The following is a 288358-nucleotide window of genomic DNA, read 5'->3' as shown; positions in this document are numbered from 1 at the left end:
TGTTTTCTATTTTTGAAATATGTTTGAAAATTTGTATTTTTCATAACCTACAAATGAACCCCAACTTTTAAGGCCCAAGTAAAAATGGTGCAAAAGTCAAAACTAAAAAAGCAGTTTTCTCTTTTTGAATAGACAAATCGAAGAAAATAAAAACACACAGGTTTTTTATTTGCCAAATAAAAAGGCTGTGTGTTCTTATTTTCATCAATTTATTGTTTTAGAAGGAGAAAACTGCTTTTCCAGTTCTAACTTATGAGCCATTTTTTCTTGCACCTTAATGTGTGATACAAGAAATCGCACCTTTTATATTTTTCTACATTATATCTGCAGAAGAAAAGTCTGGTGGTAATACAATGATTTCAGATCTGGTTTTCCGTCAGTTATACGGAAAATTAAAAATAAATCATAAAAAACATATTTCAAAATAATTAAAAAAAATTTAAATTTTTTAAATTTTTATTTTAATCAAAAATCAGTAACCAGAAGAGGCTTCAAGAAAAAAATAAAAAGGATAGGATATGAATAACCAAAAATTATAAAATTCAAACACCAAAATTCAAAAAATGATATTTAGATCGAAAATAAAAAGTTGAGTGTTAGAGGGTTAAAGTTTTTAATTTTACAATCAAGCCTTCATGCCAAACACTGTCGAATGTTGAATAGCTTTCAAATTTGTTGAAACGAATCAAACTTGTTACACGTAAAAGTTGATGAGTGATCGAATGTCCATGGCGGAATCCAAACTGTTTATTGGCAAAATTTGATTTTTCATTGATGTGGACCATCACTCTGTTCAAAATGACCTTTTCAAAAAGTTTACTCATGGGGGAAAGAAAACAGATTAAACGCTAGCTAGATACTTCTGCAGGATTTTTGTCTGGTTTTAAAATTGGTACAACCTTGGCATTAAGTTTTAATGTAAATTTTGAGTTTTGTGATACTTTTTTTTTAGTTTACGTAATGCACAGTTTATGGTGCAAATGCTTTAATCCAAATTCATTAAACACATTCACATGAATTTTGATTAGAAGATATAACTTGCTGTGGAACACAATTGTTGAATTTCTATTGAAATGTGGTATTTGTGAACAAGAAAACCAACACATTTCAATTATATACCGAAATTCACGTACAGCACTGGCCATGCACGATGAGACATTTATGCAAATGAATGTATAATTTAATTTGTCAGGTGGATGTTCAGACGTGCACCCTCGCATATAATACGACCTGCATGCATCAGCGTATATGCATCCAAACACGGAGAGATGACCGTTTTGTGACAGGTGCGTCTAATTGAAATACATTCACAAGCGGATGAATAGCAGCGGCCGACGAAACAAATGAGCATCCATTTCCATGCTGCACCGGAGTCAAAGCTTATCTTAATTTCGGTCGCTGCCTAATTCAAATGATTTCAATTTGCTGCTCATGCCGCGCCAGTGAATCACAAATTTCGTTCAACACCCCAAAAGCCGATAATCCCATCGCCGTAGGATCCGGCGTTGACTTGGAAGCACTCTGGCTAAATGCTAATGTAATTCGGGTTAATTCCCCCACCACCTCTTGGAACACATCGTTCTCACTCAGTTAGAGTTTAACGGTTTTCCATCGAAAGTTTATTGATTAGATCATTAAATTCCTGACTGCGCTCTGTCGATTCCTAATAAATCACCCCGAGATAATAAAGGCTCTGCGTGCCGCCAGTTGGCGCCGAGGCCGAATTCTCTTTTCTGCACCATTCACGGTGCTCTCCAGGCCGTTATTACACAGCGTAACAAAAAATGACACTTTCGCGTGTCTCAAGGATCAAATTATGTGTCTCTAGTAGATTTTGGGTCGCTGAATCTGATGCCGTTCTCAGAAATGTTCCAGCACGTCACAATTTTTAGCTACAGGTCGCCAAAGTTGTATAAAACACTGGTTTTATTGATGTTTACATGAAATTTAAAGTATGATTTATCAAACTTTTTTGTGATATAATCTACCAAACATGCTAAATACGACTTGAACTTTCAATTTAGATACAAATCAGTTGAAATTTTACGATAAAATTTAGGTTAAATCTATTTTTTTCAACATGTTTGCAGTCTTCATATAAAATTCTTCGTTTCTCTTATATGGCATAATACAATACTTTTCTGAACCACCAAAAAATAACATTTTACCATCGAAAATATTATGAATTATATATTATTGATAATTATTGTTCTATGCATAAAGTTTGAATTCTGTGACAAATTGAGCAAACAAATTGCCGTACAAGTTGGAAAACTTGCATGCAAGTTGGCTGAAACAGTCAAATTTAGCATTTTCAACCGTCAATATCTCAAAAACTAGACGTGCCATGATATTTCTGAAAACGGCAATGGACTCAGCAACCCTTAATTTAGTAAATAGTGGTATTTTGGTTCTTGAGACAAAACCGTGTTCCGCAGTGTTATAAGAACAAATCTTCATGAAATCTAAACTCATCAATCGTTTTTTATGGCTAAGATGGTAACTTACCACATTATTGTGCCACAAAAAGAAATTTAGTTACATGGTGAAATTGGCTTCGTAATGCCTTATAGATTTTGAGCCTACGTAAAATAAGTTAATGAAGGAAATTTTTCTTAGCATGTGATTTCGGTTTTTCATTGAAAACACTCAAAGACGATCAACTATAATAGAAAGTTGTATTGTTGTATATGAAAAAAGGTTTTTGATGACTAATCATCAAAAAGGGCGTAGCTAACAAAATGTCGATCATATTTTGTTGGAGCTTTTACCAGAAGTTAAGATTACCTATAGGGGATGCGCATCGCAGGTAGAAAATTAGCCCTTTCCCTTACAAGCCAACATTGAACCAAGTTTTGATGGTATATTTCTCCTAACTATAATGGGGCATGAACAATTGGTTTGATATCACTGATTTCCTTTGAATTTATTGGCTTAGCCATAGAAAATGACTGGTGAGCACGGATTTGATGGAGATTTTTATAACAATGGTCTGGGGAGCACCGTGGCCGACTTCCGGCTCATTGGTTCATCAGCCTCACAGCATCAGCTTATCACAGATCGATTGATTGATTATTAGTTATGCCAAGTTTCGCAAACAAACTTAACGGCGTAAAGCAAGTTACCCCTTAGCACCCAGTGAAGAGGCTTCGGGTGGATTGTTAATTACTAATAAATCACCATGTAGCATTGGGATATGGACTGGCATCGGCCAGCTGTGACTCTGTTCGGGATCCAGTGAGGTGAGTGCTAATACGATGATTATTGGGATGCGGTTTAATATTTGAAGGATTGAGGATTCATCCTTGAGAGAGAAAGAAAATTAAAAACTACTTGAAAGTTAGGAAAATTTGAAAAAAAAAAAAATAAGTAGACATTGGGATTCGTCTTGCAATCACTTTAACTAGAAAGTTCATCGAAGATCTTTTCTCTTTATTCTTTTATTGGATCTTGAATGACGTAATATGTCAATATGTGATAGGTTTAGGTATGGCTCTTAACTTTTAACAACTCCGAGTGATAAGAAGCTTCTCCATTGAACTCAGCTATCTTGATTTATCATCACTAGAAATTATGACTTAAATAAATTATTTCAATTGCATAAAACAAAAGTTTGTACCCAAACTTGAGCTTCGTAAAAATCATCATCTCTCGGCTTCTAATTATGGTTCTTTACCTCAACGAAGTTTCCGTCATAAACCCCCACGAAAGCCCAAAACTTCAGGCCAACCCATTTCAAAGCACTCACTCGAGACCAATTTTCTTGTCGTTAAGGCGCAGTATTCTTGCAGCAATAACAGGTGCTAAAAGTTGAAAGTTTCCGCCGAAAAAATCACGCCCGCCAAAAAATCACGTAGCGCGCCATCAACTGTAGCACAAATCGCGAAAGCCTCCGAAGGCGCAATTTGAATGTTTAATAATAAATGATAATGGCCAAATGAATGAACCGGTTCGCTGGACTCTGATTTCAACTCCCGGCCATGCGGTAACCGTTGCACAGTGTTTTATTTTGTATAGGGTGTTCGTAAAATTTTATTGGTATATCAAAGCGCATCTGTTGTGCCAAAAAGTTTTGTGATTAATTCACCCAGCAGTGAGATAGATAAAATAATAAATCTTGAAGAAGAGTTTTGCACTTTTGATAAACACACTGTTTTGAAAATCGTTTTGAGAACTTTTGACTAGGATTTTTAACTTTTTCTATGCATTTGTTATATACATAAGTTGTTATGTTAGAGTGGTTCAAAATATTGTTTTTGCTCCACACTACTCATTCGATTCTAAATCAAATTCTGAGTATCCTCCCAAAGTTTGAGCTCATTTGGATGAAAATTGAGACTGCACAAGCCCTTCAAAGTTTATATGGGAATTACTATGGGAAACGAAAGAAATTCATACTATCGGTCATAGTGTTTGCCCATGTGCTCTTGGGGATTAGAACTACGTTGATACTGTGAGATGCAATAAGCAGCTACAACTTTGCCGAAGACCGTTTTTAAATCGGACGCCCCAGTAATTAGTTATTGATTTTTGAATGAGTTGTAAAACTTTGGCTGAAACTATTGGGCTGTTCTGCAGGCATCACTGGATATATGCAGTAAAACATAGTAGCCATGATTTGTGCGTGCTATCTTTCGCGCCAGGTGTAGCAATGTTGCCTGTTCAGAAGTTTAATGAGCACTGCTGAAGAATATGTGACTGGATATAAATCAATAACTAATTACTGAGGCGTCCGATTTGGAAACGGTCTTCGGCAATGTTGTAGCTGATAAATGTATCTCACAGTATCAACGTAGCTCTAATCCCCAAGAGCACATGGGCAAACACTATGACCGATTGAATGAATTGGTTGCTTTTCCCATACTAATTCCCATATAAACTTTGAAGGGCTTGTGCAGTCTCAGTTTTCATCCAAATGGCCTCAAATTTTGAGAGGATACTCTAAATTTGATCTAGAATCGAATGTGCGGTGTGGAGCAAAAACGATATTTTGAACCACTCTATTGTTATATGCACTCAACGATATAAAAAAAAGCTAAATGTTGTATTTCGGCTCTTTCACAAAAAAACTGTTTAAGTGCGGTTTGAAGAGCCCGAGCAAGCATGAGATTTTTTTCGTAGCGTCGCCGGTTTTCATGTTTGTTGGACAGTGCGGTTTGAAAAGCGATTGAAATGGATTGTTGCGTTAAGTGAAGCTGAAAGTGGATTGTAGCTGCTCAGTCAAGGATGAGGGATCAATGGATTACCTGCTATGCTCTTATCCACAATTGATCAGCAGAAGTTTTTTCGTTCCATTTTGTATGGGGAAAGGCATCTAACTTCAAGTTTCTCTTAAATGAAAGCATTGTTCGAATACACTAGCGTATGTGCGTTACTATGTGATGAGTAGCGAATCAGGCCATATATGTAACCCATTGGTGTGCTCGTTTCATGCTTTATTTTCAAATCTGTAAAATTTATATGTTTCCACGTTTATTCATTCAACGGTGAGACGTTAAGATGATATTTGCAACAAACTATGAATGGGTCGTCACTATTACTGTCGGTACCTTTATAATAGTGTCCCAGAAAGTTGAAATTTTTTTTGGGGTAATTCATACATACTACCGTTAAACGGTATTGATATTGATATTTGATATTGCAGGACCCACGACATACATACTAAACGAAATAACATAGTTTCTATTAATCAGTTAAGCAATTATTAGTATTAGTTTGAAACTTCATGTCAGAGTTATTTTCGTTTGAAACCACATTATATAAGACTTTTTATTCGAATTTTAAAAACCGAAGTGATTGTATGACTTTTGAAACGCTTACAACAATTTGAGTTTTACGATAACTATTTGATGAAATGTTAAACAGTTTGTCACGTATCCTTGACAGCCTAGTTATAGCACTTGAATTTAGTCTCAAAATAAGAAATTTTTATAAAACGTTAAACGAGTAGAGGCAACGCCTTATTTACGTTACGTGAATAATTCAGTTTTCTTCGATATATGACTATATTTATTCAAAAATCAATTGATATATATATATATATATATATATATATATATATATATATATATATATATATATATATATATATATATATATATATATATATATATATATATATATATATATATATATATATATATATATATATATATCCAGCTTTTTACGCTAGCTGGCCATAATTTTCGAATTACCCCTCATTGACGTCTCTAGCACACACTATAATTTTTATAGCTAGAATCAAAGTGAGCTTTGAGTATAGAAAATATGTTTTGTTGACAGGGAACGTCAAAAGTTTTCATTGTTACTAGGATATGAGAAACAAAAATATTTCACAGTTATCTATTTTATCTCATCTTTTTTATTTTATAGATTAAAAGAAGGATCGACGGCAGGATCACATACCAAAACGTGTTCGTCAATTGGCATTGTCGCAAGAATCACGGATCTTTATGATTGAACAATTTGAAGGATCTACTAATCCAGAGCAAAACTTTGTCCTGATCGCGTTCATTACAGTTCCTCACTGTTTTATTTTGACCTTGAATTAAAAATGATAGCTCATGTTTTTATGCCGGTGTTTTCGTTTCATGCTTCCATTAGGAATCAAATCTGTGCTTCCCGCACCACACTCCCACACCAAAATACACAAAATTTATAACATTCCGAAAGATGGAAAAAGTATCGAACATCCTACCCGGGACAAAAAAATAACAAACTGGTTCAAAATTATCGCTTTATTGGATACATTTGTGCTCCCTTTATTCCATACTCTTATGTGATTTTAAAATGCCATCCAAGCATTAATCCATCCAGCCCTGTCAAAGTCTTGCTCGGTATGCTGCTCTTATTGTTGAGAAACATCCTGAGCTGAGATAAGCAATTAGTCAACGACAACGAACGGAATTTATGTTTCATTAGCCCAATGGCTTGATTGTTATATCGTTTATGGGCCTTTCTTAAAGCGCGATTAGTTCCACGTTTCCAGATACCTAAAATAGTGTAAAAAACAGGATTACTTAGAAAAAGCGATACATATTTGAGAATATATTTTTTACTACAACGATGTCTAGCTGCAAAACAAATAGTGAAAAAAATTGACATTCCAATCAACAATTTCAATAACAGCATACTTGGATCATACTATAAAATCTGTGGGCAGCAAACATCAAAATCAAATCACCCCCTTCAGTTTTATAGCTAGCGTAAAAAGCTGGATATATATATATATATATATATATATATATATATATATATATATATATATATATATATATATATATATATATATATATATATATATTGTTTTGTTTTGTGAACAATGAGAATCCATTATTTTTTATTCACAAAATCAATTCAATACAAACTCATTTAGACCAAAAAAAAATGTTTACATGTTTGTTTTAACTTGAAATACTTCTGAAAGTGATTTCTTCACAATAAATTTTGTACTTTATTGCATAACATTCTCCAATTCAACGGAACAACGTCAAACAGTAGTTTAGTTGTGGATTTCCATGTGTTTACATAACCATTTCCAAAGTTACACCAACACAGAAAACTGACGATCTATTCAAAATCAATCTTCTTGCAATTTATCAATTGCAATCGATAGCTAAGATACCAGTACTTGTTCTAAAAATACAAAATGAAAATCTTTTAAACAGGGATAGAGTTACAAAAATCAACAGAATTTAAATCTAGCTTAGAGCATTGTTTAACATGTTAACGACCTACAACATGTAAAATACTTCGTGCAGTAACAATTTTTGCCAATCAGCACTTGTTTGAAAAATATTAGACTTGCAATGTTCTCATTAAGAAATATATTCTTTTATTCTAAATCTGATTAATGTTTCCTCGAAAAAATAAATTTAAACATTTTAAGTTCACTTTTGAAACAGTTTATGACATTTTGTTAACTTATGAATTCTTTATATGGTACATTAAACCCAATCAATTGTATGAAAACGGCACACAATTGATGTTTCATGCACAAGAAAAAAAATGAAAATTATGCTTTTTATGGCCTTAAGCCAATAGTAATCAATTCAAATACAGTTGATGCAAATATTTTGAGTCTAAAGTTCTTCTTTCTTTTGAAAAAGAACGCTATATTATTTTAGAATATCTAAACAAATAAGTTCGAAACATAGAAGATTGTTCGTTTTGAATGAAAACTAAGCATAAAAAAATGAGGTGATCAAATGATCAAGTGAGCGGACCTCTCTTAAATTCGAATTTGTGAGAGATACTCATTGCACTATGTCAGCGAGTAAAACTTAAAACATTATTTCAAATGCAGGCAGTCAAAAAAAAAACTATTGAGCAATTCTCGCTGAGACCGGCCCACTATTGACACTTGGTCTTTCAAAATTTCAAATTTATGCTTATTCGAAAGCTCCTGTTGAGTAAGTAAAGAAACTGCATTCGGTTGGTTAAATTGATGAACCCCTCGGTAATTATAATTGAAACAGTTTTCGAGGACCCCTCGATTTTTGACAATTCTTGGCTCACTCAAACTGCCATAGCTCAGAAATTTCTTCAACAACCCCTATACAATAACATGGTTTTGGAAAGCGAAAACATAGGAACAAAAATAAAAATATTTGGCGGCCATATTGGATTTGGCCGCCATATTGGATTTTATCGGTGTGTTTGCAATTACCGATTTTGAAAGTTTTTGCATCACAGGAAAGCTGAGCTAGTTCTACACAAAATATAAAAAAAATCAGAGGTGTATGTTTTTTTGATCAAAAGTTATGTGCGAATTTGTAAAACATTTTTTATCGGGCTGGTGTAATTTGCGGTCAAATAATGGGACTTTAGCGATTTACGCTCGCTGTGGTGTATTTGAATTCTAGAAAGATTCGCGAATTAGGCGAAACTGACAAAATGTACACAATTTAAGAAACTATAGCGGTGAAATTGTAGCTTGATTGTCTATTCACTGCACTTGAACTTTTCCCCTTTCGATAATTTAACTATTCAAAAAACGCAAATTTGTAGAAGACGAAACTTCACCTCATGCCAAACCACACACTTTATTGATTACGCCTGTGTTTTTGTTTATCAAAGTGATGGGCGCATCTGAAATCGAAATCAAAACACGGCGAGAGTAAACGGCGACACTGCAAACAAAATATAAACAAGGCGTACATGGCGGGCTTAATTGAAACCAGAATGAAAACACGGCGCAAAAGTAATAGGCGACACTGAAAATAATATCGATTACAGGCTCATAACATTGGGCGATACTGGCATTCTTGAGTGCGTTTAAGGCGAAACCTTAAAATATTTTTTTATTACAAAATAGCTAAGAAAATTGAAGAAGATGTGTGTGGTATTGATGAGGATTTTGAAATTAGGTTTATGAAATGTGTCTTAAAGTGAAATAGTTAAAGTTGGAGTATATTTTGTCCAATTGGGATTAAAAATTGCACATGAAAATTTCATTGGTTATTTTCTCATTGTTATTGATTTGTCAGATAGGCCCTTATCGCGAATCCCTCTCGAATTGTAAAACAATATCTCTACGATGTTCTACATAAGACATTATAAACATTGATGCTAGGGGTCATTCAAAAATGCCGTCCATTCTGTGGGGGGAGTGAGAGGAACAATGAAAGTGTGACAGTGCATGTATCACGTTTTGGAGAAAGCGTGAGAGAAGGGAGAGAGAAATGCCGAAAAAACAATGGACGTCATATTTGAATCTACCCCTTCGAAAAGAAGGGGGATACAAAGAGAGGGAAGGTGCCAATATAGGAGAACTCTTTACTAGTATGAAAATATAGTATTCCCTCGGTATCGAGCACACATACTTTGTTGTTCTCAGTCTAGATACTTCATAGGGGTCACACGCAAATCATGTCATGCTCCAAGGAGTGGTGGAAGAGGCAATTGGCTTGTTTAGAGGTATCCTGTTTTTAACATATTCTGATTCTACGTTAAAAACTGAGCCAGAATCCAAAGTTTCATAATTTTTAGTGCCCTGGAACTATTTTTTAAACACGTTTGAATTTAGTATGGAAAACGCGTTTGCATCACCCCTCGGCAAAATTTACTTCGAGACGAGCTGTCATTGTGTAAAATGAAATGTCATTCAGTCAACGGAATGAAATCTGTTATAAATCATTTACTATATCAAAATTAAAATATTAAAGCGCAATGAAACCGTGTTACACTTAGAAAAATGTGCTCTTTCGATCAAGTTACAAAAACCTGTGAATTTCTCATCACTAAACAACCCAATTAGCATTCGATATTACTTGGAGGAGCGAGGATTTATGGGATTTGCGTGTGACCCTTATGAAGTATCTAGACTGAGAACAACAAAGTATGTGTGGCCGATACTGAAATACATTACAATATTTTCAAACGAGTGGTGAGTTTCCCTTTATTGACACCCTTCCTTTTTTTGTAGGGTGTGGTTCTTTCTAGGGGAATTTCTAGACCTGGACCATTTTTCGGGATTTCTTAACCCCCGTACCCCTCTCTCACGACCAATTCTAATACCTGATACATGCACTGTCACACTTTCATTGAAACCAGTGCTGGGAATGGTAATAGTAGTAGGCTTGAATTTCCAGAAACTCACGTAGCTTTTCCAGTACAGTTTAGTAGTTCAAAAACGTGAATCTAATCAAGTAGCCTATGTTGGGTGCGTGAATTTTCTTGATCATTAGTGTCATGGAAGGCTCTAAATGCGGGAAATGCAGCGTGAAATATTGCTGTTTGCATTTGAGATGCAAATGTTGAGTAAACGTCCTCCAAATGCGGTAACACAAAATAATCAAAGGACACCTAGCAACGATTACATAAATCACCGCCGCCCTAGCAAGAAAAATCTATCCTTGACATCGCATTTGGTTCGATAGCAAAGGCTTTTACATACAATTTCAACGGGTTATACAATTGTGATATCAATCACTAGTAGATCTTGTTTGCCTAGCATGAGAAGGACTCACATTTGCCATCCACGCGTGACATGTTGAATAACATGTTATTTTTGGGGAAACCGTGCACCCGTAATGGGTGCCTGGTATCAGAAAATCAAGAAATCGCGAATACAGCACACTTTTCGAATTTTTTTTAAATTAACGTGTTTTGCATTTGAATTGGGATTGCCTATAGCGACTGGTTTTACACCATCGATTGATGTGTTTTACAATTAGTGAAAATTAATACATTGATCGAGATTGTAGAATGTTTTCAGTGAAGGCTTTTTGCCTACAGCAGCGATGGGCGTGAGTTTCACTGGCTTCGCTGACTGTGACTTGCTTTGCTTGGCTACTATAGAGTGAATTTAGAGATTTTTCCCAACACTGATTGAACCCCTCCCCCCTAATTATAAACGTCATTTTTGGACGACTCCTAGCATATTATAATATCTCAGGTAAAACTTTGAAGAGATAACTTTTAACAATTCGAATACAACACAGCGAGCAATAGCACCATTATTTGACCGTAAATTACACCAGCGCGATAAGAAATGTTTTACAAATTCGCACATAACTTTTGCTCAAAAACACATGCACTTCTAATTTTTTTCATATTTTGTGTGAAACTAGCTTAGCTTTCCACATCATTGGAAGAAAAACTTTCAAAATCGGTGGTCGCGAACACCAAGAAATTTTCTGATAAAATCCAATATGGCGGCCAAATCCAATATGGCCGCCAAATATTTTTATTTTGGCAAATGAAGCTCCTATGTTTTCTCTCTCAAAAACCAACGATGTTACGGCCCATACAAAAATTGAATAATATTCGTACAAAAAGCGTTACAAGGGGGTGGGTGGGTGTCCAAAAAGGCCAATTTCAGCGTTTTGAAATAAATGAATGAGCCCTAATAGTCATGAACTACTAAAATTAAGTAATTCTGTGAGTACTCGTGTTTCTGAGCGTATAGCGTCAATCAGTGGTGAATATCAGTATATTGAAATGTTTCAAATTCCCCACTTTCATCGCCATGGAAACTTAGCGATAACAGCGCTACAACGATGTTGTTACTTGTGTTGCCATTCAAAATAACCATTGGCTGTCTTGCAGAGTTTTGCTATCGGACTTGAACGTCGTTAATTTGTGGAAAAGCTTTAAAACAGAGAATTTGTTTATATAGAGAAGCGCGAATTCTTAAACCAATGGTTCCAATTGAACCGTCAAACGTGGTTCCAATCGAGCAAATTCAATAAGCCTCAAAAAGATGTTACGCAAAAGAGACAATGAACGTGTGTTAGTGTTAAAGGGTACGAAAGTGACGTCAGTAATAATATGGCGACTGACTGGATGACACGCACACTACAATATTGTTTGAATGACCTGAATTATCGATAGTCATTTGTTGATGAACAAAGTAAAAATCTTCTCAGCGTTTCTCTAGTATAATCATATTCTCTGCTTTAAAATTGAATATTTTTTAAGATTGACAATAAAGAATTGATTAAACAATTGTTGTATTAAAATCAACATTACATCAATATTCTTAAATAATAGTTCAGCTTAAATTCATGACGTGCTTGAAAAGCAGACTGCTTCCAAATACAGGTTAATTTTAAAGTTTCTTTGGCAAAGGATCACTACTATCTAAAGATGTACGTCAAACTGATAGCTATACTTTCAACTGGAAAAAACTAATCCTCATATTCTATCATTCACAAAATCTACACAAATAAGACGCGACGCTATATGTGGCTTGCACACCTGATGTAAACATTGCTCGATACAGTTGACAGGTGTGCATTCAACGAGTTCGAGGCAATTTATCTCTATAAAATATATATGCAACTTAAATTTTCAAAATATGTTCTGGTTTTCCTGGAATCCACATTTTTCTCGCAACGTGTAATATTTAGTTCAAATTTTATGTTTAAAATAAAGATTTACAGCAAATCGAAAAATTGTACGTAATTATAATAAAATTCAAAGTTCATTCCAAACTGTTGTCAAGTTTTGATCATCGAATATCAATCCATAAGCCCTTCAGCCATTGCAATATCAGTTGGAATCTCTCTTATCATACCTGTTTCAGATTTTCAGTAGTAAACGATCAAATCCTAATATCGTTTCCGGATTGTCAGTCCTCAGAGTGTCGAGAGTGAAAACAAGATACGAAGCGAAACTTTTATGGGGATAAAAAATGTTTTAATAATAGCAAAATGTGCTGTTAAAAGCGGCGCAGCCGAATATTTTGCAATTTTCATGTCGTTTTATACGAAAAATTTGTTCCTATATTTTCGACTCTTCTTTTTACTTTCTGGGAACACCCCTTTCCTCTTATTTTTATTATTGTGATTGAAGAAATACTTTGAATGATTTGACGCTATGAGTGAAGATTTGCAAAAGTTTTACTTCATTCAACAACTTTGAATGGTTCGTCACTTCAAGTGTTGACATTATTTTCTTCTACTTGGAAATTTTCCATATCGTTTGAAAATATTATATATATTAGCATGTCTATGTCTCACAAATGGTTGTTTAACATGGTCTAATCGCTTATCAAAGTGAGTCCTGTGACTCAACGATTAACAAACATCCCTCCCGGTAACCTTTGTGGAGATGCAGAGGTAAACATGGTCTCCAAATAGCAAGGGTTACACACTAACATTCCTTCCCCCAATCATATCTGACTGCAAGGACGTGGCCGGCGTCGTTATTGACCCTGTATAAACAGAGGCACTGAATTATGCGCACTGAAGAAGATTATGGCCAATCGCAGCCGAATTTCTAGTTAATTCTTTCTGCATCTTCACTGACTTCGGTCGATCACGGAATAGTAATAATTGATATGTGTAGTAAGTCTAAGCTAAGCTTTGACAAACAAAAAACTGTTTAACTTATTTTTATGGCCACTGTGAAATAAGCTCACATGCCTTATTCTTCTTCTTCTTGGCATTACGTTCGCACATGAATGTATGCTATATTGGAGTGTAGTTGAGTTTTTTTTTGGACCATGTAGATTAGGATGTGGCTTATTTTTCAAAAGTTCTCAAAACCAAAAATTCATTTTTCAACCAATTTAGAAACTGTTTTCAAACTGTTAATACAACACATTTCACTAAAAAAAATGTCTTCACCAAGTTATTCAACAAAAAGCGCACCAAACATGATTTTTTACGAAAGTTTTTTTTTTCATATTTTTGCAAGTTTAACATCATTTCTAAAGCTGAAACTGGTTTTCTCACTTGTTAAACCTTTCAAAAGGACTATGCAACAATTTTAAAATAATTTTGTTTAATATATAATCAACTATTTAGATGCAACCTAAAAAGCGCACTAAATCCACAAAATAAAACACTGTGGCTGTTAGGTACCGTTAGTATGTATTTTTCCGCGCGTTGTGCAAAATACAGAAAAATCAGAATTAGAAATTGCAATTGTCGGCTGCCTATACGTAAGAGCAAACATCACGAACCGCTGTAGATATTCTAACAGAATTTCCATGCAACAGCAGCAGCGGTGCGGTATGTGCTGCTTGCATTGAAATTTCAGAGCAAATAGAACATTGGCCGTTGTGGCGCGAAATGATTTCTTTTCGTGGAATGCAGCAAGCAGTTGAAGCGAAGCAATCAGGCCTCACACAATAAAAAAGCACGTTTTTCGCTATGCATTAAGATTTTAATAATTGATACATCAATCAGGTGCCAGTTGAAAATGTTATTTTTTTAACCGGCGGGGTTTCGAGTTGGTTCATAACTGATATTGTTTTTTTGTATGGAAGGAAGCGATTGTTGTGAAAATTAGAAGAGTGGAAGTTATGCGGCTGTTGATTATGTTCTGCCATAGTTCCCATGCAAAAAATGTTGATTGATCCGTACTCAACGAAATTCCTGGATAACTCTAGTGAGCCGTTAGACTCAAAACTTATAAAACTAATATATTTTTCATAAACCATCGATAGAATAGAACTTACTACAATTTCAAGTTAGAACCTCGATAGATTATGTTTGTTTGAGTCTGCATGAGTATGAACATTATAGATAAGCTTCCAAGAGATCAGAATTTATTAGAATTCTATTGTCGAGCAAGAATAGAAGTTTCAAAGCATAACCACATATGTATATAAAAAGAGAAATTCTGGAATGGGTTGAAACTTTTCCATCCACTTTTCATCTAACCGAATTTATGTGCATATACCTAGTATCATACAATTTCCAATAACCTGACGCCGTAAGTAATCCAAGAAACTTTGTCTTTCGCGATTTTCGTATGTGGAATATCCACCTCACGTTGAGCCGTTCTACCCGTTCGAAATTGCACCGATTTTCACACAAATTATCTGTCTGTTGCACTTGCACAATCGGGGGCTATTTATTACCGAAGCTGTTTTCAGCTGTCAGCGAACCTTCTCCTACCTTTTGCCCTGTTTGGGGTGAGGAGACTGTATGACTTATACGGACGGATTCCAAACATCCCCAACCTTCGGTTTAAGCTTTCTGATTCCAGCAAAGATTTCCTTTCAACTACCGACCAATGGTTTCCATTAGTTGCATCTGTTGATGGTTGTTTGCTGTTGTGTGCGGTGTTGTGAGCAAGCAAACTGGTGGAAAGCAATTTGTTGAAGTGTCGAACGGAAATAATGTACAGAGGAGAATGCCGGATGCCAGCAGAGCCCAGAACAAAGGAGATGGCGGGGAGCTGGATGAAGAGGAGAACGACGGTGATGATGGTCAAACGGAAAAGTGCATCCCCTGCAGCGGGGATATAAATTTCAATTAAAGTTTCGAATAGAATAGAATAGACACTGTGGACGGATTTTGAAGGAGCTGCATTAAAGTGTAACATTATGAAGCTTTGAAAAGGAGGAACTCAAAAATTGTCTTTAGATTTGCTCGAACGTATCAAATTTGTTACACGTAAAAGTTGATGAGTGGTCGAATGTCCATGTCGGTATCCGAAGAATTAAATTTTCGTTGATGTGTTCTGTTCAAAATAACCTTTTTAAAAAATTTACTGATGGAGAAAAGCAAACTGATTGGATGATAGCTAGAAGCTTCTGCAGGATTTTTGTCTGGTTTTAAAATCGGTACAACCTTAGCATTTTTCCATTTGTCAGGAAAATATGCTAATTGAAAACATTTATTAAATATATCAACGAAGAATGATAAGCTATTTTCTGGAAGTTTCTTGATGAGGATGTAGAAAATTCCATCCATCCATCATTCATATTTTTGTTTTTTTTTCCACTTCTTCCAAATCAGTCTCCCAGGAATTTTCGAAAACGGTCTATTGATTGAGAATATTTTCAAAATCCTAAGTAACTTGATTTTTTATTGGACTAGTAAATCCTAAATTGAAATCTTGCGCGCTTTCAAATTGCATAGCAAGTTTTTGAGCTTTTTCGCAATTAGTTAGTAATAATTTGTTTTCCTCTTTCAATCCCGGTATTGGCTTCTGAGGTTTTTTCAAAATTTTAGATTATTTCCAAAAAGGCTTAGAGCCAGGTCCAATTGAGAAATTTTATTTTCAAAATTTTTGTTTCTTAATTGTGCAAAACGTTTCTTGATTTCTTTCTGCATATCCTGCCATATAATTTTAAAAGCAGGATCACGAGTGCGTTGAAATTGCCTTCTCCTCACGTTTACAAGACGGATCAAGAGTAGGGCGGTTCACAATTTAAAAATGTTTGAGAATCCAATATCCCATATGTTCCTTACCATCCTTACCATAAAAATAGTGTTTTGTGAAATTTTCAGCTTTTCTAGGTGGTGATTTAAAGGTGGCCCAAAGATAATGTAGGTTTATATAAAAATAACTAAGGAGAAATTTTGAGAAATGTTCCAAACACGCTAGTACTGTAATTTAAATATGAACTTATTAATCCATATTGAAAATTCATTCATCAAACCTTAATGAAGAATGTTGCTGAAGAAACAAATCCCTTTTGAGCTAATTTTGTTTGGGATTTTTGTACATGTTTGCAGCTTGCATATCATATTAAGCTAAATTATAGCAAACAAACTCATGAATATCTCTTCTGCTATCCGTCGAATTGAATTTCTTTTCAGCAAATTTATTTATTAAGGTTTGAAGAATGAGTTTTTACTATGGGATAATAAGTTTGTACTTGCATTACAGTACTAGCGTGTTTAGAACATATCTCAAAATTTCTCCATAGTAATTTCCATATAAACCTACATTGTCTTTGGGCCACCTTTAAATCACCACTTAGAAAGCTGAAAATTTCACAGAACACTATTTTAATGGTAAGGATGGTAAGGAACATATGGGAGATTGGATTCTCAAACATTTTTTAAATAGTGAATCGCCCTAATCAAGAGCTTACGATCATCGTCTATAATCACGGATTCAAATTTAACTTCACATTTTGGAATTGCAATGCTCCTGGCTTCAACAATGGAATTCGTTAAAGTTTCAAGAGCATTGTCAATATCAAGTTTTGTTTGTAAAAAAATGTTAACATCAAGATTGGAGCCAATATATGTTTCATATATATTCCAGTCGACTCGAAAATAATTGAAAATGGAGCTGGTAGGATTGAGAATCGCTTCGTGGGATATTTGAAATGTAACGGGGACATGATCAGACTCAAAATCAGCATGAGTAATCAGTTGACTACAAAGATGACTAGAGTCGGTTAAGAACAAATCAATCGTAGAAGGATTTCTAGAAGAGGAAAAACATGTTGGGCTATCAAGGTATTGAATTGAGAAATATCCTGAAGAGCACTCATCAAATAAAATTCTGCCGTTGGAATTACTTTGAGAATTATTCCATGACCGATGTTTGGCATTAAAGTTACCAATGACAACAAATTTTGACTTATTGCGAGTCAATTTTCGCAAGTCAGTTTGGAGCAAATTAACTTGCTGTCCAGAGCATTGAAAACGCAAATAGGCAGCTATGAAAGTATATTTACCAAACTGTGTTTCAACAGAAACACCTAAAGTTTCAAAAACTTTAGTTTCAAATGATGAAAACAGTTGATGTTTTATACGCCTATGAATGATGATTGCAACTCCCCCACATGTCCCATCAAGTCGATCATTACGATAAACAAAAAAGTTAGGATCTATTCTTTGTTTGGATCCAGGTTTTAAATATGTTTCAGTAATAACTGCTATATGTACGTTATTAGCTGTAAGAAAATTAATCAGTTCGTCCTCTTTACCATTCAAGGAACAAGCATTCCAATTTAAAATATTTAAATTATTATTTATTGGATCCATTAGAAAAACATAATCCAATAACAATTTGATTGGTAAATTTTACACCAACTTGGACTTCAGTTCATGGTTCAGTTAGAAAATTAAAATCAGAGGCAGACATATCACTTGAAGTGGCTACATTTGATGATTTTCCGTTAGAATTTTCGGCAGACGAAGAGGCGGAGTAGATGTTACCTGTGGCGGTAGGGTTTTTTTTGACGTAGGATAACGTCTTTGTTTTCTATATTGGGGTGCACTTTAAAAGTACTGAAAAATGTCTCATTTTCAGTAACGAAATTAGGGGAGATTTTGAACGTTAATAACTCAGTTGTTTATGAACCAATTATTACGATTTTAGTATCATTCGATCAGAAATGTATCTACGAATCGTTAGTAATATATCCGATAAGTGAATTTTGTTGTTAAACTATTGAAAATTTGATAAATGTTGACCCCTTTCTTATCCAACCAATCACGTTCGAGCACTTTTCGACGGTGTCGCTTCCCACTATAAAAGCAAACGGGTCCCTGCTTCTTCCCTCAGTCTTCTTTTTTGCGGTCGGACTGTGAACACGGTCGGGCGAGTCATTCTCGTTTTGCTTTTGCACACGCGTCACAGTCCAATTTGTGTCGTCGGAAGAGAAAGACGCAAGATTGATTTGCGGTGGCGATGACGATGGCTTGGGCGCTTCTCCGAGCGGCAAACTACTGCTGCTCGGAGAAGCGTCCAAGCCATCGTCGTCGCCGCCGCAAATTTATCCGCGCTCCCAGATTTCGACCCGTGATAAATTCAGCATCGGCGGTCAAGAAGCAAGCCCGTTAGGAGCCAATTACCAGAAGCCCCCAGAGTTGCTGATCCGAGGAGTTGCTACTAATCGAGCGTCTGAATCGCTCGAGATTCCAAGAGTGAGCATCGTTTCCAGATTTCGACTTGTGCCCGGGGATCCACTACCCGTTGCTGTTGCTGTTTGCGTTGAGGATTTCCCGTTTGACCATGGCAATCAAAGGATTACTTCCCGCAGTGCTATTTATTTGCCATCGGACCTTGTCAGGGCCATCAAATTTGTGGAAAAGAGTTGTAGGAATAATATTTCCGACCTTATTAGATCTTATATTTCTCAATCAATCTCGCAGCTTCATACAAAATTTAATTTGTTATGAACGATTGACTATTTGTGGACGCTGCTGCAGTGCCGTCGGGGTGAGTGCTTAACATTTCACAACGATTGTAAACTAGAGTGGAATTTCCGACAGTGTCTTTGATTTGTCATATTTTATGAGAATACTTTGTAATTATCGGGTAACTTAATCGGGAGCACCACAGAGACTCCCTGATTCAAAACCTCAGGGTCGGCACGCTCACCAATAAAACTCGCGGTCAGGAAGTTCTCGCACTTAGTTTCGTATACCACAGAAGTTCTTGAAACACTTTATTAAATGGCTAGCTTCACTCCCACTTTCTTAATCTAATCTAACCTTAGCGTGGCCCCTTCTTCTTCTCCACCACCTTACTGCTACCGGACCTCTGCAACGATGGCTTCTCGGACGTAGATCGTGCAGAGCTCTACCTCTACGGCGATGCAGCACGACGATGTCTTCTGGGGTGGCTTGGGGTATGGGCCTTGTAGATCCACTACGTGTCCTGGTCCTGCCGATATGGTGACGGATCGGCCTTCGGCGGGTTCGTTGCCGGAATGCTGCCCAGATGGACACCGGGACACCGCAGGAACGGTCTACTAACGGTATTTAAAAACCGGCGGGGTTCTGCAGTCCACTTCGCCTTCAATTCTTCCACGTCTTAAACTTTCCTTCTTCTCTCTAACCTTTTCAATCCTTCACTTTTTAGTATAGCCTATGACTGGTGACTGTTTCAGTCGACGAACTCTGGGCAAGTGAAAGAATTAAGGAGTCGTCGACTGTCTTGCGGTCCCTGACCTCGTTGCTCGGTCACTGCCCTCTTCCAGAACTCAACGACCCCGTTACGCCACCCCTCAAGGCTACCCAGAAGATGGTAACCAAGCCCTCTGGTGGTGGGTTTTATTACTGCGGTGGGTAGGTGGCTGCGTAGAGTAGTCTAGGGTGGTAGAGTATAACTAAGCCTGCTCGGGAGCTTAAACGGTAGAAACATAACGAAGTACAAGCTTTCCTGACATTTCACAATTTAAATTCTACGAAACACTAAACACGAATTTCCCGGTGACACTCACGACATAAAATAACCAACACTTACACTCTCCCCCAGCTCGGGTAAAAAATATTTACAAAGTAAATATTTTTTGTCTACAAATCGCATTAGCATTCACTGATTACACGTACCTCTGAACCTGCACAACACGAAAAATCATTACCGGACCGTATTAACTCCCTTGACTGTAACCTGCGCAACATATCACCCTTGGCGTACTAAGTTTAAAATAAACCAACTAGAAATAAAAATTGTGTGAATTTGGCTATGTTTTCTCACGAGTATCGGGGTCATAAGGTATCATCGTCGACATATTGCCAACTCCACGCAATTTTATAACATTTTGTTACTACTGACCATCAACGTTCTAGACTCAGGTCTCCTGCGATCAAACACACTGGGTTTTATACCAGGTGACCTCTGTACATCTCAGCCATTCATTCACCGATTGTTTGGAAAACATATTTAAAATGAGGTATATTTTTACTATCAACAAAACAAAACATGCAATGTGGCCAAAATAATATAATGTAAAAATCTACGAATAACAAATTGTAGCATAAAACAAAAAATAATACACATTCAAAAATCATACTAGTTCCGTAATGAATTATTTCAAAATGTTTGTCAGAGTTGCATTCTATTACGTTCTTTTAGATAACGTTATCATTGTTCATCTGTGTGCGTGATTCTGTCGAGATCTGTCGAAACTGTCAAACAGCTGTCAAATGTGAAGATGGAATGATGCTGCGAACATGTGGTAAGTACGATAAGGTTTTATCAAGAAATTTTTGTGATCTGCCGGCTACAAAAAATCTCAATATCATGGGTAAATTATACTAAAATTATTGGCCAATTGATCTATCTATAGGTTTTGATTTTTCGGTTAGTTGATCCAATTTGATTTCTTGATAGAAGCTCGTCATTTACGACTCACGTGGTACAAACGTGAATGGTGGGTATGAATATATATCAGTGAAAGTGATGTGATTAAAATGAAAAGACTGTGATAAGACGATGAAATGACTTAAATTAATCTAGTGCTCTATTGTTTTCACTTGACCATGGACATGGATTTGACCATGACCTTGACTCTAACTCACACAGTTTAGTTACATACTCCCAAACATACATATTTATTCTATCAGTTAAGCTTGTTTGCAACTTTGTATACAAGACTGAGACAATTTAAATTGTGTGATGCAGTTATGCATTTTGACTCCTACCGTTCTTCTGCTTTATTGACCCTAATTTAACGAATTAAAAGAAACACTTCTAAAATATTGAAAACATGCGCAAATAATAACAACATCAAACTTACAGGTAAACATGCAATTCTATACGACTTCGACGACGAGACTAAAATCGACTACAGCTACGCAACGTTGCTTAATTACTATGATTACGATCATATTTACACGACATGACTGGACGCACCTGTTGACGACATCCACCCAACGAACTTTATCTACTACCCCGGGGTTTCATTTGACTGGTAATCGATTGGTAAGTGATGAGAAGGATAAGTATTTTTGTGGACATTTTAACCAAAGATAGTTATCACTTTCTTAACTTCACATATCGATTTTTGTTGAATGGTGTGATGTGAGCTCTTACATCTAAATTTATTTTAGGTACCTATGGTTTCAAATCTGCGGCTGAAAATACGCCCAGCGATTTGCCCTGCAAATCTGCAACTTCATACGAACTCGTGCCAATTTTCCGAAGAATGACACATGGCGTGTATTGTGGACCAATTTTGGCATTGAACTGATCGCCTGCCGACGACTGTCGAAAGCTCCGCTTGAACACTCGTTGACCCACGTCGAAAGTCGGTGAGTAACGCTTATGTCGGAGATCGTACTGTCGTTTTGTTTCTTCATGAGCTTTTTGAAGGTGCTCTCTCACCAGCTCACTAATCTTCTTACCTACTCCTCTCAACTTATCTACTCTCTGTTCATCGCTCAGATCTTCATCTCGCTCTAATTTATAATCAGAGCCTTTGCTGATAATCTCGTGTCCAAATATAACGCAATGTGGGCTAAATTTAATCGTTGAATGGATTGTGTTATTCAACACAAACTCCATTTCCGAAATCTTAATGTCCCAGAGCTTTTGGTCATGTTTGACATACGAGCGTATCATAGCATTTATTGTTCTGTTGAGTCGTTCAGCGGGGTTTGCTTGGCTCCTATGTCGAGCATTGGCCCAATGTTGGATTTCATAGCGTTCGAGCAAATGTTGAAAATCTTTAGATAGAAATGTTGTAGCGTTATCTGTGATAACGATTTGTGGCGTAGAGAGCTTTCTAAACCACTGCTCTTTCAGTATTTTGCATAGAGAAGCACTCGAAATCTTCTTTACAGGAGCAAGCAGGCAGTACTTAGAAAAATGGTCCATGACCACTAATAAGTGCGCGTTGCCCTGCTTGCTTCAGGGCAAAGATTGGATGTAATCCATGCAAATTATTTGGAAGGGTCGTGTCGTAATCCTTTGCTTACCCATTTCGGGAGCGGTAGACACAGTTGAATGTTTGTTCTCCTTACATGGCACACAATTGACGATATATTTCTTTATATCGGCACTCATGCGTGGCCAATAATATTTTCGCTTGATTTTCTCAACACATTTGACGTAGCCGATGTGGAGATTTTTATCGTGTTCTAGTTCCATAATGTGGGTTCGTTTGGAAGCTGGTACACATTGTTTCCATTCAAAATGGTAGTCCATTAGGTCAGATCTGGCAGCTACAAATTTGTAGAGCAGATCATCTACAATTTTGAAATCTAAATAGTCTTCAGGATTCTCGTCTACAGCAGCGAATAACTTTTTATACCACCCGTCATTGGGTTCCTCATCTAAAGATTCCATCGATCGTGAGAGCGCATCTGGAACGATGTTCTCTTTACCCTTTCGATGACGAATCTCCATGTCGTACTGCTGTAGTTCGATGCTCCAACGACTCAGCCGAGATGATGAGCGCCACTTAGCCTTCATTATGAATGTTAAGGCAGAAGAATCCGTTACCAGAGTGAACTTCGTGCCCTCTATGTAACAGCGGAACTTTTCAATGCAGCGGAGTGCCGCCAGTCCCTCCTTTTCTGCCGCATGGTAGTTTAATTCAGCTTCTTTGAGTTTCTCTGAATGGTACGCAATGACTTTTTCATCCCCATTATGCACCTGCGTGAGAACCCCTGCGATAGCGTTATCGCTTGCAACCGTTTGGACAGCGAAGGGAGTAAGAAGTTTGGGTTGGTCATCACTGGGGCAGATATAAGCTTCTCCTGATGACCTGAAATGCATTTTCGGCTGCCGCGTTCCATTGCACCCTCTTTGGCTTATTTTTTAATAAGTCAGTGAGAGGTGCCGTGATTTCGCTGTAGTTTGCGATAAACCTACGGTAATAATTGATCATACCGAGGAATCGACGAAGCTGTCTTACCGAATTAGGAACCTGATATCCAAGAATCGCTTGCACGCGATCTGGATTAGGCCGTAACCCGTCTTGGGACAGAATGTACCCAAGATACGGCAATTCTTGGCAGCAAAATTTGGATTTCGTGATATTAATGCACAAATTGGCTTCCCTCAATCGCTTCGCTAGGTCTCTCAGCTTTTCAATGTGCTCTTCAAATGTTTGGCTTACAATCACAATATCGTCCAAATAAACGAATATTGCAGGTTCAAGGGCACCATGACTCAGTACACGATCCATCAATTTGCTCAGAGTAGCAGGACTGTTTACTAATCCAAACGGAAGTCGAGTGAATTGAAATAGTCCTCTACCTGGAATTGAGAAAGCTGTGTACTTCCTCGAGTCTGGGCTTAAAGGAATTTGTAAAAAGGCTTGGGACAAGTCAATGGTGGTAAGATATCTTACTGTACCTAACTGACTTAAAATCCTGTTCTGGTGCGGTAATGGGTAGGCGTCCCTTTTGGTTCGCTCGTTTAGTTTTCTTGCATCCAAGCAGAGTCTAACTTCTTCGGAATCTCTTTTCTTGACTGGGACTGAAACCAATCTGAATTGGATTCTTCCACTGTCCCGTCTCTAATCATGTTATCTAGAGCTGTATGAATTTTTCTTTGAATTTCGGGACTCCATGGGTAGAGATTCTTCCTGACTGGATCGGCTGCTTTAAATTCCTCTTTCATCTCTATTGTATGCTCTATCAAGCTAGTTTTTCCGAAATTCCCTGGCTCTGCTACTAAAAACTCCTTCTTTATATTTTCTAACTGTTCTTTTTGCTGTTCTGTCAGATCATCCTCTATTTCTGCCTCATTTCTAACTCCATCGTCAAGGATTTCGATGGAATGATTTTGTATTGTGGGTTTTATGCCAAACTTTTACCAGAAATCGTATCCTAGTACACACCTACGGTTAAGTTTCGGAGCGACGATCACAGTTAAAATTTTTGTTATTCCGTTAAACGTTATTGGAATGTCTGTACATCCGAGGACTTCCATATCGTTACCCGCTGCTGTCTTTAAAGTGACAGTAGAAGGTACGAGTTTCAAGTTTAGTTTTTTAATTATTTTCTTGGCTCCGATGCCTAAAACTGTCCGTGCAGCACCACTGTCCAAAAGACCAATAAGTTCAATCCCCATTAAACTGATTCTCGTAAAGGGTCTAGCGTCCCCACTAAGCTTGACGAGCAAACTAGCAATCTCTTCCTGCTTATTGGTTTGACCATTGACTCTCGAGTAACCTAATTCTTGGAGAAAGACTGTTGGATCTTTAGACACTATAGCCTGAGGACTTTCGGAGTTACCAAGACTGCTCTGCCCCATTGAGCAGCCTTTTTAAGGTTTTTTGACTGACAGAATGGGCAAAACTATGTGGAGAAGCCTAAGAATCCACATTTCTCACAGAAATCATGTTTTTCTTCAGGACAGTCTCGGAAACTGTGTCCTTCTTCAATTCAAGCATACACCACGCTTAACAGGAATGTACGCCTTAACAATCCTTTGTAAAGCGCTAGACTCACTAGTAGAAGGTTTCGGTTCGGGTTGTCTCTTATTTTCCGTTTGATTATTTCCCTGACTTGTAGACAAAGTGATAGTAGACAAAGTACTGAAAAGTACTGTTTTAGTAGTACTGAAAATTACCGTTTTTAATTTTAGCACTGAAAAGCACTGTTTTTGCGCCCTGATAGTCGGTCACTAATGATATTGGATTGCGATCCATTATCCAACAGAGCTCGAGTTGGATGCGCTTGCCCATTACAATCGAGAACCATCAGTACCGTTTTGTCTCAAATTCCGAACAGACTCATATTCCGAACACTCGGTGTTTGTATTGCGATTTGGTTGAAATGTTTCGCTGAAATATGTCATCGAATTGCCAGGAAATGGGAGCCATTTGGAATTCAATTTTAATATCTTGTAATCTATTTTATATTTGGGAGTAATTATGATTCTCCAGTTCGAGGTCAGTAGAACTAGCTCAGATAACCTCATGTCCGCCTAAATTAGCTTCCTGGACCAGTATGTAATGATTACTTGGACTGTGGAAAACCCAAGTTAATCATTTGTTCCATATTCGATCTCTTCAGGTGATTTATAGTCACTTGAGGTACCCTTGAACAAACGTTTAGTTTTGTCGTCATAAGAAAAAATATGTGCTTCTTCTCTTCTAGATATTTGAGAAGATCTTTAAGAGTTTCCGGCAAAACGCGACAGTTCTTTGCGATTTGGAAGGAAACTTTGATTGCCCTAATGGAGGGTAAGATCTCCTGTCTCAATCACCCAAATTCGGAACAACTGACAACTCACTTGAATCAAAGAGCCTGCTTCGATTTGCTGTTCGAAAAATTTGTCTAAAGCATCGAACTCATTGCTTATGTCGGTGATATTATCAACATTATTCATTTCACCCTTGTTAGAAAGCGAAGAAACGTCCATTATTCCATTTTTGCCACGTTTAGTGATAGGTTTGAATCTCACTTTTTTGGAAGGAAGTTGTGAATTCGGAGATTCACCCTTCCTTTTGTTTGTGGCTCGTGGACCTTTCAAGAGAATTTTTTTTACAAGAAGGTGTTCAAAAAGGCTTACCACCACTTGCTTTAGTTAACGGGTCCAACGAGAATTCGATGGCTCTATTTCAAACAAGAATCGTAAAGGGTTCAATAGGTAGAAACAAAACTAGCAGTGAGAAGTACTGGTTAATTGCTTTAGGTAGTTTTAAAAACTTCCGATAGCAGAAAGTCATACTTTTGAACTAAAGCGTACCATTTTCAGGGATTTTAAATTAACTCACCTGAGTTATGCTCACTGCTCAAGTATTGGCATAGAAAAAAAAACAAACAATTTTCAATGGTGGTGGAGTGGCTCAATCATACATCAGGTTCACTGGAAATTTCGATCATCCAGATCCGCTTTCACTTCACTGAGTGACCTCAAAACGTGGTGGGATTATATCCCACTATGAGTGGCACGTGCCATCAATTGATACGATTCGTTGCAAATGAAAATGCAAATGAATTGGTGTTTCTCGAATGAAGACTGCTGCAAGTCTGCTGGAAATTTGACCTTAATTTGTATCGTCCCACTTGTAGAATATCAATTCTAGTGATTGGAAAATGTGTTTTTGAATTTCTTCCTTTACTTGGCGTTACCTTCCTGCATTTAAATTCCGCAAGTGATATATGAGCAGATAAACCGGGTCACTACCTCATAAATCATCTATCCTGCCATAGTACTCATCTCCGAAGCAAATCGCTTTCAGTGGCACTTTAAATAACAAACTTTTCCTATCACTGCAGCTCACCGAATTCAAAACTGGAATCCAGCCGGTGTGCATTCCAGACCGAATCGAATTCGATTCGAGGAGTTGAGCTATCTACCGATCGAACAAAGTGCCTCAAGTGAAACTTATGATTGGAAGCTTTTCTGGAAGACTTATGCGTCCGCTCCAATTCAATTCCATGGAAACGGAAGCTAGTCAGCAGCTACCAAGGTATCTATAAGGAGGTAATGTAATGTGCCAAATTGCTGAATCCGCCATATTGCAAAAGCATTGGACACTTGGCCACTTTGTTTTCATTGAATAAGCCAGCATGCCATGAAATCACACCAACTTTTTTCTCTCTCCAGTTTGTCTTGTTTAGTGCGCGTACCAGGTTATCGACATGGATGGAGACACCATCTGCTATGATGACAGAGGCCTCGATTGGCTTGTCAGATGGATCGGGCCCAGGACATCTTGGCTACATCATGAGACGACCTTGAAAAACAACCCTAAAATCGTGCCTCAGGCTTTCTAGTACCATATCGTTATCTCATTAGATTCCGACCCCTTATAGTTTTGGATGAAAAAAAAAACACAAACACTTCATTTTTTTATTAAACTCCTTTTCACTTCCATTTTTTATTCATTTTCAACGACATCCATCACTGACATAATCTTTTTCTACACTAAAAAACACATTTCCTGCGTCGTTCGTCCAGCTCTTCTAATGGCTCTTCACCCGTTTATTTTTTTTTCTTTCACCTACGAAGCAATAGATGCTGTTCGTTCAGGGTCCATTGATGGTGATTCCAGGAAGCCGATAATAAAAGCCCTACAATGGATAATATAGCAAAAGCAAGAGTATGTAACACAAATCATTTGCAATAAAGTGAATGTTAATCTCAATACCTGAATGGCGTATTTCCCCCGGATAACGAACATCCGTGTACGGAATCTTCCAGAGTACTTTAAACAATGTATTAGAACCTGTTCAGCAATGACTGCTCTCAATAGGTGTTCATTCGCGGCAAATTAGTATCCCCAATCCAACAACCACACTACGGTGTTTGGTGTTCGCAGCCATTTTCCCTTAATCGGCACAAAACGATGGCATCTGGAATAAAAACGTCTTTTCAAGAAACAAAAAAAAATCATCCCACTTACCTCATACGCAATAATTTTCAAAAACATAAAAATCTCTATGCATACGTTGGAAACTCTTGGAGGGCAAAATACACAAACATATCGACCAGCCCACTGACTCGCCAACTGTCACTTTTTACCCCCTCTCGGTTAACCACTCCCCGCTTCCAGTGACTGCTTAGATTGCTGTACCTGTACTTTTAATTACCTTGGCAGCTACCATTTCTAGATGGCACTCTTGTTTGAGAAGGCGGGGGTGATATTGAAACTGGATAATAACTAATCACAGAATTTAAAAATTTCTTTGGCATAATTTGATCACAGATAAACATACGTCTTACCAACCAAGATCAACCTACCGAGGTGGCATATACAGCTAATCTGAAATCATCATCTTCTTCTTCTTGGCATTACGTCCTCACTGGGACCGAGCCTGCTTCTCAGCTTAGTGTTCGTATGAGCACTTCCACAGTTATTAACTGAGAGCTTTCTTTGCCAAAGTTGCCATTTTCTCACTCGTATATCGTGTGACAGGTACGATGATACTCTATGTCCAGGGAAGTCAAGGAAATTTCCATTACGAAAAGATCCTGGACTGACCGGGATTCGAACCCAGACACCTCCAGCATGGCTTTGCTTTGTAGCCGCGGACTCTAACCAGTAACCGCTCGGCTAAGGAAGGCCCAATCTGAAATCATATTAAAACGAATTTAGTACTATACCATTTAATTCCACTAGAATTTGTATCCTTTGACAGATACGCGTATTTTGACCTCAACTGTAAGGCCGTCTTCAGTGTCATGTACTAGACTTGACTTCAAGTCACCATCTAAATCAATTCGTGCTGCATGGTGTAGAAGTCTGTTGTGTGATTGGCGGTTCCTTATTAAATGAGAAGATAGGTATATTGAAAACTGGTGTCAGTGTCAACTCAATTTTATTGCAATTTAGGTTAGAATAACATTCGATTCACGGCAGTACAGGTCTTGTGAACTAAACGATAGATTTCGAAGACAATTTTTCTGTGTGTTACATCCGTTTGTCTCCAGTAATAGTACTCTCCCACATGAACTGCCCTAATGCACCCGTTTTTAGTAATAAATTAAGGCTGCTATCTCATTTCTCGCACAACCTTGAGGTGCGGGGTCGTAAATAAGAGAATTTTCTCGGAAAGGGTGACAAAAATCCCTTACTTTATGAGATCCAACGATAACGTAAAATGAAATGCTATAATGAGAAATACTCATCCATTTTCCTGTCCACTGATTAACTCGAATCGAGTCATACTATCGCACATCACTAGCTGAAAAATTGAGACCGAACTTTTCCGCACTTCTTTCTCGACAGGGTAATATATATTCCCAAACAAAATGTCTGTTCTCTGCGATGAAAATTCCATAAGCGAATCAAAAGGGACAGTAGATTTCGAGTGAAAGTTAAACAAATCAAACAGAAAAACTTTTCTCCGTCCTCTCAGGCCCACTTCTATCATAGCAGTTGGAGCAGTGGTATTCAATCTTATTGAAGCTGCGACCCCCTTTAAACTTTTACAAACTTCCCGCGGATCCATGATAATAAAAGTTGATGAAATGAAAATTTTCAAAAACGAATGACTTTCCCGTACTACAGTCAAATCTCCATAACTCGATATTGAAGGGAGTATTGAGTTTGGATGGTGTTCGCATATGCGAGAAGCGACACCTATGAGTCAGCGCAGATCATCGATATCCAGCGGTCATTCCCTCGTTCAACGATTACCGATTCGACGACAGAGAGACAGCTTGCGTTTTTTGACGTTTTCTGATTTCCGCTTGTTCCTTCTTCCGTCAACTGACAAGTATAAAAGGGACCTCCATAGCGTATGTAATTCTCTTTTTCTGTGTCATCGATCGAACCGACAGGTGGAGTCCAAATCAGTTTCGACGAGTGGATTGTAACTCCTAAATTTGGACATCTAGTGCTCAAGTTATTGAATTATTATTTGAATTAGTGTGAATTACCCAATTATGAACTGTAAATAGTAGAATTAAGTAATAAAGTTGAATTAGAGTAGTGCGAGTAGATAACAATAAATTAGTGAATTAGTTAACCTAAACGGAAATTTCTTAATTGTGTGAGAAGAACTTACCTGAAGAACTTACCTGTGTGGGAAGGTGAAAAAGCCGTTAAATTTCGTGTCACAACCACTGAGCATTCGACATTGGTCCTTCGAGCCGGATTGCGTGAACTCCGCTAGTCCGCCAGCCCGGAATCTACGCCGAACCCGCCAGATATTCGCCGCCACGTGCTGAAGAGGTTAGCAGTCTGGAACAATCTGCAATACAAGGCATTCGAATTGCCTTGAGAAGGTAATTATCTTTCCAACACCTCCTATCCCTACTCGTTTGAGCTGCGCGGTCTTCCGCCTTCCAGATCCTTTCATTTCCTGGTCATCTTCGTCATCTCCCCACGATGTCAACGGAGCGACGCATCAAAGGCCTTAAGACGCGCCTAAAGAGCTTGTTGACTTCATTCAACCTCATCAAATCATTCGTGGAAGAATACCAGGAAGACCGGGATGCTCACCAAGTCTCGGTTCGTCTGGAGCACCTAGTAGCCCTCTGGAAGGACGTGAACACCACTCAAGTCGAACTCGAAACGCTGGATGAAGAGAGCCTGGACCAATATCTGAAGGTCCGCACAGACTTTGAGTCCAGCTTTTTCCACGTAAAGGGTTTCCTACTTTCCGTTAATAAATCTGCTGTCCCAGACTCACCGTCTGCTTCTCGAACTACCGCTCAAGTCCCTCCAACATCGTCAGTACGACTACCCGACGTTAAGCTGCCCGTATTCTCCGGCCATCTTGATGGATGGCTAAACTTCCATGATTTGTTCGTCTCGCTCGTCCACTCGTCGCATGAACTTTCGAGCATCCAAAAATTCTATTATTTGCGGTCTTCCCTTTCCGGAGATGCCCTCAAGCTGATCCAAACCATTGCTATCAGTGCCAACAATAGGGCGATATTCAAAACTTAAAAGGCAATAGATGGCTCTTTTTCAATGGTAGTAAAAACGAAATCCTGAAGCAAAGAAAGCACCACGGAAGATGAACTAAACACAAAAAGTGAATGCATTACTTTACACTTGATTTCTAATCACTATTTTTTTGATCCAGTTTCCTAATTGCAAGTAATTTACGATTTTCATTATTTTTCATACGTTTTGACAGTTCTCCGACTACCATTCTTCCATGCGCTTGTGTTGGAAGTTTGAGAAATTTGAGAATCCAGCGTAGCGCGATCAGTGGGTGACATACAAACAACAGTGTCGTCGCTCGGCGGCCGGTAAGAGAAACTGAATGTTCGAAAGGTTGTTGTCTGTAATTTTTGCTGCTGGCGCCAATTGTTAGCGTTTAAGAACAAAATAAACAGTCATTACCCTATTACCAGGTGGCGTGGAACTTACTGGTAGATCACTACCAAAACCCTACTATTTTGAAGCAGTCTTACGTAGACTCGCTTTTCGAGTTCCCTTCGCTTAAAAGGGAATCTGCGTCGGAGTTACACTCTCTAGTTGAAAAATTCGAAGCGAATGTCCGAGTCCTTAAACAGCTAGGAGAGAAGACCGAGTTCTGGGGTATACTCCTGATCAAAATGCTGAGCAGCAGGCTTGACCCGACAACCAGACGTGATTGGGAGGAGTATGCAACATCGAAGGACAACGTTAGCTTCAACGACCTAACAACGTTCATCCAGCGCAGAGTCAACGTTCTGCAAACAATCAACAAGTCAACCGAAGTTTTGTCCCAAGGTGCCCCAAAGAAGTCAGTTTCTCGTTCAGTCGCCAGCCATGGGGCCAGTCAGCCCAACTATCGCAAGTGTCTCGTCTGCTCCGACCATCATCCCTTGTACCAGTGCGTTGTCTTTTCAAAAATGACCCTTGAAGACAAAGAGAAGGATGTTCGACGTCACCAATTATGCCGCAACTGTCTCCGGAAAGGTCATCAAGCTCGTGAATGCCCCTCGTCAAGCACCTGTCGTAAATGCAGAAGTCGCCACCATACTCAACTCTGTCCCGGGGAAACCCATCCAGCTTCTGCGAACTCCAGAACTGTGGAATCTGCCCCACCGAAACCTACTTCTGCCCCAATCGTAGAAGATCCAACAAGAAACTCCGCTTCTGCCATCTCCGAACCCGTAAGCTGCGCTTCTTCCGGCCAGAAACGGAAAAGTGTTCTACTGGCCACAGCCGTGGTCACACTGATCGATGACAATGGAACCGAACACTTTGCTAGGGCGCTCCTAGACTCCGGCAGCGAATGCTGCTTCATGGTTGAATCGCTAGCTCAACAAATAAAGGCTAAACGCACCAAGATTCAGGTTCCGATCACTGGTATCGGACAGTCCTCAACCTACGCTCGTCACAAGCTGCAATCCACCATCCGCTCTCGAGTCAGCGGATATTCTACGGCCGTTGAATTCTTGGTGCTTCCAAAAGTCACTGTTAACCTACCATCAACATCGATAGACGTCTCATCCTGGGAAATTCCCGACGGAATCCAGCTTGCTGATCCGTCATTTTACGATACAAGACCTGTCCAACTTGTATTGGGAGCAGAAATCTTTTTCGACCTCTTCAAGGTTTCTGGTCGAATTCAACTCGGAGAGTCTCTGCCAAACCTAGTCAATTCCGTTCTAGGTTGGGTCGTATCTGGGGTTACGTCGAACTGTCAATCGAGAACATCCGTCACTGCTAACGTAGCCACAACCGCTGATCTCCATCGTCTAATGGAGAAGTTCTGGTCCATCGAAGAAGGCAACGACAAAAATCACTACTCCGTCGAAGAAGCTGCTTGTGAGGCTCACTTCCGTCGCACGGTTTCTCGCTCGCCAGAAGGCCGCTACATTGTACGACTTCCCTTGAAACAAGATGCTCTAATGAACCTCGGTGACAATCGCCGTTCTGCGCTTCGCCGTTTCCACCTCGTTGAAAATCGCCTGTCACGCAACCCAGAGCTAGGTACCCAATATCGAGAATTCATGCGAGAATATGAAGAATTGGGGCACATGCAGCAAGTACACAACTACGAAAATCCCCCGTCTCGTTGCTATCATCTGCCGCATCACGCAGTCATCCGTGAAGACAGCACGACCACCAAAGTGCGTGTGGTCTTCGACGCATCCTGTCGTACTCCCGAAGGATCATCCCTAAACGACGCCCTAATGGTCGGACCGATTGTTCAAGAAGACCTTCGGTCCATAATCATGCGATCCAGAACTCACCCCATAATGCTGATCGCCGATATCAAGCAAATGTTCCGTCAGATCCGATTTGACGAACAAGATGCACCACTGCAGCGAATCGTTTGGCGACCATCGTCGGAAGCGCCAATGAGTACCTACGAATTAAATACCGTCACCTATGGAACAGCAAGTGCACCTTTTCTGGCTACAAGGGTACTACGCCAACTCTCCGAAGACGAGCAAGACCGATTCCCGGAAGCCGCTGAAGTACTACGAATGGACTTCTACGTGGACGATTTGTTCTCTGGAGGAAACACCGTAGAGGAAACCATCGCACTCCGAAGGCAACTGGATTCCTTACTCTCTGCTGGGGGTTTCGAACTACGAAAGTGGGCTTCTAACGTCGATGCTGTCTTAGAAGACGTACCCTTGGACAATAAAGCTCTCAAAACTTCAGTGGACTTAGATCGAGATCAATGCATCAAAAGTCTTGGTCTTCACTGGGAACCAGCAACCGATCATCTTCGCTACAAAATTGGCCTACCACCGATCAACGACACCCCACTAACAAAACGCATTGCTCTCTCCCAAATTGCTCGCCTATTTGACCCACTTGGTCTAGTAGGACCCGTCATAACATCGGCCAAACTATTTATGCAAGCCCTGTGGACACTAAAATCCAACGAAGGGCACACATGGGGTTGGGATCAAGAGCTTCCTTCATCCTACAAGGAACGTTGGCTAGCCTACACCTCTGAGCTACCACTTTTGAACGATTTACGTATCGAACGTTGCATCCTCTGTTCAAATTCTATTTCAATCCAACTCCACTTTTTCTCCGATGCATCGGAAAATGCATATGGGGCCTGTTGCTATATAAGGTCATGCAATAGCGTTGGGGAAACTAAAACTGCTCTGCTGACTGCAAAGTCAAAAATCGCCCCCCTGAAGCAACAAAGCATCCCACGACTCGAGCTCTGTGGAGCTCTACTCGCAGCTGAACTGTATGAAAAGGTAGCAGCTTCCCTGAAAATCACTACCGAAACTTATTTCTGGGTAGACTCAACCATAGTCATTTGTTGGCTCAGCTCTACACCATCAGCATGGACCACCTTCGTGGCAAACCGCGTTTCCAAAATACAATTATCTACCCAAAATTGCCGTTGGAACCATGTTTCGGGACACCAAAACCCAGCTGACCATATTTCTCGAGGACTGCCTGCAGAAAATCTCCTCAACAACGATCTCTGGTGGAAGGGTCAACCATGGTTGTCACTTGACAAGGAATTTTGGCCTCTCCAGCAACCTATGAACGACTCCGAGTACAACAGCATCCCAGAAGCACGAAAACCACCCACAACAGCAATAACGGCTACCGCAGAACCATCATTCATGTTTGTCAGCAAATACTCCAGCTACAACAAAATGTTGCGAATTACTGCCTACTGTCGCCGTTTCATTCTACACTGTCAGCGCAATTCACGGCCAAGCACAACAATCATTACCAGCGAAGAAATGACAGGAGCAGAAATGACACTAATCCGCCTAGTTCAACAACAAACATTCGCCGCTGAATGGAAACAGCTGCAGCAATCTATGCCAGTCTCGTCTAAATCACGCATACGTTGGTTTCATCCTTTCCTTTCATCCGATCAACTGATTCGCATTGGTGGAAGGCTAAAGCAAACACAACAACCCTTCGAGACTAAGCACCAAATTCTTCTGCCATCCACCCACTCAATCTCCACACTCCTCATTCGCTCTCTACATGAAACCCATTTACATGCCGCACCTCAATTGCTGCTCAACATTCTTCGTCTGAAGTATTGGATTACCGGAGCCAGAAGTTTGGCTAGAAAGATCACCCAACACTGTGTAGTCTGCGTAAGAGCCCGACCCAAACTCGTCCAGCAGTTTATGGCCGAACTCCCAGTCGAAAGAGTAACAGCGACTCGTCCATTCACAATAACTGGGATCGATTATTGGGGTCCCATTTCCCTCAAACCAATCCATCGTCGAGCAGCACCCGGTAAGGCTTATGTAGCAGTTTTCGTTTGCTTCACAACGAAAGCTGTACATCTCGAGTTGGTTGGAGACCTGAGCACTGCCAAATTCATTCAGGCTCTACGACGTTTCGTCGCTCGCCGAGGGTTGTGCGCGGAAATTTTCAGCGACAATGGCAGAAACTTCATTGGTGCTGCAAACGAACTTCGACAAATGATCCAAAGTAATCAGCATCAGCAAGCAATCATCGAAGAATGTGCGTCAAATGGCATACGTTGGCGCTTTAATCCTCCTAAGGCCTCTCATTTTGGAGGACTATGGGAAGCCGCAATCCAATCTGCCCAAAAACACTTTGTTCGAGCTCTGGGGACTCAAACATTGTGCATAGAAGTTATGCAGACACTTCTCACCCAGATCGAATGTTGCCTGAACTCCAGGCCGATCGTTCCGCTAAGTGACGACCCTTCCGACTTCGAGCCTCTCAGTCCAGGACACTTCTTGACAGGTTCGTCCTTGAAGGCTGTTCCTGACGTAAATGTCACCACTAGTCCAATGAATCGACTGAGCAATTATCAGCAAATCCAGAAGCTACTTCAACATATTTGGCAGAGGTGGCACACCGAGTACTTATGTACGCTTCAGTCTCGAACCAAATGGATCAACCATCCCGTAAATATCCAACGGGGCCAGCTCGTCGTATTGAAGGAGGAGAACGCACCACCGCTGCATTGGCCTACAGCACGGGTAGTGGATTTGCATCCAGGAACCGATGGCATCACTCGTGTCGTCACAATAAAAACATCAACAGGAGAATACAAGCGACCGGTTTCGAAAATCTGCATTCTTCCAGTTGCAGCATCCGATGAAAACAACCAGTAAGCCGGTCCACAGAATATCATCAGCCTTGGCATCTCTTCAATGTTTCCAGCAAAGAACACCTAAAAATAAAGAAATACAAGGTCCTTTTAACCAAAAGGACAAGGTAAGAACCTGTCCTATTAGTTATGCCGCCCTTGAACCCGCTACCGGGTCTTATGTTTTGATTCCAGTTTTCGCAATTCATTCGTCGAGCAATATCAATTGACGTTTTCACCATAATATCAAGATAATCAACCATCGAGCAGAGAATAACATCATCACGTTGAACATCGACGCAACTGTCAGAATCCGATCCTCGAAGGGGCCAGGATGTTCGCATATGCGAGAAGCGACACCTATGAGTCAGCGCAGATCATCGATATCCAGCGGTCATTCCCTCGTTCAACGATTACCGATTCGACGACAGAGAGACAGCTTGCGTTTTTTGACGTTTTCTGATTTCCGCTTGTTCCTTCTTCCGTCAACTGACAAGTATAAAAGGGACCTCCATAGCGTATGTAATTCTCTTTTTGCAATATCTCATCGTAATAGGCTATTTTTCATCACGCCAATCTGTCATGAAACGGCCTACTTTCCTACACTGAAGTATGCAGTGCGGGAATAGTCATTACCTAACTGAAACCAGTGCTGTAATGGTTCATTACGCAACGCTTTCTCATTACGCTACTGTTTTGAGTTGCGTAATGACTCATTACCCAACTATTTTCAGAAATTGCAAAATGATGGTGCAAGCATCCAGATGTTATTTCTGATACCCTCCAGTGGTGTTCTACGAAATTGCAAAAAATGTTGTACGTAACTCGTTGCAGAACTCGATTTTTTCAGCACTCGTCGTAGTTATCCAACTCGGCAAGCCTCGTTGGACAAATGTACGACTCGTGCTGTAAACATCGTCATTCTGCAACTTGTTACGTAAACTACTATTTTCTGTGTCATCGATCGAACCGACAGGTGGAGTCCAAATCAGTTTCGACGAGTGGATTGTAACTCCTAAATTTGGACATCTAGTGCTCAAGTTATTGAATTATTATTTGAATTAGTGTGAATTACCCAATTATGAACTGTAAATAGTAGAATTAAGTAATAAAGTTGAATTAGAGTAGTGCGAGTAGATAACAATAAATTAGTGAATTAGTTAACCTAAACGGAAATTTCTTAATTGTGTGAGAAGAACTTACCTGTGTGGGAAGGTGAAAAAGCCGTTAAATTTCGTGTCACAACCACTGAGCATTCGACAGATGGTATCACGTTACAGAACACAAAACCAGGGCAACTACAATCCATGGGACCATCGAGCTAGCCATGAAAACCATCTTTTACTATGGTTCTCTAACTCGATATCGAGATACTGAATATCGAGTAAGGGAGAGTTGACTGTATAAGAATTACGTATCAAAATATGAAAAAAATGAATTGACTGAAATACTTACATTTTTTTTACCGGACGTCCATGAACGTTCTCCTCAGAAATCGAATAAGATTTTTGGGCAAACTCCGTCATTGAAAAAAGTAAAAAGATCATCATCAATAAACCTGTATAAAACTTTGTAAGCAACGTGTCAGTCCTAGGATAGAATTAATTCAAATTATATTCAGATACATGCAAAATCACATCTGGAGCCTTTTATCACTCAAGATAATTATTATGGAAATCTGGAGAAGTCTATCAAGAATCTTGAAAAAAAAACTACTTATTATTATTCTAAGAGGAGTTTCCAAAAAGAATATTGTCAAAATATAATATAAATTTTAGATATAATATAGATCTTGAAAGATTAGATTCTTGAGAAGAACCTGTTAAATTTCTCTCTTGAAGTTCTCCGAGGATCTTAACAGAGCTTAGCCATGAATCTTCTCAGTAATCTAGTCAGAATCAGATCTGGTTCATAATCACGTGGAATTTTCCGTGGGCGATGAAGAAATCCACGAGGTCCGCGGTCCAACGTTTGGGAAACCCAGAGCTGGAGGGGAACAAGCAGAAAGTCCTGATGGCTGATAGGCAATATAAGATTGATGATGGCCAATCGAAAGACGAGCTGGGGAAGAAATAATAGGAAACCAGTGGGAAGGGAGTTGACCCAACAACAACGTCTCGAGATCTGACTTTGGATCGAGAGTTTCATGCCAATAATGGGAGAAAAAGAAGCCCTCCTGACTGACAAAACTTTTCAAGCTGAATAAGAATGGGATGTTGTAGGAAGTTGTTTTTCTTTTCTTCTGTGAAAGTTCGAGATGTATGCGGGAAGCGTAAACGGTTTGATTGACCCTTTGTTCCGGACTTATAACCTTTCCTGGTTGCGGAAGAACAGGGCGGAAAGGTTAGGGATAGTTTATTGTGCAAATGTGCTTTGTTATAGTTGGATAGGTTCCGGCTGTTGATTTGGCGAAGTTAGTAAATTTTTGAGTTTTTGCATTGGTACACACTGAAGGTTCATGCAACAGTTGTAACTGAAATGGAATCGTAGTTTCGATAATAAATTTTATAGTGCAATAGAGGTGCCACATCAACCTTGTTATTTCATGTCAATTATTTTTTAACAGTTTGTCATATAATTCAAAAGACTGGTTCAGTATAGAAGCTTACCTCTATGTTTCGCGTTTTCCTGGAAAGAATCTTTAGTATAGTGGTTCAAATTTGAATACAGTGTGTAAAGTTCATCTCCCATATCTTACTTACAATTCCTATGATGGAAAGTTCTGTCAAATTTTCAGCCGTTTTTTTGGGAGAATTCAAATATGGTCGAAAAACTTCTTCTTCTTGGCATTACGTCCTCACTGAAACAGAGCCTGCTTCTCAGCTTAGTGTTCAATGAGCACTTCCACAGTTATTAACTGAGAGCTTTCTTTGCCAAGGTTGCCATTTTCGCATTCGTATGTCATGTGACAGGTACAATGATACTCTTTGCCCAGGGAAGTCAAGGAAATTTTCATTACGAAAAGATCCTGAACCGATCGGGAATCGAACCCAAACACCTACAGCATGGCTTTGCTTTGTAGCCGCGGACTCTAATCACTTGGCTTAAGAAGGCCCCGTTTCTAATGATTATGAAACATAATTTTTGTAACAATTTTCCCCAAACCTTGCACCAAATCATCGCAACAGAAAAAAAATCCATGAATAAAACACCATCGTTTGCTTCCCTTAACGATTGTCAAATGAATGCAGAGCGCGGCTAAAAATTCCAATTCAACTTCGTTCAAATATTTAAGCTTCTCTTTAGCCGCACATTTCCTCCGCTCCCCAGCCTCCTTTGATTCAACAAGGAATTATCCTCGAAGACGTCGCCTACGCCGCCTAAAGTAAATCTACGACAATGGCGAAAGCGAAAGCAGCGATTCGTTGAAAATTCCCATCTGAATCATCTGAAGCAACGATACTGATAACGACATCGTTTTCCATTAGTTAGCGCAACTTCATTACTGTAGCATCGTGTTCGAAAGACACTACTCGGAGAATCCTACAGTTGTTTGATTTAGACAAAAATCCACTCATTCCTCGCTTTGCGTCTCTAGGTTTTGTATATTTTGTCATCTAAGATGATCATCATCTCCGAGCAATGTACATTTCACACACGCTCAAAAAAGAGTTCTGGAAAACGTGAACTGTCAAAAATACACCATGAACTACCACCAACATTCACATAAACATGATCTAGTTCACGGTGTATTTTTGCTTGTTGACTAGTTCACGTCTGCTGTTCACGGATACGAGAACGGATTTTTTTCTGTGCATCCTTCTTTCCAGGGTCCCACTGCACAATGAAATGCAATTAAAAGAAAACATATTTCAAAAATTTTAGACATAATGGTATAGTTTGTTCCACGAAGTTAAAAATTAGAAACTTTTAAGCTCTCTTAGCAAAACAAGTTTTTTTCCTAGCTTTTAAATTGACTGTTTAACCTTAACTTTGTAGAAAAAAGAGATATAAATCTGAAATTTTCTGACTTTTCCCAACTTTTGAAAACGAACATTTTCGTGCTAAAAGAAGCTTTCAGCGACCTCTAGGAGCGGTGCTACAAAAAAAGTGACACATTATGCATTAAGGGTCAAAAATGACCCATGGCTTTAAAACGCTCTCAAAAATCCATTTCTTAACCGATTTTCGTTCTTTTAGCTTTATATGAAAGATATGGAACTCAAGCATGGAACCCTGGAAATTGTTTGTCAGTATGGCCATTCTGAGCACAAGGGCACAAGGGAACCTGGAACCTGTTTCAGAAAGAACTGGCGTATATCATATTCAGCAGTTCATACACATGTATATAACGACGGTTCGAATTTCATGGTTTTTCATTCCGATTTACAAGAGCACCAAGAGGACCAACATTTAGATTTGGCCGCTATTTCGGAGTATTCCGGAACCGGTTCCGCTAGGGTGTGATATGGACATTTTCAGACCATCATATAGTACCATCATGCAACGGCTCAAAATACATGATTTTTCATCCAGATGTAAATGGACACCATGCCATATACCTGGCGTTACGCACCTAGTGGAACAGAGCCTGCTTCTCAGCATATATTAACGGAGAGGTTTGCCATCTTACTATTTTTGCCCATGTATATCGCTTGGCAAGCACGATGATATTATATGCCTGGGAAGTCGAAAAAATTTCCAACCCGGAAAGATCCTCGTCCGGTGGGATTCGAACCCATGCCCCTTAGTTTGGTCTAGCTGAGAAGCTGCGTGTTAACCACTGGGCTTCTCAAACATAAAAATATTATATTAGAATATCATTTCTGTTACGGCCAAATTAGAAAAAAAAGATTATACAGTCAACTCAGCATAACTGGCTTTTGAACGGACCAGAGAACAAGGGAGGTATACAGTAAAAGCTAGAGTAACCTGACCAGTGGATTACAACAGAGTTGAAACAGATTTTGCTATTCCGTTTGCGCGTTTTTTTGCTAAAAAAAGTATGTTTTAATTTGTAATGATTAGTAGTTGAAATAATAAAAATTATAACACAATTTACTCTAAACTAAACTAAACTGAAACAAAATATGTTATAATTCAAACAAAAGTGTAACGCATTATGTTTCGAAATACAACTCATTTTGTTATTTTCATTACTGAATTATAGCAACATGTGTTATAAGCCATTGCTAGTAACAAATTTGAAGCGGCTTTTGTTAATATGGTTCTGTTTCAATTATGTTTAAATTTCTTCCATGAATTCAAAGTACTTCTAGCAAAAATGAAACAAAATTTGATATTTGTAATAAATCTTGATATAATCGTGCTACAATATTGTTGTAATCCACTGGTCGGCAGTAGATAAAATAACAAAAAAATCAATACAATTTCCTCTATGCTGAACAAAATTGAAACAAAATATAATATAATTTAAACAAAAATGTAACTTATTATGTTTCAAATCAAACAAAAATATAACTCAGTTTGTCATTATTCATAACTTAATTATAACAAAATTTGTTATGTTTTTAACATGAATAAAAGCGCACATGTATAAGTAACTTCTCTTAGACTTCCCTCAGATTTTTTATCACGATTTGTTTTATAATTATGTTATGAATTTAAACAAATTTTAATTAGCCTTTGTTATTATAACTGATTTTGTTTAAGGACATTGTTACAACTCAACGTGCATGAACAAAAATTAAATAAAATTTTATATTTGTAACAAATATTGATATAATTGTGATACAATTTTGTTGCAATCCACTGATTGCATTCTGTGCACGTGCTGCAGCCTTATTTGCAGGAGCCATAAGATCCAAGATAATCTCTACTGTGATCCTTACAGCGGTTTTTCCATGGGTTCCACAAGCGGTTACCCTGAGATTTCTTCAAGAAACAAATTTTGTTCGCTACCAGACCGTTTCCGATAGAACTCCAGAAATACCAGCAATTCCATTAGGAATATTGCCAGAAGTTCTTCCAGTGATTTTTCCAAGGATTATTCCAGGAATTTCTGCAGGGATATTTATACAGGGATTTCGCCAAGACTTACTGCGGGAATGTCTCCAATGATTCCTCCAGTAAAATTTTAACTAGAATTTCTCGAACGATTTCTCAGGGAACTTTTTCAGATATTCCTTCTGGGCCACTCAGGCTTCTCAGACACCCGTCTAGAATCACATAACAAGATTATGACATATTGTAACAAAAGCTGTTAGATTAACAGAAGTTCATATAACTTTGTCAAGATGGCTTTCTTCTTAACTTGTCACATGTTTTTGTATCAGATTAATTACATTACATTTGTTACATTTCTTACATTTCATGTGTAAGTTGGTTGTAAATAACATCTAAAGTTATGGACAATAACAAAATTTGCAATAATGTTGTTTTGTTGTGACAGGTCGGTAACACGTTTTGTAATCATATTGGTATAATTTTAATATGATTTGTTATATTCTATATTTATTTGGCGTTAAATTTGTTATTCCAACTACTAACGGTATATGTTTTATAACAACTGGTCTTATAATAAAATCATATAAGAGCAAAACTGTTATAATCTTGTTTCTTCTATCTGGTCGGGGACCCTTCTTAGCATTCCTCCAGGAATATTTCTACAAGGATTTATGCAGGGATGTCTTTAAGGCTTCCTCCAAGTTACAATACAACGATTTCTTGAAGCATTACTCCAGATATTTCTCCATTTGTTTCTCCAGAATGTTCTCGGGTAGTCTTCTCGAGATTCTTCTACGAATTATTCCTGAGACTTCCTCCGGGATCGCTCCCGAAATTCTCCTGGAGAAATTCATCTAGGGATTCTACAATAAATAACTTCTTGGATTCCTTTAGGGATTCCTCAAAAGTTTACTTTAGGAATTCCCTCAAGTATGCATCCAGGAAATCGCTACATGAATTCTTCTAAGGATTTTTTCAGGTAATCTTCCAGGAATTCCCCTTCAAATTTCTTTAGAGACTCGTTCTGGGCCTCCAAAAACTCCTCCGGGCAATTCTTCGAGAATCCTCTATAAATTTCTACATACACAGTTAAAAATAATGAAGATTACACGTCATGTAAACTTCATTTATGCGATGTAAACATGACGTCATGTAAATTTCAGTTTGAAATCATGTAAAAATGTGTTATATGTCATGTAATCACTCAGAATCCTGCTAGATTACATGACATATAATTGAAGTTTACATGACATATCATGTAAATATCCATGATATTCCACGCTCCAATTATGTGCATTATATGTCTCAGAAATTTACACGTTTCGTTCGAACTGTGTAGATTTATCCATAAATTCCTCCAGAGATTTTATCAAAACGAATAATAATTCATCCTGAATTTCATCTGCGATTTTTTTAAAGATTCCTCTAGGAACTCCTTTTCTCAAGAAGATGTTTGAAAGAAAATAGATGAGGTCCTGAAAAGATTCCTAGAGTAATCCCTGGAGAAACCTTAAAAAACACCTTCACGTAAATGCTTCCGGTGGACCTTTTATCCTTTGAAAGAAGCACCACACCAGACCACGGACTAGCATGCAACGCCCAATTTCACAATCGAAACACTTTCCTGACGAAAAGTTTTCCTAACTGAAGCGGGAATCGAACCCACACTCCTTGGTCTATGCGGATAAATGCGTTGTAAATCTAGAAAAAAATAGAGTAATCCCTTGAAGAATCCCCGGTGGAATTCCTGGAAAAATGTCTGAAGTAATGCTTGCAATAGCCAATCGAGGGATTCTTAGAAGAATTCTCTAGAGGAATTTTTGAAAAAATCCCTGGAACATAAAATATGCTTTGTGGCTCCGCTGTTTATTTTTTTACCGGTTTTTTTTTATAAAAAAGACTGCGTAGACGAAAAGCATATTTCATTAAAATGTGCAGTTGATTGTCTACCAGCCCATCCTTGGACAATTTCTAGAGGAAATCATTAAGATTTTTTTTAAAGCGATCCTTCGTGATATTCCTGATGAAAAAGTCGAAAAAATCCCTGCAGGAATCGCTGTAGAGGTTTTACTAGAAAAATCCATGATTCCAAAAAAATCAATGTAAAGCATTTACTGGAGGAATATTTGTAGAGATTTTCGTAAAATAATCCCTGAAGTAGTTCTTAGCAGGGCCCAGATAGCCGTAGCGGTAAACGCGCAGCTATTCAGCAAGACCAAGCTGAGGGTCGTGGGTTCGAATCCCACCGGTCATTGGCATAGTAAGCTCTCAGTTAATAACTGTGGAAGTGCTCATAAGAACACAAAGCTGAGATGCAGGCTCTGTCCCAGTGGGGACGTAACGCCAGAAAGAAGAAGTCTTAAAGGAATCCCTGTTGGTGGTTCAGAACGAGTCCCAGTCAGTCTGGAGAAATTATTTAAATAATTCATGTCGCGATTTTCCTTGTGGTAACTCTGGGAGAATTCCTCCAAGAAATTCTTGAGGAATTTGTAAGTTGGGAAACACCTGTAAAAATTCCTGGTAGAATCTCTGGAGTAATTTCGGGAGGAATCCAAGAAGAAATTTTCGGAATAATTCCTGGAAGCATCTTGAGAGGACTACTTGGAGATATCATTGTATGATTCCGTGGAGGAATCATCAGAAAAAAATCTGAAGAAACCACTAGATAAATATCTTGAGTAGTCATTGAAACAAAATGTCCTAGTGTAACTCTTAGAGAAATTCCTGGGGTAAACCTTGAAGATATGAACATGAATATACTCTAACAATCCCTTCATAAAAAAAAGTGTTGCCTTGATGATTCTCTGCAAGAATTCTTGATTTTCTAGAGGAATCTCTGAAAGAATACCAGAAAAAATCGCTTTAAAATTATCTGGAGAAATTCCGCAGCTTTCCTGAAAGAATTTCTGGAACAGATCTTGGAGGATTTCTGGGAGAAACTCCTGGAAGAATCCCAGTAAAAAATTTACTTTAGTAATCACTAGAGACATTCTTGCAGAAACTCCTTGCGAAATCTCTAAAGGAATCCTTGTAAATGTCTTGGCTGTCTTGGTAGTGTTAATCGAACAACACGCCAAGCCGTTCCAATAGGGGACGTTAGCCAAAAAGAAGGACGTTTCAAGTAATACTGTTCTCTATGGTATTCCCCCTTCAACGTCTAATCCAATTTCTCTCGCCGTTCCCTTACGGTACCTATCCATCTAGTATTCATTGCTTTCTTCTTCATGCTCCCTCTTACTTCAAGTAAAATAGACCGATATGCCGGTAACCAAATTAAATACCTGTAAATATTGTTTGCAGGAATCCTAGGTCGAATTGCTAATCGAATTCCTGGAGAAACTCCAGGAGGAATTGCTAAGATATTCAGCCTATCAAGAACCCTATCAAAATGGTCTAAAATGTATCATGGAAAACAATATTTCTTCCTGGAGCAATCTCTGGCAAAAGCCCTAGTCACGAAATTGCTGTAAGAATTACGGTAGAGATTATTCGTGAAAGAATTTTCGAAATAATTCCTGGAGAATTCTCTGGAAGAACCTCTGGAGATATTTACAGAGTGATTCTTGAAGGAATATCTGAAGGTTTTCCTAAAAATATGTCTGGTGCCCTATTTGAGCAGGTCTCAAAATTGCGATTGATGTCAAAAGTTATATAGTTATAAGGTAGAATTATGTCGAATGATTTCGATTCCTTATATTACTTTTTTTTACTAATTTGGTAATAACGGAAATAAAATTCAAGTATGATAACTTTATGTTTAAGAAACCCATATAGCCTCAGCGGTAAACGCGCAGCTTTTCAGTAAGATAAAACTAATGGGCATGGGTTCGTTTCCCACCGGTCGAGGATCCTTTCGGGTTGGAAATTTTTTCGACTTCCCAGGTATACAATATCATCATGCCTTGGCATATATACATAGGCAAAAATAGTCAGATGGCAAACCTCTCCGTTAATAAATGCTGAGAAGCAGGCTCTGTGCCACTAGGTGCGTAACGCTAGGTATATGGCATGGTGTCCATTTACATCTGGATGAAAAATCATGTATTTTGAGCCGTCGCATGATGGTACTATATGATGGTCTGAAAATGTCCATATCACACCCTAGCGGAACCGGTTCCGGAATACTCCGAAATACCGGCCAAATCTAAATGTTGGTCCTCTTGGTGCTCTTGTAAATCGGAATGAAAAACCATGAAATTCGAACCGTCGTTATATACATGTGTATGAACTGCTGAATATGATATACGCCAGTTCTTTCTGAAACAGGTTCCAGGTTCCCTTGTGCCCTTGTGCTCAGAATGGCCATACTGACAAACAATTTCCAGGGTTCCATGCTTGAGTTCCATATCTTTCATATAAAGCTAAAAGAACGAAAATCGGTTAAGAAATGGATTTTTGAGAGCGTTTTAAAGCCATGGGTCATTTTTGAACCTTAATGCATAATGTGTAACTTTTTCTTAATGCATTAGAAAGGTTATGGGCATTTTTTGCTAACTAATGCAGGGTAATTATTTACGGTTTAAGGCGAAATAGGCCGTCATTGAAATTTGTACACGTCGTTGATGATTGTTTCTAATTCATCTCATGATTTCGAATCAAAGAAAATCAGTTGGTTTTGCACTGACTCAGCTGAAAAAGTATCAGCATACTATGCTAGCGCATACAGTGATACATTTTCAAGTCAATATAAACTATCAAGAGTGAGTTTTATCACTTTGAATTGCAAGCTGAAAAGTCATCATTGTTGCCAAAACGAATGACGGGCTACTTAGCCTTAATTGCTGTAAATCTATCTGATCAGTACTCATCTCATTTCAAAACTGCTAAATAAACTTCAATGTACGTCCAAAGCATCCTTAGATTTTCGAATATGCAATATTGCTAATCATACACGTTACAGCAAACTAATGAGGTTACTACCATAGCTTTCATTTGTGGAACTTTCCGATCCATCGAGTATGTTAAGTACCCATCGACGAATGACTACTCGAGAACCCATATATTTATGCAGAAAACAATCTCGCGGAGCTGTTCACACTCCAAAGTTCACTAACGGTCAAAGTGCCGTGCAATATTGGCTGTGGAAAACCTGCTGCATCCAACATTATTTCCACTTGCAGCAGTTTTGATGAAACCGAACTGGGCACTATCGCTATAACATGGCGCGGCGCACACACCGAATGACACTCGTGAAACCACCAAAAATCCACTTTCGACTGCAATAACCGATGGTCATCCCGAGCAGAATGTAATTCGAAAATCTTATCAAAATTTGTTTTTCATAACAAATTGATAAAAGTTTTCGATAATCATTTTTTGATCACAATCTTACTTTAAAATTGGATATCATTTTGCTATTAGTCATTCAAACTTAAATTTTATTAAATAATATCATCAACATATAGACTACAGTTTGTTGAATAAAGTTGTGTCAACATATTTATTCATTTTTAGTTATAACAGTTTTTTTCTTTATTAGTCAGGCCTCAGCCACAGGCTGGTTCACCTCTTATCATAACAGTTTTAAAATGGATTGCCTCAAACGAACTTTTGCCCCACCAGTAGGGCAAGAGTTCAAATCTAGTGTGGGGCCAAAGTTCGTTGGCCGAAATAAAAAATATTGATACTCTTATGTCAGGCATAGTTTATACTAGTCATAAACTTATGATAACCAAAAAATACACACTATATTTTTAACAAAAATATTGCCCATAACAGGGATATTTGTAATACACATAAAAATAGAAGGTTTTCGCAAAACTCAGTGAAAACGTGAAATGTTGGTGACTTTTGTCGCACGGTCAGGAGAATTTCGCTAAGCTTAAAGATAATATGTGGATTTTAGCAAATTCGGGTAAGCTCCTGGGCGTTTCGTTTTCTGTCACGATTTTGTTCGTTCTCTGATAATTTCTAATCGGCCGATCAACGCGAGAAAAATCGGGTTGCATACAAGCATGAAGTTGTAGTAAAGTTAGTACGTTTCTCGAGTAAAAAGGTAGTAAATCGTGAAATCGTGTACGATAAGTTTCTTTGTTCGGAAACTTTCAATGCAATGTGCGATAGAAGTTGAAAGGAAAGCATATGATTTTCCCGTCCTCAGTTACGAGTGAGCGAAAAATGAAAGATGGGCTGTAAATTGCGAAGGCTCGCAGTTGTAGTTACTTGGAATTTGAATTCAGTGTTGAAGTGAAGTGACCGAAATTACCTATCAAGAAAAGTTCAGCTGCTGATGCTGCAGTTTAAACTTCATCAGAAGGCTTCTGTAGCTGCACCAATGCCTTCAGATTGTAAACGCTACTTGAGGAATTTGGTGAGAGATTTCCATTTTAAACTTTGTTCTTCTATATTTTAATTGTTTTGCGCATTTGTTTTTAAATTTATTGGAAACAGTTTCGATTTGTGTATTACGGGAAAGGGGCAAAACAAATTTTTATCTCGTTTCAGAGAGCGGGCAAAAGCGCTTAAACTAAGGCTCTAGGGCCAGCACATGAGGAGGAAATGCCTATGTCCCAACCCAGGAGAACAACAAGGAGTGTGCATTAACTTTCTTAGCAACGCCACTCCCGACGACTTTACCCTATATACCCTATACTATAACCCTGAATTGAAACGGTTGGTACGGTTGTCCCCGTTTCTTCCTTTAATGAATTGAAAATATTGCAATTTCAGGGAAAACTTTCCGTTTTACGGTCCAACGAAAAGCTACCGCAGCTGTCACATCACTGATTTGCACTGGTAAATCATCAGTAGGCTTCAATGATACCTTGGATACCGTCTTGATGATCGTTGTTTGTTGCTATTTTTCATAGCGTTTTCTCTTTCAAGCATACTATGATTGAATTGTCTGCTTCAATGATGGAATGATTTCGAAGCCTGCGGTAGAACTTTGACAGCTGCGGTAGAACTCTGCGGCTACCGCAAACCGGAAAATTTTCTTAACAACCGTAATATCTTGGCTATCAGTTTATTCATGCGTGAATAACCTGATCGTCATGATTTTTTTCAATTATCTTCAACCCCAAAGTCTGCACAGTGGGCCTGGCCATTTTAATATTTGTATCATATCGCTGATATTCTGCAAATATTAATGCTGACAAGAAAATATCTGAATAATTTTAGATATTTCCAGGATGCTTTTCAATATTGGCTGTGTAAGTGCTAAGATTAGATTAGATTAGATTAATATGTGGATTTTAGCAAATTCGACCTTTGATCGATCTTGATTAATCGTTTTTTTCTATTCGTGCTGTACCTCTTATGGTATGAGTTACAAAAATATTTGACCTTAGCCAAGTTTGCAAATCAACATGATTCAACGACTCTATGACACTACCCCGAACGCCACTACCCCGAATGCTACTACCCCGAACGCCATTACCTCGAATGCATAACATTTTGAGACTTATTCTAGTTAGAGAGTAGGGAGATAATAGTACGATTCCTTATGAGTATTCAACGAGTTTGGCTCAAAAATGTGTTTTTCAAATATTAGAAGATAAAACAGCTAGTTTTTCAGCAAATAATTTGGGTGAGATTCACACAGCCACATTGCAATGCTCTGAAGAGCAGCCTATTTTGAAAAGAAGGGTGAATTTATTTTGAAAAGGATAGCTATAATATGCATAAACTTAGGATGTAGTAAAGTCTCATATTGGACGTCGGTACCAACTTCCTTCACTTATCTTTGTAGTTGTCGAGCTACTAGCATTACGATCTTCTTAAAGAGTTTGTTTCGTAAACGATGGATGTGGAAAGTCGCTGCAAGTATGGAACCCGCTTATAGACCATCCTGATAGATAACCGTTCAGCTATAGCAAGGAAACGTTAATACACTTGTATATGTTAGAAAAACGGCGGTCTCTGATTGCCGTTACAGTAAAAACTTTCGTTGGTTTGCGGGATGATTTATTTGATTTTCGACGAGATAACCACAAAAAAAAATATTCAAGAATTAATGAAGAAATAATGATGGCAGAAAAGTGGTGGGCAAATCCAAGAGACCTGTCTGTTTTAATACAAGAAGATAAAAGAAAGGGAAAAATTCTGATTAGAATTATAGCAGAATTCACTTTAGTGAATGCCTTCAGGATATATTCCTTTAAAAAAGCTGTTCCAGCTGTACTTCACACTTAGATTAAATTACTGGGGTCGGTAAAATTTTACTGGGTTTTGGAACAACCGAAAAAGTCAGTAAAATGAAAACTGTCGCCACGCGTAATTGAAAAGCAAATTTCACCATGATTTATTTTTTATCGATATATGATATAAAAAGAAAGCTCTATGCAAAATTTCAGTAAAAAAAAACTCTGTTTTTCGATTTCTGACAATTTTTTTTAGTTTGCTGACTTTTTCGGTAGTTCCAAAACCCAGTTATTTTTACCGAACAGATTGAGTGTGTAGCTTATCCTACGAAAACTTAAAAGAATATTCTATTTGGGAAGATTCAAATATCACGTCCATCGTTTTTCGGGATTTCTAGACCCCTCGCACCCCCATCTGTCACGCTTTTTCCAATACTTAATACATGCACTGTCACACTTTCATAGACCCCCCCCCCCCTCCACCTAACGATGGACGACATAGTTGGATGACCCCTTTAAGATAGGAGGGCAAATTGCTGGTGAAACATTTGCAGCAATGAGGTGGCATCCACAAATTACATAACGCTCTAGGGGGAGGGGGCGAGTAGGCTCGAGCGTTAGAGCTCATATAAAAATTTGAAATTTTTCATACAAAAAACGCTACGGAGGGAGGAGGGGGGGGGGGTTAAAAATGTCCAATTGTTCAATTTTACGTTATAAATGGATGCTGCCTGATTTGAATGATCACTGTTACAACGTGATGTTATGGCACAACCTATATTGATAAGAATGGAAAATATTTGTTCAAAAACTTCTTTGACTTTTTTTTAATTCTTGGGTTATGCGCAACGGTCAGATGAATTTATATCATATTCACTTTTTGTTCAACAAAAAGTGAAAATGAAACAAAAAATCAATAGCAATTTACCAAAACACAACTATATTTAGGTATTCAACATTTTAAAATGTGAAATTATCGAAAAACACCTAGAAATTTTATTTACGTTTACTTGAATTTTGACGGTTTTTCACGTTCTACCCTTCGAATGTGCGGTTTTTCAGTGACAGTTGGTAACAGGTTCCCTTGACTTTTGGAAGCTCGCAATCTAAGCAAGCTGTCTCTTCTTTCTCAGGTTAGCACTAGGCAAAGGAAGGTTTTGAATTCTACTGAGCTCATATTTGGCCATAATATGCGTCGTACTGAAGCGCTTTTTATTACGAAGATTCGGACAATTCGGCCAAAAAAATCCCTGCCAAAGTGAATCATTAAAGTTTCCATGAAACATTTAGATTTTCTACGAAAAATCATAAAAATGTTCCCTAACCCTTTCGATGACAGATTGAACAACTAAATGTTGATATTTTGAATTTTGAATACTGAACAACTAAATGTTGATATTTCCTTATTCAATTGATTCAATATTAAAGATTTCATAAACTATCACCATTGTAATTCTTAAGCCATATTTCATTCTGAGCTTTTAGAAAGATGGCATCTTCGACAATGTTAATGCGTAGTTCAATGACCATCATTATTTTAGCTAGTCTTGAACTTCAAGGATTAAACAAAAAAAAGCATTTGAGCTACTGAACAACTTTGCCGGAGATGTCATCTTTCTAAGTGGTCGAGATCCTAAGATCTGCAAAACGAATGTTTCATGCTCACTAGCGTCACCTGTTAGCAAAATTAAGAAAATTAAGAGCCACTGAACAACTTTGACGAAGACGCCATCTTTCTAAGTAGTCAGGCTCATGGGATATTCGCAAAACCAAGCGTGTTGTACAAAGTAAAGCTTCTTGTGGAGGCCATAGTAGGCCCGACTTCCACTGATAATGCGCCTCCGTATTTCACGGCTTACGTTATTGTCAGACGTCAGCAAGGATCCAAGGTAGACAAACTCGTCGACCACGTCGAACGTATCCCCATCTATCGTAACACTGCTACCCAGGCGAGCCCTGTCGCGCTTGGCCCCACCAGCTAGCATGTACTTTGTCTTGGTCGCATTCACCACCAGTCCAACTTTCGCTGCCTCGCGTTTCAGGCGGGTGTACAGGACTGCCACCTTTTCAAATGTTCGGCCGACAATGTCCATATCATCCGCGAAGCAAACAAATTGTCCGGATCTCGTAAAAATCGTACCCTGGCTCTCCACATAACACCTTCTAGCGCAATATTGAACAACAGGCACGAAAGTCCATCACCTTGTCGTAGTCCCCGGCGGGATCCAAACGAACTGTAATGTTCACTGAACTTTCCAATCATCGGTCTGAACTCCACCTCTTGGCCAACCTGAGCGTTTAGATCTCCTATGATGATTTTGACGTCGTGGCTTGGGCAGCTGTCGTACTCGCGTTCGAGATGCGCGTAGAAAGCGTCTTTAGGGTTCATTCAAATATTACGTAACGCAAAATTTGCCAATTTTAGGCCCCTCCCTCCCCCACGTAACAGCTTTTGTATGAAAAATTTTAAATTTTTGTATGGACCGTAACACTATGTAAGACCCCCTCCCTCCCCCTGTTGTGTTACGTAATATTTGAACGGTCCCTTATCATCATCAGTGCCTCCGGAGTGAGGGCTGTGCACGTTTATTATGCTGAAGTTGGAGAACTGGCTGTTCCCAGCTCGTGTGTGTTGCCGCAGCTCTGGTAAATGGTATGGTTACCTCTAAACGTTCGCACCATTGATCCCTTCCAACACACTTCCTGCGCTACGATGCCGAATCCACGGTCCTTCAGCACGTCTGCGAGTATGCATGTGCTCCCGATAAAGTTGAGAAATTTACAGTTCCACGTACCAAGCTTCCTTTTACGTCGCTGTGGTCTTCGCTGATTGTCCCGGTTCGCATTCTCTTGTTGATTATTTCGTTGCCTGCTGGCTTGCAGGGCCTGACACCAACCCCCTAGATTTCCGGAGGACCATTCCCCCTAAATGTTCGGAGGGCCATAGTGCGCAGTTTAGCTAAGAGTCCTTCTCTGGCACTCGGACGATGATCAGCCGCCCCTGACATGGGGAACAGACGCTGTTGTGAGCCGCTCCCAACATGGAGTATAGACGCTCAAGGTTTGCAGAAGCAAACCCCTCCTTCCCTGTCAGCATACGACCAAAGCTCCCACCGGGGTTGGTTACCTGATCTTCCCCAAAGTTACTCGTACCCCGGGCAGAACCACGAGGAGGTAGTGATAAGAGTTGCTGGGCAAGAGGCTAAGGACCACACAATGGGGTCTATTTTATTCCTGTAGATACGCGAGGTACCAATGGTACGCCATGCCCAGTCATTTACCCCTTCATCATCTAGGACGAATAAGTGGGTCTCTGTGACTTTTACTCTCGTATACTCTTTCTACTGTAAATTATCAGCACCAATAGGAACAACTACAAAAAGAGTACAATATGATAGATCTTACCCCGTAACGTACCTCGAAAAGGTGATCTACCCACGTTACGGCCCAAGAACAGCTGTACTTATACAGAGAATTAAAGCTCCAAACACAATGTGAACGGCAGCACGGTAAAACGGCAAGCTCATCTTGATCTACACTCTCTTTGTCCACTCCATGTTGAATCTGACTTAGTCGACATTGACCAAAACATTGACATGTCATTCAAATCGGTGTTGCTGTTTTTGCCGTAATGCCGTTGCAATGATGTTCAGCTTTAACAGACGCTTCTTAGGATCAGTAGGATCTTCATTGAAGGATTCCTCAATGTGAAAGTACTGGTACTCTCATTGTTAGAACAAACAATAACGGCACTGGCTGCGTCAATTTGGGGACGGGAAGGAAATTAATGTATACTAAGAAACATCTTGACTGAATACACTTTAGAGTGTATACAGTCATCAATAACACAGCGCAACAAAAATGACATTTTTGCGTGTCTCAAGGAGCAAATTATGTGTCTCTAGTAGATTTGGGGTTGCTGAATCTGATGCCGTTCTCAGAAATTTCCCAGCACGTCACAATTTTTAGCTACACATCGCCAAAGTTGCATAAAACATTGGTTTTATTGATGTTTACCTAAAATTTGAAGTATATTTTATCAAATTTTTTTGTGATCTCATCCACCGAGCATGCAAAGGAGGACCTAAACTTTCATTTTAGATATACTTTAGTTGAAATTTTACGATTAAATTTAGATTATATAGATTTTTTTAACATGCTTGCAGTCTCCATACAAAATTCTTCGTTTCTCTTATATGGCAAAATACAATACTTTTCTAAACCTTAAAAAAATAACTTTTCCGCATCAAAAGTATTATAAACTTTGATGATTAGTATTGTTATACACATAAAGTTTGAATTCTGTGGCAAATTAAGCAAATAAATTACCTTACAAGCTGGCAAACTTGCATGCAAGATGGCTGAAATAGTCAATTTTTGCATTTTCAACAACCAATATCTCAAAAACTAGACGTGCTATGATATTTATGTAAACGGCAATGGATTCAGCTACCCTTAATTAAGTAAATAGAGGTATTTTGATGCTGGAGACAAAAACGTGTTCCGCAGTGTAATCATTAACGCGAGCATACGGCTGCGTAAGCGTAAGCGTAAGCGTAAGCGTATGCGCAGCATTGCAGGCATCACTGCTGTCAAATGTATAAAACTAAATAAATCGAGCTGTCTGGCTCTCTTCTACTTGAAACTTCAACCGATCAACAAGTGTTATTGAGTCTCCAGAAATTCCCCTCCCGAAAGTGTATAGTGAAATTCTCTGGTTCCGGATACCAGACAGAAAAGAAATGTTGACGTGTTATTTGCTTTAAGAAAGCCGCTGAGTCCTCTGCACTTCCACAAGAAAACACTAAGAGTTTGGATACGGAAAACGGTTCCTTTAATTCCTTTTTGGCAAAGCCTGGTTCTCTGCTGAAAAGAAATTTGTCGGCATGTCTTGAAGCGTGGGAAATTCCTGCAAGGAATCGTCCAAGGAAGAACTTTTTTATGATCGTAGCACACAGTTGAATAGAAATGTCAGTTCCAACGGGAGACGCCGTAGGAAATTTCTACAAGGACTCGTCGAGAAATTTCTTGAGCGATTCCTTTTCAGTAGCAAATTAGGCTAATCTGAAAAGAATGCATGAGCATGAACATAGATGACCGATACTATTTTCACAATCGCGCTACGCGAACCAGATACGATTGATCCGGATTCCGTTGCTCGCCCCACAGGAGCATGTGTCAAGTACTTCCCTGTTTTGATGGCCAAAATAAAAATATCGAATTAAGCGAAGTATGCACTTCAACAGAAAAGTAATCGCCTATCTCGATGCGTGGGAAATTTCTTGCAAGAAATGCTCAAGAAAAGCATTTTTCTTTGATCTCAGTACGCAGTTGAAGAGAAATGTCAAAAAGAAGAAAAGTAGAAAATTTCTTGACCATTTCTTGCGCAGAAATTTTTACTTTTCTTGAGCGGAACAGCATACTTAGCTTTACTAGATCAGGTATCAGAAGGCCGGCTCCAAAGGCACGTTAATTATGATGATAACTAGCAAAGCATTCGGATATTCGGCTTCCTTGCTTGAATAGCTTTACTAGATAAGATTTTGGTTTGATATAGTGCTACCAAAATTTGTTATGCATCTATTTATTTTCGTATAACATTTTGATCCTATATTTTGTTATAATTATTGTTAACTCTATCAGAAGATTATCTTATTGAGTTATGATACACTTTGATTTTCAATACAAACATTAAAATGAATTTTCAATTCCTTCTTATTCCCTACTCGGGATGGCCTCCCTTGCATCACCAACCCCTTTCGCTACCGTCAGTTGCCATAACACCATTTCTAAGGGCACACCGCGTGGCGGCAATATTGCTGATTTATCACCGTGGGCGAGTAGTGCGAGATTGTTGCCCGGTAACCTCCAATGACTTCGGCCACATTCGTCATGAATTGGGAAAACCGGTCATATGAATGGGAACAATTTTGCTATCGTCATCATCATCATCATCGTGCAAATAGGCAAATGTATGTTGTAGGTGTCACTGCTGCGTACCGTTTTGGTATCCCAAAAAGCGATGAAAGGGCTGCTCGAAACATGTCCTGACCTGAACTGACCTGCCCTCTCCAAATCTAGAGCCCTGTTCGCTCGAGAGGGCCGTTGTTGTTGAGTTGAGGTAGGTTACGAATCGGGTCACATTGGGTTAGGCTGTTAAGGGATAGGTTCTCGAGTGTGTGCTTTTCAACGCAAGCCTTCCTCTACTAACCGTCGATGTGGTTCAATTTGGAAAACGAGGTGCGATGTTGGGATTTGCTTTTTTGCTCAAGGCAATTTGCCATTGACACCACTTTTAAGGACACAGGAAGCGCTTATGGTAACCACATGGTACCGGGATAGGCGCAAGATTTCCATTTTGTGCGATTGCAACGATAGAGCCCTATGGGATCACTTTCAATGTGCTTCGGTACTGTAGTTTGGGGTGACGTTGATCGGAACTTTCTTTTACATTTTACTTGGATAAGAAAACATTGCTTCAAATATTTATACCAAGTTCTAAACTTCAATGGCTGTAATTAGATTGTATTTCAATGTTCTTAATATTGTTGTCACGATGAGAGGAGATCCAATAAAATGGTCAGATGAAGTTAAGTATCTAGGGCTCATGCTAGACAAAACTTTAACCTTCAAAAGCCACGTTGAGAGCGTTCAAGCCAAATGTAACAAATATATAAAATGTCTGAATATTAACAGAAAATCGAAACTTTGGCCTAAGAACAAGCTTTTGATATTTGATTATAGCAAAAAATTAAAATAATGTATGATTATAGTTCCATCCATCAATAAAAATATAATCTATGAAAACTAAATTTCACCATTTTTATTTCTAGGAGTGTAAACGAATATGCTGTTGATGAATCAGTTGCTGCAGAACAGAAGCAATTTTCCTACGTCACGTTGATCAAAGACCTAAGTTCATACGTTTCAAGCTGACAGCAAGAAGGGCTCCCTGCGGTTACTGACGAAGGTAGTTAATTATTCAAGGAAACAGTGGTAAAGAAACTGAGTGCTCTCCAAAAAAACAAAGGACACTCGCTCTTTGTCCTTGCAATCTACTGGAGTTTTTCATTCATATAATATAACAAATAATAAACGACACAGTTCTTTTCTGGCGTCTTACATCAGAGAAAATTGATGTATTTTTAAATTCTGAATTTGAGCTTTAAAGTTTGGTGCATGTTAACCGAAACGTGAGCGTAGATTTCTTACAACCTTATATCTTCGTCTACACTCGTTCAGCGAGGGATTTTCTCAGAAAAAATCACTCCAAAATCCAAAGCGAGCGTTCATGTTCGATACGTAACGTAACCTACAAAGCGTGCACACGTACCAGTAATTGCTTCGCCACGTGTCTCGGGTTTTCTTCTTCGCGTATTCGATACGCGAGAAAAATGGGACACATGGGTATCCGATGTCTATCAATATCAGAATGTAAGTATCCACAGTATTGCACAAAACATTTGCAACTTCGATTCCCCAAACAAAATGGTCAACTTATCTTATTCGATATGAGGAGTTATTAAAAACAAATTTCAATGAAATAGTCACAGTTCTGTAGCAATAGTCATATCCTTAGCCTTCCTTAGTCGAGTGGTTAGAGTCCGCGGCTACAAAGCAAAGCCATGCTGAAGGTGACTGGGTTAGATTCCCAGTCGGTCCAGGATCTTTTCGTAATGGAAATTTCCTTGACTTCCCTGGGTAAAGTGTATCATCGTACCTGCCACACTATATACGAATGCGAAAATGGCAACTTAGGCAAATAAAGCTAACTCTCAGTTGATAACTTTGGTAGTGCTCTTAGAACACTACGCTGAGTGGCCGGCTCTGTCCCTGTGGGGACGTTAATGCCAAGAAGAAGAAGAAGCATCATATAGTTTTGAGTGATTTTTCCAATCACGAACCCTTAAGCCGTTATTGCTTTTGGTTAATTAGTAATTTTTTTGAAAAATATTGTTGACATATCTGAAAAAATCAAAGTAATATCTTTATGGTATCTTCAACAAAGCTGTAGATTTAAGACGAGATGAACCAGTTTGCCAAAGACTCAAAAATGTATGTTGAAATTCAAGTGTTCGATGCATAAACAACTAATATAGAAAATCGAAAAAGTTGAACATGCACTGTCCTACACTGTTCGTACATGCAATCCATTGTGTTTGATACGGTAAATTTCTGAAAAATCGCGTTCTCCACGCATGAAGCGTGCGATGACAATATTAGATTTTGAATCTGAAAGTGGTATCGAAGTAGACCGTGCGAGCGTTTCATAACCATAGTAACGCGATTATGGTAGTGAACCGCATTTGTTCATGCAGAAAAATTGTATGGTGAAAACTTAAATTTAAGAGAGTTAACTTGAAATTGATGTATGTCAAATGCAGGGTTCTGAATTATCGTATCAATGATGCGAAATCTACGATTTTTCGCACGTAAGGAGAATGCTTTTTCGCTTCCTCACGTGAATATCTTTTTTCGCTCACACTTATTTTCCCTAGAGTTACGATGGAGGATAACCGAGAATCATTCCACTCCGGGGATAATTTCTTTTTCACCCCATCATATTATCGCTCACCAACTTCTCCCGAGAATTATCACTATGTGGATAAAGAAAAACTGGTGCCGCCGACGGGATTCGAACCTACAACATTGCTAAAAACAGCCGCGATGCGTGCACACTATACATGCTACCACATCAACTTGACGAAAGTAGCAGTTAATTTGATGCATAAAAGCAACTGCTGCTTGTGACGATAGACACATGAAAAGTTCTCCATGGAGAGGAGAATGATAAAATAAAATTCTCACAGCTGTGGAGTTGTTCCATTATCTATTTTCGCTTTGTTTTGTAGACGGACAATTTTGCAAGGCAGCTTTTCGCTGAAAATTGTGGTGAGGGAGAAATCCATTATCGTGAGAGTGAGTGAGAATTCGGAAGCTTGGTCAAATGTACCAGTAATGTGATGGGATGTGCCGTAAACATAGTTAATCGATCTGAAATTCCATATACAGTCGCCTCTCCACATCTCGATATCGAAGGGACCATTGAGATAGCGAGAGATCGAGACAAAGAACATTAATTTAATGAACACTAGATTGAAAATCACTCCGTTACTAGGAAAATAATAAACAAACCAACTTCATTTCGAGTTTCCAAATTGATCTGAATGGCTTAAATCTGATCTAGTTACCTTAGATGATGTTCATATCGTCATATGGACAGAAAATTGGGAACAAAAAATCAACAGGAACAGATCGAGATATGGAGATATCGAGATAAAGAGGGAGAAATCGTATGCATACTGAAGGGACCGAAGCAATCATCGACATAGGGAGAGATATCGAGATATAGAACATCGTGATGTGGAGAGTCGACTGTATTTATGCACCGTGAGCAAACACTGACCAAAACATGCAAACAATATTATATCTCGTAACGCCATTAAGTGCGGATATCGATCTAACCTGTTTCGAGGAAAAAAAGCTTGGAATGAGGCTCATTTAACCTCAATTATATTTCAGTAGTTTTCCTAGAACTTATTAAAAACTAGATTTCACATGGTTTTTAAACGCAAATTACCACGTGATTATTGGACTGCCCTTAATGCCTCCTGCGATATTCATTTTTTAGCCAAAAACCGAGTGTATGGAAAACTCAACATTTTTCGTGAAGTTAATCATGTTTTTACCAGCCCACTGCTAAGTAGCCATGTTTTTGTAGTGAGCATCAAACTCAAGAGTAATTACTCACTTTGGCCAAATCGTATCAATAATACTTTTCCATTTCATCAAACCGTCTTCGAGGCTAAAAAAAGTTTTCGTGAAGAATTAAATATTTCAAGCATTTGCAACTATGTGTCTGTTCAAAACAGCATTAGGCTAATATTTTCAAAGCTGAACGATCACTTCGACATCTGGTGGCTAGTACGAGAACCGTCATAAAAGAGGTTGGGTTGAGAACGCACCGTGTGCAGCATAACAAAGAGCACACATATTACACTTTTTCTCGGAATAGTTATGTTGTAGACGATCAGAGAGCATTGAAAAACATGATAAACTTTTTTTTTTCCGAAAATGTACAGATCCGGCCAGTGCTCATGTACGATTAGCGGGATACAATTGGAAAATTGGTGTTTGGCTACATAGGTTATAAACTTCCGGATTCTTTATTTGTGGTTAAATTTGTTATGAAATCACGCGTATCGCAAGAATAAAGGGTCGAAATGATTATGCCAATGGAAAATAGTTTAAACATTAATTGATCATGAGCTATTTTTTGGGTCAAAAAATTGAGTTTTGGACGTAAACAAATATTTTCAATGACATTTCTCTCCTTCTTCCCTAGCGACCTCTATGATGGTGGCGCATTAAATTTGCCTTATAGATTTATGGTTTACGTAGGTAAAATGGGTTCTGCGTAATTGCTACTCTATTTGATGAGATTTTCTCCGTTCAATCCAACTTTGATCTATATCTGTGTGCTATTCATAACTTTGGGATGATTGTAGTATAGACTGGTCCGCAGGATATGATAAACTGCACTGCCGTTGTAAAGTTTCCAAAAACGCCCATTTGCCCTAAATTCCTCGCGGCGAATAGCCCAGGAATGGAACAACTGCGATTGATGAACTACCGCAATGTTATCTTCCATAAAAATGAAGAGAGCAAAACCACGGTTCCCTCCGGGGAACATCGCGTGTCCTTTTGAGCAAATCCGTTAATATATCGCAAAAATTGTTTGTACACAAATGTCAAAAAAAAGCTGCGGAGCGTGAGTCCCTGCTGTTCTGGATTTGCTCAGGTGGTGCAGATTATTGATGCGCGCATTAGTTCTCTCTCTTGCTTTCCCGCTATGACGTCACTTTTAACTCTGCATAAGAACAGCGGGAGAATAGAAGAGAAAACTAATAGCACGCATCAATGAGTAAATGATCTCCGCGATTTCGTTGTTGTGTCATAAAATTGTACATTTAGCAGCGAAACCGCAGCGATTGTTTGTCGCTGTCGCCGTAAAAAATCATGTTGATTTGGGTGATCCAAAGCCACACCTCAAATCTTCAAGAGCACAAATCTAAAGAACCAGACGTCCATTCAAGCTGAAAACTCTATCGTTTGGTTACTCGATGGCCAATCGATTAAGTGTTCAGCTTGAACCGCTGTCGGGTACGTTAGATTTGTGCTCTTGAAATTCTGAAGTAAGCCTTCGATTTATATTCATCTTATACATGGAAGATGCATACATTATTTTATATCGAAAAATGAATCTAGGTTTATTCACGTGGTACACACCAACTCCCTCTCTCCTCTTATGACGTGACATAATTTCCTCACGACCCCCAATTAAAAAAAAATGAGAATATTGATAATATATCATTACAAAATTCTCTAGTTTCGCCATCTTTCGATCGATTTTGTTATAAATTTGAATGCACCATCAAAATTGGTTCCGGATTTAGATTCAAGTTTAGTGGGGTACCTAGGGTGTTTCACATTGGAAAAGCGCAAATTTTTTTTTCGATTTTCGCACATCTAAATCTCGAGAAAAAAAATAAGCCAAACATTGAATTTAGCTCATTGAAAGACGGATTGTCTGAACGAACATGGGTGAACTTGTCAATCTTATTTGCGGTTCCTCTATGCTATGTAATCCAGGTTAAAAACTTTTTTTTTTCGAAATTTTCAAATATTTTTTAAAATACTCTCGAGGCTAAAAATTTAGTGAAAATGTGATTATGTAGTCAGTTTTATACAAAGAATCTGAAAATGAGATAATATAAACAATCCTTAATTCTTCCAGAAATCGTCCAGAAATTCCTCCACAGATTTTGGAATAGGATCATCAGTATTTGCTCTACATAATAATAGAAATACCTTCTGAGTTCTGTCTGATCTTTCGACCTTGACGCTTGCTCCTACGGGGGCCAGCGACGAGGGCAGGATCAAACATGTCGCGCGTCGGTCTAGTAAGTGAAAAGTGGCGTGATCGGTTAGTTCTTTTTGATCCTTTGACCTTGACGCTTGCTGCTGGGCAGTGCGTCAAGAAAGCCAAGTTTTTTTTCCTTTTCGGGTCGCGCGCCTTTTTTTTCTGAGTGCTTTTATATAGCCGAGCAAACGAGTGAGGCTGAGAGTGGATTGTGGCTGCACAGTGAAGGATAAAGGATCAATTGGTGAGCTCGTTTCATGCTACTATTTCTAATCTATAAAATATGTATGACTGCACATTTAATCGTTACAATTGTGGGACGTAAATATGAATTTTCAACAAACTATGAATTGTTCGTCACTGTGAGTGTCGACTCAAACTCTGATTCATGAATTATTTATGTTTCACATTTTTTTTTATTTTCAGAACACCCCTTTTTACCTTTATTTTTGTAATTAAAAAAAACTTTGAATGGTTCGACACTACAAGTGTAGACTTGCGAAAAGTTCACTTTATTCAACAAACTTTGGATGGTTCGCCACTGTAAGTGTCGGCATAAGAATAAGAGTGTTCTATGATGTTCCAACCAATCGAGTTTTTTGTTTCTTTTCAAATAAGTAAAATATAATAACACATGCTTTCGTTCTGACAGCTGTAGGAATGTTACATTTAGGTATTTGTTCGTCACCTCAAGTGTCGGCATAATTTTCCTCTACATAGATATTGTTCATATCAAATGAAAATATTATATTTACATATAAGCATGTATATACATCTCACAAATCATTATTTATCATGGTCTAATCACTTATCAAAGTGAATCCTGTGACCCAACGATCCTTCCCATTGACAAATATCCCTCCCAGTAACTTTTGTGGAGATGCAGAGACAAACACGGTCTCCAAATAGCAAAGGTTACACACTAACATTCCTTCCCCCAATCCCACCTGACTGCAAGGACGTGGCCGGCGCCGTTATTGACCCTGTATAAATAGAGGCACTGAGTTATGCACATTGAAGAAGATTATGATCAATCCCAGCCGAACTTCTAGTTGATTCTTTGTGCATTTTCACTGACTTCGGTCAATCACGGAATAGCAACCATTGATATGTGTAGTCAGTCTAAGCTAAGCTAAGCTAAGCTAAGCTAAAAACCGAGTGTATGGAAAACTCAACATATTTCGTGAAGTTACTCATGTTTTTACCAGCCCACTGCTTAGTAGACATGTTTTTGTCGTGAGCATCAAACTCAAGAGTAATGACTCACTTTGGCCAAATCGTATCAATAATAATTTCCCATTTCATCAAACCGTTTTCGAGGCTAAAAAAAGTTTTCGTTAAGAATTAAATATTTCAAGCATTTGCAACTATGCTGCCGTGAATCGCAAGTCAGTCCCATCTGCATTTTCGTCAAAATTGAGCTGAGTTCAGATTTCATCATATCTTCCAATGCTCTTTCAGCTGCCCTAATGAGATAATAAGATTTGTTCGGAAAAAGTAGGAAAAAACTGCAATTTCAAATTGTCTCATAATGAAAAGTAACCGCATATCAGTCCCACTACAGATTTCCGCACCGTGTAACACAAAAATGAACCGTGTTTTGATCATTTTTATATTTTTCTCAGAAAGATATCGTAGTGAAAAGCAAATTGTGAAAATTTCATCAAGGTTTGAACATGTTCCAATCCTCTGGAATTTTTTGAATATTCGTATGGAAAACGAGTTTGGAAACTTCACAGCCCATTTTCTCAATGCCTACTTTTTACAGATGGGACTGACTTGCGATTCACGGCAGTATGTGTCTGTTCAAAGCAGCATATAGTAGTATGTGGTAGTATTAAGCACATTTTCCCCACACTATTTTTTTCGCTATTCTAGATTGTTTGTCCCGAAATGACTATGAAATGTGTTAGAAAGCAGTAAACGCGCAGCTATTCAGCAAGACCAAGTTAACCCTCTAATACCCAACCCCGCCTTCAGACGGGGTACACTTTGGAATTTTGTGTATTTTTTCGTAACTCGGAAATCAAAATGATTTTATTTTTGGCTTAAACCTTGACTTATAACATGCATATATGGAAAGTTTTTTATGACTTTTGAAACTTTTTTGTATTTTTGAAAATTGTTTGAAAAATTGTATTCCTATATAACCAACAAATGCCTGGGGTTCATTTAACGTGTAATATGAAAAATCGAACCTTTTATATTTTTCTACGATCAACCTATCACAAAAGAAGAGCTTGGTGGTATTATAGTTATTTATGCAACAAGTTGCAAAATGATGATTTTTTCAGCACGAGTTGTACATTTATTCAACGAGGCTCGCCGAGTTGGATAAATACAACGAGTGCTGAAAAAATCGAGTTTTGCAACGAGTTGCATACAACATTTCTTGCTATTACAAGAAATGCCGTTTTATTGGATAATTTTCAACAGCACAATCATGTTTCAAGAATACCCACATGGTCTTCCATGCGACGCATAGACTCAACAGTTTCAATCAGGTAGGCTGTGACGCAGCAGATGATCTTGAGTATGACAGTCTCAAATTTTCTCGCTCCAATATTGATCTGAATTCGACGACGGACTAGGTAAGAAGACGACTTATGTAGGCCAGTTATTTATCATGTGCCAAACTTCCTGCACAAACCGTGAAGGAGCGCGAAGCTAGATTCCGGACATTTTAGGATTTAGCAATGAACAGCATCCTTTTCGTACACTGAGTTACATCTATATCAGAATGACTCACTGGACTCACTAAAGATGAATACGGATGGCGCAATGATTGCAGTAGCAGAAGCATGATCAAAAACTAGTCATTGAGATATACAGGGTAATTCAAGGAATGGTGTAAGAAGAGACGCAAATATTTAGTTGATGACTCCCAAAACAGAACTGAAAAGTGTTACTTTTCAGCACTGTTTTGGTAGCTAGGAAAAGTAGGCTCTTATGTTGACTATTGCTTGATATAAAGTAGGCTTATATGCAACGTAATGGCAAAAAAATATTTTCAAACCTGTTTTTCCGTAAATTACCCGGAAAATAAAAATAATTCTAGAAAAAAAAAATAAAATTTAATATTTTTAAAAGTACCGTGAAATCTAAAATTTTTATTATTGCCAAAAATCAGTAACCAGAAGAGGCTTCAAGAAAAAATGAAAAAGGATGTTCAAAAATAAAAATTATAAAAATCAAAAACCAAAATTCACAATTTTGCGAATAAAAATAAATCACTGCCCAAAACGTGTTAAGAACGATTTTAGATAACGAAAAATGATATCTAGATCGAAAATAAAAATTTGGGTATTAGAGGGTTAAGGGGAGTGGGTCGAGGATCTCTTCGGATAGTAAATTTATTTTTTTTTTCTCAGGGACTTAGAGTTCTTTCGGGGATTTGGTTTTCGCATCGCCGGGGTGGAAGTTTTGTTAAACTTTCTCGTTATGCTGGGCAGTTTCTTGTTGCACAATTCAGTTTTTGTTTAAGAAACAATATCTTCAAATGTTTCGATTATGTTTGGTGTATATGTAACCAATACAAATTGTGCGTTATTTCTGGATGACCTCGAAGGCTTCAATAACATCGTATCGTTTAAAAATACGAATCCTGTAATTCAACCCTTCCCTTTTTTCTGAACTCCTAGTGTTTTCTTGAGGCAGTGCAGAGGACTCAACGGCTTCCTTAAAGCGAGTAACACGTCAAAATTTCCTTTCCATGCCAAACTGACCTGCATTCGGACGCAGCCGGCACTTACTGCAAAAAATTGGAACTCCAAAACATGCACACTGAGAGTGCTACTAGTCCCAAGTACCAAGTATAGTTGTACTTGCAATAACGGAGTAGCAACTGCGGGCGGTCAATCGTGCTCATGCTCAATTTTCAGGACATAGAGTATCTTCGCCTTCATAAAAAAAATGTATCAGCGTATGTTATAATGATATTAAGATTTTATAGAACATAGGTATCTTGACGGACGAACGTGAAGTGATTGAAAGGTGGAAGCAGCACTACGATGAACACCTAAACGGCGCAGAGGAGGAAGATCAAGATAGCATGAAAAATGGCTTCATCAGTACGGCGGATGAGGAGACGTGCCAACTCCCACAATAGGTGAAGTTAAGGATGCTATCAAACAGCTCAAGAACAACAAAGCAGCTGGAAAGGATGGTATTGGAGCGAAACTTATAAAAAAGGGCTTGGATAGGTTGGCCACTTGTCTGCACCGATTGATAGCCAGGATCTGGGATACAGAACAGCTACCGGAGGAGTGGAAGGAAGGAATAATATACCCAATATACAAAAAGGGTGACAAGTTAGAATGTGAGAACAATCGAGCGATTACCATTCTTAACGCAACCAATAAAGTGCTTTCCCAGATCATCTTCCGCCGTCTATCGCCACTGGCAAGCAGATTTGTGGGAAGTTATCAAGCCGGTTTTGTGGACGGGCGATCGACGACAGACCAAATCTTTATGTTGCGGCAGATCCTCCAAAAGTGTCGCGAATATCAAGTCCCTCCGCACCACCTATTCATCGATTTCAAAGCGGCCTATGATACCATCGACCGCGAAGAGCTATAAAAGATTATGGACGAGAATGGTTTTCCCGGGAAACTGACTAGACTGATAAAAAAGCAACGATGGATAGTGTACAGTGCTGTGTGAAGATATCGGGTGCATTATCGGACCCGTTTGAAACACGCAAAGGCCTTCGACAAGGCGATGGTCTTTCCTGCCTCCTGTTCAATATTGCGCTAGAAGGTGTTATGAAACGGGCGGGCTTCAACATGTGAGGCACGATCTTCAATAAATCCAGCCAGTTCATCTGCTTTGCTGAGGACGTGGACATTGTCGGAAGAACGTTCCAGGTGGTTTCTGAACAGTATACCAGGCTGAAACGTAAAGCAGATCGGGTTGGATTGAAGGTGAATACGTCGAAGACGAAATATCTGCTGGCTGGAGGAACCGAGCGCGATAGAGTTCGCATTGGCAGATGCGTGATGATCGACGGGGATGAGTTCGAGGTGGTGGACGAATTTGTCTACCTCGGATCATTGATAACGTCGGATAACAACTGCAGCAGAGAAATTCGAAGACGTATCATTGCCGGAAGTCGTGCTTACTACAGACTCCACAAGACCTTGCGGTCTGGTAAACTTCACTTCCGTACTAAGTGTACCGTGTACATGACGCTGATAAGTCCGGTAGTCCTCTACGGGCATGAGACGTGGACAATGCTCGAAGAGGACCTGCAAGCGTTAGGAGTTTTTGAACGACGTGTGCTTAGGACGATCTTCGGCGGAGTATGTGAGAACGGCGTATGGAGGAGAAGGCTAAACCACGGCGCAACTCTACGGTGAACCCAGTATCCAGAAGGTCGCCAAAGCTGGAAGGGTACGATGGGCGGGACACGTTGTGAGAATGCCGGACAACAATCCCGCAAAAATGGTGTTCAACTCAAATCCGGCCGGTACAAGACGAAGGGGAGCGCAACGAGCTAGGTGGTTTGACCAAGTGGAGCAGGATCTTGGAAGTGTGGGGCGATCGAGGAATTGGAGGTTAGCAGCCATGGACCGAGTTAGTTGGCGTAACATTATGGCACAGGTCATGTCTTGAAGGACGTAGAGCCAGCAAAAGTAAAGTAAAGTAAGTAAGAACATAGGTTATTACAAACTTGATGCAGGATGCTGTTAAAATAACTAAAACATAACAAAAAGTTGTATGAATTGTAACATAAATATAACAAAAAATGTTCTATATCTATCAAAAACATATTAAACTTACAGTCAGTGACATAAGTTAGTAACCAAATGATGATTTTCCATACAAAATGCCCAAGTTCGGGGTGCTGTATCTCAGCTTCTGGTGGTCCGAATTGGCTGAAATTTGGATGACGAACTACAAATAACTTGAAGTTTTGCCTGTAAGGGAATTATTGCATTGCAGTCATTTCACATAGAGTATCAGAGAGTTGTTCAAAGACAAAAGTAAGTAACCAAGAGACTTTGTAATTTAATTCGAAAACGGTAAGTCGTGGAAAGTTGGAGTGTTCTGCAAATTTGTGTGGCTTCTGAAATTGAAATTGCCCTGAAGAACTGGCTATAGATTTGTTGGATACTAACCCGACTAGAGGCTTGTAACAAAAATATTATAAAATTTTATCAGAATATGATATGCATATCATATTATGATATATTTTTTTTAGGCTCCGTTATCCATAGAACATAATAAAACAGAAATATAACATAATGTGTTTTATTTCCCTTTAAGATATTTTTTTGTTCATTTTTAACAACTTTATAACAAAATAAATAGATAGTTATGCATTTCAATAATATATAATATTATAGTATATCGTACAGTATTATGATTTTGATACTTTGTATCAAACATTATAACTTGGTTTGATATGATTTTGATAGAATTGCAACACATTTTGTTATGTTTATGTTACTATTCATATACTTTTTGTTATAATTTTAGTTATTTTAACAACATCCTGCATCAAGTTTGTAACAACCTATGTTCGAAAAAAAACTTATAACATAATAACCCATGCTGATATAATTTTGTTATGTACCCTTAGTCGGGAAACCGTTTCAATTCTCGAAAAGTAGAAATCAAATAGAATTGTGCACTAGAATGCGTTCCCATAAGCTTGGCACAGATGTTCAGATACAAATTGCCCACTTTATCGTAAGTTCGAGGCGTCCCGGTACCCGAAAATGGTTATTTGTAGGATCAATCAAATGCAAAATTCATAGTTATCCAATTCAATCGTTTTTCAACAGGTTTACACTGATGCATTTTTTTTTAAATTCCGTCATGTAGTGGCCGCATTATAGCCGATTTCCAAAATTATCTATGCCTTGAAATTTGCCAACCTCTATGGCCACAAACGCACAGTACCCTTCTCACCCCACCTGACCCATTGACCCACCGGAAAAACTCCGGCCAAATTAATATTTCCGCGTTCTTCTGTCCACTTCTAGAAACTAGATATGTGTGCCAGTATACTGACAAAAAAACATTTGAATCCATTTTGAATTCGCTTAGAATTATTGCTTTCACTCAGGCCTATACGGGTTAAAGCATTCGAATTCATAATAACTTAAAGTTAATCCATGAATCTTCATTAATTATGATAATACTATAGATTTTGACGAAACTAAGAGATTTTATGCTAAATTAGCATTTCAAATATACTTGTGGCTATCTGTATATTTTGGAATAATTTTAAAACCACCTCAAATAAGACACAAAAACTGGATACATTCTGAAAAAAAAAAAACTACTGTAATATAAGGAAATTGGGACTGATTGAGCTCCATAGATTATTTTTCTTTCGGATCCCCACTCAACGGCGACACGAGATATAGTATTGGTTGCTGGTTTTGGATAGTCTTTGCCCAATTTTCGATGGTCGTCTGCAGCGCCGTAGCGTGCGGTTGGCCAGGTTGGCACCCGCCAAGGGCGCCAGCCTAATAGGGGCGCCAAAATACGTGAATCGTTTGGACAATTTTTGGAGATGTGTATTAAATTAGGGCTCCTTTTTAGTAACAATTTCAAAAGAATTATTGGACATAATAAAGTAAAAATTATATATAAAGTATTAAATGAAACAATTTCTGAAAAGCTTTTAACCCGTATAGGCCTGAGTGAAAGCAAAAATACTGAAACCCTCACCGCTCAGTGAATTCTTAATGGATTCAAATGATTTTTTGTCAGTTCACTGGCCCACATATCTAGTTTCTAGAAGTGGCCAGAGAAACTCGGAAATATTTCTGTGGTCGGAGTTATTCCGGTGGGTTACTGGGTCAAGTCGGGTAAAAAAGGGCTACTTTTTGGGACATACCAAGATTCCTTTATTTATTTGCAATGACCATAATTTTAATTTGCATAAATCATTAAGATCTGATATTCAACATTATAAATGAAGAGTTTTGCACCGTTTTAAATATACCGGATGTGGCCATTCGGACGTAATGCCTGGAAGAACCGGCTGTAGATTTATTGGATACTAAACCGTTTCAATTCTCGAAAAGTAGAAATCAAACATAATTTTGCACTAAAATGCGTTCCCATGATCTTGGCACAGATGTTTAGATACAAATTGGCCACTTTATCATAAGTTTGTGGCGTCCCGGGACTCGAAAATGATTATTTATAGAATTAAACAAATGCAAAACTCATAATTATCCAATTTAATCGTTTCTCAAAAAGTTTACACTGATGTAATTTTCTTAAAATTCCGTCATGTAGTGGCAACATTATAGCCGATTCCTGAAATTATCTGTGACTTGAAATTTGCCTACCTTGAGGGGCACAAACGCATAGTACCCTTCTCACCCGACCTGACCCAGTGATCCACCGGAATAACTCCGGCCACAAGAATATTTCCGCGTTCCTCTGTCCACTTCTAGAAACTAGATATGTGTGCCAGTATACTGACAAAAAATCATTTGAATCCCCAGTATTCCGAAGATTTTCTTAAATTTTTTCTTCGTACAAACACGTCGGAGCTCTGGACGAATTCATCAGTGAAAGAATCATGTAAGTCAAAACTCCCGTTCTCAAGCCATTTCGTGACATACAAACATTATTCCATTTTTATTTATATAGATAGATAAATCTGAATGTACGCTGAAAATTAGTCAGTATGTTTCGATCACTGGATTTAATTATTAAAATTACAAGAAATAATTTCCCAGATACGACTCTTTGAGAAGTTGACGGGCAAAATTTAAATTCTACTTAGTCTTGATAAAGGTTGTAGCATAATGATTAAATTTGTAGAAAATAACACTGAATCTCAGACTGGATCCTAAAATATTTTTTCATAGAATACTGATTATGGATCTAACATTATCATGAGCGGTACTCACGGCAGAATTTCAAAAGAAAATTGGGAAAAATCAAGGACAGGATTCCGAGCAGAGCTCTTGCTTTATCTTGTGGTTGTGGTTTAACAGAATGTTGTGTATTTTTTTCATAACTTCGATAATGTTTAAATTTATAAACCTAGCCGAAAATTCTCAGAGCAGACATAATTTAAGAATCTGCAATACATTTTTAATAACATATAGAACATTCTACACTATTTGAAACTTGTTTGGTTTTTCAAAAAAGATTGAAGTAGAAAGGTTGAATCTAACTATTTAGACCTTTAAATTAATTAACTCATTACGCGTGGTAAAGATGGACAAATTATGGGTGAAATTATGAAAAAAATCCACGTGCTCGGCTGGGATTTGAACCCAGGACTCTTGTATGCTAGACGAGCGCTTTACCAACTAAGCTACCGAGCCACTTGGTGACCCAATAACTGAGTTGGTTACAAGTTTAGAATTCAAATCCCTACAGACCACGCGGACCCCTTTCATAACCAATATCCATCCATCTCTTGTTCCTACACACGCGGAGCGAGCGAGTGCGATTTATTTAGTGTTGAAACTGTTTGCCTATCGTACCTACATCGCTTCCACAACAACTGTATTGTGGAAGAGTAAAGATGTGGGAAGGCTATCAACGTGTCGTTCTCACTCAAGTGACGACATGACTACTACAGAGAGGCAGTACACTCTAATATAAACTTACACTTATATTGAGCTGTTCGGTAATCCAATCCGCATGGTTATTAAATTAATTAACTCATTACGCGTGGTAAAGATGGACAAATTATGGGTGAAATTATGAAAAAAATCCACGTGCTCGGCTGGGATTTGAACCCAGGACTCTTGTATGCTAGACGAGCGCTTTACCAACTAAGCTACCGAGCCACTTGGTGACCCAATAACTGAGTTGGTTACAAGTTTAGAATTCAAATCCCTACAGACCACGCGGACCCCTTTCATAACCAATATCCATCCATCTCTTGTTCCTACACACGCGGAGCGAGCGAGTGCGATTTATTTAGTGTTGAAACTGTTTGCCTATCGTACCTACATCGCTTCCACAACAACTGTATTGTGGAAGAGTAAAGATGTGGGAAGGCTATCAACGTGTTGTTCTCACTCAAGTGACGACATGACTACTACAGAGAGGCAGTACACTCTAATATAAACTGACACTTATATTGAGCTGTTCGGTAATCCAATCCGCATGGTTATTAAATTAATTAACTCATTACGCGTGGTAAAGATGGACAAATTATGGGTGAAATTATGAAAAAAAATCCACGTGCTCGGCTGGGATTTGAACCCAGGACTCTTGTATGCTAGACGAGCGCTTTACCAACTAAGCTACCGAGCCACTTGGTGACCCAATAACTGAGTTGGTTACAAGTTTAGAATTCAAATCCCTACAGACCACGCGGACCCCTTTCATAACCAATATCCATCCATCTCTTGTTCCTACACACGCGGAGCGAGCGAGTGCGATTTATTTAGTGTTGAAACTGTTTGCCTATCGTACCTACATCGCTTCCACAACAACTGTATTGTGGAAGAGTAAAGATGTGGGAAGGCTATCAACGTGTCGTTCTCACTCAAGTGACGACATGACTACTACAGAGAGGCAGTACACTCTAATATAAACTGACACTTATATTGAGCTGTTCGGTAATCCAATCCGCATGGTTATTAAATTAATTAACTCATTACGCGTGGTAAAGATGGACAAATTATGGGTGAAATTATGAAAAAAATCCACGTGCTCGGCTGGGATTTGAACCCAGGACTCTTGTATGCTAGACGAGCGCTTTACCAACTAAGCTACCGAGCCACTTGGTGACCCGATAACTGAGTTGGTTACAAGTTTAGAATTCAAATCCCTACAGACCACGCGGACCCCTTTCATAACCAATATCCATCCATCTCTTGTTCCTACACACGCGGAGCGAGCGAGTGCGATTTATTTAGTGTTGAAACTGTTTGCCTATCGTACCTACATCGCTTCCACAACAACTGTATTGTGGAAGAGTAAAGATGTGGGAAGGCAGTACGTCTAGCATACAAGAGTCCTGGGTTCAAATCCCAGCCGAGCACGTGGATTTTTTTTCATAATTTCACCCATAATTTGTCCATCTTTACCACGCGTAATGAGTTAATTAATTTAATAACCATGCGGATTGGATTACCGAACAGCTCAATATAAGTGTCAGTTTATATTAGAGTGTACTGCCTCTCTGTAGTAGTCATGTCGTCACTTGAGTGAGAACGACACGTTGATAGCCTTCCCACATCTTTACTCTTCCACAATACAGTTGTTGTGGAAGCGATGTAGGTACGATAGGCAAACAGTTTCAACACTAAATAAATCGCACTCGCTCGCTCCGCGTGTGTAGGAACAAGAGATGGATGGATATTGGTTATGAAAGGGGTCCGCGTGGTCTGTAGGGATTTGAATTCTAAACTTGTAACCAACTCAGTTATTGGGTCACCAAGTGGCTCGGTAGCTTAGTTGGTAAAGCGCTCGTCTAGCATACAAGAGTCCTGGGTTCAAATCCCAGCCGAGCACGTGGATTTTTTTCATAATTTCACCCATAATTTGTCCATCTTTACCACGCGTAATGAGTTAATTAATTTAATAACCATGCGGATTGGATTACCGAACAGCTCAATATAAGTGTCAGTTTATATTAGAGTGTACTGCCTCTCTGTAGTAGTCATGTCGTCACTTGAGTGAGAACGACACGTTGATAGCCTTCCCACATCTTTACTCTTCCACAATACAGTTGTTGTGGAAGCGATGTAGGTACGATAGGCAAACAGTTTCAACACTAAATAAATCGCACTCGCTCGCTCCGCGTGTGTAGGAACAAGAGATGGATGGATATTGGTTATGAAAGGGGTCCGCGTGGTCTGTAGGGATTTGAATTCTAAACTTGTAACCAACTCAGTTATTGGGTCACCAAGTGGCTCGGTAGCTTAGTTGGTAAAGCGCTCGTCTAGCATACAAGAGTCCTGGGTTCAAATCCCAGCCGAGCACGTGGATTTTTTTTTCATAATTTCACCCATAATTTGTCCATCTTTACCACGCGTAATGAGTTAATTAATTTAATAACCATGCGGATTGGATTACCGAACAGCTCAATATAAGTGTCAGTTTATATTAGAGTGTACTGCCTCTCTGTAGTAGTCATGTCGTCACTTGAGTGAGAACGACACGTTGATAGCCTTCCCACATCTTTACTCTTCCACAATACAGTTGTTGTGGAAGCGATGTAGGTACGATAGGCAAACAGTTTCAACACTAAATAAATCGCACTCGCTCGCTCCGCGTGTGTAGGAACAAGAGATGGATGGATATTGGTTATGAAAGGGGTCCGCGTGGTCTGTAGGGATTTGAATTCTAAACTTGTAACCAACTCAGTTATTGGGTCACCAAGTGGCTCGGTAGCTTAGTTGGTAAAGCGCTCGTCTAGCATACAAGAGTCCTGGGTTCAAATCCCAGCCGAACACGTGGATTTTTTTTCATAATTTCACCCATAATTTGTCCATCTTTACCACGCGTAATGAGTTAATTAATTTAATAACCATGCGGATTGGATTACCGAACAGCTCAATATAAGTGTAAGTTTATATTAGAGTGTACTGCCTCTCTGTAGTAGTCATGTCGTCACTTGAGTGAGAACGACACGTTGATAGCCTTCCCACATCTTTACTCTTCCACAATACAGTTGTTGTGGAAGCGATGTAGGTACGATAGGCAAACAGTTTCAACACTAAATAAATCGCACTCGCTCGCTCCGCGTGTGTAGGAACAAGAGATGGATGGATATTGGTTATGAAAGGGGTCCGCGTGGTCTGTAGGGATTTGAATTCTAAACTTGTAACCAACTCAGTTATTGGGTCACCAAGTGGCTCGGTAGCTTAGTTGGTAAAGCGCTCGTCTAGCATACAAGAGTCCTGGGTTCAAATCCCAGCCGAGCACGTGGATTTTTTTCATAATTTCACCCATAATTTGTCCATCTTTACCACGCGTAATGAGTTAATTAATTTAATAACCATGCGGATTGGATTACCGAACAGCTCAATATAAGTGTAAGTTTATTTAGACCTGTTCAAGATTTTTGTTAAGATAAGACCTCCTTTCAAAATGTTTGCCTGGTTTATTTTTTTCATGTTCATTTGATGGCTTTTAAACTATATTCCATCGAAAATATATATGGTTAACTTACTTTTCACAGATTTCCGATGAACCTTTTCTTCCACCGTAAAATTAAATTTAATTATAAAGTTCTTGAAAAAAAATAGCAATTTTTGTAAATAATTCTTTCATTAAGATACCAATAATTGTGCAGAAAGCTTCCAATTTTAAGGGTTATTGTAATTCTTTAGAAATTAATTGAAAAGTCTTTGATATATTTCAAGTTTTTGTTGATTGATGAAAAATTTGTGATTTCCACATTGCTATTTTGCAATAAAAATTTTAGAGAATATCTTGACTAAATTTACACTGATTAATTAATAAAAAAGGCTCTGCTTGAAAACGAATGGTTCAAAATATTTGTTAAAAACTTGTTTGTCATCAAAATTTGCAAATTTTGATTGAAACATCTAGTAGGACCAGTAAATTTGTTTCCAGTCAAATGAACTGTAAATGTCTTCAAAAATTTTCAAATCATCTTTCAGCTAACATTCAAAAATATTTTGTTTGCATGAGTTTAGTCAATAATTTAATATGTTCTGAACTGAAGAAAACTATTTATGACACTTTTGATGATTTTCATAAAAATTGTTTCAAAGATAATTTTGATAAGCTTTGATTAATGGGCGCCAAATTGGAGGTTCGCCAAGGGCGCCATGAGGCTACGCTACGGCTCTGGTCGTTGGTCGACTCAGCAGTACGCTATTCAATCATGGATGAACGAATGAATTTGCAAATTTGTGAAATCGTAAAAAATGGACAATAAGGGATTTCTCAACTCAACTATTAAAAAGACAGTTCAATTTCGGTTGATGCAGTTTCATCTTCTAATAGTCACCCAGGTTTCTTTATTGTTGATTCATTTAAACATTGGATTTGGTTGGTTTTGTTGTTACACCGTCGCCACATGCATTACTACTAATATATGGATTAGCCTTTTTTACACATTCAAATCATTGCTTTTGATCAATTATTCAGTGGTTATGTGTTCATCGTTTATACCAATGAATGTCTGTGTTTGTGTATGTGTCTTGTACAAAAAACGTTGTTTCCCTATTTTACTTATACATATTTGTTGATATTGTGATTACATCATTATATGCCAATCAATTTGATTACAATGTTTGAAATAATTATCTGTTAAATTAATCTGTTTCAACTTGATTAGTAAACGTACCTTAGAGATTGTGTAGTGAGTATTCAGTTAAACAAACAGTCTAAAAAGTGCTTCAACTACGATCTGTTAAACGAGTATTTCAGTAAAACAATAAACAAATCTCGCCTCCCCTGTCACTCCTTCTCAGTTACCCAGCAAACAGGGCATTATATCACATTTTCGCTCCTCGAGCCGATGCGGACAGTGCCGAGCGTGTTCCGAGTTCAGCACGTAGCGTGTCCGCTGCTGGACGGCGTAATCGCCGCACGTCTTGCTACACGGAGACCACGCGGACCAGGCCGAATAGTCGCACTCGATCGGTTCCGGCGTGTACCGGGTGCTGGGTCCCCACGAAGGATTGGTATCGTGCCGAGAGGAGTCACAGTGCACAAAGCAGCGTTCCACTTTGCGGAGTTTCCGTGGACACCGGTGACCACCGTTCGATGGATGAGCCTGATAAATATTAAATAGAAAATGCATAATATACCATGAAGAAAGCCGCAGAAATGGGAGCCAAAACGTCGACGTAATTGAAACTCACCAGAATTGTTCGACTTTTCACGCGGAAACCTTCGCCGCAAGTGGCATTGCATGGACCTCGCTTCCAGTGCGAAGTCTTGCAGTCCTGTTTGAAGTCCGACGAGTAGTCGGAGTTGATGATCGTCTGATCTCTGATCGGAATGTTGGTGAATTTACGATCTGTGAAATATGTAACAGTTTTCTCAAATCCACAAGGCTTAAACAAAGATTATCAGTACCTTTACTGCAGGTGTCCAAACAATCTTCACGGGACATGAAGTTATTATTGTTCCCACCGCATCCCGTAAAGAATAGAATCGAACAGTCATTCTTGTCGCTGTCAAAGTACCATCTCGTCTGTGAATCCCGACAATTGCCAGGTTTCGGTTCCAGGAAGCAAAGTTCTTTTGGAGAAACTCAATCTTAGTCCTCATTCTATAAATCTTGATCATCAAAAACTTACCAGGAACTCCGTACAGTCCATCGCACGCCGGCAGATCATGGCCACAGGTGACCTCCTCTACGGTTTCCACCCCGTAGCACGGATCATCCCGATCCAGGGTCGTCAAGCCACCGTCGTAGTCGGCTCCGGAATCGTCGTCTTCGTCCTCATCGTCATCGTTCATGGTCGGGCGCCTTCTCGCCAAATAATAGTTGACGAATCGCTTGTGATGCAACTTGGTGTTCAAGGCAGCGCTCAACGGCATACGGGTACGCATCTTGCGACCAAGGCCGCACGTTACGCTGCACGGTCCCCACTCGGACCACTGCGACATCTTGCACTCGGGGTTGATCTGCAAGGGTTGAGAATAAGATCAAGCTATGAAGATTACAAATACATAATGAAAGTTGATAAGTATCTTGTGTTCTCATGAACTACTTTACCATGGATAAGGATTCTCTTAAATTTCGGGTGTATCACTTGCTGACTCATCATCTGTTAATTAATTTCGGGGTAGTGTATGATTCACACTTGGTTGTGACGCTAGACAGATTGATGCAAGGATTTTCAGATGAATCTACCTCATTGGAATTGATCACCGTTCAGTGGAGGAGGCCTTTGTTCTTTTGAAGGGACAAACAGCGAAGGTACACTTACCCATTGATTTTACCAAAACGAAATACATAATTGCAAGGAGAGCTAGAGGTAAATCTAGTGAGCTGAGGTACGCTTCAACAAAGTTACACAAAATTGAGTACGAGTCGCACGAAATCCAGCATTTCTGGACCAACACATCAAATGTGTAATTTTAACACATGCTGTAAAAACTGTTCCTTAGATGATTACTTATTTTTGCAAAGTATATGACACATAAAAAAGTTGCGTAATGAGCATCTTCGCGCGTCCTGAAGTCTGAGAGAATTGAGCAGAAATCAGCACAAAATAATTATTCCAGGATTTGTGAAAACAACACACACGATGTGTTCAGAGCTGAAAGCGACTTGAAAATAGGAACTTGAGATCTCTTGCCTGCAAACCAGATACAAAAAAAAATTCTCGAAGAGAAACCTCAAGGAGTTATTCCAGAGATTCATCCTAAGATTTTTTTAAGAAATTCCTAAAGGAATTCCAAAACGGATATATCAATTGTTTCTAAGAGGAACAGTTGAAGGAATTCTTGAAAGAATACATGAAGGATCCTTGGAGAAGCTTGTGCGGGAATCCAAACATAAAAAGTAATTTTAATAAGAATCCTTCGAAAATTTGTTTAAGCGATTCTTGAAGAAGTATGCGAATTCTTAAAAGTTCTTGAAAAATTTAAAAAGTGACAGTACCGCAAGAAAATTTGCAGTAATTTTGTATAGGATTCTTTCAGAAAACTTTCTGAACGAATATTTGGTGAAATGTTTGAAGCATTTTCTAACGGAATTATTGTAAGTATACTTAAACGAAAGATTTCATGGAGGAATCCTTAAAGTATATATTGGAGCAATTCCTGGAGAAATTTCACGACAAAATTTCACGAGGAATCCTTAAAGTATATATTGGAGCAATTCCTTGAGAAATTTCACGACAAAATCTTGATGCTTATTCCAGATAAATCGTTCGTTGTCAAAAACCTATGAATAGTCCCGAGACGAACGAAACGAACAATCTTGGCCCTTAGATTCTTGGGAGAAGCTTTTCAGCATCAAGTGAAGGAAATGAATTAGTTATTGACCTGAGAGAGTTACGCAAAACCGATGTCCGACGCCATTTTTGAAATCCAAGATGGCGACCTCTGGTTGGGGAAAATCTTTGGAAACCCAAGCAATACGGGTATTTTCTGAATGCTCATGACAAGGAGATGATGAAAATAGATGTCCAACGCCATTTTGAAATGCAATTCACTAAAACCTCAATTAACGAAGTATTTTTTATGCAAATTCAAATGACGTCCCTTTTTTACGAAGTAAATTCAAGAACATGAGTACAGATCAGTACATTGTTCCATTTGCTTATATGAAGAGTTAGGATTTTATGCCATAGCTAAGTATCATCAATATACAACTACTTACGTTTGTAGATACTCAGGCCTATATTCGGCGGAGTCCTTGGAAGTCCAAGAAAACCGACACAACTCAAAAAATGCTTTGTTTTCTAATATGGATAGTTAGAGGCCTTTGCAATATTAAAAAAAATATCTAATGATAATTGGTCACGCTTGTACATCCTAAGGTTTATATTCGATAGAGATCTTATAGGACTAAGAACATCCGCATAAGTTACACCGTTTACTCACAGGGGCCTATGGAGTATTTGCAAACTAACTTTAAATCAATTATTACCGTTTTAGATACCAAGGCCTTTATTCAATGGAGGCCTTGGGGGACCTAGGACATCGGTACAAATTATAACAATACTTATTTTACTGCTAGGGCAATTCGCCTAATGTTGAATGGCTAAAAACCTCGCTTATTGTTGTACAGTCCGTGTGTTCCTTATGGCGTGTTGAACAATCAGCAAACATTTTAGCCATTCGACAATTGTCGAATTGCCCTATGAACAGATAAGGGCAAGTGCCATATGAAAAAAGTATCTATTGGAAATTGGTTACGCTTGTAGATCCTGAGGCCTATATTCGATAGAGGTTTTGGAGGATCAAGGACATTCACACAAATGAATACTATACCAGGTGCCTCTGGAATAACCTTTAATCACTTATGGTTAGGAGACTGTGCCATACTAGAAAACTATCAATAGACCATTGATCACGCTTGTAGATCCTTAGGCCTACTTTCGATGAAGTCCTTGGAGGACCTAGGGTATCGGTAAAAGTTATTTATAACAAAACTCATTTTACTGTTGTGAATATGTAAAGGCCTGTGCCATAAAAAAAAACATCGAGGGATCGCTTAATACGCCAGTACATTGCAGGTATACATTCCAGGAAGTTTTTGGATGAACTAAAACACCTATTGTACTCACTTAGTTATCAAAACTCGGATCTGACAATCAAAATGATTCTTCAAAATATAACAATCTATTAGGGTCCAGTATTGTGTGTCCTATCCAACATTGAGAGCCTTTCTTTGTTTGCTTTCTCTTCCATCATTTACTAAGCCGCATTTACATCTGCCGATGTGAATCACTAGTCAAGGATATTGTTTTTCGATCTACAGTCAAAAACTTTCCAAAAGCTTCAGTATTGTACTGTCTCTTGATTATGATAGCGAGAGAAGAGAATCTCTCATTGTTACTTAGATCTTTTAGAAAAGTTCGGCGAGAATTCTCATCAGAAGCTTTTACAAAAGACTCCAAAGAAGTCCTCACAAAAATTTCTACAGGAGATAATTCAAGTCTCCAGAAAAAAAAAATCACAGCAGCCTACACAAAAATATCTACAGAAATCTTTTATTTGTGAACATCTTAAATGTGGCGTACCGAGTGATTAATTGATAAGGCGAGTACTTCCAAAAATTCTGTCCATTTCATTCAACCGAAAGTGAGTCGTGTTTTGTTCTATCACATTGTGCGTTATTTTAGATTTTTGCCTGTCATATTTGTGTTCCTATAGATATCAAGTTATGTTATTTCTTGTTTGTGTACTTATTTGAAAATCCTCAAGCTAGTTCGTGCTTACTCAAAGGTTCGTTTGTTCCGAGATGTGATGTACCAGCCATTCCATTATGCAGTCTACCACTAAGAACTACCACTATACGGATTGTCAGCGTGCTCGTCATCCCTTGGTTCCGAGACGACGGAAAGCTTCAGCTGAGAATAATTGGATCCGGTGAGTTCGTTTCAATTGGGTCTCACATGGTTTGTGAGTGCTCGAGGACTATTGATGATCGTAATCTGTTGTTTATTGCTTCTGAGCATTTAAACAACTATGCGAGAGTTATTTTTATGATTGCTACATTACCACAAGTTGTTTATTAGATAAGTCAACCGTGGTGATCTGACAGTGCTGGTTTGAGGCAACTTCCATTTATTTTGTAACGTTGAAATTGACAATTTTTGACCTCCATAACGCTTTCCGTTTGAAAAATTCAAATTATTGTATGTGCCATAACGCCTCTAGAACGTTACGTAGTTTGAGGATGGCGGTAAAAATTTTCCAAAATCAGGATTTTCTGAATATTTTGCATTCTACTTTCAACTTGTGTGCATTTACATTTGAAAAGGTTCAAATCGTTTTGATTATTGTACCGCAAGGTTGATTTTATTTTAAACTGTTGACCCGACAAATCTTGTTTTGTCCCGCAGTAGGCTGTTCGATAATGGGAAACAAAATTATACTAAAAAAGTGTCAGTTTTCCACCACTGTTATTTCAATTTTCACGTGAAGTTCTTCGACTTTTTGTACACACAATCACGTCGGAACACATCAAGAACTTAACTGTGAAAAAATAAGGTGAATCCGTTGACTCGTTCTCAAGTTATTTCGTGACATACAAACACCATTCCATTTTTATTTATAACTAGTGGTCCCGGCAAACTTCGTCTTGCCATCATGTAGGCTATAGGAAAACGCTGTGGTTTGTCCCATAGAAAATGACAGTTACGTTCACTCTCGTTTTTTCGGCTTTCCCGGTGAATATCCTGGCATTTTTATACACGCAAAGTCGTCGGAACCCGTGACAAACAAAACGGAGAAAGAATCATTAAGATCCGCTGATCCGTTCGTAAGTCATTTCGTGACATACAAACACCATTCCATTTTTATTTATATAGAAGTAGAAGAAGATACATGTTTCGCAGATAGCTGCAAACGGGAGGTTAGTTTTCTTTTCATTTCAGAGAGCGAGTAGTGGCGCTTAAGCCTAGGCTCTAGAGCCAGGACATACGGGGAAAACACCTATGTCCCATCCCAGGAAAAGGATCGCAAACAATAATGGAGTGCGCAATAACTTTCTTAGCAACGCCATTTCCAACGATTTTGCCTATCTCCCTAAATGGAATGGTTGGTACGATTGTCCCCGTTTCTTCCTTCCCACAGCTTTAAAAATTTTCGTCTATCATGTTATTCATTCTTGAATAATCTGATCGCCGTTATTTATTGATTTTTTTCCAAACCACAAGTCTGCACAGTGGGCCTGGCCATTTTAGTATTTGTATCAAATTGTTGATATGCTGCAAATATTAATGTTGACAAGAAAATACTGGTAGCAATTTCAGTATTTCCAGGATGCTTTTCAATATTGGCTGTGCAACCACTTAGATTAGATTACATTAGATTAGGTTAGATTAGATATCAAGTTTATATGTTAATCAATCGTTCATTCTCGCATAACTTTTCAAAGGGACCCATCTAACAATGAGAGGCTTCCTTTATTTACTTAACCTATTATCAATAACTGAGCCATATTCACCTCTTCTGTTTAGTATTTTTTAGTATAACACGCTAGCCAAGAACATTTTCTTTCGATCCATAGTGAATCACTTTTCAAAAGCTTCATTGTTTCACGGTTCTAATCAAAAGAGAGGAGAAAGTTTCTCATTTTTAAAAGTTAAGCAAGAATTATATATTAAACAATTGAAGCTTCTGCAGATGCTACAAATCTCACAACCAGAGGCTTCTTTGCGTTTCACGTTTCAAACTACCGCCATCTGTCAGTCTTGTTGCACGAAACACCTTTTCGTGCAACATGCTCACCAGATGATGATGGTGTAAGCTGGACAATGGATTTTGAAAAAAAAAAAATGTTCTAAGTGTTACGTCTGTTTGTCTGTGCTTGAACATTAAGCCCTCGGAGACTCGAAGTTGCACATAGATTCAATGAGCGGGGTATGGAATTACTGCCCATATAGTAGCTACTCCGCGGTTTATAGAAGTCGATTTTATGCTGAAATCATCATATTAAATTAGTTCCACCGCGCTACGAACACGCATCATAAAGTGTTCTGTATCGTCCTTATGCTGTTCACATCAGTTTCCAGTTGATAGCAAGGAAAAGTGAAGATTGAAGATCATCGATATTCATTCTCTTCAAAACCCGCCATAATCTAGAGCTGCCTATCAACGCACACACCAAAATGGTGTGCCGGAATTGCTGTATGGAAATAGTATATGAAGAACTAGTGATTGCATGTGAAGGTTTTTGCGCAGGATCAGACCAGGCAAAATGTGTTGGATTGACGAAGGATGAAAAAGTTTGCTGTCGAAAGAATCCTTGTATCTTCTGGATTTGCACAAATTGCAGTACAATTTTGCTTGAAAAAATCACGGTGAAATACGTTATTCTGATAAAATGCAGGCCAAATTTAGGCTCAATTTATCCGCTGCGAGAAGTGCGACTGAAGAATCCCAGCCAACAAATATGTTCACATAACTGAGGCTGCAAGCGAATAAAGTGAACACTAACACATTCCCTCTATATATTCACACAAATCTGGAGGCCATATACGTACATATCTGAGAATTTATCATGGTCAATACAACTCCAGACAATTTGATTTGGCGTTCACTAAAGTTTCATGTATGATTGTGTATTGCAGTTTATATGGATTAATTTTTACATACAAATAAAATAAGAAGAAATAAAATATCTTGAGACAAGCCTTGAATCTCTGACATTTAGATCACTAGCCTGATACGCTATCACTATGCCGCCCAGTTGTTGTTGCAGGACGTGGTCTTTAAGTAAACATAAATGGAACACTTTAGAGCATTGTTTGTGAATGTTACCGATCTTAAATGTTGTTTGGCAAATTACCAAACTAGTGCACCACCGAAGGTTTCATGTTTGCAGTTGGAACGAAGTGCAGCAGTTTGTTATAGACATCGTACGAAAATACTGATGCAAAGTGATTCAATTGTTTTTCTGTTGAACGGTGATGTTCTTTTAACCTGTAAGTCAATACTTATGTTTATGAATTCCACCTTTTCTGTTTATGTTTGGTTCTTGCCTTGTATGATTTTATTTCTACATCAGATGAACTCATATGTATTGTCACATTGATGATTATAATAGAGTCATACCAAATAAAAAAGAAATCGTGATGGAATGACAGTATGAAGTTACATATTTGGTCAGAATAAAATGGAATTCTATAAGATGCAAATTCAAGTCAGATGAAATTTATTACTTCATTAACGATTTCAATCAATTAAGTCTTGCATCATATCCAATTCCAACGGAAATTGTGCATGTATACAATTTGAAATTAACATCCTTATATGATCTCTGGTTTGCTGCGATGTTACATTACACAATAAGGACTGTTCATTTTATAAAGTGGACACTTTGCTTTTGCTATATCTTTTTCATTTATTGATAAAATTACAATCGGTTTTCTGTGTATCGTTAAACTATTATTCCACAATGTTATGGAAAAATAAAATCTTACAAAATGCTTTTGGTTAAAGAACTAAAAAGTTTTTCTAAAAACTCCTAAGAAAAACTGTTCATCAAAGTTAAGCATTTTTTATGAACAAATTATATGTTGGGATCCTTTATCACTCTACTAAAGACAGCGCTATAAAAATATGAATAATATTCCTTCGTTCCCTGACACTTGGTCATTCTAGTGATAGATCATTTATGGTCAAATTTGCTAAAACACCATCCCTTTACTCCCAGCAAAAAAGTACAGTAAAAATCGTGTTAAAAATTGGTTTATGCTACTAAAGAAACTATATTTGCATAAAAGAGAGCAATATCGCGAGTCTTAACCACATTTTTAGGTATACATTTATCGCCTTATAATCGTTTTATTAAAAAATCTCATACTTTTAAAATCTTGTACGCCTATTTATCGATCTACTGCAAGTTGTAATCGTTTTTCTCCAAATATTTCGAAAGGTAATCTCAGAATAACACATTATGAAAACAGTGCATGGAAAATAAATTTGATTTTATTGCAGCAGTTTTCCCAACATTGATGATTGTCATTGTGCTTTGGAGGCTGTTCTGGAAATAAAGCATTTGTTTTTCTATTGTGTTTTTAATGTGACGTGGGGACTAGATGAGCAACTCTATGAAGGCGTAGGTTATTTTCCATACTAAAACTATATTAGTACTTCCATCAGGACGTTCTTCAAACCTACAAAAATTAATCATATCAGTTTCATTGACATTTAAAATATTTTTCTCTAGAAAAATGAGTGAAAAAATGATTTTATTATATTTGAAAAATTGTTGCTCCAAAAATAACCAGATATTTCTGAAAATTGTTGTTCAATTATTCAAAACGAAACTTATAACAGTGGCGTAATGAAAAATCGTTGCATAATAGTATTTTTCAATTTATTATCATAATAACCAGATATTTTCTGCAGGCTTCTGATTGATGGTGCTTTCGAAGTACAAGCCTTTCTTGAAAATAGAAAATATAAATTGTTGAATTTTCCAGTCAATTTCTAATAATAATTGTTTTTGATAACTTCCAAAAATCGACTGTTCTAAACGTGTTGGCTTATTAGTTTGAAATTTAATTATTTTTGTGGCTTTTTTATTATCACAATATTGTACTACATTAGTCGATCGATGTACAGAAAACCGATTCCGATTTCATTGATAAATCAAAAAGATATTGCATGTACAAGGTGTCCACTTTATAAAATGAACAGTCCTTATATGCACTACACTGCCCATAACTGCATATTTGTAACATTCGACAAAAGTAGGCATTGAGTAAATGGAATACAAAGTTTGCATTTTATGGCAGTATGAGAGGTAACTAAAATTTCTAAAAATTACCAGGAACTCAAAAGTGCTTATTTGAGGCTGATATTTTGTACAACTCATATCGCATACTAGGTGAATTGTCAGAAAATATATCTGATAGAAATTTCATTGCTATTGCATCACGAGGCTCATTTATAATCTCAATGTGACTGTTATGCGGTTATAATTACCAATGTGACAAAACAACTTGGTATTTTTTTCGAATTTTCTAGAACATTCTCACAGATTTCAGTAAGTTGATCGAAAGCATTTATCATTTGATGTCTCTCCATGGTATTAACTCCAATTTGTCAAAAATGTCGAATGTGACTGTTTTGCAGTTATGGGCAGTACAGTGGTTCAAAAAATCGTTTTTCCTCCACACCGCTCATTCGAATCTTGATCAAATTCTGAATGTCCTCCCAAAAGTTGAGCTCATTTGGATGAAAACTGAGACTGCCCAAGCCCTTCAAAGTTTATATGGGAATTACTATGAGAAAAGCAACCAATTCATTCAATCGCTCATATTGTTTGCCCATGTGTTCTTGGGGATTAGAACTACGTTGATACTGTGAGATACATTCATCAGCTACAACTTTGTCGAAGACCGTTTTCAAATCGGACGGCTCAGTAATTAGTTACCGAATATACCTTTGCATCTCCACAGTTGGAAAGGGCTTTGAGTTAGTGGGATAAAGTAATGATCTGGGAGTCATCTATGGATGGTAATACGATGAAATATTCACGCCTAACTGAATTCGAGATATTACTCGGCTCATGCATTGCATACCCAACAGGTTTACTTCCGGTCCAATCTTTCGGTCCCAAAGAAGCAAGTGACACAATGAACGAACCAACAATTCTCCAAGTCAAAATTTAGTTTTAAGTCAGCTATTAAACCATGAATAAATTTTGAGAATGTTGAATGACAATACTCACATTAGCGCTGATCACCGGCTGCGAAATGTCCCCGGCGCACTCCTCACTGCACGGTACCGTCTGCTGCAGCCTCGGTGGATTCGGCATCCGTTCACACTTCTTACGCGCTCCCTTCTTCTTGTACTTCCTCGATCGAGTCTTGTTACCCTTACCGCAAGGAGTACTGCACTCACTCCACGGTCCCCACTCGGTAACTTCACACTCCGGATCACTCTGGTAGATGATGTCCAACTCCTGGCTGGTCTGGTAGTCGCAGTCCCGTTCTGGGCCCACACATGGTCTCCTCTCAAAAAGCTTCTTCTTGCAGTCGGCCTGCTTCGCCTTGACCGGGTATTTGAACAGCCGACGGCGAGTTTGACGACCCTTTCCGCAACGGGAACTGCACTCGGTCCACTCGTCCCACGGTTCGGTTTCACACGCTTGTTTCGATTCGTTGTCTTCGTCATCGGATTCGCAGTTCTTCTCGTAGAGTCTTTGCCGGGAGAGATAGATACGAGCGAGTGGCTTCATCTCCGCTCCGCTCGGGTCGTAGAATGGAGAACGAGGATCGTTCGGATAGTTTGACTTGATCCTCCGGATTGCATCCGGGGGATTGGTTGGTTGGTCTGGAGAGATGTAGGTTGGGCCGCTGTCGGTTCCTGCGTCCCATGGATACAAATTCAAGATTTTGTTCTCAATCCAGGAACAGTTGGTCAAACACAACTCCAGTCCGGAAACCCCGACAATCCAATCAGGTGAGGGGTCCAGCATCGAAACAATCGACACCAAGTGATGATTGGAGTCAACTCGGAATACGGCGAACGTTTTCCCTGTCACATTCGGATACGATATGCCTCTGGCTTTGATAATCGTCCGGATTTTGTCACTTTGGTTCTTCAGCTCACTCTCCAACATCCGAGTTGAACCATGCTCAGCCACTTGCTTCAATCCTTCGCTGGCCACTTGGCCGTATTCCCAGAAGCGATAGTCTACGGTGTGGGATGCTCCAATGACATCGCTGAATCGGGTCAACCATCCGTTCGAAGGGAAATCTTTCGGGTGAGTATGCCTGGACCACAGGCCTTCAAAGGTCAATTCGTACTTTGCTTCGTCGCATGCGCAGCATTCCTTTAGAACCGGTGGTTGAGTATCCACGGAGTCCGCTTCGTCTTCGCAGAAAATCTTGCTCAACGGACCATCGTCCATGTACCACACGTCCCGGTGTTCCACTACGGTTGCCCGGATCGCTATGCAGCCGCTTCCGGCTGGTGGCGCCACCCAGTTGACCTGGATTTCGCTTTTCGGTATCGAACTGGTCTGGGTTACCGCATTTGGGCAGCGTTCGCTGAACTTGGTCAGGGCATCCCCCAGCAGGTTGAATGTTCCCACGTGGTGCAGTGCTCCGTTGTTTTGTGGCTCCGGCCGACTAAGGGTCAGTTCTTTTTCGGCGGCCAAGAAGAATCCGGAAAATTTGTGGGGCACTTGCATGGACCGGATGCCGACCAGACTGACTGTGGAAAAGAGGAAAGAAAATGGGGAATTAGTAGAAGCATGATGTAAAACATTGGAACAGCAGTCTACGCAACATGATGCAGAGTTATGATTTTTACTTGACGAGTGCTGTACAAATCGAGTTCTGCAACGAGCCACGTATACTGTTTTTACAATTTCGAAGAAGACTGAGGGCATCAGAAATCCTACAGAGATGCAATCACCATTACTCTGCAATTTCTGAAAATTGTTGTTCAATGATTCAAAACGAAACTTATAACAGTGGCGTAATGAAAAATCGTTGCGTAATAGTATTTTTCAATTTATTATCGCAATAGGCTGTTTTACATCACGTCAATCTGTCATGAAACGGCCTACTTTTCTGCACTGAATTATGCAGTGTCATAAATATCGTTACGAAATAGAGTTAGATAACCATAGTTAAAATTGATTTCCATGGCTACCTCTATGGTCTCTTGGATCGCATTTGCACTGGTTTTATGTTCTTTAACTCGATATCTCCCTAACTCGATGGTCCCTTCAATATCGAGCTATGGAGAGTTGACTGTAGTAAAATAGATTCCAACAAAACATTCAGCAACCTTGGAAGAGATAAAACAATATGCCAAACAGTTTTTAAGTAGCAGTAATCAGGGTGGTACTATTTTTATTTCCCTGAGTGTATCTGACCCATAAAATATTATGTTTTTGAATACTTCATGAAATGGCGCAAACTTCAACCGATACCCTTCTGTAACTGACACGAGTTATCCATTCCTTTGTGAGGCGAACAATTTACATATCACACGCCAAATGAAGCGAAAACAATAATAAAACAGATTCATGTACGGTACGTGGAATGACGTGCGGCACCGAACCAACCCGAGACAGATCTAGTAAACTGTGCAAACTTCGAAAAAATGTGTCACGATAAACCACAGCACGGATTTCCATGGTGTACTACGATGAGCTTACACACATGCTATCCCCATCACCATCATCATCATCATCATCATCTTCTTCCTTCTCGGAGGGAAAGTCAATGATGATGCGCTAACGTGGTCGCGAGGTGGTGGCCCTAAGGGATATTTGGACAATCCAGCTGCCCAAAATCAAGACATTTTTTGTATTCTTTATGTGTTGTTAGCAGCGAAACATGTTGACGGATTTCACGCCAACTCGACAAAGGGATTGGCAGTACCCCTTCAGAATTCAATGAAACTTTCTGGGTGTGAAGACTATGTGAAACTAACATACTTTACATACTTTGTTTTTTTCAAAATCGATCTAGACTAAAATTTGGAAAGGGTTAAAGTTTTTTTTTACTTTTTTTTATAAACCCGTATAACTCGAAAACGATAAGATCTACAAAAAAGTGTTGTATGGGGGACTGTCGTGAAATTTCCTGACGTTTTAGAGAAAAAAATTGAAAAAATAAAAACACACTTTATACACAGAAAAAAAAATTCAAAACTTTAAAGTCGATTTAAAAAAAAAACGGCCATTTCAGATTTTTATCAGTCTTAAGCAAAAAGTTTCGTTATTAAATTTACTAAACGTCGTCCATACATTGCAAATTGGGCATATTTTAGGGAAAAAAGTTTTTCTAACATCGAATTTTTTAAGTTCCAAAGTTTTTTTTTACTTTTTTTATAAACCCGTATAACTCGAAAACGGTAAGACCTACAAAAAAGTGTGGTATGGGTTGTATGGGGGACTGTCGTGAAATTTCTTGACGTTTTAGAGAAAAAAAATTGAAAAAAAAAACACATTTTCTGCACAAAAAATAATATTCAAAACTTTAAAGTCGATTTAAAAAAAAAAACGGCCATTTCAGGTTTTGATCATCCTTAAGCAAAAAGTTTCGTAATTAAATTTACTAAAAGTCGTCCATACATTGCAAAATGGGCATATTTTAGGGAAAAAGTTTTTCTAACATCGAATTTTTTCCCTGAAAGAAGAGACGAACCAGCCAAGGGCTGAAAGTCTCTCTAATAAAGAAAATTCATTCATTCATTCATTCATTCATTCATCGAATTTTTTAAGTCCCAAAGTTTTTTTTTACTTTTTTTATAAACCCGTATAACTTAAAACCGGTAAAGATTTAGAAAAAAAATATTTAAAGAATAAAACACATTTTCTACACTGAAAAAAAATATTCAAAACTTTAAAGTCGATTTAAAAAATAAACGGCCATTTCAAATTTTGATCAACCTTAAGCAAAAAGTTTCGTTATTAAATTTACTAAAATCGTCCATACATTGCAAATTGGGCATATTTTAGTGAAAAAAGTTTTTCTAACTTCAAATTTTTTATACCCTAAACTGAAATTTATTTTTTCAAAGATTTTGTTTTAAACCGTCAAATTTGATTGTGTTTTCAAGTGATAAATGAGTTTGAATCAGAAAATAGATTGTATTTTTTATTGAGAATAGTTAAAAAACGGAATTATACAGTGATTATGTTTTTTAAACGCAGGCAATCAATCAATGGACTTCGCCTCTGCCTATGAGAAAATCAACTCCGTCTAACAATCCGACGGATGTTTATGGTTTTGAAGGTATCACAACAGTATTGCAAACATTGAAAAGTAACAACCTTATCCATACCCCATTAAATTCTCTTCTAGAATTTTTTTTTATAAAAAACGAACTTACTAAACGTACCTGCGTTAAACGCCAGATGAATAAGAAATAATGATTATGTTTGTATTGTTATCTACCTGAAAAAAGTTGATAAGCTCATAACTCATGATTTTATTTGCAAATAACAGTCTGCTTTTCTACGAAACAAAAAAGACTCCTTAAAACAAGGTTAAATACTGGTAATTAGCGACTTTTCTGAAAATTATAACGCTGCTCAAGGAAATCACTGGAATAATTCCCAAGCAACGATACACCAATTCTAGATTTACCATAAAAAAGATAATAAATTGGAAAATGTTAGTTTTATTATAATATCAGACCCATGACACAGTAGCAGTTCAGCTATTTATTTCAAAATTGATAATTTTTGTTAAACAAATCAAAAGTTATTTTTAAGTCAGATGGAGCTGCAGCTCATTAAAAATAAAAAAAATGTCAGCTTATGTAATTTCAAGAAAATACATGGATTGGAAGCAGAGTGGCACTGTTTTGCCACATCCCACGGCAAAGGCCTCTGTGACGCTATTGGTGGCACTCTCAAGCGAATGGCAAAAAGAGCAAGTCTTGCAAAATACTATGGAAACACAATCGCAACTCCGCGAGAACTATTCGACTGGGCAGTGAAACAAACTGATACATGTATCATCAAATTAAATTTCTGTTATATATCAAATGAACATAATGTTAAAATGACAGAGGAATTGGTGGAATTTTTTGATAAGGTTAAAACTGTCCCTGGTACCCAAAAATATCATTGTTTTATGCCTATTAGTGATACACAAATTGCAGCCAAACGGTTTACCACCCAAGTAACCATAAGCACTAATAATAAGCCCTTAATCAGCATCATAGATGCGTACTTGCATTATAATAGCACCACAAATGCTTACACACCTTATAACAGCACTTCCGCTGCAAATAAACCCTATTACAGCATCATTAATGCTTCTAAGCCTGATGCATACAGACATTAAATAAGCACTATATTGGCTTTATATTCGAATACAGAGCATGTTTAAATGCCATCCAGTGTTTTGACAGATATACCACGTGCTTTGTGTTTGCAGGTTTTATGACGGGGAAATGTGATGGTTTAAATTGGTCACTTTTCTTTCCAATATTATTCATCTTATGTGGCCGGAGAAGCAAAGGAGCAGGACAACAACTCAACAATACGGGTGTCGCAGGTTCGAGACGCAAAATGAGGAATTTCATCATCATAAAACGAGGAACAAAATGTGGCAATTGCAAGTCCTCAAAAGGATGAAAACTACCAAAACGAATATGTCTGATACAAAGAAGTACTATTTGTATCATTTTATTACATTTTTTGCATACTATTAGAGGTTTCCGTTTTCATTCATTCATTCATTTATTTACCTCGTGTACCAGTTGCTTGGCTCTCTGGCTGCGTACGCGAAAGCACAAAATATTCACCCTAAAAACCTGGTGAAAACAACTGACGTTTCTCACGTGGTCTTATATCAGCATTAGCATTGGTGCAGAGAAGCACGGTTATATCTAGGCACTATAATGGCACGCTATTTCGCCATTATATGCTTATATAAAACTGACATGCATCAAATGATTACTCTATATGCGCATATAATGCTGTTACCGTGCCGCATTATCGTGCTTACTGGTTACTTGGGTGGTTACATATACTCTTCTTCTTATTCTGCTTTTTCTTGACGTTACGTCCCTACTGGATCGAAGCTTGCTACTTAGCTTAATTAGTTATAAAAACAGTTTGTTAAATAAGAAATTTCTTCCATAATGCGTTTTTGATAACTGATTGATTTGCATGCATTTGCATATATCTTAGAATTTAAGAATAATCTATATAAATAAAAATGGAGTGGTGTTTGTATGTCACGAATTGACTTGAGAGCGGGACAACCGATTTGCACAATTCTTTCACTGTTGTCTTCTTGAAGGGTTCCGACGTGTTCGAATGACGAAAAAGTTGAGGGAAGTTTTTTGGAAAATTGATAAAACGGGAGAGTATTACTATGTTATTTTGTATGGGAGGTTCCAAGACATTTTTCAACAGCCTACTTGATGGCAAGACGAAGTTTGCCGGGACCACTAGTGATGAAATAAAAATTGCCTAAAACCAATGATTGATTTTTTAACCGTATGCATTGTCGTTCATTTAATGATGTTTAAAGATTGCGCATTTAATGTTCCAGTTAACTGCCGCTCAACATACATGTGAGAAAAATCGAAAATCAACAGCTGAGTAGTAGCATTTGTTTCTTTACAGAAGCGAATAAATACCATGCCATGAAATATGAAGTGCTTTTGATCATTCTCGGATATTCGGTGATAGGTTCCGATAAGGCTCCAAATGGCCACTTTCGGAACTTTTTGTGCAATTGTCTTGTGAGGGCTTGAATAACATGAATTTTCCCACAGAATTTAATATAGATCTTCTCATATGTTTCCTTAGCTGTTTGGCCTTATGACCCAACCGGAATTAAGTCTTTTTCTCAACTTGGTGTATTACAAGCTCTTGCATATTAGGGGTCATGCACAAATTACGTCACGCTCCAAGGGGGGGGAGGGGTCGAGCCAAGCGTGACAAGGCCTTACAATATCTCATACAAAAAGTGTGACAAAGGGGGGGGGGGGGTCGAAAAAGTTGAAATTTAGCGTGACATAATTTGTGTACCATCCGACCATCGACTTTGAGTCTAGTACACGACACTGAAGACGGCCTTACAGTTGAGGTCGAAATACGCGTATCTGTCAAAGGATACAAACTCTAGTGGAATTAAATGGTAAAGTACTAAATTCGGTTTTTTCATCTACTCATATGTATTCTACTAAACAGCTCGAAGATTTATTATATATTGTTTTATCGTTTTCATTTGCTGTGCATTATTTCAAAATCAAAGCGGATTTTAAAAAATATTTTTGGCCAGCAAGATTCGCCAAATACCCCATAGTGCGTCATTGGGCGGTTTGGGTTGTAAAAATTTACATACTTTCTCGACGTGATGAAGTGGGTCGTCGCTCCGGATGGCGCCCTACACTCACTTACATTCGGGGAAAAAATATGGGCTTCGCATTACAAAAAAAAAAAAAAACTTCCGACCGGTTCGAGAGTAATGAAATGAAATTTATGACCCGTCATGGAAATCGACCTCCTCCCCCCAAAAGTTGAGGAAGCCAAAAAGTGTGGACATTGTGGACCGAGACCACATATCATGGCAGAAGCTGAAATTTACGAATGCGGCTCAATGTTACCCGATTTGGTTGGTACATATGGAAAGTTCATTTTGTGAGTACTTACGGCCTTACAGGGATATCCATTTTATTTTTATTTTTTGAAAATAAAACACATAATTTTGAGCTACAAAATGAAAAAAAAAGCCTTAATCAGTTGAATATTGAGTAAGAAAAAGTTGACGGTAATTGAAAAAAAAACCTTTTTGCAATTTCTCATCGTAATAGGCTGTTTTTCATCTCGCCGATCGGTCATGAAACGGCCTACTTTCCTGCACTGAAGTATGTAGTGCAGAAATATTCATGACGCAACTGAAACCAGTGCTGTAATGATTCATTTCGCAACGCATTATCATTACGCAACTGTTTTGAGTTGCGTAATGAATAATAACACAATCTTTTTTCAGAAATTGTAAAATAATGGTGAATGCATTCCGATATAATTTCTGATACCCTCATGTGGCCTCCTACGAAATTGCAAAATAGTAGTTTACGGAACAAGTTGCAGAATGATGATTTTTACAGCACGAGTCGTAAATTTATCCCACGAGGCTTGCCGAGTAGGATTATTACGACGAGTGCTGTAAAAATCGAGTTCTGCAACGAGTTACGTACAACATTTTTTGCAATTTCGTAGAAGTCCAATTGAGGATATCAGAAATGATATCGGAATGCATCCAGCATTATTTTAAAATTTCTGAAAAATTATTGTGTAACTATGCCTATACGCAACTCAAAACAATTACGTAATGAGAAAGCGTTGCGTAATGGATCATTACAGCACTGGTTTCAGTTGCGTAATGACTATTCCCGCACTGTGTACTTCAGTGCAGGAAAGTAGGCCATTTCATGACAGATTGACGTGATGAAAAACCGCCTATTACGATGAGAAATTGCAAAAAATGTTGTACGTAACTCGTTGCAGTACTCGATTTTTATACAGCACTCGTCATAATTATCCTGAATAAATTTCCGACTCGTTCTGTAAAAATCATCATTCTGCAACTTGTTCCGTAAATTACTATTAAAGTTCTCTCATATTTTTACGAATTCGATAATTTTTCTCAGATCCAATGAGTGATAAGGCAAAAATTTTGATTCCATAGAAGATTTGAACCACCGGTAATGGAGAAAAACTAATCCACTATATTTTGGAAACCATTAATCTTCGCTATTACCATTTTTGATTTTCTTGAGTAATTGCACTATTGCACCATAAACCCTCGTAGAGTAGGTTATCAATTAAGTACCAATCTGATTTCGGAATTTGTGCTGAGTGCAACTATCCGCGAGATAATGAACCATACGTCTCCATCGATTCGATATGCTATCCAGCACGGAGGCATGCAAGTCGATTCTGATCGACCATTTCAAAAATATCTGAAACTTTGCACAGTTTTTCAGTTCCATCTAAATCGTCATTTTCCGATATCAAATCTTCAAGTTGAGTCACGACTAACTTTTCAAAAGGGTGTATGTGAAAATGGTTCAAAAGTATTCAAAAAGCTGCACAGCAAAAACGGTTCGTTCGATTGTTAGACAACTAAAGAAACAAAGTTAGACAACTAAATAAAGATTCCAAAAAAAATACACACAGTAAAAAAAAAATTTTTTTTGCATTAAAAAACATCATTTTTGTCACAAAAACTCAAATATCTCAAAACCCTATCGGAATACCAACGTATTTTTTTGAGGGAAAACGGTCCATTATATTAGCTATCTACCATAAAAATTTGGTGATGGTAAGCCAATAAACAAAAAAGTTATGACATTTCAAATATTTCACAAATTTGACACTTAGTGAAAAATTTTTTTTTTTCATTGTTAATTTTTTTTAGGACCGCAGTTTGTTGCTGAATTTTTTGTTAAGGGTACCACATGAGGTTAACAAGTTGTTTTCATTATATTTTATTTAATTATTCATAACTATTATAGCATCTATTAGAAAGTTAGACGCGATCCAGTGTTATGATCTAAAGTCTTGATAGTGTCATATTTTTGATTGTACGTAACTGAAGAAAAATTCTCTCAATAGTGTTGAAACCTTTTGATAAAAGAAACCTATAAGAAATCTAATATTGAAGACAAAAGCTACAAAAAAAGTTTACTATACAGGTATACGACTAGTTTACCTGCAAAAAGTTTACCTCGTAGAGAACAAGGCGGGTCTATACCCAGGTGATCTAGTATACGTAAAGCAGGTCGGTTTTCTCGGCGCTGGTTTTCTCCACAAAGTTAAAATCTGATTACACCTGGGTATAGACCCGCCTTGGTAGAGAATAGACTTTGTTAATCATATTTGGGAGAAAGCGAGTAACTTCAACAACATCAAAAACATGATAGGTACATACCATGAACATACTCACGAAAAAGCTAAAAATATACTACCACTATGGTTATAAAAGATTTAATTGTAAAATTTTTCTTCAGTCAAGCAAACGACACCAAACTAGTCAGTAAAAACTTAAAAGTGATTTTGTTTATTAAAATCTAACGAGCAACATGAGTAGTCGCTTTATCAACTGTTGCAGGCCGTTTGCAGAAAAAAAGTGTTCGAAAGAGCTACGAAATCTCACGGAAAGCACCATAGATAAACTGAAAGCGGCTGGTTATGCTCCAATGTCTACATTGAATACAAATTTACGCATTTGTACGTCCTGCCGTTTAAACGTTGACAAACGGGCAATCTGTACATCATCGGTGGATCAGGTTGCAGGAAGTTCGAAAACAACAACAACTGAGGAATTACTAGATGCACCGACAACAACTGAGGAGTTACCAGAAGTACCAAGTGCAGATAGTCTTGCCACGGTACCATCAGCGACATCTGTTTCAACAAATCAATCAGAAGATGAGTGCATCCAGAAGGTCAACATCGAACGCTTCAACGAAGGGATAGCTGGAATAAAAGTGACTCCGATTAAATGGACGAAGATGGGTTACGTCGATTATCCCGAGAAAAAATACCGTGAAATCAACGAAGCTGTACGAAGAAACCTCTTCAAATTAGGACCTGAGGATGTGGAAAATACAGACTACGATGAGGTAATTATGAATATGAAGGAAAGGTTCTCGAATCTAGCCACGACAAGGAAAGAAAAATTATTGATTTTGTCGATGCTGCCAAGCTCGTGGTCTATTCAAGACGCCATTGATGAGTTCAAAACCAATAGAAATACAGCAAAAGAGGCAAAACAATTCAAAAATAACTGTCTTGCAACCAAAAATGCTAGGTCGAGTACTTCATTAACAGATGAGACAAAAGAAAAAAATAATTCAATATTTTGAAGACGATGAAGTAAGTAGAGCTATGCCTGGCCAAAAAGATTATGTATCTGTAAAAAAAGATGGAAAGCGTCAAGCAATCCAAAAACGATTAATGATGACTACTTTGAAAGAAGCGTATACACGCTTCAAGGAAATTAACGAAAATATTAAGGTAGGTTTTTCCTCATTTGCAAGCCTTCGTCCAAGGCAATGCAAGCTTCTATCCAATTCAGGAACACATAATGTTTGTGTGTGCACAACACACGAAAATATTAACCTAATCTTACATAGTTTGAAAAGAATCAATTTATCAAAGGATATTAAAATGTTAACTGGTAGTCTTTTGTGTGAAAATACAACATCAAATTGCTATCTACGATCTTGTTCGGATTGTCCAGATTCTTCATCATTGGAAAATACTTTATTCGCTGAGTTTGAAGAAAATTATATTGATCAGTGTTCATTTGAGCAATGGGTGACCACGGATAGGTGTGATCTAGAAACTATTGTAAAACCTGTAGATGAGTTTGTGTCATTTTTTTGCTTGAAATTAGAAAGTTTAATTTCTCACGACTTTATTAAAACAGAGCAATCCCGCTTTTTAAAAAATACGAAAAATACATTACAAGATGGTGAATTTTTAGTCATTTGTGATTTTTCTGAAAACTATAGCTTTGTATTGCAAGATGAAGTGCAGTGCCATCACTGGAACGTACAACAAGCTACAATTCATCCATTCGTTATTTATTTCAATGGAAGTACGAAAATTGAACATTTTAGTTTTATTGTAATTTCCGAAGATTTAAGACACGACTCAGTATCTGTGAATTTGTTCATTGCCAAAATGATTAACTTTTTACGCGTTGATAAGGATAAAGAAATCAGAAAGATATATTTCATGTCTGATGGAGCAGCATCGCAGTACAAAAACCGTAAGAATTTTTCGAACCTATGTCAATTTAAATCAAAGTACGGAATTGATGCAGAATGGCATTTCTTTGCTACGTCACATGGCAAAGGTCCTTGTGATGCTATTGGAGGAACCATAAAGCGCATGGCCACAAGAGCAAGTTTAGCCAAAGAACGTGAGCATCCAATTAAAACTGCAAAAGAACTATTTGATTGGGCGAATCGCAGAAAAGAAGAAGATTTAACAAAATTATCATTTTGTTTTACTACTACTGAAGAGTACGAATTAACGGCATCAGAGCTCAGCGAGCAATATAATAACGCGAAAACGATCCAAGGAACCCAAAAATTTCACTGTTTCATTCCATTGTCAGAAAATAAAATTAAAGCAAAACTATACTCGAACTGTACTGATAATGATGCAAAAGTGTTCGATATTGTAAAAAAATTGAATAACAATAAATAAATAAATAAATAAGTATTAATAAAATGTTTTCATGATCTCATAACGCATACCCAAATCCAAAACTTTTAAAGTTTATATATAACATTTAGAAACTCATCGATCATACTCTAAAAAAAAATATCCTGGTAAAAAAAAATTATTTTCGTGTGATCTGTTAATTCATTTTAATTTATACATATATACATATACATATAATATTTATACATATACATAATATTTATACATATAATATACATAATACTAATGAATACATGAAAACGACTTGTTTTATTCACGCAAGGCCCTTAACAATAAAATCAGCAACAAACTGCAGTTCCCGTAATAATTTACACCGAAAAAAAAATTTTTTTTTTCTACTAAATGTGAAAATTGTGACATGTTTGAAATGTCATAACTTTTTTGTTTATTGGTTTACCATCACCAAATTTTTATGGTAGATAGCTAATATAATGGACCGTTTTCCCTCAAAAAATTACGTTGGTATTCCGATAGGGTTTTGAGATATTTGAGTTTTTGTGTCAAAAATTATGTTTTTTAATGCAAAAAAAAAAAAATTTTTACTCTGTGTATTTTTTTTGGAATCTTTATTTAGTTGTCTAACTTTGTTTCTTTAGTTGTCTAACAATCGAACGAACCGTTTTTGCTGTGCAGCTTTTTGAATATTTTTGAACCATTTTCACATACACCCTTTTGAAAAGTTAGTCGTGACTCAACTTGAAGATTTGATATCGGAAAATGACGATTTAGATGGAACTGGAAAACTGTGCAAAGTTTCAGCTCAATAGAAAAAAATGAATTAAAAAATTTACCAAATTTTGGTGCTGTTGCTTGGAATCACTCAGCAGCGTTGTTACATTCGACGTGATACCACGGTAACGCACAAGGCGAATCATATCTGTGCACATGCTGAAAAGTTTGTTCGGCAAACATATGGGGGAGATTTATGAATTTGTTTTCTATGTGGGGATTATCCGCAGATTCTAGTTTTTTTTTTTGCAATCGTTGCAGTTGCGGTTCCCATGGTCGCTTGTCAAACCAATCATGCTTCTCGTGTCTGCACGGTTGTCGCGACGACGACGACGACGTATATCTGTCTGTGCCCTCGACTAGAACCGTTCCGTTATCGATCCCGTTAATCCGGATTCGATTATGGAGCGACATGGGGTAAATTACAAAATTCGTTAAGCACTTTTATGCTGAATCGAATGCTTTCAGTGCAATTACGGATGAGCGAAAGAGGCAGCAGAAAAAAAAAACGTTTGCTGAGCGAAAATCTTTCCGCTACATCGAGCCGTGAGCTTCCGTTGCTCATCTACCGAGTACTGATTCAAGTGGGCCATGGGATAACTATAATCATTAAAGCTATTGCTTTTCAATCATTTGTTTCGTCCTCCCCGCCTACTAGCACATATTCTGGTCTGATTCCAGAGATGCCAGGTTGAAAGCCATTGAAGACATGTGATAGAGAAGGTATTTAAGAACTTGGGAAACAATTTCAAATTTTTTGATATTTATTTTTAAAGGTTTACAATATGAGTTGGCAATTACAGAAAGAGGCGAATGAACCCTTCTGGTTCAAAACCTATCTAATTAGCGCAAACAAAAATCAGAATCTCTTCTTACAGATCTAGCAAACCATTCTTAGTAGGGTTTCTTGTATCATCTTTTGTCGAGGACAGGTTTTACGGTATAAATATTGGTACCTTTTGTTTTTTTTTCATTAATTCGAACCAAGTTTTGATATTTTGTTATAAGAAAACTGGAACATAATGTAGATAAAAATATAGATATTTTACAACAAATCTGTACATTTGATAAGCCAGAATTTTTTTTTTTGAAACGTTAGTGTTGAGCTCATATTAACCCGCCCATGCAAACTAATACCTTATCAGGATGATGGGTTTAACTCTTCCCGAAATGGTAATAGTGAGCATGAGCTAGTTTCATTGGACTCAAGAGCGGCTTGTTTCTTTATGATTGTCGATGTGCCATTTTCTCATGTTTGTCCCCAAATGATAGTACGACAAACAAGGTTATTTATGAGCGTTTTACAAAATACAACAGCGTTTAACATCGTGATGATTGTGTTGCGGAAAGTGTCCAACATATGTGCTTAACCGGATCAAAAACAAAAAAAAAATGGTCGCGAGAATCTGAATGCTAATATACCCGCATAAATCACACCTTGTTCGGTTACTCACGACAAAATGCTCGAGAACTTTTTTCTGTTTCTTTTGGTATGGTCCCGAGCAGGTGGATGCGAACTTACTCATACTAAGGGCCGATTTCTTCATCTTCACTTAAGCTGTAAACCACGTTTACCCATATAGTTAAACTAGGTTTAAGGCCTAAGCGGTGGTGAAGCCGCCTATAAACCTGCTCGCGAGTCTATTATGTTTGTTTGGCGATGGTTTACACTCGTGAGGCTCTTCGTGATGCGAACATTTTCCCCACTGAATGAGAACCATCTCAATAAAAATGGTCAATCAAGGATTATTTTTAAGAATTCCACATTCATTAAAAGTTTATTTTGATGAAGGTTATGTATGATAGATAGAAATTTTTATTATCAACTATTTGGAAATAAGGTTTCTAAAGTCCAAAGATTCAGAGCACAAATTCATTTATCTGAATACTTTTATTACCCGTACTACCAGTACCACAACCCTTATCCGTGATTACCATCAATTAAAATAAATCCATGGATGCCTTCAGATATTATTTTCAGGAACTCTTCCAAGGATTTTTTAAGATTCTTTCGGAAGTCATTACATTGTTTCCAGGGTTTTCCGAAAAGTTTTCCTAATGTTTCTACAAAGATTTTTACATGAAATTCTCATGAAATTTCTAAAAACATTGCTTCTGAAATTGTTCCATGGATTTGCTCAGCATTCTTGTTTTAAAATGCATTTTTCGGAGAATTTGCTAATATTTTTCAAAGAATCCTCTAGGAATTCACCCAGAAATCTTTGAAAACTATCCGGATTATCATTAATGGATTTTTATGGAATTTTTTATGCTTCATCCAAGCAAAGGGTTTCATAAAAGATATGTTTTATAGACAGTCCTTTCTGTAAAAGAAGTTTAAAATGAATATGTTGAATATCATTAGACTCTTTTCGAGAAATCAAGGGAAAAATCAAACAACAAAAGAACTTTTTGACGCATTCTTGGTGGGATTCCTATTCCTCTAATGCCATAGAGAAATTCATAAAATAATATTTGATATTATCAAATTAACAATTTTCGAAATCCATGGAATATTCCTAGAAACTTTTGAAAAAACAACCCTTTTAAAGAAATTTGTAACCCTTTTTGAAGTTACTTGTGAGCTTCCTATGATTTTTTCAGGAGATCAGAGGAAAAATTCTCGAAAAATAACCACAAAAATTCTAGAAAAACTAACAAAAAAGCTTGTTTACGCATTCTTGGAATTCCCAGATAATTGGAGGCATAGAGAAATTTCTAGAAGCAATATTCCAAAATATCATTAAAGCTTTCTGAATTCTTTCAGTAATTCCTGAGCAAACATATTTTTTATCTGCAGCCAACCACAAAAATATCTACATGATAAATATTACCTACGCTTTGCAACGTGGTGAAGGCATATGGCATATGTAGACGCTAGTACATATACTACTAGCGTCGAATCTATGACATTTGGTCGAAAAGGTTTAGTTGCATAGAAAGCATATTATATTCGGTCGAGCCGACATTTTGTGAAAAGGATAGTGGTCGAATCTAAAAAGTATGGGAAAAAGGTCTTACGTTTAGTCTGAGTATTGTTGAGAGTAGCATTTTGTGCTAATATAAGAGTAATTGAATAATTGAAAAAGTATCAGCCATTTTACCAACAATCTATAAATATGCGAGCAAAATTCTGTTATTCAATTTGATGGACGCTTTCCCAACACATTAATCAGCTTCTTGGGTCTTTGACGTTTCATGCTATTTTTCGTTCAGGCATGTTCTGCGCTTACAAGACGCGACGCGAATTAGCACAATCGTCATTTTTAATAACTCAAAGCTTCTACTGCAATCTCTGTTATTCACCTAGGTCATCTGTTAGCAAAGCCATATATTTGATTGAGGAATGTTATTGAGCTGGAAGTCACAATAAATCAATTGGCCATAAGTAAAGTTACCGACACTAACGTTAATTTCGCCATAAAGGTTTTCCTTGAAGCATTTTTTCCTGCCGTTCCAATTCTGATTTCCGCATTCAAATATCTTACCCACATCCCTAAGCTGCAAGATCCCGAGCCATCTCTCCGAATGCTTCCATCAGATGAAGATCAGCAGTTCATTACGAAGAACGATGACATTTCAAAAGAATAATTAATAACAAAAACATTATGTTCACATCCTTGAGTAATCAAATAACATGTTGAGCAGTTTTGAGTTTAGTTTTGAAGTGTTGTTGGAACAAACAACAGTTAATGATTCAGGTTATTCAGAAGAATACGTTATCTTACCAACTTTGCAAAACTTAGAAAACAATTATCAATTTTACCAAATGATCTCTCAATAAACCATTTAAAATAAGCTTTCAACCAAATTTCCGTTCAATTAAATGTCATTCGACCAAAATAAATGTTCCAAAGTAATTCGACCAAATGTCCATTCGATCAAATGTCTTTTCGAACAAATTTACTTTCGACCAAATGTACTTTTCACCAAATGTCATTTAACCAAACGTCATTCGACCAAATGTCATACGACGAAATGTCCTAAAGCCCTAGCGTCTATGTATGATAAATTATTATTGAAAACGGAATGTTTTATTTCATTCAGATTTCAAATTTAAATCATTAAACGTTGAAACATGAACATTAAACTCAACGTTAAATTATGTTGAATTTATTATTCTTTGAAAATATTATCTTTCTTTGTGAAACAAAACCTCCTAAATTTTTTTGTCGTTCAGTTATTGTAGTATTGAACATTGTTGAATTTACTATTTTTTCAAAATGTCATCATTCTTAACATAAAACTAATTTATTCAATGGTAGGGTAAGACAAACATGACATTTCTTGAATGAACATGTGGCGTTTAAAACGATTGATAATTAGTTGATAATTAATTTAATCTAAAATAACCAAAAAGAGAATTGTGTTTATACTGTGTATTGCGTGAGGTGAGACGAGTCGACTTATTGGACAAGTTGATTTGCTTCCATTTGAGATCAGCTCGTTGCGATTCATCTGACCCGCAGAATAAGCCTGAATGAAAAAATGACATCAAGCAACGTCAACAACGCAAGGAGTCGATTGCACTTTATCATGTTGTCCTAGCATATGCAACTTCTAATAAAGTCATTTTGTATCTATGACTTCCCATTTTCTAATGATTCTATCACTGTGTTTCAATGTCAAAACGACACTTTGTAAAATGATCTGAAAAATTCATATACGAATAAATTTTCTACCAAAAATCTTTCTAAAAATATACAGTTAACTCTTCCTCACTCGATATTCCGTATCTCGATATCGAGTTAAAGAACCATAGTAAAGGCTGATTTTCATGGCTAGCTCGATGGTCCCTCGGATCGTAGTTGCACTGATTCTGTAACTCAATGTAACACATAGTTCTGTAACTCGATAACTCTCTAACTCAATGATCCCTTTAATATCGAGTTATGGAGAGTTGACTGTAGTATGCTTGGAGTAATTAAATTCTTTTCCATCTTTGTCCATTCGACCAAATGTACTTCCGACTAATGTCATTCGACCAAACGTTATTCGACTAAATGTCATTCAACCAAATGTCATAGATTCATTGGAGGTACAGTCACCTCTCAACATCTCGACATCGAAGGGACTGTCGAGATAGGGAGAGATCGAGACATAGAACAAATTTTTATAGAATACTAGATTGAAAATCACTCCGTTACTAAGAAAATCGAAAACAAACACACGTCATTTTGTCTTCGCTAATTGTTTTGAATCCCTAAAATCCAGTCTAGTTACCTTTGATAATGGGCATATCGACATACGGAGATAAAATCGGGAACGAAAATCACATCGAGATAGGGAGATATCGAGATAAGGAGGATATCGAGATGGAGAGTGAAAATATATGCAGAACGAAGGGACCGAAGCAATCATCGACATAGGGAGAGATATCGAGATGTAGAACATCGAGATGTGAAGAGTCGACTGTAGTTCTAGATAAATGTTTACAGCGGTGGTTTTCATATCGTGCTCCTTGGTGCTCCGCGAAGCCTTGGCAGGTGCTCTGCGACAGTTTTGAAAATTTGCGCTAATGACTTGAAATATCTCAACTTTTTATTTTAAAATATGCTTTTAATTAAACTAAACCAAGCAAAATCTAGGATTCATATTAAATTTAGAGAAAAACAACCCTGCTGAAAATGTGTTTGATTACCCGAAGAGGAACAAATAACTCCCAATAACTTATGCATACCGTATTTTGGTATCATACCAACATTAGGTATTGTTCAGTTGTCAATACCTCAATTTGGTATTATAATGGTATTGAAAAAAATCTTAAAAACAATCAAAAATACTTCATTTAGGTATAAGTCAGCTATTGAGGTCTGCTGGAGGTATTGAACTACTATTAAAAAAATTCAATTTTATATGAAAATTCATCAAGTATTATTGAAGTATTGCAATACCTGATCTAATTATCAGTTTGGTGTTCGTAAAATATGCTTGAGATATTATTCGATGTATTTTATCTCTTATGCAGGGCTCATTCATACCTCATTCAGGTTGTAAGTATTAGAAATTATCTGGTATGGAATACCTTAGTTTGGTATCCAGAAGTAGTTTCTTCTGCTCGGGTAGTAACTTGTTGATTACGACTAAATAATAGAATTTTCATTTTAGATCACTGTTTTGTTCTGTAGATTTGTGCTCTATGAAATTAACAGGTTTTTTTTTCAATTCATCTTTACTTTAAGATGTTTTCGACGTTGAGGCAAATGAACACAGTTTCTATACATACACACGGTATCAAAATTTCGATCATTGGTGAATTTATTTGTTGGACATTTTACGAAAACGGTCAGCATTTGGGCTAATATTTCGTAATTGGAATGTTAAACATATTTTGTGGGTAAAAATTTTCCGATATATTCTGTCCGGACAGTTTTTGCTGAACATTTTTTTAAATTTAGTATGAAAAACAACCCAAACGCGGTAAGATTTTCCACAAGCAACCCGATGTCAAAGATAGCTTTTTATTGCTAAGTTGGCGGTGATATGAGTAATCGTTGCTAGGCGTCCTTTGATTGTTTTGTCTTACCGCATTGGAAGCTCATTTAATTGAGATTCGCACCTCAAATGCAAACAGCAATACATATGAGAACGATTATTTTCTGTTTTATTGAACTTTATTTGCTATTTCTACCAAATTCAGTACTTGCGGAAATTGATTCCATCCCGTTAAGTGGTTTTCCGCAATGCATAACAATAATAACAGAACATATTAAAAAAATCGTCAATTATTGAAAGTTTACTTGCTTCATTTCGATTGATAACTTATAAATGATATATTTAGTATTTCTTTCACCACTGGACTGCGAAGTGCGGCCTCATAAGTGCGAAAGTGTGAATAAAAGTGCGGGATTGCATTGAGTCCTGTTGGTGTCCTCAGAGCACTTCTTTGGTTTACGGATTTACCCGATTTGATGCAATTGCGCACTTTTATTAGCATTTCCGCACTTGTAAAAACTTCTGCCATAGTCCAGTGGTGAAAGAAATGCGCAATATTTTGAATATGTGGTATAAAACATATTCACGCTTTTTGTGATAAATTTTCAATTAAAATTAAATGCGATGTGACATATTATTAAATGTAAGGATTCTTCGTAAAACGTTACGTATTGTATGGTTGAGCCCTTATGGACATCAAATATGTACTCAAAACAAAATATCTATGATTTATCAATCCTATTATTGCAACGGTTGACATACTGATGTGGTTTTACGCACGAAACTGGATGTGTCTTACTTGCCCGTTTGGCAAGGCAACTGCGTCTAATAACTCATTGCACATCTTTCTTCTAAGGTTTTCACAATTTCGAAATTATTCGATCAAATTCATACACACACCAGCAAATATGTTGCCAAAATGTGACCGTGTTGTTGGGTTTGCAAAAAATTGACATTTCAAAATTATTCTGAACAATTGGTTTGAACTATCGTTTTTTTATGTCCCACTTGCCCCGGGGTTTTTGTTTTTGGATTTTCTCAAAAAGTGTCAAATTTTGTTTCAACATGCTGGCGAAGCATTTCCTGAGAACAACGGTATATTTTTTCAGATCTTATGCACCTCTAGAGAAATCAGTAAAAATCAAACATATATTCGCTCATTGAAAAAGCTAGGACAGGACGTGACAGCTCAGCTGTGACTGCCCTGTTGTTTTTCACCCGATTACCCTAACGACATAAAATCCAGTGCTACCAATTCATTTAGTAGATAAATCTTATGAACAAATTTAAACTTCGAGGCTCATAATTTGATGTTCTAGTCCGTTTTATTCGATTTGTGCACTATAGGATTCAAACTATTTATAAAATCTGAAAACCATTCAAAATTAGCATTATTTTTGAGTAAATGAGCAGAATTTCTGTTACAATGCTTCAAATAAAGTATCATTATACATTTGAGAATTTTAAGAACTCGTTAGGCTAAGCAACATGAAATTCAAGTGATTTGGAACAAAACGATTTTATGAAACAATTCAAAACTTTTTGTGAAAACTCTTGTTGATGAACTAGCAACACGGTTGGGATACCAACAAAGTGCCCGGCTGCAAGTGCCCGGCTGAACTCAGCGATGTGGAAGTAGGCCTTTGCCAATTTTTCACTTTGACCTGGCAGGTCTTGTCTTAGTGAAAAAGGGATAACATAATGACAGCTCGCGTTTTCACCCCAATTTTGAGTGGTTTAGGTTTATCGTTTGTTTACAAATTGCAAAGGATGCCATCATTGGCGTAAATAGGGAGGGGCCAGGAGGGGCCTGCCCCCCCCCCGAATCATAGGCTTGCCCCCCCCCCCCCCCCCCCCCCCGGAAAAAAAATAGAGAAGACATGACAATATAGTTTAAACTAGTTTTTAGTATCAAACATTATGATGCGTTAAATGCATTTTGAATATAAATTTCTGGATGATCATTGTTTGATAGGCAATAGCAATATGTAATTTTAAAACGTCACATACTGTCATACTGTTTCCTTTTTGCCTTTTCCCGATATTGAAGTTTATTGAAGCATGTTTTAGAATTAGTAGAACTGGCTTGATCCATTTTTAGTGGTATTGTTAATTAGAAAACCAAAATCTCTTCATATTTTGAATCAAGCTGCGATATTTTGTGATCAATGATCTAAAACGAATCGTTGTTACTGGGAAATGTTTGTGTATGAGAGTTATGGTAAAGTTTAGTTTGTATACATTTTTCGCGAACTTTTTAATGTTTCATATTCAAATTTGTGAGTCATTAGATAAATTTGTCTCCGAGACGTCGGGAATAGATCTGAACTTCTGGTAAGTAGACGACAGTGAAGCAGTTGTATTTGGAGAAAATGAGGCTTTGCAATTTATATGTGATACATCGGCAAGTCTAGGTCTAAATCATATTAACCACGTTAAAAATCAGCAGAACTGTTATTTAGATCTCTATATGACGAATACTGATGAAGATTTCTGTGTGGTAGAATCATTGACTCCCTTATGGAAAAACGAACTATTTCATACAGCTATTGAGTTTTCTTTATTCGTGCATGGAAATAACAGACCTAAAGATTGCGACTTTGAAGAAGTTCATGATTATTGTTCAGCAAATTATGACAATATAAGACAGAAAATCAATCAAGTAAGTTGGCAAAATGTGTAAAGAAACGAAGAAAATGTTGAATCTGCCGTTAAAATGTTTTACAAAATTTTAAACGAAATAATACACGACGATATACCCTTAATAAAAAGAAGAAGGAATCATAACTCAAAGTATCCTCTATGGTTTAGTAGAGAAATCAAAAATTTAAAGAATCGTAAGCAAAAGGCACATAAAATATAAAAAAATGTAAAAATGATGAAAATTTAATTAACTATTTAAATATTTGCGATCAATTAAATCATGCCATTGATACCGCATTTGAAGAGTATAATGAACGAACTGAGCGTGAATTGAAATCATGTCCTAAAAATTTCTTTAATTACGTTAAAACAAAAACCAAATCTAACAACTTTTCATCTGAAATGCACCTTGATTATAAAATTGGTGTGAACCCTGAAGAAACTTGCAATCTTTTGCAAACATTTTTTCAAGACGTACACTACTTATTCGGAAAATAATCGAGATCGTGAATATTTCTCATTTCTTCCGGAAATCCCAAATGACATTTGCGTCAATCAAATCAAAGTACATGATATTGTAGATGCACTAAAAAGTCTAGATGTCTCCAAAGGTGCTGGACCTGACGGGATTCCACCTGTATTTTTGAAAATGTTATCAATCGAACTTGCATCTCCGCTATTTTGGCTCTACAATATGTCTCTGAAATCAGGTAGTTTCCCTGAAACATGGAAAAGCTCATTGGATTTATTCTACGACTGGCGTGGGGTGAGAATTGTCGGTCTCGTATAGCGAGGTGACAATTGTCGACTCGAGTGAAGTGACTCGCCGTGCAAATCAAATGGAAAGTCACTTCGTCGAGAATTGTCACCTCGTTATGCGACACCGACAATTCTCACCTCACCATTATCTCTTGTATTCCTAAGATTTTCGAGGCAATAATAAATAAAATGTTATTCGATATGGTAAAAACAGAATAACTCATACTCAGCATGATTTTTTTAAGGGACGCTCAACATGCACAAACTTGCTGGAGTTCATTCATTATTCTATGACAACCATGGATAATGGTAATCACGTGGAAGCTCTCTATACAGATTTCAGTAAAGCTTTCGATCGCATTGACATACCAATGTTGCTTTTTAAGTTAGAAAAAATAGGATTTCAACCGGATCTTCTTAAGTGGGTAGAGTCTTATCTTACTAATCGTCAACAAATAGTTAGATACAAAGGAGTAAAATCTATTCCAATTAAAGTTACATCGGGAGTTCCTCAAGGGTCTCATTTAGGGCCATTGTTCTTTATTTTATACGTTAACGACATTTCCTTCATTCTAAAAAAAAGTGAAAGCTCTCATATATGCTGATGACATGAAACTGTTTCTCGAAATAGCTAACGATGAAGATATACATACTTTTCAAAATGAAATTGATATGTTTTACAAATGGTGCAATAAAAGCCTTCTCCAATTGAACGTGAAAAAATGTAATTCTATATCCTTTAGAGAAAGCGTAGTATACCTAACACAACAGTCTACCAAGGGAACCAACTAGTAGAAAAATGCGTAAGAATAAGAGATTTAGGAGTGATTTAAGATTCCAAAGTTACTTTTATAGATCACTATAATACAATTATCAACAAAACAAACAAGATGTTAGCATTTATAAAACGATTTAGCTATAATTTTCACGATCCATACACTATAAAAACATTATACATAACCTATGTGCGTTCAATTTTAGAATACTGTAGCATAGTTTGGTCACCATTTTCATCAACCCATGAAAATCATATAGAATCAGTTCAAAAACAATTTCTGTTGTTCGCACTTCGAAAATTAGGTTGGACAAGGTTACCTCTACCATCTTATGAAGCACGATGCATGCTAATTAATATTCAAACATTGAAGAAACGTCGCGAATTTGCAATGGTCTTGTTCGTAAACGATATAGTTTCGCATCGTATTGACTCGATGACACTTTTGTCAAAATTAAATTTTTATGCTCCTTCAAGACAACTGCGAATTCGTAGTATTTTTTATACAAACCATCACCGCACAAATTATGCCAAATTTGAGCCTCTAAATCAAATAATGTCTGTTTACATAAACATTGCGAAACCATTGACTTTACTATGACGAAATCGGAACTAAAACAAAAATTTATGTCATATCAAAATTCGAACTAGATTGAGAAAATAACGTTTTTTAAACTATATAATATTAAGTTTAAAATTGTATCAAAATGGTCTACTTCTGATTGACGACATGAAATAAATAAAGTATTCAAATGTGACAGCAAAACTGTAAACATTGAAATCCCTTTACGTATAGTAAGATAGTGGATGCTTGTCGGCTTCAAGAGGTTCGAGTTTCATATTGATCTTGAACCTTAATTGAACTGATACATTTAAATCTTTATCTTGTTGTATAAATTTCCAAAAATTCTAGTTTAAATCAAATTGGAAAGGTAAATCCTGATTATAGTCTGCTTTTAAATCCTTGTATTCTGTTCGAGATCTATTAGATTGGGTTAATTCATCTTGGCAATATAAAACGAAAAAAAAAAAAAATTTTAAATACGTTTACTTTTTTTCCATAAAAGTGACATTTGGTAACTAAGAAAGTTGATCAATCGGTTTTGGACGATTTTCAGGTTTTGATCTACCTCTGTATGAAGTTGCGCCACTATAATCGGTTCACAAATATTATCGAAACAAGCATTATTAAGTTATATAAATCCTTTACGACTTTTGTCTCTAATGAGAAGGGGTCGTGGCCCCCCTCAAGTCTGATGGCTATTTACGCCCATGGATGCCATGGTGCTGGGATGAACACTAGGTTGTCTTAACGAGCATGGATGAACTTTTTATTCTAATTTACAGTTCATCAATGTTAGGTAGTCTGGACTTATACAATATTTATAAATTATATTTCAAAATTTTCAATTTTTCGTGGCTCAAATTTTTTTACCAATTTGGTTTCTGAACCCTGGAAATGAGATAACTTCAAAAACCCTATTGAATTTCCCAGGTTTTCCCCAGAAAAAATCTGTGCGATTGAATGACGGTAAAAAAGCACTTGGCATCCCAGGCATGGCACTTCGCACCTCCTCATTCCATATTCACCCTCTTATGGAGACGCGCGTAAACAAAAAACCATTTAGCTTGTCGATTTTGCTGCGTTTATTGAAATGAGATTACGTGGTCGGTATGGTTCTTTTGTGTGTCTGAATGGGAATGTGCGGACGAAAAATAAAAACCGAGCAAAAGAAACATTTATAGCAAAACAATTTTTCGCCATTAAAAAGCTCTTTTGTGTCTAATGGATGAAAAAGCCATTTTCGTTACAGTCCCACCCACCCCATCGGCCTTTGGCTACCACCATCAGATACCGGTGACAATGGCGAGCGGCGGTTGCAGGAACCGGATAATTGACAATTAAAAGAGTCCAAATGGATTTCTGTCGTCTCTTTTAGTGGACGCGTGTACGTATCGCTATAGATGATAGCTAGATGGTATAAATGTTCAAAATATGGTTTTTGCTCCACACCGCTCATTCGATTCTAGACCCAATTCTGAGTCTCATTCCAACATTTTAGCTCACTAGCCGCAAACTGCAAAATTATTTATCCCGTCCATACCGAAATTTTGAAATTTGAATTTTTGACAAAATTCATGGGTATAATCCTACAATTTTAAGAGAAATCCATTCCAGGAGGAATCACTATAATATATTTTAGGAACCTCTGCATTGGGATACATACAAACATAGACAATTACCAAACGTCTTTCTCCTAGAATCGATGTAGGTGGTTCATGATCTTGCCCTACCCACAAAAATACATTGATTCAAAAAGTTGACACATCCAATCTAGATCCATTAAACACCAATTCGTCGAATCACGCTTGTCAGCACATTTCTTCACTCTCGCAATTACCCCAAAGCCGTAAAAACAACATTGACAGGCCCCAAAGTCTATTGCCGGTTTAATTATGGCACACCGCAAAAACCACAGCATTCCATTTCGGTCCCCCAACCACCCGTCCACTGAACGCGAATCCAATAATCCCCCGCTCATTGAATGGTTTTCCGGGTAATTTCTCTCCCACCGCTCGAGCATTTACCTAAACCCGAAATATACATTATTAATGCGAGGAAGCAGGGATCGATTATAGGGTTAGCAGCAGTACTCATTTTGAAGTAAATGTTTCTTTCAAAATCGTGTACTATTCTCTTTTTCCAAATGGCCTCAAGTGTAATCTTTCCTCGATATTACAGGAAATTATCATGGCAATTATGAAATATACACGATAACTTGAAATTTTTCATTTGATAACAAATTGTTCATGGAAGTACCGTTTTGTCTCAAATTCCGAACAGACTCATATTCCGAACACTCGGTTTTTGTATGGCGACTTGGTTGAAATGTTTCGCTGAAATATGTCACCAAATAACAAGGAAATGGCAGTCAATTGCAATTCAATTTGAACGTCGCCAATATAATTCATACCGCAGGAGTAGTGATGATTCTCTAGTTTGAGACCAATAGAACAAGCTCAGATTAACTTATTTGCCAAATTATTCATTTGGATACGATTTATTCGTGCTGTTCGGAATTTGAATCAGGGTGTTCGGAATATGAGACAGAATGAACACAGTGTTCGGCATTTGAGTCAAAATGTTGTTCCATACTTTTACGTAAAAACAATACTAAAACTAATAAAATCAACATAATTATTGGTACACCCAACAGCCAACAGGAAGACTTTGCGATGAAATTAAAATTTACACAAATATCAGCTAATTTATGCCAATCAGATGCATTTGAAGTCCCTGTTGGCCTTAAGTGTTCGGAATATGAGTCAAAACGGTATCACTCCATATTTTGTATTGATTTCATAGTGAAATACTTAAACCACTATCATTTCAACAAGCTCATTCAATAGTTGAAACTTTGTTTTAGCATAGCGTTGTGTAATGAATAGTAACGCATATCGATTCACTCAAAGGATTATTGGTAACTTCTGAAAAGTTTTAAATAATATACTGTTTTCATTCATTACAAACATGGTAACCCTAATCGACGATAGTAGGCCGGAAAAACCATCGCCATGGGAACAATCAATGTCACCGGGGCTCCACCTTGAATAGGAGACCTTTGACAGGGCATTGTCCCATTCTAACCTGATCGGAATCCGGGATGCTGAAAGGCTAACAATAGGCGATCCAATACAGGGGGGAAGGCCATTGGTAGAAATCGGCCTTCTTTGTTGCTGGTCGTCAAGGTCCATGAAATTTTATGAGCCGTTGCTTATTCGTCGCCTACTGCCGCCACCGTCTGTGTAGGGTTTGAACTATACCTTATCGAAGCAAGTTAACCGAGTGTTGGAATTGGCAATTGTTTATTTATATGAGGATTTCTCAACCGGTGGTTTGACCTTTCAGTAGTTCGCGAATTCATTAACAAAAATGTTGTGACAGGGGAGCATTATTGCCGTTAAAATTAGAAAAGGCACGTTGGGCTTGATTGATTTTCAAACATTATTTTTTTTATTTAATTTGAAATGTTTTTTAAAAGGAGAATACGTTCATATTACCCATGACAAATATTTTAAATAGATGAAAATACTGAATTTAGAACTATACCATTTAATTCCACTAGAGTTTGTATCCTTTGACAGATATGCGTATTTCGACCTCAACTGTAAGGCCGTCTTCAGTGTCGTGTACTAGACTCGACTTTGAGTCTAGTACACGACACTGAAGACGGCCTTACAGTTGAGGTCGAAATACGCGTATCTGTCAAAGGATACAAACTCTAGTGGAATTAAATGGTATAGTACTAAATTCGGTTTTTCATCTACTTATTGGTATTCTACTAAACAGCTCGAAGATTTATTATCAAATATATTAAATTTTTTTTATCTTTTACTGTATGAGAAACTTATTCAAAATTGGCTTCTTGAATAATGGTAATGGTATTTCCATTCGGGGACTCGTTACGGATGTTTTCAAGAATCGATAATATGAGGGGCCACAGCTTCAAAAAGTTTGGGAACCACTGATTTACACTGTTTTTTACGCAGACTTACAAACTGGTGCTCATGGAGCTCGAATGGGGATGATTTTATGGCAGCATGGGGCGAACGAAGCTACGCTTCGCTTCCTTAAAGCTTATTGAATGGCTTTTCGATGCCTGCTTGAATAATGCGAGTCGTGTTGGAAATGATGCGATACATTTTTATGACACGTATCGTGCCAAGTGTGTTTCGCTGTTTTCTGTTCTTCTTCTTCTTCTTGGCATTAACGTCCCCACTGGGACAGAGCCTGCTTCTCAGCTTAGTGTTCTTATGAGCACTTCCACAGTTATTAACTGAGAGCTTTCTTTGCCTAAGTTGCCATTTTCGCATTCGTATATCGTGTGGCAGTTACGATGATACTCAATGCCCAGGGAAGTCAAGGAAATTTCCATTACGAAAAGATCCTGGACCGACCGGGAATTGAACCCAGACACCTTCAGCATGGCTTTGCTTTGTAGCCGTGGACTCTAACCACTCGGCCAAGGAAGGCCTCGCTGTTTTCTGTTATCAGTTCCGTTTATGGGGCGTAATAAAGAGAGAGCAGATAATTCCTATACCAAATATTTGGCATTCGCACTAATGTTTGCCTTAATTGTTGGAGTTGAATTTTTCGATATAAATTTGGCAAATGTTTCCAACAACGATGTGATAACATATGTTTCTGTGCCACCGGGCTCGTTTGTGTGTGCCCAGAGGATGTTATACCAAAGCAGTGCAAGCACAAAACGAGAGCAAATAAATAATATTTGCCGTATGGATGAACGGAAACATTAGAGGGGGATGCCTCCCACAGAATAGAGACATTCGCACCTTTGTATGGCTGGTTTACTTTTTTATGTAGAAGTGGAAATGCTTGCCATTAACAAAGCTTTTCACTTTCGCAGTTTCCATCAATGAAAATTTCATAAGAACATAGTTTTGGGATTTGTCGCAAACGTCTCAATTGATTAACATGATTTTGAGGGAAGCTTCTTATAATATGATATAATATGACTTATATTTCATGTTTTTGCTTTAGAAAAATGACAGACAAATAAACTTAAAATGCGGAATGGAACATCGGAATATCTCTAAAACTAAAAGTCAAATAGGGTGGTTTTCAAAACATCGATTTTGCTCCAAATCACTTGCGAGTTACCCGATACCCAGTTTCTGATTATTTATGGTAATTTATTCTTAACTTATGTAGAGAAGGTATCGACCGTGATTGTTTTTCATATTATTTTGTATGGCTATATCGGTCATGTGACTCAAAGGCAAAGGGAGTCTATAGAAGATTTTTTACAAATGATGAAATGAATAGGTGGATAGGCTTAACTTATTGACGCTGGATTATTCTTGACTCATTGAAGCTTTCATAGCTCCATTTTATGCACTAACCAACCGTGACGAATGAATCAAAGCCAAACTTCAAATTTTTAAGAGCACAAATCTGGAAAACCAAACTCCCGTTTGAGCTGAAAACCTAATCGATTGCCCATCGCCAACTAGTAACCAACCGATTAAGTTTTCAACTACAGCGGATGTATGGTTTCCAGATTTGTGCTATTGAAAATTTGAGGTTTGGTTCGATTTATCTTCACCTTAAACTCCATTTATTTACCTTTGAAGTGAAGCAGAATACAGTGTATTTGTAATGGCCCATAATAATCAAACTACCAAAATCCTAAGTTACACCCCTAGTTGTGATTTTTTCGTCAATATCCCTGAAATACTTTAGGACTATTCTGAAAATCTAGTTGGAATTCTTCTGGATATCTTTGGAAGATTCTTTCTGAAATCATTCTTAGGATTGCTAGACTACTAGATTTACTAGATTTCTTTTTCAAAAATTCTTGCAGTATTTTTCTGAAATTACTTTTAAGATACTCATGGACATTCCTCCTAGATTTTTCAAGAAAGCTCTCTGTGATTATTCTTTCAAGCATCTCTCAAGAATACCCTAAGATTTCTTCCGGGAATCCTGCTGGAAGGCTTCAAAATATCTTTCGAATATTTCGGATTTTTTCTTGAATTTTTCCAGAAATCGTGCTGGGATTCTTCAGTAAAACCTTCTCAGATCCATCCGGATATATCGCTGGATTTCTTCCGGATATCATTCAAGGATTCTACCGGAAGTTTTTCTGGGTTTCAACCGTAATCGTTCTGTTATTCTTCCATTAAATTTCGTCGAAAAATAATTATAGGACTCTTCCAAATATCTTTCTAAAATTCTTCTGAAAATCCTTCTGGGAGGATTAAAGAAGAATTTCTGCAATAGCCCCAGGACGAATTGCGAAATAATCACAGAAGAATTCTTGAAATAATTTCAGAGGGATTTCCGGAAGAAGTATTTAAGGATTTCTGTAAAAATCTGCAAGAATCCCATGAGAATTTTCGGAAGAATTCCAAATCGATTTTTGAATGTATTTTCCAAAAGAATCCCAGAAGTTTTTTTTAGGAAGAATCGCTAGAAGATTTTCAGGAAATTTACAAGTTTTTTTTTGAAGAATCTACTTAAATATTCGTAAGACTTCCTGAAAATTGTCCAGAATAATTCCAGAATGATGTCCGGAAGAACTCCAGCAAGATTTACGGAAGAATTTCTAAAAGAATTTCTGGAACTTTTCAAGAAAAACTTTCAGGAGAGGCTGACCGGATGTTTTCTTAAGGGATTTCCATTTGATTTTTTGAATAAAAGATTTTCAAGGAAGTTAACTGATAAATCACAAAGAGATTGTTTCAGAATTTCAGTGGGTTTACTTTTTCAAAGAATCTCTTTCTTCGAGAATCAAAGAGATATTTCCATTGAAATTCCAAACAGACATTCGAAATTAACCCAGAAATATTTATGGAAACTGGATTTCTGTAAGAATTTAAGAAGGATTTTTTAACAGTTCCAGGAGGATTCCTAATCAATTTCAGGAGAATTTTCGTAAGATTTTCAGAGAAGTTTGCCAAAAAAATTCTGAGAGATTTCCAAAACAAAGATATAAAAAAAAATCCGAGAGATACTTGTAAGAAATTCAACAGGATTTTCGGAAGTATTCCATAAGGATTTCTGGAAGTTTTCCAAAACAAAGCTATAAAAAAATCCCCGAGTGATGATTTTCGGAAATATTCCGTAGGGAATTCTGGAAGTTTTACATAGGAATTTCCATAAGGATTTACGAAAAAAATCCCAGAAGCATCCCAATAACTTGAAGTAAGAATCTACCAGTGAAAGAACAGACTGTTTATTACACACTCAATCTGTTTGGTAAAAATAATTGGGTTTTTGAACTACCGAAAAAATCACCCCAGTAATTTAATCTAAGTGTGTATAGTTTCAGATGGATTTCCGGGAGAATACCAGATAAATCGGAATAATCCAAGAGATGTTTCTAAGAGAAGAAGAAGAATCTAAGAGGAATATTCGAAAAATTCCCAGGGAGATTCACAGAAGATTACTGATGGATATCTGGAAAAATATCGAAGGGATTATGAATAATTTCGAATGGATTGCCAGAAGAATCCCCGAAAGATTTCTGGAGGAAATAGCAAAAAATATTCAGGAGAATTCCAGATTTTTTAAAAGATTCCGTCCCTCTTGATAGCAATTCTAGAAATATTTTCACCAGAATTTCAGGGAAACTGCCGGGAGAATGCCGGCTATACGGCTATTACAGCCATACTAATCCAAAAAAGATTTTCGGGATAAACACAGATGAAGTCCGAGACAGATTTTAGGAAGAATCACAGAGCGATCAGAGAGATGACTATAATAATTCCACAAGGATTTACAAAATAATCTCAATTGAACTTACGGAAGAATACCCGAGAGTTATTTGGAAGTATCACAGAAGGGTTTGACGGGAGATCTCTACAGTGATTCTTGGAAGAATCTCTGAAATGTTTTCTAAATAAATTGCAAGAGGAATTCCAGAAGCATGCTGGAGTAATTCGAAAGAGTGTTTTGAACGGAACGGCTACAGATGGATATATGCAAGAACTACAGAGAGATATTCTGATAAATTTCTTAAAAAATATTGGAAGCATTTAAAAGAGATTTTTGGGATCATCCCTGATAAACTAACGAAAGAATTATTGAGAGATTCCACGAAGAATCTCAGTGAGATTTACCGTAGAATCCCAGAAGGATTTCTAGAAGTATCCCAGAAAGTTCTCCGAAACAATCTCAGAGGAAATTATGGAAGAAGCACGGAGGGATTTGCTGATGAATTTCTTGAAGGTATTCGGAAGAATCACAGTGGAATTTCTTCAAGAACCCTAAATTAACTTCCGGAAGAATCCCAGAGAGTGTTGGAAGAATTCCAGAGGTATTTCAGGAATAATCGATTGCTATCGAAAATCATCAACTGAGATTTCCGGTAGACTTCCACATTAATTCCAGGAGAATCTAAAGTGAATTTCCCAGCGAACTGGGATTTGTACACCATCCGGCTTGAGGGCGGATCGACGGTATCAAAATAAATTACTAACAACCAATAGGGTCCTAAATCCCTGTCCCAATTGTAGTGCCAATCGCTAAAGTTTAGGCTAAAAACACATGTTTACTCAATTTTTTAATGTTTATCATTTGTTTAAATCCAAAAATCATTGTTTTATGTTTTTTCTTTAATTTTGTCACATACCTTGGATTAAACTCAAATTTTGGGTGTCTTTTATTTTCCGTGTCCCTTCCGAAATGTCAGATAGGAACAACCCCAGTGTTAAACGAAAACCCCTGTGGTGTTTTTGTGGACTGAGCGAACGTCAAACATGATCAAAAGTGTTAAGGTTCATTTATGGACCCAATTTTCAAATCAATGTTTAAATATGATATAGCCGTTATTTGAGCGGAAGAATTGCTAAAGTAGTTGCAGTAACATGGCTCTTTCGTGTTGTTGAATAAAAATATGATTTCATTAAATGTTTTATTGTTTATTGTGGAAAATAAGGATAAACAGCACAGAATTCATCAGACCGATTTACTATAGTTTCTGCCCTGAAGTGCTGTGTAAGCCTAGGACAGGAAGTGACAGCTCAACTAAGACTGTCCCGTTGTTTTCCAGTCGATAACCTTGACGATACAAAAGCCAGTGCTACCAGTATCATTTTCAAGCTAATCTTGTGAACATATTCAAATATCAATACTCATAATTTTGTTGTTTCTTGAACGCTTCATTAATACTAGTTTATTTAAAAATCAGGTTTAGGGTGTTGTGCTAGTATCCATCGTTTTCAGCATTGATCAGTGAGAACTGCAATTTTCCCAGTATTGCAGTGAATGATGCTGATACAAACTGATGCCAAACAATTCTGTCTCAAAGCGGCTTTAGCATTGTAGGAAAAGATTTTGGTTGGTTGGTTTGACTTTATTAACGAGATTTTTAGCCCTGGGATAGTTCATCTCGGGACCAACGGCTTTACTTCCCTTCCGAAGGAAGTCGTCAATATAACTTTTTACGTCATAAGTGACTATGTCGGGGATGGGATTCGATCCCAGGTCCTCGGCGTGAGAGGCGAGTGTTCTAACCACTACACCAGGTCCGTCCCCGGATTTTGGTAAATCCTGATCTCTTTTTGAAAAATAATGCAAAGAAAATGCATCTTCTCAATCCGTCGTATCGTTTTCATTTCTGTCGCAATCAATTTCCAGATTAGTCTCACAACTTGCGGCTTACTGTGATACAGTGAGTGGTCAAAATACAACATATCAAAGCTATAATAAAATGTTTTACTAGAATATACAGATCTACGGGCATCTCCCTCCATTCCTTCAGCATGATGGAATATACTAATTTCCTTTTAAATTCATCGTTCGTCATCAAAATTCAGCCCAAACTTATGAACACAATTCCATTTGACCGAACAATTATAGCATTTGCTCACAGTGCAGCGAAAAAAACTCAATCAAAGGAACCGTATTTTTACGTCGAGCATGAATAGGGTGTATTTTTTCCGTGTCCCTTCCGAAATGTCAGATAAGAACAACCCCAGTGTTAAAGCTAAAAGCCCTGTGGTGTTTTTGTCGACTGAGCGAACGTCAAACATGATCAAAACTGTCAAGGTTCAATTATAGACCCCATTTTTAAATTAAAGTTTAAATATGATGTAGCCGTTATTTGAGCGGGAAAAATGCTAAACTAGTTGCAGTAACATGCTCTTTTGCGTCATTAAATAAAAACAAGATTTCATTAAACATTTTAGGACACAATTAATCTTCGATGACGTCACGCTGCAACTTTCAGCGGGAAAAAAACCTTTACTGCGGGCCGTGTTTACAGAAAATGAACGATTTCTCTACACATTTATCCGTTTCATGTTCATTTGGTGAACATTCTTCACTGGATATTGGTCCGGATGTCATTTTATTTAAACACGGCCCGCATTTAGAGCGGAAAAGAAAAAGAAAATCGACAAAAAAGAAGGCCGTGGATAAGTCTATTGCGCATACATTGATGTGCACAAGCTTTTATTTCTCAGTACGACGGATTGAACTTTTACGCGGTCGTTGAGGAAATTTCATAAAATTTCGTGAATTATAAAACTTTTACGACGTGTGAATGAAATGAAATTCTTCAATGATGAAGTACGAAGGTTTTCCATAGTCAAAAAAGTTCCCGGCGAAGTAAGGCACACAGGGGAGCGGGAAGAAACACGAAATACAGTAGTTTTATTGGAATTTTGGTGTACAAATGGTCGGCGTTAAGTCAGAGTGGACCAAGTGACATTTTTCATATTTTGAGAAAAACGGGCTCAAAGTCTAACACTTTGTAATTTTTTAACTGGGTAAAATTTTGGTTCAATATTTCTACCCATCTTTGTGTTGCTTTCAAACAATATAATGTAAAGTGATAATCATGAAAAATCACAATCCAAGCCTCTGATAGAACGAGTTTTTGATGGACTATGTGCACTTGGTCCACTCTGACTGAACTAAAAACCATCATTCAGTGAGTTGGTTCACTCTGACTGAACAATTTCTAGGAAAACAACGATCATTTAATGCTTGCATGGGCAATCTAGGTGCATATCTTTAAGATGAACAGATTATCAAGACCTTTCGACACCAGTATCGTCAATTCTTCAATAATCCATATCGTCAATACCAAAATCAGTGGCATTACTATAGCTTAAACACTAAGGTTTTGCAGAGTCATGACATTGAAGACCAGAAATAATCAAATATGCGTTCAATCAGAGTGGACCAAGTGAAAATCTCGAGTACCGTCCAAAATATACTGGTCTAATAAGCGGGTTCTAGGACAATCCACACATACACCATAGAACTACCATAAACTTCTATCGGACTCTGAAATGGACTCAGAAAATGCAATAATCAATTAGTTTATTGCTTTTTGACACTTAGTCCACTCTGTCTGCACAGAAATTGTTGCAATTTCTGACCACCTACTCAAATACGGTAAATGGCCAGATATCAAATTAAGATCCATCGTATTATGTCATATGTATGAATTTCTATTGATGGATGGAAGAAGAATCATTCCATGTCGGAAAATCTGGAAAATTACTTGAAATGTCCTGCATTTTCTAGACTTTCTCAGCGCACTGATCGTTTTCATTGTTATGGTAAAAAGCACTTGGTCCACTCTGATTGCATACTTTTATTGATTTATATTGATCATCCAAAGTAAATTTGTTACATATCTCTCCCAATTTTCAACATTCATCAAATCGGATCAAAGTGTAATGGAGATAACATTATTTTGCATCAAACGGTACAATAATCCAATTTTCCCAAGTTTTGTACTTGGTCCACTCTGACTTGACGACGACCAAATGTAAAAACCATAATAGCTTTCACAAAATTACGCTTGGCAAATGAATCCATGTTGCAGGTAAGTTTGAAAATCCGCCGTAGTGGAACATTTTAAGTTTGATATGACGACTAATAACGCTTACGACGAAGTAAAACGAAACCCTATATTCAAAACCGGAGAGTTTTTTAAGAGACACAATTTCCATTATATTGCATTCAATTATGTATTTTTAATTATTTTTGTATTGTAAGAGCACATGCGGTAAACCTAACATCGAATATAAATGGATTTGAAACAAAAATGTTTCATGAAAAATTTCAAACTTTTGATGAAAACGCTAAGTTATGAACACGGCTAGGCTAGCAACAATGTGCACTGTTGCAATTCAACTCAACGATAGGCCTTTGCCAAAACGACCAATCAAAAATGGATATCCTATATTGTTTACCCAGGGATTGAATCCTGAAAAAAATGATTAAATCTTTAACGTATCGCTCTCTGAAACTATCATAATATGCAACACATCATGAGAGACTGTTTATCGTATACTGCTACAACTTTGATCAGATCGGGGGGATAGCAGTGCATGATAAAACCCCTCTCAACTAGCTCCAAACCTGGGGGATACTTTTGCTATCGGAAATTCTGGGATTGTTTATTGTGCCAGTAAAGTAAAACACCTACCTGCAACGGTAAACAAGCGAGAAAATGAATTTTATCATTGCTCTCTCTTTAGGGCTCTCGTTCGCTGCTCCTATTTATCAGATGGGTTGTTTTTCTTTGCTTGCTTTGATCGTGCTTTGTAATCATATGAGAGAGAATTCTGCAATGCCTGGGTTTACCTAATAATACACTCGTTCGACATGCGAACAGCACTTATTCGTTTGAGAATATGTTAGTACTAAAAGGAAAACGAAATTACGTGATCACATACACCAATTTATCCGAATAACAATACGGTTTGTCTGTTTTTTTTATTCGGATAGTTAAGCAGGGTTGGAAAAAATCTTGAAATTCATTCTACAGTAGCCAAGCAAAGCAAGTCACAGTCAGCAAAGCCAGTGAAATTCGCCCATCGCTGCTGTAGGCAAAAAGCCTTGAAAATAATAAAATATCCGTTGCTAAGGGCAACCCAAAATTACTGTAGAAAAATATTCTATTTCCCGTTGCATTTCCCGCATTTAGAGCCTTCAAAGACACTACGGATTTAGAAAATTCATGCATCCAACATAGGCTACTTGATGAGATTCACGTTTTTGAACTACTGTACTGGGAAGAGCCACGTGATTTTCGCGAAATTCACGCCTACTACTATTACCATTCCCAGCACTGTAGTTAAGTATACAAACCAGGTTGCTATGACAGTGACCAAGATTTTACGTCAGTTCGTCCATCGTCTCGTTCATTAAACACATTATTTCTTCGGATAAAAGGATGTATGCGTTTTAGTTGACAAAAGTATGACATGACACAAAAAAATCTTTCCTGAATTTCAATCTATAGCAAATGCATAGATTGTTTGTGTTTGATTGAAATTGTTAACAGATGCACGAATGCAGCTGGGAACACAAAAATGCATTTTCCCAATAATGATAATACTGGTGGTTACGTCGACCATGCGAACATGGGCAGTGTAGAGTAAAGCTCATGCCTTATCCAAATTCTTAGAGCTACACGAAATTCATTCCTAAAAATTCAATCCGGTCTTACTTGACACCAACCATATTTCGATACACTCCCTAGCTCGCTGGTCTTTTTGTATCGAAATGTAGAGAGCACAGATTATCTCGCCTCCAAAGCGAGTAAACCCAACGAAAGGACAGAAATTATAACACAACCAATACTCACTGGTGTACGTCTCGCCGGGCACGTACTTGTCCGGATTGCCGGAAATCCTGAGCCGGAAGCGCCCATCGGCAGGCGATTTACTCGCACCGGATCCCTCCGGTGTCCGGTCGCATCTCAGGGCCACCGCCGACGGAAGCCCCAGTCCGACGACTATCACCAACAGTACCCCATACCACCACCATCGACGGGTGGCGCTGCTGTAGGGCGTCGTCCCCGTCGTCGTTGTCACCTCGCTTGTCGTCGCGTTCGTCGGATTCATTGATCTACATCCGGTTCCTGTGTGGTTCAGAGCGAGGCGAACGATTGTTGTTTGTGGCTTTTTCGTGCCTGAATCTCTGGAAAGAAAAATCGAGAAGAATCGACTGATAATGGAGTTTTTCTTGTCGTGTGGCATTTTTGTCGCAGGTGCCGTGGCAGGGGGACAAAGTGACAAATTGATATTCCATGATTGATGGTGTCATTTTTCTTCGGTGTGAGCTTTCGGAAAAGCATCCCGTCAGAGGATGGAGACACATATGGCGAGGCCATCAGAGTAGGCTGCTTTATTGATGCGAAGTGCTCTGTGTGTAATACAATGAAAGATGATTGGAAATGCTCCATTTCCACATCTTACGAATGACAATCGTTCTGAGGCAACCAAGGGCGTAGCTAGTATCTCAATCGGAGGGGGTGGGTTGCTTGTGGGCGAAGGACATCCAGCATCATTTATTTTACTAAATGACAATTTTTACACCACGCTATACTATAAGATAAGTGAGGTTTTATTCACCACTGTTGTACAAAATACAACAGCGCGACAATTGAAATGTTAAGGACGTAGCCCTCGTTGTTTTCACATTAAGCAATGGTCCGATTTAGAAAATTTAGTAGGATTTTATTTTTCTTGTTATCATTGATTTAAGACTTATGGCGTCTTGAGAGGTTCGTAATGGGGCATTGCACAAAAAACATACGCGCCTTGCACTCTTCCACGAAATAAGTAAACAACATGGCCAGTAAACGTCAAACTCCTTATAAAATCACAATAGTGCGTTATTTTAGAAAAAAATACTTGAATAGTGTGGTTCTTATTAAGGTTCATGTTCTGAATCATATCTTTCTGTTAGAGAAACGTGAAACAAAATATGTAGACATTATAATATGCAAAACAGTTTACGTAATAACTCATTCATTTATAAAATTCACATCACACCCGCACTACACGGTCGATAAAACCATTTCCATGATAAGTATTCTCGCACAAAACGCCACTTTCTGAGTTGATTTATTTATTTATTAATTTTGTATTTAGTTTCTTCCCGTACACTCTTACCAAGTAAAGCAATTCAATTAGTAGTAGCTGTCATATCAATATTTGTTATTACAAATTAATTTGCATGAGGTTTTCTCAAGAAAATCTATACACTCACATTGTATGCCATTTTTATTCTTATAAAATATGCACGTATTTCACCTCCACTTCGTACGTATGAAACCTTTTGGCATCATCTTGAATGTAAAACTATGCAAATAAGGTAGGTGTACCAGTTATGACCACAGTGGTTCCCTATTTCGCCATACATGATAACTTGAATTTATTCACATTTTGAAAAGTTTTGTTTGTTTTAGGATTAAGATAAAGGATGTATCTTGATGTTAAAACATTCAAACATATTTTGAAAAGTTTTGTTTGTTTTAGGATTAAGATAAAGGATGTATCTTGATGTTAAAACATTCAAACATATTAAAAATGTGAATGTTTTAAAAATCACACATATGGCCAAATAGGGAACCACTATGGCCATAACTGGTACACTTTCCCAATAAGTATCTATTGTTTCGCGACGAATGACTCTGTAGTTAAAACCCCCTTATATTTTTATATTTTTATATTTTTCTGAAAAGTTGAGATTTTAAGCTTTCATTCCATAAAAAAGATTGGAAATCGGTTGAGCTGTTCAAAAGTTATGATTAAAAAAAACAATAAAAAATTTAATGCGCTGAGACCTACAAAGTGTGCCAATTAAAAGTGACTGATTTTTTATTAAAAAAAAATATATCTCAAAAACTAAAAAACATACATCGCTGAAAATTTGACAATAAACGTAAAATTTTCTGCACTTTTAAGAAAAAATTAGAACAGCAATAGCCCCTTTTGTCCCAAAGCCACGAAAAAACGGATTTTTTTAAATTTTTCATGAAACATTTTTTGTGAAATTTTATATTTTTCTTGAAAAGTCATAATCTTTAGCTTTCATTTCGTCCAAGAAAATTAAAAAACGATCGAGCGGTTCAAAAGTTATAATATAAGAAAAAATAAAAATTTGGCAAAACCATAATTTTTCTGGTTATCCTTATTTCGGATAAGGAACCAAATAGAAAATTTTCACGGAATTCGGTGATCCACTAGATCGGTTTTTTCATGTAATGGCTGAATATAAGTATCGTTTAACGCAAAAAATGATTTGTTATGCGTAGGGGAACATGGTCCAATACGCAATGATGGGATAAAATGTTAAAATGTTAAAATATGTTTATCCAAGAATTGGCGCTACAACTCTTGGACATAAACTCCATTTTCCTTCAATTTCCTGGTGAAATTCAATTTTTCACAGTTTTGTCTGAGTTGTAAGCTTTTCCGATGCTTTTACAATGCCATAGAGCAAATTCATGGAGAAGCCTGGTCGCTGACACCATTTTTCAATTATCTTTTCGACACGATTTAAATCCGTAAAAATTCCAATAATAATGATTTGTTATTTTGTAACTCAACAATCTTTTGATAGAGACAAGAGCACTTGGTAGAGCAAAAGTAAATCCTCTCTTTAATGCGTCGGATCGCTTTTCCCATAATGTTTCGACATCTTTAATGCGCTTCCGAGAAGCAATACATACAGGTAATAATTTTACTCACATCTTTCTCTACTTCATTACATTCAACACAAACACTTTGTTTATCGTTCATATTCACCAAATTATAACAACACACAAATCTTTACAAAAAACTATGTTGGATTAAATTCCCTTAACTCACCTGTAAATACTACAAACAAAAAGCTAAACTGATAATAAAAATAAAATAAAAAATGAGCACAAAAACAGTGAGACAATAAATATTGTACTACAAGTATATATAAATCACGATTAAATACAGTTAACTCTCCCTTACTCGATATTCTGTATTTCGATGTTTCCCCTAACTCGACGGAATGCGCGGTCCCTTCAATCTAGCATACTTTGATCCCTCTGTAAGTCGATACCTCTCTAACTCGATGTTCCCTAACTCGATGCGATCTGTTTCAATTTCCTATGCAAGTTTACCTCTCTAACTCGATATTCCCATGAAAATTTTCAAATATTCTCCAAATGTAAACAAATTTCATAAATTTGATAATTATGATTATAGTGATAGTAAAATGAAAGTTAACAAGTCATTTCAGGGTGATAAAAAATTGCTATTTTGAAGAATATGCAAAAAGAGTCACGTTGCTAAATGTAATATAAATTTACTATTTTTCACATTTGATTTACTATTTTGAATGTACTTTGTCGAAAAAATCAAAATTTCAAAAATTGAAAAAATTGTGTTCTGTATCTCGATACCTCCCTAACTCGATGGTCCCTTCAATATCGAGTTAAGGAGAGATGACTGTAAATAATTTAGAATATAAATAAAATATCACAACTGGTTTTGTAAGCTAGAACCTGCCATAAGTCTACTTTTTGCCATTGTTACTCCGTTTATGGAAACAAAAGTTGGATGTTAATGACCGAAACAAGTATCGCCCAGCTTTGAATGACGCCTACTCAATCAATACTAAATCCATCACCCACCGAAACTCAACAAACTTGCATACAAATTCGCTATCAAGTTTTTGTCTCGGTAGTATCGACAGAACCACGCTAAGTGCTACTCACAGAGCTACTTCAGCACCCATACACCAAGCACGAACCAACGGCAATTGTGTACGACGCTCGTTCGCTCTAATTTCACTAAATCTGCCAATCCAGTACTAAACTACTCAATCATGCAATTCGCAATAGCCGTAGTAAACCGTAACCTAATTGTCTGCACGGTTTGAGATAATAAGCAACAAATCAGGGTCGACTATACTTATAGTTATCGCTTGAATAAAAAAAAAAGTCAGCGGCACCATTCAGCAGCCCACCAACAACACAGATATGATCCTTTCAATAGCACTATGAATGATATTTGGCTTATAAAAATAAATGAGGCACAATATTCATACTACTGTTTTTAGAAACATGGAAATGGTACTATTTACTATCAATATACAATATTACTTGAAAATTTTCACGCGATTTACACTCTTTAAACTCAAATTAAAAGAACCTTAACCTTAACCTTGTTCAGTAGCTCAAGGGCTATCATTATTTTAGCCAAGAAATTCTGGATTATGCCACTAGGCGGCGCTAGCATGAGCATGAAACTTGTGTTTCGCAGATCTCAGGATCCTGACCGCTTAGAAAGATGGCATCTTCGGAAAAGTTGTTTGGTTGCTCAAGGACTATCATTGTTTGAGCTAGTTGATTCAAAATTTTTCCACCAGGCGGCGCTAGTGAGCATAAAACATTTGTTTCGTAAATATCTCAGGAGCCTGATCACTTAGAAACATGGCGTCTTCGGTAGAGTTGTTCAGTAGCTCAAATTATTTTTTTGTTTAATCCTTAAAGTTCGAGATTTTGTAAAATAATGAAAGTCCCTGAGCTTCTGAACAACTTTGTCGAAGGTGCCTGTCTAAAAACTCAAGATCCTGCAGTAATCGCAAAACAAATATTTCATGCTCACTAGCGCCGCCTGGTGGCAAAATATACTATTTTTAGACTCAAATTATGACAGCCCTTGAGCTGCTGAACTGCTTTGCCGAAGACACTATCTTTCTAAGTAGTCAGTCTCCTGAGATATCTGCAAACAAAAGTTTCATGCTCACTAGCGCCAAGTGGCAAGTTTTTGAATCTACAAGCATTGTTCGAGATTTTCAAAATTAATGTTTTTCTCAAAACCGAAACAATGTTCATGAAAATCTATCATTGCATTGCACTTACAATCTGTAATGTAATAATAGTTTTACATGACGATTTCTTTAAAATTAAATAAAAAACTGGTTTTAAGTTTTCACTGATTGCTGATGCCTGAATGATGGATTCTTGAACTTTTGGTTTTTCTTCATCCAAGGAGGGGGTAGGTTAACTACTCCCCTAGCAACGCCAATGGCTGAGACTGCCGTTATGGCAAGAAACGCTTATCCTTTGAGCTTATTCTGAGTTGTGTCGCTCTTCGGGGGTTACGAAACAACCCACATCAATGACGAGACTGATAACAAATCAGGAAAAGGAAGAGATTACGTTGCATGTATAGCTTGTCGTCTTTCCGATGGTCGTGCTCGAAATAATTTCCCACAGGGATCCAGGGGCCATCCAGTCCTACATCATGTCCGGTATTGTATTCTCGTATCTTGTGTGCATCTCATTCGAATGCAGACATTGGAGATACGAAGATGATGGCTCGTGTTTCAACAGGAAATCCGTTATCGTCCTTCTTCTTCTTGAGACCCCTAGATGGTTCCTACAATTTCAAAAGACATTCGCAATGAAATGGTGCGATCAACGTCTCGGATGAGTTCCGGAACTGAATGTGATTTATTCTATTTCGTACGAAAACCTTCGGCACAAAGACGACAACGTCTTACAAATGTGAACCATCTTCTAAACTCAGCCAATCGAACATGGAACGCATCGAAGACGTGATTCGATGGCAGAGTACCTATATGTATCAGGAAAACGCATTTCAAACGAATGTCATTAGATTGCTTGCATAGCTACATTTCACCGGTGAAAGCTCTTTTGCAACTATTAATTCAGGTTGGTTTATGGTTACTAATTCATGAATAATTTATACGATCTGCTGTTGTGCCATTTGTTGGAGAGGACAAAAGGGCGGAATCCATAGGAAGTGATGTCGAAATAAAATCGAACCGTCATCATATCTACCTTTCGGTCTTGTAATGCGAGTCATTAAATTATACGATGTACAGCATGCCCAGCATCTACCAACCTAAAGTGAACATGAACATTTGACTCGCATTTGGTTGAAATTGTTGATGGTCGATTACACGTTTGTAGCTTTTCATGGACACTTAGTATAGATTGACCCATATTTTTATTGAATAATATTCAAGAACCACTAAAAAAATCCCAGACAAAGATATTCTTAAAACGCCTTTATTATTCTTTTTTTTACTTTCAAGCACGGTATTTTATGCATTGACATTGACTTTTTTTGTCGAACTGTGTTAAGAGTTGCATTTCATACGCTCACTCTATCATTCTTCAAACTCAATCATTTTCCAAACCATTTGCGTTCGTTGGATTAGGTCTATTCAAGCATTTGGAACCTTACAGGAAGTCACAATATTTGAATCCAGCGTCCGGATAGGGAAGCTCATTAGCTGTTCTTCTATCCGGACGAAATTGATGCATCTCCTTCGCGTCTCGCTAACATATGTGTGTGCCCGCGAACTAAACTAGCTTCCAACTTCCGCAAGTCACATCCGCTGAAGGAAACTAATTTACTTCCAAAGCTGCACTGCATACCGAACAGACTGCTTAATTATTTCGCTCGAAATTACGGATGCCAATCCCGTTTCATCCGAACTGCGTGAACGCGCAAGATGCGGGATAAGAGTATATGCATGCACATCTGGTTAAGCAGCATCTTAGCGCACGAGGTTGGTGTGGTAGCAGCAGCATCATCCCCTCTCCGTCATGAGCGGGAATCATCCCCTTTTCCATTCAATTTCATGCATGAACTGCTCACGGAAGCTCATAAAATAGCAATCAATTTCGCACGTTGTCGTCGTCGTCTTCACCCTCGTCGGCGGAGGGCGCTAACCGTTGCCAGGGCAGAAGGATTGTTATGAGATTTTCAGCTTGGCTTTGGTTCACCGACCGAGTAAAGGATGGTGTTTAGCTATGATGCCAACCTAACCTAACTATACTACAAGAAACGCGAGCGAGGTGTAGTGCATCATCACTCTGCCTATGACAGGCTTCCCGATAAGGAACGTAGCTATATGCCACAAGTCATTCGCTCAGTTTAGGATCAACCTCAACACGGGCTTGCATTGACGCATAGTACAATAGTGACACACTGCGAGTGGTGATGATTTGTGAAAATTGTTTTTCTTACGGTAGGCCTTTGCTACTAGTCGGAAGAATTTTTCACGGCAAAATGGGCCACCGATTCATTACTTACTTGCGAAGGAAACACATCAGTTCTGCAGAGGCCAAGAACCAATCAGTGCTTACATTTAGGGGCTTATGATTGTCATTGGACCAGGGGGGTGGCATGAGCCAATATTCACCAACTCAACACCAATTCAACATGGCGTCCAGTGTTCTTGTTTTGATTATTTTGGGAGGGACAAAACATATGTTTTTATGGGTAGGAGACATCAATGATACCTCGCTGATGCATAAAACATTAATCAAAATGATGAACTAATGAAAAGCGTCGTCAAATACGACGATTCAATGCGATATGTTTAATTGCCAGAATCTAGCACTAGCAGCGTATGAACCGAATACTCGAAAATCAGGAGCAAGCTTAGGGCAAACCGACCAGAAAGTGGGTACCAAAACGCGAAGTACCAAAACGATGTGAGAAAGAGCCGAAATGTATGCAGGATGACAGCCGTGTCGTTCCTCTGCATTGGACATCACACTAACATCGTTATTTTCAACAACAGTTGTAAAGAGAAAATGTGAGGCACATATAATTTTTCCCACTCGATTTTTATTTCGACAATTTGATAGCCTGAAGCATACCACAGAACACATTGCATGGTTTCTTTCTATTGATAAGCCGAACATTCAACCGCAGACAGACGTTTATGCAGGAACAAATTTATTCAAAATTCCTGTGTAAATTCTACCGTGGTGTCACCTAGGGAGCAAATTGCTGCAGTACAGTGACAGTTCGTAAAAGCACGTGGCTTCATCTTCTCGCTTACCACCCAGTCCACCACCCACTGAACAAAAATATCAAAACAATCACTTTAAAAATGATTCACACAATTGTGATATTTTCACGGCAATTTATTTTACATGAGTTACGATCATTCAAGGGTGTTATACTAGCATGAATCTGTGAGTAAATTAAATGCCAACTTGTGGTAAAAATTACAATGGATTTAATTAACTTTTACATAAGAAATTAGAACCGGCAGCTGTACGCCATCACGGCAAAACGGTGCGAGCCCAGTGACAGTTTACTTCCACTCTGGCTCCATCTAACTCGATTGGCATACCAACTTGGGGCACGTGGAAGAGCAGACAAAGTATGGCGACATTATTTTTGCTACTGTTTCCGTGTTTCTGAAAAGGAGGAATTTCGTAATAAACTGACAGTCTTTTTGCCGTAGGCGGAATTTCCACTGCGATGTGCGTTCTTCTTCTATCTTCTTTAGATAGATGAATCGATCGTCGGTCTTGTTAGATACTTGTCCGATCGCTTAGAGTATCATCAATATATTGTGGCAGCTTTCCTCCTGGTGTTGTGAGCTTAGGTTTTTCTTCTTTTTGGCTTCACGTCCCAAATGAGACAGAACTTGCTTCTCAGCTCAGTGTTCTAATGAGCAATTCCACGTTTTAAAACTGAGAGATTTAACCAAAAAATCATTTTGCATATGTATATCGTGTGGTAGATACGAAGATAATCTATGCTCAGGGAAGTCGATGAAATTTTCAGCCGGAAAAGATCATCGACAGGTGGGATTCGAATCTATGATCCTCTCTCTCACTTGAACTTAGGTTATGACCGTCAAAAAAAAGCTATGCAAATCTCAGCAGAGGAGACTAGTTTAAAATGCTCTATTCGAAAATATGAACTTATTTTCACAAAATATGAATTTATGTTCACTCCCCAAAAATACATTGGAAATCAAGTGTGTAGCTCAACTTTTTTAATTCCTTTATGGACCAATGCTCGAGTTCACGAATTTGACACTTGAGCGGTGCCATATTCACTCGTTGCCATGGGCACTTAAATAACACGGCACCGCTCAAACGTCAGGTAGTGAACTCGTGCATTGGTCTTTTAGTACCATTTCAAAAGTTTCAGTTCTTATATCTAGCAATTCTGGGTTAGGCAATATTATTATTCTTAGAAAACTAGATTAGATTATTGTAAACATTTTATTAACAACATATTACATTTCGGTTCGTTCAATTACCTTAGAGGGAACCAATTGCTTTTTTTAAGCAATAAAACAGTACCTACTTTTTAGTGATACGAAAATAAGTACTTTTCAGTAATATTTTTTTCTATTACTCTATTATTTTATTATTATTTATAATGTTAAAGTGTCAAAGCTATTACAGTCGACTCTGCACATCTCGATGTTCTACATCTCGATATCTCTCCCTATGTCCATGATTTTTTCGGTCCCTTCACCCTGCATACATTTTCACTCTCCATATCTCGATATCCTCCTTATCTCGATATCTCCCTATCTCGATGTGATTTTCGTTCCCAATTTTCTCTCCGTATGTCGATATGCCCATAATCGAAGGTTACTAGACTAGATGACGAAATGACATCTGTTTGTTGTTGATTTTCCTGGCAACGGAGTGATTTCCAATCTAGTATTCGTTAAAAATTTGTTCTATGTCTCGATCTCTCCCTATCTCGATGGCCCCTTCGGTATCGAGATGTGGAGAGGCGACTGTATTTTAAAGCTAGGAAATGTAAGCCGATTTTTGAGAACCACACGTATTCCTGCTAATAATCAATAATGTAAAAATCAGTTTTAAGAATTGGACCGTTTACTACACTTGTGCTATTCATGGATTTTATTACTTTCATGTGACACAAATGCCAATCAGGTATGGTGCCAAATGGCAATAGCATTGAGAAAACTTGTACCAATAATGCTTTGATCTTGAATAGAAGCTTATAACATATATGAAAAAGTGGCCTTATTACAACAATCGCATTATGGAGTGAACTTTTCACCCTCGTAAGCTTCAAATGCTTACACTCCTACACTTTTTCCTCTTTCCAGTCACAGTTCTTAGATCCAGGGGCTTCAATCAAACGTCCACTTTTATCGTGCCAAAAGTGGGTACTTCGTCTTATGAGCTCACAATATAACGCTACCGTATTACTGCAATCATATCAGCCAAAAGAGAGAGAGAGAGGGAGAGGGTAAAGTTGAAGCACTTAAGCCGATTCCTTCGGTCGGTTTCACCTGTTGTTGTATTGCTTCCCGCATCAGGTTCTCTGTTGTGGATACGTTCTTTCCTTGTCCGAGCAGAGCTCTAGAGTCTAGAGTAAAGTGGGGTGAAAGTTCGATTGGAACAAAAGTATCTTTTTAAGGTTTCTAGCTCAATTAAAATTGAAATTTGTATTGTTAGTATTTGTAATTGTACATTGTAAATGTTATGGTGGTCCAAATGCTATTCAAGTCTTTCACTCAGAATATCAAAGAAATCGATGAAGATTTGGAAAAGTTATTCAGCTTTTTACCGTCACCATAAAAACAATATGCTATTGTTAGTGCAGGCAAAACCTAGAACGAATACAAACTTCGCTCAACTATTTCACGCGACCAAAACGTCGCTGGACTCTGGCGACCTTTTCATGTTAGTGCTTGAGCGACACAGGCTATTTAAATGCGTCGCTGGAGCACTAAACTGCAAAGCGCTCACCAGTCCAGCGACGCGAAAGTTGAGCGACATTGCAGCGATTACTCGGATGCACAATATAAAATATTTGACAAAAGCTGACTATCACCACTGAACTGAAACTGCGAAATATATCCTCAGCATGCCTTGACGAACAGTCATTTTTTTATTATTTTCTTTCTGTCAATCGAATGAAAAAATTGTTTAGATTTGCGGAAATAGTCATAATGGTTGCATTTAATAATGAAGAACTATTTATTTTATTTTAGGCTTAAACAAGTAAGTCGACCATACTTCACAATAACCTAAAGGAGAAATGTTTAAAAGACCCAACCTAGCATTTTGAATTGCGCAAGACCAAGGCTTACAAATTTGCCAAAAACAGTCAAATAGATCAAACATATCCTCACTAAATCATACGATGAAGTCTCACAGAATCGTGTTACAAGTTTGTCAGATTTATATAATACTGGAAACAATTTACGCAGCATGTCAAGGCATGGTTTTCACATATTTCTGGGTGGGGTTATGATGAAATCCTAAAAAACATAATTCAACATCATGACAGGATTATAGTTTGGAAATTTTGACAAGGTTCTGAGGAAACGCTTAGCACGTTTATTACAGCAAACGATTTTCAGTTATCCAGTAACCTAACTGTTCCTAAGCTCGAGAGCTGGGATTTTTTTTTTCAAACTACTTGCAGTGATGAGCTTTAAGGTAGTATACAATCGTTGCCTCGGTATTATCTCGAATGGCCAATATAAGGTGCTTCGAAAGATCCGGAATATCCATATAAGCGCAACATCATTGATACGATTCTTAAAACACAATATGAATTTGTAAATAAAATCCTATGAATTAGGATGCGTTATGCTCGAAAGCTAGGCTGACCATACGTACCGTATTTAACGGGACAGTACCATTTTCATCCCCTCGACGGACTGTCCCGTCGTTTTATGGAAAATGCTCGAATTATCCCGTATTTTAGGAAATGGAGAATTGGCACATAATTTTCAACACCAGTAAAAAAAATAACAACATAACAAACAGTTTTTAGAAATATTTCAGAGTTTATTGTCCTCCTCTTTTTTTCAAACAATAATTAGTTTTTCAAACAGAGTTAAACTTGATCCGTACATGCTTCTGCTTAACTTTTTGCGTATCTTTACTCATATTTATGCCAAATTTTGGTTGATTTCCAAAATACGGATCTTCATAAGATCATTATTCATATGATACTAAAATGAAAAAGTTTACTTCTGATACGCAGTTGATTGGATTAACTGTTTAAAAAGTGGATATTTCAATAATATTAGAAAAATTTACGTTTGAATTTGAAAAATTGAAAAGTGTCACGATTTTTTTAGGGAATTCTTTAAAAACGATACTTTTTGGAAATCATAGAATGAGCTTCAAGGTTCTTAAATGATTTTTATTGAATCATACAGACCTGAGAGAGACTCGCGAAGAGGAAAAATATCAACGTCATCTGCAGCCCAGATTTCCCTCTCACGAAACGTCAAATGCAGCCCACCGTTTTTATGGCTGAAAAACAAGAAAAGTATTGTGTTCAAAGTAAACTGTTATTAAAAACCTCAGTCAGCGGAGCAGTTTTTTCCAAAGTTGCTGATAAATCTAAGCAGAAGATTAATTATTTCTAATGTCTGCTACGTTTGCTGGCATGAAATTTCACTCAAACGGATATTTATGATTCGATGTGATGCAAACTCAATCATTTTTTGCTGAGAGGTTCATGTGAGGGATTGAACGGCTTGCGCATAATTGGTATAAACACAAAGTGGAATAAGAAAAAAAACTCAGCAATCACAGCAAAAGAAGACCGTCTTCGCGAGTCTCGTCTCAGATACAGACATGTAGCTTGGAATTGCATAATCTGGTTCTGCTACTTTCGCTCGAATGGCGGTTCCCCGAATGTCGTTCTCCCAACGCCAGTTCTCATAATGCTAGTTCCCTGAATAGCTCAGTTCTCCGAAAAATTCTAACACTCATAATTGTCATAACCTTTTGCATTTCAAAGTGGTGAACAATATGTATTTTTAGCAATATGTATTTAGTCGAGAATGATCAAATACCTCCTTCTGTATTAGCTTATCGATCTTTCTAATTCAACACTATCTCACTACCCGAGCAGAAGCAATGTTCTGACCATTAAATCGAAATATTGATTTGATTGAAATAAGAAATAAAAGATCTGAAGATAATATCAAAATTGTATTCCTGGAGCTTCTGAGCCATAGCTAAATTTTATGTCGCAAGATCTAAGGAATAGCTCGCTGATATTGGTGAGATCTTATAAAAGCTAAATATGATATGCTAATAGTATTCCAGAAGTAAATTTTAGATATTATTTTCGGATCTTTTATCTCTTATATCTTTCATGTTAATATCACTTTCGTATGTCCATATCAAAATTTGCTATGACTTAGCTTTTTTCGCCTGCTCGGGTAAAGACTATTATTGCACTTTTTAGAGCTGCATTACTTTACAAGGGAACGGGTCATTCGGGGAAATGGCTTCGGAGAAATGGGCCTTTCGGGGAAAAGTAGCACAATCGCATAATCTATGTCTTTTAAAATTGTCCCGTTTTTGTTTTTTATTTGTCCCGTTTTTATCTGGTTGGCTTATGGTCAGCCTATTGAAGGCGCTTAGCCCCACATAATAAATGTAAAAGATAAAAGCAGTTAAAAATAAATGCCAGGTCTGAAAACCAGTTATCAAAAAATGCCAATTCTTACGGATCTTCTGAAGGGACACAAAACTGCCATATAGGATCAGACGACAGCGAGAACATTGTTACGATTCCACGCATGCAAATAATTTGGAAGAAATTGCAGCTCTGTTAGTTAATTGTCAGCAAATTTTCATTTATGTGGATGTTCCGGATCTGCCGGAGGATCACGAAATTACCAAGCCCACGGTGATATACTTATTTGAAGCTCATTTGAAAAAAATCCCAACTCTTTTGGTCTACTTTCAGGATATGTCCACTTTTACGGATATTTCGGAACTTCCGGAGGACACAAAAATGGCCATTCGAGATAATACCGAGGCAACGATGGTATACTTCCTCGAAGCTCATCATTACAAGTCGTTTGAAAAAAATCCCAGCAAAAATGCACGAGTTCACTAGTTGACGTTTGAGCGGTGCCGTGTCACCATGGCAACGAGTGGATGCGGCACCGCTCATACGTCAAATTGGTGAACTCGTGCATTGGACCATTCTATGGACCTATGCACGAGTTCACTATTTGACGTTTTAGCGGTGCCGTGTTATTTATGTGACCATGGAAACTAGTGAATTCGGCAGCGCTCAAACGTCAAATTAGTGAACTCGTGCATCGGTCCATAGTTCTATCGCAAGCTTGAAAATTAGGGGTATTCACTTAAAGCTGCGATGAATGAGATTATGTGTCATATGGGTGATGAAACATTTCAAATGAAATATTTCCTCTTCTGACTCAGTGTGACGTCAAATGAGGAACAAAAATCTAGTTACCCATTACACAAAGCTGACATTTTAATATTGTTTGAGCGTCCAAACCTTGTTTTTAAACGTTTATTTTGTAGATTCTTGTTGACGGTCAGGCCAAATAAGCTGCAGATTCAGCATGTTGTCTTCGAAATGGTTTACCCAACTAACATTTAGTGTAGATGTAAACATTGTCGAAGCTTTCTTCATACGGCTTTATGCTGAGTAAATGCGCTGTACATTCGATCAAAAACTTTTATGCGACCTTTTTACCAACAAATCTGGCGAATCTACTCAGCTATTTTTAAGCTGTGTTGGCAGCTCTTATGCATACCGATCATTGCTTTGTCACGACTGTTATAGGACAAGTAGCTGTATTACATCTTCGGAAGGCGCTATTTTACTACTGTTGAATAATTTTTATACAGCTTCACTATTATTCATTATTATTTTCAAGCTGTTCCACAGCTTTCGGAACTCAATTCCAAAATATCTGAATTTGATACATTCCCAACATTAGATCGCTACTGTTTAAGATGTAGAGTTACAGCTTTGTAAAAGCAGCAAAAGCGATAAAAGACGAAATATAGTCAGTTTAGATTGGTAGCTGCAAAATGTTTGCGTTAAAGCTATATTAACGCTAATCGTTCTATTTTTTGACAGATTTCGTTTTTTTGCAGCTTCAATTTTACTGTTATACAGCAGAAAGCTAATAAACTTGGCTTATAGCGCTAAAATTGTTACTTGGGTAGTGCAAGGTTAAATGTCGTGGATTTGTCAGTTTTCTGTTCGACAAAATACTTTCAATAATTATTGACATGTAATAGTTTCATCTAGGAGTTCAAAAATTAGTAATTCTGTGTATTGTTGGGTATGTATGTATTGCTGAGTTTTTGCGATCTAACAAACTTAAGTGATTATAGAATGAAGCCACACTTCGAGTTTTCAAGAGCACAAGTCTTGAGAACCAAGCAGCGCTCTGCGTTGAAAATTTGATCGTTCGGTCACCTCCAGCAAGCAAGCAATTTAATCGATTTTCAACGTAAACAGATGTCATATTGTCCTGACTTGTGTAATTGAAAATTCAAAGTGTGGCTTCATTTTATAATCCTCTTAAGTAACTGGAACCGATTTCGTTTAAAGAATGGTATGAAGGTTTTTAATTTTTGCAAAAGAAATCATATGTGCAATATTTAGTTTCCAATTGATGAATTTATTTCCTTCAGTCCAGCCATTACAAACATAGAGAGCTGAATTAAAAACACGTGTTGTCTGTTACCGAAAGCTTTATCGGCTTCTCACACTACACGTTCTTAAAGAACTACCTTTTTTAAATTCCCGTCACTATTCGTTGTCCTCCTCAAGCGGCGTCCAACGAGGGCCTACCAAATTATTTGCCGAATTTAGTATAATGATCACTCTCCAGTCATTTAAGATCACCAAATCAAGGTTCTCACTCATGATTCTAAGTTATTTTTTCGTGGAGTTGTTTTCCGATATTGGAATGTTTGTTATTTGACAATTGCTCTAGAGAACAGCGCATTCTTGGTAAACTGATAAGTTTTAGCAAATTGAAATATTTCCTGCAAATTTCGTGAAAGTTTTAAGATATGTAGATAATCGCGATGTACGCGGGATATACGCCGTTAAGTGAATACCCCTATTGTATCATTGAACGAAACCATCTAACCCGAGCAACACACATGTTTTAATTGTATATTGTCAACTAATATATGACTAATTTTGGTCATATATCAGTTGATAATACACAATTATAACATGTGTGTTGCTAGGGAATCAAAGTGTGCTAGTAGAGTCCAATGCTTTGAAAAAAAAAACAGCAAAAAACAGCAGTCACTTTCGTGATTTCCAAGGTATCATCGCAGCCGATCGATGATGCTTTATGAAAATTAGTAATGCTGCAGTAGTAGTTTGTCATTGAAATTTGTATATGTCGTTGATGATTGTTGCTAAATCACTTCACAATTTCGAATTTAAGAAAATCAATCGGTATTGCACTGATGCATCTGAAAAAGTATCAGCATACTTTCTGCATGTCAGCGCATATAGTGTAACTTTTCCGGATCAATATGATTTATGAGGACTGAGATTTATTACTTTGGGATTGCGATCTGCTATGTCAATACGGCTGCCAAAACGAATGAAGGGCTACTTAGCCTTAACCAGAGAACGGAAAGTTATCTCTAAAATTGCAATATTATCTGGCGAAAATAATTACAAATTATTTAAAATCTACATATAACCTTTAATTTAATTTAATTTCGTGTGTATTTTCCTATAAACATAGATTTAAGGCTGGAACAAAGTATGCCTGTCATTAATGTACCGATATTTTGAGCGAACTTTTACCTCACACTTGATTCGAACTCTTGCCCCATCGGTGGGGAAAAATTTCGTTTAAGACAAACATTTCCAAGATGAAGAATCAAGAATCCATCATTCAATCATCAGCAATCATCGAACATGAAAAACCAGTTTTTTCGTTCAAATTTAAAGATATCCTCATGAAAATCTATCACTGCATTACAGATAGCAGATACAGATAGGTTTTGAGCAAAAAAAACTGTTTTTGAAAATTTTCAAAACAATTATGGTCATTTTCCTCTTAAAACTGTTATTACTAAAAATAGGTGAATAGTTTGACACAAGTTTGTGCAGCAAAATTCTGATTAATATGTTGAAGGTTCACTGTGCGGTATTTATTTCCTTTCATAGTCGTTGAAAGGACTCTGAATGATTGATTATTGCACTAATGTTGAACTTTTACCCCGCCTTCCCAAGGAACACACATGTTATAATTGATGCATATTAACTCTTATATGACTAGATTTTGTCATATAAGAGTTAATATGCATCAATTATAACATGTGTGTTACTCGGGTTACTCTATAAGGTACCCCGGGACAAGTGAGAATCCGGGGTAAGTGGGGCGTTTCGTCATAGCTCAACTAGGAAAAGTTTTTCATGGGGGTATTCTTCTAGAAAGTTGAAGATACAATGACAAGGAATGTATTTAGTACTAAACATATTGTTATTTTTATTACCATGTGGTTCATGTAACAGTTGTCAGTTCAGCGCCATTTTTTGCATGATAAATTGTGACACGTTTCACGTCTTGCATTGACTCGCAAAAAATAAATGTGTTTTCAATCGAATTTCCATCAGTAAGTTATATTTTTAAGTATTATTACAAGCTGCTAACGATAAACCAGTATTTTGTTTTCATTTCATATGAAATTTTCGATGGTCTATCGTACCCCAAAATATATTTGTACCTGGGGTAAGTGGGACCTATCAAAATAAAAACCAGAATCAAAACTTTTCGTACACTTTTCATACATTTTCCTGAAGAGTAGCACTAAAACATTCAAAAAAAAAAAAAATGATTTTTATAAAAAAAGATCAACCTCAAATTACGTAATTGCATAAGAGGGAGAAGAAAAGTGTTATTATTCTTTATTTTTTATTTTTGAAATACGACTTCAAAATTGAACAAACACACAGCTGAAATTTGAAATGCATCATGATAACGATTACTTTTCTATTTTATTTGAACTTTATTTGTTATTTCTACTAAATTAAGTAGTGATCGAAAACAATTCCATCCCATAAGGTGGTTTTCTGCCATGCATATAAATAATAACAAAACATATTTATAATTTCGTCAATTATTGATTTTTTTGAGCCACATTTTAATTAACAACTTATAAATGATATATTTTGAACATGTTTAATTCCTCTTTACGCTTTTAGTAAGGAATTTTCAGTTAATATTAAATGTGAGGTAACATACTATTAAATAAAGGGTTTCTTCTTAAAACGTAACGTATTTTATGGTTGATCCCTTATGTACATCAAATATGTACTTAAAATTAAAAATCTATGACTTATCAATCCTATTATTGTAATGCTTGACTTACTGATGTGGATTGACGCATGAAACTGGATGTGCCCCCCTTGCCCCGTTTAGCGAGGCAACTGCGTCCAATGGCTCATTCTAAAACTTTCTTCCAAGGTTTTCACAATTTCGAAATTATTCGATTATTTCATGCACACACCAGCAAATATGTTGCCAAAACGTGATTGTGTTGTTGGATTTAAAAAAAAATTGACATTTGAAAATGTTATTGAACAATTTGTTTGAACTATCGTTTTTTTCGTTCCCACTTGCCCCGCGGTACCTTATACGAGTTGTTCGTAACGGTGCACTTTTTGCCATTTTAATATCCTCCCGCTTTCCTCTTCCCGTACCAAGGTGGCAGTAAATATCAAATCGAGCGATGCGTCCTCCGCGAGGAAGCTCACTGTGAAGACTGTGAAGACGAGGTCAGATTTTATGCTCGAAACGTGGCTATATTGCATGCCATGCGGATGATGTTCCCCGTGATCGCTATTCATTTTAGAGGATAACCATCACCGGTTTTAGTCGGGAAATATCGAGCCAAATCGAACATCCGATACCTAGAGACGATGTTTGGATATAACGATTTGGGTGAAGCTAAGTCGTTGTATGAGAGAAAGGTAAGGGCGGTATCTACTTCAAAGATTGACATCATCAGCAGAAAGTGGTCATTGAATGCGCGCAATCAGCTGAAAACTGCCAAATTAAAATGCCGGCGTTTATGGGAGGATGGTGCAAAATGACCAATTTTGAGAACCTCTTCGTAATCACTTTCAATTTCAGAAAAACATAATTTGAAAAAAAATCTTGGAATAGGGGTGTACACAAAAACTTACAATAAAAAGCATTGTGTTTGTATGGGCATCTAATTCTTCGGAAAGAGGTACGCTTTGCGAAAGGAGACCACATGATTATTGAGTTGAAATCGAATTTATTTTAAATTCTGCGTCCATGAGTCCTCTCATGGTGTAGGGGTAACGCGCACCATCTAGTGATCAGGGAGTCGAGAGTTCTATTATCATCTCGAATACGTATAACTTTTTCGCAAATTTCAAATTAAATTGTTCATTCAATTCAATTGCAATGTCTATGTAAAGTTTAGTTTCACGGTAGTTGTTAATTTATTTTTACAAAACTACTCGTTTACTTCTTAAATATTGTTCACTCAATATTTCACGTTTTTTGAACTTGTTTACTTCTGTCAGCTAAGCTACGTAGAAAAAACAACAGTTATTTTGCACGGAAATAATAATTTGATGAAAATGGTAGTAAATAAATCCATTGAGAACTGTACAATGTTTGGTTTTTTAATTGTATCTATAAACAAGAATAATGTTGCTTCGACATTCAATTGCAATACGTAGTATTGTATCCAATACGATATCATGCACATTAATGGTTTATTCCATTCGTTTTTATTCGGGAAGCACATCATTGCACAGCCATCAATCAATCAAGTTGTTCATAGATGGAAGTAATTCATCCTTATCTTAATTTTATTTCTAGTTGATGGAATGAACATGTTTATCCAGGGCGTCTACGATTTGCCAAAGTTCAGAGAGCACATTAGAGTGATGGATGACAGTATGTTGATATTAGTGGCATTGATACCTACTTGGAACTAAAATTAATCTCCATTTTCAGATGCAGGAATGCGTTCAGTATTACAATTACAAAATTACATTGATATGTTTATAACAATTGAATTGACTTTACTATAATTATTCAGGAACAAATGTCTCCATTCACACTCAGCCCTACATGTTTACATACCGGCATCGCTATAGACTCTTATTATGCCTCAGGCTATTTCTCTTACATTGCCCCCACTGCAGCTGTAAGATAGCTTCGAAATTTACTTGGAATTTAATTAATCCACAGAGTAAAGTTGCCCTCAGGGTCACAATTCTTGTTAGTTGCCTAGGAAAAGCTGTTTCCCGTAATCGGTTCGAATTACAAACAAGCAGGAGGAGATGATACGAAGTATGCAAACAGCTTAGTGATAATATAGGCTATTCTCATTGGCTGAAAACGATAACTATCTAAGCGATGCTTAAAGAGAGCACATTGCTTTCACAATTGGTGGATTTGGAAGTTTGACTAGTTTTCTGTAGCTTTGTTGAATTTTATCTTTCGTGATAATGTAAACGAAGCGAATGAATTGTTTTAATAATTCAATTGAATTGCATGAGATTATACATCAAATTCCGATATGAGATTATGTCTCAAATTCCGAACAGATTCCTGAACACTTGTATGGCGATTTGGTTAAAATGTTTCGTTTTAATGTCACTAAATTATCAGAAAATGGCAGTCATTTGCAACTCAATTTTAAAGTCTTCAAATCTATCTATATGATGATTCTCTAGTTCGAGGTCAGTAAAACTAGCTCTGATAAATTTATTTGCGACATTGTTAATTTGAATACCGTGCTGCATCAATATCCGGACGCTTAAGAGGAATCAAATGTTGCAACTTAATTTTCAACGCTTTATTATCTCATCTAATTATAGTGTGGTTTTCATACAGTTAGTTTAGGCTCTAATCTTCATGATAACGATGAAAATTTTAAAGAAAGTGGCAGAAATAGCATGTAAATCGTAGATATAATGAAGCATGTCGTGTTCCTAAACCTGGACACATGAATCGATAAGCCGGACACTTATGAATCAAAATCCGGATAGCTTCAATAAAATTGACCATTTCTATATGAAACTCATTTGAATAAACATTGTAATCAATAGAAAATGACTTTTCTGAAAACACAGTACTTGCACTTGCTTTATCATATACTATAACAGCACAACTTTGGAAGTAATTTGTTTTTTTAGCCTGCATTCTCTACCGTGCTGCATCAATACCCGGACGCTTAAGCAGGGACCTATGTTCAAACTCGATTTTAAATAGATTATCTCTAGAATTAAACAATGTTCTGTGTTGCAACATATAGATTCATATCTTATCTAAGTAACAATAATGAGTTTTTGATTGAAAATTAAGATTTTATCATTTAAATAGTTAAATCAATAATTCTTGTCTTGTCCTTAAATCCGGACACCTGGAACAAGCCTTGTCTTGAAATCCTGACACTTGTGAATCAAAATCCGGACAGCTGTATAATTTCATGAAATATTTTCGTAAAATACGTAATAAGTGTTCCTTTATCCAATTAAACTCCACCTTGTTATGTTATTGATGTAATCATTCACTCTACGTTGCTCAAAAATATATGAAATATAAGTAAATTTGTGTTTTTATTATCTCAATTGAAGTCATAGAATTCCTGTGGACGCTTGTGTTTAGAACTACGGTTTCACATAAATAATACAGGTTTTTAAGAGGAAAACGGAGTGAGGGGTCACATTACACTTTAACTAGATCTTCTGCAAGTTTTCTCTTCAAGATACTATCAAAATTTTCGTTCACATATGCCAATTTCAGCAATATTTTATCTCGTCCGGATTTCGAGCCACTCGTCTTCAAATCCGGACAGTCAATTTAAACACTTAAATAATAGCATTTTACCCAAATTTATAAAGTTTCATGCCACTGTATTGATAATTAATAATTCCGTTCGCACTTATGTTGAAAACACCTTTGAAAAACTTGAAATCAATCACAATATTATCAACCCGAACTGGATGGAGCTTCCATCGACGCGTAACCGAGAAGAACTTGCACTGCGAAGAAAATGTTTCTGACTGGAGCAAATTTTCTGTTTTTGTTTTTATCAATCATTTGGCAATGATTACTAGATCACAAGTTTTAGTGAAATGATAAACAATATTAAAGGTAAAATTGATGCATAAAAATAAACATATTAACATATATTTTTTCCTTTATTTAATCAATGTTATCAGAGTGTCCGGATATTGATACCGTCCGGATTTTGATTCACCACGGTATCTGCGGTTCGATGCGTCATCTATGTTGCAGTGTGACTGAAATAACCATTGTTTTATCAGTTTTTATGTGCATGATTATTGCCTTATCACTGATTATATTGTTTTTTAACTTTAACTTTAATTTTTCTACGAATATGCTTCACAAATATTCGTTTACACTGCAGATTTATGACGATATCACCTTATGTCCGGCTTCATAACCACTGGCTCACTAAGCCGGACAGCATATTTTTGTTCTTAAAATAATTAAATTACTCATATAATGACCACTTTCACTTATAAAACTTCACAATCTATCATCACATTCAGCATCCCGAACACAACTAGTAGAAAAAACTATCATTTATCCACACTTTCACGAATGAACCAATACCGATAAATTAGTCTTAAACTACACAACTAAAACTTACACGACGTAGCAAAAGTGTCGAACTGAAGCTCCGAATTTGTTTTTATTTTTAATATATTTATGCAAAGCTTACTAGATTGCAAATTATTGTTAGATAGTGCAATAGATTAAATCTATGAATACGTGAAAATATTGCCAGATAATTGTAGATTTTCATTGTTAAAATAATGAATATTGATAGAGTGTCCGGATATTTGTGCCGTCTGGATTTTGATTCATCACGGTACGATTTATTCATGCTGTTCGGAATTTGAATCAAGATGTTTGGCATATGAGACAGAAAGAACACGGTGTTCGGCATTTGAATCAAAATGTTGTTCCAAGCTTTTAAGTTAAAACAATACTAAACAAGTTTTAACAAACATTTTTAACATATTTTTTTGTTCGCCTCAAGTGTTCGGAGTATGAGTCAAAAACGGTATGAATAACTTACAAACAGCCTACTGTAAGAAAATGCAACGTTTTCTAAGCCAACACGTGCTCAGCGAAGTTCACGTCCCAATTCACGTAAGATACGGCCAAAAGTCACAATTCCCGCAAAAGGATACAATGTGTCACGCCCGACGCTGTCAATCCATGTCACTAGGCCATCTGGTGTTACTGTCTGTCTTGTATCCTTACTTGTCGGTTGTACAACAACGGTACAACGTGTACAAACATCATCCTTTCCGAAAAAAAAATATTACACCGCACACACGTGGAATACTAACAGTGAAGTGGCCCACATTTTGCAGCAGACAAGTCGTCTGAAGTATGAAAGAACCACCGATGACAGCGCGGCGGCGGTCATGACAGTCAACGGAAGAAGGTATTACTTATCTGATGGGCCACACATGAGCGGAATTCGAAATTAGCCAGGACGATGACTTTGGGTGGGAACAAAGAACAAAGGCGGTTGGATTGGATGACATTTGTCATCATTATACAATCATCATCAACTGTTACACAGTGGGAAAAATTAACTCAAAACTACACTTTTTTTTGCTTCATTAGTATGTAGTTTGAAATGATATTACATTACATTCATTCATACATACATTTTTATATGTATCTAGGTGGTCTGCGTTAAAAAACACTATCATCCTAATTTGATAAAGCTAAATTAAGCTTGTTGATTTTGTTTACAACATATTAGAGTAAGGTGGGGCAAAAGTTCAACCTTAGTGGAATAATAAAAGTTTCCAGGAAAATAATAGCAGATAAAACAAAACAAATACCATGCAGCTAACCAACATAGTGGTGCCCCACCGGTGGGGCAAGAGTTTGAATCTAGTGTGGGGCAAAAGTTCGTTGGCTAAAGCACAAAATATCAATACTTTTATGCCAGGCATACTTTATACCAGCCGTAAACTTATGTTTGCCGAAAAATACACACTAAATTTTCATCGAAAAATGCCCAAAACAGGGTTAATTGTAATACACCCAAAAAATAGCAGTTTCTCGCAAAACTAAGTGAAAATGTAAAATTTTTGTGACATTTTTCGCGCGATCAGGCAAATTTCGCTAAATTTGAAGATAATATGTAGATTTCAGGAAATTTGAAAAATTTTCCGTGGGTTTTTACATGGGTCGAACTTTTGCCCCGCAGATTCGAACTTTTGCCCCGCTATGGGCCAAAAATTGATTCCAACTATTTATGGAAAAACTAAAACACGTCAAAGCATCCTTATAATAGGCCTAGAAACGCCCTTACATAAAATATTGAAATATATTTTATCTTCATTTGGTTCCATGCATCGAAAGTTTGACCAAATATTACAATATTTACGTCGAAAAACAACAAATAGCCATAAATTTTCCAAATCTCAATCGATTTTTATGATATTTGGAGTGAAAGTCTCATACTTGAATAGCATTCGAGCCACCATGACATTTCTAAGTTTTGATTTGATTTGGGCTAGAAATCTTAAAAATAAACTCTTGCCCCACCCGAAATTTTGCCCCACTGTACTCTACATTTAATTTGTCATAGCAGTTCAGAATTTTTACAGATGAGTTTATATTTCCTGCTTATAAGAAAGAGAAAAAAAACAAACTTTTGCACGATACCGTTTTGTCTCAAATTCCGAACAGACTCATATTCCGAACACTAAGTTTGTATATGGCGATTTGGTTGAAATGTTTTGCTGAAATATGTCATCAAATTACCATGAAATGGCAGTCAATTGCAATCCAATTTTTACATATTCCAATCTATTTAATATAAGGTACCGTGGGGTAAGTGGATACAGAAAAATCAATAGTCAACTTCATTGTTATGTACAGCTAACGTTAACGATGTTAGTCAAACTTTTTTCTGTGGATGAGAAGTGAGGGACTAATATACTTCAAATCACCATTTATTTTGATTTTTTTGATTGTCTTGTAATGAGAATGAGGAACTTGAAAATTTACGCCAAATGATCCACTCTCCCCACCATGGTGGGGTAAGTGGATCACCAATAAAAAAAATCTATTCTCAAAACAAATGTGGTGTAATTATGTATAGTATGAATGACATTATTCTTGTTCTTGTTATAAGTGCTATTTATGTTACATTTTGATACTTTTAATATTAAAAAGTAACTTTATTTTACCAAAATAATATGAAAAATATTTAAACTTTAGTTTACACTAATTCGAACAAAAAAAAATCGTAACTAGAGTAATTTGGAGAAAAATCATCCATTTAATACTCATAAGCTGTATAGAAGTATTGTAGGATTATTCCTAACGATATTTTTGAAAAACATTCATAATTTAAAAATATTAGTTACATTTACTTTTGATTAACATACTGAAATCTTTTTATTCTATTTATTTATTTAGTTATTCCATCTGTCTAGAACAATTAATATGGTCAAATAAGGTTCCTGTAAAAAAATGTATACTTTGTCTTTTTTGCAATTAAACAAAACATATACCACAAAAAAATTAGTTTCAATTTTGCAATATTCATTCTTTTATATTTTTCAATACCAGAAAGATTGATATACCTTTAAGGTGGATTAATTCAAATTTTCTATAACCACTTTGACAAATTTAAGCTAGGAATGGACAAAGTTAAAGGAAAACAACATTTGCGGATATTGAAACTTATTTAATTTCTTGCAAGTAGTCTGCCAACAAATGATAATAATACTTGATCCACTTACCCCACCCCATGAAGAAGTAGGGATAAATGTACCATGTCCAATATATCTGTATTTATTTATAAAAATCACATATTTTTCATCGATATTCATTAAATTAGAATTGAAATGCTCACCATGTGTTGAAAAAACTAATAGTATTCGATTTTAGACTGAGATACAATGGATTTTCGATTGGTAGAAAACAATTTTGAAACTAATTGATTTTTGCTGCTAACAAGTTTGCTTGTGTTAGTGTATGTGTAGTACCAGTTTTGCAATAGTATTAGTGTGGACGTAAGAATATAACCTAAAACGAAGCAATGGTGCAAAAACATTCAACATATTCAAGTATTTATGCTTAATATGGACAAATGATCCACTTACCCCACTGATACACTTCCCCCACTGTACCTTATCGGGATTAGTTGTGATTAATTCATTTGAATACGATTTATTCGTGCTATTCGGAATTTGAATCAAGGTGTTCGGAATATGAGACAGAATGAACACAGTATTCGGCATTTGAATCAAAATATTATTACATACTTTTATGTAAAAAATACTAAATAAGTTTTAACAAATCATTTTATCGACAAAACCAACAACTCACAGTTAGACTATGCTAAAAAATTAAAATTTTCATAAATATCTGCTAATTTATGTCAATCATATGCATGCGCGCAGCATCTCGAGGTAGCGTTGCCGGAAGAGGGCGAGCTTGACGAAGCCCCTCTTGAGGACTGCTGGAGCAACATAAAAGCAGCCATCAACAACGCAGCCGAGAGCATCGTCGGGTACGTGGAAAGGAGGACATGTGACGATTGGTTCGACGAAGAATGCAGGCAGGTTTTGGAGGAGAAGGATGCAGCGCGGGCTGCAATGCTGCAGCAAGGAACGCGACAAAACGTGGAGCGATATAAAAGAAAACGAAAGCAGCAAACCCGCCTATTCCGGGACAAAAAGCGCCGCCTGGAAGAAGCGGAATGTGAAGAAATGGAACAGCTGCATCGTTCACAAGAAACGCGAAAGTTCTACGAGAAGCTTAACGCATCCCGAAAAGGCTTCGTGCCGCGAGCCGAAATGTGTAGGGATAAGGACGGAAGCATCTTGACGGACGGACGTGAGGTGATTGAAAGGTGGAAGCAGCACTACGATGAACACCGGAATGGCACGGAGAACACAGGCGCCGAGGGTCACGACAGCGGAGGAAGTGGCTATGTCAGCACGGCGGATGAAGGAAACCAACCTGCCCCCACATTGAGTGAAGTTAAGGATGCCATTAACCAGCTCAAGAAAAACAAGGCCGCTGGTAAGGATGGTATTGGAGCTGAACTCATCAAAATGGGCCCGGAGAGGTTGGCAGCCTGTCTGCACCGGTTGATTGTCAGAATCTGGGAAACGGAACAGCTGCCGGAGGAGTGGAAGCAAGGGGTCATATGCCCCATCTACAAGAAGGGCGACAAACTGGAATGTGAAAACTATCGTGCGATCACTATCCTGAATGCCGCCTACAAAGTGCTATCCCAGATTATCTTCCGTCGTCTATCACCAATAACAAATGAGTTTGTGGGAAGTTATCAAGCTGGTTTCATCAACGGCCGCTCGACAACGGACCAAATCTTCACTGTACGGCAAATCCTCCACAAATGCCGTGAATACCAAGTCCCAACGCATCACTTGTTCATCGATTTCAAAGCGGCTTATGATAGCATCGACCGCGAAGAGCTATGGAAAATCATGGACGAGTACAGCTTTCCCGGGAAGCTCACAAGACTAATAAGAGCAACGATGGACGGTGTGCAGAATAGCGTGAAGATTTCGGGCGAACATTCCAGTTCGTTCGAATCCCGCCGGGGACTTCGACAGGGTGATGGACTTTCGTGCCTGCTGTTCAACATCGCGCTAGAAGGTGTCATGCGGAGAGCCGGGTTCAATAACCGAGGTACGATTTTCACAAGATCCAGCCAATTTGTTTGCTTCGCGGATGATATGGATATTGTCGGCAGAACATTTGGAACGGTGGCAGACGTGTACACCCGCCTGAAACGTGAAGCGACAAAAGTCGCCCTGGTGGTGAATGCGTCAAAAACAAAGTACATGCTGATAGGCGGAACCGAGCGCGACAGAGCCCGCCTGGAAAGCAGTGTTACGATAGACGGGGATACTTTTGAGGTGGTTGATGAGTTCGTCTACCTCGGATCCTTGTTAACGGCTGATAACAACGTTAGTCGTGAAATACGGAGACGCATCATCAGTGGAAGTCGCGCCTACTATGGGCTCCAGAAGAAGCTGCGGTCGAGAAAGATTCACCCTCGCACCAAATGTACCATGTACAAAACGCTTATAAGACCGGTAGTCCTCTATGGACATGAAGCATGGACCATGCTGGAAGAGGACCTGCAAGCACTTGGAGTGTTCGAACGAAGGGTGCTTAGGACGATCTTTGGCGGAGTACAGGAAAACGGTGTGTGGCGGCGGAGAATGAACCACGAGCTCGCTAGGCTCTACGGCGAACCCAGTATCCAGAAGGTTGCGAAAGCCGGAAGGGTGCGCTGGGCAGGACATGTTGCAAGACTACCGGACAACAATCATGCAAAGATGGTGTTCGCGTCGAATCCGGTTGGCACAAGAAGGCGAGGAGCACAGCGAGCGAGGTGGCTTGATCAGGTGCAACAAGATCTGGAGAACGTGGGCCAAAATCGAAGTTGGAGAGACACAGCCATGGACCGAGTAAATTGGCGTAACATTGTTAACGAGGTTTTATCAAATTAATTGATGTAACACCAACTAAATAAATAAATAAATATGCATTTGAAGTCACTGCTGGCCTTAAGTGTTCAGAATATGAGTCATATGTACCGTACATCACTAAAGCTAGGTATGCTGTTCAGCTCAAGAAAAGTAAAAATTTCTGCTCAATAAATGGTCAAGAAATTTTCTACAGTGAGCTCCATTCGAATTGACATTTCTTTTCAACTGCGATCAAAGAAAAATGCTTTTCTTGAGCATTTCTTGCTAGAAATTTCCCACGCATCAAAATAGGCGATTACTTTTCTGCTGAGGTGCATACTTCCCATAAGAGGTGAACTGCCGTTCTACGCATATTTGTCCTGCGGTCCATAAGGTTTCCATAGAACATGGGACAAGTAGGCGTAGAAGGGCATTGAATTCATGATGTCTGTTTCACTGATTTTGAATAGTGTTCAGATTTAGCCGCCGAAATTTTGCGAGTGCTCTTCAAAGAATATAAGATTACGAATGACTTGAAATTTGGTCGCCCAAATGCTGAGGAAATTAGCCATGTTTTTTTTTGCAGTGTGTTTTTTAATGATACAACTTTAAGTAGGAATTAAGAATACAAAATTAAAAAAGTCTTTTGAAAATATACCTACGAAGTGAGAATAACTCATTGCCATACAAATGCGCCATAGAGTGTACCAATTGGACATGTAATCACAGAGATATGGACACACTATTGAGAACACTTTGGCATATTTTTAAGGGGGTGAACCTAAAATTTTGCACGGGAGTGTATATGTCAAGAAAAAATATCCAAAATGATCTCAGGAAAACGTACTCCAAGTATTTGGAATAACAGAATATTTGTTTTATTTGCAGTAATATTGGAACTTAACTATTTGAAAACATATCTGTTTCAAAAATCATTGAAAAGATCATAATTGATGCAGTACTCGGCTGATCGGTCTGTCTGAGCACCGATCAAATAATCATGTTCATAAGATGAAGCGCACTTCATTTAGAGGTGGAATGATTTTTTTCTGAAGCTCGGTCATCTGTGACCATATTTCAACATCCGAAACATCCGACCTGACCCAGTGACTCATCGCAACAACTCCGGCCACAGGAATATTTCCGAGTTCCTATGGCCACTTTTAGAAACAAGATATGTGTACGAATATGCTGACGAAAATTAATTGAAATCCGTTTTCTTTATTTAAGAGTATTTACAACTGATTGTGACAGACACAATTTCCAACAACCAGATTCAATAATTATTTTCTAAGGTAGAAGTATCTGGGAAATACAATGGATCACATTTCAACTGGTCTCGGAGACTGGAACACCGAATCATGTCTCATTTTGTTTTTTTTTTTTTTTTGTTAGATTCCTCTGTAGAGTTTTTAGATTTCCAGAGGATATTTCTCCAGAAATTGCCCCAAAGTTTTTTCAAAAACTTTAAGAAATCTTCAGAAATTCTTTCAAGATTTTTTTTCTTTTTTTATTAACTTTAATATTTATATTAATATTGAATATTGATTAAGGCAACTGCTTAACTTCATTTGTTTCAAAGTCTTGGAAAATGTTGTGTTCGAATAAATGGCAATACATTTAAGAAGTAAATGATATGTAACACAATCTTATATCACATAATTGATCAAAGTTTCTCTTAGGGTATATTCAGTAGGTTACAGGTTACAGTATACGATTTGGTCGCATACGACACAATACGAAAAAAAATTCACTGCGAAACAAAAAACCCATCATTTATGGTTGCTATGTGTACACAACGACGACCAACTTGATTGCTCAGAGTTGATCGAAAGCAACTCATGATCTAACTTAAGATCAGTAGGCTGTTCCACTCCTTGGATCCTCCCATTATAAGAACACTTTACCGCAACAATTGGTAGCGAGCGCAACAAGGTTGTTTATTTTTGGTGGTATTTTCTCAATGACGAAGGAATTACAACGAGTTTTTTAACTATTCCAGGTGTCAACAAACAAATAAATCGGACTGTGCCAGATCTGAATCAAAATCAATGACAGTAAAAAAAATTACCGCAACTACAGGAACACCCACAACTATTGGATTATTTACTTGAAGTAGAGTTAACTCGTCCAAAGCTGCCTGGAAGAACCTACCTCTCTGGGTATTTCTCCAAAAATTTCTCCAAGTACGGCTTCATCAATTTACTTAATTTATTTAAAAATCATGGTTCTTATGTGAATAAATTTATTCAATAATCAATTTTGAAACTTATTTAGTTATGTCTTAAGCATTTTCTCAGGGATATTCTGATACATTTCTTTAGGTTTTGCTCCAGAAAATCCTCCAATTTTTTTTTCAGTTATTCTTTCTATCCTGAATTTCCGCCACAGGGTCGTCAAAGTATGCTCTCAGGATTTATCCCAGATTTCCTTAATTATTATTACAGTAATGTTCATATATGGTTTCCTGGATTTTTTTCAATAGTCGAGTCTAGTACACGGCACTGAAGACGGCTTTACTGTTGAGGTCGAAATTCGCGTATCTGTCAAAGGATACAAACTCTAGTGGAATTAAATGGTATAGTACTAAATTCGGTTTTTTCATCTACTAATATTTCTTAGGATATTCTTCAAAAAAAACTTTAGAAGCATTGATCATGCATTCTTGTTGTAAATTTTCAAGGTTCTTCTCAATTTGGTTCAATTATTTATACAAGAAGCCTCCAAAGATTCTCTCAGCTTTCTCTTGAGGCTTGTCTCTAGTGAACCCTTCAGAATGCTGGGATTATTTCTCCATATGTTCCTAGATTTCTTTTACCTTTCCAACAATGTCTTCCAAGGATCCTTCCCGGAACTATTTCTAGACTTTGCTCATAAATTATCTCGAATATCTTCAAGAATTGCATCGTGAATTACACCAATTATATGCACGAGAACTTCCGAAATTATTTTGCAGATATTCCTCCAGCATATACTTCAGGGATTTCCCTACGAATTGGTACAGAGTTCCTCCTGGATTTTTTTCTGTATATCTTCTTTAATCCATGAGAACTTCTACAGTAGTAATCAAACCAAGATTCTGTGAGGATTTGGTGTAGATATTTTTTTCTATTTTGCCAAGGTTATAAAAACAATGTTTTACGAGATTCTTACAAAGATTCAAACATAATTCTTCAGGGATTATTAGAGATAAGCTTAAACCTAAAAACATTATTTATATGGACGTAGAATTATTTTAAATGCTATTATACTAACTCATCAAAAAAAAAACGTTGTGAAGTGTGCTTCATTTTATTACCCAGTCGCAATCATTTACACCTGTTCTTTTTTCAGAAAAAAAAGCATTTTAGGGAACTGTAGGGCAAAACAGGCATTTATGCAGTTCTACACGATTCCGGTCAATTAAATTGTCACCATGGCGCGGTAAATGGCTGGGCATGGCGTACCATTGGTACCTCGCGTACCTGCAGGAATAAAATAGACCCCTTTGTGCGGTCCTTAGCCTCTTGCCCAACAACTCCTATCCCTACCTCCTCGTGGTACTGGCCGGGGTACGAGTAACCTTGGGGAAGATCGGGTAACCAACCCCCGGTGGGAACTTTGGTCGTATGCTGACAGGGAAGGGGGGGTTTGCTTTTGCTTTTGCAAACCTGGAGCGTCTGTACTCCATCATCATCCGAGTGCCAGAGAAGGACTCTAAGCTTAACTGCGCACTATGGCCCTCCGAACATTTAGGGGGAATGGTCCTCCGGAAATCTAGGGGGTTGGTGTCAGGCCCTGCAAACCAACCGTAAAAACACATCAACAGCTGGGAACAGCTTTCATTGTGATGGGTGATATGCAAAGGCGCGTGATCGGGTGGTGGCCGATCAATGAACGAATGTGCAAGTTAAGAATCAAAGGCCGATTCCACAGAACAGATAGCTATCCTAGAACAATAAATAATTTTCAGCTAGAATACGAGAAAATGTGTCGAAGAGTAGGCGAATAAAACGTTGTTTGCCTCATTGGAATTTACAGTACAGGATATTGACGTTAGTCTCGTCTAAAAAGATCTCCTTCACTCGTATAAGTTGTTTGACGTTATGTAAACGCCGTTGATTCGCCAGCACAGTAAAGCCCCAAACGCAATGCTAGCGGAACGGCAACGGAATGCGGAACCGGTTCGCCAGCATGAATCACAACATCTCGACTGAGCTGTCAACGAATGAAAGTGAACCAACACTGAGTCAATTAGTTCATGCTGGCGAACCGGTTCCGCATTCCGTTGCCGTTCCGCTATCATTGCGTTTGGGCCTTAAGCCTTGCAGTCAAGTATGTAGGGTAGGTGTACCAGTATTCACCACCCTAAGGAAAAATATGTTTTTAAATAAATCAAAAGACCTTTGATTTTCGTTCTACTGCGTTGAGAACTTTGTTTTTGTATTGAAAATTGAGGTGGCGAATACTGAACCAATTACACCAGTATTATGCCATGTTTTTAATTTCGGTTTCTGAATCCACTAGCTATACGTTGATTTCACCCGTAACGCGGGTAGATCACCTTTTCGAGGTGCGTTACGGGGTAAGATCTACCAAATTGTTCTCTTGCTGTATCTGTTCTTGTGAATACTTATAAGTTACGGCCGGAAGAGTATAAGAGAGTAACAAGCCACTAAGACCCACCTATTTGTCCTAGATGATGAGGAGGTCCAAGTGAAAAAATGGCTCAATCAGCATCTGAGGTTGGTTTCAACGCATGAGACAATTTCTTTCCAAGTTCAAGAGTTTTTCTTTCGTTATCTAGGAGGGAAACGATTCCGAATCAGTGGAGTAGCAGACCTCTTAACTTTTAAAATAAACTTTTTGTTTCAAGGAATCTAAATGTCTCATGAAACCTGTTCACAGTTTCAAAAAACGACTTTGAACCTTATAAGTAGAAGCAATAATTTGATACGCTAGAGTACCGATGCATGGTCAAAATCAGTATCATTCAACCAGCTTAGTGGCCGAACCTGATTAAGGGGCGCGCTTTTGAGAGTTTAATGGTGACAAACTGTTTTCTCCAAAAGGTATAAATAGCGGTATCTTTTTCCAAAGAGGCTCTATGCAAAATGGTAAAGAATGATATTTGTATAAAAAACGACTACTTCATTATTTCTCAATAGTAATGGAGTAGAACGACATGCACTAAACAAAGGACACGGGTATACCACAAAAGATCAAAGAAAACTGGTCGCAGTGGTTCTTCCCGAACAGAAACAGATACGTTGATTTCTTATTGAAGGTGGTGAATTCGGGAACACCATGGCGAAAGAAGGTACAAAAGAGCAAACATTTAGAGAATTTTTTTTTTCTATCATTTTCTGATAAAATTTTGAGATTTCTAAGAATGTTTCTGTATAGTTTTAAAGCGATTTGACTAAAATTTAACGATTTTTTCCCATATGTTTCGTAAAACGGTATATAATTCGGGGTTGCGAATACTGGTACTATGGCGAATACCGGTTCATCTTCTCTAATTAAACCAAAACATATGCCAATAAAAGCCCGTTAAGCTCTGAATTGCAAACATGAACGATTTTCCGCTGTTTTTTTGGCTTTTGACATCCTTTGGGTTTAAATTTTCTTTGTAGATGTGAATTGAAATGGTGTGGTAACTGATAACATCCTTTATGTGTGACTGAAGTTTTCGACTTGAACCAACAACTACCAAGTTCCCCCGCCCTCTTGCTGCACGGTGAATGGAATTGTTTTCAAAATTGCATGAAAAATGTAGAGGAATAGATGTCGAAAAAAAGTTTTCCTACATGTACGGTGTGTCGCAAACACTGTTTTTGCTTAAAGAGTTTGATTTTTTCAAACACAAACTCGTGTACGCAAACGCTGTTGAAACACGATCGTACTAACATTCTCGTGAAGAATGCGATTGAAATTATTCAATGTTCGATTCCAATGTCATGTTTTGTTTATTATCTTCCACCAAAGGTTTGCTATGATGTGAGTAAAGCAGAAAAAAAACAGTTGTCAGTCTGATGTGCAAACTTTTAGACGAGTGCAAGGTTGATCAATTTGTCGTGGTGTTATGTTAGTTTATTTCGATGAAATAAATCAATACAATTCTACTTTGCTCCGGCACCACTAGTTTGGAATGCATGAAAATGATTTTTCTTCAAATCCTAAATATTAGCGCCTAATATGGCGCATCAGAATCGCTATCCAGAGTAAATGGCTAACGTTTGGTTCATAGCCAGGGAGGAGAAACGATTACCGAATTCCAATATTCAACCAGAATCACGATCTACAAAATCAGAAAAGAAACTGAGTGAATTTCTAAGTTGTTTTTGTTTGATTATCCAATGAAATTTATACTAATATTTGGTCATTTATCTCTAAGCATTTCTTAAATAGTGTGGATCAAAGTACGGGATGATGAATAAAAGTGCTGGATGAAATCATATTGATTCGCACTTATTGAGCGTGAGACGACGAATAAGAGCGGTGTGGACACCAAACTGATCCGACGTAATCCCAGACTTCTAAAATAAATAAGGTTAAAAAAATCTGAATTATTGTTCAATCAAATTTAAATTGCTTAATGAATTGAAAAATGCCAAATCGAAATTTTCAGCTTTGAAGATGACATAAATGAGACAAATGAATATCTTAAGGTTTTTACTGAAATATGATCTGTGATTGTTTATAGTCGCAAAGTCCAAAAAGCTCCCCTTGATTTTTTTTTCATTATTTATAGAATAATTATTGTTTGTATGGTATCATAATTTTTCAACCTTATACGCTTATACTATAATTGTTCACCTAAAGTAATTGAAATCATCATGGGTTAGCATGAACCGAGTTCAAAAAATTAGCAGGCTGATGTAACGTCAAAATATGTCCGAAGCAAAATAACTTTCGAAGAGAGTAATCACAAGTAATCAAACAGCACTTTTATACGCCCTGCATGTGAATATATTGCTAATATAAATCTACCATGCACTATATTATTCGCATAATAGCTGTTTATGTTAAAAAAAAACGAATAATAAATTTAAAGATTAATACAGAAGCTTTTTGTTGAAAATTTCTCTCTAAATCTCAGAAAAAGCATCTATGAAACTTTTGAATTACAAACACCCCGAGAGTTTAGGCCACCAACCATTTATTTTTACAGCCTACTCTCCACATTCGATATCGAAGGGACCATCGAGATAGGGAGAGATCGAGATGCGGAACAATTGTTTAATGAATACTACACAGTTAAAAACAATGAGGCTTACACGTCATGTAAACGTCATGCGTTGTAAACATATCGTCATGTAAATTTAAGTCTCAAATCATGTAAAAATGTGCTATATGACATGTAAGTACACAGAATCCTGTTGGATTACATGACATATAATTGAAGTTTACATGACAAATCATGTAAATATCCATGATATTCCACGCTCCAATAATGTGCATTATATGTCTCAGAAATGTACACGTTTCGTTCGAACTGTGTAGATTAAAAATCACCCCGTTACCAAGAAAATAAAAAAACAGACGTCATTTCGTCTTTGCAAATTGTTTCGAATCTCTAAAGTTTAGTCTATTAACCATATTGGTATATCCGCATACGGAGAAAAAATCGGGAATGAAAATCACATAAACATAGGGAAATATCGAGATATGGAGAGTGAAAATGTATGCAGAATGAAGGGACCGAAAAAATCATCAACATAGGGAGATATATCGAGATGTGGATAGTCTACTGTAATACTAAAAATGTAAGTTTTAAGAAATTTTTCTTTACTCTTGTTTACCCTGTTCTTCGTCTCTTTATCACAAAAAAATAAAATCCGTAATGATCCGTAATCACTCTTTACACTTATTTGTGTTTTAAAAAAATAAATTCCATGTCTGGAAAATTGTACGATATTTGCATGTTATTATTATCTTACATACAGTAATGCACAGAATAAATTACGGGGTTTCACTGCAGCCAGCGAAAAACGGCAAATGCGTACTTAATTCTGCCCAGTACTGTACATGCAATTTCCGGCCATTAGCTATCATTAGTTACACTCCGGTCGTTGAAGTCACTAGAAATGAAGGATAGATGATTTCGAAAAACTTTGAACACAAAACGCGTGGGTTCAACATAGAGGAAATAAAAAATAATATGATTACTAAAACAGGGAGGAAATGCAAAACCATTTTTCGTTACCTTTAAGTTAAATGAAAATATTCCACTCCCTCTGAAGATTACCTTTATTTCGCAACAACCTTGGAGTAGAAATCTCAAAAAAGATTTAGACGAGTTTTCTTGTCTAATTCTGTACAATTTAAGGAAAATTGACAGTGTAAAAAGCTTGCCCGCCGCCACTAGGTGCGCTAGTGTTCGCGTTAATTTTGGCAGCTGTTTTTGCTGTCATCTTTTCTATCTGTTCTGTGCCGATTCTTTAATTTCAGCATAATCAACGTGCATAGCCCACTAGGATGGGGCTTATTTCCAAAAATCTTCCGTAGTCAGGATTTACTTAGTGAAAAATAATCACCGGTCCCAAAATAACATCCTGTGAAAAAATGAGATTTTTTGGTGAAGGTTTAGAGGTGGCTCATTCTTCTTTGCTCTTTGCTCCATTTTACTAGCATAGGAATTCTCCCCAGCTAATCATATGCTTATTCGGGTTCATAGTAATCAGTCAGCGTGACCTATACAAGGGCCAAAAATCGCATGCATAAATATATTTCGTCAAATATCATCTAAAGGAGTGGAGATATCGCAATTTTGAGGTGATTTTTTGTCCTTAAGGGTCCTAAAATTACCAAAACAAGCTGAAAAGCATACCAAATTTTTTCAGAGTTCATTAAAATGGGAAAATTGCACTTACGCCCTTTGCGCCACCTCTAAACCTTCACTGAAAATTCTCATTTTTTCACAGGATGTTATTTTGGGACCGATGATCATTATCCACTTTGTAAATCCTGACTACGGAAGATTTTTGGAATTAAGCCCCACCCTAATAGCCCACACTCCGGAAGCACTGATGATGACAAGGACGCATTTTACGCGCAGCTCGAACGCGAGTACGACCGCTGCCCAAGCCACGACGTCAAGATCATCATAGGAGATTTGAACGCTCAGGTTGGCCAGGAGGAGGAGTTCAGACCGACGATTGGAAAGTTCAGCGCCCACCGGCTGACGAACGAGAACGGCCTACGACTGATAGATTTTGCCGCCTCCAAGAACATGGCCATTCGTAGCACCTATTTCCAGCACAGCCTCCCATATCGGTACACCTGGAGATCACCTCAGCAGACAGAATCGCAAATCGACCCCGTTTTGATCGATGGACGGCACTTCTCCGACATAACCGACGTCAGAACCTATCGTGGCGCCCCGGTACTATCTCGAGCGACTGAAACAACCGGATGTCGCCAATGCGTACGCGCAGCATCTTGAGGCAGCGTTGCCGGATGAGGGCGAGCTCGATAGGGCCCCTCTTGAGGACTGCTGGAGGACAGTCAAAGCAGCCATTAACGACGCTGCCGAAAGCATTGTCGGATATGTGGAACGGAGCTCAAGAAACGATTGGTGAGACGAGGAGTGCCAGGAGGTTTTAGAGGAGAAGAAGGCAGCGCGGGCTGCAATGCTGCAGCATGGTACGCGGCAAAACGTGGAACGATACAGACTGAAGCGGAAACAGCAAACCCGCCTATTCCGGGACAAAAAGCGCCGCCTAGAAGAGATGGAGTTGCTGTACCTTTCTCAAGAAACGCGTAAGTTCTATCAGAAGCTCAACACATCCCGCAAAGGATTCGTGCCGCGAGCCGAGATGTGCCGGGATAAGGATGGGAGCATCTTGACGGGCGGACGCGAGGTGATCGAAAGGTGGAAGCAGCACTACGATGAACACCTGGATGGCGCAGAGAACACAGGTACAGAAGGTCAAGACAACGAAGGCGATGGCTACGTCAGCGGAAACCAACCAGCTCCCACGATGGCAGAAGTTAAGGATGCCATTCAACAGCTCAAGAACAACAAAGCCGCTGGCAAGGATGGTATCGGAGCCGAACTCATCAAGATGGGCCCGGACAGGTTGGCCGCTTGTCTGCATCGGCTGATAGTCAGAATCTGGGAAACAGAATAACTACCTGAGGAGTGGAAGCAAGGCGTTATATGCCCTACCTACAAAAAGGGCGACAAACTGGAGTGTGAAAATTATCGTGCAATCACCATCCTAAACGCCGCCTACAAAGTGCTATCCCAGATTCTCTTCCGTCGCCTATTACCTATAGCAAACGAGTTCGTGGGAAGTTATCAAGCAGGTTTCATCGACGGCCGCTCGACAACGGACCAGATCTTTTCCGTGCGGCAAATCCTCCAGAAATGCCGCGAGTACCAGGTCCCTACGCACCATTTGTTTATCGATTTCAAGGCGGCATACGATAGTATCGACCGCGTAGAGCTATGGAAAATCATGGACGAGAACAGCTTTCCCGGGAAGCTCACAAGATTGATCAGAGCAACGATGGACGGTGTGCAAAACTGCGTGAAGATCTCGGGCGAACGCTCCAGTTCGTCCGTCTCGGCGGGGACTGCGCCAGGGTGACGGACTTTCGTGCCTGTTGTTCAATATTGCGCTTGAAGGTGTTATGCGGAGAGCCGGACTTAACAGTCGAGGCACGATTTTCACGAGATCCGGACAATTTGTTTGCTTCGCGGACGACATGGATATTATTGGGAGAAAATTTGAAACGGTGGCAGATTTGTTCACCCGCCTAAAACGCGAAGCTAATGGTGAATGCGTCGAAAACAAAGTACATGCTGGTTGGCGGAACTGAGCGCGACAGGACCCGCCTAGGAAGCAGTGTTACGATAGACGGAGATACCTTCGAGGTGGTGGACGAGTTCGTCTACCCCGGATCTTTGTTGACGGCTGACAACAATGTTAGTCGGGAAATACGAAGGCGCATCATCAGCGGAAGTCGCGCCTACTATGTGCTCCAGAAGAAACTGCGGTCAGGACAGATTCACCCCCGCACCAAATGTACGATGTACAAAACGCTCATAAGACCGGTAGTCCTCTATGGGCATGAGGCGTGGACTATGCTCGAGGAGGACTTGCAAGCTCTTGGGGTTTTCGAACGCCGAGTGCTAAGGACGATCTTCGGCGGCGTGCAGGAGAATGGCGTGTGGCGGCGAAGGATGAACCACGAGCTCGCTCAACTCTACGGTGAACCCAGTATCGTGAAGGTAGCTAAAGCTGGAAGGATACGCTGGGCAGGGCATGTTGCAAGAATGCCGGACAACAACCCTGTAAAGATGGTGTTCGCTACGAATCCGGTCGGAACAAGAAGGCGTGGAGCGCAGCGAGCTACGTGGATTGACCAGGTGCACCAGGACCTGGAGAGCGTGGGTCACAGTCGAGGATGGAGAGAAGCGGCCATGAACCGAGTGAATTGGCGAATTATTTTTGGCGAGGCTTTATCACGATAATTGATGTAAAGCCAAATAAGTAAGTAAGAAAAATGGTCACCATAAGATTCCTTGCGTTTGAATGCGGAGGTTATAGAGAACCGTAACAGCAGCATAAATGCCGTTTTGAATTCTATTTTTTTTATTTCACGGTGCGCAGTAACGGTTCTTGACGGAGTGTAAATGAAGTACATATTTTTCGTAGAGAAAAAAAAACGTGACCCCGTCGGTTGCCATTGCTACCCTAGAGCATGTTTTTCTGAGTTGTTTCTCGGTGGGAATGTTTCGCGAGCTAATTAGTGCGTTACAACGCGCACTGAGTGGAATGCTAATTAGATCGCGTCTGATGAAGCACAAATCAATTTCTCTCGATTCATTCGAAGCTGTGAATGTGGCAGTCAGGACCAGTAATTAAGTGTAAATGAACGCATTTGTATGCAAACAACTTATTTCTCTAATTGAATTGTCTCCACGAGCAAAACGACGACTGAAGAGAGTAACGACGAACAACCCTGCGTCTCCATCGAATTAAAGAGGAAGAGCAGTTGGCAAGAAACCGTTTTCGCCTACTAAGCTGTTCGGTGAGAAATCCTCTTATGGCGGGCTCACAAGTTTGATCACCTCTTCGTTTGCTCCAGCATCATTGACAGCATCAGATGGAGCCCTAGGCAAACTCAAACTGGAGAACCTGAAGTGGCATAATCATCACTTGCATTGCAAGTTCTATAGCATGTCTTTGACAGCACATGTACATGTAGGATTAGGGTGATTCAAAATACATAACAGTTTGAAAATTCAATCTCCCATATCTTTCCTACGATTCTTGCGATGAGTTCTGTGTTCTGTTAAATTTTCAGCATTTTCAGTGGTAATTTGAAGGTGGCTCAAAGATGCTGTAAATTCATATGGAAATTAGTATCAAGAAATTTAAAAAAAAATTCCTAACACGTTTATACTGTAATGTGAGTAATTTATCACTATTTCTGCAAATTTTCGAACAATATTAATTCAAATGTATTCCTTCATCAAATTTCATTGATGAAGCTTAAGATTCGTTAATTCATTGTATCATCAACATGGGTATGAAAAAACTCAAGTATTATAATTTGGGTATTTTTCATATAAATTTTCATAGGAATTTCCAATGTTTTGGGCTTACTAAAATCTTAAAAAACAACTGACAATTTGACAGAACTCTATTTTTATCATATGTACTATGAAGAAGATATTGAAGATGAAATTTCAAAACTTTTTTGCTGGAACCGCCCTGATGTAGGATGGCAGCATAACGAGGAGGGACACACCTTACGTATACCCTGGAAAGGTTGCACTTTATGCAACAGCCTTCGAGCACATCCTGCCGTGGCATTTATGCAAATCAAATCACTGACTGTGGTGCGGCAAGCCGTTCCGTTATAGTACAGAGCTATTGACACCCTTGCTGAATCGTTCTCCCGATGTAAGGAGCAAGTTTCCCGAATGAAAGGACTGAGAAAACATCGCTCACTCGTTCGTGAGGGCGGAACGAATGCTTCAAATTGTCTGCAAAGCACAGCTGAACAGAAAATGAGGCAAGGGATGCCAGGTTGGAAGACTTTTGAGTGGTGTAGACGATGGAAGATATTTTTTTTTCAATTCTTCAAGTTTCAAAAACTTTCAAGAGTAGAAGGAAATTGTGTGCGCACAACATAAAGGCACGATGCGCACTGCGATGAGAAGATATTGAAGCAAATCAACTGGCAACCCTGAATTAGATCGTGCTATGGCGTGTACATTTCTTTTTTAGCAGTGAGTTGTCAGTTTTCCGCATCCTTTGACTGTTGCTCACGGATCACGAGAAATGAGGTCTCCATACCGTCGTCGCCGTGCCCAAGTGCAGACTAAAAAATATCTGACTTGGCGGAAGCGCAGAGCATCGCAGAAGTGGCATCATCATCTTGAAAGCTCGTCGTCGTCCTGGAGCTCAACGGGAATGAATGGATTCATATGAACTCGTCCGGATGGAGAAAGAGAGAGAGGGAGAGAAAGTAACGAGGGTGAATTTCCCTACTGTGAATCTCTAAGTCAATCATTCTGCAAAGTGGAGCTCACAATCGAGTACCATTCCCTAGTTCGTTAGCCTTAGAAGAGTAGGTTAACCGTAAGGTGAAGTCAAGTGGAACGGCATGAATGGATGGTAAAGAGATGTTCGCAAGAGGCACGTGGTTGTTGCCGTTGGAATCTCTATAAAAAAGATGGCAGCATAGCTATAATGATTTTAATTGGTTCGGGAATTGTTCAGAATGGAACAATAGAAAGTCAATTGTTTGTGAGAAAGCTTGGAGACTTCGCTATTGTACATCATATTGAATTATTTCTATATTTTATGACCTAATGAAACATAATTTTTCCTGTGCTCTGATTATTGGAACTTGGATTTCATAGTTTCCCAAGAATTATCTAAATTGTTACCAGTTGTTTCTATGAGGTTTACAGGAGGTCTTAAGTGGGTTTCAGAGGTACTCAAAGAATTCCTACAGGTTTTCCGTGGTTTTTACTGGGTCTTCTAAGAGGTATCAATAGTTTACAGCATTCTGAAGGGAGTTTTTGGGATATTGTATTTGCTAAAAACCTTATAGAATCCCTTTATAATCCCTGGAAATTAAGAGGTACATTTTGATAAACAAAATGACAGCTTCTGTGAGTCGTCTTAAAAATCACTGCTAACCCTAAACAACTCCTAAACTTAGAAACCTCTGAAAAGAACTCAAGAATTTCCCTGGATCTCTAGGAATCTCCAGGGAATCTTGTAGAATCTTTGAAATTCACTTTCACCGTTGGTCGCTTGTGCAACTATAGTAGTTCTCATAATAACGGAGTAGCAACTGCAGGCGGCTTATCTTGCGTATGCTTATGCACCTTTTTCAACACTTGAAAATAAAGTGTATCAGTCCAAAATCAAGGTAGTTCAAAATGTTTTTTAGTTCTAAATGTTGCCGCTAGTTGGTGTCAGTGAGCATAAAAAAATTAACATTTTAAGCTATTTATTTCTTCTGATCCAGATAACATAGAAAGTTCGAATATTTGACGAAGCTGTTCAGAAGATCGAAGACATTCGGCGCTAGTGAACATGTGAAATTGAGCACTATAAGCAAGCTCTATCATGTGATCCACATGAGATAGAAAGTTTTTTTTTTCGAAAAGTCGTTCAGAAAGTCAAAGAAATACGAATAGGAAACAGTTTAGCTCAAAATTTTGCCGCTAGGTGGCGCTATTGAGCATTTAAAGCTAGTTCTATCTTGTGACTAATATGAGATTGAAAGTACAAGTCTTCGGCAAAGTTTTTCAGCAAGTCAAGGACTTCCGAAGGGCAAATAGTTCAATTCAAAAAAATTTTTGTTATGTGGCACAAGTAGGCATATAAAATTTAGCATTTCAAGCGAGTTCAATCTTCTGATCCAGATGAGATAGAATGTTCAAGTTTTGAATACCCATTGATTTAGACCTGAATTATTATAAAATGAGTTTAAATCAGAACTGAATAACTGGAACATAGGGTGTACCAGACCTAAAACTTCTAAATGTCCCAAGTAACCATAAGCACTAATAATAAGCCCTTAATCAGCATCATAGATGCGTACATGCATTATAATAGCACCACAAATGCTTACAGACCTTATAACAGCACTTCCGCTGCATAGAAACCCTCTTACAGCATCTTTAATGCTTCTAAGCCTGATGCCTACAGGCATTAAATAAGCACTATATTGGCTTTATATTCGAATACAGGGCATGTTTAAATGCCATCCAGTGTTTTGACAGATAAACCACGTGCTTTGTGTTTGCATATAGTGGTAAGAGGGAGTCAAACATAAATCTTCTCACTACTACAATTGCAGGTTTTATGACGGGGAAAAGTGATTGTTTAAATTGGTCACTTTACTTTCCAATACAATTCATCTTATGTGGCCGTAGGAGCAAAGGAGCAGAACAACAGCTCAATAATACGGGTGTCGCAGGTTCGAGACGCAAAATGAGGAATAAAACGAGGATCAAAATGTGGCAATTGCAAGTCCTCAGAAGGATGAAAACTACCAAAACGAATATGTCTGATACGGAGAAGTACTATCTGTATCATTTTATTACATTTTTTGCTTACTATTAGAGGTTTCCGTTTTCATTCATTCATTTATTTAACTCATGTACGTATGCTTGGCCGCATACGCGAAAGCTCTCTGGCTGCGTACGCGAAAGCACAAAATATTCGCCCTAAAAACCTGGCGAAAACAACTGACGTTTCTCACGTGGTCTTATATCAGCATTAGTGGTGCAGAGAAGCACGGTTATATCTTGGCACTATAATGGCACGCTATTTCGCCTTTTCTGGCATTATCATAGCATTATATGCGTATATAAAACTGACATGCATCAAATGATTACCCTATATGCGCATATAATGCTGTAACCGTGCCGCATTATCGTGCTTACTGGTTACTTGGGGTGGTGTGAGTCAGACATGAAACATTCAATTTTGAAGTGATTCAGATGTGAATCCCTTCAATATGTGATGAATCATTTAGGTCAATAATGAATCACTTGAAAATAAAGTGTATCAGTCCAAAATAATTTAAACTTGAAGTAAATCAGATTTGAATCACATGATAAGGAAATAAAATAGACTTCAACAAATTAAATTTAAGGTAAATCAATCAAGAGTTTTTTAGGTGATTCAGCATGATTATGAAGAAAATCTTACATGAATCACTTAACTATGAAGAATAACGGACGAGATAAAGTGAATCAGTCTCGAATGTGAAAGCAACGTAAGCTAAACAATTAAAAAAATAAAAGCATCAAAGCTGAGCAACTTGAACCTAAGTTGAAACATTACAGAATTACTTTAAAATCAGACCTGAATTATTATGAAACTTGAATATGAAGTAATCCATACATGAATATTTTTTAAGCCGTTATAAGTTGTTTTAAGCTGTCGCTGTAAGTCGTTCTGAGCCGTTTTAAGTAGTTTGAGGTAGTATAAGTCATTCTAAACCGTTTTAGGCCATTTTAGGCCGTTTCAAGCCGTTTCAAGTCGTTTTAAGCCATTTTAAGTCGTTTAAAGCTGTTTTAAGTCGTTTTAAGTAATTCTAAACTGTTTTAGGCCTGTTTTAGGTACCGCAGGTTGGCATTTACTTGGAACTAAAAAAATTTGGCGTTTGGACTGGACGGAATATGACAAACGTCAGAAACGCCGTGCACTACAGCAAAAAGCCAAAGAAAAGGCCCAAAAGCGGAAGAAAGTAAAGAAAAGCTTCAACACTTCTAAGAGCATGACAAATACTAATATGAACAACAAAGAAAAGCCGTTAAATGTTTTACCAAACTTTATGAACTATAACGACAGTCACTTCAGGGGCAGAAGTAACGGAAAGTGTGATCATGACAACAGCCAAAAACCAAAGGTGTTCATAAACAGATATCGAAAAGGAAACAATTTCCTTCCACCTGACAGGGAGCTTCTGGCTGTAGCAAAGTATCGATACTCGAGACCACCAACGAACTACCCACCTATACAATTCCAAAGGGGGGAAACTCTAAACCCCTATCCAGTCTGCAATGGTCAACAACGTCACGTTCCCGCCACCAACCAACCAACAAACTGGATGGAGCCGAGCTGTCCTTCAACATCAACTGCATCATGCAAATCGTGTGGATGTACTAGGTACTCGTGTTTTCAACGAAACTGATGCTCTCCCTAGATGAAGAAAACAACAATGTCGTGTTAGATCTAAATATATCTTCAAATTTAACAAGTACCGAATTGCAAGATGAAGAGGTAACTAATCTAAGTAAATCAGATTGTTCTACTGCTTTTAAAACTTCTTCACAGTTAGGTACAGAAGTTTTGGTTTATTGCCAAAACTTTAACCGTATGAAAAGCGCTTCTAAGATGAAAGAAATCCATAGTAGAATTTTAACATGTCCTTACACTGTTATTTTGGCAACAGAAACTAGCTGGGATGAAACTGTGAATAGTGAAGAAGTTTTTGGAAATAATTATGATGTTTTTAGGAATGATCGTGACTGTCAAACGTCTGAGAAGAAGTCAGGAGGACGAGTCTTAATTGCTGTTTCTACATTGTTTAGTGCAGAAATCATAAAAACCACTAAATTTAAAGAGTTTGAGCATGAATGGGTGAAAGTACACATAGCAGGCGAAACGCATGTGTTTGTGTCTGTGTATTTTCCGCCGAAAAACGCTCGTAAAATAGTTTATGAGAAATTTTACAACATTGTTGAACATGTTATTGGCGGATTTCCTCCCGAAACAAAAGTGCATATATATGGAGATTTCAATCAACGTGATATTGATTTCTTCCCAGACGTCGACAACGAGAGCATCCTGCTGCCAATATTTGGAGAAAATGAGGCTTTGCAATTTATATGTGATACATCGGCAAGTCTAGGTCTAAACCATATTAACCACGTTAAAAATCAACAGAACTGTTATTTAGATCTCTTAATGACCAATACTGATGAAGATTTTTGTGTGGTAGAATCATTGACTCCCTTATGGAAAAACGAACTTTTTCATACAGCTATTGAGTTTTCTTTATTCGTGCATGGAAATAACAGACCTAAAGATTGCGACTTTGAAGAAGTTCATGATTATCGTTCAGCAAATTATTACAATATAAGACAGAAAATCAATCAAGTAAGTTGGCAAAATGTGTTAAGAAACGAAGAAAATGTTGAATCTGCCGTTAAAATGTTTTACAAAATTTTAAACGACATAATACACGACGATATACCCTTAATAAAAAGAAGAAGGAATCATAACTCAAAGTATCCTATATGGTTTAGTAGAGAAATCAAAAATTTAAAGAATCGTAAGCAAAAGGCACATAAAATATACAAAAAATGTAAAAATGATGCAAATTTAATTAACTATTTAAATATTTCCGATCAATTAAATCTTGCCATTGATACCGCATTTGAAGAGTATAATGAACGAAATGAGCGTGAATTGAAATCATGTCCTAAAAATTTCTTTAATTACGTTAAAACAAAAACCAAATCTAACAACTTTCCAACTGATAAAATAGGTGTGAACCCTGAAGAAAGCTGCAATCTGTTTGCAACATTTTTTCAAGACGTTTACACTACTTATTCGGAAAATAATCGAGATCGTGAATATTTCTCATTTCTTCCGGAAATCCCAAATGACATTTGCGTCAATCAAATCAAAGTACATGATATTGTAGATGCACTAAAAAGTCCAGATGTCTCCAAAGGTGCTGGACCTAACGGGATTCCACCTGTATTTTTGAAAATGTTATCAATCGAACTTGCATCTCCGCTATTTTGGCTCTACAATATGTCTCTGCAATCAGGTAGTTTCCCTGAAACATGGAAAAGCTCATTTTTAGTGCCGATCTTTAAAAGTGGCAAAAATCTGACATACGTAGTTATCGTGGAATAGCCATTATCTCTTGTATTCCAAAGATTTTCGAGGCAAAAATAAATAAATTTTTATTCGATATGGTTAAAAACAGAATAATTCATACTCAGCATGGTTTTTTTAAGGGACGCTCAACATGCACAAACTTGCTGGAGTTTATTCATTATTCTTTGACAGCCATGGATAATGGTAATCACGTGGAAGCTCTCTATACAGATTTCAGTAAAGCTTTCGATCGCATTGACATACCAATGTTGCTTTTTAAGTTAGAAAAAATAGGATTTCAACCGGATCTTCTTAAGTGGGTAGAGTCTTATCTTACTAATCGTCAACAAATAGTTAGATACAAAGGAGTAAAATCTATTCCAATTAAAGTTACATCGGGAGTTCCTCAAGGGTCTCATTTAGGACCATTATTCTTTATTTTATACGTTAACGACATTTCCTTCATTCTGAAAAAAGTGAAAGCTCTCATATATGCTGATGACATGAAACTGTTTCTTGAAATAGTAAACGATGAAGATATACATACTTTTCAAAATGAAATTGACATGTTTTACAAATGGTGCAATAAAAGCCTTCGTCAATTGAACGTGAAAAAATGTAATTCAATATCCTTTAGCAGAAAGCGTAGTATACCTAACACAACAGTCTACCTAGGGAATCAACTAGTAGAAAAATGCGTAAGAATAAGAGATTTAGGAGTGATTTTAGATTCCAAAGTTATTTTTATAGATCACTATAATACAATTATCAACAAGGCAAACAAGATGTTAGCATTTATAAAACGATTTAGCTATAATTTTCACGATCCATACACTATAAAAACATTATACATAACCTATGTGCGTTCAATTTTAGAATACTGTAGCATAGTTTGGTCACCATTTTCATCAACCCATGAAAATCGTATAGAATCAGTTCAAAAACAATTTCTGTTGTTCGCACTTCGAAAATTAGGTTGGACAAGGTTACCTCTACCATCTTATGAAGCACGATGCATGCTCATTAATATTCAAACATTGAAGAAACGTCGCGAATTTGCAATTGTCTCGTTCGTAAACGATATAGTTTCGCATCGTATTGACTCGATGACACTTTTATCAAAATTAAATTTTTATGCTCCTTCAAGACAATTGCGAAGTCGTAGTATTTTTTATACAAACCATCACCGCACAAATTATGCCAAATTTGAGCCTTTAAATCAAATAATGTCTGTTTACAATAAACATTGCGAAACCATTGACTTCACTATGACGAAATCGGAACTAAAACAAAAATTTATGTCATATCAAAATTCGAACTAGATTAAGAAAATAACGTTTTCAAACTATATAATATTAAGTGTAAATTTGTAACAAAATGGTCTACTTCTGATTGACGACATGAAATAAATAAATATAGCCGTTGTAAGATATTTCACGCCGTTTTAAGCCGTTTCAGACAATTTTAAGCTTTTTCAATGGTTAACGTTCAAGTTAGACTCAGCAGCTTGTGTAAAAAATGGCCGCCACAAATCGCCAAATGGCAATAAGGTAGTAGATGGCGTTAGTGACGTACGCGTCCCGCTCAATGAGAATATATACTAAGGTGTGGAAGAAGAAGCAAAGGGTATGTATTAGTAAAGAGAAAAAACGTAAACAAAAATAACTACGTCACTAATTTACAAGGCTTCCTCTGGGAGCTAGCTCGCTTGTAGTAGTGAAACATTCTGCACCGTACACGGATGTCACGCACACTAAATGTCTTCTTCCTCACCTCGGTATATATTCTCATTGCGTCCTGCTACCACCCTGATCATACTTCGTTGGCAGCATGACAAACAATCGCTCACACAGCCAACGTGCTCAACGCTAAAAATGATTCAACCTTGTTTGTGCTGGGTGAGTGATGATTCCTAATAGATCTAATATCTTATGTAAAAACATATGAAAATTCATTGAATTTAATTTACACACAAATTCATGCTTGATTCCCTAGAGTGACCACAACTAAATCGACGTGAAAGTATCACAATTGTGGGGATCATTCTTGTTCTTTCTGGCGTTACGTCCCAACTGGGACAAAGCCTGCTTCTCAGATTAGTGTTCTTGTAAGCACTTCCACAGTTATTAACTGAGAGCTTTCTTTGCCGATTGACCATTTTTGCATGTGTATATCGTGTGGCAGGTACGATGATACTTTATGCCCTGGGAATCGAGAAAATTTCCTTTACGAAAAGATCCTCGACCAGTGGGATTCGAACCCACGACCCTCAGCATGGTCATGCTGAATAGCTGCGCGTTTACCGCTACGGCTAGCTGGGCCCCATAGTGGGCTGTGGGGATCATTGTTAGAGTGATTGTTCTTGACATTTTCGTACAGTGGGTGGTGGACTGGGTGGTGAGCGAACAGTCGACGCTGCGCGATTATACGCAGAGTGGCGTCAATGCCAAAATTGGAACAGCAGTGAACTGCCATTTCCATACAAATCCGCGTTCCGCGGAGCACCTGTCAGTATTGAAACATGACGTCACTCTTGTTTACAGTCACTCTAGTTATACGAACTGTCATTGTACTGAGGCAATTTGTTTCATAGATGGCACCACGGTAGAATTTACACATAGGGTTACTATCCGTCATGATTTAGCAGGACTTGTCCTGATTTTGAGATTCTTTTGATGTGTTCTTATTTATTTTTCATAATTCAAGCTTTGTCCTCCTTTTTTTCTGCTTGCCGAACACCATGGAATGTTAAAGATAATTTGAATTTCTTAAAACTATTATTCCATCACTATCAGAATGAAGGAGAGATCTCCAAAACTACTATTACTAGTTTTAGCATCATGAGATCATAAAAATGTGCAATATTTTGATGCATCGCTAGGAGGAATTTCCTCATTTGAATGCCATAATCTCAAAGCACAATTTGCAATTTCAGTGAAGATTATTAGGAACCATGGCCGAAACTATTAGACTTTACCAGGGGATACACGACCGCCCAATATCTCGCAATCCAGTTTTCGGTAAGTTTTAGGAGAGATCTTTGATCATAAGATTTTCGCCAGATTTCTCCCAAAAACTTCGATTGGTTTTAAGTAGGACCCTTATTGGATTTCTGGCGAGTTCTCACGGGATCTTAATGAAATCATCACGGAAGTTTCTTTGTGAAATTCTTTTAATTTAACAATTTACACCCACACCTGCTAATTAGAAGTTTCTCAAGATCTTTCGAGAAATACTACAAGTAACACATTATGAGTTAGAATTGCATTTAATAAACATATAATCTTATTGTAATCCAAGGAAAAATGACTTTTTTATTTGTGACAAACAACAGAGCACAATCTTAAAAGTATAAAATTAAAAATATAACTGTCCACAGCATGATCATTTGTTCTACATTACAAAAACAAACTTTGAAATGTCACAGAAATGTCTGGAATATTATTAATATTTTGTAATTACTCGGACTTTGAGTCAAAATAGAATTTACAGTGAAGTTGTGAAAATTGCAAAATGTCCTGATTTCAAATCTCCAGAAGATGGTCACCCTATTTACCTAAGAAATTTGGATAAATATGTTTCTGCTTGAACGTTTGTCTGTGGTTATTTTAAGCCGTTTTAATCTGTTTAAGCAGTTTTAAGCCGTTATAAGCCTTTTAGAGCCAGTTTACGCAATTTAAAACAGGTTTAAACAGTTATTAGCCGTTTCTAAACCGTTTTAAGCTAAAAGTTTTTGTTCTAAACCTTTTCAAGCCGTTTCAAGCCAGTTTGAGCCCGTTTTTAGTAATCTTTATCCGTTTCAAGCTATTTCAAGCCGTTTTAAACCGTTTTAAGTCAATTTGAGCCGTTTTAAGCTGTTTTCACCGTTCTGAGCCATTTAAGGCTATTTTAAGATGTTTTAAGTCAATTTTAGCCGTTTCAAGAAGTTTTAAGCCGGTTTAAACAGTTTTAGTAGTTTTAAGTAATTATAAACCGTTTTAAACCATTTTAAGCTGCTTTAAGCTGTTTAAAGTCGTTTTAAGCCTTTTTATGGCGATTTTATTCTGTTTTCAGCCTTTTCTAAACTATTTTAAGCCATAAGTTACTTAAAGACGTTTGAAGCTGTTTCAAGCCGTTTCAAGTCGTTGTAAGTAATTTTAACCTGTTTTAAGCCAAATTAAATCGTTCGAGGCTTTTAAACCCTTTTTATGCCGATTTATGCCATTTTAATTTATGCCCAACCCCGCCGAGGGCAGAGAGGGTACATTTTAGAATTTTGTGTATTTTTCCTTAGTTCAGAAATCAAAATGATTTTATTTTTGGCATGAACATTGGGCCATAACACGCATATAAGGAAAGTTTTATACGACTTTCGAAAGATTTTTGTATATTTGAAAAATGTTTGAAAAAACTGTATTATTCCATAACCCACAAATGCCTGGCTCTAACATAACATGTAATACAAAAAATTGTGCATTTTATATTTTTCTACAATCAATCAATCACATAAGAAAAGTCTGATAGAATTGAAATTGAAAATAAAACATATCCCAGAAAAAATGCATATTTTCAAAAGTACCGCAAAAACTCATATATTCATTATTATCAAAAATCGGTACTCAGAAGAAGCTTTAAGAAAAATTGTAAAATGACAGTGGTGCTCAAAAATGAAAATTAGTAAATTCACAAACTAAAATTGATAAATATGTGAATAAAAATATATTATTGTCCAAAGCGATTTTAGATGGCGAAATATGAAATTCTTAGAATGAAAATAAAAAGTTGGGTATTAGAGGGTTAAGCCGTTCTAAGCCATTTCTAAACTGTCCCAAACCATAAGTTATTTGGAGACGCTTTAAGCTGTTTTAAGCCGTTTTCTGTAGTTTTAAGTTATTCTAAACTGTTTTATGCCAGAAATTATTTTAGGCTGTTTTAAGCCGTTTTAAGCTATTTTAAGTAATTTTAAGCCATTTTAAGCCATTTTAAGTAGTTTTAAGCCGTTTTGTTAGAGCCGTTTACGCCGTTTTAAGTCGTTTTAAGTCATTTTAGGTCAATGTAAGTCGTTCTGAGCCGTTTTAAGTCGTTTTAAGCTATTTTAAGCCGTTTTACGTAGTTTAAAGCCGTTCTATGACATTTTTAGATAACTTAAATCGTTTTACATCATTTTAAGCCGTTGTCGTTAAAAACCATTCCATTCCGTTGTGTGGGACACCACAATTCCGCCTCCGAGTGAGAACCACCTGGCATGCTGCTGTATACGTCCGACGCGTCCGATGGTCCATCGATGAAAGAGGACGTAACGCGGTGATGTGCTCTGACGGTGACGATCATACCGTTGCACAATGGTCGGGCTCCATATAAAGAGGCGGCCAAAACTACCAAAAACTTTGTTGAGATTTTTATGATTTTTTTAATTTTAAAATATACCTCATGTGTTATATTATTACGATCCTTAATTGAAATTGAACTAAAATTTAAATTTCTATGATTTTTATGACGGCAAACAGGCTGAAGTCAAAAAATTGAAAAATGTAACAATAAGATAGAGCACAAAATTTATAATTTAGGAATGCAATATTTCCCCAAAGTTACCCACTATCTGAAAGCTTATGGTTCAACACTTTTATCGAGCATGAGGATGGAAAAAAATATTTGGTTTAAGTTTTAATACTATTCAATATTACATTTTAGTAATTTTTGTGATTTTGAATATGAAAAAGAACTCTTGTCGCGTCATGTCGCCGCCATTTCGAATATTGCACATCAAAAAGCATCCTCAGATCTTACAAAAAACCTTTAAAATTTTTGCAGAAATTTGCTGATTTGCAAGTTAGAGCTTTTTGAATAATTCAATATTTTACATATATTTTGACGATATTTTTCATACAAAGTTTATTTAAAATTTATTTAACCACTATTCATACACATTTTGATCAAACTCAAAGAAAAATATAAACAAAATTTGTGCTTTCAGCCCGGTTTGATAACAATTTTAATTTAAAAAAAAAATTTTTTCAAAGTTACGTAATTTGTGAATAATCCCTTCTGAAACAGCAAAAACGCCAAATAACATATTCAGATTACATATTTCATCGATTAAGGCGATAAAAATAGTTTTGGCCAAACTTCACTTTTTTCCGACCATTGTGCGTTGAGTAGAATGGCTGCGTGCCGTCAAATTGTCAGATGACTACACGCATGTAATAAGTTAGTCATTACTCATCGCATGCCACACATCCCCCTTCTACTCAAATAAAAAAGGCAAAAAAACATGACACAATTCATTTATTATTAGAATACTTCAAGAAATCTGCCAAAATATGACAGTATTTTTTCTCTAAGAATTTCTCCTAAGCATGATCATCCCGATCATGCAACATTTTTTATGCGTTGTCATCCCGAACAACAATCGAATTCTTTCTCTTGGTCGTCCCGAACAACATGCAACAATTTTCTTGCGTGGTCGTCCCAAATAACACGCGAATTCTTTCTTCAACCATTCTTCCAATGCATGATCATCCCGAACATGCAATATTTTTCATGCGTGGTCATCCCGAACAACACGCGAATTATTTCTCTTATAATGCTTCTAATGCACGGTCGTCCCGAACAACATGCAACCATTTTCTTGCGTGGTAGTCCCAAATATCACGCAAATTCTTTCTCCAAGAATTCTTCCAATGCAGGATCATCCCAAACATGCAACATTGTGTATGCGTGGTCGTCCCGAACAACACACGAATTCTTTCTCTAAGAATTTTTCACATGCATAGTCATCCCGAACAACATGCAAAAGTTTTCCTGCGTGGTCGTCCCGATCAATACGCAATTTATTCCACTAAGCATTTTTCTAATGCATGGTAGTCCCGATCAACATGCATACATTACCCTTCGGTAGTCACCTCGAACAACTCCTTAGTCCTTCGACATGGGGAAAATAAATGCATTATATAACGACACTAAACACTATCACATTATATACATATGAAACTCATTTATTTTATCTCCGATAATACCCGTACACTACCTTTTCTCAAAATTGATTATTCCTTTTATCATTCCTTTCAACGCGCCATTTTAAAATTAACACAGGAAAACTAGGCTAAATTCAAGTATTTAATAGCACAACACATCAGCACGGTTGTCATATGCAAACAAACATCGAACGTCCAGTCAATTTATTTGAGATTCAGTGTTAAAGCCTAATGTTGAAAGAACAATATTTTTGTGCAAAAACTCATTTAATAAATATTCTCAAGCCATGTTTTCTCCTAACAGGTATATGCTGCATGATATTACAACTTATCATGTCAGCAGCACGCCTCAAAATTCTGATTTTCTATCATTTTCCCACAAAAAAACTTAGCTACAGAATGATGCAGCTTTTGTTCAATTATCTACTACGTTTTTATACCAGTGTAAGATTGGCACAAGTAGTGTTTTGCTTCGATTTGTGATTAAGTCACGTTGTCTCTTAATATAACAGAGCGGTGAAAGTAACGGTTTGGCTGCGAAAGTTATAAATCGTACTTTCGTCGTTTTGTAATTCCAAAAATTACACGACATAAAAGTGAAAATCGAGTTGGTTCAGAGTTGAACGTGTAGAATTTCGTCTGTGAAACACAAAGTAGCAATAAACTAAGTTGGTTGACTTACGGCTGTTCTGATAAGCTTTCAAGATTTGCTTTTCGAACGAAATTCACCATAAAACTTTTCAATAATATTGCTTTCGTCTTCATCGTAGATCATCAGGATTCGCTAACACAAAACAGCCGATCACTCTCTTACGCAATATGGCAATTCATGGCGAAATTCTATCTTTTCCGTGCTTCAACAACTACTGACACTGTTGCTTTCAGATTTCCCGAAAGGAAAGAGAACTATTTTTTTGATCACCGTGCAATGAGCAATTACCTGAAGCATTCCACAGCACCAAAAAACATGTTCCACGCTCCTGTCCACGATCAATAGGCCTTATACAATCAAATACGTTACCAACATTCTCGAGCTTCCAAACAGTTCACTAGAAAAGAAAACAACGTGATCTATTTTGACTGCTCCACTTTTCCTTCACTTCCGAACGATAATTATAGGACACAACTTTATTTCGTATACTATTTCGACACAACTTTCCAACTTTCCAGATGCCGGGTGGCTCTCACCGGCATCTACAGATTCTTTAATTTGGTTTGCTGTCCTACTGGGCAACAAAAACCTGACTGGATCGCCATTGTGGGAAACCACAATTCCGCCTCCGAGTGAGAACCACCTGGCATGCTGCTGTATACGTCCGACGCGTCCGATGGTCCATCGATGAAAGAGGACGTGTCGTGGTGATGTGCTCTGACGGTGACAATCAGACCGTTGAGTAGAATGGCTGCGTGCCGTCCAACTGTCAGATGACTACACGCATGTAATAAGTTAGTCATTACTCATCGTATACCACACACGTTGTAAGCAGCTTCAATCCGTGTTTAGCCGTTTTTCGCCGTGTTTTAGTCATCTTTATCCGTTTTAAGTTGTTTCGAACCGTTTTAAGCCGTTTTATGCTGTTATAAGAGGTTTTGATCAGTTTCAAGTCGTTTTAAGCAGCGTTTAACCGTTTTATGTTATTTTAAGTCAATTTTATGGATGCGATAATAAATATCAACCGTGAGCTATAATGAGGGCGTAAGTCGCATGATCGCATCTCTTTTGTGAACAAAGGTGACAAGATGTGGGTTTGTTTGCATTTTCTCACTTCAGACACCAATGCAATATTGCGTCCTGAAGGGGAAAAATACTGACAAACTTGCATCTCGTCACTTTTATTAACAGGAGATAAGATCAATGAAGATAAATCGATCATGGAACATCCTGTGGGATACTTTGGGAGATTTTTTAAAGTAATCTCTTCATTAATTCTGATGGAATTTATTGAAAAATAACGCGACTATTCAGCAAGATCATGCTGAGGGTAACAGTTTAAAATCCTCATCGGCAAGGATCTTTTAGAGTTGGGCATTTCCTCGACTATCTAGGGCATGTAGTATGTTTGTGCTTGTCGGACTATATACATGCACACAAAAATCTTAAAAGCAGGCATGTTCCAGTAGGAATATGAAAGAATGTGGAGAAATTATTGTAGAAAAATCCCAGAAGCAACCACTGAAAAAATATTTAGGGAGGTCTTTGAATATACTGAATCTTCGGAAGAGTAGAGCGTAGAAACCACTCAAAAAATTGTGTAGTATTGCAGTGAAAATTATTTAGAGAAGCTTCTGGTGGTTTATCTCATATCCCTTAATGAACCCACGGAGGCAATCGTAGGACAAATTCTTGGGAGATTTTCTGGAGAACATCCTGAAGGTAGCCCTAGTAAAACTCCAGAGTGAATCTATGAAGAAACTTATGCGCAAATACCTAGGAACATTTTGGAGAATTCCGAAAAAAAAATCTTCGAAAGAAGTCCGGTAGGTTTTCTTGAGAATTCTTCCAGGAATTCTTTGCGAAGCTCCTCCAAGGATTCGTTCAGCAGTTGTTGTTAGAAATTTTCTTCGTAGATTCCAGAGCAAATTTGCTGAAACTCCTTTAGGCTTATATGAGAACTACATCTCTCGACAAATTCTAGTTGAACTCGGATGAAAAAGGAGATTCTGATCGATGTGACTGCTACCAATAAAGTAAATTAGCAATAGTGCAAGATAGTAGAAGGTGAGTGTTGTGTAGTGTTATTTTTTAGTTGCCCACCACCTCTCTTTTCTGAAGGGAAACCTGTTTACGCCCAGTCAATATCCTTTTTCACTACATGTTAGGTGAAATAGAAAGTTATCACTACTGCATGTCAACGTTGGTTTTGAATCAAATCCACAATACCTGCCTCGACACATATCTGTAACATGATTACCATATCATTGTCAGTCACACATTTTGTGACAGTATATTTACTCAGTAGATTCAAATGGTTTCTTTCCAACGTCACCGACGGAATGCAAATACGTCGGCACAGATTATATTCACCGAAGCGAAACATATTATTCATACCATCCTTCAGTACGACAAACTCAACCCACTGAATGATGCTGCTTCAGGTATTGTCTTGCGTCAAGATAAGTCCGTATTGCAAATAACATTCTACCTCTGCCACAATTTCCTCACATTTTGGAACAACGTGGCTTTGCACGGTGAAAGGCAGAACGAGCGTGGGATTTGTGCAGCAATGCGAGCAAACCTAATAATGATGCTGCTTTTAAAATTGGGGTTGTACCCGAGCAGGAACGAATAACTCGCACCCATCTGTGCATACCATATTTCAAAATCATAACATAATTTGCTTTTGTTCAGTAGTTCAACTATTAGTATGGGATTATTGTGGCATTAGAAGTATTGTTTAAAACAATGAAAACTACCTCATTGAGGTGTTTAAAAGCTACTGAGGATCATAATAGCAATACCTAATCCAATCATCAGTGTGGTGTTTGTAGAATATGCATGAGATAGTATTTGAGGTATTTTACCTCTTATGCAGGGCTTTTTCATGTCTCATTCAGAAAGTAAGTATTTCAAATTGTTTGGTATGGAATATCACAAATTGGTATTCAGCAGCAATTTTTTGCTTTTCGGGTATTCAAAATCATCATTCTACCCATAAGGGTTTTGAAACCTGTCCCACCCCTTGAAGTCTTCGTCATATTTGTTCTTGTATCATGCAACATCGCACTATGGGCCAGAAATCAAACTTTTGCGACAAAAATCCCAAAACCTTCTATATACCTTTCTATAAAATTATCTGAATCTCTCATTATTGAAAAAAGGGTGATTGTATACCGTCGATTTCGACTGAATTATTACAGTACTTCATTGCATTTTCTGAAGTTGAATTTTGTTTGAACGGAAATCTATGTTTTCTGTAAATGAAAACCGAACTAAGAACTATCCCAAGCACTAAGTTTGTATACTCTTAGGTTGATTTTTTTCCATTATGCAAGTGCTTGAAATTTTGTCACGAAACTTCGATTGCTGACCCAGAGTGCATCGATAGGATATATTAACATACCTGTAGTTTCTGCAACTGGTGCTTCCGTATCCAACTGGTCCAAATTTTACTTCCGTTCTATCGTTTATCACTCACTATAGTTGCTTTTGCAGCTGCCCGTTCGTTCACTTCCAAATGCACACTATTTATCTTCGCTGGAAAATCCGTGTGGGAAAAGTGCTGTTGGTAAATCCTAAACTTACATTAGGGGGGAAACCGGACGAAAGCTGCTTTTGTCTGTGCGTAGAAACGAGCTTTCTCTCTGTTTGGCATTCCATCGATAACACTTCACCAGCTATTGTGCCTCTTCAAGTGGGTACAGAAACCCTTCTGCCCTTGTTACTGGCTTCACTCAGTCACTCTTTCGGTGCAATCATTCACCCTGGTGTGGTGAAGTTTCGTAGAATTTTACCCAAAATTAGAGGAGTGTTATATAAATCAAGCTGAATGTAGACTAATAGGTTACAAACAAAGGAATTCACCTTTTCTCCAATGCCAAAGCACGAACATTTTTATTAGATTATTAAGATTTACTAGCCCTATATATAAGATAATTTATTAGGATTGTTAATTATTATTTAAGATAAGTAAGATTATTGACCCTATATTGCCGTAACATATTAATGATAAACCCCAAAGCGCTACTAGGATCTCTTGATAATTTCTTACAGGAAGTTTAATGAACAGAGTGAAGTGTTTGTTCAATCGTATAGTTTTGAATGTGAGTTAATTTTAGTGAAGTTATACTTTTCGATGAAATGTGCTTTTGTAGAATCTTTCCCATAATAATGAAATCCAATGAAGTTTTCGAAATAATTGTTCTTTTTACTGTGGTCATTATTGTATTTAAAATTTTAGTAGAAAACGTTATAAATAGCAATTTGGTCATCACAATGCCCACAATATTACCACTTTTAAACTTGCATGGGATTCGCGGTTTTCAACAACTGATGACGTTCGAAACGATCGATTGCAAGCAATTGCATTAAAAAAAAACACCTTGAAAAACAAATAAATCACCCGAATGACTAAACACAACTTACATCAAAGAGGATTTGGTGAACAATTCACCATGAAGACGAATGAAGGAGAAACATCAAGACACTATATACATTCAAGTGTATCATAAAACAAATTTGTGGAACCGTGAAACCCGTGATCGTAAAGTCGTAAGCAGTTTTCAAACAGGACCTATTAGCATAATAAAAATCGAGTTTTCCCTATTCTTTTAAGATCTGAATTAATTCTTACGGAATGCAAAAAAAAAATCTCGTTCGAATACGCATAGACCCAATCAGCATAGTAAAGACGATAATTTAAAAAATAATATTTATAGTACGGGTACCAGATGGCGGCAGTGTGTAAAAGTCAAAAGCAAACAAAAACTATGTTGTTCTTCCGCGAATCGGTATCAGGAAAAAAAACTTCTGAACTTGAGATACTGGTAAGTATCGGTAGTTTCTCATGACATATGATAAACTTCTTCTTATTATACTTTTTATATAGTTTGAACCTGAGAGAGACTCGCGAAGAGGAAAAATATGAACGTCATATGCAGCCCAGTTTCCCCTCACACGAAACGTCAAATGCAGCCCACTGTTTTTATGGCTGAAAAAGTGAAAAGTATTGTGTTCAAAGTAAACTGTTATTAAAAACCTCAGTCGGCGGAGCAGTTTTTTCCAAAGTTGCTGATAAATCTAAGCAGAAGATTAATTGTTTCTAATGTCTGCTACGTTTTCTGGCATGAAATTTCACTCAAACGGCTTTTTATGATTCGATGTGATGCAAACTCAAACATTTTTTGCTGAGAGGTTCATGTGAGGATTTGAACAGCATGCGCATAATTGGTATAAACACAACGTGGTATAAACACAAATACAGCAATCACAGAAAAAGAAGACCGACATCGCGAGTCTCGTCTCAGGTTTGAACAACTGCGAGGAAACAAAAAGTTCCTGGATCAAAGTAGGAAAATATGTAAAAAGTATGACGATCCTTCGGATCATCAGCAAACTCAAGTTTTGTGCTGTATTATACCGTAAAACGGGGTAACTTTGATAATGCGGGTAACTTTGATAGTGCGAGACCCGCAAACATATTGAACGAAATAACGAAGTTTCTGTTGATCAGTTAAGCAAAACGAATGCAAAAGTAAAGAGTATTAGTATGACACTTCATGTCAAAGCTATTTTCATTGGAATCAAGTGCATTTGAGGCTTTTTATACGAATATTAAAAATTGACACAATTTTAGCATTTTCGAAACGCTTACAAACAATCTGTTCTACGATCACTATTTGAAGTAGTTTTGTATAGTTGGCCACTTATCTTTGACAGCCCAGTTATCCTAGAACTTGAATACGGTCTCAAATCTCTTAGCGAAAAGCATTTCCACAAACTGGGACCATTTTTGTAATCTAAGTCAGAAATTTCCATATAACGTTAAACGCCTAGGGTTATGCAATGCCCTACAAATGTTCGTTTTTCATTCAATTTTGTTTGATTCATACTCCATTATCAAAGTTACCCCAAAACAGAAAACCAACTTTCGATTATATGAAAAATTATATATTCATTCAAAATAAATATTTTGGCAATCTATCGACTACAATCGATAGCTAGAATGCCAGTACTTGTTTTAAAAATATAAATTATAATTATTTGAAACAGCATGCATAAATATTCAAGTTTTCTTCGAAAAAACTATCAAAGTTACCCCGTTTTACGGTACTGATAAAAGCGTTAACAAATAAAATTTTGGGTGATGCAAACAACAATAACGAATAAAGAAAACATCTTTTCAAGCAACCATATGGAGAAAACACCAAATGTTATCATATAAATAGTAAATTTATTATCCAACCAACCATGTACTGGATAACCAGCAAATCACATTGGGTTTTGCTGGAAATTCAGCAATAGAGCTGTCAATATTCTGAAATTCGTGTTTGCTGAATGATCAGCAAACTTTGTTTTGCTGAATGGATTGCTGGATTTACAGCACAAAAAAAAATCAGCAAAATTTTGCTGGCTTCCAGCAATAAAAATTGGGTGTGTAGATGAAATATATAAGTCTTTGACAGGTTTTTGCTGAAGTTTCAGCAATCTCAGGAACATACTGAATATTCAGCAAACAATGATACCATTGCTGATATTTCAGCAAAATGTCATTTTCTGAACTTTTTCCAGCAATTCGTTTTGCCTGGCCGTTCAAGGTAAAAATTTGGTGTTTATGTAAGCGTTGTGCGTGCCCGATTAATTTAGTAATATTCCCCAGAGAAGACTTACAGAGAATCTAGAGGGGATATGTATTGTTTGGTGTCAATCGGATGTATTTGGTTATCAATCAATTTAATCGTGTGAAATGCATGAGAAAGCTATTGACTGTTTAACGATAAACTTGCGACGATCGACGCGACACCATATTTCATATAACGGAGGGTATTAGAACTAACTTGGATGTGATGCTTTGGAGGTTATTTGGCAATTTGGAGGTTAAAATCCCCTCCAAACACTAGCGATTTTGCGGTGGCATGTTGACGTTTGATGACGAATATGCATACCAATATTGAGGCCATATACGCACTTCGCAAGACTTTGTTGGGCTTTCCATGAGACAATACAATGCCACAAAATTTCGATGAAAATAAAAAAAAAATATTTCCATTTAGTCTCGAGCCCCACTAAGAGATTATTTGCCAATATGGAAGCAGGTTTCTATACAGCAACACTTGCTTTGTTATTGTTCGAAGCCTATCATCATAAAATGCAAAGCTCGGAAGACAAGTTCTGATTTAGTTACCGCAATATCATTCAACACTATGGACCAATGCACGAATTCACTAATTTGACGTTTGAGCGATGCCGAATTCACATTCCATGGTCACATAAATAACACGGCACCGCTAAAACGTCAAATAATAAACGCGTGCATTGGTCCGTGGACCAATTGACCAATGCACGAGTTCACTATTTCACGTTTGAGCGGTGCCGTGTTCCCAAGTAACCATGGAGCATTATATCATTGCATATATAATGCAGCTGCCATTAAAGTAGTTTAAAAGTGGAAAAGGGCCCATTTACAGTTGAATTAATGCATAAACGACGATAAAGCAATGAAGCAATTTATAAAGTAACATTAGTGCAGCAGTGTAATTTATAAAATGATATTAGTGCATTCTTACATTTGTATTGTAGAATTAATTTTTTATTGCTTGACAGCACTTGAAATATGTCGAATAAAAGCAATGTTACATCAATGTTGTTGATATGCAGTAGAATACGTGCAATGTTATAATGCTTGTGGTTACTTGGGTTATTTATGTGACCATGGAAACTAGTGAACTCAAACGTCAAATTAGTGATCTCGTGCATTGGTCCATTCTGTATTGAATTTTGCTATTTCCGACATGGTTTGTTGTCATACGGTGTTTCATTATCACCGTTATTATCAAATAAAAAAATCGTTAGAACTTTTAACGCCAGATGGTTTGAATACCTATCTATAACTCTGGAAAGATTAAAAACCCTAAGTAAAATTTTGAGTTATTGACTGATACGCCCCGTAACTGGCAAGAACATTGATTTTCAATTAATTGACAATGTATTTCAATACCAGAAATTGGTTTGGAAAAACCTTCTTTTTAATTAGAACTTATCATAATTAACTGATTATGTGTAGGCTCAAATGCTGGAATTATAATATTTAAAAAGTGTTTGTAGCTCATTTCATTTCACGTTTTTGTCGCATTCGAATCGTTGTTTGATACGTTAAAGTTCTCACTGAACGAATTTGAACTGACCTTTGAAGGACAACGGACTAGCAATACCCCGACCAGTGGCACAGTCCTGACGAAAAATTTTCCGAACTGACGCGGGAATCGAACCCACACTACTACACAAAAACAATTTTATGATTCTGAGTGTGTTTCTATCCCGCAGAATTGCACGGTGTATGGGATTTTTGTGGCACAAAAACTGAATATTTTCTTGGCAAACTAAACCTTTCAGACGGGGTTGGTGGTCTAATGGCTACCGCTTCTGCTTCATAAGCAGATGGTCATGGGATCAATCCCAGGCTCGTGCCTTTTCTGGTACTTTGTGTTGTACTTGCTTCTTCAACACTTAATCTATCACACTTAAACTATTCATTCATAGCAATCGCTAGAACCAGAGACGGACAAGCAACCGTTTCCGTACTCTTCCATTTTTTCATCATTATATCACGCCTACCCTTTCGCCTGACACATAGGCAGTCTGCTAAGATCAAACCTTACTGCCATGCCTTTCCCTCAACCCATACACTTCCGGTCTACAGTGGGCCAGTAAAAGTGCAATATCAATTCCTCCCCCTTTCCCACATTGGTCTGCATTCTGACGTGGCAGGCGCCATTGTGGTAGCCGAAGCGCACCGATTCACTTTCCCGACAACTTCAGACGAATGGAAATGGTATGAGTTCTTATTTGTAACCTTTTGCAAAATACCACTTGAGCCCGCACATAGCCAATTGATTATGGTAAGTTTTTATAAAATGGATTGATTTGTTTTTACTTAGATCTTGTTAATAAAGATAATAATAATAAAAATAATGATCATTTTTTTGTGAAAGAGTGCGTTCCAAACCAGCATCCGGTATTGAAACACATTTGTTATTTAATTTAAAACCAACGTTTTTGACAGTCATGTCTACAAAAGGGTGTAAATTCTGCCCAGAGGTGTAGAATTTATAAATGGCGTGTGGCGTTAAAAGCTTTGATGGTTATTTTTTTATGATGCTGATAGATGAAACACCGTGTTGTCCACATAGTTTGTCGATAATAAATTGTAGTGGAGAACATTTTTACCAGAAATTGCTTCAGTAAATCATTCAAAAATGTGTAGGGCAAAGTGGGGCAAAAGTAATCACAGCTTAATCAGCTGAAATGTGATTTATGCAGTAGTAATTTTCGGCTCAACTTTTGCTGCATGATCCAACATGAAGATGAAATGTTATTCAACGCTTTATGTAAGGGTATTTCTAGGTCTATCGGATGCTCTGAGATGTGTTTTTGTTTTTGTTTTTGCGTAAATGCTTGGAAACAATTTTTGACCCATAGTGGGGCAAGAGTTAGAATCAGCGGGGCAAAAGCTCGAGCCATATATTATTCATTTATTTAGTTAACATCTAAACAGATAACGTTATTGTCAGCCGTCAGCAAGGATCCAAGGTAGACGAACTCATCGACTTTCGGAGTAGTAGAATAAGTGTTTTCCATAGATAAATCAATATGGCCGGAACAAATTTGAAATTTTACTTTTGTCACCCCCCCCCCCCCCCTCATATTTTTCAAAAAGTCAGAGGGGGGAAATAAATAAAATGTCTTATTTGCAGTGTTGGGTTTCATTGTTTTTTGAGGTTTTAGCTAGTTTTATAGTTCGTCCTTACGATATTACATAAGATAACAGGTGTTATTGCATCATAAGTCCTAAATCGTTTCGTTAATGCTAATAGGTGTGGGATTTTCCATTGAACGTTTTTTCTTTTAGAATAAAGTTTACGCCACTTTTACTGTAAAAGTGTAGCCTTTGAAAATAAAATATTTTAGGGATTTTCATGAATTATTGTTTATATATTCTTTCAATGAGCAATCAATTAGTCAAATCAATTCAGCAATTGGCTCTTAAAATTTATTTGAGTTCATGTTTTCCTAGTAGATCCTCCTTCTGGATTATATCGCGATGAAATGTCCTTGTCCGTGTCTTCAATGTGTTTTTGTAAACGTTATGATTTTTTTAAATTGAAGAATAAAACTATATTTATGGGAGAAATTGTTCTGTACATATAAAATCGTATTTAGAAAAAGTGCTGCTTTTCAGGACACTTACAACTAGGAACAATGGAAATTCGAGATTTCGCGGAAGCCATAAAATTTGGCCTTCGACGCGAAATTCGTTTGATCGTTTTAATTCATATGAAGAACGCAATTTTTTTCAGTTTGTTGCCTATGAAAATGGTTTATTTATTTTTGAGTCAAGGTTCCTCCAACAATTTTCGTATCTTTTAGTTTATCTTGACTTTCTTCTGATTGCATGTTATGATTTAAATTTTTAATTGCTACTCTGATGATAAATTTATTATCTTGATTTGTAAAACACAAATTACAATTATCAACACACCGCTGAGTTAACACATTTGAAATGTATTTTAACTGAGAATGTGTACTGTAGTGCTAAAGTATGGGGCCTCGACAAAACCGTGAAATTTTAGTTTAGTTACCTTCGTCAGCCGTGATATTAAAAAAAAATACTGTAAATTTCCATTGTCCCTACTTGCAACCTATTATACTGCCGTCCTATGCATATTTATCTAACAGTCGCTTAGGTTTGCAAAAAAACATGTCACAAGAGAGCATAGAAGAACAATATATTTCACAGAGAAAATTTTCTTCAATTTTATTCAAATCTAGTGAAATATTTTTACAAACAAAATGTTACATATATGTTAAATCAAATTAAAATCTAAATTTTATTTAAAATTGCATCCATGTGCAACATTTCTGCAATGTTCCTAAAGTTGTAAATAGTTTAAACAATTTTAAAGTTTAATATTTTCTCTCACCAAAACTCAAGAGTGATTGTCTAAAACATTTTGATTTGACGATTATATGTGGCAAAAACATGGTTTTACAGCATATAAGTATAAAAAATTGATGAATTTTTCGAAATTTCAATTTTATGATTTATTTCTATATTATTTATATTATTTCGACACATTTTGATGGAAGGTGACAAAAGAAAATTTTAAGATTTGTTCCGGCCTAATGTTGACTCAAAAATAGCCTTTGAAAATGGCCTATGAGTTTTTGCAAACAATTTATTTGCCAAATTCTAGTTTCTAAACCGTTTTGGACTACAAGAAAAAAAATAAACGGAAAAAATATTGATTTCTTTATTATGAAAAATTTAAACATAAAATTCAAATTTTAAATGACACAAAAACCAAATTTTTAATATTTTTTAAATTTTTATCAAAAAATTTTGATAGGAAACAGGTGTTTCAGACCAAGTTTCATGATCTAGAAAATTTAAAAAAAAATTTTGCTACGAATAACTTTTAGCTGATTTTAAAATTGTTTGTTGATTATCATGAGCAGTTCTCTAGAAGTAGTTATTTTCGAGTTAATTCAAGCTCAATGCAAAACATTATTAATTTAATAATAAAATTGGCCATTTTCATTAGTCATTCGTGATTCTCCATTAATGACAATAGGTTTTCGAGAGTATAGGCCATATTTCTCATCACTGATTTTCTTTTCTTTTTGTATAATCGCGACTAACTAATAGAAATGGCCCATTAAAATATTAAATTTATTAATTTCTTGCATTCAGCTTAAAATATTTCTAGAATGATCACTTCATGGTAAACATTATTGTTTAAAATAATTTCAAGATTTTTATTTTACCTATCATCAAAACGTATTTATTTTAACAAAAGACCAAAATTTTAAAAATCAACCAATAGTTGTTCTTGAACAAAATTTGTTAAAAATTTTTCCATCTCGAAACTTTTACGGAAATACCTGTTTTCTATCAATACACCACGGTAAAAAATCAATAAATATTAAACATGGGGTTTTTGTGTAAGTTAAAATTTAATGATAAATATTTTTTTTTTTTTGTTTTGTAGTCCTATTTTAAATTGAATTTTTTTTTCTTGAATCAACAGTTTTGAAACTATATATTTTTTTTCCAATAAATTGCACCCAAAAACTCATAGACCATTTTTTAAAGTTATTCTTGAGTCAAAATGATCGATATATCTATGAAAAACACATACACTTGCCATACAGAAACATGTGTAAAATTTTATCCAAATCGAAGGATATTTACTTTTTTTCTGGGTATATTTCACTAAAGTCGAACTTTTGCCCCACGTTGATCCATAGGGATTTCTTAATAATGCTTTTCTTATAAATATACCGTCAGGAACTATTCCATCAAATTTTCCACTTATCGTTTCAGAGATTTCTTGTTATATCCTTCAGTAGATGTTTGTTTTACAGAATTTCTTCCAACATTGCTAAAGAAATTCTTTTAGAATCTTCCTTCAGCAATTGTTTCAGCGCTATTTGGTGAGCCCCCTCAAAATTCTATAATAAATTTCGTCTCAAAACATGTATTTAATAAGTTTCGGAATTTATCTCAATTACCCTATTTTTCAATTTCAGTGGCCAATCAAATTGGCTTGTAAAACCTGTCCGACTTATATTCTGAACTGGTGGAAATGAAACTACAGTTAATGGTACAATGCACACTTCTTCAGATATTGTTTCCAGAAACTCTTTACGATGTTCTTCCGATAATTTATTGAGTGATTCATTCGAAAGTTTCTTCTGGATATCATTTCGTGATTCTCTTATCGATTCCTCAGTAAATTCATCCGAGTAGAGGTTTATGCTCCAATAGCTCATAGATTTCTACCAAAAAAAGGCAACGAAAACATGTTTAATATTCATCTAGAACTTCTAATTATTCCATGATGAAGCAGCCTCAGGTTGAAATTCTCGTTAATGAAGATAATGATATTGATAATAATAATTTATTATTACGTAGTTGTCCAAAAATAACATGTAAAATACCTTCCGAAAATTCTCCAAGAATTCAGAAGCTCGTAGGGCCGTAGGCCAACTCCATAGGCGCCGTCTGGCACATAAATATTCCCAGAAATTAATTTGATCATTCTACCTAGAATACAAAGTAGGCTGTATTTGAAATTCATATGCATCTTCTCACGATTTCGAAATAATCACGGTTTGCAATATTAAGAAGGTTATGTATTCCGAAAACTGACAGCTACTTGACGACGTAATTCCTATCAACCTCGAACAAATTTGTAAAAACAAATGATCTAGTGGTCCGGATGATACATGGCACGAAAGGAATGACGTCACATGTTTACAATCAAATTTGATGTTTACACTAGTTAAGAGCCTGCCTTGTTAATTTTGTGTGCTGTGGAAATAATGAACCGATGAGTTCTTGGATTCTTAAGGATTCCTCTATGACATATATGGAGACTATCTTGGAGAAAATTATGCATGTGAATATTTAGTGCCTTATACAATTACTGGAAAAGTTCCTACAGGAATCTCTGAAGGAACTCCTGCGTTGACTCTTCAAAGCAGTCGAAACGATTAGCTGCGATTAGCGATTTCCTGTAAAAAAAACTTATAATAGGGACTTCAAACTAAAAATAGAAAAGCTTTCATCCAGTGTCTCAAGCTTCTTAGCTTATTTCTGGAATCATAAAGGATAATCTACTAGCAAACTTCTAAAATACTTGACCTGTAATCAACTAGAATTTTAAATATTACATCTTCAATCAGTCAATGTTACAAGGTTTGTATTCAATTATGGAACCATAAAAAACGAAAAGAATATTTTTATTTTGTTATTACTATCATCAACCCCTGAAAACAAAGTTTCAAAACATGATATTTTTATGAGTCAATGATCGCCTCAATACCGACTAATGGAGGTGTTACTGTTCGATGCAGAATTTAGAAATAGGCTTATTGAATCCTGCATGAGATATGGCTTCCATTGAAGAAATCTAGATCCAGAAATGCACCGACACGACGGTCCAATTTGCATAGATTTTCCCTACTCCCGCATCAAGTGGCTCGTTCTGCCTTCCGCAATTTGACTGCCGAATACAATGCAGATGACAGCCACAGTCAGTCGTCGAGGCAGCAACCCTTATCTTCTGTTTTCACTGCCGCCTACTATAAGGATGGGTAGATGTCTGCGGTAGGACAACCTCATTTTATGGATGAACAAACACCTTTGTCTTGTTATCCGTTGCTGTCGAAGCACTGACGTTTTCGGTTTTGGACTGACTTTTTCTGTCTCTTTTTTCGATTCTAAGTATTTGAACATCATAGACCAAAGCAACTTAATAAACCGACCTTACTCAAAAATTTGGAAATGTGAACCAATTTCCTTGTGTTTTTCAAACCTTATGACAAATCTTCAAAAACCAAGTGGAGTCCACTCTCGAGAAAAAGAGGTCTGACCAATGAAAGTACTACAAAGAATAATTCATTTTTTTATATTGGGAAAAATATATGGGAGTCAAAGATTTCGAAATTTGTAAATCGAATAAACTCGATTTCTACATTGGGACCTCTAGTATAATGTTCCCTTATTTTCTGCCAACGTCTACGTTCCTTACAAAGATTTCAAGAGCAGTCGATTTAGAGCGAGACAGAACGAACCAAAGAAAGCGTGAGGGAGATGGCCATGCAATCAACTTTTATGTTCGCTTAGTCGGAATCTGTACCTATTATGGGGTGTTCTGATGATGATTCCTTCTTCGCCATTGGGAAACGGCAAACCAAGCATGCACAACAAGTCCCGTTGAGGAAGGTTCAAGTGACTGTGATGGTTTCCGGCAGTAGTAGTGCCGGGGCTATACAAGACGAAAAACAGGATACCAAGAATAATATTTATTGAACGAGAAATTGAATAACTTTGGGGCTTTCACGTCAGCTGACCACGGGCGAGGAAAATTGGTTTCCACTTTCTGGCTTTCGTTGGGATTGTTTTCGGGTTTATTGGTTATCTCGTAAAACAAAAATAGTACTGGATGGAGAAAAAACAAGTTTTATTGAGATGGAATTCTGTCCGAATGGAACTTTTCATGGCCAACTTGAAGTCAGATTCGCCCGGACACAAAGTCAGCCATTAATTTAAAACAATTAACTGAAGTGACCCTTGAAACAGAAAACCATTAACTCATCATCCATGGCATACTGCGTTTCACATTAGCATGCGAAATTATAGCCGTTGTGGCATTTCGCGCTATTGCGCCATTACCAGCGAATTGTTAGTCGTCGTTGTGAACGTTGATTGCGCGCCACCGGAAACAATGTCTTCGATTTCAATTTATGTTAACGATGATGGGGATGATAATGCATTTTGATAGCAAAACACGAGCACCTATATAGTGGGTAATGAAGTGTGCTTCCGGAATCCGGATGTGCATTGTGTTTTTCAACGCCAACGAGCTTATTTATGTCTGGTGCTGTTTTCGAAATGCGATAAAGACACGAAAGATCTGATTTCATGTGATTAAGGGTTGGTTTTAAAGACTCATATCTATATGGATTGGTTGATTTGAATGACTGGATGCCTACGCTGACTATAAATAATATGAACAACATCCTCGCTCTATCACTCATTTCACAAATAAAAAAATGAAATACTGTTAGAATATCAGTAGTACATAAGGACGAGCACTAAAGTAGCTATTCAACTACTAAATTTTATTTAACAAGTTTTACTACGCAAAGCTTTATTTCGGAAAGAATTTGTTGCTCCTATGTCTGACGTTTCGACTTTATTTAACCTTTTCAAATGGATAGGATTTTATGATTTTGTGCCTTTGAAAAAAGTTAAATGATCTGTAAGCAATATCCAATCTTATATAGGAGACCTTATGTAGCCAAATAACGGTTCATGACTAACATTTCTGAAATACATAATGCCTCATAATAAATCAAAGTTATTTATACATTTTGTAATCATCTAGTTTACTCTTACTTATCATAAATCATTGGTTTGTTCACTCTTGGTACAAAAAGTGCTAAAGGTGAGCTATATATCCTCAGATATTCTAGAATTATTTCATCCACAATGCTCCATTTTTTTTCTAACACTCATATAGCTTTAAAAAACAGTGAAGCAAATTTCAAAAAAAAGGACCTATGCTCGAACACGGTCGGTTTGAAATTTTTATGCCATTAGCCCACATGTTACTTATTCCTTTAAGATTTCCTCCAGAATGGCTTTTTCGCATCTTCGGAGAACGTCTTGTGGGAAATCATACAGTTATTCATGGAACAATCTAAAAAGTTTTGTCAAGATTAATTTTTAATTGATTTTTAAATAATTACTGAAAGTATCTTTAAAAAAGATACTTTCAGTAATAAGAGGCACGTTATCGCCAATTGGAGAATTTGAGCATATCCAATGAATGAGAAACGTCTTTCCAAATCAAACTGAGGTAATGGAACTCCTGAAATTTTAATCAAATTGAAAACCAAAATCGGATTATGCAAGTGAGTTTCTTTGAGTGAGGTAACTAGAACAAAGTGCCCATTCAAAATGTTATCTACTTATTAATGAAACAAAGATGGTTCAGAACTCAAAAACAAAAAAAAAAAAACAGACTAAAGTTTTCCGGTCTGGATAAATTTACCGCAAACTTTTCGATTTACGGTAACGCCCAAATTTTCCCACCAAGGGTGTCTGCCGCATGAAGTCTTTATCCGCATTACAGGCAAAAAGTACGCTCGCCAATGTATCTGGAATCGCGTCTACACGGTAAAATTTTTTTGAGGAGAAAGGTGTTAGAGCTGCAAAGATAAATATAAACAATGCTTGTAAATTACCGTCAGTACAACTCTTACGCCTTGACAGAAATACCAAAGAATTATTAAGATTTCCGAGTCCTCTATATTCATCCGAAATGACATGGCTCATGACATTTTGAATAATATCTAGAATTTTGGAATAAGTATACTGCGATCTGTCACACTTGATTATTAGGGTCCAAATTAACTATAGAAATGGTACTTATTTTGACCCTGACTACTTCATCTCAATTTATTCTTCACGTTTCCATGGATAGCCTGGGGGATGCGAATTGAAAATCAACAAAAAGCCAGGCTGCTGTCAAACCAAATTTTCCATAAAAATGATCTGAGTATGCCTAGAAATGTACGGCCATGATTTCGTCACGCTAAAAAATGTTAAATAATGTAACATAATGACTACCAGTTTTTAAAGAAAAGATATGTATGTTCCAAATTATGCATTAGTCTTTTACAACTGTTCTACAACATGTTTCTTACTAACATACAGCCAGAAACTTTCTGATTAAGGCAATTTATTAGGTTAATTGCTTGCATTGAACTGATGAAGCTTTGTGTGAAGTAATTTAAGTGTGAACTTTGAATGTGGTTTCCTGCGAGACAAACAAACAAACAACGGTTAGCACTCGTGGAAAAGATTGTGTTCAATTGGAACGATCCAAATGTTCGAGTCCGCACCCCCTAGGTCCCTGCTTACCTCTAATTAGGTTGCTCAAAAACACATGACTTTTTATCTCCGTGTATGTTTAACGACTACCGAGGATGCTTCGCGTTGATTTATGCCGGTCTTTCCACCGACGAGGGAAAGCTACTGAAAAAAAGACAAGAGTTTTCCCGCTCGTAAAACCGCTCCATAACGAAAGTGGTTGATCTAATTTATGAGTTCTTAAGCTGTCGCTAGAAGAAATTTCCCGTCACTTGGCTGCGCCGTACAGGGCTTCATTATTTATGAAGGGCCCTGTTACATGGTGCACGTGGGATGAAGCGCTTATTTCGGGACAAATTTGACTATTAATCCATATATGAGATATAAGAACACTTTTACGAAACAAATTCAAATCTAGTAATAAGATGTTTATGATTAATCTCAAATATATCACATATTTGAAGTATTTTGGTTCTACCCTAAAAAATATTCAAAATTGTTTTGTCCATATATCTGGGATGATACGTCTAATTAAAACTTTCTATGACAATGAGTTGATTTTAGTTTGTAGGTATTTTAACGAAAAAAAAGCTTTAACTTGAAGTTGTGGCATTTTTTAAAAATTTAAACTGGAGAAACATGACCAATTTTCTCAGCATGGGATCAATCTAATTTTTGAACCAGTACGGCATTAGAAACGTGATCCCATAATCCTTAAAGACCACTTTACAAACTGAAAACTATTTAAAACAATGACCATAATTTTTTGCACGGGAGTATACACAGCAAAAAATACATTGTAATATTGATTATGAAAAAAATCACGTGCTCAGGTTGGATTCGAACCCACGACTCTTGTATGCTAAACGAGTGCTTTACCAACCAAGCTTCCGAGCAGTGTATACAGATGAGATAGAGATGGATGGATATCAGTTATGACTAGTGATCGTTCATATAAGAGAGATACGCGGAAGCTGACAGTTCTGTCAAAGTGTGAGCCAATCGAGCAGCGAGAGCTGTCAAAGCGTGAGCCATACGAACATGCGTTATGTTTGTTTTGAACTTTTCCTGAGGAGTAATGTAATCCGCTTGAAATTATTTCGGTGAAAGTTGTTTTACGTAGAGCAAAAAATATGAAATATTTACCTTTTTTGAATGTTTGTCAATGCGATATTTAGTTAGTGATTTTTTCTGCTGTTTATTAGTTTGGAAATGTAGCTCAAAGATCTATTACGGAACAAAATACACTTTTTAGCAATTAGAAAGTCATGTCCGTGTTACAATATTATTCTCGACGCCGAGCAAACTCAGCACTGCTGGTCTGTTGCCAAATCATTACATTTTACTTCCGCGAAACTCTCATATAAAAGATCACTAGTTATGACAAGTGTCTGCTTGATCTGTTGTCATTTAAATTCGGAACGTAATCTTCTGAGCTATTGGGCCACCAAGTGGTTCAGTAGCCTAGTTAATAAAGCACTCGTCTAGCATATAAGAGTCGTGGGTTCAAATCCTACCCTAGCACGTGGATTTGTTTCAAAATATATCCATTTTTACCAACCGTATTGAGTAAATGAATTAAAAAATACATGTGAATCGGATTACCAAATAACTCAATATATGTGTCAATCTGTAATATTACGTCAGCTTTACTGCACATCACTCGCGCCGTGGATATTATGTAAAACAAAACGACTGTAACCAAAACTATTCAACAAAATCTCGAAAAACTTGTCTTCTTTGAAAAGAAAAAATCTCGCAATCAATTTCCAGATGGTGCGTATCGTGACACACCCCCATTTCGCACAAAAGTATGGAGAAAAAGATGTCGCTTGCAATAATTTTTCTCCCATTTTTTTTTTTTCTTTCGTTGCCGTTGTTTTGTTTTACTCGTTGTTGCTGCGAAATAAGCTTATCAAAAGCATGCCATTGCCACCGAACCGCGTCGGGAGACGAGAAGGGGCAAACTTTTCTGACGGGTGACATAATTGAAGCAAGATGAGCTAATAGAAAAATTTCTTACCCTCTCTCTTTCTCTCTCTCTCTCTCGATCAGAGGGGTAAATTGTAAGGGAATCGGGGGTAAAATGTACTTTTGTGGCAAAACGAATCCAATTTTTGGGATATGTGCGAAGCAATAGGGATAGATCTTTCTTCAACATAAGATTTTTAAAAATAGAACCCATTAAAAATGTTCAATTTTTTCCCAAAATTTTCATAGGAACCCCGAAAAACCATCTTGCTTCGGTGACGCATATCACCCCAGATACTTCAATCAGTGAACAGGCAAAAGAGCATGGAATTGAGGGGTTTAGGGGCTTGGAATACGGCAGAAACATTATGACGCTTTATTGTGTACGTGCCGGAGCGTATCATGTAAAGCACAGGATCCATCCATCGCCGGAATGAGTTTGAGTACCGAAAAACTCGTGGTTTCTAGGAAGCGTGATGTTGCTATGGTGATGATATAATCAAGATATCTTACGTTCATATTGGGATAGCATTTTACTTGAATTTACAAGAAAATGTGTAACGAATCTTTTTTAACAAAATATGTCACATTATACCAAGGTCTCCACGAAAAGTTTCATTTACATAATAGTACGTAAATGGAATTTGTATACATTTCAAGCAACGCAGCTTCAGTGTAGCACATACTTATGAGCAGAGCCAAGGGATAAGGGTTAAATTCTGAGAAAATTGAGAGTATCTTTCACGCATCGCTCTAAGTAACAATCATGACGCGCAACACATCATGAGAGTCTGTCTGTCTATTACCCTAGGTGAATTTAGTTCAATAGCCCAGTTTCAAATAGATCTAAATGTAAACAATAGCGAATAAGTAAGGAAATTAGGGAAATTTATGCAGCACTATAGGATGATGTAGTGGTTATCACGGTGTCAACACTTTCTTTTACCGCAAAACCGGCGAATAGTGACGTTCCATAAACTGAATTGCACTGATAAAGCCAGAATTTTTTGATTAAAATAACAAAATGTATAAATGCACCATTAATAAATGAACATGTGCCCATAGTAATACATTTGCTCAATAGTAATAACATAATTATATCTATTACGTTTATGGTATTTTATCTGTATGTTTATGGTATGGATATTAGACTGATGCAAATTTTGAAGTTTTTGCTCCCCTATGCCTATACGATGTCAATTATGATGAAAATGATTCTCCCAAAATTTGAAGTGATTCGGAAGAAATTTGACTGTGCACACGCCATTTGAAGTTTGTATGGAAATTACTATGGAAAAGGCAAACCTTTTGTGTTCAGTCCTCTAACTGCTCGTCATAATAATCTATGGAAAAGTGAACACTCTCATCCCACGTAAAAACTTCCCAGCTATAACTTTGCCGAAGACCACATTTCGATGGGACGTAAGGATAATTTGTTATATTTGATAACAAAGTCTGTATCATGCTGAGATGATCATTCAATTACTTTCAGAGCAACACTGCTTTTTTGCTGTAGAACATAGTAGCCTGGATTACTTTGATCTATTCTTCCCGCCAGGAGCACCACTGTTGCCTGCCGAACAGTTGGTGAAGCATACCACAGGCAAACCAACTTTATGATGATGAATAACAATTTATCCTGAGGTCCAATCAAAATGTGGTCTTCGGCAAAGTTGTAGCTGGGAGGATTTCACATTAGAAGAATTTGTTCACTTTTGCATAAAATATTATGACGCAGAGATAGAAGGCTGAACACAAAAGATTGGCGTTTTCCATAGTAATCTCCATATAAACTTCAAATGGCGTGTGCACAGTAAAATTTCTTCCGAATCACTTCAAACTTTGGGAAGATGCTATTTACCACAATTCAAATCGTTTAAGTATAGGGGAGCAAACATTTCAAAATTTGCATCACTCTAATGGATATATTTATGATACAGAATTTTATCATAAATATTCATAAAGATGCTCCAAAACCTGTCGACAATGTTCCAAAAAAATGAACAATCTTCCATCAATATGTTGAACAAAAAAATTTTACATCTGCAACTATATATATCTGTTTGGCAACACTGGATGACCAAACATGAATAAGCAAATATGTGCACTGTTTTGATTTTGCATGCGATTTTGACTTGAGAAAAATAAAAACAGAAATTGTCAAAATTTAAAGGAAGGATATTTATCCAAAAATGGGCCTTCCTTAGCCGAGTGGTTAGAGTCCGCGGCTACAAAGCAAAGCCATGCTGAAGGTGCCTGGGCTCGATTCCCGATCGATACTGGATCTTTTCGTAATGGGAATTTCCTTGGCTTTTCTGGGCATACAGTATCATCGTACTTGCCACACGATATACCAATGCGTAAATGGCAAATTTGGCAAAGAAAGCTCTTAGTTAATAACTGTGGAAGTGCTCATATGAACTCTACGCTGAGAAGCAGGCTCTATCCCAGTGAGGACGTGATGCCTAAAAGAAAAAGAAGAAGAATTATAAAAATCGTGGGAAAATTTTATTAGGCATTTCTTGGAAGATATGTGAATAAATATGCTTGATGATTTCCTAGAGAATTCACCAGACAAATATCTCGTTAAATAAAAAAGGAACAGTGGAATATATCCGTACACCTCGTATAAATTTATTGCAGAATGCCTGCAGAAACTTTCAGTGGAATACCATTTCTAGCGGAGGAAATCCTGAAAGATCTTCTGGAGAAATCGATGGAAAAATCCTGGTGAATTTTAAGGAAGGTGCATTGGAAGATTTCGCGGAGGAATCTTTAAGAATTTGTTTTTCAATCAGCATACCAAACACCGGAAAACAACGCAGCGAACACTAGAAACATCGATACACCATAGACTATAGACAAAAAAGGGCGATGAAATGTGCATAATTATGAGACCCATAGCTTAAAACGTCCTTCTTTTAGTTAATGTCATCTATAAGACAGACAAAACAAGGAAGTTTCAAACTCAAGTTTTCTAAGCAAGCTAGTTCTATCATACGGTAGCTCATATATTGGATAATCGTAATATTTCTAATGGATTTTTTGAGTAAAGTTAAAAAATGTTTAAAGGAAGTCGAATTCAGTACGGTGGAAGGTAATTTGGCATAAAGTCGTTTGGCATAATGGTCATTTGGCATAAAGTTGTTTGGCATAATGGTCGTTTGGCATAATAGTCGTTTAGTCTGAAACCAAGGATTTCTAAAGATAGGGTAAGTGTTCCCTTAGTTGTGGGTGTTCCTATAGTTGTGGTAGTGCCGTTTTCACTAATTTCATTACATTATCCACAGAACTGACACAACCAATCGACGTATTGGCTTGTTGATACACGGAATAGTTGAAAACATCGTTCAGATTGCTTTAAAACTGATGAAATATCACTAAAATTGCTAAAACTGTTCTCGCTTGTACCAATAGTTGCGGTAAAGTGCTCCTATAGTGGAGGATCCCATAAGAAAACCACGGATCCCGCAACTATAGGAACACTAATTAAAAATATACCACAACTAAAGGAACAGTGTACCAATAGTGGAAGTATTATTTTTCACTGACATGCCGTGGATTACTACGATGAAATATTTTTTCTCATTAATTCAATGGTCGTTACTTCCCGTTACAGCATTAACATGTACATTAATTGTGCTTCTTGAATTTAGGCGGTTAAATGAAGTTCAATAGTGCTTAGTACCTCCACTATTGGTACATCTACCCTACATTCGTTTTTACGATTCTATTGAATCTTTCTGACGACAGAAGGCTTATTTTGGAATCCTCTGATACAAAATGACACTTTATTCAACAATCATACACTTTTAAATAAACGAAAGCATATTAGGAAAATTATTGACAATAGTGTTTCATTATTTATCTAGAATTCACCCTTCTCTCAAATATTATTTCTTCTTTTGAGTTTCGCAATTGGAATAAATTTTTGCTCTAAAGATTTAGATATATTTAGCGCAAAAGTTTGGGTTCACCCCTCAGTATGGTGTATCGTGCAAACGTTTGGGTACACCTGAACTTACTTAAATCTGTAAAATCTCAAACCAATCATGTACGCGCCATTATTTGCGCTCGAAAAACCTTTGAACTATTAAAATCGGTTGAAAAATGGCAGAGATATTGACAAAAATGATGTGCGTGTGGCTCTGGTGAACCCAAACTTTTGAACGATGACTTGACTGACTGTTTCATTGATTTTGAATACTTTCCAGATTTTTCCGCCAAAATTTCGTGGGGTCTCTTCAAAGAATATAAGATTACGATTCTAATGACACTTTGATTCAAAATTTTGGTCGACCCAATGCTGAGATGATTTTTCAGAGTGTTTTTTGAAAAATGTCACAACTTTAAGTAAAAATTTAGTAAACAATGTTCAAAAAATGTTTTTAGAAAAATACATACGAAGTAAGAATAACTCTTTGCCTTTCGAATGCGGCTTAACGAGTTTCAATTGGACGTGTAATCACAGAGATATGGACAGAACACTTTTGTATGTTTTTAGCGGGTGAGTGTATCAAACTTTTGCACGGGAGTGTATCTATAAAAAAAACTAATCCATTACTTTATTTCACAATTCGACAACAAATCAACAGAATCGAATAATTTACTGCCGGTTTCGTTTATTTTTCTGTCGTAGCTGGACAATGTTAATGAAGAGTTCTGTTTGATCTTTCGACCTTGACACTTGCTTTTGCCGGGGCGAGCGACGAGGGCAGGATCAAACATGTCGCGCGTTGGTCTAGTAAGTGAAAAAGTGGCGTGATCGGTGAGTTCGGTTGGAGTAACTGAAAAAGTGCCGCGATCGGTTAGTTCTGTTTGATCCTTCGACCTTGACGCTTGCTCCTGGGCAGTGCGTCAAGAAAGCCCGAACAGTTTTTATTTATTCTTTTTGGGTCGCGCGCTTATTTTTTTTTTCCTGAGTGCTTTTTTATAGCCGAGCAAACGAGTGAAGCCGAAAGTGGATTGTGGCTGCTCAGTCAAGGATAACCGATCAATTGGTGAGCTCGTTTCATGCTACTATTTCTAATCTATAAAATATGTATGACTGCACATTCAATCGTTACAATGGTGGGATGTAAATATGATTTTTCAACAAACTATGGATGGTTCGTCACTGTGAGTGTCGACACAAACTCTGATTCATGATTTATTTATGTTTAACATTTTTTTTTCAGAACACCTCTTATATACCTTTATTTTTGTAATTAAAAAAACTTTGAATGGTTCGACACTACAAGTGTAGACTTGCGAAAGGTTCACTTTATTCAACAAACTTTGGATGGTTCGCCACTGTAAGTGTCGGCATAAGAATAAGAGTGTTCTATGATGTTCCAACCAATCGAGTTTTTTGTTTCTTTTCAAATGAGTAAAATATAATAACACATGCTTTCGTCCTGACAGCTGTAGGAATGTTACATTTAGGTATTTGTTCAACAAACTTTGAATGGTTCGTCACCTCAAGTGTCGGCATAATTTTCCTCTACATAGAAATTGTTCATATCAAATGAAAATATTATATTTACGTATAAGCATGTATATATCTCACAAATCATTGTTTATCATGGTCTAATCGCTTATCAAAGTGAATCCTATGACCCAACGATCCTCCCCATTAACAAACATCCCTCCCAGTAACCTTTGTGGAGATGCAGAGGCAAACACGGTCTCCAAAAAGCAAAGGTTACACACTAACATTCCATCCCCCAATCCCACCTGACTGCAAGGACGTGGCCGGCGCCGTTATTGACCCTGTATAAATAGAGGCACTGAATTATGCACACTGAAGAAGATTATGGCCAATCCCAGCCGAACTTCTAGTTGGTTCTTTGTGCATTTTCACTGACTTCGGTCAATCACGGAATAGCAACCATTGATATGTGTAGTCAGTCTAAGCTAAGCTAAGCTAAGCTAAGCGTAGCTGGACAATGTTAATGAAGATAGGTTCTTCCATCTGAGACCACTAGTTGCTATATGAGAAATTATTTGTTTGACTTAAGTATAACCACAACTTTGATACTTTTAAACATATTTTTCACTAGTTTTCACCAATCCAATGCAATTTTATAAGATTGCTCCCTTACGATCATCTTGTTACTTAGTTTTTCAACGCATTTTTGGCATGTGTTCTGGTTTCAATCAGTTACGTGATTTTTCGGTAAAACATTGTGTTTATTTGAAATATATTTGTAAATAAGAGCAACTACAGGGTAAAGATAAACAGAAATATTTTGTTTGACTAAATAAATATTTAAATGACACAAAATTATGTCACGAAATAGTATACTAATAATATAATTAACACTCCAGTCGTCGCGCTGTTGTATTTTGTACAACAGTGTCGAAAAAACCTCGCTTTTCGTTCACAACTGCAGCGTGGTGGTTCTGACGGTGGCAAACCGTGCGACGACTGGACGGTTAATGTTTCCAGAAATTACATTTAAAATGACTATTTTTCCAGAAATTACATTTAAAATGACGAATTTTTTAATGTGATTTACACATACCGCAATACTAGGCAAAAAGCTATTTTCATTGTCCTATTATTGCGGTGTATGCTTTTTCTCAAAAATAATGAAATTTTATTCAAAATTCAATATCTTTCATGTAACTACATCCATACTGAACTGGTATACCCGCCGCATATAATTGGTTTGGTTTCAAACTTAAAAAAATCACGCTTATGAAAACCCGTCCGTAGATAGAGGGACTGGTTTAAAATATAGGCTTTTCTTGGTGCATCATTTTAAACTGTTCTTCTAACGATCAAAATCGTTTAATTTTCAAAGCATTTACCGTAATTTCGGGTGAAATTGATCACTTTTCACTGTTTTCCATGTCTGTTTTCTATGATGTTGCCAATTCCATACAACTTAATGCAGGTAAACAAGTATGACGGTGAGCCTCTTTGGTTTAGATACTGAAATTTTCATGCAGTTGAACATAGGCTATTCTTTCGAGTTAGACTGGTTTCATTAAAATTGGAAATAATTTAGTATAGATGGTCGGGTTTCACATTTTTCAAACCCAAACCCGACCCGTACCCGACTTATTTTATTTCTTCAAACCCGGACCCGACCCGAACCCGAGAAAAAAATAAAAAGCAAACCCGGCCCTGACCCGAACCCGCAAAATTTTCACTGTTCAAGCCCGAACCCGACCCGAGACCCGAAAAAGTTTTTTAAGAAAAACCCGAATAGAACCCGAGTTTAAAATGATGGTAAATTCATCGTTTCTGATGCATTGGGAAGCTTTCAGATTATCTATCTGTTCACAATGCTCACCAAATCCGACCCAAACCCGACTTTTTTCAAGCCCGAACCCGACCCGTATCTGATTTTTGTGTAGCTTTCAAACCCGACCCGTACCCGAACCCGAAATATTTTAAATTTTTAAACCCGAACCCGACCCGAACCCGTCGCGTTTAGTAAGATATTTTTTTTTCTTGTGATTATAGGCAATTTTTTCAAAAGAGAAGTATTTCTGAAAGTTATTAAAATTAAGGGTTAACTTAGGCAAGACGTCATTCCCATGCAAGGTTAAGATTGCAACGTGTGAAATGAACTCTACACCTGGGAGGGAGGCACAGATACTACACATGAAATACAGAACAACGTTTGTTTGAACTTCAAGATAACTCCAGCTTACCAACAACAATCAAGGCAGGCTTGGGGAAAATCGCTAGTTTTCTTTTGTTGTGTACTTTTGATCTTTCCTGACAAACATGGAAAAAGGACCACAATTTTCTATGCACTAAATATCCATTTTCACTGGAAAAAGTAGAACGATGCGTTTTTCAATGCTTTATATTCAATCAGACTGAAAGGTGCTCACGTGACATTACTTGCATTGTGTGCATGAATTGATTTTAATTCGATTTTTGTCACTTTTGATGAAATGCGAAAATGTGTTTTATCAGTTACGCGCTTTTTCTGTGTTAGTCCAATGTTTGAGATCTGGGCTCACAGTGACAATTCGTGACAGCCGAATCCCGGCTCACTTTGACGTACAGAAATTTTGTATTGGTTTCTCCCTCCCAGCTCTACACCATTGCTTGCGTATAGCAGTAAACCGGGCGACTCGGTTAACACATACATCAAAGAAGCTCACTGTAGGTATATGCGTTGAGGAAAGAAAAAGCCAAAACATGTGATTACTAGAATTACGGTATAGTATTCTTAGTACCATTCGAGGGATCGAATCCTGCAAACCAATCCTGCAAAAGAAAGAATTAGTCTTGAACCGTTTTAGTTACTGTAAAAAGCTGACTACAAACGCAATGCTGGCAGCTATTACCGCTAGCAGAGAAGTGAAAAATTGCTTACATTTAGGAATTAGCAATGACTTCTTTCAGCAATGACTGTTTCTTGAACTAACACTAAACAACTCAGAGCAATTCTCGCTGAAACCAGGCCGCCATCGGCACCCATCGTTAGAATTCCAATTTTATGTCTCTGATCGCTAGCTTTCGATAAAACTTAAGGGTGGTCCTTTTTGTTTTCTCAAATTGGTGGACCCCTCGTACGCCAGCTAGCTAAACAGTTTGCAAAAAAGCCCATTTTTTGATAAATCTTGGGTATTTCTTCACGTGATATGTCTCATATTTCCCTTGGAACACATACCAAACTTAATGGCATCGTATAGAGAAAGGATATAGCTTTCATTTGAAGTTAAAAAAAATCCGGCGGCCATTTTGAATTTGGCCGCCATCTTGAATTTTGTTAGAAAAATCGTTTTTTCACCATTAGCGCACCGCTCGTTTTGAATTCTGAGATCACCATCAGAAAGCTGAGGAAAAATTGCGTAAGATAGGCTACAGAAACTAGGTGTGCAATGGTATTTACCCTATGAAATGAACGATTTTCTAAAGCATGTTCCACGATTTTGACGTATATGGCGAGTGCAATCAATGCAAACATCATTTTTGGTACAACAAAGATACAAGTTTTCAATAGTTGGTGTATTTTTCGAGTCAGATGAAGAATAGGAGTATTATTTTGAGTGAAAAAATCTGGCGGCCATCTTGGATTTTGACGCCATCTTGGTTTTAAGTAGTAGAATGAGTTTTCACCTTGATAACACTCAACATGTTGAATTTTAATGCCACCGTTACACTTACTATTCTTCTTGTTCTTCTTTTTCCTGACGTTACGTCCCTACTGAAATAGAGCCAGCCCCTAAGCTTCAAAAATAAATTAACAAGTAGAATTTTTTAACGCTTATTTGCCACCTGAATGATTGTTCTGCATATCTGCGAGTTGAAAAATAGCATTAATTCTTTCATTTATTTGGTCTAAAACCATTGATAGAAATGAACAATCTGTTGAACAGCTAAAATAAGATAAGAAATAAAGAATCTGTTTGTTTTTTAACGGAGATCTTTAATTAATTAAACATGAAGAGCGCTGAGATGGTAAAAAATCATTCTACTGCTAAAAACTAAGATGGCGTCGAAATCCAAGATGGCCACCAGATTTTCCAAACTCAAAATGATTCACCTGAGTTTCGGCATTACGTCCACATTAGAACAAAGCCTGCTTCTCACCTTTCAATTTCGCTATTTTTCACATGCATGTTGGGTGTTAGTAAAAACAATACTTTATGATTCAGAAAATCAAGGATTTTTTTTGCTTAAAAATTTAAGATTTCCATTCTAAATTAATGCACTTTTGGAAATGTTTTACGTTAAAACTACAGATATTACCACAAAACTTACTAATGTCCCAACGCACAATTTATAAACTTCATTCGATGACAAAAAAGCATATGGTAAAAAAAATTTGTTTATTTCCCCTTTCACCCTTAAGTTTTATCGAAAGCTAGCGATCAGTGACATAAAATTGGAATTCTAACGATGGGTGCCGATGGCGGCCTGGTTTCAGCGAGAATTGCTCTCATTTATAAATCAATGATGATTTATCCTTCTTTAAGAATAAGCTGAATTAGCTCTTTGAAATCCAGCTTTGAAATTCATTACAAATGCATACTAACTATAGTTGACTATTGTTTTCAATTTCGGCCAAATGGCGTTCGGCCAAACGGCATTCGGCCAAATGACGTTCGGCCAAATTACCCGGAACCCGTCACTTAGGTGGTTACCACCAATCTGGTTGCTAGCGGTCGCAGCTGCATTTATGTGCAAAATATAATGTGACTATACAGGCAACTTTTATAGAAGAATGCATGAAGGGATCAGGAGGGGAAAATTTTTTATCCGGCTTAGTGAATGTTTCTAGAATTTCGAGTTTATTGAAATAGGGCTGTATACCATTGCTCTAGTTTCCAAACAAAATCTTCTTCTTTTTTTTAATTTTACTTTTCGAAGAGATCGATTAAAATCATATTAAGTGTCATTGATAACGTACTGGTGAAGCATCGTAAATACTTCAGACAGGGTTATGAAAATGTTGAAAATATTTTGATTTTTATGATTCACTCAACTCGTTTCGCTAAAGTGACCCTTATCGAAACGTAAAAGCAATAATTCAGCAAAAATGATTATGGAACCTTGTTTCATAAGTATTTAACATAGTATTATTCTCTGGAGTAGTACACGAAATATAATCGATTTTCGCAACCTTTCACGATGCAGAACGACGAAGGACGATGAATACTTTCTATTGAATCATAAACAGCAGTCGAAGAAAGTCGGAGGGCTGAGTAATTGGCTTCAGAGAAATCGATCATTGCAGCTACGCCCTTATGATACTGAACGCGAGAGTTGAACAAATATCATAATTTCGTTGAAGTTAAATATTTGGATTTATGACCTTTGGGGAAACCACTGTGCACTGGTTACAGTTGTGGATCAGAAGACTAGCCCTCGGTATCGGTAACTGATCCAGAAAACCAACACAAATTGGCATATAACTGAAATAGATTCATGCAAATGTATGGCCCTTATTTTATTTTTTTTTTTTTTTGTAGCGTAGCAGAAGATGATCTATGAAATTCTATTCCAAACAAAAAACTAATATTTTCTATCGAAAATTCTATAAGTTTCCCATTACATTTTTCCCTTTGGAAAAATCCTCCGATACACATAAATATTGTTGTTGACTGTATGAATAAGCAACTGTCTGAATCATTTCACGATTATTGAACTGACAAACATATAGATACACATGTTTGTAGTATACCGAATCAGTAATCAGTTTGTTTACGCGATTGAGTTGCAAGCTTCAAACTGCCTGCCAACAACCCCTAATAGACTAAAACTTGAACCTCAGTATGTACAAACACCATTGAAGGTCAATTCACAGACAAACAGACGTAACACTAACGGGATTTCCATCGACCACGCTTCAAACGATCATTACGAATTTTCTGTGTTCCATATTTCGTACACGCACGCAAACGTTTTCGTTCGTGTTCGACGTTTCCTGACCAGAACCACAAACAAAATTATAACACATTCCTATCAGCAGCATTTAAAAATAACAGAATTTGATAAAATTTTGTTATCAAGATGGCTTTGTTCTCAACTTGTTATATTTTTAGTAACATATTCATAACAGCATTTGTTATATTTTTGACATCGCATTTAACAGTATGCTGTAAATAACTTCCGATGTCATAAACAGTAATATAGTTTGCAATAATTTTGTTATTTTGTAACATCCTTGCAACACATTCTGTAAAAATTTTGATATAATTGTAACAGGGTTTGTTATATTTTAGTTTAATTAGGTTCAAATTTTGTTGGAATTTTTGTTATTTTAACTACTAACGGTACATGTTTTATAACAACTGGTGATAAAAAAAATCATATCAGGGGAACACATTCTGTTATAATCTTGTTTCTTCGGTCTGGCCGGGTTAGCACTAGCGCCTCCTGCTGGTCATAATCGTGTTTCAAGCAACATGGCCACCAGATGTTGATGGTATAGTATGGGCGATATTTTTTAAAGAAAATCGTTCTAAGTGTCTGTTTATCTGTGGTCAATCGTTACTTCGAAACAACAGAATCATTGCAGAGATGCAGACAGACGACGTAAATCAATTGAACTCCATTACGCTCCAATTGAATCACTCCCGTTTAGAACTGCATCCAGTTAATCAATCATCTGAAGCAGCTGCCAACTGGAATCACGTGCCCCGGTATCCAAGTAGCAAAAGCGTGCCAGTTGGTTTCAATCCCCTCCGGAGAAGCTCTTGATGATATTTCTGATGAGCCCCCCGTCGTGGTCATCGTCGGTTCAATCAATCATGGGCCTTGTTCTTGACACTTGTGGCCAACAACAACGGCGAAGCCGGCCGGTCGGATTCCGGTAAGATTGTAATGAACTCGATCGGGACAGTCATCACATGCTATCGATGAAAGAAACAATATTTCATTTCATGCACTGAAGACAATTAACTAATAAAATTGTTATTGGATCACGTTTCTCTAGTGGATCGAAATATTTTTTTAAACATTTTGAAATGAAGTGCTCATTCTTTGAATGGTGAAGAGGACGAGCTGTTTAATTTTCTGACAGCTAATAACATACATATAGTAGTAATTACTGAAACTTATTTGAAACCTGGATCCAAACTCAAAAGAGATCCAAATTTTGTTATCGTAATGATCAACTTGATGGGGCATATGATGGAGTTGCTATCATCATTCATAAGCGTATAAATTTCATTTATTTTTCGTCATTTGAAACCAAAATTTTTGTAACTATGAGTGTTTCTGTTTAAACACAGCTTGGTAAATATACTTTCATAGCTGCTTATTAGCCTTTTCAATGCACTTGGCAGCAAGTTAATTTGCTCCAAACTGACTTGTGAAAATTTTAATCGCAATAAGCCAATTGTTTTTTCATTGCTGACCTTAATGCCAGTCGCTCATGGAATAATCCGAAGGGTAATTCCAACGGCAGAATCTTATTTGATGAGTGCTCTTCGAAATATTTCTCAATGAATTTCTCAAATAAAATTATTAATAATATTAGACAAAAATCATTAAAATCTTCTTGTTGCCACGATTAATGCTTTACATATAGAAAGGGTTGAGTTTCGTTAAATTATTTGAAAGCATTTTATTTTTTCTCTTATAAGCAGGAGAAATCAACTCACCTGTAAAAATTCTAATCTGCTTCGGCCAATGAAAAGTAATATGTTGTGATAATGATAATAAAAGCTTAATTTAGATTTACCAAATTAAAATGAAGTGTAGCCTAACACATAACCCCTGAATATAAAAAATGTTTGAAATGATACTAGGTACTTAGTACTTAAAATAAAAGGTAGATATAGTACTTAAAATAAAAGTTTTGAATCAGTCTTCTAAATTCGACGCATTTTTTTCGGATTAGATTGCTCCGATAATTCTTGTTTGAATAACAACCTCAAGCATGAGCCAGAAAATGGAGATGCGTCACACAGCCGAGGTCAGGTCGCAAATCCCGCTGGAATAGGAACAAATCTCCTCGCTACATCAGCGACCGTGAGCGAGAACACTATTGATAACGTCTAATCCCAAACACTCCTGAACCCCCGAGCGACCCCTTCTCCCCATATAGCTACGGATTTCGAAGTGATGTTGCATGTCACGAGATTTACTGTAATCTACAATACAATTGCCTGCAGCTTGCTCGACACCCTCTCAGCACGCCTACTTCAACCACTAATTATTCCTGATTGGTGAAATTCTCGTATCTTCCGTCGAATGCTTCGAGGCGATTGAATTAATTCATCGCTCAAACACTTGTTTACGAAATTCACGCTTCGAGAGGCAGAGTGAAAGCCGGCAGAAAGCAGAAGCTATGAGATTGTACATTTTGCTCGCTATTATCAGCACAGAAAATCACACTTTACAGCTCTTCGAGCACGGTTTCAAGCACGATCTTCTTCATAGCCGCGAAATTCCAACGCTCACTACGATTTCAAATTTCATTCGTTTGTTTAATCTAGACGCCTTCTTCGATGTCTTCTGTATCATTTCTTTTTTATTTTTCACACGTTAGGCTACTAGATTGATTGCATCGTTTTCCTGGTTTCCTGTGTCTCGGTTTATCACTTCCCTAAATCTTAAAATCCCAAATCTTCGCACTGCGTTCCTCCCCTCCAAACACATACATCCAAAACCCAGCCACAAAATTGCATCCGATCGCATCGCACGCGGCCAGGTCAAGTTCAGATGCACTAAACTCCCATCACCCCCTTTCGCAGCATCCCATCCCGCCTTTTATATGAACCGCACTTACTTCCACACTACACACTGATAAGCTTCGAGTTCGCGCGTCCGAACGAAACGACGGTCAAAAATAAACTGAACTGGCGCTTGCCTTTGGTTCTGGGTCTAGTCTAGTGCCCTGCATCAACATCATCAGCATCGTCTCGTTCGAAATCAGTCCATTGCGAAAATCTCTCCTGCACGGAGTCATGCATAAATGACGTAGCGTTTTTGGGGGTAGAATTTGTGATATCGGGGAAAAGCGTTTTTAAGCTAACTAACTTATTATATTGCGTCATATATAAACAAAGCATTAAAAAAATGTGTTCAAAACATTTTACTTCCCATTCATATCGATGATTATCCTGATAATTTTTTTTAAATTAAAATGCTACTTTTCCCCGAACGCCCATTCCCTGAATATCCCGTATTTCCTAGCATAGTCCATTTCGGGGAAAAGTGTAACTTCATTCCATTTCTAATCTTTTAAATTGTGATGTTATTCTTCAAAATTCTTGTAAAACCTTTGAAATTTCGTCGCTTTACAATTCCAATGGGATCATCAGAGGGAAACTATAGTTCTAGGATAAACCTTACAAATGTCGGAAACTATCTACTGGATTCCGATGAGAATTCTTGTGATTTTGGTAAGAATCTGTATAATTTTGAGCCCTGGTATTTCAGAGGGATCTTCATTGAATTATGAGTCATATAAATATCAACATTCTCACATATATTTACAAATTCCTACAAGATCGAATTGATTACAAGGTTTCAACGTATCGAATGAAATACAAGATTTTAATAAAAAAAAACTCAACCATCTCACTGGTTAAGGTTTTTTGACGAACGTTCTTATTTTTTTTTTTTTTCACATATTCAAGCATAATCTGACAGATTCAAGAATCTGAGACAAATTCGAGTCGAATCTGAGATTCTAGCTTAATGTGAGACATTTTCGACCAGGAGGCAGATTCGAGCAAAATGTGGAACACATTTGAACTGAATCTAGAATCAATTCGAGTAAAATTTGAAACAGATTCGAGCCGAATTTGAGACAGATTTAAGCAGAATCTGAGAGAGATTCTAGCAGTATCTTAGACAAATACTACTTGAAACTGAAACATTTTAGAGTTGGATCTGAAACAGAGCCGAGCCGAACAGAATGAGGCAGATTTGAAACAACCCGAAGACAGTTTTGAGCTGAATTTGAGACAGATAGGTCGAATCCGAGACAGGTTCTCGAGCTTTATCTGAAGCAGATTTGAGTCGAATTTGAGAGAGATTCAAGCCAAATCTAAGATAAATTGAAACATGATCTGAAAAAGATTGAAGCCGTATCTGAAGCAGATTCGAGTCCATTCTGAAAACGATTCGATTCGAATGAGCAACAGGATCGAGAGGAATCTGAGACAGATTCGAGTCGAATCTAAGACAATGCACTATGGGCCAGGGACGCAATCTGGCGGGACAAAATTAATAACTCGGTAACGAAGCGTTTCGGGTATTTGGTGTCTTCGGAAAAGTTTTTTGTAACAACGAGGACCATCTACTGACATAAACGGATAGTTCGTAAATCGTCCGCATAGGTGGCGCCACAATCTAACTTTTTACTGTGACGTTCTAGAGACTTGACATGTTCGGCAAAGTTGTTCATTTTGATAAAATAAACAACTCTCTCGAAGACGTCAAAATTCCACAGCCTACTGCTTTCGAGTTATTGGCAAAATTAGATAAAATTAGTGAAAAAACGATTGTTTCCACCGAATTTGACATTTTTCCTAAGAATCATGTCATATAATATTTTTTGCTGATAAATATATAACAAACGCAAGCTCTGGTGGAAAAATTTTAATAATACGGCTCACAAAAATTAAGAAACTATGAAAAAACTTAAAAAATAGAGCAATTTTTTAACATTAATATTTCCAAAAGCGCAAAAAATCGCAAGCTCAAATTTTCAGGCAACATAGAGCAATGCTTGATGAAACGGATGTCAAAATTCCAGAGAGGTATATTTTGGTGTTTTTGAAATATTTCATTATTTTACAATGATTATATTACACCAATACAGTTAGTTTCCATGAGGAATCTGAAGGGACGATCGACTTTTAGAAATAACGAGTCGTGGAACAAAAACTTTCGAAAAACTGTTTAAAAAAGCCATCATAGTAGCCATGAAATTCAGTTTAAGAGCAGTTCCTTGAGTTGATATCGAGTAATGTAGATGAAAGTGTAGATTAAAACTGGGTACATAATTTTTTTTATCAATAATTCAAATGGTATAGTATGCCATGAAAAACTTGATCATGTATCAGTTAATTGTTGTCATCATGGTTCGAGGTGAGTAATTTATTTTGTGAATGTGTTACTTTTAACACGGAAAATCAAAGTTTAAAGCATATTCATGTCGATATCTCTAAATACTAAAATTTCAGAGCGCACGATCTCTTGTCCGGAGCTTGTATATTTGTTTCAAAGCGGAAAGAGCATTGATCCTTGGATGTTTCGAAACAGAGGATACAAATCAAAGGTATTAATTTGGAGATTCCTTCGATTTTGAGAACTGTTAGGTTGTTTAACCTTAAACATGTGTTTAATCAACGGATTTGCTTAAATTTTGAGCTTCCGGAAAATTGTAACAACGAATTCGAGATGAAATCCAAAGCCAGCTTGTACTGTGAGCAGATATAATAATTACATGAAATAATAATATATATTTTTCCGCTAATTTTAAAATACACTTAAATACTTGCCTCGAAAATATTAATCGCGTAATGAAAAGAAAACCGTAAAAAAATTAAAAAATCTCAAAAACACCAAAATATACCTCTCTGGAATTTTGACATCCGTTTCATCAAGTATTGCTCTATGTTGCCTGAAAATTTGAGCTTGCGTTTTTTTTGCGCTTTTGAAGAAATTAAGGTTCAAAAATTGCTCTATTTTTCAAGTTTTTCCATGGTTTCTTAAGTTTTATGCGTCATATTAATAAAATTTTGTCCACCAAAGCTTGCGTTTGTTACATATTTATCAGCAAAACATATTATATGACATGGTTCTTAGGAAAAATGTCAAATTCGGTAAAAAAAATCGTTTTTTTTTCACTAAATTTCTCTAATTTTGCCAATAACTCGAAAACAGTAGGCTGTGGAATTTTGACGTCTTCGAGAGTGTTGTTTATTTTATCAAAATGAACAACTTTGCCGAACATGTCAAGTCTCTAGAACGTCACAGTAAAAAGTTATATTGTGGCGCCACCTATGCGGACGATTTACGAACCATCCGTTTATGTCAGTAGATGGTCCTCGTTGTTACAAAAAACTTTTCCGAAGACACCAAATACCGGAAACGCTTCGTTACCGAGTTATTAATTATGTCCCGCCAGATTGCGTCCCTGGTTCATAGTGCAATGTTGAGCTGAATCTGAGAAAGATCAGCTTCTGAGACATATTCAAGCCAACTCTGAGGCAGATTCTAATTTAACAACTCACATTATTCAAGCTGAATCTAAAACATATTCAACATTTTGTTCTAACCTGTTTCAAATTTTGTTCATTTTGTTCTAACCTGTTTCAAGAAAGTCTATCGTCAACAAACGATAGATTGCCAATAAGGTTTCCCGAAAAAGCTACAAGCAGTAAGATTTTTACTTGTGAAGAAAAAGATGGGTCTCCCGCTCCCCTTACAAGCCAAGTAGAGCGCGCCATCAATAGCAATGAAACTCATTAAGTTCCTGCAAGTGAACCTCCATCATGCAAAAGGTGCTTCTGCTGTTATGAGTCGGAGGTTCAAAAAGGAGGGACTAAGCGTGGCACTATTGCAAGAGCCATGGTCTAATAAAGGGAAAATACTAGGTATACAAATGCAGAACTGTAAGTTGTTTTATGATGAGAAGCAGAGTTCACCTAGAACTGCTGTTTTAATAGATAAAACACTAAATTGCTACCCCATTACAGAATTCTTCAAACGGGACATGATTGCGATCATGGTCGAGGTACCAACTTCCAGAGGAAAAACTGAGGTCGTTGTGGCTTCAGCTTACTTTCCGGGTGATACTCCTGAGGTGCCTCCCCCTGAGATCGATTCTCTTGTTCATTACTGCAGAGCAAACAACAAATCATTCATCATTGGCTGTGATGCCAATGCGCATCATACCGTGTGGGGTAGTACAAACATCAACAGACGAGGTGAATGCTTATTAGAATATCTCTCATCTAACAGTATAGATATATGCAATAAGGGAAACAAACCAACTTTCTCAAATGCAATTAGACAAGAGGTCTTAGATTTGACACTGTGCAACGGTGCAATTTTTGAACGAATAGCAAATTGGCAAGTCTCTGAGGAGACATCATTGTCAGATCATAGACATATTGTATTTGAATGGAATGGGGGAAATCGTCCAACAAACTTATTCAGAAACCCAAGGAAAACTAACTGGGATCAATATCTCCTACACTTGAATTAGATTTTATTTACAGAAGGTGGAAAGATTGATTCAATTGAGAAATTGAATTTGCTTTCCCAAAAGGTAAATGATCAGATTAAAAACTCTTTCAACTTAAGTTGTCCTATCAAACAATCATCCTCAAATAGGGACGTTCCGTGGTGGAACTCTAAATTGGAAAATCTACGGAAAACTTCTCGGAAGATGTTCAATAAAGCTAAAAGATCAGCAGATTGGACTTCTTATCGGAGAGCACTAAATGAATACAATAATGAAATAAGAAAATCTAAACGCAGATCTTGGATTCTAACATGTGAAAATATAAGCAACACGCCGGAAGTCGCAAGACTTCAAAGGGCTCTTGCAAAAGATCACACGAGCGAACTTGGAAATCTAAAAAAAGAAGATGGAGCTTTTACAAAAAATCCTAATGAAACGTTAAAATTGATTATGGAAACTCATTTTCCTGGATCGATTTTGTGTGCTGAACCAAAAAACGGTGGATCAGCTGAAGGTGAAAGATGTTTTACACATACACCTCAAGAATCTGATGAAACAGCAAACGCTGGACCAGACCTGGCTGACAAAATATTTACGAAAGCTAGAGTAGTCAACGCAGTGAGATCTTTTCAGCCTTACAAATCTGCAGGACCGGACGGGATATTTCCAGCAATGCTTCAAAACGGTGAAACTAAGCTGATTCCGCCAATAATTGAAATTTTTAAGGCAAGTCTAAGACTCAACTATATTCCACATACGTGGAGACAAGTAAAAGTCATCTTTATTCCCAAAATAGGGAAACGAGATAAAACGCACCCTAAATCATACCGACCTATCAGTCTTTCATCAGTTTTACTGAAGACTATGGAGAAAGTGTTGAACGATTTTATCAACTCTAATTACATGAACAAGCATCCACTTTCTGAGTTCCAATTCGCTTACCAGACAGGTAAGTCAACGGTTACGGCACTTCATACAGTGGTATCCAAAGTAGAAAAAGCTCTTTTGGCAAAAGAAATAGCACTCTGTTATTTCTTAGACATTCAAGGTGCTTTCGACAATGCATCCTATTCGTCTATGGCCCGTGCCATGAAGAAAAGGAACATTGATACAAGTATTATTAAATGGATTCACACCATGCTTGCAAAAAAGGAAATCACTTCAGAGTTGGGAAATTCGTCTATCACAGTGTGGGCAACGAAAGGCTGTCCGCAAGGGGGAGTTCTCTCGCCACTTATGTGGTCCTTAGTAGTAGACGATCTTCTAAGAAGCTTAGAGGAAAAAGGTTTCGAGGTTGTAGGCTTTGCTGATGATATTGTCGTTATAGTGAGAGGTAAGTTTGACAATATAATTTCAGAGAGGATGCAATGGGCTCTAAATTTTACCCAGTCATGGTGTATACAGGAGGGCCTTAACATAAACCCATCAAAAGTTGATATTGTACCATTTACTAGGAAAAGGAAATTCAATCTGCAAGTGTTTATGCTTGGAGGACTGAAAATTCATTTAAGTAAACAGGTCAAATATTTAGGAGTCGTACTGGATGCCAAACTGAATTGGAATGCTCATATTGAGTATGTGATCGGTAAGGCGACCAGTGCCTTCTGGATATGTTCTAAAACATTTGGAAGAAAATGGGGTTTAAGGCCAAAAATGATCATGTGGACTTATACTTCCATAATTCGTCCAAAACTAACATATGCTTCTCTTGTGTGGTGGCCAAAAACGAAAGAGACTTCTGCACAAGAAAAGCTAACAAAACTTCAACGACTTGTGTGCATTGCTATAACGGGAGCTATGCACAGCACACCTTCAAAATCGTTGGAAGCAATTCTGAATTTGCTGCCTTTGCACGAATATGTGCAATTAGAAGCGGAGAAGAGTATGCTAAGATTTAAACAATTTAAAAACTTCAAGTCAGGAGACCTTGTAGGTCATCTGAGTATTTTGAAAAATTTTCAATGTGAGCCAATGATGAATATGATTGGAGACTGGATGAAACCCGAGGTTAATCATGACATTCCCTTCAATGTATGTGATACATCACGTATAGACTGGGAAGTCGGTGGTCCCTCAGTCCGCTCCGTCTTACAGATGGCTCAAAAATTGGAACGAAGACGGGAGCAGGAATCTTCGGCCCTGGGGTACAAATCTCAGTGGCAATGGGCCACTACCCAACGGTGTTCCAAGCGGAGATATTTGCAATCACGAAATGTGCAAATGTTTGTTTGAAAAGGAACTATAAACATGCAAATATCTGTATTTTTACAGACAGTCAAGCGGCACTAAAAGCATTGAGTAGTTATAAATGCTCTTCAAAACTTGTCTGGGAATGCATTCTTTCACTGCGAGAGGTGTGCCAAGAAAACTCCGTAAATTTATACTGGGTTCCGGGACACTGTGGCATTGAAGGCAATGAGAGAGCAGACGAGTTGGCAAAACAAGGTGCAAACTTACAATTGATTGGGCCTGAGCCTTTCTGTGGTATATCAGATTGTGTCATAAAAATGGAATTAAAATCTTGGAAAGAACAAAGGGTGATGGCCAACTGGTTGGCCACCAAAAAGTGTGCTCAGTCTAAGAGATTTATAATTCCAAACCCTTATATCAGCAAAAAGCTACTAGAACTCAACAAGAAAGTTCTATGTACATATACTGGCCTAGTAACCGGACACTGTCCGAGCAGATATCATTTGAAAAACATCGGCCAGCTTGAGAATGATATCTGTCGTTTCTGTAACATGGAACGAGAAACCTCGGAACATCTGCTCTGCAGTTGTGGTGCTTTGTACAAGCGCAGATTCAAATGCCTAAAAGTGGTCTTCGGCAAAGTTGTAGCTGGGAGAATTTCAAATTAGAACAATTTGTTCAGTTTTCCATAAAATAATATGACGATGAGATAGAGGGCTGAATACAAAAGATTGGCGTTTTCCATAGTAATCTCCATATAAACTTCAAATGGCATGTGCACAGTCAAATTTCTTCCGAATCACTTCAAACTTTGGGAGGATGCTATTTACCATGATTAAAATCGTTTAAGCATAGGGGAGTAAACATTTCAAAATTTGCAACACTCTAACCTACATAAATTTGTGTAAATTCTCGCGTAATTGTTCGGAATTCATGCTCGATTACGCGATGTATAGCGGAAATGTACATGATACCATGACCCCACAGTTATGGATCAAATAGTGTGGAGTCCAACCTATAAAATTCTATAAAACGACATGGAAAACGTAAAATTGTAATTAAAAAGCACGAATCGAATCGTTTCAAATTGGAACTTCGGTTAGTAAACTGTTTTGAGTGTAATATTAACATAGAATTGCATAAAAATTAAAAATTGTGTCGGTTCCTGAAAACCATATTATGGATCAATTTTCATATTATGGATCAAATTGTGACACATTACGGATCAGTGCGCAAAACAAAAGATTTTCAACTCAATGTATCTGTATTGCATGGTATGGCGAAAGTTAACAATGTGTCATATATTACTGCAAAAAATAGCAGTGTTAGAGCTGGAAACAAGGGTAAAATGCCCTTTTTATTGTGATACTGCATTGTAGTAACTGAGACATGAACTGTTTTCACTCAACACAGAGTTTTCCACCCATTTTTGTCTGCTAAAATATGAAATTTACAAACCTAGATGTTTTATTAGTTTTATCCTTAGTGCTATTGTCTGAAAATGTCGAATCCAATGCATAAAATAGCAGAAATCTACATTCTTTGGAAGTGATCCATAACCGTGGTAAACAATCATTTCCTGGTCCATATTATGGATCACAAGTTAAAAGTGCTAGTATTCGGTATTTTGAATAAAAATTCAAGTAAAATGTTTTCCAAAGATGAATTCATACTAAATCGAAGCGAACGAGCATAAAACATGCTATAACATTTGAATTTTACCACCTGTGGGAGCCTATGAATGCTGACGGCACTTCTTACAGAAAACGACCATATAATGATTGCTGTGTGGTATCAACTAAACATTTGTCAAAAACACCGTTATTTAGCGGTTGAATGTTGTGCTTAACATTACAAATGGTAGAAGACAAATAGTATAACATGGGAAAAATATGTTTTACGTCAACGTTTATGTTTTGAGCGAGTTATCCGATGTTGAATGCCAAAGTGATCCGTCACTGTGGGTGATCCGTAACTGTGTGGGCATGGTAATAATATAATTTGTGACCTTGATTTTATGACCCAAAAGACGAAAAGAGAAGCTAAACAACGTAAGTGGTTACTCATAGACTAAGGGTCACTGTTAGAGGCTAGAGGCTTTTTTAACAGGACGGGTTGTTTTTTCCAAAAACGTAGTAGAACTCGAGTCAACCAATCAATTCTACTCCTTGAAACCTAATCTAACCATAATTGGTCGGCGTTAAGTCAGAGGGGACCAAGTACAAATTTTATGAAAATTGGATTATTCTCTCATTAGATGCGAAATTACCTTACCTCCGTTTCACTTTCATCAGATTTGATTTATGATGTAAACTGTGAGAGATATGTGTTAAATTTACTTTGGATGACCAATAAAATCGATAAAAGTATGCAGTCAGAGTGGACCAAGTGCTTATTACCATAACATCGAAAATGATCAGCGCGCTGAGGAATGCGAAGAAATGAAAAACATTTCAAGAGATTTGTCAGACTTTTCGACATCGAATGATTCTTCTACTTATCCATCAACAGAAATATATAAACATTACTTAATTCGATGCTTTTGATTTTGATTTTTGACCATTTACCATATTTGGATGGGTGGTCATACATTGCAACAATTTCTGTGCAGACAGAGCGGACCGAGTGTTGAAAAGCAATAAGCTGATTGATTATTGCATTTTTGAGTCAATTTCAGAGTCCGATAAAAGTTTATGGTAGTTCTATGTATGGAATCTCCTGAAACCCGCTATTTTGTGTCGGTACTCAAGATTTTCACTTGGTCCACTCTGACCGAACACATATTTGTATTTCGGTCTTCAATGTGTATTTTGACCATGCAAGCATGAAATGATTGTTATTTTCCTAGAAATTGTTCAGTCAGAGTGAACCAACTCACTGAACGGTGGTCTTTAGTTCAGTCAGAGTAAACCAAGTACACATAGTCCATCAAAAAATCGTTCTATCAGAGGTTTGGATTATGATTTTGCATGATTGTCATTGTTCAACATATGGGCCACATAATTACCCAAGTAACAATTTTAGTTTTACGAATTACTTCCAGGGTGCTATAAATAAACGCCCATAAAACCATGGTCAAGGCACTGTTGTCTTCATCGCATCCCCCAAAACCTCTTGTAGATTAGAACGTGACTAGTTGGCCCACCCTGAAAGAGGCTATGAAGTGTATAATTATGTCACACGAATAAAGCAAAATAGCATTTATGGTAGCTATTTTGAGGCCACCTGTTCTAGATGAATGTCGCTTCATCTTGAAAATGATTTTATCATAACGTTGATCTTGCCGGTTTTATTCCAACGTAAACAAAAGAAAATAAGATTGAAACATGGCTGTGATAGTTTATTTCTTAGTGCTTTTTATTTGAAGTGATTTATTTGAATATAGTGCCCAAATCTTTAGTGCCGAGTGAGATTTACTGTGAAATGTGATGAGAAAGAAGTAAATTTTCCTGTGCCCCCTCTGAAAGTGGCATATTTCTAGTTATTTAGTATTTGCTAAAATAAACCGCCAGGTGAAGAATTGAACATTTCTTGGTTTGATTGGGCAGTAATTGTGTTTTAAATTATATTCAATTAGTTTAATCATCACACCATAGCATCTGATGAACGAATTCATGGAGATAATATTATTTGAAAAAGTGAAATTATGACAACCTGAGTGAAATTAATACGGCGGAACCATAATTGATAGATTGTCATCAACAAATGCTGTTTTTTCATCATAAATACACAAATAAGGCACGGCGTGTCTGGTAGAACAATATTATTACAAAAAAATAGGCATCGCTAAATCTTCCATCATTCGAAAATATAGGTTTTAAGCTTTCATTTGACATATTCCCCAAAAAAATCCACCGAGGGATCCCGAACATTTTTTTTTTATTTTAAATTTTTGTTTCTTGAAGTACATTATTTTCAAATGTAATCATGGTTCAAGGCAGTTTTTTCTCTCAAGCTTGATTGTAGCCTAAATTTCAACTGAAAGCTGATAAAACAAACCTTTATAAGGTTTCTTGTTGTAATGGACAAAACTGTTCTATGTGATCTTGTGGTTTTAATAAGCCATAGGACACTTATTCGTACAGTGGAAGTACACACTCAGTTGAGTTCAACTAATTTTCATTCTTTTACCGAGATCCGCACAGCCGAGCGGTCAGCAAATGAATTTTAACTGATATGTGAGCGAAAATCATGTTTATTTAAAGCAGCATCTTTTTGTGCCGCTGGCATTTAACGTCACCTTTACTGAGATGTCAGCAAACAACCTTTGACCGAGATTTGCACAGCTGAAATCGGCATTTTTATTCAAGTGTGTATTTGATTCTAGCGTATAACTGTTCCTATTCATAGTTAGAAGACATGCATTTTTTTTATTCAGTCTGGAATTACACCTCTATTGAGACAAAGCTAGCTTCTCAGCTTAGAGTTCTTCGGTTACTCGTTAGCTGAGAATCTGTTTCACCAATCGTTAATGTTTTTTTATGTTGTATGTAAGAAACATATTCTCGACATAACAATTCATCACGTAGCTTTTCCTTCAATATTTCAGTGTTAAATTCCGTACAAGTTCAAGCTGAAAACGATTGATACGAAATAGAGCTCTTTTAAACCATTTTTGCACATTAATAAAACTTGCTGCTGTGTTAAAATTGTCATATTTTTCCACATTATTATTATTATTATTATAGCTTTATTAAGGAGATTTTCAGCCCTAGGAAATGCCTATTATTATTATTTTTTTTTTCCACAATTAATATGATACACAAAGATGCTTGATTTACTTGCTTGGTAGTGAGAAAATAAAGGAGAGGAGATAAGTCCTTCAGTCTGTTAAAAATTGTGTTTTTCATTTTGTATAATGGTTTACTGCCGTTCTACGCATATTTGTCCCGCGGTCTACAAGGTTTACAAAGAACATGGGACATTAAGCGTAGAAGGGCAGTTGATGTGCTAGTATATAATAGAACTGGAAAAGTGGAACATATAAGTATTTCATTAAATTTTTCAATAAAATTTTCAATTCGCCATAGTTTATGTCGGTGTGTGAACATTGAATAACTTTGACATTTATGAACCGATAGATTTGGTTTGACATGTTTTGGAAACGTCAATTCAGTACAATTTTAACCATAATAACATTACACAGAAACAACATGCCAAAATATTGACTCTTTGAATTGAAAATAGTCTTGCAGGTGTGTTTACTCAACAACTATATATCCTTGAATATATCGTGGTCAACAGATACCATTTGGCTTCATAAATAAGCAGAAATGCCACATATGAGGAACAGAAAATCTATTCGAGATTCAAGAAACGCCATTTTATGAGTAAGTAGTAACAGTTTGGATTAGCATTTACGCCAAAAAAAAATCTTTTTTTTAAACAGTACGAAACAGTCTATGCTATGCAATTCAGTTTGCTCATTATGTCTGCCCGCAAATTCGTGAAAAAGGTCTTGTTTGTTACTGGATTCAATAAGACGGCGCTGCAAATCGAATTTTTCAGTTTCTGCAACGGAAATTCCATGGACATCTGCTATCAAAAAGAAGGGACATATCATTTGATTTTGGAGATCCTAATTTGACTCCTCCTGACTTTATGTTATGCAGCTAGTCGAAAAACAATATGTATGCTAGAAAATCTTGGAATATTGACGAGCTCAAGGCACTCCCTAGTGCCGATATCAAGGAGTAAACTTTCTTGTTTTTAAACGGCTTACGTGCTTAAATTATTGTAATAATTGTAAAAATTGTGTTGTTGGTCTTATTCTTGTCAGAAAACATCTTTCACGGTGGAATTGTTTTTTAAAGTTTGATTGAACATGAAACATCTTCCACAATATTTTTGTTAAATTTAAAAATTCTACGTTTAGGACCTCAAAATAATGTCAATACTATTAAAAAGGTCTTCGGATTGTTAATAACTGAGGAGCAGGCTCTATTCCAGTGAGGACGTAAATGTTAAGAAGAAGAAGAAGAAAAAGGATAGTAATTTATGGAGTTACGGTTGATTGGCAAAGAAAACTCCCAATTAATTACTAAGTGTTCAACAAAGCCAAGAAGCGGGCTATGTTCCAACAGAGGTGTAATGCCAGACAGAAGAAGAAAAAAATCATGTATTCTAAGCATGAAAGGGAACAGTGCTCGGATCTATGTACTTCCACAGTACGAATATGTGTCCAACAGTCGAACGTCCAACATATCTAATCGAATAAGTGTCCTATTGCCCATTAAATCCTCAAAATCACATAGGACAGTTGTCTTTTTTATAAAGTGAAACCTAATATATATGTATGTATGTTTATTTTATGAACTTTTATTTTGAATTGAAACTTTTATCGAGTTTAAGACCAATGAAACTGTGTTTAACAATTAATAGATTAAAAAATAACGTGCTCTTAAGAACAAAAATTTAAAATAAAAAAAAATGTTCGGGATCCCTCGGTGGATTTTTTTAAGAAACCCGTCAAATGGAAGCTTAAAACCTATATTTTTGAATGGTGGAAGATTTAGCGATGCCTATTTTTTGTGATAAACCTTTCCCATATACACGCCGTGAAGGGCACACTGTTATGATTCGGCATTTGCAGGTGTAAAATTGTTTCAACAAATGCTGATTGAAGATGACTCAGCTTTTTTTCGCTTTTTATGGCAACCAAGCAGCATTCAACAAAGTTTGCAGTTTGGGTATGCTATTATGAAGAATATACGCAAAAAAATGAAAACGGGCATTAGTTCGTCGTTATTTCGTCGGGAATAAGTGTTCGCAATGCATTGCAATGCATTCGTAATGCATCTGAAAAGCCCAAATATCGATTTGAGAGGTATAAATAATGTAAGTTATCAAGATTAAAGTGCAAGTCAATCAGTTTAAAAGCAGCTTTTATGGCAACAAGGTGTATTATATCAATCTTTTATCATATCCGTCACAAATAAGTGTCACTCAGCCACCACTAGCAGTTTAAATGAGGTATTCTATGCTGCAATAAAGCTGGTTTTGTAGCCTCAAAATTTTAACTTTATAGTTTGTCACTAAAAGGTTTTGAAAACAACCAAAAGCTGACTTACAAAATATAATCTTCGCCTCTAGCTATCATAGCATTCACGTAACTGTCTTAAAACATTAATAAATCCACTCGAATGCCAAATTGCTGTGAATTTGTTACTTGGGTAAGGACGGTATACATCGTCTTGTATGATTTAACAGACTATATATAACGTACATATATCTTTTTTAACATATAAACTGTGTTTACGTTTATTACACAAATTCAACTCATGTAACGAAGACAATCGTTACAAATTTTACATGATTTGTAATACAACGTAATAATCCGACGAAACTCGCAATCGTTTCGCGATGTGTACACGCTGAAGGCTCTGTATTGCTCGCTGGTCAGGAGCGTCATGGAATATGCAGTGTGCGTCTGGTCTCCATACCATGCAACGCATATGCTCAGAATTGAGAAGGTGCAGCGCTGTTTCATCCACTATTGTTTAAGGCAGTTACCGTGGAACGATCCAACGAATCTTCCCGACTATGTAAGTCGTTGTAGGCTGATAGATTTGGAAACATTGACGTCCAGACGAACTAAGATTCAGCGATTATTTGTGTATGACTTGTTGTCCAATAACATCGACTGCTCGGAATTGACCAACGAACTGAGGTTTTACGCACCGACAAGGCAGCTCCGCGAGAGGCAGTTGCTGGTTATACGACCGCATAGAACGACATATGGACAGAACTGCCCAATGTCTAGTTGTTTGCGGGCATTCAATGATGTAGGATGTTATTTTGATTTTAATGTGGCCAAATGTACTTTTAAACATAGAATTAAGTATTTAAATTAACAGTCTGGCGGATTAAGATATTGATCCAAGACGTAGCAATTAAATAAATAAATATAAATATGGCGACATATCTGGCTTTCCCTTTATGTGCATGATCTCATGCATGGATTTTTCTTTCTATGCAGCATCAGTTGACAGCTTTCAGCTACCCGTTTATAGTGAACGCTCATGTTTGAAAGTAGTATGTAGGTACGTAGGTGTTACTTACAATAAACTACAAGTTACAAGTTTGGAAGGTGAACTGATAAGACAACGCTCTGTGTATTTAATCTGGGTTTTATGCTTCTTATAATCGATTGCCAACTGTCAAACCAGTTGAATCAGCTGAAGGGGTTTGTGGCCTTGTTTGATAACTGAACCGATAACTAAAACGAAAAGCTGATACATATTTTTCTTATATATCTTCCTTAAAGTTTATTAAAAATGCTATAAAATTTTTTTTTTTGTACGTTTTTTCCTTTTTGAGATATATCCAATGACCAAACGCAGTATTAAAAGTGGTGGCCATTCTGAACCTGACTACTAGGTCTCTATTCGTCTCTGGTTAACTCATCTACAGAAAACCGTAATAAATTAAGTTACTAACATCGAACGTTTCTGCATTTCAGTTTATTGTGATGCTACGAATATCCCAAGGCCAGGTGTTTATATTTGTGAGCAAATGCTACAAGGAAAGGTGATGGTTTATTTCAAAATCCGTAAAAAAAATGCTACGTCATTTTTGAATGATCCCACACGGGACAAATTGAGAGCAGATTCTCTTCTAGGCACAGGGAGGATGCTGTGATGTCGTTGTGGGTGGGTGGTAGTGCATTGAGAGGATTCTCTGGCGCTCCGATGTTAGTAGGCGGAGAGCATCAGAGTAAGTACCGGCGCGACACCGGGTAAGCTCCCTCTCTGTTTTGATTTTCACTGCAAGCGTGTTGGAATTCGATGCTCACTGTTTTGATCAAGTTTTTCAATGAAAATGGATTGTTATGGTTACGGGGTGGCGACGATGACAATGATGATGACGACGGCGGGGCCATGATGACAGTGTCTGCCAGAACTATGGGGACGCTTGGTAGTTTCCATATGATTAGGAATTTATCGCATATCTCGATGCGTGGGAAATTAATTTTATAATTGGGTGAGAACCCCCTTTTTATTCAATCGTATTACGCAGATGATAAGAACTGCAAAGAAGATAGAATTTTTCTTGACCCATATAAAATCCCGCAAATAATTTAAGTGAACTGCATTACTGGGGGTCCCATAATAAACGTAGACCACTTAGAAAGATGACGTCTTCAGCAAAATAATTAAGTAGCTCAAGGGCTATCATTACTTTAGCACATAAATTCGGAATTTTGCCACTAGGCGGCACTAGTGAGCATGAAACTTGTGTTTCACAGATCTCAGTATCCTGGCCACTTAGAAAGATGGCGTCTTCGGCAAAGTTTTTCGGTAACTCAAATTCTTTCTTTGTTTAAACCTTAAAGTTCGAGATTTTGTAAAATAATGATAGTCGCTGAGCTTTTCAACAACTTTGCCGAAGGTGTCTTTCTAAAAAGTCAAGATCCTGCCGAATCCTCAAAACAAAAATTTCATGTTCACTAGCGCCGCCTGGTGGCAAATTACCAAATTTATTTGTTCAAATATTGATAGCCCTTGAGCTACTAAACTACTTTGCCGAAGACACTTTCATTCTAAGTGGGCAGGCTCCTGAGATATCTGCAAACATAAGTTTCATGCTTACTAGCGCCGCCTAGTGGCAAAATTTTGAATCAACTAGCTCGAACAATGATAGTCCTTAACTTACTGAACAACTTTGCCGAAGACGCCATCCTTCTAAATGGTCAGGATTCTGAAATATCTGCAAAACAAAAGTAAAACTTCCATGGGATGGTACACAAATTATGTCACGCTAAATTTCGACTTTTTCGACCACCTCCCCTCCCCCCTCCCCTTTGTCACGTTTTTTGTATGAGTCTTTCAAAAATTTTGTAAGGCTTGTCACGCTTGGCTTGACCCCCCCCCCTTGGAGCGTGACGTAATTTGTGCATGACCCCCATGCCCACTAGTGCCACCTATCGATTCTGAATTAAATAAGGTGCCATCAGATAGTGCTTCACCTCCAGAACATCTTTACTTAAGACCCCAAGTTTCTATATTACCTGGATTTTGAGATATACCGATTTCAAATTGTATATAGTGCATTCATTATTATGTGACTTCCATGAACATTTGTTGATTTTACCGTATTACAAAGGGCTATACTGTAAATAAAAACTGCCAAGTATAGTTCTTATGAAGATTCTTGAGGAATACAATTTGGTTTGGTGTCGATAGATATCTTTGTTGCAAAATGATAACATATAAATCACAACTGTTGTACGAGATGTGGAGAGTCGACTGTACTTCTACCCGGTCAACCAGTCAGTGATTTTCGATAGCGATCGATGCCGATTCGTTTTGAATCGTTGGCGATCGCCATCGTTGGACAAAGATCTATAAAGAAATCGGAAAACTGGTTGGTCGGGTAGTAAGCGCATGTGACGAGCCTCACGAGATGTCTCATGAGACTCGCTCACTAAAGCTTTGATTACACAGTGTGTGCAATGCACGAACCTTCGTTCAAAAAAAATCGTTCAATATTCGCGTGAACTGTTCGAGGTGCTGAAAGCACGAACTGTTCGCCCATAGGTATATTCCACGGTTCGAACAAACACGTCTGTGGTTCCATGACTGATGGTCAAAGCAAGCAATGTTGGATTTACTGATCGTCAAAATGTCACTGCTGCTGTTGCTGTTATCAAAGTATATTATTAAGGCTAAGTAGCCCGTCATTCGTTTTGACAACAATGATGACTTTTCAGCTTGCATTTAAAAGTGATAAAACTCAATCTTGATAGTTTATATTGATTTGAAAAAAGTATCACTGCACGCGTTAACATGCATAAAGTATGCTGATACTTTTTCAGCTGTGTCAGTGCAAAACTAACTGGTTTTCTCTGATTCGAAATCGTGAGATGAATTAGCAACAATCATCAACGACGCGTACAAATTTCAATGACGGCCTACTTCGCCTTAACAATCAATTTCCCTCAACTTATCTTTCTTTATTTTCAGATATGAATTTGAAATATTTCCCAGGCATTTATCAGAATTTTTCCAGGAGTAGTGTCTCAAGCTATTACTTCACAAATTCCCTCAGAGATTTGTTCATGGATTTCTCCAGATTAATTCAGAAAATCTCTACATAGGACCCTCCAAAAATTATTCAAAGGATTTTTTCAAAAATTTCCCCGGGCATTCCTCCAGACACTCCCGCTCCCGGGCTTGCTCAATGAAAACTTCATGAGTTTTGGTATTTTTCCCTGGAAAAACATCAGGCAGTAATTCCTGTTGCGATTACCCAGGAGATTTTTCTGGCATAATTCCTGGTGGAAACTCTTGGGGAATTCTTTGATGAATTGGTATAGTAATTTCTAGTAGGATTCGCAGAGCAAGGCTGGTAGTGAGTTATTTTTTAGTGACTTGGTCACTTTTTTCGACCTGGTCACTAAACAAGAGACGGTTATTGGTTTTTATAAAGACAAAAATATTGTGATTGGGAAATCATAGTGTCACAAAATAACAATATTTATGGCTGGTGAATATTTCGTAGACATTTCCAACATAAAATATAACAAAATGGGCTGAATTTACTGGTCAAGATATTTGAATATATTGTATCGAAAACAAGTACCAATATCTGACAGGCCTGGTGAATAAATTACAAGTAAAAGTTATGCAGTAAGCTGCAACCATAGATGGTATCTTAAATCTGTCTTCTGAAAGAATCTCATCACAACTTCACCGGAAGATAAAGGAAAGACGGTTAGGAATAACAACCTTAAATTCAAAGAGTTTGTCAGAAACTCGTCCATGACTTCAGAAACGAGTACTAATTTTGCTGGAAATTATTTCAGAACTTATATAAGAATTTCCAACAAATGAGCTATGCATTTTTCTATTGATTAACTTTTGATATTTTTTTTGACGACTGCTCCTGTACTTTTGAGTGGACACGTTTTTACACGTTTCTTTGATGAATGTTTGAACATTGTTGTACAATAACAATTGATCCATAGCGATATCAGTGGCACTTTTCTAATGTCAAATCCATCTTTCAAAGAAATTCAGTAATAAATATGTATCTAATTATTAGATTTCTTAAAAAGGACGATTTCAATCGTTTACTGTTTTGCTTTACAATCTAGGTATACAAAATTAGCAAATTTTAGGGCCGAATTTTTCACCACCGCTTAGGCCTTAAACCTAGTTTAACTACATTACGGCTTAAGCTATAATGAAGAAATCGGCCCTTAGAGTCGTGGAACAGGTACAACGTAAGGTTTCGAGTCGTCACTGAGTGATATGATTGTTTTCAATAATTTATTTAGTAAAATGTTGAGTTGAAATGTAGGTATTTTAAGTAGCTATTCCATTTGTTATATTCGGTTTGTCTCGAGTTCGTCAAAAATCATTTGGATTCTGGAGTTACTGCTTATGTGGAAAGAAGGATTTAATTTTACAAAAATTGTGGATAATGTCAGGATTTTTTTTTTTTCAGAATATTCTGAAAATCATCCATGTTTGATTTTTCAAGAAATCCACCATAACCGAAAACTTTGCTTTGAATTATTCCACAAATTGGTAAAAAAAAAAAACTTCTAGTATCTCGTTTTGTATCGATACATCGAAATCTGTATCTGAATTTAATTTTTACCAGTATATTTTTCATGAACATGAATTTCGCTATAAATTCTACCACGAGTTTGTTTGCTGCACTCCATGGATTTGGTAAACTACGAGTTTTCTTCCGACCGAAATCATAAATTTGAAAAATAGCCAAATACTATTAATAAGGTGATTAAAGAACGAAGCCACAACTCAAATTTTCAAGAGCACAAGACTTGAGAACTAAACAGTGCTCCATGTTGAAAATTTATCCCATTGGTCACCACCAGCAAGCAAGTAATTTGATTGATTTTCAACGCATTGATTTTCCAGTCTTGTGCACTTGAAAATTCAAAGTTTGGCTTCGTTTTATAATCACCTGCTAATATTCTTAAAAAATGGGGGGTTTGTTATCTCCAATACGCCATCTTATGTAATTTATGTTAATCGAGTCTTGTTCCGGATAACTGTTAAGACATATTTAAAATTACTACAAAATTCACCCACTCTGAAGAATATATCTAAATAGAGTGTATTTTAATTTCTAGTATTTTTTTATGAATTACACAGCGTAACAAAAATGACATTTTTGCGTGTCTCAAGGATCAAATTATGTGTCTCTAGTAGATTTGGGGTTGCTTAATCTGATGCCATTCTCAGAAATGCTCCAGCACGTCACAATTTTTAGCTACAGGTCGCCAAAGTTGTATAAAACACTGGTTTTATTAATGTTTACATGAAATTTAAAGTACAATTTATCAAACTTTTTTATAATCTAATCCACCAAACATGCAAAATAGAACTTGAACTTTCATTTCAGACATAATTTGATTGAAATTGCGCGATTAAATTTCGATTAAACCGATTTTTTCAACATGCTTGCAGTCTCCATACAAAATTCTTCGTTTCTTCTATATGGCAAAATACAACAATTCTCTAAACCATCAAAAAATAACTTTTCCGCATCGAAAGTATTACAAACTCTGATGATAAGTATTGTTATACATATAAAGTTTGAATTCTGTGGCAAATTAAGCCAATATATTACCTTACAAACTGACAAACTTGCATGCAAGTTGGCTGAAATAGTCTTTTTTTTGCATTTTCAACAGTCAATATCTCAAAAACTAGACGTGCTATGATATTTCTGAAAACGGCAATGGATTCAGCAACCCTTAATTAAGTGAATAGCGGTATTTTGGTGCTGGAGACAAAAACGTGTTTCTAGTGTAGAACTAGCCCTCGTGCGTTAAAATACACTCAAATAAAGATTTAAAAAAAAAAAAAAAAACAAAACAAAAACGTGTTCCGCAGTGTTATAGTTGTAGATTTGAAGTCACTTTTTAGTCATTTTTTTAATCACTAATTTAGACATTAAAAGTCACTATTATTTTGTTGTCTGTTCGCTAGCAGCCCTGCTAGAGGTGGAATTCCTAAGAAAAATACCACTTATAATCCCTGAAGAACACGCAGGAGTAATTCCTGAAGGAATTTCTGGAGGACTACTTCCGGGAATCCTTGTTAGTATTCTTGGAGGAATCCATAGATCGCTTCAGAGAATCCCTAGAGTAGAGAATCCCTGAAAGAATGTCTAGAGTAATTCGTGGAGGATTCATTAGATCAATTTCAGGAGAACTTCCAGCAAAGATTTTACTGGAGGAATGGTGGGAATTCTTCAGGAAACTTCTTGCGGAAGAGAAACCCCTGTAGTATCCCTAGAGGAACTTCAGGTAAAATTTCTGGATGAATTACTAAAGGTATTCCTGAAGCTCCTAAAGATTATACTGGAGGAATATTAGGAAGAAATCCTGGAGAAATCTCTGACAAAATCACTTTGTTGAATCCCTGTGAAAATCGCTGTAGGGATTACTGTAGAGATTATCTTGGAGGAATTTTTATCACAATAGTTTTAAATAAAGGAAATACAGTAGAATTTAAACTGGATTTTCATCGCAATTTGAAAAATATTTTTTAAGTGTCCTTTATTTCTCTATTTTAATGTGATAAATTAATTTCTCATTGATGTAGATATGTATAACATATTAATGCATTCAGTTTCAAAGAGTTTTTTTTTTGTAACATGTAGAGCGGATGCACTTGTCTTGGGCCTGAAATAATTCCTGGTAACAAAACTCCATTTGTTTAAACAAAATCCAGACGAAGATCCAGACAATTTACTGGCGCATTTTTTTTTTTCAAATATGTCTACGTGGTTGCGTTAAGTTGAAAAAAATATGGCTCTAAAAATTTCAGGGCGAATACTGGTAGAATGTATGGTAAAATTACTGACAGAATACTTGGAGAAATTTCTACAAAAATGCGCAAGGAGTTCCTATATGAATTACTGGAACCAGTAACTCTACTTTTCCAATAAACCTGAATAAATTGTTGATAAAATCCCTCAAGGAATTAATGAAAGCATTTCTGAAGAAATCTCTGGTAATATTTCGGGAGTTATCGAAGGAAAATTTGGAAAAATACCTAAAACCCCGTGGAAGAATTTGGAAGTGGTACTGGCAGAATTCAATTTTTTTAACCACACCATTCGTCATATTGAAGGTCTTATTGCAATGTTGCAGACAATTTGTCCGAAAACAAAACATCACATGCCAAAGTGAATCATAGAATGCAAGTGGTGAAGTAGGTAATCCTTCACCCTCTATACTAAACTTTATCAATAAGATTTTGATTAGAGAATTATTGTCACGTTTATAGGTATGTTTGTATTTGCATTCATAATGACAAATTTTCAAACGATATTGCTTTCTCGACCTCAAACCCTCTCAGTGCAAAAATCTCCTCCAACTATTCCTCCATGTTTTCCTTCACGAGTTCCCCTAAATATATTCAAATACCTCGCAGTAGTCCTTTCAGTTTTTTTTTGTTCAAAAATCCCATAGATTTCTTCAAATGATCCAATTCCAGCAAGAAAAAAATCCAAGAAATCCTTTGGGGATGTCAATTAATCACGAGGTCATTTTTGCGTATTTCCAGAAGCACCCCCTCTACCATAGTTTTTTTTTACATACAATAATTTTAAAATTTGTATTGGCCGTGGCCATTTCAACCCCCCCCCCCTTTTTAAATGTCAACGTGGTTTAAGGACGACCTCTCTGGAGATTTATACCAAATATAGAAGGTCTTTAAGAAGACCTTCAGTAACACCAATTTTTCAGAGATTTTGCTAGAAAATCCCCCATAGACTCTTTCGCCAAATCATACAGTAGTTCCTCCTACAATTAAATAAATCAAAAAACAAATTTTGTGTTATACCATTCATTTTTAGGTATTCCATTAAACAGTACGAAGATTTATTATCCTGCTAGAATTGTTTTCCTAATTCCTTGCAGAAATTTGTTCCTTTAAAATCAGAAATTTACAAACCTTACCATTTTTCCATTATTTATCAGCAGTTTAAGCAAGAATTACTGTAAATTACGTTTTAGAATACAGGAAAACAGAATTTCTTCGAGTGGTGATCAAAAAATATCTCCGATTTCTTAACGAGTTTTTTTGGAAACATTTCCAATGATTCCTCTAGGAATTGATCTACAAAATTTGTTTAGGAACTCTTCCAATAATTTATCATTCACAAATACTTCATCAAGCCTGAAAGATATTCATAAAATGCCCATTGTGACCGAAATAGCTTAAAATACTGTGCAGTTTAGTTTATTCCAATGAACTTATAAATAAACCTGATCCCATTACTGATCCGTTTATTGATTACTTTATTGGGGGAACCCGGTATGTTGACGACTACTGGAACGTGGCCAATGAAACCAAAACTTTTTGGAAGAGTCTCCAATATGTGAATGATGTGTTGCATGGTTCCGTAGATGATCAATCTATAGTCACTTTCCTGTGGAAACCAAAGGCTTTCGGAATGTGGTCAATGCGAACGAATAAAATGTCTTCCAATGAGCTGCTAAATCCTGAAAATTACTGACTTGTTAAGTTTATGTGTTAAGAGCATTTTGAAAGTGATTCATAACCTAGGAAAAATTCATCACCATTTCCGTCGTAAATTTCCAGAAAAACCTGGTTAATATCCAATTCAGTTCTGCATATGGACATTAGGGACATGTCCAGTATTGTTGGTGGAACAAAACATAAACCACTCCAGAAACAAAGATTTTAGGAATCCTCAAAACATATAAAGCAATGATAAGAGAAACTAATTCGATTTCTGCACTAATGTTGTTAATCTGAGCACTAGGTAAAGAAAAAGTATGATTGAGTTTTTCTTCCGTACTACATAGCATTCTGTAGTTGCTATGCAACGCATGTTCGACGAACCAACATGTTTCATTGCTCGAAAAAGTTTCCACAAAATGTTTGCAAATAGTTCTTGAACATATTACACGGTTCGCGCGAACATTCGTACGACTTGCACAAATTTTCGTGCATTGCACGCACTGTGTAATCAGAGCTTAAGATATATTTTGTAAGTATCTGCATCTCGTACCTCACATAATCTGTGAGCTGCGATATGAAATATCGCATGGCACACTAGCTCATGTAGGTATACACGAGAAATACGACACTCTGCTCTTGAGGACTGCTGGAGTTGTGTCAAAGCAGCCATTGACAACGCAGCGGAAGCCATGGGGCTCTGCATAAAAATCATTCTCTCTCTTTCATCCCTTCACAAAATTTGTAAACAACAAGGCCAATAAACGTCAAAATCATGCAAAATCAAAACAGTGCAGAGCCCTATTGGGTCCGTGGGAGGATAGTGTACAGTACTGTGTGAAGATATCGGGTGCATTATCGGACCACGCAAAGGACTTCGACAAGGCGATGGTCTTTCCTGCCTCCTGTTCAATATTGCGCTGGAAGTTGTTATGAAATGGGCGGGCTTCAACAAGCGGGGCACGATCTTCAATAAATCCAGCCAGTTCATCTGTTTTGCTGACGACGTGGACATTGCCCCGGAAACGTGAAGCAGACCGGATTGGATTGAAGGTAAATTCATCGAAGACGAAATATCTGCTAGCTGGAGGAACCGAGCGCGATAGAGCTCGCATTGGCAGACGCGTGATGATCGACGGAGATGAGTTCGAGGTGGTGGTCGAATTTGTCTACCTCGGATCATTGGTAACGTCGGATAACAACTGCAGCAGAGAAATTCGAAGGCGTATCATTGCCGGAAGTCGTGCTTACTACGGACTCCACAAGACCTTGCGGTCTGGTAAACTTAACCCGTATTAAATGTACCATATACAAGACGCTGATAAAACCGGTAGTCCTCTACGGGCATGAGACGTGGACAATGCTCGAAGAGGACCTGCAAGCGCAAGGAGTTGGTTGGTTTGACTTTATTAACGAGATTTTTAGCCCTGGGCTAGTTCATCTCGGGACCAACGGCTTTACTTCCCTTCCGAAGGAAGTCGTCATTATAACTTTTTACGTCATAAGTGACTATGTCGGGGCTGGGATTGGATCCCAGGTCCTCGTCGTGAGAGGCGAGTGTTCTAACCACTACACCAGGTCCGTCCCCTCGCAAGGAGTTTTGAACGACGTGTGCTTAGGACGATCTTCGGCGGAGTATATGAGAACGGCGTATGGAGGAGAAGAATGAACCACGAGCTTACGCAAATCTACGGTGAACCCAGTATCCAGAAAGTCGCCATCGTAGCACCATCAACAGTAATCAGGTATCAGAAGGCCGGCTCCAAAGGCTTATCAAAAATATAACCCAATATGTTTTAAATTAAATCAGTCAATCATCCTTTTCTAATTATGATTTTCATGGGCATTCGAATCAAACCCAGACAACCAGATTGTACGTATAACGGAATCACCTTTTGCGTTATGCGATGCTTATATGTGGAAAGTTTCACGTATAAGATGGTGCGAAAAGGCCTTATACGTACAAAAGTGGAGGCGATATACGTGCATTTTTATATGATGAAAAATAGCATGTAATACGAGTGTATCGACTTTATTGCGAACTAATCTGTACTCTTATGCGACTTAATTTATGATAACAAAGTTCATTTGACAGCTGCTACGGATTGATCCGACTATCTTTGTACGAGTATACGGGGCGAAACAAAATGTACATATGAACTCTTAAAATAACGTTTTATGCGAGGAAGTCCATCAATCAAACGATTTCATCCACTATGTTGTGCGGGTGTGATGCAATTTGTATAAATAAACGACTTAGTTCATAAACTGTTATGCGACTTCTGGTTGTCTGGGAAGTATTCGGAATAAAAGCGAAAATGAGGAAGCGTCTCAGAAATATAAATCTTCAGCCACCATTCGAAAGTTAAGTGTTTTCAATGCTTGATAACGTTGAAGAACCACACAGAAAAAAAAAAAAAAAACAATATTTTGTGTGCTTGTTAGTGAATATTCCTTTAGTGTGTCTTTAAGTATCCCTTAGTTAAATTAAAATGGTAGATAGCATGGGGTTAAGCATGATTAAAAAGTTTATTCAATAAATTCAATTGACCGTCCATCCTCTTATTTGATTTACCCATGAAATGGGCCTGTGAACTGTCTGGAATTTTAATAAGTTTGCAATCAATTTCAACGCTGACAACTCACAAACTAACTTTTTTCGTTCAATTTACCCTCAACAGCTAATAAAGCATTCGAATGAACCTTAACTTCTGCACCATTTTCCCATTGGGAAAGCGGCGATTCAGCTGCAGAATAAATTGCGATCCGCGCTTTGCTTCTTCGCTCTCGCCACTCGCCACTTGACCATGTTGTCAAGGAAGAATGCTCCGCTGTCACAATGCCATCCATCGCGTTGTATTCTTGCTGGCTTGGGCGACGAAATGAATTCAAGTGGCTATTCGAATTGATTTTCTTTCGCAATACGTGAGGATGTTGGCAGATCAGGGGAAAAATACCTGAATAATCCACCTAATGGTGATATGGCTGCTCATACGGTTAGATGATGTTGCACAACGCATAAATTGTGCACATCTGACACATTTGTATGTATTGGGAATCAAAATCTTGGCTTTACAGAAAGATTACGAACTCTCAATGAATCGTAAAATATGTGAAAGAAATCTGTAAATCGAATTTCCACTCAGAACGACGCTTCGAATTAACATTAGGGTGCCCCAAAATAACAGTTTTTATCTTAAACTACATACAATGTAGTTGATTTGCCAAAATGTATGCACGAAAAGATGCATTATGCTTCTAGAACAAGCATCTTGCTTATTGTTTATTTATATTCGATACAGTCCTTAGGCAGCGTCCATTTATTACGTAACGCTAAAATTAAAAATTTATGACCACCTCCGCCCCACCCCTCCGTAACGCTTTTTGTATGGGAAATTTTGAAATTTTGTATGTAACATGTAAAATATAAGAGTATCATAAAATTTTACAAAACTGAAAGCATTTTTGGTTTATCAGTCACAAAAATTGGACTTTTGGAAGCTTGAACTCCAAAGCCTCCTGACAGAGTGCTGTTTTGGAACACCTTACTGCACATTGAATATCACTACACATTGACTGCCGATGCCAATGGTGGACCCACAAAGGAAATCCTATCGGATGGAAAGTAGGTATGCAAAAAAACAACGACGACAATACAAGCTTGCCGACAACCGACGACGAGTAGCCTTTGCCAGGACTCGTCGAATGCCATGCAGAAAACGGACTGACAAAAAAAAGGGAATTGACGCAGTACAGAACATTGATAATTTATTACGGGGAAATGTCCCGATTCGTTGCAATCAGCGAGTCAAGTTGTAGGTACTTACCCGGTGGGGCAATCGAAACGTGCTGCCAGGTCCAATCACGAATCGGGAGAACTCGGATGAAATTGATTTTATACCAGGGACATAGTTAGCTACCAGTATTGGATATTGCTGACAAGAATGCTAGGACCAGCTATGCAAAGATGGACCCAATCAAAGGATGTTTAGATACGATGCTTTATTAATATGGAGGTAGACTAATTGCAACTAATATCAATAATTATTCTCTAGCTGTGTCCAAAGATTATGGAACCCACCAATTTAGCCTAATTATGTTAGTTCCTTATCTTCTCATAAGCACTGGGTCAATTTAAAAAGAAAATAAATTCGAAAAGTAGGGTAACTCAGTATAATACGCCCCTCTTCAAGGATTCCTTTTTAAGCAAAAAAGTCGAAATTTTCAGTTGCCAAAAACGGAACCTTGTCAAAATCGAATCCCAATTTTTTTTTGTAATTTATTTTTCATTATTCGGTCCTACTGTCGGACTTAGTATAGTGGTTAGAACACATGCCTCATACCGAGGACCAGGGATTGAATCCCATCCCCGAGATAGTCACTTATGACGAAAAGTTCCTTCGGAAGGGAAGTAAAGCTGTTGGTTCCGAGATGAACTATCCCAGGGCTAAAAATCTCGTTAATAAAGATATAAAAAAACATTAAGATATAACTACGTTATTCTTATTGAACCATATGATGACCAGACTTCGGAACGGTCCATTTCGAAGCACAGTTTTGTATGGAAGGTCTATACTATGAATCTATAGACACGAAACATTAATTTTGACTGACGTTCCACATACTTTATATATGTAATGATTGAAGTTTATGAAGTTTAAGTATACTATTCGTATGTATGAGCATTGTAAAAAAAAAACAATCGCTTGAGTGACCCTTATTCAATAATTAAGCAATTTCTCAAGACTGTGCAAGAATTCAGAATTACAATATACATTACATTATAAACAACAAAATGTTCTGGTTGTGGTAAACTGAATGGTTGATGAATTCATGAAATTTGAATTTAATGTGCATAAAAAAATGCAACCAGAGTCTAAATCAGGCTTGCCCAACCTTTTTGAACCACGGGTCAAATCACAGAAGTAATTTTGTGTCGCGGGCCACATTTTTAAACGTACAAATATTCCCAACAATTCTGACAAAAGTCAGTAAACAAAGTTCTTAAAACCTGACAAAAAACAGTGAATGAAGTAAATTTCATTTGAAGAAATCTAAAATAGCGATAATTGCTGCTAAGCATTCTGCTGGACGTTGTGAGAGTTTCTTTCAAAATTAAATAATAAACCAGCTCAGAATATTTTGAAGAATCTACCCCAGAAATTTTAGATTCTGTGAGAATAATACCCAGTTTTTTTTAAATCGTACTCCAATCAACGAATTCTGACAGAATCTGACCTAATCTTATTAGCATGAACCGGGATGTGCTAAAATTCTGATCAAGTTTTTGCGAAAATCTTGGTCAGAATGTCCAAGATTTTACAAGAATCGTGCCTAAGTTTCCTTCAGAATTTTACTCAATAATCATTTTGAAATGCAACCTAGAAATCTTTGAAAATGCTAAAAAAGAAACCGACTCATAACACTGTTCGACAAAAAAATGTTTGGCTGGATCAGGGACGCGGTTATATGGGTCTTGAAGTGCAAGAGAAGTGTAGAAAGAGGCCGTTTTCAAATGATTTGCAGCACCCCTGGATTAGTTTTTGACAAAGTTTGAAAATTTTGCATTTTTCATCAAAAAAAGCGTAATAAGTAATATATTAATATATTTTCAAATTCAATTATTCAACCATTGAATTAGTCAAATCAATATTTTTTAGCCCTAGATCGCTTCAGGGAAACGTGCACCATTTCAGAAGAATATTGGCATCATTTTTATATATGAATTTGGAATGTTAACGATCATTAAACAAGCATATGAGGATGTGCACCATATAAATACTACTTATTTTTCTATTCCACACATCTGGTTCATTATATAATAATTATTATAGGTTCAAGAAGACGCTTGATTAGGATTTAATTTTTTGCTCCATTTTATAAAGCAATGAGCAATGCAATCCAGTAACATTTGATTTCAACAAGGATACGAATACGGAAAATTGATGTGTCTGTTATGTTTATATGGGCTGGTTGGTCTAATAAACTCTTGGCAGTAATACAAAATTAGGTTGGACACTGACATGTAAGTGGTCTTACATGAGCTAGTCGGTTTATCAGGAGCCGATGCCGAAGTCTGTGATAAATGTCATAATAATGTTATTTGCGATTTCCAAAGATTTTTAAAGGTACTCATTAAGAATAGATTACCTATCGTGAGGTCCATTTGTTATCAGAATATCCCTAGAAATTACAGACTAACGTAAAATAACAACCAATAATTCAGTAATCAACATTTCCACATTTTTGTGACAACATTTGACAGCCACTCAGGCAGGCATGAGATCTTTTTGATTCAGTTTGCGCACAATACTAATCATTTGTGAAAACTGATTTAGTGGTAACATGCCTACTTCTTACTTATAAGATGATACAATTTCTGGTTAAACCATTTCCGATTTTTTTGTTGATCCTACATTTTACATATTTTTCAGCAATTTAATCAAACTTTCAAATAAAACGTTAGTTTCTTGTTCAATGGGATGTTTTCTTCAAATGGGTTTAGTTGTAAGCATATTGGAAACATAAAGAAGTCGACCATTAAGGTTAATTTTAAACTCGTCTCCCATATAAGGACAAACGTGTCCATTTATGAGCCCCCATTCCCATATCCTCGAAACGAGTAAAAAAAAATTTCAATTAAGTGAAGAAACAATTTATCCATACATTTGTGATAAACAACTTTGCGAAACTTCACGTAATTTCTATTTTTCTTCATTTAAACAAGAAGATGAGGGATTCCACGGAGGCATGCAAGTCGATTCTGATCGACCATTTCAAAAATATCTGAAACTTTGCACAGTTTTTCAGTTCCATCTAAATCGTCATTTTCCGATATCAAATCTTCAAGTTGAGTCACGACTAACTTTTCAAAAGGGTGTATGTGAAAATGGTTCAAACATATTCAAAAAGCTGCACAGCAAAAACGGTTCGTTCGATTGTTAGACAACTAAAGAAACAAAGTTAGACAACTAAATAAAGATTCCAAAAAAAATACACACAGTAAAAAAAATTTTTTTTTTGCATTAAAAAACATCATTTTTGTCACAAAAACTCAAATATCTCAAAACCCTATCGGAATACCAACGTAATTTTTTGAGGGAAAACGGTCCATTATATTAGCTATCTACCATAAAAATTTGGTGATGGTAAGCCAATAAACAAAAAAGTTATGACATTTCAAATATTTCACAAATTTGACACTTAGTGAAAATTTTTTTTTTTTTTTTTCATTGTTAATTTTATTTAGGACCGCAGTTTGTTGCTGAATTTTTTGTTAAGGGTACCACATGAGGTTAACAAGTTGTTTTCATGATATTTTATTTAATTATTCATAACTATTATAGCATCTATTAGAAAGTTAGACGCGATCCAGTGTTGTGATCTAAAGTCTTGATAGTGTCATATTTTTTATTGTACGTAACTGAAGAAAAATTCTCTCAATTGTGTTGAAACCTTTTGGTAAAAGAAACCTATAAGAAATCTAATATTGAAGACAAAAGCTACAAAAAAAGTTTTCTATACAGGTATACGACTAGTTTACCTGCAAAAAGTTTACCTCGTAGAGAACAAGGCGGGTCTATACCCAGGTGATCTAGTATACGTAAAGCAAGTCAGTTTTCTGCGCGCTGGTTTTCTCCACAAAGTTAAAATCTGATTACACCTAAGTATAGACCCGCCTTGGTAGAGAATAGACTTTGTTAATCATATTTGGGAGAAAGCGAGTAACTTCAACAACATCAAAAACATGCTAGGTACATACCATGAACATACTCACGAAAAAGCTAAAAATATACTACCACTATGGTTATAAAAGATTTAATTGTAAAATTTTTCTTCAGTCAAGCAAACGACACCAAACTAGTCAGTAAAAACTTAAAAATGATTTTGTTTATTAAAATCTAACGAGCAACATGAGTAGTCGCTTTCTCAACTGTTGCAGATCGTTTGCAGAAAAAAAGTGTTCGAAAGAGCTACGAAATCTCACCGAAAGCACCATAGATAAACTGAAAGCGGCTGGTTATGCTCCAATGTCTACATTGAATACAAATTTACGCATTTGTACGTCCTGCCGTTTAAACGTTGACAAACGGGCAATCTGTACATCATCGGTGGATCAGGTTGCAGGAAGTTCGAAAACAACAACAACTGAGGAATTACTAGATGCACCGACAACAACTGAGGAGTTACCAGAAGTACCAAGTGCAGATAGTCTTGCCACGGTATCATCAGCGACATCTGTTTCAACAAATCAATCAGAAGATGAGTGCATCCAGAAGGTCAACATCGAACGCTTCAACGAAGGGATAGCTGGAATAAAAGTGACTCCGATTAAATGGACGAAGATGGGTTACGTCAATTATCCCGAGAAAAAATACCGTGAAATCAACGAAGCTGTACGAAGAAACCTCTTCAAATTAGGACCTGAGGATGTGGAAAATACAGACTACGATGAGGTAATTATGAATATGAAGGAAAGGTTCTCGAATCTAGCCACGACAAGGAAAGAAAAATTATTGATTTTGTCGATGCTGCCAAGCTCGTGGTCTATTCAAGACGCCATTGATGAGTTCAAAACCAATAGAAATACAGCAAAAGAGGCAAAACAATTCAAAAATAACTGTCTTGCAACCAAAAATTCTAGGTCGAGTACTTCATTAACAAATGAGACAAAAGAAAAAATAATTCAATATTTTGAAGACGATGAAGTAAGTAGAGCTATGCCTGGCCATAAAGATTATGTATCTGTAAAAAAAGATGGAAAGCGTCAAGCAATCCAAAAACGATTAATGACGACTACTTTGAAAGAAGCGTATACACGCATCAAGGAAATTAACGAAAATATTAAGGTTGGTTTTTCCTCATTTGCAAGCCTTCGTCCAAGGCAATGCAAGCTTCTATCCAATTCAGGAACACATAATGTTTGTGTGTGCACAACATACGAAAATGTTAACCTAATCTTACATAGTTTGAAAAGTATCAATTTATCAAAGGATATTAAAATGTTAACTGGTAGTCTTTTGTGTGAAAATACAACATCAAATTGCTATCTACGATCTTGTTCGGATTGTCCAGATTCATCATCATTGGAAAATACTTTATTCGCTGAGTTTGAAGAAAATTATATTGATCAGTTATCATTTGAGCAATGGGTGACCACGGATAGGTGTGACCTAGAAACTATTGTAAAACCTGTAGATGAGTTTGTGTCATTTTTTTGCTTGAAATTAGAAAGTTTAATTCCTCACGACTTTATTAAAACAGAGCAATCCCGCTTTTTAAAAAATACGAAAAATACATTACAAGATGGTGAATTTTTAGTCATTTGTGATTTTTCTGAAAACTATAGCTTTGTATTGCAAGATGAAGTGCAGTCCCATCACTGGAACATACAACAAGCTACAATTTATTCATTCGTTATTTATTTCAATGGAAGTACGCAAATTGAACATTTTAGTTTTATTGTAATTTCCGAAGATTTAAGACACGACTCAGTATCTGTAAATTTGTTCATTGCCAAAATGATTAACTTTTTACGCGTTGATAAGGATAAAGAAATCAGAAAGATATATTTCATGTCTGATGGAGCAGCATCGCAGTACAAAAACCGTAAGAATTTTTCGAGCCTATGTCAATTTAAATCAAAGTACGGAATTGATGCAGAATGGCATTTCTTTGCTACGTCACATGGCAAAGGTCCTTGTGATGCTATTGGAGGAACCATAAAGCGCATGGCCACAAGAGCAAGTTTAGCCAAAGAACGTGAGCATCCAATTAAAACTGCAAAAGAACTATTTGATTGGGCGAATCGCAGAAAAGAAGAAGATTTAACAAAATTATCATTTTGTTTTACTACTACTGAAGAGTACGAATTAACGGCATCAGAGCTCAGCGAGCAATATAATAACGCGAAAACGATCCAAGGAACCCAAAAATTTCACTGTTTCATTCCATTGTCAGAAAATAAAATTAAAGCAAAACTATACTCGAACTGTACTGATAATGATGCAAAAGTGTTCGATATTGTAAAAAAATTGAATAACAATAAATAAATAAATAAGTATTAATAAAATGTTTTCATGATCTCATAACGCATACCCAAATCCAAAACTTTTAAAGTTTATATATAACATTTAGAAACTCATCGATCATACTCTAAAAAAAAATATCCTGGTAAAAAAAAATTTATTTTCGTGTAATCTGTTAATTCATTTTAATTTATACATATATACATATACATATAATATTTATACATATACATAATATTTATACATATAATATACATAATACTAATGAATACATGAAAACGACTTGTTTAATTCACGCAAGGCCCTTAACAATAAAATCAGCAACAAACTGCGGTTCCCGTAATAATTTACACCGAAAAAAAAAAAAATTCTACTAAATGTGAAAATTGTGACATGTTTGAAATGTCATAACTTTTTTGTTTATTGGTTTACCATCACCATTTTTATGGTAGATAGCTAATATAATGGACCGTTTTCCCTCAAAAAATTACGTTGGTATTCCGATAGGGTTTTGAGATATTTGAGTTTTTGTGTCAAAAATTTTGTTTTTTAATGCAAAAAAAAAATTTTTTTACTGTGTGTATTTTTTTTTTTGGAATCTTTATTTAGTTATCTAACTTTGTTTCTTTAGTTGTCTAACAATCGAACGAACCGTTTTTGCTGTGCAGCTTTTTGAATATTTTTGAACCATTTTCACATACACCCTTTTGAAAAGTTAGTCGTGACTCAACTTGAAGTTTTGATATCGGAAAATGATGATTTAGATGGAACTGGAAAACTGTGCAAAGTTTCAGCTTTCTATTGAGCTCCAAAATGAATTAAAAAATTTACCAAATTTTGGTGCTGTTGCTTGGAATCACTCAGATATAGAAAAACAAGTGTTTTACACATTTTGAATACATCACAATTATTTGTGAAATTCATTCCAAATCTCAAAACTGAAATTAAAATTCCCAAAAAACATGTGAAATTTAGAATCGAAAAATAAAAAAATATCGGAAATGGTTTAACCAGAAATTGTTTCATCTTACAAGTAAGAAGCAGGCATGTTACCACTAAATCAATTTTCACAAATGATTAGTATTGTGCACAGACTGAATCAAAAAGAGCTCATGCCTGCCTGAGCGGCTTTCGCAAAAAAATGTGATAATGACGATTACTAAATTATTTGCTGCTATTTTATGTTATTCTGTAATTTTACTAGGGATATTCCGAGGAAAATGAATGTCACGATAAGTAAACAATTATTAATGAGTACCTATCGAAATATTTAGAAATTGCAAATAACAATGTTATCACATTTTTTTACAGACATCGTCTCCTGATAAACCGACTAGCGCATGTAACCGTATTCTCACGTAACAACCACTTATATGTCAGTGTCCAACCTATATAAATTTTGTATTTCTGCTGAGAGTTTATTAGACCAACCAGCCCATATATTCACATCACATCACATCACAGACACATCAATTTTCCGTAGTCGTATCCTTGTTGAACTCAAATGTTACTGGATTGCATTGCTCATTGCTTTATAAAATGAAGCAAAAAAATAAATCATAATCAAGCGTCTTCTTGAACCAATAATAATTATTATATAATGAACCAGATGTGTGGAATAGAAAAATAAGTAGTATTTATATGGTGCACATCCTCGTATGCTTATTTAATGATCGTTAACATTCCAAATTCATATATAAAGATGATGCCAATATTCTTCTGAAATGGTGCACGTTTCCCTGAAGCGATCTAGGACTAAAACATATTGATTTGACTAATTTAATGGTTGAATAATTGAATTTGAAAATATATTGATATTTTGCTTATTACGCTTTTTTGATGAAAAATGCGAAATTTTCAAACTTTGTCAAAAACTAATCCAGGGGTGCTGCAAATCATTTGAAAACGGCCTCTTTCTACACTTCTCTTGCACTTCAAGACCCATATAACCGCGTCCCTGATCCAGCCAAAAATTTTTTTTTGTCGAACAGTGTAATTTTATTATAAAATCGTTACGTGTTCTGGCAAAATGTAACCTAGCGTTATGTTGTAATCTTGCCCAGGATTCAAAAAAAATATGAATTGAATTCGTTGAAAATCCTGGCTATGGAATCCTGGTAAAAATTCTGTGAGATTCTTGCGAATGTTGAGGCTGATTTGCTGCTGACAAGAAAAGTAATCGCCGATCAAGATACGTGGGAAATTACTTGACTCTGCCCCATTCAGTCAAGCAATCTCGTGTCCAGAATTCAGTTCTGAAAGTCGTGTCCAGAATTCTTTAAAAAACCTGTTCAAGATTTTGTAAAAAGCCTGCTTTCCTAATAATCCTGTCAAGAATGAAAGTCGAAGGAAGCCATGGTAGAATCATTGTTGAAACACCCAGAATTTGAGATTTAGAATTTGAATCATTCATAAAATAAAATATCTAAGAGGGTTAAAAAACAAAACAATTTAAAAATTTACTAAGCTAGAATATTAGGTTGAAACTAAATTGAAAATTAAATAGGCTTAGTATGTTCTAACTTCGGGGTCAATAATTCAGGTAATTAATACTTTGTGTGTAATGGTACATATCTTAATTTATAAAGCTCAAACAATATTGCAATATTGTTTGCAGAACTATTCGAATAACATGTACGTGAGCCGACAAATGCTGAGATTTCAAGTTTTTAGAGGTATTTCTTTCATAAGTTTTTGTTTTCGTTTTGTAAAATATATTAATTTTCATATTACAGTAATATTGTTGATAAAATGTCTACTAGTAGCGGAAGATTTGGCGTGGAGCTTAGTGGCAAGCATTAGCGGCATTATTGATTAGATGGACGAAGTCGCCGGATGCAATCCCGGAATACCAGTGAACTTCGATTTTGTCAATGATATTAAATTTGTTTGATATATTATTGTACTTTTTATAACAAAAAACAAATATACATTATGTAGTTGCGGTTTGGATATTTATAATTTTTGCTTTAAAATGAATAAAACAAAAATAGAGAGAATATAACCAGAACGTTATTTCAATAAATTTGTTGTTTGTTTCAAACTGCACCTCTTGTTTGTTCCAAACTAATTTTTGGTGGATTCAAACTAGAAATAATGGTTGATTCAAATTTTTTCTTCGTTTGTTTTGAGAATTGTCAAAATCAAACAACCTACAAATTAGTTATTTCTAACAAATGTTTGTTGATTTCAACTAAGACGGCGTTAAATATTTAACGCAGAATGATAGTTTATTTCAAACAACGCGATTAGTTGATTCAAATCGATTTTATGTTTGTGCAAAATTCAACCTACAGTTTTGGTTGAAACAAACCAAAGTTTGTTTGTAATTACTATAATTTTTTCTCCGTGATATAGCCGCATTCTCCTCCTATATTTTACGCCAGCCTCGTTAGTATCAAATGGTTACGGGGTTCACACTTATAAAACTTTCCACGAATATGATAATTTTTGTCGCAATTAAAACCACTAAGGATTTAGCAGGATTCCAAAGATATTGGCATATTGTTTCTACAGGATTATTGAAGGCATCCCACAGGATTCTCGAAGAATAACACAGAATCCCAATTGGAATTTTTCCAGGATGCTCATGAAAAAAAAAAACACACGGAATTCCCATAAGGCTCACAGTTCCCGCAGTATTTCTACACAATTCCCAATGAATTCTTACAGGTTTTACAAAAAGTTCCCCAAGAATTCACACATGACTCTTTCTAATAAGACCAATCCAAATTCTCAAAGTATTTCTATGAGATTCTCTCAGGAATACTAATTATTTGCTAAGATAAGATAAGATTTCAACAGGACCTTCACAAGAATCCCAGCATTCGCGTAAGATTCCCAATGTATTTTAAAACTTTTTGCTCACTATTTCCGTAGAATTTTTACAACATTTGCACTGTCTTTCAAAATAACTCCAACATGATTCCCACAGTATATCCTTGGGTTACCATCTAACAATTCCCATTGGAATGCCAGAATCCTTACCGGAATACAAGCATCTACACTAGAATCTCAAAATCGGCACTGAAAATCCATGATCTATGCTGGAATCCAGGATCCACACTGGAATTGAAGGATCCACACTGGAAACTCAAACTCTCCACTGGTATCCCCATATCGCACTGAAATCCTAGGATCCGCATCTGAAGTCCATACTGGAATACAGGATCCTCAGTGAATTCCAAGGATCTACACTGGAAATGCAATATACTCACTGGGGCTCAAATATCTAAACTGAAATCAAAAATTGGCACTGAAATCCCAGCATTCACATTAGAAAACAAGGACCCATGTTCTAATCGTGCGGTTCACACTAAAATCGCAAGATCCATACTGGAGTATCAAGATACTGAAACCCCAAGGTCCCCACTGAAATTTCAGGTTTCACATTAGAATCACACGAACCATGTAACAATCCCAGGATTCAAACTGGAATTTCAATATACACAATGGAATACCAAGATCCACACTGACACACTATGATCTGAACAACAGTCCCAGGATATACATAAAAATACAACAAACCTAGTGGAATCCCAATATCCACGTTAGAAGCCAGAGATCTACAATGCAGCAACACAATCTACACTATAATCCTAAGATTCACACTGGAACACTTGGAACCAGACTGGAACACCAGGATCCACATTGTTATTCCTGGATCCACACTTAAACCCTATGATCCACATTGCAATCCCAGAATCCTCACGGGGTTCCCAGAATCCTTGCGGGATTCCCAGAATCCTTGCGGGATTCCCAGAATCCTTGCGGGATTCCCAGAATCCTTGCGGGATTCCCAGAATCCTTGCGGGATTCCCAGAATCCTTGCGGGATTCCCAGAATCCTTGCGGGATTCCCAGAATCCTTGCGGGATTCCAAGAATTCTCACGGGATTCCCAGAATCCTCACGGGATTCTGCACTGGAATCCACATTGGCATCCCAAAACATATTCTGAAATCTGCACTCTGGAATCCCGGATTCCACACTGACTTCCGGCACAGGATCCATTCTATAATTGTTCATGAATCTCTGATTTGCAAACCACGCTTATTACAGTATACGACGAGCGTGGTGATGCCGATAAGAGCTGGTGACAAAACAGATATGTTTTATGCTGACAGCGCAACCTAGTGGAAGAAATCTGAATTAAAAAACTTGTCATTGGACTGCCCTTAAGGTCTTTCACAACTTTGCCAAAGATACCTGTTAAGAATAAGCATAATTATGAACCACCCTAAGGTAAAACATTCATCTATTATTGTACATGTCTCTCTTATCACATATCCGTCTGATAGTGTGAGCGAAACCATCTCTTTCGTATTCTCTATCGGGTCCTGAGCGTATTGTATAACTTGTATAGAATAGCCAGTCCAGTCAGTCTAATAAAAACCGTCAAACGAAGAACAGTGTTTCTCATCGCTAACCAAATCCTAATTCTCATATCCGATACCGAGCCAATCTTGTTCACATTTCGTACAATACCAACCATCGATTTTGTCTAGAAAATTAACTGTATTCAAAAATGTTACTGATCTCAAAATAGATCACTGGGCGTTAATGGGTTAACAACAAGCTACACTTTTAGGCTTTAGGGCGAGATCAAAAGTTCATCTAGGAATTAACTGTTCCAAATATGAAAATTCGTGTTTTATTAAGTATTGCTCCTACCGGCAAACTCAAGAGGGCTGGTTACACAGTATGAATGCCAAAGACATGTTGAAACTTTGGTTAAGATACTAATATAGATTAGTTACTTCATGAAGCGTTGCGAACACATGGCCTTCCAGAAGTATGTAAACAAGTGCGTACTAGTTGGTGGGATTTGAGAAAGTATCGACGAAGATGGAACTCTGGAATGACTTAAACACAAGACAGAATGATAATTCCAAAAAATTACAAATTTCAATGGTTGAATACCAAATGTAGCCAAAAACGGATCCATTTCGTTGCCAGAATGGAGAATGCAAAAAATAAAGTATGCCAAAAACGGAATCTCACTATACCTTAAGGTGACACGGGAGACCGGGTTATTTTCCCTATCGCACTTTCACGATGATACTCTATGCTTAGGGAAGTCAAGGAAATTTACATTACGAAAAGATCCTGGACCGACCGGGAATCAAACCCAGACACCTCCAGCATTGCTTTGCTTTGTAGCCGCGGACTCTAACCACTCGGCTAAGGAAGGCCCGGAGAACCTACTAAGAAGTGCTCATGGTAGTCGGTGATGCTGAAAATACTTCGAGAAGCATCACTTTTGAAAATCTTGAAGTTTGACGCCCATATTAATATGGTTGCGAACATGTTCCTAATCGGCCACTTCTTCAAGGGCACCTGGAATCTGCTATAGAGTGGTCAGTGCATCTAATGATTCTGAATATGCTGCTGGAAGCACAATTTTAAAATTTGATGCCCACTTGAATATAGGGTAAATGATGGCTTCGGCACCCTGAGGGAATTTTCGGCAGCACTAACGTATCGTCCTTGTTAAGATTTTTCTACGGAACAAGAGTTATCTTCAATGTACTCAATATATTCCTTGAACTATAATCTTCCATGTAAACCTCATCTTTCACAAAAATATGATATAACATGGGTTTTATCATTGAATGAAATAAATGCTTACGAAATTAACGTCATTCGAGAGCTGGCGAATAAAACAATACAAGAACAGCTTAAGAAAAACTCACCACTTGGAAAGGTCCAATTCTCCGCTCCAATACCAATTTGTCACACAAGCTACGCACCGATCACTCATGCACTATTAAACTTTTGATTTGTCTATAAAACACTCAAAAATACTAAATTTTCATGCTTTAAATCACAAATTGAAATTAATGCACTTTGCTTTCCTCGGTAGTCACTTTTTATTACGGGAATAGGTTGCCAGAAAACCGAATTCAATTGCGGTGTATTTTTTAATCACAATTTAAATTCATTGAAAAAATCGAACACAACTAATTAATGCATTGGAATTAGGCAACAAAGCATGCATTGGTAATAATTGAGCCTTTCAATACTTTCCTTATCTGAAGATTGTAGCGCATAAACTTAAATATACCGTAATCCGGAGTAACATTGATCAGCGGGGAAACATTGATCAGTATGACCCTTCTCGTAAAAAGTTCGAATCATCATTTATTTATACACTATTTTCAAAGCATGAATGGTGCCTCTCCTTCTTACATTCATAAGCTAATATTAATTGAGGTTTTTGCGAAAATCGCGTTTCTTTTATGCCTAAATTTGTCAACTTTTTGAATCAATTAATTTTATCACTACGGATGACACTACCGAAGATTCATGTCTCACATGAGTTCTGCAAATGGTTTGAGCATAGAAAATGCGGTTGTTGCTAAAAATGACATCGCCGAAAACGATTCTGTTGTCAAATCTTTAATAAGTTTATTCAATTTAGTAACATTAACGAACTACTATTAAGAATGCAGAATTTCCTTAGGAAATTGCCTACCATTAGGCGTATTACGCGGTTCAAAGTGATATTATTTTTGAAATAACTCAAAAAGCATATGACTTGTAAGAGTTTGGTCTTCATATTCGGCTTCAGGGGCCATGATTTAAGTAAGCAACGACATTTTCAACCTTACCGAATGTTGTTTACATGAGTGATCAATTTTAAACATTTATTTAAACTTACATAAATATTTTCAAAACTGAAATACAGTATACAGTCACGAGCGGTGGGTGCCAGTACTGGTTTTAAAAATATAAAACTTGCCACATTTGCATTTTCAAATGAACAGTTTAAGAAATATCCCAAAAACTGATCAATGTTACCCCGGATTACGGTACTGAGAAACATATAAAATATACGTCTTTCAATAGGTAAACTATTTTGGCAACACTCCTGTTGTTCTACACACTGAGGCAAAAAAACTTAATAATTTCTTAAGCAATAATTATGATTTGGCGCCACAACGATTATTGTTGAAATTTGTAAGTTTTACTTATGATTTTGGTGAAGAATTTCAATATTGAATTTCATAAGTCAATCAATGAAATTCGGTAATAAACGCAATGGTATTCTCTAATCGAACTATCAATCGATAATGTTGTTCGCCTTTGATTTCAGGCGTGCACAAAAATTGACATGTTTAGATAACATGTGATCTGTTTTCGATTAACTTGTAGACAACATCGAAAGCGGAGTAGTTCTTCTAGCGATTGCTATGATAAATATTTCAAGTAATTGTAGTTAAAGAATTCAAAGCTCTCACTTATGAAACTTATGATCCCATTTTCGAAATGTTTAAGCGTGCAATGAAACCATAATTTGGCTGGTTCATAAGTATTGATATATGGAAAACCTAAGTATTTTTGCCTCAGTGCAGGCAATCAAAGGATGATGTTTTTGTGTCAAGTGCATTGATTTCCAAAGGGCCTATTCTGATTTTCTCATACACTGAGAATAATATGAACGTAAAAAATGTAAAAATAGCCTGTAGAATTTTCAATTTCGCGTTACCATTAAGCGATTTTTTGCGCATAGACACTAGGGTGCGGCTTATTTTTCAAATGTTCTCAAAACCAAAAATTCGTGTGCTCTTATGAATTCAAATGATATAAGAAGAGAAACCGCAAAGTTTGAGCCAAAAATATTAAGATTTAAATATTTATTTATTCACCGTCTTTGACTACAGTTCACACAGACTGAAATTTTAATATTATGTACTTTACTTAAATTCTATCTCTTATTTCATTAACAATTTATGGGTGGCGCATGCGTCTTGAAGGTGAATTTTCAAGTTATAAAAAATGGCCTTCAGTGAAGTCACCATAACTTCGGTTATTTCTCATCAATTTCAAAAAATTTAGCATCATTATTTTCAAAATTAAATTTACGAAAACTTTGTAGAACATCAAATTTGTCAACTACCGAAAAGCTAAACATTACATATAATTTGCAATTGGATTAGATGGACAAATTGATGTGAAGATTTGCGAAAAAGTTACACGTCTTCTCAGTGAGAATCGAACTCACGACTCCCCGATCTCTAGTTGGGGCGCGTTAACCACTACGCCATGAGAGGACTCATGAACGCAGAAGTTAACCTGAATTCGATTTCAGCTCAATAATCACGTGGTCCTCTTTCGCAAAGTGCACCTCTTTCGGAAGAATTAGATGCCCATCCAAACACAACGCTTTCTATATATATCCAATGCCTAGCCCGAGAGCGCATTGTTTTTTAGATATAGGAATAGCACACTACACTAGCCAGCAACTGCGCTGGCTGAGGTTTCTATTGTGTGGGCTTCCAATGGGTCGCGACGTTCTCAAACGACCGGTTACGGAACATGAGTCCGTTGCTCGATAAATACTTGTTTTAATTATGAATCGTGGTTTACGGCCAACCAGCCGAGTGGAAGTTTAACAACTACCGAAAAGCTAAACATTACATATAATTTGCAATTGGATTAGATGGACAAATTGATGTGAAGATTTGCGAAAAAGTTACACGTCTTCTCAGTGAGAATCGAACTCACGACTCCCCGATCTCTAGTTGGGGGGCGTTAACCACTACGCCATGAGAGGACTCATGAACGCAGAAGTTAACCTGAATTCGATTTCAGCTCAATAATCACGTGGTCCTCTTTCGCAAAGTGCACCTCTTTCGGAAGAATTAGATGCCCATCCAAACACAACGCTTTCTATATATATCCAATGCCTAGCCCGAGAGCGCATTGTTTTTTAGATATAGGAATAGCACACTACACTAGCCAGCAACTGCGCTGGCTGAGGTTTCTATTGTGTGGGCTTCCAACGGGGAGTCGTGAGTTCGATTCTCACTGAGAAGACGTGTAACTTTTTCGCAAATCTTCACATCAATTTGTCCATCTAATCCAATTGCAAATTATATGTAATGTTTAGCTTTTCGGTAGTTGTTAAACTTCCACTCGGCTGGTTGGCCGTAAACCACGATTCATAATTAAAACAAGTATTTATCGAGCAACGGACTCATGTTCCGTAACCGGTCGTTTGAGAACGTCGCGACCCATTGGAAGCCCACACAATAGAAACCTCAGCCAGCGCAGTTGCTGGCTAGTGTAGTGTGCTATTCCTATATCTAAAAAACAATGCGCTCTCGGGCTAGGCATTGGATATATATAGAAAGCGTTGTGTTTGGATGGGCATCTAATTCTTCCGAAAGAGGTGCACTTTGCGAAAGAGGACCACGTGATTATTGAGCTGAAATCGAATTCAGGTTAACTTCTGCGTTCATGAGTCCTCTCATGGCGTAGTGGTTAACGCGCCCCAACTAGAGATCGGGGAGTCGTGAGTTCGATTCTCACTGAGAAGACGTGTAACTTTTTCGCAAATCTTCACATCAATTTGTCCATCTAATCCAATTGCAAATTATATGTAATGTTTAGCTTTTCGGTAGTTGTTAAACTTCCACTCGGCTGGTTGGCCGTAAACCACGATTCATAATTAAAACAAGTATTTATCGAGCAACGGACTCATGTTCCGTAACCGGTCGTTTGAGAACGTCGCGACCCATTGGAAGCCCACACAATAGAAACCTCAGCCAGCGCAGTTGCTGGCTAGTGTAGTGTGCTATTCCTATATCTAAAAAACAATGCGCTCTCGGGCTAGGCATTGGATATATATAGAAAGCGTTGTGTTTGGATGGGCATCTAATTCTTCCGAAAGAGGTGCACTTTGCGAAAGAGGACCACGTGATTATTGAGCTGAAATCGAATTCAGGTTAACTTCTGCGTTCATGAGTCCTCTCATGGCGTAGTGGTTAACGCGCCCCAACTAGAGATCGGGGAGTCGTGAGTTCGATTCTCACTGAGAAGACGTGTAACTTTTTCGCAAATCTTCACATCAATTTGTCCATCTAATCCAATTGCAAATTATATGTAATGTTTAGCTTTTCGGTAGTTGTTAAACTTCCACTCGGCTGGTTGGCCGTAAACCACGATTCATAATTAAAACAAGTATTTATCGAGCAACGGACTCATGTTCCGTAACCGGTCGTTTGAGAACGTCGCGACCCATTGGAAGCCCACACAATAGAAACCTCAGCCAGCGCAGTTGCTGGCTAGTGTAGTGTGCTATTCCTATATCTAAAAAACAATGCGCTCTCGGGCTAGGCATTGGATATATATAGAAAGCGTTGTGTTTGGATGGGCATCTAATTCTTCCGAAAGAGGTGCACTTTGCGAAAGAGGACCACGTGATTATTGAGCTGAAATCGAATTCAGGTTAACTTCTGCGTTCATGAGTCCTCTCATGGCGTAGTGGTTAACGCGCCCCAACTAGAGATCGGGGAGTCGTGAGTTCGATTCTCACTGAGAAGACGTGTAACTTTTTCGCAAATCTTCACATCAATTTGTCCATCTAATCCAATTGCAAATTATATGTAATGTTTAGCTTTTCGGTAGTTGTTAAACTTCCACTCGGCTGGTTGGCCGTAAACCACGATTCATAATTAAAACAAGTATCAAATTTGTCTTGAATCGAAAAAAATCTTTATTAAAAGTAGTTTTCTCGAAATTTTTCTTCATTTTACTGGAAAATTCATATTTGTTTGACCATAAGTTCATAAATACTCAACCTATTTCAAATATTTGCACATTCGAAGCTTGTTACAGTGAAACCTCCATGAGTCGATATTGAAGGGACCATCGACTCATGTAAATATCGAGTCATGGAACAGCAATCCTTTGGAAAGCTGCTTGTAGGGACCATCATAGTAACCATGAAATTTTGTTTTAGTATGGTTCCATGAGTCGATATCGAGTCATGGAACATCGACTCATGGAGGTATCACTGTATAACGACATGGCAAGGGAGCGCCGTAATAGAGAAATGTCGTTAGAGAGAATAGTGATAACATTAAAATCTTTTTCAAGGGACCGAAAAATGTCACTATAGAGAGCTTTTGTCGCTTTTAAAGTGGTCGTTATAACGAGCTTCGACTGTACATGTTTTTGAAGCAAAAAATAGTTGTTTCCATACTGTTCATACAACATATGTTTCTAAAAAATGCTTTTAGCTTAGTTTTGTAACAAAAACTACTCAAAAACATGATTTTTTAAAGAAAAAATGTAATTTCTTTGTAATTTTCTCTATTAAACTTGTGTTTATAAAGCATTTTGTTTTAATTACAAGTTGAATAGTGCATATATTATTTTAACATGAGCAAAAATATTATTGTTTTAAAATTATTTAAAAGTTGTTGACAAGTTCTTTTCAAAGGTTTATCAAATGAAGAAAACCAGTTTCAGCTTTAAAAATATTGTTTAACTGACAAAAATAAAAAAACTGACGTTTTTCGTTAAGAAATCATGGTTTTGTGCAGTTTTTATTGAATAACTTGGTCAAATCATTTTTTTAGTGAAATGTGTCGAATGAAAAATATGTAATTAATTAAGTACGCTTCAAAACCATGCAAAAAGATTGGGAATCGGTTGAGTATTCATGAAGTTATGGTCAAACAAAGATATTATTTTAGTAAAGTGAGGAAACATTTGGAGTAATCTACTTTTTATTGAGACTAGTTTTGATTTTACACAAATTTGATGTTCTACAAAGTTTGCATAAATTTAGTTTGGTGCTGAAAGTTTCAAAATTGGTTAGAAATTACCGAAGTTATGGTGACTTCACTGAAGGCCATTTTTTATAATTTGAAAATTTACCTTCAAGACGCTTGCCCCTTTAAATCTTAATATTTTTGGCTCAAACTTTGAGGTTTCTCTTGATTCTATACCATTTCCCGGAATACCATTACCCGGAATGCAATTTACCGGAATACCACTTACCGGAATGTACCATTACCCGGAAAAACCATTTACCGGAATGCACCATTACCCGGAAAGCCAAATCTTCCATTTTCGACGACCTTCTTCAGTACACTTATATAAAACTTTTATTCTCTTTCAATGATGCTCAGCACAAATTATGTCACGCTAACCATGGACATTCTTGACTCCCTCGGTTTCTATAAACACTTCTTCAAAAGACATCTTCAAACAGCTATGGACCAAATATTTTTTTCTTCTTGCTGGCGTTACGAGTCAACTAGGACAAAGCTATCCTAGTAGCATTTCTACAGTGAATAGCTGAAAGCCTATGTCAATCGAGCACTTTTGCATTCGTACATAGTTTGACAAGTATGTAAGTACTCTAGTTCTGAAACGTCGTCAAATTTTCCAACTAGAAATAATTTTGAACCGGCGGTATTCAATTCTACGAATCTCATCTTGATCTTTCTGAATAACTTCACTTTGCCTCAACGAATATTACGATACCAAAATTTAATTACACATGTCATTTATTTGCGATTTTATTAGAAAAGAATTGCCTGATAGGGTGCAGAGTTTTTTGGGAACTTCCACAGGTTTTTCTCTGCCGAATTATCAGAAGTTTTGCAAAAAGAGGCACTGCAGTACGACGCATATTGTGGCCAAACATGAACTAAGTAGCTTTCAAAAACCACCGCCGAAGTGAATCAAAAGTGTCAAGAATAGGATCCGGCTCCCTATAGCTCGAAATCTCGGCTATAAAACTAAACATAACAGGCAAGGATAATAAGAATGAAAAGAATTATTTTTGTTATGTATATTTAATGTCAAATATTAACGAGGTCAATATAAATCGAAAAAATCGCCTATCGATTTAGGTTGGGTGCATTGTAGTAAATGGAACAACTCAGTATTTTAAAATGTTTGGATTTATGATGGTTTTCTTATTCCCTTCAAATAACAGTTTAGAATCCAATTTAAATATTGTATCCAATTGTATTTTTTAAGCGATATCGACAAAAAATCGACGCGATTTCGTTGTTGAGTCGCTGCAAGCACTCTTATTTGGAACCATCTAGATCGACACGACGAAAATCGCTGCGAAATTGCGTCGCTGTGGCTTAGATACGCTAATCAAACTGTGCATGCAGCGCATGTACATGTCGCTGTTAACGTAAAAAAATCGCCTTGATTTAGGGGAACCTTTATGGTTTGAGGAAATCTAAAAAATCAAGACGAAACTAAGAGTGCCTTGGTTTTCTAGAGTAGGGACACTATGGGGCTCTGCACTGTTTTGATTTTGCTTAGGATTTTGACGTTTAGTGGCCTTGTTGTTTACAAAATTCATGGTAGAGTGAAAGAGAGAGGTTGATTTTTGTGCAGTGACCCATACGCCATTGTGATGTCCATCTCTGGATTTTGAAATATTTAACCTCAATAGATCTACTTTTCCTTTGAATTTGCTTGATTGTGCTATTTTTCTATGATTGTCATAACTCTGAATGTCTGTACCTCGAATCCATTGCCAGGATAATATACTAGAAAGAACAGTAAGCAATCATAAGAAGAAGATATTTGGTCATTTTCGACTAAACACATTTTGCCAAAAATGCCGAGATCGGTGGAACTCGAAAGAACCGCCAACCAAATAAAGAAGGGTGAATATCAGATGACTCGGAATGGGTCATTCTAGAAAAAGGGATATACAGAGGGTTTGTATTCGGTTGATTGACGTTTACAGAAACAGCATTCGGTGAATTGACATTCGGCGAAAAGTAGCACAACAATCGTGTTGAACATTCTAATCATTGCTTATTAATTAACATTTGGACACCGACTGTCGAATGTCAAAAGTAAAGTTATATAATTGTAACCAAATTTATCCAGTTCAGCCAAGACGAGCTGCAAAGATAAGTTGAAAGAACAGCTAATTTTTAAAAGAAGGGTGAATCATCTAAGAAATGCAAATATATGAAGATGGTGCATATTGACATGATCAAGTATGAAGATATCTTAGACTCCTCTTTCATAAATATTTCAAGTCATATTTAGGTTTTGGACACTGAAATACCATTTAAATTTCAACACAGTGCTTAAGTCCTCCATAATAGGACGGGTACCCTATGTATGAAAAATATCGAAACTGAACTGAAACCATTTTGTGGACTGTAACTAAAGTAGGTGAATTTGAAGATTATCAAAACATCGTGCATCACCAGATGTTCCAATCCGATTAACTTCAACACAAAACCATTCACTCGAGCTACTCCATCATTCGAATGAAGCCCCTCAGCAGTGTCGGTTCCGCATTCATAGTCATCCACAATTGAAGAGCACTCTCGACTAGGTACCTACTCTCACCGCACAGCATTACCGAATTGCAAGAAAATGAACTCGGTCTTGCTGACGACGAGAGTATTTGGTTTCCATCTTACAGTCCTACTTCAAAACTGACTAAGCAAACGTCGTGTACTGCTTCTCGACTGGCAAAACTTAAGCTTCGTTTGTTGTCGCACCATCATCCAACAGTCAGTGCACGTAAGTAGATGAAAATGTCGTTTCCAAATTCTATGCCTCGCACCAACAACCGCAAAAGCTTACCCCAATGGGGATGCAACAGAACTTCCGGCTGCAATAAATATGTATGTAACAGCACCATGCGGTAGCACAGATTTATTCGGTGCCTCCTCCGACGACACGACGACTATGCTACTGCTGGAGCGATTCCTTGGCAAGTCGGGGAAATCTATTGTTAGTCATCATTTCGGGAAGCCGGCATTTGTAACACTACTCGCTAGCGTATATACGACGCTTCGGATTCACACCACCACACCACACAATGTGCATATTTGCATAAACATCGGTTTCAGTTGCATCGGCTGCGAGAGTGAGGCGCAAGTGTTTACAACTTTGCATATGGAGTCCCCCAAAAGCAACCCACTTGCATGTGATGCTGGGATAAAAGAGGATAAAAAACTAAAATTTGTTACTCCAAATTAAAACATGACAACTTTTAGGGTACATGGGCCCTTGACAGCGGAAAGGGGATTATTTTGGGTATAAGTTGGTCGTTCTAGCACTAAACCGAATACCTACAGGGTGTCCGCAAATTATCCGTACAAACTTTGAAGACCTGGCTCTATACAATCAAGCATAATAAATTCAATATTCTTGCATGGTTTTAAACATTGGCTTATTATATTCTTAAGAAATAAGTTTGACACATTTCCGATTTCAAATAATTGCAAAACCAATCCAAATGTATTGAGGTGTCTTAAAGGGAGATGTTTTCCGAGCTTTATGACGGAAGAGAAATATCCATAGAACTCACTGGATTTGAACCGTACAATTTTCTATATCCAGTCTAACTTGAAGCCACTAACCTGTAGATTATTTCAAATAATAATAGGACAATTGGATTCATCTGTTTTAGGTTTTAGGGATAACACATCCCCAGTATGACTAGCGGCCCTCAGGAAAAACGTCTCCGAAAAAATTAAATTTGCCTATCTCAGTAACAAGTAATCATTTGGAAATTTTTTAAAGTTGTATTTTGTGTTAACATATAGATGTATTATAAAAGGAACATGAACATTGATTTTTCATTGTATTCAATGTGAGATCATCTTTCCAATATTTTGCTATTCGGATAATTTGCGGACACCCTGTACCAACTTCCGACGTTCAATTGTGCTTGTTTTTCAATAGATTTTCTACTCTAAGCATCAAGACTATTGTAATACAACAAAATTGAATTACAGTTATATCAAAATTCTAAATAAAAATCAAATTTTGTTTAATGTTTGTTAGAAGCAAAATGAGAAATAAAATCGTTTATTATAACGAAGTTTATTCAAAATTTGTCTTATTTAGACAAATTGCTCTGCTCTGCTCTGCTCTGCTCTGCTCTGCTCTGCTCTGCTCTGCTCTGCTCTGCTCTGCTCTGCTCTGCTCTGCTCTGCTCTGCTCTGCTCTGCTCTGCTCTGCTCTGCTCTGCTCTGCTCTGCTCTGCTCTGCTCTGCTCTGCTCTGCTCTGCTCTGCTCTGCTCTGCTCTGCTCTGCTCTGCTCTGCTCTGCTCTGCTCTGCTCTGCTCTGCTCTGCTCTGCTCTGCTCTGCTCTGCTCTGCTCTGCTCTGCTCTGCTCTGCTCTGCTCTGCTCTGCTCTGCTCTGCTCTGCTCTGCTCTGCTCTGCTCTGCTCTGCTCTGCTCTGCTCTGCTCTGCTCTGCTCTGCTCTGCTCTGCTCTGCTCTGCTCTGCTCTGCTCTGCTCTGCTCTGCTCTGCTCTGCTCTGCTCTGCTCTGCTCTGCTCTGCTCTGCTCTGCTCTGCTCTGCTCTGCTCTGCTCTGCTCTGCTCTGCTCTGAAGTATGCCACTATTTGTTTCCTACATTTGTTTCATCTATTTGTTATATTCAATTATAAAGCCTCAAACTTTCTCGATCACGAATAGCTTTTATATGAAGTGTCATATTAACACCTTTTTCTTATGCATTAGTTTTGTTTAAGTGACTAACTAAGAAGTGTTCAGGCTGTTTTATCGATAGACAATATGAGGCTGTCAAACTACCCGATGGACATATCTTCGTCTTGCTATTTTAAGGAGCATGACCTGGATCTCGTCTTTCCCAAAGAATTGTTTTATGGTTTGTCGGAATCCTGAGCAAGATTCAGTCGAAATCCAGAGTATGATCTGTCGGCATCCTGAGCAGGACTCTGTCAGGATCTTGAGCAGGATTCTGTCGAAGTCCTGAGCTGGATTCTGTAGGAGTCCTGAGCAAGATTCTGTCGAAATCCTGAGCAAAATCTGTCGGAATCCTGAGCAGGGTTCTGCCAGCATCCTGAGCAGGATTCTGTCGGAATCATGAGCTGGATTCTGTTGGAATCTTGAGCAGCATTCTGTCGGAATCCTGTGCAGCATTATGTCGGAATCCTGAGCAAGATTTTTTCGGAATCCTGAGCAAAGTTCTATCGGAATCCTGAGCAAAATTTTGTCAAAATCTTTAGCAGGATTTTGTTAAAATCCTGACCATAATTCTGTCGGAATCCTGAGCAGGATTTTAACGATATCTTTAGCAGGATTAGGTCGAAAACCTGAACAGGATCTGTCGGCATCCTGAGTAGGAATTTTTCGGAATCCTTAGCAGTATTTTGTTCAAATCCTGATTACTATTCTGTCGGAATCCTGAGCAGCATTCTGTCAGAATTCTTAGCAGGATTCTGTCAGAATTCTTAGCAGGATTCTGTCGGAATCCTGAGCAGGATTCTGTAGGAGTCCAGAGGAGGATTCTGTCGAAATCCTGAGCAGGATCTGTCAGCACCCTGAACAGGATTTTGTCGGAATCCTGAGCAAGATGCTGTTGGAATCTTGAGCTGGATTATGTCGAAATCCTGAGCAGGATTCTGTCATGATCCTGAGCAGGATTATATCAAAGTCCTGAACAGGATTCTGTCGGAATCCTGAGCAGAATTGCTGTTAAGGATTCCAACAGAATCTTGCTCAAGATTCCGACAAAATACTGCCCAGAATTCCGACAGAATGCTGCACACGATTCCGACAGAATGCTGCTCAGAATTCCGACAAAATCCTCGTCATGGTGCCGACAGATCCTTCTCAGGATTCCGACAGAATGCCACTCAGAATCCCAACTTAATTCTGCTCAGGATTCCGACAGCATTTTGTTCAGGACTCCGACATAATATCCTGATTATGACCACGATCAGGCGTTGCAGAATTCGCTCTCATTTGAGAATGAAGCACGATCAAAGCAAGCAAAGAAATACATCCCATCTGTTGCGGTCCACGATCGTCATTGTATCGCAAGGTGTAACAAGTCTGATAAATGGAAGCAGCGAGCGAGAGCCCCAACGAGAGAGCGATGATAAAATCCATTTTTCTCGCTTGTTTACCGTTGGGGATAGGTGTTTTTCTTTACTGGCACGATAAACAATCCACGAACTTCCAATAACAACAGTGTCCCCCAGGCTTGGAGCATATTTAGAGGGGTTTTATCATGCACTACTATCCCCCCAATCTGATCAAACTTGTAGCAGTATACGATAAACAGTCTCTCATAATGTGCAGCATGTTATGATAGTTACAGAGAGCGATACGTGGGAGATTCTCTCAATTTTCTCAGGATTCAATCCCTGACCACGATTCTATCGGAATCTTGGGCAGCATTCTGTTGGAATTCTTAGCAGGATTCTGTCGGAATCCTGAGCAGCATTCTGTCGGAGTCTTAATCAGGATTATTTCGAAGTCCTGAACAGGAGTCCTGAGCAGAATTCTGTCGAAATTCTGGGCAGCATTCTGTAAGAGTCCTGAGCACGGATCTGTCGGAATGCTGAGCAGAATCTGACGAAATCCTGAGCAGGATTCTGTCGGAATACTGTGCAGCCTTTTGTCGGAATCCTGAGCAAGATTCTGTTGGAATCTTGAGCTGGATTCTGTCGGAAAACTGAGCAGCATTTTGTCGGAATCCTGAGCAGTATTCTGTCGGATTCTTGAGCTGGATTCTGTCAGAATCGTGATCAGGATTCTGTCGGAAAGTATGTGACCACACCAACCTTGGTGAGGTTAAAATTTGCGGACATCTATGGTCAGTAGTTCCTTGATCATTTTTCTCTTACTCAGGGCTGGGAATGGTAATGGGGCTCTGCACAAAAATCCATCCGTCTCTTTCACTCTTCCATGGAATTAGTAAACAACAAGGCCAGTAAACGTCAAAATCTCATACAAAATCAAAACAGTGCAGAGGCCTATAGTAGTAGGCTTGAGTTTTTGCGAAAATCTCGTGTCTCTTCTAATACAGTAGTTCAAAATTGTGAATCTCATCAAGTAGCCAATGTTGGGTTCATGAATTTTCTAAATCAGTAGTGTCATTGAAGGGTGTTAATGCGGGAAATGCAGCGGGAAATAGAACATTTTTCTAGAGTAGTTTTGCGTTGCCCTTAGCAACGGGTTTTTTGCTATTTTCAAGTCATTTTGCCTACAGCAGCGATACGCGTGAATAAGGCTATCCATGAGGACTTTCCGCGATAGGACTGACAGCTGAAAGTGTACATGTAACCGAAACGGCAGGGTAAACAAAGCATGGGAGTGTTGTCGGAGCTTTACATTTTCCTTTGTAATCGAACGGTCACTCCGATCGCGAAACGTCAAAACCTCATGATAAACAAAAAAAACCAGCTGATCGCAGCTGTCTCATGGATTGCCTTATTTCACTGGCTCCGCTGACTGTGATTTGCTGCGCTTGCCTACTGTAGTGTGAATTTCAGAACTTTTCCCAACTCTGCTCTTACTATAAAGCGAATCAATTCACTTATCCAATCCAATCTCGACTCATCCAATCAAATTGCATTTCATCCATTTCTCATCGCCTCAAATGCGTTTTTCATGGCGCACTTCGTTCCAAATCCCACCGTATAAAGCTCCGCTCTTATCGTGATCGTTATGACCTGAGAGAGAGGAGACAGCTGGCTTAGATTGCGAGCTCCCAAAAGTCAAGGGAACCTGTCATCATCTGTCACTGGAAAACCGCACATTCGAAGGGCAGAGCGTGAAAAACCGTCAAAATTTGGCCAAACTAAAACTGGATGTGGTTGAAAATTCAGGTTGTTTTGCTGTGCTCTCGCATATAAAATTGTTGAAGATTTGAATATTGTCGATTGGAATCAAATTGCTATTGAAATTTTTCAATTTTATGGTCTTCTTGATAACAAATGGGGTGTGGAAATGGTTTTGACCCAGTTTGTGCTCTCCGAACCATTGTGCACAACCCAAACATGAGAAGAAGAAATCAAAGAAGCCAAGAAAACAAGCCAGTTGTCAGTGAGCTGTCTCCTCTCTCTCAGGTTATGACTGGCCATAAAATAGACTTTCCTCAAATGTTCTCCGGGCGAAATTATTGCACCTTTTAGTCTTTTTTCTCCACTCAACTACCGGCAAGCACCGAGATTCAAAGATTAAAAAGTCCATTTAAGTTCATTCCCAGCCCGCATGGTCCGTGCTTTTCCGCCATTCTCCAATCTTCGGAATGTACCTACTGGGTTTGGGAATGAAAGAATAAATCCTACGTTTGGCTCTCACTTACATCGGTTTTTATCTTGTGGTGGTGGCGGCTACTTCATGAGCCATTCCCATTAGGGTGCGGTTTATTCGTCGAAAGTTCTCAAAACAAAAAGTTCGTGTGATCTTTTGAGTTCATATCAAAGATCGATTAGATTTTGTTTGGGTTGGAGATTTTCTTAACTTCCCAGGGCAGCTTCGTACTATCCATTTCAATTGCATCTACTTACTACATGTAACATTCATAAATATTGGAGCTCTATTGGTAAGAAATGAAATGTTGTGCAACGGTGTTCAATTTCACTCAAATTTACATTATTTCATAAATTTAAAATTCACCTTGAAGTCGTTTGCGCTACTTTTGTTTGATATGTTTGACTCAATTTTTTTTCTTTTTTAAGTGGTTTGCTTACAGAAGAGCGCACAAACTTTTGATATTAAGATATTTTTTAAATAGGTTTCACTCTAATGCCTATTTAAAGAAGAAAGGGCGTCGTTGCGAGAAAAGTCGTCGTTGTCGTCGCTGGCGGCGGCTGCAAATCCAGCGAACGCCTTCGGAAGTGACGCGCTTCCGTGATTTACAATGAGCTGCTGGGATGCTGGAAATTATGTGCTAATTAAACGTGATTTATTCTATTCCGGGCAAAGCTAGAGGTTGACTTTCAGATCAACCAGCAGCCAGTAGGGTGGAGCGTATGAGGATGAATGACGCGACGACGTCGAGCTCAGAGCTATCTCTCTCCAAAGTGTCGTTTTCCGGCGTCACAATCCGGTTGCCCGAGTCTCTGATCCAGCGGATTGAATGAAAGGAAGGATACGTACAATTATGGCGGGAACTAATTTACGGCTTCCGACGACGAGGATGCTCAACAGAGAAAGCCATCAACGCGGCCAACGGCACACGATCAAAGTGTGTATGGTAAAAGAAGCTTTTAATTAGTCGAGAAAATGGGGAACGTATTTGGGGACGACTTGCTTTAGAGGGATTATTAGAGAGCTTTCCGTTAAATATGCAGTGTAAAATTATACTGCTTTCATAATAATAGGACCACCCGGATTTTCCTTATGGGGGCAAGATCCGTCATTGATTTCGGAATTTTCAAAAGCAGTTTTTTTCGTTCAAAATTAAGAAAATTTACAGGGAAATGTGTTCACTGTATTCTATTTTCCAACCGAAAAACAGTGAACACATTTTCATCGAACAATTTTTAGATTTGAAAAGAAAAACTGCTTTTGAAGTTTCGATGATGGCGATGATTATGATGACGGAGCGTTGAACGTTAATGCACGTTATTAAGGCCGCACGGGACGTCATCATAATCACCCTATCCATTTCAAGAAGCAAATCTCAAGAACCACTCCATATATCAATGCGAAAATGTATCACTATGATTCTATATATGTAGTGCACAACCCGATAAATTTTCAGCTTCATCGGTTCACTAAAACTCGAGATCTGCTTCCACAAAGTTTTGATGATTATTGTTAGAGTGAGACAAAAGATAGGGAAAATAACACGGTCTCCCGTGTCCCCTTAAAAATGATGTAGAAAAAATAAAATGATACCGTAAAACGGGGTATCTTCGACTAACCGAATAACACATTTTTTGTTAATTAGTTAATCAAAACGAATCAACTGCAAAAGTGAAGAGTATTCGTATGACACTTCATGACAGAACTATTCTGCCGTGAATCACAAGTCAGTCCCATCTGTAAAAAGTAGGCATTGGAGAAATGGAATGTGAAGTTTCCAAACTCGTTTTCCATACGAATATTCAAAAAAATCCAGCGGATTGGAACATGTTCAAATCCTCATGAAACTTTCACAATTTACTGTTCACTACGATATCTTTCTGAGAAAAATATAAAAACGATCACGGTTCATTTTTGTGTTACACGGTGCAGAAATCTGCAGTGGGACTGATTTGCGGTTACTTTTCATTATGGGACAATTTGACTTGCTGTTTTTTCTTACTTTTTCGGAACAAAACCTATTATCTCATTAGGGCAGCTGAAAGAGCATTGGCAGATGGGTTGAAAACTGAACTCAACTCAATTTTGATGAAAATGCAGATGGGACTGACTTGCGATTCAGGGCAGTATTTGCGTTGGACCATTTGAGGCTTTACATCGATACATATTTTATTGATGAGATTTTAGCATTTTCGCAACGCTTACAAACAATACAAACAATGTTCTATGAACACTATCCGATGAAGTTTTAAAGAAGCGGTCAGCCTAGTTATTGTAGAACTTGAATTCGGTCTTAGATCTCTTGGTGAAAAGTATTTTTAAGGAACCATTTTTGTTGTCATAGGTACCTAGCTAATACCATGATGACTACAACGAAGCGTCACGTAATTGCCGGGCATATTGTAGAGCTCCATCTTCGACAGCCTTCTTTGCCCCAAACGTTTAGGGTCGCCAGGTCTTTTTCCACTGCGTACAGCCAGCGAATTCGTGGTCTTCCACGAAGTCGTCTACCTCGACCTGGTTCCATGCTGAATATTATTTTCGCAATTCTTTCTTCCGACATTCGCACTAAGACACCAGCCCACTGAAGTCTGCCGCTTTTTATAAGCCTATTAATATTCGCATCTTTAAACACTTCTTATAACTCGTGATTCATGCGTCTGTGTGGCGCACACCATTTTTTAGTTTCCCTCCGGACGCTCGAAAACACTGAAGACTTTCCGTGTAAAATTTTAAGCGCATTCAACTAAAATGGATATTAAAATACCAATATTTATCATAAAAATATCAAATAAAAGTGTTTAAATCAATGTGCAAGAATAATGAGTTTTTCACCCACAAAAAAAATCAAAATTATTTAATTATTATAATCACAGGGATTTTCAAAATAATCTGACATCTATACAAATATGAAAATTGAATGATTTAAACTCAAATTTTAGGTGTATTTTGTTTTCCGTGTCTCTTTCGAAATGAATAGGAACAAGTTCAGTGTTAAAAAGTTGAACCCCTGTGGAATTTTCGTCGACCAAGTGAACGTCAAACATCATCAAAAGTGTCAAGGTTAAATTTTTGGACCGAATTTTAAAAACAAAGTTTTAATATGATATAGCCGCTATTTGAGCGGAAGAATTTTCCTATGTAGGAGCAAGAAAACGCTCTTTTGAGTTATTTAAAGAAGACAAAGCTTTATCAAACATTTTAGGACCCTATTCCCTACCTTTTAGCCTGATTTGCTACTGAAAAGGAATCGCTTAAGAAATTTCTCGCCGATTCCTTGTAGAAATTTTCTACAGCGACTTCCATTTGAGCTGACATTTTCAACTGCGTACTGCGATCAGAAAAAAGCGCATTCTTGATCGATTCCTCGCAGAAATTTCCCATGGATCAAGACAGAGTCAGAGACAGAGTCTGTTGACGGCATCGAGCTCTACACTTTGAAAAAAATATAAACTATTTAGTTTAAAAGTCACTCAATTTCGATATTTACCTGGTTGGGTCTAAGTCATGTATAGGTATGGGATACACAGGCTTGATTATCGTCAACATAAGTTGGCGCTAGTATAAATCTATCGTGTCGATATATTTTACAGCCTCATGCAAATTGATGCCCTGGTACTGTCGCAAACATGAAAAATTACAAAGTTATAAATAAAACTCTCATTTTTTTATTAATTTGCACTGATCGCTAGTTTTCGATAAAACTTAAGGGCGGTCCTTTCTGTTTTCTCAAATTGGTGGACCCCTCGTACGCCAGCTAGCTAAACAGTTTGCGAAAAAGCCCATTTTTCGATAAATCTTGGGTATTTCTTCACGGGATGTGTCTCATATTTCGCTTGGAACACATAGCAAACTTAGTGACATCGTATAGAGAAAGGATATAGCTTTCATTTGAACTCGAACAAATTTTGGCGGCCATTTTGAATTTGGCCGCCATCTTGAATTTTTTCACCATCTCGTGTTTTCACCATTAGCGCACCGCTAGTTTTGAATTCTGAGATCACCATCAGAAAGCTGATGAAAAATTGCGTAAGATAGGCTACAGAAACTAGGTGAGCAATGGTATTAACCCTATCAAATGATCGATTTTCTAAATCATGTTATACGATTTTGACGTATATGGCGAGTGCAATCAATACAAAAATCTATTTTTGTACTACAAAGAAACAAGTTTTCAAGCTTAGGTGTTTTATTCGAGCCATTATTTTGAGTGAAAAAATCTTTTGGCCATCTTCGATTTTTACGCCATCTTGATTTTAGGTAGAAGAATGAATTTTTCACCTTGATAGCATCCAGCATGTTGAATTTAGAGGCTATCAATAAAAAAAGGCTACGCATACTCTTCTTCTTATTATTCTTAATTTTCCTGATGTTACGTCCTTACTGGAACCGAGCCTGATACTCAGCTTTATTAGTCATAAATCCAGGTTATTAAATAGGAATTTCCTTTTATAATGCGATTTCTGACAACACAATAATTCTTCGACATATCTTTGAATTCAGTAATAATGAATTAATAAATTCAATAAATGAAAACCGTCGAAAAACATTTTTTTTTATTATATGCATTGTTGTTTATTGAATGAAGTTTATAGATTGCGCGTCGGGGCATTAATAGGTCTTGTGGTAATATCTGTAGTTTCATCGTAAAACATTGACAAAAGTGCATTAATTTAGAATGGAAATCTTAAATTTTGAAGCAAAAATACATCCTTGATTATCTGAGTTATAAAGTATCATTTTAGTACCGCCCAATATGCATGTGAAAAATAGCGAGATTGAAAGATGAGAAGCAGGTTTTGTTCTAATGTGGGCGTAATGCCGAAACGCAGGTGTTTTATTTCGAGGTTGGAAAATCTGGTGGCCATCTTGATTTTTAGCAGTTGCATGATTTTGTACCATCTCAGTGCTCATCATGTTGAATTATGAGGCCTCCGTTAAAAAAAAAAACAATCAGATTCTATTTTTCTTATCGTTTCTCAGCTGTTCAACTGAATGTTCATTTCTATCAAAGGTTTTAGACCAAATAAATGAAAGAAATAATGCTGTTTTCAACTCGAAGATATACAGAAGAATCATTCAGGTAGCAAAAAAGCGTTAAAAAATCATATTTGATCATTTGTTTTCAAAGCTAGTTAAGCTGAAGGGATGACTCTGTACCAGTAGGGACGTAACGTCAGAAAAAAGAAGAACAAGAAGAAAAAAATGTAATAGTAGCATTAAAATTCAACATGTTGAGTGCTATCAAGGTGAAAACTCATTCTACTACTTAAAACCAAGATGGCGTCAAAATCCAAGATGGTCGCCAGATTTGATTGATTGCTTTCGCCATATACGTCAAAATCGTATAACATGATTTAGAAAATCGTTCATATCATAGGGTAAATACCATTGCTCACCTAGTTTCTGTAGCCTATCTTACGAAATTTTTCATCAGCTTTCTGATGGTGATCTCAGAATTCAAAACTAGCGGTGCGCTAATGGTGAAAAAACGATTTTTTAAACAAAGTTCAAAATGGCGGCTAAATCTAAAATGGCCGCCAAAATTTGTTCAAGTTCAAATGAAAGCTATATCTTTTTCTATACGATGCTACTTAGTTTGCTATGTGTTCCAAGCAAAATATGAGACACATCCCGTGAAGAAATACCCAAGATTTATCGAAAAATGGGCTTTTTCGCAAACTGTTCAGCTAGCTGGCGTACACCAATTTGAGAGAACAGAAAGGACCACCCTTAAGTTTTATCGAAAACTAGCGATCAGTGACATAAAATTGGAATTCTAACGATGGGTGCCGATGGCGGCCTGGTTTCAGCGAGAATTGCTCAGTGGTTGAAAGATGGTAGCAAAAACTATGCTTCACAATACTTAAGTTTGTCTAAATAGGGTAGGTGTACCAGTTACGGCCATAGTGGTTCCCTATTTTGCCATACGTGATATCTTGGATTCCTTCACATTTTGAAAAATCTTTTGTATTTTAGGGGGGAGGGACGTTTCGCATAAAGACGTTTCGCATAAGGACGTTTCGCATAAAGACGTTTCGCATAAGGACGTTTCGCATAATTTAATGGGTGGACGTTTCGCATAATGGACGTTTAATAAAGAGAATTATATGCCTTCTTTAAAATGCTACCTGTTCTTATATGAAACTGCTTTATGCGAAACGTCCTTATGCGAAACGTCTTTATGCGAAATGGGTCACCCCCTTTAGCAGTAAAATAAAGGATAAATCTTGATGCTCAAACATTCAAAAAGATTAAAAATGTAAAAGTTATCCAAATTTTGCATATGGCCAAATAGGGAACCACTATGGCAATAACTGGTACACTTTCCCTAGTTTGATTGATTAAAACACTAATTTTATAAGATTTAGTCAATCGTACAGCCGTGCTTTCAAGGCCGAAATATTTTGGGTAACATTTATTTTCCACAGCCACACTCCGCATTGTTTCGTCCGTTTGATTCGTTTATCCGATTTTTCATTTCCATGGCCAGAATCATAGCAGCTTCTCCAGATACTTTGATTCAAGGCAGGTTTGCGAAAATCTCAAATTCTCATTTATCACCCTTCCAGCTTTGGCGACTTTCGTGATACTGGGTTCACCGTAGAGTTGCGCAAGCTGTAGTTGTTATCCGACGTTATCAATGATCCGAGATAGACAAATTCGTCCACCACCCCGAACTCATCCCCGTCGATCGTCACGCGTCTACCTATGCGAGCTCTACCGCGCTCGGTTCCTCCAGCCAGCAGATATTCCGTCTTCGACGTATTTACCTTCAATCCAACCCGATCTGTTTCACGTTTCAGCTTGGTATACTGTTCAGCAACCACCTGGAACGTTTTTCCGACAATGTCCACGTCGTCAGCAAAACAGATGAACTGGCTGGATTTATTAAAGATCGTGCCCCGCTTGTTGAAGCCCGCCCGTTTCATAACACGTTCTAGCGCAATATTGAACAGGAGGTAGGAAAGACCATCGCCTTGTCGAAGTCCTTTGCGTGTTTCAAATGGGTCCGATAATGCACCCGATGTCTTCACACAGCACTGTACACTATCCATCGTTCCTTTGATCAGTCTAGTCAGTTTCCCGGGAAAACCATTCTCGTCCATAATCTTCCATAGCTCTTCGCGGTCGATGGTATCATAGGCCGCTTTGAAATCGATGAATAGGTGGTGCGTAGGGACTTGATATTCGCGACACTTTTGAAAGATCTTCCGCAACATAAAGATTTGGTCTGTCGTCGATCGCCCGTCCAGAAAACCGGCTTAATAACTTCTGCTTGACAGTGGCGATAGACGGCGGAAGATGATCTGGGAAAGCACTTAATAGGCTGCATTGAGAATGGTGATCGCTCGATAGTTCTCACATTCTAACTTGTCACCCTTTTTGTATATTGGGTATATTATTCCCTCCTTCCACTCCTCCGGTAGCTGTTCTGTATCCCAGATCCTGGCTATCAATCGGTGCAGACAAGTGGCCAACCTGTCCGGGCCCATTTTAATAAGTTCCGCTCCAATACCATCCTTTCCAGCTGCTTTGTTGTTCTTGAGCTGTTTGATAGCACCCTTAACTTCACCTATTGTGGGAGTTGGCACGTCTCCCTCATCCGCCGTACTGATGAAGCCATTCCTCCTGCTGTCTTGATCTTCCTCCTCTGCGCCGTTTAGGTGTTCATCGAAGTGCTGCTTCCACCTTTCAATCACCTCACGTTCGTCCGTCAAGATACCTCCATCCTTATCCCGGCAGATTTCGGCTCGCGGCACAAAGCCTTTGCGGAATGCATTTAGTTTCTTGTAGAACTTTCGTGTTTCTTGAGAACGATACAGCTGGTCCATCTCTTCGCACTCCAACTCTTCCAGGCGGCGCTTTTTATCCCGGAATAGATGGGTTTGCTGTCTTCGCTTCTATTTGTATCGTTCCACGTTTTGACGGGTGCCTTCCTGCAGCATCATCGCCCGCGCTGCATTCTGCTCGTCCAAAACCGTCTGACACTCCTCGTCGAACCAACCGTTCCGTCGATTTGCTTCCACGAACCCAATTGCACCTTCCGCTGCGTTGTTTATGGCTGCTTTGAAACTACTCCAGCAGTCCTCAAGAGGGGCTTCGGTGAGCTCTCCCTCTTCCGGCAACGCTGCTTCAAGGCTTTGCGCGTAATCAGTTGCGACTTCGGGTAGCTTGAGTCGTTCCAGATTGTACCGTGGCGGGCGTCGGTACCGAATGTTGTTCACAACGGAGAGTCGTTGGCGCACTTTAACCGTCACTAGGTAGTGATCCGAATCGATGTTTGCGCCGCGATAAGTTCTGACGTAAGAGTTGATCAATATCAAAGCTAAATATATACATTACAACAAAACCACTAAATTTGCATCATGCCATTACCCGTTTATGCTAAACATTCGCATATAGCACGAGATATATAATCAAATTTCCCGAAATTGCATAAATCTCCCACTGGGAAACAAACAGCCAAATTTCACTGAAACCAACGCATCCGACGCTGCTCTCTTCCCCCATAAGCTTACTAAATTTTACGCATCCCAAAGTGCCGGAATCAGGAAGCTGGAAAGAACGCAGATGAAAAGGGACCCTCCCCTATCCGGAAGCATCGACCCGAACCATTTGCATAATGGGTAAAATATGAATAAATATTAGAAATTATTCATCCTTTCAGCAAAATTTCCACCACGCTGACTGACGTTGTTGCTCCATTGCATATTTATTCGGGACAGACATTGCGTTCAGGCAGCATCAGCGTCTTAAGACTCTGCTGGATGCCACCATTGCTCATCGCGTGAGAAGAATTTACGGAGGAGCATAAGTATTTTCCAGCATAGGGCAGTGCGGCTTGACTTATCGCGATATGGATGGATGTGGGGAAAGATAATTTTCTTGTAGAAAATGGTTCATCATAGTGAAACGCGGAATTCAAGTGTAGGAGATGAGCTCATTTCCCGTCGTCTGAATGAAATGAGTACGACGACGATACAAGGAAATCAGCGCCTACTGTGTACCTATTAAAACAGCCTCCTGATTTGTTAACAAAAAGAAATGTCTTCGCATATCTCTATGAAGCAAAATTGCGGTAATAAATTGTTTAGGAAAAGACCAACCATTTTTTTTCTTAATACGCAGCTAAATTAATTAAAGTTTTAATTTATTGCTTAAAACAAAAACACAAAAAACTTAGATATTAGACATAAATTCATTGTGTGAAATAATACTAATCATAGAAAGGATACGAGACAATTTTTTTTTTTTGCACAGCAGAAACACCGAGTTGATAATTAGGTTAATTTTCGAACACACGAAGTCCCCATTCCATTTCGGTGAGTCTCAGCACACGTATAAGTCGCCAAATCGGAAGAAAGCATTTCAAGCGGTTTCCTGTTCGCGATCCGATGAGCGAACACCAATAATGGCACCGGGAGTGGCTTTTCCACGTTTTTCCACCATGCATATGGCGGCGGCGGTTGTCGACAAAGCATCTTTCAAACCGGTTCCAAACCTCGTCTTCTGTGGCGCAAGCAAACACAAACGAACCGGAAGTGAAGAGGAAAACGGTGTTGATAAAATTTTTGCAGACCACGGGAAAACACAGTTTAAATGGTGGGATGCTTTCAAGAACGGAGGAACCGTTTCACACGGGAGTACGTGGATCAAATTCTAAATCATAAGTCGAAAAATTCCTTCCAGAATTTCAACACATCTCTTATCTGATTGAATCGTTGAGAGTCCAAAAGGAATCCTTGGAATTACGAATGGAAATTTTGGGATTTTGGAATTCTTGGGAATCCAACTGAAATCCTTGAGATCCTGGAAACCTTGTGACTCCAACTAGACTTCTTGAAAATTTGACTGGAATCCATGAGAATCTGATTGCAACTCTTACAAATTCAACTGGAACTCTTGCGACTATCACAGAAATCCTGGCGAATCCAATATGAATCATTATGAATTCGACTGGAATGTTTATGAATACGATTAGAATCATTGCAATTTCGACTGGAATCCTAGTAAATCCGAGTGGAATTCTTGCGAAATTTGAGTGAATGTAATTCCTGATTACTGTAGTATTTTCTGACATAACTTCGCTATCTAGGACAATTTTTGTCATATTTTTCTTACTGTCCAAAACAATGTAATAAAGCAAAGAAGCATTTTCGTAGGAACAGGGGGGCCTGGCCCCCTCCAGGATCATCCAGCCCTCCTCAGAATTTTTCATAATAATAAAAATAAAAATTAAAAAATAACAATATAACACGAACCAAAAACTTTTGAATCAATGTACATGGCTCTTGTTATTGACAAAAATCTCTTCTGTAAGTAGTTACGTTATTTTAGAGAAAACCTCGCTTGTCTTACACAACATCATCATGGCGGGTCTGACTTCAGTGAATCGCGCGACAACCGATCGACAATCGCTTAATCGTCCGGCTGTCGATGGATTGGTTACTGTTGGAAGTAGCTTCTTATTGTATGCGATTAGTGCTTTTTTTTCGACATCTCCGTTGCTAAAATACCGTGGTACAAAAAAGCGTCAATATCCTGGAAATTTGATTTCTATTTTTTTTCTGAATAATCCAAATAATGCTGTTTTAGAATTAAGCAGCATATTCACTGCATTCTCCAAGTAACCACTAGCCCGCTTATTCGCCTTGAGAGCTAATATAGCGCTATTGTACAGCTGGCTTGCTCTATATTTGCCGTGTAATAGCCCTATAAGGCCAAAAAGCCGAATTACCGGGCTAGTGGCTACTTGGGTGTGTTTCCTCACGTGTTCGGTGATGATGATTTCCCCTATGAGAATTCACTGAAGAATATATATTACTAAGATTACAAATACAAGTACATTAACTTCAACTCGTATAATGTCCGAAAAAAATAGACAAAACTACTAAAGGAATTTCTCAGACAATACATAGCGGGAGTTTTTGTCGAAAAATAAGGCTTAATTTTCAAGGAATTTCGACATGGCCAAATTTTCTCAGATGAATGGCATTAATTTAACCTGGTGCGAAAAAAAATGTAACAAAATCGACCACAGTGTTTTCCTTCTGGTAGACATCCATTCCTTCTATGTCTACTTTTTTGTTTTTTTTTTTCAGGTTTATTCGAGAATTTGAACGAAAAATGTTTTTGAAATGTCTCTTGCCTTCGAATTTTCAGAGGAAATTTGTTGAAAAATCCTAGAAAAACTTTTGCTTCCGAAATAAGCATAGCAGTAAAGGAATCTGTAGAGAAACGTGTACTGAAATAACTGGTAAGATGAACAGGATTTATTAAGATATTCATAAAGAAATTTGTATTGATCTTCCTTAAAACACTTCTCTAGAAATAACGTTACCAATTATTGTCAGAATCCATATTCTTGGTTTGAATTTTTGTGCGATACGAGGGCAGAATCTAGAGGGTTTCTGACAGGTTTCTAGATAACCAGTGGTCAAGGAAGGATAGATTTCAAGGATAAATTCTAAGAAAAATTCTGATGAAACTTCTTGAGGATATTGTTTTATTTGGAAATCCATTACAGAGGTTTAACAGTCATGTAATTTATCTCTAGAGAAAATATTATAAATTATTTTTCATTGTTATCTTTTGTTCTCCCAGCTTCAACATTTTGTTGCTTCTCTTTCCTTTGCATGACGCTTTGAGGAACCTTGTACAAACAGCTTCCCATACTCTAAAAAGCAGCGTTTTTATGAATCTAAAAATTAGTTCAATTATAGCAGATTTGAAAAATTACCGAATTCTCGTAGTATGGTTCCTGAATTTTGAACCTCCATCAACAAGTTTTCAAAGTAATGCAAAAGTTTCTCCTAAGATTTAAATTCAATAAAATCTTACACTACAAATATAACCTCAATACATCTCTGGTAATGTTCTTTAAAATAAAGGCAATATTTTCGCGTTGAACTTCTACAGTACTACAAAATAATCTATAATAGACACTTTAAAAAAGTTTGTTTGAAATTTCTAAAGGTATGGTTCTTTCTACATCAATATGTTCATGAAACTTCAGAATTCATACAAAATATAATCTTACGTTTTAGTTACAAATACTTTCAGTGAATATTCCATCCGTTTAAACATCAATCATTTTCTATTATAAAAGACGAAGAAGAATAAAACAAGATTTTTTGTAGTAAACCCTACAAGGACCACTTAAGCTTTTGTGTGAGGTACATTGTCAACAAGTTTCAGAAATTCTACGGTTTAATTCTCGAATTTTACGACAGGAATTTAGTATTTTTTCCAAATTATATTTAAGCTGCAATTAACCAAAAATCTACCAACAAAATTCTTTCAAACCTTTTTTACATGTGTTTTTCTGGAAATCTGGTATGGAGTGATTCGTAGAGGAATTTGTAAAGCAATCCCTAAAAATATTGTTAATTTCCTGGAGTAGTTTATGAACCAAAAAATAAAGAGTGTATACATTTTTAAATGATATTTATGGAAGAATCCTGAGATTACCATTGGGCTTACTTATTGAACCTGATAGAATACTCGACGAAAGTTCTGGAGAATTTTTTTAGAAGTTCAAGAATGAATTGCAAAATATTAGTTATCTTAATTTGATGAAAAATTTATAGTTTTCTAAAAAATCCCTGAACAAATTACTCCTGTAATCTTTGAGTATTTTCACAGAAGAGACTTCGAAAGAACTGTTGAACGTATTCCGCTAGAAAATTTATAGAAAAGTTCGAATTCTATAAATATTTCTTAGTCAGGGTTTTCGAGATGGTTTTGAAGGAATGCGGTATGTTGCTTATTGATGTTAGAGAAATCTAAAAAATAATTATCTGTGAAAAAACGCTGATAGATCTGCGGACAACTTTTTTGAGAAACATGTTCCAAATCGAATTCCTTTTAATTACTCTGGAAAAACTTGTTGATTTTTTACAAGGAATCCTTGGATTAACACCTGAAAGAATCGTTTTTTTTTAAAGGAAGTCTAGATAATTTTTTCTGCGATTTTTTTCAGACACCCCTGTAGAGAATCTTTAGCATGAAGTTCAAAACCAAAGTTGGAAAAACTTTTGGTGAACTCTTTGCAGAATTCGTGGAATGAATCCTTGCTTGGTGATATTGATGACATTTTTGGTGAGACTTCTGGAATTTAGTATACTATTTTGTTTGGAGAAATCCTCAGTAATTCCTGAAAATCATTAACAAATTATTAATGAACAACTGGAGGATACTTTAAAGTAACAATTGATAAAAAAGTAAATTGTTACAAGTACGTAGAGGACCTTCCAGTCGAAAATATCAAATGAATTTCTAACGCATTCTCTGGCGTAATTTTTCAACAGATTTTTAAGCAATTCGATAGAGATTCTTCGAGAAATTTTCTGGTGATCAGAAAGTCTGGGAATAATTTTCTGTGGGAATCCGAGGCGAACTCAGTGAAAACTGGTAAAGAAGTCATGGAGAAAGCACTGAAAAGTACGAAAATAATTCATGAAGAAATTATCGTATGAATTCACAGAGGAATCTTTTCAAAGCACATGGTTGAATACCTGAAAAAATCGTGGAAGCATCACAAAGGACATTTCTTGTGAGTTTTTTTTTTTTTTTGTAAGAATTCTTAAAGGATATTAAACTGGATTACAGAAATAATGAATCTTTTCCGTAGCGAAAATTGAAATTTATAAATATAATTGGTGTACCACGAAATGAGACAAATAAATAAAACGATACAAATCTGTTAAAATTACAAAATTTGTGAAAATCTTGATTATGGCGACCGACAGTACTTCTTGTTTTACGTATTTGCTAGGCCCCCCTAGGCCACCTCCAGAAAAAAATCCTAGCTACGCCAATGCAAAGAAGTTTGAAGGTTTTGTGTGCTCAAAGTTAGAAACAGCGTCTGATTGTCGTATACTCTGGTAATAAACTGTCCACCATTGAAAATCACACTTTGTTGTTGAAAATATTAGCTTGTTTGAATCAGAGGATGGAGGAGTTCTTGGGGAAAGTATTTTTCATGGTCGCTATAAAATATTATGCCAGGGGCATAGTTTTGGGGCTATTTGCGTCTTATGGGTTTAAGAGGCCTTATTTTTTATTGAAATTTAATTAAAAATAAATACAGAGATCTATAACATTTTTTTGAGGAAGAAATACTAACTCATATGTTTTGAGTAAAACAGAGCCGTTTATCATATTTATATAAAGGTTCAAAATCGGCTCTTCGAAATGAGCCGTTTTTTTTTCAAAAACAGAGTCTTAACAGATTGGACAATACAAGTAGTGAATATCATTTATGTGCTGTTCGCATTTTGCTTATTTAAAATAGCATAAAACATGATATGACGATTTTCGTATTTTTTATGGGCCATACTGTATGAGAATTACTTGCGAATACAACTAAAATCCTTGCCTTGAAAGTCTTACTTTAATCTATGAGCAAATTTCGTTAATAAAGATATAATAATTAATCTATGAGAACTCGATTGGAATCCTTGCAAATCTGACTAGAATTACTGTGAATCCAACTGGAATGAATATGACATGAAAACACACGTTGCTCTTGAAATCTTGTCTCATTTTGCTTGTTTGGGGTGCCTCATATTTTTACGTGTAATCCTAAATTGAAGGTTTTATAAATATAAAACAGGCCATTCATTCGCCATTAAAACTTTTGTCCCAGAAATTGCCCCTGTTACTCCTCTGTAGCCTTCATTCGCTATCGGTGTGATGAAATCAGTGCTTGGCCATCGCAATTTTGCTGCGCTTCACTTGCCCGGCTTTGACGTTATGGAGAACGCTAGAGGGGCCAACGCGCCGCTGTCCCGGCCAACCAACGATTGAAAGCCATTTGGAAACACTTCGGTTTCGACCAGTCAGTGAGCTGTCATGACAAGTGATTTCGATTGTGTTGGCCACTCGTAGCCGGAAGACATGAAACTGCAAGGTCAGTTATTCGGTTATAGAGCTTAGTGACATTTGAACACACGTAGACTAGCATACGTTCGTCATACACAGTTTGTTTTTGTTTTCCTCAAAGAAACTTGCACACGCTTTCCAGACTCACCAAAATGCATATGGAAATACTACCCAATTTGAAAAATTTAAACCCGTTTTCTGCGTGTTTTTCGAGACTGAGTGCATATTGTTTTCCTCTAAGGTTCACAACTACATCTACACTAGGGTACCCATACCATTGGGCGTGAAAACCACTATTCAGCTTGCTCAACTCGAATAACAAAAGGCAGCACGAAAATGGTGACAGTTTGAGAGAAGGACAGTGATGCCAATTGTGCAGATTTAACTTAATTCTGTTCCGCTAGATTGCAACGAGATACATAATATATGTGGCCACACTGGACAGCAGTGTTCGATTTTCGACGTCTATCCATGGAAACCTTCATTGATATAATGAATGGAGAAGAAGTTTGCACTTGCACCAGTCGATGGCTTTTCCGGCGGTGAAAGCTTTCAAACAATGGAATGAAATTAGGTTTTAGCGCTTAGAAGTTCTTGTCCAGGCATTTTGCTGCTAGCTGGCAGCCATCATTGCTGGTAAATTTTATTATCCAGCAAAAAAAACTAAGAATATTGCAAGATGGCTTAGATTTGTATAAACATATACTTTCAGCAAGTCGATTTCATTTAAATTTTATTAAAGCAGTTTTTCTTCAGTTATATCTTATATCTTAAAGGAGATATCCTTAACTTAACTTGCCAATGATTTTTCGATTCTCGAGAAATTCAAAGTTTATGTTAATCCAGATGTTTGACTTCCTTAATGCGTTCTTCTGGAAAGAAGCCTGAAAAAACCAGATATCTCATCTCGGGCAAAGGAAAGGTTGTTTGCAATCTCGTTGGAAACCGTAAATTGTAACATGTTTAGAATAAACTTTTACTCCCCAGCCGACGACGACGACGACAGTTCCGCAGCAGAGCAGCGTACACCTACAGAACATCGCTACTGACATTTAACACGTTACCCGACCAAAATCACATAAGAAGATTATTTCACATTTCTAACAACACCAGTTAAAATAATAGAAGTTGATATAAAAGGAGATCCCCCAGTACCGGACACCTAAGCCGCTGAATTCGTAATTCAAAAACTATATATCTCATACGATCTTTGGTACCTATTTATAATAAATGTTATCGTTTTTGTAGCGCACAAAAATAAATTTGAAAATATAAATACCTATGTATTTTGATCTTGCATTTTGAAGATGTATTTTAGCACCAAATTGACCAATATTAAGAGATGGCACCCAATGCCGGGCCTCGAATTCTGTAAATTTACACATCATTGAATGTTTTTACTCCAGGATTAGTATTTTACTGCAAATTCAATAAATTAGCAACATTTACAAGAGTAATTTGAGTAGCGATGGGCGATTTTGAATCGATGTTTCAAAAATCGATTTTTTTGTTCCGATTAATCGATTTTTTTGTTCCGATTAATCGATTTTTTGAATCGATGTTTGGAGCACTCAAAATTGAGTGAATCGATTTTCTTTATTCGATTATTTGTTTCGATTCAAAATGATGTAATCGCTTAGAGTTTTTCAAGGAGTTGACATAGTTTTGAATCAGTCTTGAAGTGTTTAATATATAATTTTTAATTTCACTCGTCATTCAATCGGAGAAATTTAACAATTATATGCAATTTCATTTGGTCTTATTTTGAAAGCTTGTTTTTCTAAATTTTTGCATGAGCTTGACATTCGAATCGATTCAAAAACATCGATTCAAATGATTCGATTTTATCGGTAAATCGATTCGATGTATGGAATTTGAATCGATTCAGTAACATCGATATTCTGGTCAAATTTGCCCAACGCTAAATATGAGTTTTACTTAGTGTGCCAGTGGTTCATCAAAAAACCTCTTTCATATATGATGAAAAATGACACATTTAACGTGTTGTTCTGAATTTTCATTCTGCCTATTTTTATTGCATCTATGAAATAGTCCAATCCAATTGCCTGCGTAGTAGTGCAATGTTGACAAAAATTTCTTTGTTTGATGTGAGAACTGTCACAACATTGCCTTAGTTTGCTATGAGTAAGAAAATATAAACAGAATTGCTGCCAAGCATTCACTTCCTTTTTGGACTGACGTTGACCGAAAGCTCGAATGACGTCAAACAAACACCGACACTTTTTTATTCTGAGGAAATCGACTTGTGTAAGATTGATCGAGCGTTGGTATTCGTGGCTGTTTGCTTGTAGACCTCTATTGCGCATTTGATAGTGCATTTTAAAAGCAAATATCAAATGCGGGAACACCAAACGCGCATTGTGGCCAATAATCGAAAAAAAAGTTTGTTCTGATAGGTTTTTCTTTGTACATCGTTCCATAGTAAACACTTTTATTAACATACTCCTGGAATATCAGAGCAAGATCTATTATATTTTCATTGGTGCAGTATGTCAAAGTTAGAATTTTTCAGAAATATAAAGAATTCATTGCAAACATAAGGTATACGTTGAACGGAATACACTGCATAATCGTAATATTTTATACAGATTTTAATACACTGTTCGAAAGCTTATTCAAAAAGCTATCTTGGAATTATGAAATAAAATAAAAATTCGTACTTTTGGTCGGATGAATATGAGGACAAAATTGGAAAAAATATATTTGATTTTTAATCGAAACTTCACACATCTCATACTTAATTGACCCAAGTTGTCCAAGGCTACAATTTATTTCCAGGGGCATTGTTGCGGCACATGGCAACCTGAGAGAGACTCGCGAAGAGGAAAAATATCAACGTCATATGCAGCCCAGATTCCCCTCTCACGAAACGTCAAATGCAGCCCACCGTTTTTATGGCTGAAAAAGTGAAAAGTATTGTGTTCAAAGTAAACTGTTATTAAAACCCTCAGTCGACGGAGCAGTTTTTTCCAAAGTTGATGATAAATCTAAGCAGAAGATTAATTATTTCAAATGTCTGCTACGTTTGCTGGCATGAAATTTCACTCAAACGGCTATTTATGATTCGATGTGTTGCAAACTCAATCATATTTTGCTGAGAGGTTCATGTGAGGATTTGAACAGCATGCGCATAATTGGTATAAACAAAAAGTGGAATAAGAAAAAAAAACTCAGCAATCACAGAAAAAGAAGACCGTCTTCGCGAGTCTCGTCTCAGATGGCAACACTGCGTGGTTGGGTGGTAGTTAAAACCTGGTAGGCGAATTCAACGCATCACCAGGTGCGAATGTCAAGTAGGAAGAATCAAAACAAAAATAGTGTAGTGGATTGAAGGATTTAGCTCGGCCATTGCAAAGAGGAAAATCTTAAGTTGCGGCGGTAAATATCTATTGTGAACCTGAAAAGAAAACTGAATTGTTAAATAATATTGAATTGTTAGATTGTTAGTACGGCAATTAGTTTGAATTGGATGCTGACGGTGAAATGATAAGCAATATAATAAAGGAAATGTACTTACGTGAATTAAATGCTCAGTTACAGATAGCGAAGTGAGTGATTGTTCGCCTGATAGAAGTTCGGATAGTGGTAGAAAGGAGCAAAAACTACTCATGTATGTAAACAATTTAATAATTATTTAGTGTTGATATTACGGTTGTTAAGAAAATTTTCCAGTTGGTGGTAGCCGCAGAGTTTCGGAATCATTCTATCATTGAAGCAAAAAATTCAATCATAGTGTGCTTGAAGGGGAAAACGTTATGAAAAATCTTCACGGTGCCCCGACAGACCGTTATTATGTAAAAAAATTGTCCATCAAATCTAAGTGCAGGGATCGATTCCTGAGGTGATTCTGCAACTCTGAGCCAATTTCTAAAAAAATCCCTAGGAGGAATCTCGAGAAATCTTGAATTGAAATTTTTTACTAAAAATTTCGATATAAACCATGTTGAAATTACGCAATAGCACTAAAAAACCTACAAAATCGCTAAAAAATGGCCAAAATGTTCTCAATTAGTATGCAATTGTGACTGTTGTTATAATTAGAAATATTTACAACTAAATTATTACAGGAATTGATCAAGTATGTTTTGTTTATTTTTCATAGTTTTCTGATCTAAGTTCAATTGATTGTTGTTTTTTTTTTTTGTAAAATCGATTGAAAGAAAAAAACAAATAAATTTACAATTACCAATGTTTGTATTTCGAAATACAAGAATCTTAGAATTAATGTAGCATAATAACAGTCAGAAGATAAGCCATTACTGATTAATCGACTATTTAGAGCTAGTATCAAACGTTTGTTTCAAATCTGGAATGGTTTGGTTGCTCTGTCAACATCAGAATGAACTTACACAGATGTCTTCCACGGGGCCACTGACCTTCACCTGATCGATGCAACTTTTTTTTCGGCATTCGCACAAAATGACCAGCCCACTGAAGTTTACCGCATTTTATTCGCTTAAGGTAAAGATGAATCGAAGCCAAACTTAAAATTTTCAAGAGCACGGATCTGCAGAACCAAACATTCGTTTAAGCTGAAAACTTAATCGATTGGACACTAGCTGGTGGTGACCAATCAATTAGGTTTTCAGCTTAAACGGGTGTTTGGTTCTTCAGATCCGTGATCTTGAAAATTTGAACTTTGGCTTCGATTCATCTTCACCTTAATAGGCTTCGCTCCTGTTCTTAAATAAATGTGGTTAAAGAGCCAAGAATCAGCGTTCTATACAAAACAAACTGACAATGATATTTCATTTCGGCATGCTCGCATTCATCGTTGCTCGCTTTGCATTAAGATTGAAAACTGATTTACTTTTCGAAATACTTTTCAGTGTTGTACGATAAAGGGTCGCAAGGAGTTTAGTGCGAAGTTTTTAACGCAAGAATGGATCTATGAAGTCAGATAAGCCTTTATCAAGCAACAGTGTGGTAATGTCGTTTCCCTTTGCAAGTTGCGGGCCCCTCGACTGGTTGCGTAATCCATAAACGAAGATATTCACAGTAAGAACACATGTTTTTACAACACGGGAAATATCATTATCACACATCACAAGTGTTCTATGGCTCTTCAACAACTTCAACTACATCCCCATCAAGCACTGCCTCAGCACCAACACAACTGAACCTGCTCATTTCTCTACATGTAATCACATACGTTTAAATAGAGTAAATGGCTTAACAACAAAGCCGAAGCTTATCTTAGTTGCCCCCCTTTGAAATAGTGATACTCCACTCTACTGTATTTCGATCGATTCCAATAGTGATCGTCTACAAAATCAAGGAGTATATGCGACAAACCGCAATATTGAACAGTAAATTCGGAAACTCATCTCAATTTCATTTTATGTTATTTTTTAAGAAAAAGTGGGCACCTCGTCTACAATTTTTACACTTGATTGTATTTATTAGCTTAATCCGCTTTCGCTTATGTTAAGAAATTACCATCTTCTTCAGCTAGATTTTCGTTACTTAGTCGAACGTGACCTAGAAATCATTAAACAGATTGGCGATGAGTTCTATTAAAACGAAGTAAATGGTTGCAGCTATAGATAATAGAAGTCCTAGTGAAGTTGATAGTTAAATAGTAATTATTGGGGATTTGTTTGAAGTTGTTAAATACTTTGTTAATCTTTGAATACTTGTGACGTATGCCAATCATGTTTTCCGTGTAGTTAAAATCCTGTTGTGGCTGACCCAGACAACCAGAAGTCGCATCAAAGTTCACGTAATAACTCGTTTATTCATACAAATAACATCAAACCCGCAAAATACGGTTGATAAAATCGTTAGATCGATTAGTTTCCTCGCATAAAACGCTATTTTTCTGAGTTCGTTTGCTCATTTTGGTACGTCCCGTACACTCGTACAAAAAAGTCGAATCAATCTGTAGCAGCTATCAAATCAACATTTTTTATTATAAGTAAAGTCGCATAAGATCATAGGTTAGTTCGGTAGAAAATTTATACACTCGCATTCTATACTTTTTTACATCACATAATATATGCACGTATATCGCCTCCACTTTTGTACGTAGAAGGCCTTTCCGCGACAACTTATGAGTAAAATGTTGCACGTGCAAAGCCTCCAGGTGATTTCGTTATACGTACATTTTGGTTGTCTGAGGAGAATGTAGAACAGGATAATGTTTACGTAAAATGCTGAGGGCAATACTCGGTGGAAAACTAGACGTAAACATCAAGAGTTGTACCAGATGTACAAAGAAGAAAATTTTATTAAGCAAAAAAATACAGCAGACTTCAGTGGGCTGGTCACATAGTATCGAATATAAATAACATCAATATCATGTTGGATTTAATTTCTTAGATTTTATTCTATTAAACTAAGCTTATTGGTTTAAGGGCCAATTTCTTCACCTTCACTTACGCCGTAAACCACGTTTACCCATATGATTAAACTAGGTTTGAGGCCTAAGCGGGGGTCAAGAAATCGGCCCTAAGCCTTGAAAAAACATACTTAAGCCACTCTGGCAAGTTACAACTGACTTAACTTCCTAATATTCCTAATTATAACAACGGTAACAATTATATACTAGTTCAGAACAGTTTGGCCAACTTTTTTGAGCGTTTTTGTAGTTTTTCCAGTGCTTTTATGTTATTTTAATTTGGAATATATTGAATTTTCCTAGGGCTGAAAATCTCATAAATAAAGATAATAATAATAATATATTGAATTTTCAAG

At 37.1% G+C, this 288358-nt stretch overlaps 1 protein-coding gene and 5 long non-coding RNA genes across 8 annotated transcripts; 2 read left to right on the top strand and 4 right to left on the bottom strand.

Moving 5' to 3' along the window:
- Positions 1–6722: 6722 nt before the first annotated feature.
- LOC110678944 lies at positions 6723–7110 on the bottom strand. The gene is made up of 2 exons (XR_002502069.1): positions 7059–7110; positions 6723–6992 (listed from the first exon to the last, which is right to left on the bottom strand). It is a non-coding gene; the product is annotated as an uncharacterized LOC110678944 (long non-coding RNA).
- A 19842-nt stretch (positions 7111–26952) lies between these two features.
- LOC5569733 lies at positions 26953–27714 on the top strand. The gene is made up of 2 exons (XR_002502422.1): positions 26953–27321; positions 27445–27714. It is a non-coding gene; the product is annotated as an uncharacterized LOC5569733 (long non-coding RNA).
- LOC110679355 lies at positions 27709–28603 on the bottom strand. Its single transcript, XR_002502421.1, has 2 exons — positions 27989–28603; positions 27709–27911 (listed from the first exon to the last, which is right to left on the bottom strand). It is a non-coding gene; the product is annotated as an uncharacterized LOC110679355 (long non-coding RNA).
- Positions 28604–71137: 42534 nt separating this feature from the next.
- Positions 71138–75940, bottom strand: LOC110679099. Its single transcript, XR_002502206.1, has 2 exons — positions 75210–75940; positions 71138–71374 (listed from the first exon to the last, which is right to left on the bottom strand). It is a non-coding gene; the product is annotated as an uncharacterized LOC110679099 (long non-coding RNA).
- Positions 75941–76102: 162 nt separating this feature from the next.
- Positions 76103–212931, bottom strand: LOC5569731 (spondin-1). 3 transcript variants are annotated; one of them, XM_021853052.1, is made up of 8 exons: positions 212833–212931; positions 182630–182801; positions 124492–124826; positions 87007–88496; positions 77438–77768; positions 77214–77378; positions 76997–77154; positions 76103–76908 (listed from the first exon to the last, which is right to left on the bottom strand). In XM_021853052.1, the coding sequence occupies exons 3-8, from the start codon at positions 124748–124750 to the stop codon at positions 76600–76602; spliced, it is 2712 nt and encodes a 903-aa protein (XP_021708744.1). In that variant the 5' UTR covers positions 124751–124826; positions 182630–182801; positions 212833–212931; the 3' UTR covers positions 76103–76599. The 3 variants fall into 3 exon arrangements, with proteins under 3 accessions (XP_021708744.1, XP_001652955.1, XP_021708745.1); XM_001652905.2 differs by having other exon boundaries at positions 182630–182788; positions 212833–212923; XM_021853053.1 differs by having other exon boundaries at positions 182630–182763; positions 212833–212907.
- Positions 212932–247961: 35030 nt separating this feature from the next.
- On the top strand, positions 247962–248843 carry LOC110679578. Its single transcript, XR_002502602.1, has 3 exons — positions 247962–248480; positions 248556–248613; positions 248674–248843. It is a non-coding gene; the product is annotated as an uncharacterized LOC110679578 (long non-coding RNA).
- The last annotated feature ends 39515 nt before the right edge of the window (positions 248844–288358 follow it).

The sequence above is a fragment of the Aedes aegypti genome, chromosome 3 (assembly GCF_002204515.2).
Source record: "Aedes aegypti strain LVP_AGWG chromosome 3, AaegL5.0 Primary Assembly, whole genome shotgun sequence".
NCBI lineage: Eukaryota > Metazoa > Arthropoda > Insecta > Diptera > Culicidae > Aedes > Aedes aegypti.
Note: the sequence above shows the minus strand (reverse complement) of the source record. Positions and strands in the feature narration are given on the sequence as shown.

What these genes read in the sequence shown, in the direction of transcription:
- LOC5569731 (XM_021853052.1), bottom strand. Translation starts at nt 124,750, where the DNA reads ATGAATCCGACGAACGCGACGACAAGCGAGGTGACAACGACGACGGGG. An exon ending in TGGACTGTACGGAGTTCCTG is followed by an intron (nt 77,379 to 77,437) that starts GTAAGTTTTTGA and finishes TTTCTCCAAAAG; the next exon opens with AACTTTGCTTCCTGGAACCG. An exon ending in TGAAAAGTCGAACAATTCTG is followed by an intron (nt 76,909 to 76,996) that starts GTGAGTTTCAAT and finishes AATATTTATCAG; the next exon opens with GCTCATCCATCGAACGGTGG.